This window comes from Lygodium microphyllum, chromosome 23, assembly GCF_053477565.2.
Source record: "Lygodium microphyllum isolate KBCC chromosome 23, Lygodium_microphyllum_v1.1.10, whole genome shotgun sequence".
NCBI classification, from domain to species: Eukaryota; Viridiplantae; Streptophyta; class Polypodiopsida; order Schizaeales; family Lygodiaceae; genus Lygodium; species Lygodium microphyllum.
In genome coordinates, this window is record NC_141157.1 from 8217076 (window position 1) to 8504588 (window position 287513).

At 37.7% G+C, this 287513-nt stretch overlaps 2 protein-coding genes across 3 annotated transcripts; one reads left to right on the plus strand and one right to left on the minus strand.

Annotated features, from left to right (window-relative positions):
- Nucleotides 1-29777: 29777 nt before the first annotated feature.
- Nucleotides 29778-33558, plus strand: LOC148015855 (CBL-interacting protein kinase 23-like). 2 transcript variants are annotated; one of them, XM_087663672.1, is made up of 14 exons: nucleotides 29778-30387; nucleotides 30553-30615; nucleotides 30704-30775; nucleotides 30897-31004; nucleotides 31105-31185; nucleotides 31285-31338; nucleotides 31428-31553; nucleotides 31649-31738; nucleotides 31842-31967; nucleotides 32049-32153; nucleotides 32253-32372; nucleotides 32524-32580; nucleotides 32675-32749; nucleotides 32898-33558. In XM_087663672.1, exons 1-14 carry the CDS (start codon nucleotides 30199-30201, stop codon nucleotides 32970-32972), a joined length of 1341 nt encoding a protein of 446 aa, XP_087519798.1. In that variant the 5' UTR covers nucleotides 29778-30198; the 3' UTR covers nucleotides 32973-33558. The 2 variants fall into 2 exon arrangements, with proteins under 2 accessions (XP_087519798.1, XP_087519797.1); XM_087663671.1 differs by having other exon boundaries at nucleotides 29781-30396.
- Nucleotides 33559-72205: 38647 nt separating this feature from the next.
- LOC148015856 (short-chain dehydrogenase TIC 32 B, chloroplastic-like) lies at nucleotides 72206-226395 on the minus strand. The gene is made up of 8 exons (XM_087664827.1): nucleotides 226246-226395; nucleotides 201252-201483; nucleotides 196955-197034; nucleotides 196702-196855; nucleotides 196539-196617; nucleotides 196301-196382; nucleotides 155012-155058; nucleotides 72206-72445 (listed from the first exon to the last, which is right to left on the minus strand). The coding sequence occupies exons 1-8, from the start codon at nucleotides 226361-226363 to the stop codon at nucleotides 72206-72208; spliced, it is 1032 nt and encodes a 343-aa protein (XP_087520953.1). The 5' UTR covers nucleotides 226364-226395.
- Nucleotides 226396-287513: the final 61118 nt, after the last annotated feature.

Below are 287513 nucleotides of genomic sequence, written 5' to 3' on the forward strand. Positions count from 1 at the left end.
ACACTTGAAGCATAACCCTTTTGCCCTCATATCTCTAATTTGTTCATTTGAAATAACTTTGCTCTAAGTGTTATTCTAAAATCCCTTTTGTGCATTTTCAACCCATGCAAAGCTCTGTTTTGCTTCAACCATTGGTCTATAACCATTTCCTCCACTTGGTTTTGATCCATAGACTATTGGATATATAGGTAACTTGCTGTAATTACTGCTATAGTTATTAGTTCCCTTGCTTTCTTGCCTATAAATATCCCTTTGCTAGCTGAAATGTGCTCCAACCTTTGAAGGTTGATTAGATAATGAATACCCTACACTTTTTGGCTGAACTCCCATTGAATCTCTTCTATATTTTATCCCATACCTTTCAGCATATAAAATGGCTTTATGAATTGTCTTGGGCTGCATTGCACCTACCTCCGAAGGGAGGGTTGAATCTAGACCAAAGATATATTTGTTTAATTTGGCCAAATCATTAATCCCTTCAATGTACATAGAAAGATTAAGAAACATGTTAGAGTAATCACGAACGAACATGCCCCTTTGTTGAAGACCATACCATCTTCTTTGCAATCTTTCTTTTTTCATTGGAGAGACAAACACTTCCAACATTGCCTTCTTAAAATCCTCCCAAGAAGCAAAATTGTGACCAACTCTTTGCATATATCTCCACCATGTATGCGCGTAACCTTCAAGATGGAGTGCTGCAAAATAGATATTGGATTCATCATGGCGAGGAAAAAGTGTGAAGTACATCTCCAATTTGTTTACCCATTCTTCCCACTCCATTGGAGATGCATTATCCCCCTTGAAGTTGGGAATGGTAATCTTTTTTTTGTACTCCCTTTCATTATAAGTTAGTTGGAAATTATTGGAGTACTGCCCAAAAGATAATTGTCTCAAAAAATCTCTATTCATTGAATCTCTTCCAAAAGAATTTGGTCTAGGATTATTACCACCATGATTCTGTTGTCCCAATCCAAAAGAAAGATGATGTCCATTAGTGAGCTGACCATAAAATGAATTATCTTTGTTGGTGATATCATGAAATAACCTTCTTTCATCAAATCTTCCACTCTTATCATGAAAGTCCAATTCTTTTTGCTTGATGGTAGATTGAGAGAGAAAAGATTTATAGAAGGGGTCACATCCATGAAACTCCTCATTCTCCTCTTCTCTTATATTCTTCTCTTCTTCGTAAGTAGTCTCATGTCTTGGATTGAATTGAGGACGGACATGGTGCTTTGATGATATTGGTGGCTGGTAATGAGTACTGCTCAATGTAGATAGCTCTCCTTTCTCAAAGGTTGACATAATAGGCTGATCAATCCCCTTTCCTTTCATATTGGAGGGCTGAATTCAAGTATTTTCAATATGAATAGCGGGTTCATTTGGTATAGTAGATGTGGATTGAGTCTTCAAATCCTTGATATAGCTGCTACTACATCCTCAAATCCACTCTTCATGAACTTGACCAGCTGTTGCAGTCCTTCGTCCACTTTGTTGGATGTATTCTCAATCTTCCCTAAGGATTTGAAAATTTTCTCATATTGATCATGCATTCCAATGTTCAACATACATATCTCTCTTGAAAACATGTGCTCTTCAAAAAGTTCATGAGACAAGGGATTTCCATCATTACCCAACCGTGCACTATGGGCATTATGAATGCTTATATCATCTTGTTAGTCATGATTGAGGGCTTCATTGTTTTTTTTTTATCATTGGTGCATTCTCTGATAACTTCTTGAATGGTCTCCATGACTTGATCTTTTCTCTTGTGTTTGGCTATTAAGGATAGGTGCTGTCAAAATGACTTTGGAGAATAAAATTGTCAATAACCTGCTTTGTATTGCACCAGTGCCAGTGGTTTATTTATACAAATGAAGCTTATATATCATGGATACTCTAAATTTAGTAATATCTTAACTTGCAATAGGTATTTGGGTAGAATGAACTCAAACAGTGCACCCATGTCAGCCTGTCTAGGTGCAGTCGACTAGACCCCCTGTCAGTAAATTGGCCATAACTTTTGCTCCCAATGTTTGATTACTAAAATTTTGTATTCAAATGAAAGCTTAACATGCCCTCTTGAAATCAAGCTATTAAGATCCCAAATTAGATCATGACAGAATTTTCTATAATAGGAACTTTGTACTTGTATAGAGAATTGTTGCAACCTATTAACACCTTGTAGGAGCCATGTTTAACCCTGAAATGAATCCTATATTACTTGTAGACCTTCAAAGAAATTAATAGACCTGTTATGGGCTGTAAAGCACATGCAAGTATCTAATAAATCCTTGCAATTGATAGGTACCTATGTGGAAAGACCTGTAAATTTGCCCAAAAGAGACATCATAAACTACCATGTTCGGTACCCCTAGTCTTCAAATCTTCATCCACTCTTTCCCAAGTGGTCTTCCGTGGTCCACCACCTGTAGTGATGGATTGAATGGCACGACGAGCGTCTAAATGGGCTTTGATACTCTGAAAGGTGTGCAAAGTTCCTTCCGTGCCAGGTTGTGCACCCCTACATAGTCTTAAATAGCAAGGGAGAGTCACCTCTCTTTTGTCTTGCTATCTTGTCCAACTTTGACCTTATTTCTCGATCGGAATATACATGGCAAATCTAGTATTCTATCAATCAAAGTATGATATGCATGGCTGAATCAAGATCTTGAAATTTCATGATATGCAAGAACAAAATGGAATAGAACTGAATTGAAATGGATATGGGTAAGGAATACCTATAGCAGTGACTCACTGCTTTACAATTCTATTCCACTTACCGATTGATTCTTATTTTCAACCATATTGCATTCCATCACAACAAGCAATTCAAGGTTAGGATTAGTAAAAAAAATTCAACAAATGAAAGGGATTAGCAACAATTGGCTATTGATTTTTTATTGGGTAAAATGAAAAGAATTCAGCATGACATCATTCAGCCCTAAGTTGGGTCTACATACAATCAAATGATAATTCTTGGATGAGATTACTCTTAATTATCCCTTTTCAACAAATGGATGGCTTAAGTAATTGGATTTTAAAGGGATTAAGAGCAAAATTAAGAAATACCTCTTGTATTGTTGAAGTAGATGATTATGGAGACTCCAATACCCATATGAGACTTGAAATTCTTGATCTCTCACTTGATGTAGCCAAAATACATTCAAATTGCAATTCCCATGATGAAATTGTAGCTCATAGACTCCAATTTCTCTTCAAGAGAGCTCCAATATTCAAAAGTTTGATATAAGTGATCCTTATAGCCGAAACGTGGCTGGAATTTTAGAAGGGAATCAATGATGAGCATCCACAAAGGTAAAAGATTTTAGTCCCTGATAAAGAACTCTTCCATTGAAGCATTGAAGCTTGCATATGTTGTCCATACACTTGCAATGACAAGAAGAAGCCCAATTCTTGCAATATTGATGCAAGACCATGGATTCTTGATATAATCCTGTGTATAGAAGCTTTAGGATGCATCAAGAACCAAAACCCCATGATACCATCCTTCAAAGTCCAAGAATTCTAAAAATTCAAGTGGTTGCCCTATTTTGACTCATTTCAAGAGAAGAAATGCTCTAATCTTACAAGAAATCTTCAATGTCGGTTCAATGAGTGTTGAAGAAGCTCAAGGATACTTGTTAGAACAAAATCCCTTTGACATTTTAAAGAAATTTTTAAAAAAACTCACTATTGTCCTGAATCTGCCATAGCCAGGGTTTGAAAGCTCAAAAATGTTCAAGAGAATGGAAATAGAACTGAATACTTGTTGGAAAGCTTGAATAATCCTTGTTAACGCTTGCAATAATCATAGACAAGCTTCATGGCTAGAATTTTTGTGGAGTAGAAGAGGCTGAAAATCAACGCAATTTGCTCAAACTGCTCCTCCTATCCTAGATGATAAAGATTGCTCAAGCTAAGCAATAGGTTCTCTACATGAAGCTTGTGACATAAGGAATCAAGCTCTGATGTCACATCAATGAGTAATGGTCATTGGAAGTAGATTGAAGCAATAGAAGCCATGGATTCTTGGAGAAAAGCTTGAGAGAAAGAAGAGAGAGAAACTGGTCCCCAAAAAGTAATCTCAATTTAACCTTTGTAACCCCAATTAGACTCCAGTTAGGATAAAAAATCTTCAAGATGGACCTCCATTTGACCACATCCTGCTATTTCGGCTAAGAATCTCCATCTTCCTCAAGAACTTCTTCAAGAAACCTCCAAAATTAGTCCCAACTTGTTGCAAAGAACTCTGACTAGTCACGGTTTGAACTGTACCAAACCCTGCGACCAAATCTTGGTACTCCAATTAACTGGTTATGGTGGTGGACTGACAAAATAGTAGCTCGTCATCAAAATTTCATGTAATTTTTGGAGGTACTTGATAAATTAGGGTTGCAGGTTTTAGTGAAGACTAAAGGCCTGGTTACTTTTTCAAACAGTAGGGTTCTTTTCTTCTCAAGCTTCTTTTCAAGTTTTCATGGAGTGCTTTCCAGAAATCCCTTCATTCCTCTTTTGCCTATGAAGATCTTGTATCTAAGGTTCCACCATGGGAGCTTATGCATCAAGAGCTTGAAGATGAACACCATATTGGAGGGAAGAATGGCCACCTGATGCAGAAACATCCAATACTTCCAACTTTGCCTTGTCATTAGGGATTTCTTGGAGTTCACCTCTCAAATCAATCATATCAGAATGGCCAACTAGAATATAGTCAGAATTCTAACAAAGAGCACGGATTTGTTTCAGTGTCTTGATTAATAATTGCATAGTGTAAAGTGTTATGGATGTACAGAAGTTGTTGTGAGGTTCCATGTCAGTGTCAAGGGATTCTTTCATCTCGACAGAGATGCGCTTCTTGTGTAATCATATCTCCTACAAGGCAAAACAGGTAATCATCTAGTAACTCAGCACATCGTGCTCGGAGTTCTCTAACCTCCTCAACAAACCCCTTTGAGGAGGAAGGCTCTGGCAAGAAATCCTGTGGCTGCCAGCTCTTCTCGACTGTCTTCAAGAAGGGCAGGACTTCTCTGCCCAACTCTCCAAGGATTTGAACATCTCAATCTTCTTTTGGGCATAGAATGTGTAACCTGCTTATGAAGCTCTTGGGGCGTGTAAGAGACCTTTTGGGACACCTCTATTTCTGGTTCCTTTGGTAATGTTGCTGTCATAACCATGCCCAATGAACAAGGTTTCAGGGATGGGATCCAAAGAAAGCCCTAGCAGGATGCAGACAGGTGCAAGAGGATGGCACCAGAGGGGCTGATTTCGAACTATCGCGGGTGGCGAAGGGCATGGAGGGAGTCGAGGCAGAGGCCATGACATTGATCCACATCTCCACAACCTTTTTTTCCCTATGGTTCCACTCGGCAATACTATGTGGATCTGTGGCTTGACCACGATGAGCTCTAATACGAGGCCTAACAGCTGCATTTGTAGTAATTGCATTAGGATTTTGGCCTAGAGTCGGCTGATCTCCAAAACCTTGCCCTGATTGTATGCCTTGTGGTTGTGCAACATGAACCATATTCCTTGGATGGCCTTCTCTCAACACATCATCTTCCTCACGTGGTATTTTCCCCAAATGAACATCACTAAGAACTCCTTCTTCTTGCAATGTGAATGTCTCGGACTTTCCTTGCCCTGATGCTACAAGAATTGATGATGTGCCACTCACGTAAGGAGCCAGTCGTCGCCATGTTGGTGCTATCATGGATGAAGGCTGAAGGTTGTGTGATGATTGCTGAAACCCAGGACCTTCATACTTGTTGTTTGGTATTGCTTGTGGCCCTCTTGATGATCCCCCTACTAGAGATGAGGCATTGTTGTTATTGAGCTGCAAACCACCCACAAGAGCTCCTCCTTCAGCTAGTCTAGGAGCTGGCGTGTGAGAAGCATCCTGGGCCTCTCCTTGGCTTGACTCAAATATGTGCCCATTTCCTTCTTGCAAGGCCCTATTCAGCCCCTGGTGGTTCTCTAAAGTGCCCAAGAAGGGAATTTACTTGACCTTCATCAAGGATAGCCTACAACAACAATAACAGAGAGAAGGGGAAGAAGACAAAGCAGGTCATACATTAGGTTGTTGTACAGAAGCATTTGCTTCATTTGCTGCCTTTTGAAGTAATGGGAGCGATAACATGCAGTTCTTTTCCTCTGTGAGTCCACAAGCATAAATGTTGTTTAAATGGAATGGACATGTCAAGTAAAGTAATGAATCGTTGGGAGGACTGGAATGTCAACAATAGCAACAATGAGCTGTAGAGAATGGTGTATACTAAATGTATGGGCCAAATGAATAAAGCACTGATACTAATAACAACAGTGGCTATGCACTGATCTAATGGATGATCTACAGAAGCTATGTCAAGTATAAAATCAAGGACCGAGCAGCTTGTTGCATGTATGTTACATTGGAAGTTACCAAAATTTATCAGCCCGTAGAACACCATGTGCCTCTTCCTAGGAAATTCTTGAGAACAGTAACCATATCACCAAAAGCCTTGGCAAATTTGACTACCATATGTCCAAGGCCCCAAGACCTAAAACTCCAATATTTTACAAGGCTTATTCAGTACACAAGGTGTTAATCGAGAAACAAAGTTGATGCTTGTGTTCCCTTTGTCTTTGACTTGTTTTATCAATTTAAAGTTATCAAATGAGTTTTGACTATATTCGAGCACACCATTGTTGTCCTTACAGCTAGAGATTTGAGAAGAATAAACGCTTGTCCATCGTGGAGTCCCCATTTGCAACAATGGTTTCTACTAGCTTCTCCTGAAGTCCAATGGTTTTCAAGAGAACAACGAGTTTCAGCTGCCTCTCGAGATGATGCAATTTCATAAAGAACTTGGGCTTTCAACACGTGGTCCTACTAAGGCTGATTCTGCCTTCAAATTGTCCTGAGGAGCACGATGTAGACAAAGACAAAACAAGCACTAAGAATTGGACATTCAAATCAAAGTGATAGGGTTTTGGACTGATTGAGGAACAACTGGAACACTATCTTTCTATGTTGTCTTGCGTTTGGAGGGTTCAATCCAGGCAGGAGCAGATGCATCATTAGCTTCACCAAGAAAGCCAAGATAAACATGTTGCATCTACTTTTGTGAGATAAAGAACTTCAGTCTCTACAATAAGCCTTCTAACTAAATGGAATGAAATCAATTATTGAAGAAATATTCCTAGCAGGACAACAAACTTTAGCTTATGCATAGAAGGAAGATAGCTACTAGGACAACAGGGTACAACTGGCTTTTTGAGGGCATCACTCAAAGGATGTTTTTTTTTGCATCTCCCAAAAGCCTTTGTTTGGGCCCAGGCATGGTTTCTAATCAGAGCAGAGCTCATATAGAAAGATCGAACTCAAAGTTCTACAATTGCTTATGGCCAACTGAGGGATATTTGCATGGAAAGGTGAAATAAAGGAAGCAAATTATCAATTGCAAGGATGAGCTAGTGCATTGCAAATTGAGGGTTTACACTAGACCCATAGACTCGATTCAAAATTGAAAACATATCACTTCCAAATTGGTTCAATAGGACCAATTATTGATGGTGCATTCTAGAAGAAGAATGTAGACCATGTTGTAGTTACTTGAATCAGTGTATCCATATCCTTGGGATTAGATTCTTATCAAAGAAGTTTATTTTCACTTCAACTCCCTTAATTCCATTGGCGCTTCAGTAGTGGTACCACTTGTGGCAACAATTACTATTGGTTAGAATTGCAAGCAACAATGGTAGGAGAACTTCATCAACAACCATGGTTTATGATGCAAGACATGTCTTAGCAAGAGTATTACGCACATGATTTTGATCTTTATCATGTGCCACAAGGCAACATTGACTCTGAAATATCTTATAGGACGCATGTGGCATCCAGTAGCAATATTATGGGCATCATAAGAGCATTGGAATTCAGCAAGTCAGTTGCTCACATGCTTGACATGATTGACGTGTTGGCATATGCACTTATGCATTTTGATGCAACCATGATGGCAGTTGAAGTGATAGATGCTATTCGGATAGAACGAGCTCTTGTCAAACATTTGACATCTCATGTGGATCAGTTGGTATAGCCATGCATCTTGGAATCTCTCATCAATCTTTATGGTAATATTGTTTTGCAAGAGGGTTTAGCACATGTATATGGCAAGTATATGTTGGTTGTATCGATTGTCATGGCTGATGTAGTACTTCAGCAAGACTTATTGCAATCATTGCTAAATATATACAGCAATGAGTATCGCCAATTTCTCTCTCATGGACACCAATGCCTATATGGACAGCAATATGACTATGATCAACATTTATGTTCTTCTCAGCCGCCATATGCTTATCATGAGTACCATGGACAACATTATCGTTATTCTATTATTGATCTATATAGTGATGATATGGGCAATATTAGATCTAAAACCCGTAAAGCTTGACAATTAACCAGTGATCATATCAGAGAGTTGCATGCTCAAGGGTTATGTTATAGATGTGTTGAACCGATACATTCTAATCATCAAGACATCTGCAGAGCAAAGAATGCAAGGATATTTGTGGTACTTGAATATTCAGATGAAGAGAATACAAACAGTCATGTCGAATACAATTTTGATGATGATCCAAAGGAAAATAAAGAGTTTACAATTGCATCCTATAAAGATTCACTTGTGGAAGACTATGACCATGGGCTTCTCTTTGATTTTGTCGCTGGAGACCATGACCATGGGCTTCTATTTGATTCGTTGCTTTAATTTTTGTGGATTCATTCATACATGCCTATTATTTTATGAGTGATGATATCTCTAATTTGGTGATCATGATGCATGGATGGGATATTACCTTTCCTTTTGATCCGGGAGGTTAAGGGCTGGAATTAACTCTCTACGTATACCAACATTACTCTAGGAATGATGTCCTTATCTTCAAGAATTTTGAGACAACTGTCATGCTAACTAGTGGGCTTTGCTTCACTGAATGAGGAGTTTCATCAAGCAAAATATTTTCCCTCTCAATCTACCATCAAGCAAAAAGAATTGAACTTTCATGGTAAGAGTGGAAGATTTGATGAAAGAATGTAATTTCATGATATCACCAACAAAGATAAGTCATTTTATGGTCAGTCCACTAATGGATAGCATCATTCTTTTGGATTGGGACAACCGAATCATGGTGGTAATAATCCTAGACCAAATTTTGGAAGAGATTCAATGAATAGAGATTTTTTGAGACAATCATCTTTTGGGTACCATTCCAACAATTTCCAACCAACTTATAATGAAAGGGAGTACAAAGAAAAGATTACCATTTCCAACTTCAAGGGGGATAATGCATCTCCCATGGAGTGGGAAGAATTGATAAACAAATTGGAGATGTACTTCACACTTTTCCCTCGCCATGATGAAGCCAAGATCTATTTTGCAACACTCCATCTTGAAGGCTACGCGCATACATGGTGGAGATATATGCAAAGAGTTGATCACAATTTTTCTTCTTGGGAGGAGTTTAAGAAGGCAATGTTGGAAGTGTTTGTCTCTCCAATGGAAAAAGAAAGATTGCAAAGAAGATGGTATGGTCTTCAACAAAGGGGCATGTCCGTTCGTAATTACTCTAACATGTTCCTTAATCTTTCTATGTACATTGAAGGGATTGATGATTTGGCCAAATTAAACAAATATATCTTTGGTCTAGATTCAGCCCTCTCTTCGAAAGTATGTGTAATGCAGCCCAAGACAATTCATGAAGTCATTTTATATGCTCAAAGGTATGGGTAGAAATATAGAAGAGATTCAATGGGAGTTCAGTCAAAAAGTGCAGGGTGTTCATTACTAATCATCCTTCAAAGGTTGGAGCACATTTCAGCCAGCAAAGAAACTAGTAACTATAGTAGTAATTACAGCAAGTTGCCTACATATCCAATAGTCTATGGATCAAAACCAAGTGGAAGAAATGGTTATAGACCAATGGTTGAAGCAAAACAGAGCTTTGCAAGGGCTGAAAATGCACAAAAGGGATTTCAAAACATCATTTACAGCAAAGTTCTTTCAAATAAACAAATTAGAGACATGAGGGCAAAAGGGTTATGCTTCAAGTGTGGAGAAATTTGGACACAAGACCATAGGCTGAAATGCAAATCCAAAAATAGCAAGCTTAACTTTGTCATCATCGATGAGCCGGATGAGGATGAAAGTGAAGAGGGGAATGTATTTCAGGTAGAAGCAAACCCTGTGGTTGAAAGAAATGCATGGCTACAACAAAACATACAAATGGTTATCTCCAAAATTATACATAGCACCTTCATGCAAGCACAATCAAAACAACTACCTTCCATGCCCATGCAAACAGCTCCAAGCTAGCAAGCGACAAAGAGACGATATTATGGCCACTTTGTTTAACTCTATCGAATCCACTGTATTCAATGGAGTTGAAAGCACTATGTTTGGAACATCTCCCATAGCTCTGGCTTGTTCCATGACCACTCCAAACCTTCAAGAAAACATAAGAGTCACATAAGAAACAAATCTCAAAGCTATTCAAGACATAAGCGATAGACATACTCGAAACCACAAACCATATATGCATGAACAGATGAATATATGGCTAGCCAAATATTGTCCAAAGGCCTTGCCAATGGATGTACATTCATCTACACTTGTACAAAGATACATTATTGAGAAAAAAGAACGTGTCCTAGATGGAAAGGTGTCAAAGTCTCAAAACTGCAAGAAGGTTATGAAACTATTTATTGCCACATAAGCCCCAAGGTACATTGGTTAAAAGAAGCAAGGGAGCATGAACACACGAAGGAACTTCAAGTCCAAGTCACAACATCAGCATCGAGAGTGAGACAAAGGGAAGAATGCACTATCAAAATGGCCTAAAATAGTATTATAAATTGTAGGAGTTAAACAATGTGCTTCAAAATGGAGATTTTCAAATCTTCATTGCATGAGTGACATGGCCATGAGCCTGCACGCTGACTCACTTGCATTAGCATTGCCGAAAATCTATCAAGCCAAACTTTCAAAGAAGTACGCTACACATCAAGAGCAATGTTCTTCGATGCAACCAAGATGTGGGCAATCTACTCACACACTCTATCCTCCATAGGACCTGCATTAAGCGGGAATATCATAAGCCCATGGTTGCATCATTACCCACCTCTAGAATACCTAGAGACTCACACAAATTCAATTGCAAATCTTGACCTCACTTTTCAACAATGACATCACTTTTTCACACAAAAACATGCTATGAAGTCTTATTTGTGTCCTGACACCTTTAAGCTTCAACTATTTTATCTATCTAAACCAAGTAATGGAAGCACTTTATTTAAATTGCATCCACCATGTTTGATTTAAGAAAACCATTTATTACGACATAAGCCCCAAGGTACATTGGTTAAAAGAAACAACAAAGCATCAATGCATGAAGGAGCTTCAAGGCCAAGTCACAACATCAGCAATCCAAAGCAAGAAGATAGAAGGAAAAATGCACTATCAAAATGGCATAAAAACAGTATTATAACCCGTAAGGGTTAAATAATGTTCTTCAAAATGGAGATTTTCATCAAAAACTCATTTTAAATGTCATGTCGAGACTGCATATATTAAGAAACTATGGCAATGAGCCTTTGCAACAATTCATCTACGTTAACATTGATAAAAATCTATTAACATAAACTTTCAAAGATGCAAAAGTTGCACATCAAGAGCCCACTTTTCAACAGTGATATCACTTTTCCATTAAAAAAACATGCTATGAAGTCACTTTTGTGTCTGAACACCTTTAAGCTTTAACTGTTTTATGTACAAGTAATAAGAGCATCTTAGTTAAATTGCATCCACCATGTTTGATTCAAGGAAACCATTTATTGCCGCATAAGCCCCAAGGTACATTGGTTAAAAGAAACAATATAGCATCGATGCATGAAGGAACTTCGAGGACAAGCACAACATCAGCAAATCGAAAGCAAGACAAAGGGAAAAAAGCACTATCAAGATGGCTTAAAAACAGTATTATAATTTGCAAGAGTCAAACAATGTGCTTCAAAATGGAGATTTGCATCAAAAACTCATTCCAAATGTCATGTAGAGATTGCATATATCAAGCAAATAATAGCGATAAGCCTGCACGGTGATTCATTTGCATTAACATTGCCAAAAATCTATTAAGATAAACCTTCAAAGAAGTAAGTTGCACATTAAGAGCAATGTTCTCCGGTGCAACCAAGCTTTCATTCTTGTGGGCAATTAACTCACACACTCCATTCTTTATATGACATGCACTACTACTAATGTCATTCAGCTTCTCCTGATCATCCGAAGATTTAGCATGCGGCCACCAATTTTTCTGGATGTGTTCATAAATGTCACATGTATTACCTATGATCTCTTCTAACTCCCCTTGTATCAACTCCATCAGCAAGGTTCCCTTCATACTTCTCTTCCAATATTCTCTCGATCCTCAGCAGATGGTTACCAATGTTCTCACTAAGAGAAATTGAAGCTTTTTTATGCCGAGACTATGTCTTCACCTGGTTTTTTGAATCCCATCCAAGTGACAAATGATCCTCAAGAAAGAACCAGAACTATAATGGCCTCCAATATGCTTGAGCGCACGACGAATTACCTTCTTTCTTGTGGCCTCTTTCATTTTGTATACAACATTTTGTACGCACACATTCTTGTTCATTGTTACAAAAGCCTCCATACTAGACAAAAAACACATGTTAACCTTGAGAGATATATAAGCCATTCTCTTTGCCTAACTAACTAACTAACTTACTAACCAAGTAACGTAACCAACATAGTCAACCTACTCTCCCTCCCTCCTTGCCCCTCTCTCTCTCTCTCTCTCTCTCTCTCTCTCTCTCTCTCTCTCTCTCTCTCTCTCTCTCTCTCTCTCTCTACCCAACTAACCAACCCATAAATTTCATAAGAGAGAGAAAGAGAGAATAAGAAGTCGACGGAGAGAGAGAGCATGAGAGGTGAGAGAAGAGGATGGAGGAGAAGAGAGAAAGAGAAGAAGAAGAACGAGAGGAGAGAGTATGTGCATGTGTGTATGAGACAGATAGAAAAGCAATGAGAGAGAGAGCGGGGGGGAGAGAGAGAGAGAGAGAGAAGAAGAGACAACCTACTAATATCATATCTCTCTCTCTCTCTCTCTGTAACAACCTAACCTACTAACTAACATAAACATAGACTAACCTACTAACCAACCAACTAATCAACATAAAACAACTGATTACTAATATGACTAATAGCAACTAAACAAAAACATAAACTAACCTACTATCTTACTAACATAACTAACCCACACACACTCTCTCTCCCCCACTCTCTCTCTCTCTCTCTCTCTCTTCTCTCTATCTTACACCCAACCAACTAACCTACTAACCAACATAAACACAAACTAACATCATAAACTCACAATCAAGAATGGACACAAACATATTTATTATGCTTTAACAATGGCACTCTCTAAAGAAAGTAATCTAATATGGAAAGCATCATTAAGAGAAAAGAAAGATAAGATATTGCCCAATCATTCAATACTTAATAGATTGCCCAACCTTAAACCTTCAATCCAAATAACAAGGCTTACAAATAAACATTTAGTAGTGGAAGGCAACATTTTGTAATAGAAATCAATACTAACCTAACCACCCAACTAACCAACCAACCTACTCCTCTCTCTCACCTCTTCCTTTCTCTCTTTCTCTCTCTCTCTCTCTACCATGAAGAAGGAGAAGAGAGAGGGAGGAGAGAGAGAGGTGAGAGAAGAGGAAGAAGAAGGATAACATAGAGAGACAAAGGGAAGAAGACAAAGAAGAAGAAGAATGTGAGAGAGAGAGGGAAAAAGGAGGAGAGAGAAAAGAATGAGAGAGAGACAGCGAGGGGGAGAGAAAGAGAGGGAGAAAAGAAGCCCAAACCTACTAATAGCTAACCAACCAACTAATATCATATAGTGTGTGTGTGTGTGTGTGTGTGTGTGTGTGTGTGTGTGTGTGTGTGTGTGTGTAACCACCCAACTAACTAACCTACTAACATAAACACAATCTAACATCATAAAATCAACCAACTAATAACAAACTAATCTACTATCTAACCAACTAATCAACATCTAACCCACACACACACACACTCTCTCTCTCTTTGTGTAACCACCCAACTAACTAACCTACTAACATAAACACAATCTAACATCATAAAATCAACCAACTAATAACAAACTAATCTACTAACTAACCAACTAATCAACATAACTAACCCACACACACTCTCTCCCCCATTCTCTCTCTCTCTCTCTCTCTCTCTCTCTCTCTCTCTCTCTCTCTCTCTCTCTCTCTCTCTCTCTAAACTAACTAACTAACTAACTCACATGCATTAAACTAACTAATTAAACAAATAAAAAATTTAACTAACTAACTAACTAATAAATAAAAATTTAAACCTACTCTAAACTCACGCACCAATATTTGAACCACAGACAAAAAAATCAACTATTTAACTAAACAAACAATTAAATTAACAACTAGAAATCCAAAATTAATAAATACATAATCTTATTAAATTAACTAACTAATCCTAAACCAAATAAATAGTAAATTATTAAAACAATATAATCTAAAATTAACAAAAAATTAAACTAACATCTCTCTCTCTCTCTCTCTCTCTCTCTCTCTCTCTCTCTCTCTCTCTCTATAACAAAACTAACTAACTAAACAAATAAAAATTTAAACCACTAACTAACTAACTAATAAACAAATAAAAATTTAAACCTACTCTAAACTCACACACCAATATCTGAACCAAAATTTAAAAAATCAACTAACTAACTAAACAAATAATTTAATTAACAACTAACAATCCAAAATTAACAAACACATAATCTTACTAAACTAACTCACTAACCCTAAACTAAATAAATAATAAACTATTAAAATAATATAATCAAAAATTAACAAAAAATTAAACTACCATGTATTTCTCTCTCTCTCTCTCTCTAACAAAACTAACTCACATACATTAAACTAACTAACTAAATAATAAAAAATTAAATTAACTAACAATTACAATAACACACACAATCAAATTAACTAACTAACTAAATAAACAATACACACTCACTCACTCACTCACTCACTCACACACACACACACACACACACACACTCTCTCTCTCTCTCTCTCTCTCTCTCTCTCTCTCTCTCTCTCTCTCTCTCTCTCTAACGTCCACACCTTTGTGACAAGCAATGCTACGACACTGCTCTCCTCTCTCTTTGGCGCCAGTGCTACGCCATTACGGCATTGCATTCAACCCTCTCTCCTCAAGCCCCTTGACCTATGACCTCGACCTACGACCATTGCGCCACTATGGCACTACACATGCATTTGACCCTCTCTCTCTCTCTCTCTCTCTCTCTCTCTCTAACATGTTCGGAACCTAGCCTCTCTCTCTCTCTCTGCGACCAACAATGACCAATAGAGAGAGAGAGAGAGGGAGAGGAGATGGCTATCAATGAACGACCAAAAGAGAGAGAGAGAGAGAGAGAGAGAGAGAGAGAGAGAGAGAGAGGACTCACATGCCTCTACACAGTGTTACTCCCTACATGCTGCACGCTGCTCCTTGCCTTTGCTTGTAGCTACCTCAAAGCTCCTGTGTAGAGACAAAGAGAGAGAGAGAGAGAGAGAGAGAGAGAGGACTCACCTGCCTCTACACAATGTTACTCTCTACATGCTGTCGCATGCTGCTCTTTGCCTTTGCCTGTAGCTACCTCAGAGTAGGAGTGTAGAGACAAAGAGAGAGAGAGAGAGAGAGAGAGAGAGAGAGAGAGAGAGGAGGTGGTGGTGGAAATAGACCACATGCGCATGATTGTGCTCAGAGAGAGGAGGTGGTGGTGGAAATAGACCTCAGAAAAGGAGTGTAGAGACAAAGAGAGAGAGAGAGAGAGAGAGAGAGAGAAGGTGGTGGTGGAAATAGACCACATGCGCATGATTGTGCTCTTAATAATGAGTATAATTATTTGTAATTAATGAGTACATTTTTTTTTGTTTGGGAGCAGGTTTGGGAGGTCCTTAGTGATTCCACACCTCCTAAACCTCTAGCTCAAATAATAAAGAAGTGTTTTTTGGTTTGGTTTGGAAGCAAGTTCGGGAGCTCCTTCATGATTCGACACCTCCCAAACCTCTAGCTCAAATAATAAAGAAGTATAGAAGTATGTCAGAACACACGCACACACACTCTCTCTCTCCCTCCTCTCTCCTCTCTCCCTTCTCTCTCTTCTAGTTGCCATGATACCAAGTGTGTTAGAACTCTCTCTCTCTCTCTCTCTCTCTCTCTCTCTCTCTCACATGTTTTGAACCTACCCTCTCTCTCTCTCTGCGACCAACAGTGACCCAAGAGAGAGCACCCTCTACGACCTGTGACCTACCCTCTCTCTCTCTCTCTCTCTCTGCAATGACCAACAATGAACAAAGAGAGAGAGAGGGAGAGGAGATGGCTATGAGCGCAGGCAACCAATAGAGAGAGAGAGAGAGAGAGAGAGAGAGACTGAGAGAGAGAGGACTCACTTGCCTTTGCACAATGTGTAACCTACACTTTGCTCTTTTCCTTTGCTTGTAGCTAGAAACAGACCACGTACATATGATTGTGCTCCTAATCATGAGCACAATTATTAGCAATTAATGAGCACTTTTTTTGTTTGGTTTTGAAAGCTCCTTGGTGCTTCAATACCTCTCGACCCTCTAGAGCCAAACGAGAGCCACCCCCTGTCCAACGTGTTCCTAGGCTTAGGGAACCCGCACAGACCTAACAAGGTCCGGTTAAACTTTTTCAGATTTATTAGGACCCACCTACCTGGGTACGTGCGTGCGCGTACTCTCATTTTGTGGTGGAACCGTGAACGCGATCCATGGAGAAGAGTCAAGAGTGCGTTGTATGTATTATGTATTAGGACCCAGTGCCCACCTGCCACCTGGGTACGTGCGTGCTTACTCTCTCATTTTGTGGTGGAACGCGATCCATGGAAGAGACTCGTCACTCAGGAGAGTGTTGTATGTGTCATGTATGCTTTCCCTCCCTTTCCCCCACCCCCCACCTCTCCTCCTCCTCCTCACGTACGCGGGCGGCACGAGGTAGTCACTGGTATTATTAGTACAAGCACGTGAGGTGACCAGCTTCTTCTTTTTCCTCCTTCGCCAATAAGGTACCCGACTCCCTCTCCACTGTCCAGTCGGACGGCTCTCTACGGATTTGAGTACGAAATAGGGCAATGAATGTAAACCTCACGGATTGGATTCCCATCTAAAAAAGTAAAGTATTTTGTGAATCAAATGACCAAAAAAAGTCAAATCCACAGGACTCAGCAGCTCATCATCATCCCCAATGTTCCTCATCGTCGTCTATTATCGATAGCCTTGATCGACACTGCAAAATTCCTTCGATTATCCGCCCATCATGTGTTTTTTATGGGTTAAAAATAATGCGAATATATTAATATTGTATCCTGGGACATGGAAATAATCATAACACATGTGCCATGTGAATATTTTTTCAATAAAAATAATACGGTATTTCATTAATATTGTGAAAATAAATACATCAGCCACACTGGGAATGTTACAGGAAAGCCAAAAAGCCCTAATCTCAGTAATTTCACTCTAAGGTGTACACGGGATCCCTATCGAAAAAGCTTGAATATGCATAAGACCTAAATTGCACATAATCTATGATGGACGCGTCATTCGTTGTAGGCAACCTTGAAAACAAGGGAGCCGTATCGAAAAGGCTTGGACTTGGAAATGACCTCAATTTTACATTATCTAAAGATGGAATTGATCGGACCAATGGCACCCTTTAATCAAAATAACCCTTATCACAAAAAAGAGCATGTTAAGAGGATAGTTGAAATTAGCCCCTTTAAATCACATTTTAACCTTAGCTCCAAGACTTTTATCTTGATAAATTTCTAAGTATGTGATCTCCCTTGCCTAGAAGTGGCTACCACCAATGAAATGCAAATCTGATAATCTTACAATATAAAGAACTCTTTTTAAAACTTTGTATGTCCCCTTTTGTGTATAAGAGTTGGGTCGTACCCACATGATGCAAGGGGGGAGTGGGGTTATTGTAACCCTGAGATATCCCTGCTAACATGTTAACATTGGACTATTAGGGGTAAGCTCCATTGTGCTCTGCAATTGGTGGGATTTTTGTTAGATTTTTTGCACATCCAATTGGGTCCTTTTAAAAAGTTGATCTACAAATGATCTAACATCATTATGGTTTCTAACATTTTTTGTTACAATCGACACTCCTAAAGCTCGTGTAACCTAAGGGGAAGAGGAGCATGTGATTTGGCCTTCCACCCCACCCTCGCCCCCCTCATCTTGGGATGACCTAGTCCTAACCAATCTTAAAAGGTGACATCCTCCCAAAGTTGGATCTATTATTTTTGAGAATTATAGCCAAAAAGATCCTAAGGATAAGATCTATCTTGCACCCATCATGGATGTGTTCCCACCATGATTATGGTTCCAGAATTGGCTAGGAATCCATAGGAACTTGTATTGCACATGCAAAGTATTTTGAATATAAGAAATACACCTTTCAAGGCTTTGCAATGTGTACTACCAATGAAAAAAGGATTGACAAATTTTAAAAAAACTTCCCTTTCTATCTAGCATTATATTTACATACCCGACATCACCTAAATTTATTAAAAATGTAGTGTGGCCCATTGGTTTAAAACCTTTCATGCGGGTTGGTAGAAGTCCAAACCCTCGTCGCAAGTCCTCATTTTTTAAGTGAAAGTGATGCCTTGTAGTGAGTTGGGCATGCCATAATTTCTAGACAAGGGAGGTCCCCCACCTACATGTGCGATCTATGAAGCTTGAAAAGTGGATTGAATGATCTTGTGACACATTGCTCACTGGATGCTTTTTTTTTCCCCCTGAATTGTCCATCCAACGCTAGGCGTGTAACCAGCCTGAATCCTGGTTGCAGACCACGCCCTGGTGGGAACAGGTCCCATGTTATCTTATCAACAGGAAAGTGGAATTTGCAGAGTCAATTGCTTAAAACGGGGCGGGAACCCGCAAAGCGTGGAGCACAGCTCTCGTCGCAAAAATGATATTTTGGGTGTGGTCATTTAATTTTCCGCGCAGGTATGCACGAGAATCATGCGGTGTGCGTCGCTCACGTGGGCGGCCCCCGGCCCACCAGCTCATCACAGCGACCCGCGAGAGAGAGAGAGAGAGGGAGCGCATTCAGAACCTCAAACTTGGCTGTGCGCTTAGACGTGGACGTGCCAACTCATACATGCCACATATGCACGATCGCGAAGGAGCCCGAGCTAATTTTAGGCGCCGGTGCGACCGCGAGCGTGTGCCACGTCCCGTTACACTCACAGTCGCAGGCTAAGCGATATCACACGATGGAATGCCTAGTGGGCTACCACTGCCGCCACACTGGGAGGCTGCTACTGCTAGTAGCTACCTAGTACCTACCACAACTCCTCTGCGAGTCTAGGGCCCAGTCGCATCCCAGCCCTGGTCCCGACTACCCATGACCATTCGGGCGCACTCAATGCGAAAAGGGAGAGTAGTCGAGTGGGGTTTTCTTACCCCTCTATTTCCCCCCCTAAACTTTGCAAAAGAGCAAGGGTTTACAGAAGGCTTGCAGTCCTAAGGACCTCGATCGGTCAGTTGTATATTTGCATAGTCCAGGAGCCAATCAGGATTGCGACTCTAACAAATGCATTTCTGAACTGCAGTAAATCCTTTGCTTACAAGTGCACATATTCAAAGTGTGGTGCTCATAGGTATCAACAGGACTTGCAAAGGCAAACTATCTCTCAGAAGATTCTTAGACACTTTTCACTTATACTACATATATGTCACATTTTATACATCAAGCATGACGAGCTTGACAACATGGCATGCGTAAAATAAATCCACAGATGGAGTCCAACAAACATCAACAATTTTACCCTCATGGAGCCTATAGTCCTTATTAACTACAACATCCCACAATGACTTTCTACAAAAAAAGGATACTTGATCCTTAGCTTACTCATTCCTTAGCGCTACAAAGTCAAGAACATGAATGCGTATCTCCATCCTAGTTGATGAGCTCAAGATTTTGTGGAAGGAGGGGTTGCTGTGAAAGACGAGTAAGCACAATGGTCAACGATCTGCTAATACACGAGCTATTCTTATATGGACCATGTATGATTTTCTAGGATTCAGGGAGTGCTAGGTAAGTGGGTTTCCGTTCTCATTGGTAATATCTAACATAGATCGTTTATGTTTGTGTTGACTAGATAGGGGTGTTGTAACAAGTCTGGTTATCTTAGGTTATTACGCATATCCATTATGTAGGCCAGAGTTAGACTCCCGAAGGTCACGAACCATGAAGAGGATCATATATCAAGGATACACCCCTTTCTTACCGGAGGGTCATGAACTAAGGGAAGGTTTTCTTGATGGTTGGCTAGTGTTGGAGGCATTAGTAGATATTTCAGAGTGGCTATCGACGGTGGATTCAGATAAGAGTATGCTATGGTCATTGAATGATAATGATAGACTCACGAAAGATGTGCTGGTTGAAAATGGAGTAGAAAAAATGATGGATGTTGTCATGGAGAAGAAAGTGAATCGTTTTTGTATGTTGCATCATGCCTCCATGGAGAAGTGGCTTGCTAGGTACAAGTAGGCTAGAAAAGATCGGGAAGAAGTACGATCAAAATTTCGAGGTAGTACATGCCATTGACCGATTTGATATCCTGAAGGCATGGAGGAGATACCGTACTTTATGTTTATGCAGTGGTTACATGGAGCTTTGATCGTAGCTTCTCGTGAAGGGGTAGAAGTTCTCTACTGAGGAGTGAAAATTCTCGAGAGGGTGTAGTTTGAAGATGACCGTATGCTTTATTTACTATCATATCTAGGTTTTATGTGCAAGAATTAAACTAACTATTTCGGTGTATATTACAAAATCTACAATGTGGCATGGTCGCGAGGGTGACATTTCCATGTTGAGCATATCGACAAAATGCGCTTCATAACGGATTGTGGTGTCATGGCAAAGATCGAGCAAGAGAGCCGATGGTGGGCCACGAATTCGAATATCATAGTAGATGAGATGGAGTATTTTGGAAACTTACAAAGTGTTATCTTAGTGGATTGTCATAGCTTCTCCATGATCATATTTGATGTACGATAGTTTAAAGTGCTTTGGAAAGGAGGTCAGACAACCATTCAACGAGGTCCATTTGGATTTTTGGAAACAGATTTTGAGAAAAAATAGACAGATCTATGCAATACGTTTATCTTTCCGAGTTATTATAAGCATGTACATGACCTATTTTTTTAAATTTTTCACGACATGAAATAGTCTTCTATGTGATATTGAATGGGTAATATTCTATCCAAATCCTCAATAATCTCGATGGTGGTATGTTGTGCCATCAACTCCTCGGAGTATGCAAGTATATGATGAAAGCAATGTTTCCAGTATAAACAAGGAGAGTATGCAAGTGGAGGGATCGATGTTGTGAAGAGTGGAGAACAAAGAGGGCTTATAGCATGCAGAGGAGACATGCACATGTAATGTAGATGAAAAGACAAGAGGCAATGAATTATTTTGAGAATAAAGTGGACTCGTCTTTTTATAGTGACCTATAGACCTTCCAGCATACGCGGAGCTATTTAGGAGATTGACATGGGGCTATAGGCCAAGTCAGATTTGCATCTACTTGCTCAATTAATTGATGATTTGCTTTTAAGGATACTTTAGTATATGCATTTTAATTAGCATTCTTTTTTCTTGAGTTATATTGTCGTGCTTTACCTAAATCCTTATATTGATTATACTAACATCATTTTCTATTTGTACAGGTTACCTTTGATGATATACAAAGAGCAAGATGGGTCGAGAGATGACTGATGAGGAGTAGCAGGAGATGTTCACACATATGTCTCCGGATCAGATGGCCTGATTTAGAGATAGCTTTCAAATGGCAAGAATTTGTAGCATGAGCTTGGATTCATGGAGCGCACATCATTTGTTTTCTAGTCTTGTGATCTGTGCAAACCTCTTTCATATAGCATTCCTTATATATACTTATTATCCTTTGTATGAAATCACACTTTTTGTGATATTTATAGATAGATTTTCATGTTTATTTTGACTCTCCTCTCCATGGTTCCATGTAATTTCACAAGTTATCATCACCAGTATTGTACTTATTTTATGAGTTATCAATCTTGTGATTTTAAGTAGTTTTTGCATTTGTCTTGATGATGATTACGTATCTAATATGTAATTGCTTTGCAAAATACAATTTTTTTTCCTCTATAAGCATCACTGTTTGCATTGCTAATTTGTTGCATGTGTTGCTATTTCTGTCACAGAGTGTCACTATTTTCGTTGCTAAAAATTGATGCTAATAGTGATGAAAATAACAACACTATTTGCGATGATTTTATAGAGACACCTAAACTGACGGTTTTAGCAAGGACAGGGGTAATTTTTTATATGAATATTTGTGTCGCTTTGAACATCGGTATTTGGCTTGTATCTTGTAGCGTGATACATAAATTGATCCATAAGTGATGCCTTAACTATATATACTAATACATAAACTGATCCATAAGTGCTGCATAATTTGAGTTTTAGTACTATGCTTTATGGTGTATAAACTAATGCATAAATTAAATTAATTGATCCATGAGTGATGCATAGACTAATGTATAATCTGAGTTTTAGTACATAAATTATTCATTAACTAATGTGGACATTGAAATGCATAATTTGAGTATAGATTTTGTCTACATTGATGTTTGTTTAATAAAAATATTTTTCATGCATTGATGTGGACTTTGAAATGCAAAATTAGATGTTTTAGTTATATGCTTGTGATGTGTAAATTGATGCATAATTTGATGCATAAAGTGATCCATGAGTGATGCATAAACTAATCCATAACTACTGCATAATCTAAGTCTTAGTACTATGCTTGTGGTGTATAGATTTATTAACTTATGTATATGAGTATTTATAAACTTATGTGGACATTGAAATGCATAACTTGAGTATAGATTTTGTCTGCATTGATGTATCGAATGATATAAGTCGATGCTCAAGATGGTGTATGGATTATGCGCAAACTGATGTTAATAAGAACGCATGAAAAGCCCTTGCTTCATAAAGTTTTGTGGTCTATGATAAGCCCAGCATGATCAACGGGCATGTCTTCATTAGTGAGCTATCCTAGCTCGACGACCAACATAACCTCGGGCCATACACTCCATTAAATAGATAGAAGTTAATAGTGTCCTCATCAACATCCTCTATATCACTTAATAATAATCCAAATATTACCATGACAACAATTACAACCCCAATGACACAAATTATCCATAGACTATCATCATCCATTCACCTATAAAATGATACAATAAAAGATTATTAAACAAATTGAGGGATCAATATATAATTACACTTAGATAATATGACAAAAAATGGACGAAATTTCTTGAAAGAAACTAGTCAATCAATCTTTCTTGAGACTTTTGATTACATCTAACATACCAGATATAGAGGAGGCAACTGTATCGACGATAACAAGCCTACACTCCTCAAATTCTTTATTTTCCTCTACATGTTCCTTTTGGTTGGCTAACATTAACTGAGCGGTGCTAGCCATGTCATTGAGAGACTCCGCTATCTCTCTACCCTTCTCTTGGCGTGCTCCTTGGGTGGTTACTTGATCTAGCCCAACCTTTGGAGGCTCATTGCAGTCAATGTCTTTCTAAGTATTTTCACATGGATCATTGGAAACAATTAAAGTATTGTCTTCAGATAAAGACAAGCCACTCATGGCTAATGCATGTGCATCACTGACTACATTGGCATGATTTCACATGTATTCATCCATGAGATCAAACCATTGGCAAGTGATCTTACGTTCATTGCCTAATATAGAATTACGGGCCTAGTCCTTTCTATATAACTCACATACACTTCCCTAGTGCTTTCTGCACACCTCACCATCCTTGTCAAACTTAGGAAACAATGATGCTAGTTTGTGGCTACCTTGGACCAAATGTCCACCCCTTGCTTTAATAGTTTGGAAAACTTAGCACTCATGGTTTTTTGTAGTTTTTGGATCTTATACCTAGGGTGGGGTTTCTTGATTCTTTCCTTTCCGCACCCTTTTTGGTTTGGGAGGCTTTGCTATATCAAGCTCAGATGAAGCTCATTATGGACGCTGCTTGTTGGTATTTTTAGCTTGTGGTATGTTTACACCTGGGTCTGGATCACATCAACCTCATCACATGTGTCTTGGATTGCATCACAATAACTCGTTACTTGCAATCCTCGTGGAGGTGACGTGTGTTGTACTTGTGAGGGGTATTGCAGAGAATTATGCGATAGTGGACATGGAATAGTTGCCTCTACACCCAACTGTCTTGGTTGTTGTTGGAACGGTGCAAATCAAGAAGGTCGAGGAGTGATCAATAGAGGGTGGCTCAGAAATGGACTCACAAGAATGTGGCTTGGAATGTGTGGAGACCAAGGTGCTCCGAAAAAATACATTAAGTCATTGTTGTACATTGCATCCTTGCTCATTTGAGAGACGAATTGTTAAAACTCCTCGATGGGACTGCTTTCTTGTGACTCCATTCAACTCCACATTATGCAAGCTAGTTACACAATGTCGCAATAGTTGTTTGAGTTTTGGGAAGTTCTAAGTTGAAACTTATGATAAAGAAGAAAGTTTTTGAATTTGAAACACGGTTCTGATCATTCTTATTAACATCATTTTATACATAATCCATATATCATCTTGAAGAAATTCCATTGTGCTTGTTTTCTTTCCACCTTACCCTCTCCTTATTCAAATAGAATATTTAAAATGAGATTATTAGTAGGAGTACATTTGAATATCTGGTTATGAAGCTAGCACCATGAATGCAACACAAGAACACGAATTATCAAAGAGCAGTTCATGTTGAGAAGCGAGTTTGTGTTGCCTACATCAGCTTGCAAGTGGCTCAAATTTAGAACTCATAGCATATTTGTATGATGTCTCGACATTGTTTACACAAATGGTTGTTTTGGACTTTTGTGATGCATTGGTTGCATCTTGATTGCATGGTATGTACATAAAGTGGCCAACAACACACCAAATACAAAAATTTGCAAATGCATTTCAAGGCATTCGAGGTATAACGTTTGTTGTTAGTACAATAGATGGCAGTCATATACCTATTATTTCCCCAAGAGAAAACCACCAAGATTATTTCAATAAAAAGGGTTTCCACTTATGCTTCTTTAAACCACTGTGGTAGCCAATTGGGTTGTTTGGGACTATGACATTGGTGGTTAGATTTATGAAAATGATGTGCAAACAGAGCTTCGGTTTAGTATTGTCTACTAGGTGATTGTGCTTATCTTGCATGCTTCTGGATGCTACCTCCTTTCAGGGGTAGCAAGGACATACTATCATGAGAATGTTATTATTGGAAACTACATACAATCAAATAGTCGTATGCTAGTCGGAAGAGCTGTTGGAATCCTTAAAGCTTGATTTCACATATTATGAAAGAAAGATGATCTGTTGTAACAAAATGTCCCAAAGATGGTGGTAGCATGCCTCGTTCTACACAAAATATGCAATGTGCATGGAGATGCTTTTGATTATGTATGGATACATGAAGCGACAACGGAACTTGACAGAGAAAATAATGCAGCTTAGTAGGACATGGACCAATAATGTCAAAGGCTGCAACATTAACCATCACTAATACCACACAATAGTTCAAAGAGCTCAATCAGCAAAGTTGGCACTGGGATCCAATTGAGCAGGGGGAGTAGCTCAAAGGGACAATGTTGCTCGAACCATGTTTCAAGAGAGAGAGAATGCTAATGTGAGAATGGTATTTAGAGATTATGGCTTTGCAGAGGAGGCCGATGATGATGATAATGAAGATTAGAATTCTCTTGCATCTGCACTCCATCTGCATTGTAGGTGGGAAGGTGGAAAGAAGGGTGGTGTATGAATTAATTTTCCGTGTTTCCACCTTTTCGCAGAGAGTTGGGTAGCCCTATGCCTCACAGCATGGTGAAGGGGTTTAACTCCCCTACTCTCTATTTATTATTGTTTGGCAAAGTTAGAGCCTCAATTGTAAAATCAATCAATTAATTGAAATTAATTGTGTTAGTTTTGTTAATTTCATGTGTTTATTTGTTAATGGCATCATTTTGAGCCATTCATTGCCAATGATTGCATTAATAAGATATTTTAAGTTTTTTTTGTAATGTCAATAATGATTAATGTTAATTACCATGTCACTAATATGAGATAAACTAATTCACATTGAGATTTTGAGGGTTTAATTTGAGAAGTGTTGAGCGTAAACAGTGTGGGCGATGTGTAAACACTTGCGGATGGATGGTGGACGAATAGTTTTTGGTTAGAAATGTGTTTGCTGCCCAGTGTGTAGCCATGTGGCCTACCCAAAGTCAACTTTTCATGTGCCCACCAATTGGGCACAAATCGGATGAGTAATGGTGATGTATAACCAGCCTAAAATTTTGGTGCTTTCTCCCTTTGGCAACGATCGTCTAGTGAAAGCCCACATTTTTGAAACATATGTAAAAATTTTGGCCTTCTTGTTGGAGGTAGAAAAAGGTAGTGTATGAAGCATGGAAGTTCTAATGGCAAAACATGCATTCGAACTAGTGCATGTGCACTAGAAGGTTGCCCTGCCACTTACTACAAACTATTAGCCCAATCACCATCTCTAAGATCTATCATGCGCAGCCGTGAATCCATGATTAAGGGCACCTTTGCCTTATTGACCTTCTAAGTGCAAAGGGTAAAGGTATCAATTGGTGCCTTATTGACCTTGTGTGATCAATCAGTGCTCAAAAGCTCTTGGAAGTGTACTTTGAATTCTCTAAACTCTCTACCTCTTGCCTTGTCATGAGAGATCCATTTCTCTTGCATCGAGCACCCTTCCTCACATTGAAGCACACCCGGATACCAAAAGGTGAGGAGGGAGCCCATCCTTTGTGGACTGGATAGTTGGAATGCTTAGACAAAGCATGGCAACTTGATGGGTTGTATCAAATCGTCGTGCTTGCAATGCAAGGGCCATCTCCCTTGCGGTCAAAACCATTGGGCCTTTGTCACCTAGATACAACATTATTATGCACGAGTTTGGTCAGTAGATTCTTCCATGCTACGCCTACATGTATGTTGAGGCCCTTGATGACTGGACCAAGCGTTGAGGCATGGGGTGCAAATAGGACAATCAAATGCATAGCATCGAACTACCTAGCTTGCATGGCGCATGCCATTATTTGCGCTCTAACAACTTTAACTTGGCCCTCAACGATTACATAATACGTGAAGGCATAGGCGTTTGGGTGTGGATTGGCATTGTGCCCAGCCCACATCTCTTTGGAACCTTGACATGTCCAGATTTGCCTTATGGCCGCATGCACGAGCTAAGTCTTCACTCCTAGCTTGTTCCAACCTTTCTCGCTCCATGACGAGTTGCATCCATTGTGAGTGACCTAGAGGGTGAAGCCTCCTTGGAACCAACTTGGTTTGATTGTGTAGCCAACCAACTACCTTGATCTCTCCAAGAAGATTACACCCTTTTGGTCTAGAGACCAGAATGGGCTTGAATGCACTAGTAGGCATTTCAGGCAAAGGGATTTCCTTGAAATTCACCTTCATGGTGAGCACGGACTCTGCGTCGATATGTAACTCAGCCACTTGGGATCCATTCACGAAGATCCAATCACCATGATTGGTCCTCACGAGAGGCACCCTAGTAGTTGTCTTTGCTTTGTTGTGTGAGGGCTTGATCCCCTCTAATTTATCCAATGTAGCATAAGGGTTTATATGCTCATTGTGCTCATAGGAGTGGATGGTCACTTGCATAGCAAATGTCACGCGCTTTCTCTTAATCGCGGACTTGGATTGAGACTCAGGAGTCGATATGGAAGTCTCATCCTTCACCTCTAGATAGGGATTCGAGTTCTTAGGTTTCACTCGAGCATCACCTTGGGCCTTCATCTTTTTCCTCTTCTTGGAGCTCAACTTGGCTCCTTATGTCCTTTCTGCTACATTGGTCGTTGCTTTATTCTCCTGGCACAAGGAAATTGCTTAATGACTGTCATTTGCATGGGAGGCGGCTGTTTCTTTAGTCTCATGGCTTCGCAAGTTTTCTACTATGCGACTCTAATGTCTTGCAGCACGAGGGGTGGTCATTTCTTTAGATTCTTAGCTCAAGGAGTTCTTCATCCTTGTGATATGCATTGGGGCTCAAGGTGGGTGGCCTCCTCTCGGTAGAAGGAGCTTGCTTGATATCCTTCATATCTCGGCTTAAGGAGTCTTCCATGGTGATCGCTTCTAGGCCATTTGTTTACCCTCCCGGCTCAAGGAGACTCGTTTTCCCTCTACATCATGAGTAAGAGTTGTTTTTACGTGGACCTCATAACCATGTGCTTGGCCTTTGCTTGAAGGTTAGGGCAGGAGGGTGGCATTGATGATGAAGTGGTCACAAGAGTTCGAACCCGACTTTGTGCCATAATGGGGGCCACCTCCATGTGAGCTTGAACTCAGCTTCGTGTGGACCAATTTCTTCTGTTGAGCTTGGGCCTCAGCCGAGTGTAGCATAACCATGGCCCTTGCGGCCTTCTTCAAAAAGGTTGGGACACTTGGCCCATCTTCATCATCACTTGACTTTGCAGAGTCCTTGGTTTAGTCACTAAAGAAGTCGTCACTCAAAACCCAGCTGAGTGTGACGAGGGGCAGCAACTATGTCATGCAGGAAGTTGGGGTCGACATGGTCACTTGTTTTTGAGTTGGACGAGTAGGTTTGTCTTCTGAGCCATTGAACTCGACATGGCATTGGCTGTAATCTTCACACTATAGTCTCTTGCAATCCCTTGCTTGAGGGTGCTTTCATAGTCCAAGATATCCTAATTTCTTGCTTCGATGAGGTGGTTGCACCACTCCTCTATTTTTGCATTCACATTTTTCAAGTCAGCACGGTTTCATACAAGGTCAATATGGACCTACTCAATGCATCGGTCTAGGACCGAAAGCATTGTGCCAAGGGGATTTTCACTGCCTTTGAACAAATCCACCTTGGTTTGCCACATTTCCCTTCTTTCAAATTCTAGTGTCATGTAATCTACTAGGAGATGTCTATTTTCTGCATATATCCATTCGATTTCTTCTTTGGCCATTTTTCTTAGACCAAGCTTGCCCTCTTGGGAGCTTGCGCACACCCCCTGGGAGTTTGCTTTGATACTAAGTGTGACGAACCCGTCATAAGCCGTCTTAGGGCAAGGGTGACCCACCTTGTGGAACCGCCTCATAGGGTATTACCTACCACTCAACAAGCCCACAAGTGTACGGAAACATAACACAACACGGCGCAAGACTCAAGTAAACAAGAAGTGGTAAGTGGCTAAAAAACAAAGGTCCCTCTTGAAGGCCCGAAGTTGTATTGCAAGAAGGTACGAAGACTTAGAGAGCATTACAAGTAAGTCGATAGACGAGAGGGACTTGGTTTATGGGCGAGGGTGGAAGCATCAACAGTGAACACCTATCCAACGCTACTCGACACCTTTAGGGTGAAGGACTGGCACAAGAGACTCATATCCCTCATACAAAGACGCTCACACGCACAAGCGGTACAGTGCACAGTGCACACACAATAATCTCTCTCTCGCCCCCGGGCCCCCTCTTTTCCCCATTTAATATAAAACGTTTCCTCCCTGGACCCTGGCCGAGAGTTCTCTCTCACTGTCTGTATTTACTCTCTCACTCCCACGTTCTTTTCCACATCCGAAAGTTAAGGCGTCTTCCTTCCCCCGTCAAAATTCGGGCACCTGTATTACAGTGCGATCAAATAGTCCTCTTTCCGCCATAGCTGAAGGCCGTCTTGTCCTTGGACTCCTGCATTCCTGACATTCTTCTTCGAACTCGGCATCGCAGCTCCCGACATTTTTCATTTTTTTCAGTGTTGCTAATTAGCAGCAACAGCCTGTCTATCTTCTCGATCCACCTCTTGCGCAAGTTTTCCTGAGAAGCTGTCCCCATTTTGAGGCTTCAGCTGAGTTTGTCAGAAAGTACGAATTAATTGCACACTGGAGTATCGTCTAGATGATGGAGCCGTGGCTTGCCAGGGACGTAGGAATGACTATGCAGTCGTCGAGAGTCGGCAGATACGAGCTAGGACGTACTCTCGGGGAGGGGACTTTCGCGAAAGTCAAGTATGCAAGGAACATGGAGACAGGAGAGGCTGTGGCCATCAAGATAATTGACAAGGAGAGAATTCTCAAGCACAAAATGGTGAAACAGGTTTCTCCACCTTCTTGTTAAAGGCGCTTCAGTTTTGATGCTTTCATGTAATCTATGCTCAAGAGGATTTGTCTGTTCATCTGCGGCTCAAGTAATGAGAGCTCTGCACTTGAGCAGTTGGAGTCCTACCAGTGAAATTGGATTTCTTCTCTGCAGATCAAAAGGGAGATTTCAACAATGAAACTTATCAAGCATCCTAATGTTGTGCATCTGAAGGAGGTAGTAGCGTGGTTCTGCATTCGGATTTATCTCCATTGCGTCGACGATTATGCTGCGGCTCATCCCTTGCTTCTTTGCCGAGTTTCAGGTTCTGGCCAGCAAGAAGAAGGTGTACATTGTGCTGGAATACGTTGACGGAGGTGAACTTTTTGACAAAATTGTAAGCGTTAATAGAGTGAGAGCTCCGTAGGTAGGAAGTTGTTATCTGCAAAAATTTGTTTTCAAAGAGAAGGCAGACGTTTCTTCTCTAAGCTCTTCTATGATGCTGACATGTTGTGCAGGTTGATGCCGGGAAGCTCGACGAATGTCAAGCTCGAAGGTACTTTCAACAGCTTATTCATGCTGTAGATTATTGCCATAGCAGGGGGGTCTTTCATCGAGATCTCAAGGTAGCGAAAGTTTCCGCCTCATTGCGAGAGGTTCTTTAGGCGCTTTGCTTACTGGCAACAATTCTGATTCATGCTTGCTTCCCATTGATTGTGATTTTAGCCGGAGAATCTCCTTCTGGACTTGAAAGGTGACCTTAAGGTGTCGGATTTTGGATTGAGTGCGCTCGCTCAACAGCGCTGGGTAGCATCTCTTCCCTCTAAATTGGTTTTACCAGACTTTGTAACTCCGATTAGAAGTGTAAGTCTTGACTCGTAAATGTGTTGTTTGCTAACCTCGCAGGGAGATGGCCTCCTGCATACCACCTGCGGAACACCGAATTATGTTGCCCCAGAGGTTTAGCTTCTCTTTTAATGCGAGGAATGGTGTTGGTCACGTTAAATGGTTTAAGGTTGCACGAGACGCCTGATCAGAATGCTCTGCAGGTTATTAATGAGAAAGGATATGACGGTGCCCCTGCCGATCTGTGGTCATGTGGAATTATACTTTATGTCTTGCTGGCGGGTTATCTCCCCTTCGATGAGTTGAACATAGTCTCTCTGTACAAGAAGGTACAGTAGCACAAGCACATAATTATGGAATGTGAATTCTTTTAGTCGCATGCACTTCCTTTCTGACCGACCTTCTGTGGACTTCGCATGTCCAGATCGGGCAAGCCGACTTTACATTTCCATCGTGGTTTTCAACTGGCGCGAAGAATCTGATCAGCAGGATACTCGATCCTAATCCTCTGACAGTGAGCCTTTCAACTCGGAGAGCGGGGTTTAGACGATCAAATAAATATTGATATTTGAGCAATGTTGTAGGGACTCATTAGAATTCCATGTGCACTGTGGCAGCGGTTGTCGATGAAGGAGGTCTTGGAAGATGAATGGTTTAAAGTAGAAGATACTTCCATATCTAGGGGCAGCAGTTGTGAAGATATAGCTGTGGACGATGTCGATGCAGTGTTTGGAAGTGGAGAGGTGCTTATTTTTTTGCCAGCAAAAAGTAAATTCGGCCAGAAGCCATGTGTATCCTTATTATCATTGTTGCTGTGCGTGTAGGATATCTCAGTAAAAGAGCAAACTGGGCCTGCGCTGGTGAACGCATTCGAGCTTATATCTATGTCTCACGGATTGGATCTGTCAGGCCTTTTTAATGGGCACAAGGTTTGCCTACTAGGACCTTTTACCCGCCTTGTTTAACCTGACGTATATGTATGGTTTTCCCCTTGAGATCGACTCAAACTGATGCTCTGCATGCTTCAGAGCTCCAGCCTAAAGAGTGAGACCAGATTCACGTCCAAGCATCCTGCGAGTGAAATTCTGGGTAAAATGGAATCGCTCGCCTCTGCTTTCGGGTTCAGAGTGAAGACAAGGCAGTACAAGGTAAGGCAGCACGGTCTCCTGGAAGCCTCAAGTTCTAATGCCAGATAGTATGTCTGGCAATTAGAATAACTTGGCGATCATCGTTTTATAGTTGCACATTTGCTTGCACCGTCGTACGAATTCGGGAACGTTTTGTTTCCTAACTGTGCAGATGAAGATGCAGAGCAAGGAGCCCGGAAGGAAAGGCTGCTTGACAGTTGCAAGCGAAGTAAGAATTCTTTGTAGCGAAGTCTGTGTCAAGCGAAGTATTTCTACTTACCCTTGTTGGATTTACAGAGAGTGGTTTTTGTGTCTTCTTCTAGGTCTTCGAAGTCGGTCCATCTCTCTTCATGGTAGACCTAAAGAAGACAAGCGGGGACACCCTAGAGTACAAGGATGTATGTGCTCCTTTTCTTTACCCAACGGACAGCTTTAACACATTGTTCAGACGTCCTCTTTGTTACTGTCACCTGTCACGAAATAGATTCTATTGTTACTAGTATCTTCATGGACTTATATGTTTGAGTTTCCTTACTTAAATCGCAGTTCCAGAAGCAGCTGTCCGTCGGTTTGAAAGACATTGTGTGGAAAACTGAGGAAGATATGACGGGATCAGTATAATCTGCTATTCTATCGCTGTTTTGAAGCTCCCTCGCAGACACTGGCATACGTGATTCACTAACTGTCGATTTTTGACACGCATAACTCCAAAAGGAACAGGATCCTGGTGATGCAGACTCCTCCGCAAGGCAGTTTTTATGCCACCATGAGATGGCCTATCTTCTTTAATTTTCGGCTTGATATGGAGGCGAATCTTCCGCTCGTCTTCTCTAACAAATTGAGATATTATCTGCTCCAAAGGTCATTGCATTGAGCTCACTCAACTATTTCGCGACAGATAAGTACCTGTTGTGATCATGTATTCGCCGATAGCAAAGGAAATCGGAGATCTTTTGACTCTCTTTAGAACTGAGCCGCTCAAAGATCTCCTCCCTTTAGGACCGAGCCGCTCAAGAGGGGTTTGTCCATTCCGCTCGAGAGGGGTTTGTCCTTTCCGCATTAATATGTAACCCACATCAACGTGTAAGATGTCACAACGTAACTGTAATCGATACAAATGCATCCATGCGGCCTTCATAATGCAATGCTATTCTCTTCTCTTCGTTCGGGAGAATCAGAACTGTTACATCTTCTATGCGTTTTTAGACGCTGTGATGTTTTCTAATATTAATGAAGTGTCGAATTACCAGAAAAAGGGGGGAAACCCTTAGGTTAAATGTCCCGAGTAAACACGAAAGCTCTAAAAACAACTGAACTTTGCTAACTATAGCATGACCTCCAAAACACCTTTCATTTGTAGCTCCCATAGGAGACGAAGAAAGGTGATACCAACTTTGTTCGATCTCTCCAAGTCGCTAGTGATACTAAAGATTTCACGTTGCACTCGGTGCTTTCCAGGAACTCTACTTAAGCGAGTACCAGCTCCCAACCGCGCATGGTAATACAGCCGTCCCAGAAGACGTTTAATCCTCAGTTGCTCCAAAGCTACAGTCAGCCCCTGCGATGCCTCTTCTTGTCAGCTTGTCTGCGGTGAAAATAATTATCCGAATAGCTATCCAAATAATGTCCCTTATGTCAGTCATTGTAATTGCAAGAAGCGTTTTGTCGGCACTGAAACTCGAAACGCTTGTAACGTTCAATGCACTAAAACGCGAAGTGCTTTAGACCGTCAACTGTGAGTGAGTGAAACGGCGGACCGAAGCATTTGTAAGGGGAAAAAAGAATGATTTTCCCTCGTTGAGAGCTTTTAGACACTTTAGACACTTGCTTATAGGATGGACATCTAAAGATAAACATCATTTGTTGATATGAAAGGATTTGCATGGTATAAATAAATATATAACCTCTAATTCATTGTTTATAAAGGAAATGATCTCATTCCATCTCAATTTTTTTCTTTATTGTGGTTGTAGGCTCGGTGAATTCTTGAACCTCCATTTTTGAGCTCGAACTTGTACTCTCCTCAAGCTTACATGTTCATATTTGAATTTGAATTTGAATTTTTTGCAATCAACTATTGAGGTCATTTAATATGTGCATGCATTGCCCCATTGCCTTTTTTGTCGGGTCCAAGGAGCAAGGTATAAGCAAGCAGCAGGTGTTCGCAGGTGGTCCAGATGTCTAGGCCCAGCAGGTGGTCGAGGCGTCCAGGTGCAGTAGGTGGTCTCTCTCTCTCTCTCTCTCTCACTCTCTCTCACTCTCTCTCACTCTCTCTCTCTCTCTCTCTCTCTCTCTCTGTCTCTTTGTTGAGGGTGGGAAGGGCTTTGTCTGTCTGTCTCTCTCTCCACTTGTCTGTGCGGCCTCCCGCCTTGTCCACATCCCCGTCTGTGGCCTCCTACCTCGGCTTGCCTTGTGGTCGCATGTGGCCGTTGTGGCTGTCGGGCCTCCCTTGTTGGTCGTCGTGGCCATTGCTTGTGGTTGTCCCATTCTCTCTTTGTTGTCCACATGCGGCCTCCCATCCCTGTCACATCCATGCTCGTGGTCGCTCGTCTCATCACGTCCATGCTTGCTTGTGCTTGTGTTATTGTTTTATTTAATAGTTATATTTAATATAGTTAATGGCTATTAATTAGTTATAGTTAATAGTTAATTTTATTAATTAATACTTAATTTTAATAATATAATTAATTATTAATTAGTTATTATTAATTAGATTAATATTAATATATTAAGTTATTAAATCAATAAATGAATAAATAGTTATTGGTATTGTTTTGTTATTTTAAAAATTTTAGTTGTTATTCAGTTTATTATTGTTTTATTATGGTATTATTTTACCTAGAATAGCGTTTCGTGCGCGCTTCGTGTGCGTAGAACACTAGGCCGCTTCGCAACCTCGAAGCGGTGATTGAAGTAGCCGGTGCTATCGCACGACAACTTCGCTCAACAATCCATTTCTCATCTTTCTCTTTCCTATGTTTTCTCTCTCTCTCTCTCCCCCCTCCAAATTCCCTGTCTAATTCTCTCTCTATCTCTTTCTCCGCCTTCTATTTTAGTTTATTTTTTTTCTTGTCCTGGTTCTCTCTCTGCTTTTTTCTCCTTGCTTTTTTTCTCTCTTTATTCTCTCCCCTCTCCCCTCTCTTTTCCTTCTCTCTCCCTCTTTTTTCATTTTTCATTTTTTCTTCTTCTTCTTCTTCTTCTTCTTCTCTCTCTCTCTCTCTCTCTCTCTCTTCATTCTCTTTTTTAATTTTTTCTTCTCTCTCTCTTCTCTCTTTTCTTTCTCTTTCTCCTCTATTTTATCTTCTCTCTCTATAATTCTCTCTACATGTTCTCTCTCTCTCTCTCTCTCTCTCTCTCTCTCTCTTCTTTTTCTTCTTTCACTTTGTCCCTCCCCTTAGTCTCTCTTAAAGTATGTAAATTTAATATTTTTCCTATATATAATTCTCTCTTTATGTTTATATTTTCTCTTCTCCTTTCTCTCTCTCTCTCTCTCTCTCTCTCTCTCTCTCTCTCTCTCTTCTCTTTTTTTCTTCTTCCATTTCTCTTTATTTTTCGTTTTTTCTTCTCTCCCTCTCTTTTAAATTTTATCTTTTTTTTCTCTCCTCTTTTAAATTATATCTTCTCTCTCTCTCTCTCTCTCTTCTCTTTCTCAAAAAATATTTAAATTTTTAAAAGACTTCTATTTTCTCATTTTCCCCATCCCTCTTCCTCTTTCTTCTAATTATTCTTCTCTCTCTCTCTCTCTCTCTCTCCTCTTTTTTTCTCTTTAAGATTTTTTCTTTTCTCTTTCTTTTAAATTTTCTCTCTATAATTCTCTCTGTGTTTAAATTCTCTCTTTCATTTTCTTCTCTATGTCTCTCTCCTCCCTCTCTTCTCTCTTTTCCTTTTTTCTTTCCTCTCTCCCTCTCTTAAATTTTATATTTTCTCTATAATTCTATTTCTCTTTGTTTCCCCTCTCTCCCTCCCTCTCATCTTCTTTCTTTTTTTCTCTTTGTATATTTCTCTCTTATTTTAATTAAAAAAGTAGTAATTTTTTCTTTTTTTCTCTTTAATTTTTTTCTTTATTTCCTCTATAATTCTCATTTTCTTCTCTCTCTTTCCCCTCTCTCCTCTCTTTTTCTTTTTTCTTTTTCTCTGTCTCTTAAATTTTATGTTTCATCTCTCTATAATTCTATTTCTTTCTTTTAAATTTTATATTTTCTCTCTCTATAATTCTCTCGTGTTCAAATTCTCTTCTTATTTTCTCTCTCTCTCTCTCTCTCTCATTTTCTTTCTGTCTCTCTTCCTTCTCTTTCCTCTCTTATTCTTTTTTCTTTTCCTCTCTATAAATCTCTCTCTGTTTTTCTCTCTCTCACTCCCTCCCTCTCCTCTTCTTTCTTTTTTGCTCTTTGGATATATATATATGATTAAAATTTTAAATGTAAATTTTTTGTTTAAAATAAAGTTTACATTTAAAAGTTTAATCTAAAAGAGAGAGAGAGAGAGAGAGAGAGAGAGAGAGAGAGAGAGAGAGAACCTAGGCCCTATATATGAGAGAGAGGGGGAAGGGGGGAGGAATTTAATTAAAAAGGGGAGCTTGGGGAAAAGAAAGAGAGAGATTATAAGTGAGAGAGAGGGGAGAGGATTCTAATTTAAAAAAGAGAGGTGGGGGGGAGAGGAGGGGAGGCTTTACTAAAAAAAGGGAGGAGGAAGAGAAAATGAGATATTACACGTGAGAAAGAGGGGAGGGGAAATGGAGGGAGGTTTGAAAAAGGGGCTAGGTTCGAGAAGCCCTCTAGAAGGTTGGGGCTTTGCGAACCTATAGCTAAAATAATATAGTAGTAAGATATTTTAGTTTATTTTTTTTCCTCTCATGGTTCTCTCTCTCTCTCTTTCTCTTTTCTCTCCTTGCTTTTCTTCTCTCTTTCTCTCTTTTTATTCTCTCTTCTCTCTCTCCCTCCTCTTTTTTTCTTTTTTTTCTTCTTATTCTCTCTCTCTCTCTCTCTTCATTCTCTTTTCAAAATTTTTCTTCTCTCTCTCTCTCTCTCTCCTCTCTTTTTCTTCTCTTTCTCTATTTTATATTTTCTCTCTTTAATTCTCTCTACACATTCTCTCTTTCTCTCTCTCTCTTCTTCTTCTTCTTCTTCTTCTTTTTCTTATTTCACTTTCTTCCCTCCCCCTCTCAGTCTCTTTTAAAGTATGTAAATTTTATCTTTTTCCTATTTATAAATCTCTTTATGTTTATATTCTCTCTTCTCCTCTCTCTCTCTCTCTCTCTCTCTCTCTCCTTCTTCTCCCTTTTCTCTTTATTTTCGTTTTTTCTTCTCTCCCTCTCTCTCTTTTAAATTTGATCTTTTTCTTCTCTCCTCTCTCTTTTAAATTATATATTCTCTCTCTCTCTCTCTCTCTCTCTCCTTCTTCTTTCTCCCTTTCTTTCTTTCTCAAAAGTTACTTCTCTCTGTCTCTCTTCCCCCTCTTTTTTTTCTTTTTCTCTCTCTTTTTTAAATTTTATATTTTCTCTCTCTATAATTCTCTTTCTTTGTGTTCCCCTTCTCTCTCCCTCTCTCTCCTTTTCTTTCTTTTTTGCTCTTTGTGTGTGTGTGTGTGTGTGTCTATATATATATATATATATATATATACATATATATATATATGTCTCTGTCTATCTGTCTGTCTCTCTCTCTCTCTTTATTTTAATTAAACAAAAAGTTTACATTTAAAAGTTTAATCTGAGAGAGAGAGAGAGAGAGAGAGAGAGAGAGAGAGAGAGAGAGGAGAAATTTAATTAAAAAAGGGAGGGAAAAAGAAAGAGAGAGATTATAAGTGAGAGAGAGACAGGAAGGGGTTTTAATTTAAAAAAGGGAGGTGAGGGAGGGGAGGAAAGGCTTTAATGAAAAAAATGAGGGGGAAGAGAAAGAGGGGAAGGGAAAAAGAGGGAGGTTTGGAAAAGGGATTAGGTTCGGGAAGCCCTTTAGAGGTTCGGGGCTTTTTGAACCTATAGCTAAAATAATATAGTAGTAAGATATTGTTAGCTGTATGCATTATTAAATATTCGTTATTATTTTATTTTATTAGTAATTAGTTTAGTTTAGTTGTTATTTTAATCTAATTATTTTAGTTGTTATTCAATTTATTATTAGTCTATCATTGCTAGATATTGTTAGTTGTATGTATTATTAGTTATTAGTTATTATTTTATTAGTAATTAGTTTAGTTATCATTTAGTTTATTATTATTGTATTATGGTTGTATTATTAGTTATTAGTTATTATTTTATTATTAATAATTTTAGTTGTTATTTTAATTTAATTACTTTAGTTAAATTTTTTGTTGATTTAAATAGTTTATTTGTTATTTAGTTTATTATTATTTTATAATGGTATTATTTTACTGGTATAAATATATATAGAAGATAATATAAAGATAATGATTAGCTATTAGTTATTATTTTATTAGTAGATATATATATAAAGATAATATGATGTGATTAATTTTATGATATAATATAATATTAATATATTATTGTTATAGTTATTGTAATCAACTTAGTTGGTATTTTAAATTTTTTCTTATTTTAATTAGTTTTTATTATATTATTATTGTTATTCACTTTATTATTACTTGGTTGTTTTATTAGTTTATTATTATTTTATGGTATTATTCAATTCATTCATTCAACTTAGTTCATTTAGATATATTGTTAGTTGTATGTATTATTAGTTATTTGTTATTATTTTAATAGTTATTAGTATAGATATGTATTGTTATTAATTTGAATAATTATTATTTTTTATTATAAAACCATAACTAATAATAATTAGGTATACTTTTATATATATTTAGTTTAATAATATTATTATTATTATCGTTATTATTATTCATGTTTGTTTAGCTTATTTTATTTAGAATTATTATTATTAGTTTATTAAATATATAGATATTATTTTCTCTGTGATTGTTATTAGTTTTATGTATTATTAATAATTAAATATGATAGATATATTAGTATTTAAAATTATAATATTATAATTAACATGATAGATATTAGTTAGTAATTACTTTAGTAAATATTAGTAAATTAGTAATTAAACATGATAGATATTATAATATTATATATTGTAGTAATTAACTAGTATAGATATACATTGTGGATTAATATTCTAATTATAATATAATAATATAATATATAATACTATAATAACAATATTATAATTAACATGATAGATATTAGTTAGTTAGTTAGTAATTACTTTACTTTAATTTAATAAATAATTAAATAGTAGTAATTAAACGTGATAGATATATAATATTGATTAATATTATGATATAATAATTAGTTATATTTTAAGTTGCATGTTTGTATGTAATATTAGTTTATTGTTGTTATTATTATTTTATTCAAATTAATTAATTTAGATATAGATATTAGTTTATAGTTATTATCATTGTTATGTTGTTATTCGGATTATTAACGTTATTGTTAGTTATTCAGATTAATAATAATTAGTTGTAGTTTAATATACATTTAGTTGCATTGTACGTATTATTATATTATTGGTATTCTTCAAATTAGTTTATAGTTTATTTAGATAGATATAAATATAGAAAATACATATAGATATTAGTTTTTACTTTGTTATTATTAGTTGTATGTATTATTAGTTTATTTTATTGGTTGTATGATATAGATTAATGTTACTAGGATAGATATATAATATTGATTAATATTCATATTATAATTATAATTAATATGATAGATATTAGTTAGTAATTATTACTTTGGTTTAAATTAATAACTAAGTAAATTAAATAGGATGGATATAAGTTTATATATTCATATATATATATATATATATATATATATTCGTAATTAGTAATTAAACATGATATTGATATAATATTAATATATAATAATATTAAATTAATATTACATTTTAATATAATAGATATTAGGTAGTAATTACTTTAATTTAATCACTAATTAATTAATAATGAATTATCTTATCTTATATTTATTATTTCTTAAAATATTAGTATTAATGAATTAGATATTAGTGTTACATTGATTAGTATATATTACAGTATTAGTGAATTAGTTAGGTTAATTAATTAATTAATTAAATTAATAATAGTTATGTTTATACTATAATAATTATAATATAGTATAATAACATATTAATAATAATAATTATAGTTATAGTTATTTAATTGTAATAATTATTGGATTGATTAGTATATTAGTATTAGTGATAGTAATTAAGTTAATCAATTAAAAATAATAATAATGAATGAATGAATAATAGTTATATTATATTATATATAGATTGATTACTTATTAGTTAAATTACTAACAAGTTACTTAGTTGTGCTTATATTTTATTATTTTCTTAAAATATTAGTATTAGTGAATTAGATATTAATGTTACATTGATTAGTATATATATTAGCATTAGTGAATTAGTTAGGTTAAGTAATTAATTAAATAATAGTTATATTTATATTATAATATTTATAATATAGTATAATAGCATAATAATAGTAATAATTATAGTTATAATTATTATTAGATTGATTAGTATATTAGTATTAGTGATAGTAGTTAAGTTAATTATTAAAAATAATAATGATGAATAAATAAATAATAGTTATATTATAGATATAAATATTATTATATGGCTATAGTTATAGTAGTTATATTATATTATATATAGATTGATTACTTATTATATAAATTACTAACAAGTTACTTAGTTGAATTGCTAATAAGAAGCTAATTACTTATTAGTTAAATGAATTAGTTGATTGCTTATTTAAATTGATTAGTTGACTAATTAGGTGAATAATAATAATACTAAATTAATATTATATGTATAAGAGGTGAATTTTTATTTTTACTAATTAAATATTCATATTATTTAATTAAATGGATTGATTGAGTAATTGAATTTTTTAATTTTGATTGTTCATTTATATATTATTATTATTAGTTAAAGTTAGCTAATTAAATTAAAACTGATTGATTAGTTGACTAATTTGTATTATTTTTTAATGTAATTCGAATTATTAAACTGATTGATGAATTGACTAATTCGTATATAAGTAATTATAACTAAATATACACACGAATTAAAGAAACAATTAAAAGTGGAGGCAAACTCTACATGCGTATATATGCTCTCTCTCTCTCCATTGTTTGAAAACAAATGGATATGGTGATATGTTGTATACATTCGAGTAAGGAAAGTAGCTCTCCCTCCCTCCCTCTCTCTCTCTCTCTCTCTCTCTCTCTCTCCACTGTTTGAAATTTTGATTTGAGTTTAAGATTTAAATTTGGTTTTTGTAGACAAACTCTACATACGTATGTATGTGTGTGTCTCTCTCTCTCTCTCTCTCTCTCTCTCTGTCTCTCTGTCTCTCTGTCTCTCTGTCTCTCTCTCTGTCTCTCTCTCTCTCTCTCTCTCTCAGCTTTTGAAATTGTGGGGTTTTTGATTAATGTTGGATTTGTATAGAGAATACCCACCCACATACTTTAAAATATGAGGATCTACATCAGATTGGAATAAACATTTTAGGATATGTGTTTTAAGATGTGGAGTGGAAGATATCTTTTATGTTGATTTTTAAACATGGAGTGGAGGATTATGTAGTAACTTTAAGATATGTATTATATTGTTAATCCTTATATGTACCAGAGTGGAATTTACTCATGACTTTCATTATTGAGAGATAGAACTATCCTTTGCCTCACTCATTGCGATTCGTGGGGCATTATTAAAAACCTATTATTGATGCTTTTAAACTTAGGAAGTTGTTTAGTGTGTGAGCTATAGTTTTATTGGCAGGAATAGGGAGTGTTGCATCGTCCTAGGGCATGATTTTCTAAGAAATGATATTGTATGGTGTGCATCATACAAACTTAGGTACACCAATTAAAAAGCTAACTCACTGGTCATTGTAACATTGGGTTCACCAAAAGATCCATCCTTGACTTTGCTCATTGTAATTCGTGAGTGGGTATAACTATAAGGTACAAACTTAAGACTGAGAGGGGGGTTTTGCATCATGATGCATGTATTCATAGGAATATTGAAATGGATACATCCATTGTGACAAAAACTCTAATCTCTCACCTGGGGCGCCATGGGAATTTGCACCTTGAAGACCCACTTGAGTCCTATGTGTTGAATAAACAAATTGAAACCTCGCTCTAGATGTTACTTGCTATAGCAAATCCTATTATAATTGATCATATGGTCTAATGCACATGTGTTTTATGGAGTGGAAGGTTCTGTAGTAACTTGATAAGATATATGCATTATATTGTCAACCCCTAAAGGTACCAAAGTAGAGCTAAATTATATTATATTACAATACTATTTATTTATTCATGATCATGACTTTCATTATTGAGAGGTAGAACTATCCTTTACCTCGCTCATTGCGATTCATGGGGTTGGCATGGATATAATAATACTTAATGGCATTAAAAACCTATTATTGACATTTTTAAACTTAAGAGGTTGTTTAATGTGTGAGCTATAGTTTTATTGGCAGGAGTGGGGAATGTTGCATTGTCGTAGGGCATGATTTTCTAAGAAAGGATATTGTACGGTGTGCACCATGCAACGTTAGGTACACCAATTAAAAAGCCAACTCACTGGTCATTTTGAATTTGTTCACGTGAGGGGGGTTTTGCATCATGAAATGGATACATCCATTGTGACAAAAACTCTAATCTCTCACTTGTGGAGCCATGGGAATTTGCTTGAAATAATCCAAATACACCTTGAAGACCCACTTGAGTCCTATGTGTGGGATAAATAAATTGAAACCTCACTCCAGATGCTACTTACTATAGAAAATCCTATTGTAATCAATCATACGGTCTAATGCACATGTGTTTTAAATTTAATGCATTTGAAGTTAATCTAATGCAATCTAGAATTTTTCACTATTTCTAAATTTTAAGATAAGATAAGAATAGTTGATATGCACCTCAATGTTGATGCATGCATTTTGTGCAGCATGGAGGAAAAAAATGTGTTTGTAGCAAATGTTGTGCAGTGCGCTCCCAGCATGCAAATGAATATGTGCAAAGAGAAAGAGATTACAAGGAAGAAGGTAGTTCAGCGTGCACTTAGGCATGTTGGAGGATATGAAAGTTTTGTTAGTTTCTTGAGAGTCATTAATCTCTTGGATGGGCTTGAGAAGCAAGTGAAGGTACTATTTCGACGTCAAAGGGCTTCAATGTCTCTTGATGAGAGCATTGGTAGTCGTCTACAGAGGATCGAGAGAATTTTGGAGGAGAAATACAAAGGGAACCTTTGTGATGGGGTGAGGATACATGATGAGTTAGAAGAAATCAAGGGTTACATAAGGGAGATATATAACCATGTTCGAAAATATTGGTCACGTATTGGATTCTTGGATGATCATGATGAGAAGATGAAAGATCTTATTGACAGTGCTGGTAGTATAGAGGATGGCATATGTGAGTTAATTGCTCACAAGAATGAGAGCTTGGTCGCACACCGGAGAATGTTTCCCTTGATATGTAACTTACTTTTTTGAAAGTTTGTCTTAATAGGTTTTCGGCAATGTTAACCCAGATAAATCGCCGTGTAGGGTCATCCCCTTACACTCCAGAACATTGCCCTTGATGTGAAACTTGCTTCTTTCAAAGTTTATCTAGATAGGTTTTTGGCAATGTTAACTTGGATGAGTCGCCGCATAAGCACATCCTTGAATCCATGCTTTACTTGATATATATAACCTCTCCAAGACTTTTTAAATGAGTTTATTGTATTTGATTCAATTGATGAAAATCTCCATTTCGAAAAACATTGTCTATCTCTTTCAAATTATAAATTTTTTGAATCTATTTTAATAGTTTATTTTTTCATATTTTCACCTTGGTATTCATTCACATTTAAGCCTCGGACACCTTTGGATCTTCAACACATTCGAGTCTTTGGCAAGACCTATGTACGGATGTAGACGAATGAACATCCATTAGCAGGGCTTGGAAGAGAGAGAGAGAGAGAGAGAGAGAGAGAGAGAGAGAGAGAGAGAGAGAGAGAGAGAGAGAGAGAGAGAGAGAGAGAGAGAGAGAGAGAGAGAGAGAGAGAGAGAGAGAGAGAGAGAGAGAGAGAGAGAGAGAATGGGGGAGGGAGAGAGGGGAGGTTAGACCATCTTGGGCCTAATATGTGTGCATTCTTTCACTTTCGAGTCTAGGATACCCTTGAGACTAATATATCTTCAAGTTTGAGTGATACTTGCTGGGCCTTTAGTGAGTGTCATGTGCACATGTGGATGAATGGACATCCATTGGAGAGGGGAATCATTAATTGACTTTTGGCGAGCACTGTGCATGCATGTGATCATGCATGGTTGTTTATGCATATGTTCATGCATGACTATTCTTTTATCTTTGAGTCCAAGACATTTTTAATCTAGGGTTTTTAGTTGCAAATGTGTTTATCGATTGTGTCTTCAATGGCTTTGAGATTTCTCTATTGGGACTCTTATACTCTATTGAAAGTTTCGTGTAGTCATCATGGAACAACGCAAAGCCATGGACGATGTTTCAGATATAGTGCATTCGACTCTATTGAATGCAATTGATTTGGTTGAATTAAAGAGAACAACCACAACATCGTCTCTTCGATGCTTGCCTGCGTGAAGCCGTTCGCATGGGTATGGGAGATAGTTATTCTAATTGTATTTGCATCAAGGTAATGTATACTTTTTGGGGAGATAGTCATTTGTGTATTTTGTTGCAGTCAAAATGTGGAGTTTAATAGAGTGAATAAAGTTAATGTGCGAAAGGTGAAAGAAGTGGCAAGGCAATAGGGAGGGCATGTTACTAAATCTACAAGGACAGCAAGGATTCGAAGAAACACAGAGGCCGCTTCAAGTTCTTTAGAGTTTAAACGCCTCGAGACCAAGATGAATGAGTTGATGGAATTGCAGATGAGTTTATCCACACGTGTCACTTGCCATTTACTCTACAGAGTCGCATGAACAAGCTAAAGATTTGTACGGTCTTGTGTGTGAGACAAAGCACACCCAAAGTGTTCTTCAACAAGTCTCGAGTGGTTTGGGTGGTGAAGTGAGAGAACTTTCGGCAATTGTCTTTGAGACACGCAGGTTGATGAATTTATTCGTGAATGATATGTGGGCATCGTTTTGAGGGCTTGGAGATGACCACGAGCTTGTGATTTGCCAGAGGGGTTGTTGACTACTATTCTTGTAGTTTCAAATAAATGTTAATAGGTTTAATCCCTTGCTATAGCAATTGAGTTGTCAAATGAATGGTCACAACTGAGGAGGACTTGCTCAGGATGATGAGGCTTGTGATCTATTATTGTCTTGCTTATATCTTATTTTAAAGTGCTTGGGCTAGTGCTTTTTTTGTGATGATGTATGCTTCCTTTTTGTGAAGCTTATATTGGTTTTAATGTAACGAGACTAAGTTGAGTAAAATGTATTAGGTACCTATAATGTGATATGATGCCTCTTTCTTGAGGTTTGATCTATATAAAGAATTATCATGTCTTGCAATGTGGATACAACTTTATTGATTTTTGCAGTGTAATGCATGTGAGAGTAATATTATCTAATTGTATGGTCTCATTGTAATGTTTGAATATTCACTTCTCTCTCTCTCTCTCTCTCTCTCTCTCTCTCTCTCTCTCCAATATTTGAATGAAGCTTATGATCTATTGTTGTCTCGCTTATGTTATTTTGAAGTACTTGGGCTATTACTTTTTTTGTAATAATGTGTCATTTCTTTTTATGATAATGTGTGCTTCCTTTTTTTATGATGAGGCTGAATTGAGTAAAATGTATTGGGTACCTACAATGTGGTGTGATGTCTCTTTCTTGACGTTTGATCTGTACAAAGAATTACCATTATCATGTCAAACAATGTGGATATAACTTTATTTATTTTTGCGGTGTAATGCATGTGAGTAATATTCTCTAATTACATGGTCTAATTGTAATGTTTGAATATTCACCTCTCTCTCTCTCTCTCTCTCTCTCTCTCTCTCTCTCTCTCTCTAATGTTTGGTTCAATTTATAGGGACTTGAATTAGATTAGAGTAATGATATGCATTTTTCTTTGTTTTAAAGAGTTTGTAAACATTGATCGCATTTATAATTCTATGTATGTGTCCATTGCCTCTTTCTTGAGGTTTGATATATAGAAAGACTTATTATGTCTTGCAATCTAGAGAGAAAATTTCATTGATTTTTGCAATGTAGTATGTATCAAAGAGTAATATTCTCTTGAAAATACTTGGATATGGACATCTCTCTCTCTCTCTCTCTCTCTCTCTCTCTCTCTCTCTCTCTCTCTCTCTCTCTCTCTCTCTCTCTCTCTCTCCAATATTAGTTTTAATGTTTAGGAACTTGCTATGGATTGGGATAATATGCATTCTTTCTCTTTTGAAGAGTTTACAAATATTAAATATATTTTTATTTTTATGTATATGTTTGTTGGATAAACATGAGTGTTTGTAAGTTAAATGTCCTATTCCATTGCCTCTTTCTTGAGGTTTGATCTATAGAAAGACTTATTATGTCTTGCAATCTATAGAGAAGAGTTCATCGATTTAAGAATCCTAACGTTTTAGGTATATTGTGCATTCATGTTGAAGAGTGATATTTGGGTTTGAGTTATAGGCTTTGGGGGATCGCTTGCCGGTTAGATATAGTTTTTTTTTATCCGTCTTTGGATTAGATATCTAATTGTATAGAACATATAAAAATATATGATTCGAATTTTGGCTGCTATTATTCCTTGCGCATAGGAGGATTGTGCTGATTTAAATTGTTGTAGTGTTTTGGATTATGTGATTTTAGATTGATTCTACTTTTAAGTCTTCTTGAAAATACTAATTCCAATCAAGTCTCTCCTTGAAAGAATGCATGGTCTCTCTTGATGTGCAGGCTTTGTGAGAATCCAATCAATATGGGATTTTCACATCGAACAACTAGTAGGGATTATGTGTTACGTATTCATAGGCATAGACTCAAGTCTACACGACATAGACGATGACAAGTTGCTAGGCTTAAGTCTCAAATGGCAAACATGATCGGAGGGGCACAAAGAGATGTGTTCTACTATAGTTGAGTGTCAGTTTGTTTTGCAAGGAGGGGCTCTAAACCATGGTAGCTTGATTCATGAGGGACTTCACAGTTTGATTGAGCAGCAATTTGCTATGGATTATAATTGTGATGCTGAAAATAACCAAAATCTAGGAAATCCTGTGATTAGTGAGTCACATGTCAATAATGCTCCAACCTTTAGTCCTTGAAATGGAGGTTTTTGCTCCATTTTACATGCTTTGCTTGCAATCGATATTCATCTTGCAACTACAATATTGCTATTTCAAGACCTGATTGTGCATTCCATGGGGAGTCTTTTTGAGATGTGTGAGTGATGTTTGGCTAAATTGTGGAGATGTGAGGCTCAAGTATAGGGGTCAGTTTTGTTTGGTAAACATTGTTGTCGAAATGGAAAAGTAATGTTGCCACTGTTGCAACATCCACCACAGCTATTGCATGATTTGTTGCATGGTATGCATCCTCAAAGTAGAGTATTTAAAAATAATATATGAGTATATAATAGTGCTCTTACATTTGTGTCACTTGGTGTCAATGTTGAGCTTTTGTTTATTGTGGAAAATTCTTATACCTTTAGAGTGCATGGCCCCATTTATCATCATATAGGCCCTTTGATTTCTAATGTGCAATGATAAGAAATGCCAAGATTTGCACAACTTTATGTTTATGATACTAAGCATGAGTTATCTAATCGATTGGATGTTATGCCTAATTTGTTGCCAAATTTGCTTGGGGAGCTTCAGTCTATGATGTATTGACACAATGTATATGCATAAGCTTTTAGATCTGTGGGTATGCAATTGTAAAACAATGCCTTGCATGATTTGCGAATGACTATTTTTGGGGTTCAATAGGCTAATAAATAGTACTCAGCTCCAGTGGCACAACTGAGGTTGCGGCTATCATGCCAAGACAAGGTGATGAGAATACTCTTGATCGTCAAGACATACATGTTTATAGTCGAGATGGACGATGTATTGCTATTTCAAACTTGCATAGGGTATATATGCCAATGCTATGCATTCTTCTTTTTCCTATGGGTGATGATGGTTGGCATGTAAAGGTACCTTATACTGGTGTTAATGTTCCAATTAATATACATGGATTGTCTAATTAGGACTGTGTTACTCAGATGTAATTTTATGCATTTCGACTACAAGTGCGTGAGGACACTGAGGTGTGCATATTGTGAGGTGGTCGATTGTTGCAACAATTTATTTTTGATGCTTACTGTAGTATAGAGCAATGTAGGTTGGCTTGGTGTTGTGAGAATCAATCGATTTTACTCTCGGAAGTTTATAAGGGCTTAGCAGATATGATGGGAGTGATGGATGATGGGCCAGTGGGAATAATTGGTGTCTTTGTTGGTAAAAGGGCAATTTTGCCATCTTCTTTTACTGGTGGGCCAAGACACATGTATTAGTTGTAACAGGATGCCATGGCTATAGTGCAGAGCAAGGGAAAACTTGATCTCTTTATAAGAATGACATGTAATCCAAAGTGGTTAGAGATAACTAATGCTTTGTTGTCTGGATAGATGCTTATAATCATCCTAATTTGATTGCTCAAGTCTTTCATAAAAAACATGCTGATATGATGCATACATTGTTGAAAAGGAATCTATTTGGGAATGTTGCAGGCTATGTTAGTGTGATTGAGTTTCAAAAGTGGGGGCTACCACATTCTCATAATTTGCTAATTTTGGAGCACCCTTTTAAACCCTATGAAACATGCCATTATGATAGATTTGTTTGTGTTGAGTTTCCTGATAAAGTAAAGTTTTCAACTTTGTTTGAAACTATCTCAAAATGCAATGTCCATGGTCCTTGTGGTATAATGAATCCCAATAGTCCTTTCATGCGCAATGGTAGATGCACTAAAAAATTCCCTCCGAGGTTTGTGAATGTAACAAGTGTTGATAGCTCTGGCTATCCTATTTATAGAAGACGAGATGATGGAAAGACGATCACAATAAAGGGTAATATTATTGATAATCGATGGATTGTTCCATATAATCTTTACTTGAGTAAAAAAACACAATGCACATATAAATGTTGAGGTATGCTCAACGGTGGCAGTTGTTAAGTATTTGTATAAGTATATATACAAGGGACATGATCGTGCAAAGATTAAATTTTCTATTGGAAACTCAGGTTTAAATGGTACGACCTTTCATGAAGTGGATGAGATCGAGAGTTATTTAGATGCATGGTATGTTTCTACTTCAGAAGCGTGTTCGTGAATATATGACTAAGCATTGCACAATGAGAAGCTTGATATACAACGGTTGTAGGTGCACTTGCGTGATGAGAATTGTGTGGTGTTTTAAGATACATACAATATATCAGATGTTATGCAGAATGAAGATATCATGAAACTACTCTTACGGAATGGTTTGTGTGCAATCGTATTTATCCAGAGGTTCGAGCTATTCGCTATTAAGACTTCTCGATGTATTGGGTGTGGAATTTACAACGAAATGTATGGACAAAGAGAAAGCATGGAAACACGTGTGGTCGAATATACTTTGTGCTGCTCACATTTGGTGAGCGTTATTACTTGCGAATGCTCTTGATAGTGTCTCGAGGATGTATGTCTTTTGACAATTTGCGTATTGTCGGCAACGTGGTGTACAACACATTTAAGGAAGCCTACATTACAAAAGGCGTGTTAGAGGGTGATGATGAGCATACTGTGTGCTTGGAAGAAGCTGCATCTATACAAATTGGTGCCCAGTTGCATGTTTTGTTTGCTGCAATTTTGGTCTTTTGTGAGCTTGTGCAGTTTGGTCAACTTTGGGATAGGTTTATGTCACCAATGGTAGAGGATATTTTGTAGAAGTTACAGCTAGAGCATGTGCATATATCTTCTGCAATTCTACTACAAGAGGTATCAAATAAGGCTTTATTGCATCTTTAGGATCTTTTACAACAGCATGGGCGAAGATTGTCTGACTTTGATGGATTTCCAGAACCTCATTGAATAGATTCTTAGTTGTGTGCTAGCCCTCTTTTAGAAGATAAATATGCATATGATATACTGGAGCAATGTAGAGTTTGTGTTTTCTATGGAGGCAATGTTGAATGCCAGGTAGAGAGTTGCATATAATGCAATTATAGGTGCTATTGGCGGAAAATTTGGGGTTTTTTTGTTTTGGATGGTCGGTGGATCTAGGAAGACATTTCTTTACAAGTGTTTGCTTACTAGGCTACACAGTGATGATCGGCATATAACATTAGCAACAACATCATCTTGCATTGCTGCTTTGCTTCTACAAGGTGGTCGTACTACTCACTCGAGGTTTAAAATTCCATTGGATCTATGTAATCGATCCACCTGTAATATTCTTGTTTAGAGTGATCTTGCCCAACTGTTTAGACAGTCGAGCCTTATTTTGTGGAATGAGGCTCCCATGATACACATGTTTGCATTTGAAGCTGTTGGCAAAACTTTAAGAGATGTTATGAGCTGTGATAAACCATTTGGTGCAAATGTCACTTTGCTTGGAGGTGATTTTAGGTAGATCCTGCCCATCGTGATGAAGGGCTCCCGTGAAGATATTGTTAATGCAACACTATGTTACTCTCATCTATGGCAGTATGTTAAGGTGCTAAGGTTATCTAGGAATGAGGATATCGACCGTTGGTGGTATAATGGATAATGGATTTATTAGTTGGATTCAAGGGATAGGGGATGGAGTGGATATCACAGAGAATTGTGATAAGTTACATATTCCATCTAGCATAGTATTGAAAGGGCACTCTATCAAACAGTGAAGTGCCCACGGTGAGAGGCTTTGGAGCATATTTCAGTGAGTGTGCTATACTTGCAGCGTGGAATACATATGTGGCTTCTTTGAATCATTGTACATTACAATTGATGCCAGGAGAAGTTACAGTACTATAGTGCGGATTCAATTGCAGATACGGATGATAGCTCATTTTTATACTCTATAGAGTATTTAAATACACTAGATATTGGAGGTGGATTTCTCTATTGTTGCTAAAGATGAATGCACCTATTATTCTGCTTAGGAACTTAAATCTAGCAAAAGGTTTGTGTAATGGTACACGGTTGATATGTAAGGCATTCAATAAAAAGGTGACAGATGCTGAGATTATAACATGGACAAATATAGGGAACGAGTTTTCATTCCTAGGATCACTTTTATTTCTAGAACCTTGCAATTTCTGTTTACTACTTGATTGGTACCCATCATTTTTAGCCTAATTTAGTAGCAGTTTTAGGGCTCTTTGTCGTCATTACACAACCTGCTTTGATGATTTGTGCACCTGTTTGCCTTCATTATGGCTAGTGGCTCAAGTGATAGTTCTATCTTTAATATTGACAAGTTGGATGGCACTAACTACAGCTATCAAAAGGCCTAAATTTGGCAAGTTTTAGTGCAAAAAATACAAGTTAGGCCTTTGAAACATAAGGGTGTCAAGCTTGAACTTATTAATGCAAAGGATTGGACTAAATTAGATGACCCATGGAAGTCCACCATCATATTATCCCTCTCTAAGTAGAGTTTTCGTGGGAATTATGGGAAAAAAATTACAACGTCTATGATTAAGCAGAGCCTCACTTCTTAGACATATTGGCTAAAAGAACTCATGGACCTTTGCATGAATAAGGGCACTTCTATATCAACTCACTTAAATGTATTTCATTTCATTATCAATCATTCGTCTTTGCAAGGGATTGAATTAAAGGGCATCTTCTTCCCTTGTTCCTCTTAGTTACACTACCCGAATCATAGGATACCTTTTGTACTACTATGTGTGCCAACATACCTATGAGCCTTGCAAGCAACCAGGCTGCTCTACCTCACATGGCTAACTCCCTTTTCAATTTAATTATTATACATTTTTTTCAATAATTACATTGAACATCAGTGATTCCTTAGATGGGTTATAGTTGCAAGGTGTAGAGGGTGCAATATTGACTGAAGATGTTAACAAAAATAATGTTGATGCTTTCTGCACCTTTCAGTGTTTCCTTATCATGACCACATTCCATATATGCAAGAGTTACTACTGTATATAACACCATACCTTGACTTAGTCTATATACATACAAGTGTGCTTCCCATATAAAGGTCTTTGTTGTAAGCCTTTTTAAACAATTTACTATGCAAAACTCTAGCTACTTAGATTTCCCAATCCTACCAATCAAATTTCAGTATCTAATTGATGGCCCACTTCCAAGACTCAAATGTTCTCACAAGCTCTAAAGCAAAGAATGAATGTTACTTTCTCTCTTGATACACATTCAAGTTGTATGTGATGGAAACAATTGACAAGTTCTTCACAATATCCATGTTCAACATATGCTACAACTAGAGCTATTTATAGGACAACATGCTTAATTTGTAATCTATCAAATAGTCGTCATGCTTCTATGAGTTATATTTGGCAAAGATAGCCACCTATGAGTTTTTGACATGGATCTCTTGATCCAACTCTTAATGATTTTTGCATGTAGTTCTAAGTGTGTTTCCACAATCCCTATGGTTGCAAAAGCTTTCATGTATTAAATATATGCGACAACATTTGCACACAATCCTTCAAGTTGTATCTATTAGTGGCAATAATAACCTTACTACGCTAAGACATTATAGGACTTGTGTCCACATAATCAAAACTATTTTGTAGATTGATCCCTTGCAACTTTTGGATACTATAATCAAATTATATGCTACATTCTATGAGTTTACTTTCAATTCTGTCTACTAAGACTTTGCCGAACTTGCACCTACATAATCAAAACTATTTTGCGAACTGATCTCTTGTGACTTTTGGATGCTATGATCAAATTACATGCTATATTTCACATATGTATTGAAAGTAATGTATAGATTCCTTATCATTGTAGTTCATGATATAACATCTTGAAACAACAGTTTATTTAAAATTTAGTATCCATCTTCTATACAACCACATCTTCCATACATGTCTATAAGCACATTCCCCACAATATGGTTGTCTATCTTGTTTTTGCAATGTGAACATGGACTTGTCAATCTATTTCAAGAGTTCTCAATGCGGTACATGCTTTCAAGCATTGGATAAAAACAAGCAAATCTGTGTATGTACTTTCCAATTGCATCTATTTGAAACATATTAGAACTTTCTCAGTAAGTCCATGCTAAGTAGATTTAGGAATCAGTTCAAAACTACATCTGTTTGAAACACCTCAGAACTTTCTCAATAAGTCCATGCTGAGAAAATTCAGGAATCTATTTAGAGAATGACATTGTACTCTAATTTAGCACTCTATCAAACACATGTTGTCATTATACAAATGCACCATATTCAAGATCCAATTACAAACGTGTCTCTTGAATCATGTACCTATGATTTCACTATGCAATCATTGGCCTAGTTCTAAAGCTACTTACATGCATTCTACTTGCATAAACTTCCCCCATGTTCAGCAGATTTAGCAATCAACTAAGACCATGAGTTTGTACTTTGATCTAGCACTTTCTCAAACACATGGTGTGGTTTTTCAAGTGCACCACATTCAATATATGTATGTATGTATGTATGTGAGCAAGTGCCACAAAACTACTATAATTATAAAGGTCTCTCTCAAATTCTCTACCTATGATTTTAGTATCCAACTTTTTCCACGGTTCTAATGCTAGCATGTAATAAGCCTTTAAGAAAAGAACTAATGTAATGGCATCCACAGCTACATTCTCTAGCTTCATCTAGTTGAAACAGCTTAGCAGGACAACATGATACCATTTGCTAATGTAATAACAATGGTCCCAACTAATGAAATTGCTTCCCTTAGAACGATATAGCTCCAATCACTGGATTTGATGCAGCAGCAATAGCTCAAGTGCTTCTCTCGCAATGATTTAAAACTAGATTTGGTTGGATTTGATGCAACATCACATGGTAGAAATAATGCAAAAGCTATAATGAAATTTCTATGATAAAGGTCAAGTGGATGCAAGAAATTCAAGTTCCTTTGATGGATCCTACTATTTCGTCTTTAAAGCACCTCTCTCACTTACATTTGGCTAAAGAAGAGACCTAAATAAGATTGACATTCAACATTTCTTGAGTAAAAATATATACATTTTTGCTTGGATTCTTTTACTATAGCTATCTCCTCGTCGTTTGAGATTCTTAATATTGTGAGAGTTCCTTGTCAATTTTGAAGGCCTAAAATAGTTTGTTTTTACTGGTATACTTTGATGAGTTTCTCCAATAAATGATTCTTTTTTTGACAATCATGTGGTTTTTGCAACAACTCATCTCTATATTTTGATAATAAGTGATTCTCCAATCTAAGAACATCTTTATTTGCAATAAAAGCAAGCATATAGCCTAAAAATCCATTATAACCATCACCAATAAACCTCATGAGTGAAGAGCTATTATAAGAAGGAGAAGTGCTATTTTTTATAAGATCTCTAGGCCATAACCTTCTATCCAACTAAAGATCAAGATTTTTCTTTCGTTTATATCAAAACATATATTTCGTAGACTCTATTTTGTTTTGTAACTCTTTTCTTGATTGGTTTATACTCACATTTTAACTCATTGTGAAGATAATAGAGAGCTCTTTTACCAGTGTTATAAAGATATTTGGATAATTGATCCATAATTAAGGATATGTGATCTAAAATTTTGAGTAGAAATATTTTATGAAATTAAAATAAAGTGAAAGTGACTAGCAATAAGAAGAAAGAAAGAAAAAAGAAAATGAGGATGGAGGGAGATAACCAAATGTCGAAAAAATTCAAATTGAATATTTACTTTCACTTTTATCAAGATAATATAGGACCTTCATTAAGTCAATTACCATCATATTTATGGCGACCTACATTTCTAGATTTGATACAATCCATGAGAATATTATGATAATGAATTTTTAATGATTTTAGATATGTTTATTTATCAAAATATGAAATTTTTAAAAATTTTGAAATAAATTTTATTTCTCAAAATATTTTCTCTACCTAGTGCCAAGGATAGTCATGGTGGCATGATTCTTTTGGAAGGTTATAGTTGTTCATCATCACGAGGATATGATATAGGTGTCGGTATGATTCTATTGATGGTGCTCAAGGAGGTAGAAGGAGGCTTATGGATGTAGTGTCAATATAGTGGATGACTAGCCACCAATGTCATATGATCTTCAACAGATTTTTCAACAACCATGGATATTTAGCAACTTGAAATCAAGGTACTTCACTTAGGGATGTGTCTATCTTACTATATAGTGCTTGTACTAATGCATATGTAACTTGGAGATAGGTCAAGCAGGCTTGGTGTATCATCCCCCACTTTAGGACCCTGTTAATTTATGGTTTTATTATGGGATGAAGTCTCAAGGTGGCATGTCATGTGAGTAAGCCTAGAGTATTCTTGATGTGCCTTGAGATTATGTTGTGGAGAAATGATTAGGGGGTTAAAAGAGGAGCTGACCAACCAAGGCTATTGGATGTGCATAACTTGAGAACCTTGAGGTATAGTATTCATGTTGTGCACCTATCTAGATAGGGGTTTTTGCTCTCTTTTAATTTATTTTATTTTTCTTTTATTTTTCAATTCTCTTATTTTTTAAGTTTACTCCTCGACCAAAAGTGATTGCAAGGTGAGGTTGAGATATCCCTTGTTAAGTACATAATCTTTAATTGCATCTTGTTGCTCGATAGGAGACTTGGGATAAAAGGGATAGTTACATAAAGAAAGAAAATTTCCACTATATCTACTAGTAGTGCCAAATTGTAGGATGGGAAATGACTGATGTGTAGGTGAAGTCATATCATGGCCACCATGTCTATACATGCATTGATATCAAAGAATAAAAGGGACACTCTTTCCTCATGAGGGGAAATTTCTTACTTCAAAGAAAAATCTTTGGTACTACATAAACTAGATGTATTTTGACTATTGCAATTTATAGCATAGATAGAAATAATAGCTACAATAGAAAAGAAAATATTACAGTGTTACTAGCTTTCAGCCACCAAGACGTTGCTAGAATCATTACAACACAAATATAAGAGAAGCATGAAAGAGAGATGGACCATCTAATACTTGCAAACAAACCAAACAGGTAGAGAGTAGGTACAAACTATACAATCAATACTAAATGATTTCATGTGGTAATGAAGTGGTGTGGGCAATTGGTGAACTATCTAAGGAGTGTGTAAAATGAAGGTTGCAAGTCTCTGGGTTGGAACAAGCACAACTTTTCTCACATCATGGCATTGACATTGGGGATCTTTGAAAAGTTTTGCTAGCCATAGATTTGTGGATTATAATGTGCATGCTACCTAGAATAAGAAAATAAAAGTTCATTTTACCTCTCGTAGCTCTTAGCATAGTTGAATACCGACCTTCCAATATCATCTATCTCTAGGATAGCATACTACCATTCTAGCTAAAGCTTCCTTGCACGGTTGATAATTAAAGTGCTCACCTCAGATTTGGCCTTCTCAAAGTTGTCAAGCTCACCAAATGGCATATTCATCCTAGCGCTCCCTCCATTTCTCTGCAATGCTCTTAGATTTGAAAATTAGCTCTACATAGTTCTTAGGGACAATCTTCTGTAGGAATGTATTTTCAAGCTTCATGGTTTGCCAATGAAGATTGTGTCCAATCGAGACATTAAGTTTATGGGCAACTTTTGGAAGAGTTTGTTCTCTTCAATGGGGACTCTTTCGACTCCTAGTACCGCATATCACCCGCAAACGGATGGGCAAACTGAAAGAGTTAACAAATGGCTAGAGGTTTATTTGAGGCACTTTTGCCATCAGATACAAAATGCATGGGACCAATGGCTCCATCTTGTGAATTTTTGTTACAACAATACTCACCATATGAGCATTGGAATGTCTCCTTTTGAAGCTTTATATGGCTACAAAATACAAGTACCCTCCTCATTGTTTCATGAAGATGTAAATCCACAAGCACGTGAGGAGTTGGAAAAGATGGAGGCCCGTATGAAGCAATGCAAGGACAACATTCATAAAGCTCAAGAGACAATGAAGGTCTATGCGGATGAGAAAAGAAGACATGTGGAGTTTGAGGAAGATGAATGGGTATTTTTGAAGGTTCCCAAGTCATGTTATGCTTTTTAAAGGACACAACAAACTTGCTCATAGGTTTTATGGTTCTTATCGTATTGTCAAACAAGTTGGGGATCTTGCTTATCAACTAGACTTACATTCAAACACAAGAATCCATGATCTTTCATGTGTCTCAACTTAAAAAGTATGTGGGACCTCAAATTCAAGTTCTTAAAGAACTATCTCCCTTGGATGATGATGGTTTGATCATCTATGAGCCCAAGAAGATTATTGGTAAGCGGGAGAAGGTCCTAAGGGACCATATTCTTGTGGAATATCTTATCAAATGGAAGGGTTTGCCTATTGAAGAGTCTTCATAGCAACAAGCATCATATTTGCAACAATTTTCATAGCTTAAGTAAGAGGACAGTTCATAAAGAGGGCAGTAAACAACTTGCTGTATTAAATTTCTGTGAGAAAGTAAATTGTCTTATCAATATCGAAATTTGATTTTGAAGGCATGGCTGGATACTACACATTATCCTCTACATTTTTATATCTCGCATATGAAAATTAGTCATTTCTAGCTCAAGATATGGGCAATTTTGTACTACAGCATATTTTGGACAGTCTATAGCAGTCAATTCCATTTATCTAGTCCATCTTCATCAACTTCTTTGATCTTCATCAACATGGAGCTTTATTTCAGCATGATTCCAAATGCTTCAAGCTATCTTTGTAACCATCCCTTGTAATTTGTTCCCAATTCAGCTTTGAGGACAAAGCTCTTTTAGGCCGGGATGGCTTGTAATAAAGCATAAGCCACCTTAGTCTAGAGAAGGCTAAGGTTAAGTATAAAAGGTGGAGATGTAACTTGTGGGGGATCCTTTTGCCATTTCAAGCAATACATGCTTTGAGGTTCCTTCCTCCCACCAACTAAGAGGATGCATGCTCTTAGCCACCAAGATATGGGGTGCATACTATGTCCCACCTTGACATGAGGTGAGTATTCATGTTGTAGCTTACATATATGATTCTTAGCCTTCCATGGCAATACTATTTCATGCCTAGCTACCTTGGCTATGGCTTCCTTATAAACATGGTGTATTTCTTGTATTTCTTTGCAAGCATGGTGTAATTCATAAATTTTCAGTTATTTGACTTGCTTTTAGAACTAGTATATTACAGTAGCGGACATTTTATTTGAGCTCAAACACTTCATTTCACTACTGCATATAGCATGAGACCTATTGTTTATAAGACTATGAAGGCTTTACTTCATTGTTTGGAGCTCATATATACTTCTTGGTATGCTCGTATGCACATGTATTGATTCCAGATACTTGGGGGATGATATTTTGTTGATGTGAGATATTGTTGAGTTGATTTGAACACACTTTTGGCTCAGTTTTCTCAAAGATTTCCTTGCTTGATACATGCTAGCTCGACACTTGGGGATGCTTGATACATGACTTGGAATGCTTTTGGGATTTGATTGAGCTTGCATTGGTTTAGCTTTGACTGTCATTTTCATGCTGTAATATAGCATACACCAAGTACTTATTTGTGACAATTTACACCTATTACATGATCATGCCTTCTAGATGCAACACTGGATGGATGTATTGATATCTCAGACATCATGTACTTAGTGTATTAAGCTTGCATTGCTCATTTGGAATTTGACTTCTATTTCACTGGAAGCTATTTGGCTTTATGTACTAAGCCACATTTGACACTTGGATGTGCTATAGAGCATTTGGTCTATGTTGTTGAGCTTGAGCTTGTTACTATGAGACTGTGGAACTCAATGTGACATGTACATGCTCTCTTCATGCTATACATATGTAGTTGATACCTGGTGGATTAATCTAACTTTTGTTTTAGGTTAGTATCTATCTTTATCACACTATTATCAGTGATGTATTCATCTTACATGGCTACTATGTATTGAGATTTTGTTGTCATTGCTCAGTTAGTAGTGCCTTTGACATGTCTCTTCCATTATTTGCAAGACCTACTATATGCATAATGGTTATGCATATGGGATACATCTCGATCTATAACACATTGACCTTTGACAGTTCTTGATGTTGGTGACATATTCACTCATTGCTAGTTGATATCCTTCCTTGGTAGTTCAATTTACATTCTATTAATGATAGCTCATACTTGGATTTGATTTCTTAATGATGTACTCTAATGTTAGCATGCTACAATTGCAGTATATTGTGCTATTTATGAGAATGGTCATCTCCTCTTGACTTTTACTTCCAATTTTTCGATAGCTCATTACTTTAACAGTATCTCTTGTCTCCTCCTTGATTTAGCAATGGTTTTGGGGCTAATTTGTAAGAAATTATAGCCACTTGTTTTTCCCTTTCGTGCACTTGCTTGGTCTCATTATAGCTAGTGGTTCTTAAAACAACGCTATCTTCAATATTGAGAAATTGGATGGGACTAACTACAAATATTGGAAGACCAAGATATGGTAGGTTTTGGTTGAGAAATTGTAGGTTAGGTCACTCAAGAATGAGGGTGCTAAACCTAGAACATTGTGGTCAAGTCACCTACATGGCATCTCCACAAAAATATATATATCATTGTAACTCAATAATAATATATAAAGAGTGTATCACACTTAAAAGCTTAATGTTTTCTAAATCTGTCTAAGGAGAGTGATTCATTAATAAATATCTTGGGAGGATTTTGAAAGAATTGCAAACATCACATTCTCTCCACAAGTATAAGATATCTGTTTGGAAGACAAAGAACATGAAAATACAATATGTTCAATTATGAGGATCAATATCCACATTGGCATTAAGGTACAATTTAGATATTGGCTTTTGATCATGATGAGAATGATGGTTCATATATTCTAAGTACCAAGAAAAATGACTAGCCAATATGACTCTTGGATCAGTAGATTAATAATATATTTGCGAAAATTACAAATAGCTCTAATAACCTTGTATAAGAGTCTTCAATTCCCCTGAAATTATAGGCTAATTCTTTTGGGGACCTATCAATAAATTTTTATGACTCCATCCTCTTGTCTAAGTATCTACAAATCAAAATCCAAGTGACTAGTAACCAATTAAAGTGAATCATAAATAAAAGATGTGGAAGAAGGAAGAGAAACAATCATTAAAGAATAAAGTAATGAATATGCAAAATCATAAAAAAAAGAAAGGCTTAAAGATGGAGATCTGGAATATTTAACAAATTGATATAAAAGGAGTTTAAGAAGTATGTTGAAAAAGTAGAAAGTAGTATAGTAGATGGTGGAAGACAAGGAGAAATAGGTGAAAGAACATGATCTATAATGAACAAATGAGGAGAGAAAAAAAGAAGGGGATCTCCTTGAGGCTTTAAAAAAAAAGAGAATGAATAATTTATGGAGTCGATTGAATTATGGATAAATTAAAATCAAATCTATGAACCATCTGTTGATAGTAAATGAGTGAAGATATTGATGAACCTAAAATGGATTGATGATTAAAAGCTTCAAAGAAGGATGTGTCAAAAGGGGATTGTGTAGAAATATGAGCTAAAAGATCCTCTCACAATTGGTGAGCAAGATAAGTGTGCAGAGGCTTTTAAATGTCAGTGATTCAAGGCAATTAAATCTATCATTGGATACCAATAAACTTTAGGGTAGTTAGCTCCATGTTGGATGAATAAGCCTAGAAAATCTCATCCATTCTTACCTTCGTAAAGAATAGCTTGCAAAATAACATTCCCCATATACCAATACAAATCCTTATCCTCTAGAATTACAAGATCATCTTGAATATACATGTAAGACATCAAGATAGTGTTAGGTGTAACTAAGTCCTCAAATACATTCTTAACCACTTTCACAAGGAGATCAAAAGACCAAGCACCGCTCCATCCATACTTTGGAGAATATAAATCCATAGTGGACAACTGCATATAAAATACCAATTTTTGTTGTTGATAATGCACAAAAAAAAGTGAGCTGGCAAGATATATTCCATAAATTCCTCAAAATAAGTCCACATAATTCCATTCTAGATTTTAATCTCTCTACCTTGACTTGAAATAGCAAACATGGCATCATACTACATTAGAGAGTAGCCAAGCCTATAGATGACAAAGAAAGCATTGGGGATACATTAGGACTTGGTGGAATAGAGCATAATTGAGCCAACTATTCTTTCAACTCCTTGATCTTGGTATCTTGACCATCAATTGTGGAGTCTTCTGACTATAACTCTACTTTCTAAGTAGCAATTAAAGCTTTGAACTCTTGATTTGCATTAGAAAAAAAAATCTATTTTCTAAGTAATAGTAGCTACACAAGTTTTTACTTCAGTTAATTGGGCTTACAAAGAGGATATCTCCAATTTTTGGATTTTAAAATTTTAGTTTGCTTCTCCATTTGTTTGAATAGATCAGATAGGGCATCTTTAGTAGAGAAAATATTTATAATGGCCTTGTGTAACTCCTCCTTGGACTATTGTATCTCTTTATAAATAGAAGAATATAATTACTAAATATAAGCAATACCTGATATCTCTATGGACCTTTGAATATCCTTACACAAGAAAAGAATGGTATCTCTTGCTACCATGCAATATAAAGAAGGAACTGATATTTTGATATTAACATCTTTGCATGCCTGAAACAAATTTGTAGATGTAAGACATGCAAGACGAGCACTTTCAGATGTGGTAAGGACAAACACTAAAGGAACTAGAACATGAACAATTTCAGCCACATGCTTTAAATACTTTCTTTGAGTTACTAGAGGGGGAGGATAATCCTTATCTACATGGATGGGTTCAAGATCTTTTGTAGAAGAAGAAGGAACCACTGGAAGGTTTTTAAGAGGTCGTGGAATTTCCTTGGCACAGGTAGAGTATGTCAAAAAAGTATACAAATATGACCCATAGGTAATATTAGTTACACTAACCCTAGTGGCCTTGATAAAATATTGATATTTTTATACAAATGTATAAACTCCAATCAATGATCATGCCTTTAAGCACTATTTTAGAGGCAATAAACAACTCCTTGGAAATTAATTGGATTGAGTCTTGGCAGGCATAAACAACTTCTAAAATAGATCAAAGATGATTGCTACTAAGACATCTGAGGTGATAAGACTTTTTAAAAACCAGGATGGTATAGGTTTGTTTCTGCAACACATTGAGAATGTCTTCATTAGCTAGGAGTTGACGAGCTACTAGAAAAACCTCTCCACAGTAAAGAAGAGACAAAGTCTTTCCCAAGCCTTTGGGTGTCATCTTAATAATGGTATCTCAAACAAAACTACCCGCTTGCTATAAGAGGATAAGAACTTGTCACATAAAGCAATATCATCTGGAATCAGTGGCAATCAAAGAGCCATAAAACTAAAAAGGCTGATCTTAAAAATAAGGTCCAATTTCAACATTGGAAAATAGTCTCTATAGACGAGAGGAACATATTGGATGAGTTGAGGTTCCATTTAGATGATAACAAAATACACACACCACACAAACAAGAAAAATGTATGTAAAATAGCAGAACAAAAATAAATAAGAGATCGCAAAGTATCAACTTGTACACAGGACCACTACCATAGTTGAGGTTCCGTTTAGATGATAATAAAATACACACACCACAGAAACAAGAAAAATGTATGTAAAATAGCAGAACAAAAATAAATAAGAGATCGCAAAGTATCAATGTGTACACAGGACCACTCATCACCCCAAGCAAGCCACATCCTACAAAAATTTTAACATAACCTACCCACTCATGCAATCGAAAACTTTGTGATATACAACACACAAACACCTTGAAAACCCTATATCAGATAATAGGAAAAAAAACATACATATTGTATTTCCAACTACAACATTGTGACCATCAGAATACCAAAAACCAAAGAAACCACAACACATAGACACTCCTAAACCAAGACTGAATTGATGGTATTGACATCGATTGAGTAGTAGACAACATTACCCATACTCCCATGTAGCACGTTCATTGATTTATTGATCAGTGATGAGAAATGATTCGATTTAGATTTGATTTTTGATGAATTTTAAAAAAATTATTACCAATGGGTGAATTTGTTATTAGACGATAAACCTTAGAAATGAACAAGATAGTTTCTTTTATCCATGACAAATTATTAAGTATACACTATGCATTAAACATAGCCCAAACTTTGATCCCAACTAGGAGGGTCTTTAAATGTAAATTTATTCTTAAAAATTATTATGTGTATAACACTTTTTTACCAATATGTGTATGAGTAATGATTGGCCCTTTTGATTATAAATTAAATACATACATATATATATATATATATATATATATATATATATATATATGTATATATATATGTATATATATATATATATGTATATATATATGTATATATATATATATATATGTATATATATATATATATGTATATATATGTATATATATATATATATATATATATGTATATATATATATATATATATATAATATAATTTGTGTGTGATGTGAACTATATATTTATTTTATTTTACTTTATTTTTGTGTGTTACACACTGAGGTATGGAAAATGTGATCAATTGGATTTATTTTATTAATTTAATGTGGTTTGTCATGCACAAATTTTTTAAAAATTTTGATACTTGTAGGGTATGTGTATGCACTCTAAATTTTTCAATATGCATACTAACAATTAATGGCCACATCCTTAAATAAAAATAAAAAATTTGTAGATTGTTGGCTTTCCTTTTGATTTTTGTTTAAGGATGTGGTTGTTGATTTCTAGTATGCACATTCAAATTATAGTGCATACACACATCTTGCATATATCAAAATTTTCATTATTATTTTTGCATAATAAATCACATTAAATTAATGAAATAAATCCAATTGATCATATTTTTCATACACCTCTATGTCCAACACACACAAATAAAATAAAATAAAATAAATCTACCATTTACATTGCACATACTTCATGTGCTATACATATATATTTTTAATTTATAATTAAAAAACCAATCATCACTCATACACACATTGGCAAAAAAGTGATATAGAAATAATAATATTTAACAATGAATTTGCAGTTAGAGACCTTCTTAGTTGGGATCAAAGTTCGAGCTACATTTAATGCAATGTATACACTTAATAATTTGTAATGGATAAAAGAAAGTGTCTTTTTTTCCAAGGTTTATTATATAATAACAAATTCATCAATTAGTTATAATTTTTTAAAATTAATAAAAAATTAAATATGAATCCAATCACTTTTCACTAATTACTAATTCAATGAATGTGTCACATGGGAGTATGGGTAGTGTTGTCTATTAGTCAGTTAATGTCAAAACCATCAATGCATCAGTAGTGTCCACGTATTGTGATTTCTCTAGTTTTTAGTGTATATATATGTATGTATGTATGTATGTGTAATCTTCATGTATATATATGGTTTTTCAATTCTTTTTCTTCTTTTTTCAACTTTTAGACGATATTGACTGTTCCAAAAATTTCACATATTATTTTGGATTGGGATGAACTAGATGAGCTATGCAAGTCCACAATCATTTTACTACTCTTTAAGTAGGTTTACTAAAATGTTGTATTTGAAAATTAGATTACATATGAGCTTTAGATACAAATTAAAAATCTTTATGACAAAGTAAAGTTCTCTATCTCAAATATATTGGCTGAAATAGTTGATGGACCTTCATATGAAGGAAGTGACTTCTATGTCTGCACATTTGAATGAGTTTCACTCCATCACCAACCATTTAGATTTATAAGAGATTGAGTTCAAGGATACTTTGCATCCTTTATTTTTGCTTGGTACTCTACATGAGTTGTGTGACACTTTCTATACAACTTTATGTGCTAAGGATGGTTTAAAATCACATGATATTAAGAGTGCCCTCTTGATAGAAGAGGTGAACAGAAAGAATATAGATGCTTCTCATACGTCACATCCATTGATTGTGAGAGGCCGGTAGGATGGAAATGGCCATAGTAGAGACTCTCAAAGGTCTCAATTAGGACATGTGGATGGCCTTGTAGTATGTTTCGTGGTCGTAAGTTTGATCTTAGTTGTCATTATTGTGAGAAAGTAGGTCATATTTGGTTGTAGTGTCATAAAATGCACAAGGACAAGTGCAAGGAAAAGGAAAAGGATAAAGTGCATGACAAGAATGATGATTGTAGCCTTGTGCTTAGTAAGTCTAGCATCAAGATTAAGAATATTAATGTGGTGCATCTTGATGTGTTTGATGATCTCATATTGACAGCCTCTTCCTTTGATGCTTCATAGTGGTTGGTACTTTGTTAGGATATACTTAGTGTTGGTTGATAGATTCAAGGGCTTTCTTTCACATAACCCTAGAGACTGATTTCACTTCTATTACAGTATGACTGGATCTATCCATTTGGCCAATGACCTAGCATTGGAAATAGTTAGTATTGGTGATGTCCATTGGTTCAAGCAATATATTTACTCTTCACGATGTATGCCATGTCTTGGCTCTTATGAAGAGCCTTATCTCTATCGGCACCTTGAATAATGCAGATTATGTTGTCACTTTCAATGATTCCTCTTTGAAGATTATCCATGGAAAACTTGTTATTGCATATAGTGACAAGTCTAGTACCCTCTATCCCTTTCTTGTATATGGGTCAATTGACCATTTTGGTTGTGGCTACAGTTTCACACATATCTCTTTAGCATCATCGCCTTGGGTACATATCTTTGAAAGAAATAAAAATGTTTGCCAATTTGCAATATCTTTTAACCCTAGACTATAAGTGTTTTGAGTCTTGTGATCATTATTTATATGGTAGGCAAACATGTAGTATATGCATAAGAAGTTTGGCATAAAGCACATGGGTGAACCTTTGGCTCTTGTTCATTTTTATATATATAGTCCTATGCCCTTGTTAATTACTAGGTATTGCAAAGTACTTTGTCACCTTCATTGACAATTACTCACATAAGGTTTGGGCTTAATCTACTAAGTAGAAATCAGATGTCTTATCTACCTTTTAGCATTGGCTTGTTCTTGTTGAGAACAAGTTAGGGTATAGATTGAAATGTCTAAGGTGAGATAATGGAAGTGAGTATGTCTTAAAAGCTTTTGAACAATTTTGCGATGAGCAAGCTATTAAATGTCAATTGACTACCCCCTATACCCCTTCCTAAAATGGTATTGCTAAACGCATGAATATGATGATTTAGGAGAGAGTCTGCAATATGCTTAGCCAAGTTGGCTTACTACAATACTTTTTGACTAAGGTAGTTACTATTGCCATACATTTGATTAACGGATCCCTTTGCATTGCTATTGATTGCTAGGTTGCAAAGGAGGTATGGACTCGAAAACCTCTATCATATGCTCATTTATATATCTTTGGTTGTGATACATCTTGCCATGTTTCCAAGGACAAGTGCAACAAGCTCGATCCTAAGTTTGTGAAATGCATCTTTCTTAGTTATGGAAATACATGTGAGATGGACTATCACCTATGGGATCCACATGCTCGTAGGGTTATCTGCAGCCATAATGTATTTTTCCATGATGAAAAGATGCATAAGCAATCTAAGCATGTAGTTGAGGTATGCATTGCAATATTTTAAGAGGAACCTTCTACTCATATTCAACTAGCTAGAGTGCTTACAATACTTGATGCTCCAATGGCTTAGGATCTACATGTTGTGCAAGATCAGCTTGTTTTGAGATGCTCTATTAGAGCTAGATGCTTGATCACTTTACACCCTCCATGGATTATGTTATGGTGATAGATATAGGTGATCCTCTCTCTTATGATGAGGCTCTACATAGAGATGATAATTACTCATAGAATAAGGCTATGCAATCAAAGTTTGACTCCTTATAAATTGACCATACCCATATGGGATTTGGCTCCTTTGCCTAGTGGTAAGAAGGCATTGCTCTTCAAGTGGGTATACAAGTTGAAAATATTAGTAAATAGGGGTTTCAAGTGGGAACATGGTGTTAAATTCAATGAAGTCTTTTATCCTATGGTCAAAATGATGACCCTACATGTGGTATTAGCATTGGTTTCTCAGCTAAATTGACCTTTATTAGTTGGATGTAAAGATAGCTTTTCTAAATACCTAGGGTGTAAGTTTAGAAAGAGCATTTATGGCCTTAAGCAGGCACCTAGAAAATGGTACCATAAGTTTGATGTTTTTATGCATTCACCGGGATATAGTCATAGTACTATGGACTTGTGTTTATATACAAAAAAGGATCATGATACTAGCCTTATGATTTTGGTACTCTATGCCGATGATATGTTTATTGTTGGGAGCACTCATGATGAGCTAGATGCTTTTAAAATTCAACTCAAAAAGAACTTTGAGATGAAAGACATGAGACAAGTCTTGTATATTCTTAGGATGCACATCACACATGATCGCTCTAAGGGTCTCCTTTACCTACCACCGAAGGAGTATATCCAAAAAGTCTTTGAGGGATTTTATATACAAGATGGTAAGCCTACTATTTGTTGTCTTCTTCCTTCTCATATGAAGGTTAGTTAGGTCGATTATCTACAAATTGATGAGAAGAAGGCGCAGATAGCCAAGATCTCTTATGCATCTGCAATGGGCAATTTGATGTATGCTATGATAGCCACTTATCTTGACGTAGCATTTGTAGTAGGAGTTATGGCACACTATATGGCTACATTTGATAGATGACATTGGGATACCATGAAGCGTATCATGCGGTACTTGAAGTACACAATAGCTATGTGCATATATTATGGTAGCCAAGATACTTGAGGCTACAAGATACATTGACTTTGATTATATAGGATATGTATATAGTAGGAAGTCTACTTGAGGTTATCTTTATCTTTGCTAAAGGTGTTGTTTCTTGGATATCCAGGGTGTAGAAATGCATTGCCCTCTCTGCTACCAAGGCTGCATATGTTGCAACCATTGAGGCTTGCAAGGAGTCTTCGGTTAGGCCATCTAGACCTTGACATTACTGATGTGGTCCCTATAATGAATTCGAATTCTATGAGTGCTATTTGGTTGGCCAATAATCTAGTCTTCTATATGAAGAAAATGTGCTATCACTTCATCACAGAGGTCATTGAGAATAGGTCTATTGACCTTGTCAATATCTCAACTAGCCAAAATCCTTTAGATCTGCTCACAAAGGTCTCTCAGCGGAGCGTATTGGATTTCTTAAGAAGTTTATGGGTATTGGATGAGATGATGTATTTCCTCATCCTATTGTACTTATGTACATTTATACTTTGTCACTTTCTTCTTATTTTCTCCTCACTAGGGACACATTTGTCTTTAAGTGGGAGGTTGTTTGGGTAAAGCCACCTATACCTAGCCACTCATGTATTAGTTACTTTGACTATACTCACATTACTATACACTACAGGTAGCGGGCATCCATCATTATCACTTCATTTTTTATTCTTTCAATGACATTTGAATAAATGGTCACACATAGTTTGGTGGTAGTTGAAGAGATGTATCTTGAGCAACTAGATGTGAAGAAATTTTTTCTCCTTGGATATGTGGAGAAAGACATATACATGAAGTAGCCACAAATATATGAGGCAAAGCAAGGAGAATATGGTATGTATATTAACCAAGATCTTGTATGGTCTCAAGCAAGCCCCAAGGCAATGGTATCTAAAGTATGACAAGTTCAAGATAGATCAATGTTGATTATGATGCCAAGAACTTGAGAATGGAGGTTACATTCTATTGTTACTTTATATGGGTGACAAGCTTGTTGTTTAAACTAATATGCATGATATTTAATTTCTAAGAAGAATGCTTGCAAATTCATTCCAAATGAAGGATTTGGTTGCTACAAAGCAAATATCTTGATGTGAGGATCAATAGAGACAAGCAGAATCAAATATTATCTCTATCTCAAGAGAATTACATTAGGAAGGTGTCAAAGAGATTTACCATGCAAGATGCAAAGCTAAGTGTGTAATCCTTTATCATGTTATTCAAGATAAGACCATATCAACACCCTCACACAGAAGAGAAAAGTAACTAAATGAAGTTAATGCTTTATGGTTTAGTGGTATGGAATCTTCTTTAGGCTCTAGTGTGCACTAGGCCTAATATTTCTCATGTAGTGGGAGTTGTAAGTAAGTTCATGAACAACCCAAGTAATGCACAAGTAGGGAGTCTTCTTTATGCTCTAGTATGCACTAGCTCTAATATTGCTCATGTAGTGGGAGTTGTGAGTGAGTTCATGAACAACCCAAGTAATGCATATTGATGTTAAGTGGGCTCATGTATTTGGAAGAGGTTGTAGGGAGGATCTTGTGTTATGGGGGATCTAAGACTAGATTGATAGAATATGTTGTTCAATAGATTAATGTATTTGGAAGGGGTTGTAGGGAGGATATTGTGTTATGGTGGATCTAGGACTAGATTGATAGAATATGTTGATGCTAACATGGATGAAAGTATAGATGGTAGGAGCTCCCCAGGTTATGTTTTTGCAATTGGTAATACTATTATTAGTTTAATTTCAAATTACAAAATGTAGTTGCTTTATCCATTAAAGAGACAATGTATGTCATAGCTACAAAAGCAAGCAAGGAGTTCATATAGCTATAATGTTTTATAGGTGAGCTATAGCACAAACAAGATGATCCTAGACTTCATAATAATAATATGCAATTCATATTGCAAAAAATTCATATTTTCACTCAAGGACAAAACACATACATCTTATATATCATTTCATACGTTTACTTGTGGAGGATGGTCAATTGAAGTTGGAAAGATGCATATAAGCAAGATAGTTCTATGCTCATAAAGATAGTCATAAGGAGAAGATGGAAGGTATTTTAGCCTCTATACGTCTGTGTTGATAAAGTGTGGAGAGAATAAACTGACTAACTTGCAGGTTCATGATTCTTTAGACAACTATTCTCCAAGTACTACATCTGTTAGACAATGGAGCTTGATTTCATTTTAACCACCTCCTTCTTTGGGTCTAGGGGGAGAATCACCTTTGAAGCTAAGTTTTGGAGGCATTAGTATTATATATTTTTCACAATAAATGGGTGATATTTATTCAGCAATGCATGGAATATATGGTTTTCTTTTTATTATCATCTTGGGACATGTGATTGTGAGTCTAAGTGAAAGAATGTTGGTGCATTGAGTTTTCCTATGGATTACATCATAGGTGAACCATGCTAAGATGCTCTGTGTGTGTGTGTGTGTGTGTGTGTGTGTGTGTGTGTGTGTGCAAGTACACACACACACGAATAGGCACATTCAAAAGTATCATGCACACAAGTATATGTGCACAAACTACACACATGTATCACACACACACACACATGAATAGGCACATTCAAAAGTATCACACGCACAAGTATATGTGCACAAACTACACACACATTCATACACAAGTGACACACACACACACACACACACACACACACACACACACACACACACACACACACACACACACACACACACACACACACACACACACACACACACACACACACACACACACACACACACACACACACACACACACACACACACACACACACACACACACACACACACACACACACACACACACACACACACACACACACACACACACACACACACACACACACACACACACACACACACACACACACACACACATGAATAGGCACATTCAAAAGTATCACACACACAAGTATATGTGCACAAACTACACACACATTCATACACAAGTGTCACAAACACACACACACACACACACACACACACACACATATGAATAGGCACATTCAAAAGTATCACACACACACACACACACACACACACACACACATATGAATAGGCACATTCAAAAGTATCACACACACACACACACACACACACATGAATAGGCACATTCAAAAGTATCACACACACACACACACACACACACACACACACACACACACACACACACACACACACACACACACACACACACACACACACACACATGAATAGGCACATTCAAAAGTATCACACACACAAGTATATGTGCACAAACTACACACACATTCATACACAAGTTTCTAACACACACACACACACACACACACACACACACACACACACACACTCTCTCTCTCTCTCTCTCTCTCTCTCTCTCTCTCTCTCTCTCTCTCTCTCTCTCTCTCTCTCTCTCTCTCTCTACTAATTTCAAAATCTGAAATCATTTTTACATGCGCATGCACATGTAGAGAACATTTATATATTAAAAGAGTGTGATTAATATAAACATTTTTGTCTATCTATAAAGATGAACATAAATATTTAAATATAACATCACTTACACACATATATGCATGTATGTGTGTGTGTGTAGAGAGAGAGAGAGATCTCAATATCCATATATAATGTGCTTGGCTACTATCATCAACACATCTTCCAAATAAACCAACATGCATTCCATGGAAACTAGTTTTTTAAAGCTTGAACAACAAAATAATGTATTCTCACATTTTCCAAACTTCAATTTTCATACATGTATCAATGTTCCAAATTACTTATTTTTCAAATAACTTGAAGAGCATAATAATATTGAATTGATAAATGTATGAAAAACCTATTAAAGGCATCATATTTGGGAGAAACTATCTAGACAAAGTACTTCTATATGATCTACCATGTTTTAGGTTAGCAATTTTCCAATAACACTAAGTGAACTCTTTTTTCTAAATTCTCACTCTTTTCCTTGAAGCTTTTCAAGAATTCTTTACTTGATGTCAATTGTATACTAAATGTCCATAGTCTTTCAGCAAGTGCACGATCTTTTGCAAAAGAGCTATGCTTTGCCTCAGTGCAATTTGAAAAATACTTGCCACTAACATTTTGTAAGCTTGGATGAAGTGCCATATAACATTGAGTTGATGCACCCTACAGAGGATAAATGAAGTACTTAGATCTTTGTCAAAGTTGATTGAAACATCAAATTCATGTTTGTGGCTTCCATTGAAAATAAACCACAAACAAGATCACATAAATTAATTACTTATTCACATGTGCACATACGTTTGTAAATAGCTTTACAAGTTATTTATATGGGAGCACTAAGTTTTGTACATTTTCATAAATATAGTAATTGATCTCAATATTAAAGTATAACTTGAAAGTGCACATGTTGTTGAATTTAGAAGAAAAGATAACAATTCAAGAAAATCATGAATAGTGTACACTTAGGCATCTTTCAAAGTTCACAACTTGTGAAAAAGGAACCTACACACGTAGCAACCTAGATGCATTACAAAGAGAGACATAAAAACCCAGATATTGTTAGCCACATGTGTCATCTCTATAAAGAATTCTTCATAAAATCATATCAATATCATATTGTTAAGTATAAATAATTTAAGGATTTTCTTATTTGGTCAATTGATACTGGTAAGTAATTAAAATAGAACCAAATCATTTGTTTAGATATTGCTCTAACAAAAAGGAAAGTAAGCAACTCCATCAAGCTACATGTATAGCAAAAGAAGCCCAAAGAGAGGACTTTAATTTGGATCAAAAGCTTTAATTCACTAGTGATAGAAGTAGCATCCTATTAAGGATAGTGAGTTAGGTGACTAGATCATAGTATGAGCATATTTGGATGCATGTCATGTTGGGAAGTTGGATGTTTTGGCTATTTAGAGCTAGCATTGCTTATACAAGTCACATGCACACACTAAATTGATATTTTGTCTCAATGCTTGTAGAAGTCACAAACACAAAAGAAAATTATATTTGATAGTTGGACCTACAAACACATGCTTTCCTTTTTGAAATGAGATGACTTGTATTATATCATCGTTGTTTGATTTTATTTCTCAATTTGAGCCTTGAAAGATTAAGAGAGTGGACATATAGTCATATATAGCTTTCTATGTATGTAATGAATTTGCGATTCGATGAGAGTAATATTTTGTCTACCTACTTTGTCTCGATTTTATATGTTCTTGGTAACTTGTATCTAGTTGAGCAACCTCTGATACAACATTGGTCTTATAAGAGATATGTGGTAGTGATTATACAAAATGAAACCTCCATAACTTTGTTATTGGAAAACTTTTGAAGCCTTACTCCTTACTTCATTACCCTGGGAGATGCATGGTATAGTTATATTAAACCAAATCTTTATCACTTTGTAATTGAGAACTTTCTAATCTTACTCCTCACACATTACCGTAAAATGAAAGTGTACCTTTGTTAGAAAAATGACCATTGAATTATAAAGTTTGAACTTTGTCGAATTCCTTGTTAAGAATTCAAGGTACTAACTATGTTGCATTTTAGGTAACTTTTTATGATTTGAACCTATTTCCCATTAAAAACATTAAATGGATAACTAGATTTAGAGCTTCTTTTATATTATTATTTTGGAAATATTTTTGGTTATCATAGCAATTCCCAATTTTAGAACTAGGGCAATGTAATTTTGGATAGACAAATGTCATTTTGTGTTGAAAACTTAGTATAGCTCACCTTGTTGATTGTATTAGTAAGTGTTCTACCTTTTGCAATACAATCCAAGAGATATAAATGACTGATTGCCTTCTCTTGTGCATGAAGCATCATACTTTGTATGTCAACTTGCTCAAATTCTACTCAAAGCATCATATTAGAACTAGGGCAATGTAACTTTGGATAGACAAATGACATTTTGTGTTGAAAAACTTAGTAGATCTCAACTTGTTGATAGTATTAGTGAGCTTTTTACCTTTGGCAATACAATCCAATATGTATGAATGATTGATTGTATTCTCTTATGCATGAAGCATTACATTTTGTAGATCAACCTTCTTAACTTCTGCTTTGAAGCATCATATATATGTATAAAATAACATTTTGGATTATTAAGCTTGGCTTTTACATTTGTTATTGGGAGAGAACAAACTGAGACAAAAAGTTATCAAAAGCACAAAAAATCAAATTGCTTTTAAAGAGTGGAATAAACATACATTATACAAGAAAGATTTTGAACTATAGTCATGTCATTTGCCTGTCATCATCCTTGCATGCAAGGGAAGTATGCACTCCTTGAGGGATAATGAATGAGATTCCAACACAATGAAAGATAATAGCAAATGCAAGTGGAATAGAGAAAACAAGAGATAAGTAAAGTGCCTCAAAATCACTAGACTGATACTTAAGGACTCTATTACACTCTTGCAAGCTTAGATGATAAAGTAGACAAAGGTTGGATGGAGGATAGTGAGGGTTGAAGGCATGATTATTCAATATTTTATGATATACTAGAGGGTATCATTGCCTAAGTGTATGTACATGTGTGTCTACGTGTATGCATGCACATGTGTGCATAGTATGAGAGATCGACTAATCATAGATGTATGTGGGTGACTCACCTAGTCGATGGCTACTTACTATCCCTAGCATTAGGCGAAATGTGAATAAAAAAAGGATTGTAAGAAACTTGTAAGAAATTGGTTAGGAATGCTTAAATGTGGATTAATCCTTATTCCATGGTCATCATTGCATGCCATTTTGTCCATTGGTTCCCAATACATTTCTAGGCTCCACCATACTTTTTAGGGTGGACCCCATGTAGAAAGAAGGGGGTTCTCCCCTTCTTTTTACCTTAGTAACTATTCTTTTTCATCCTCCTGGATGGAATCCACTACTCTTCCAAAGTGCCACATCAGCAAGTCAAATTCATTTTTTGCTCCATGGAGTTTTTTAAAATTTTCATAAAAAAGTGATTTATTTTTCTCAAACGATAGAGAATTGTATTGCAAGTTGAAATACTTATTTATGTACTATTTTTTGCATTAAAATGCATCCAAATCAATTCATATCTTTTTAACTCCACATATGTGGTACTCGGGACTCTCTAAAGACATGTTGAGGGGGCCACTCATAAATATATGTGTGTATCATGTGGGTTTAATATAAGAAATTTTTAAACCACTATTTTGACACATTTCATATATACAAAAGGGTGCCACATAAAGTGTTTGTTTATAGGTTGAAATAGAAAAGAGATGTGTTATATTTAGGTGAAATTTGTAGATTACTGTGTTTATAAATGAGCCTTAAATGCACATGTTATAAAGTGTATACATATAGTGAATCCCCCCATAGAGGCAGTTACATAACCATTTCATACTTTTTCCTTCTCCTAATTGTCATGTCAATAGGGCAAGCTAATTTCGGCCTTAAAATTTGACATTTTACTCTCCTCTCAAAAAGCACTCACTTTGATCTCTAAAGGTTTCTAACCGTATTATATATTAATCTAAGCATTGTTAATGCTTTGTTTTGTCTTTTAATCTTTCTAAATCAATATTACATTGAAAGAGTTAATCTATACCAATCCTTCTCCTACCTTACATTTCATAATGGAATTTATTAGGGACATAAGGAGTAAGAGAAAAGTGGATTTGCATGTTTGTGTGGATGAAGAGTATGCCATTGCAAAGACCCCTTGTAAAGCCTTTGTAGAGAAATACAAATATTGATCTTTGGGCAAATGGTTCTTTGTATCCAAATGACCCTAGCATTAGGTTATTAGGTTATTCCAAACACTTAGTTTGCTATATTCATATGCATACTAATAAATGTTATTAACACCCATCAATATCGATTACAATCCCAAGCTACTTTAAATGTGTTGCAAAAAGCCTTCTAAGACTAGGAAAATAAAATGCATAAGCTTGAAGAAGAATTAAACAAATATAAAGGCAAGGAAAGGAACAAAATATGGTAGAGGATGTGCAAAAAAATTCATCCCTATAGAAGAAGAATGCTTCATTGAAAACAATTTGGAGCAAATGAAAAGGACTAATCACATTAAAGAGGCAAAGTTGCAAACAAACTCCCATTGGCTACAAGGAAAGAAAACATTAACTATCACCAATGTTGTCATTATCCTTAAATGGTGGAGTGTAAAAAAGGACATGTGCAAGAATTGAGGTTTATAATCTCTCATTGAAAGACAATCTAAAATTGCCACATCCCCTGATAATATGCTTGCTTTTTTAAGGAACTTGTTTAATGATACCAAAGGCCAAGGTGAGGGTCGAGAGTTGGATCTTCTCAATCCCTTCTTAGAATGCAAGCATGTACTTGCAAATTTGAGAGACTCTTAACCTTGATACTTTAAATGAGGTTCTTATGGACATCTTTAATGGTTTATTAGTAGAAGGAATTCAAAGAGCTCATGATCTAGTTGGGGTTAGGATAGGGCTATGAGACCATACATGACATGATAGCAAATGCACTGGCTCTCAACAAGATAAAACATATGGTCTTGCCTTGTCCATTTTGACTTAAATTTATACCAAAAGTGTGATATTCATCAGTTAGAGAATCAATAGGACATTTCTTTTTTATCAAGGGGAGCATATGAAAGTCCAAGTAACCAAAACTAAGAAAAATTTTCCTACAAATATAAGGAGTTCAACAATATTTTTGTTGACTTAGTTAAATTGTAGTGTACATTAGATATCATCTTGTTGTGACAATTTATAATAGAATACAAGACACTTATATTCTAATATGTTTTTGTAAGTTATGTTTAATCAATAATTGGTTTGACTTTGGAGTTTGTTGCAAAGCCTCGTTGAATACCAAATTATAAGGGGATGCAACCTAGAGAGAGTAGGTCTTACACTACTAAATGAAAATGGTCTATGCAAAAGACATAACACTTGTTCCTCCATGTTGTATCTAATTAAAAAGGAAATTTGGTAGCTAGTAACAATTGTGGTATCAAAGGAAAACATAATGCATTGTCATGGATACTTCAATGAACTCCTTATCTTGATATATAATTTCCAAGCAATTGTTGTAAGTCTTCTTGAGCCTCACTTCTACCCATGTTCCCTATCATCATTATGGATGTTATCCACTAGAACCCTTGCCACTAAACTTGCAATAACTTAAGCTCCCAAAATCTAGTTGATAGAATTTGTATTCAAAATGGGGATCAAGGATTCCCTCTTCAAATTGAGTACTCAATATTGCTATCTGATTTAAAAAATATAAAATCCTAAAATTGAAGCTATCTAAAGCAGTCTTACACCTATAATCACCATGTGTTTGACCTATGTTATCTCTTTGTTTTCAAGAATGTCTTTAATATGAGTACTCCACTCGTGATACTTATGGTGAGGGATAAAACAAAAATTTGGGCATCTACAATGGGCTTCAAATCCCCAAGGGTAGGCAAAGTATCTCTTTGGGTTAGTTTGTTGTACCCCTCTAGGAACTTCAAGAGTAAGGAAGAGTCACCTCCCCTTTGTACCACTCTCTCCCTAAGCATTGATCTTTTTACTTGATTGGAATCATATTCATTGGAAATTTCTAAGTATTCTACTCAAACAAGTGTGTAATTGGAAAAAATGAAAGGAATCTTTGCAATGGAATAAAATGAAAATTTAGAAAATGAGACTTAGGATTAAAATTGAACTTGAAATGAACTCGTTTCACAAATCACCCAAGGTCAAGGTAGGTAAGCACCACACTTGGTTCAATAAGAGTGAGAAAGAGGGGAAGTTGAGCATCAATCCCTCTACCCATGAGACATAATCTCATATTGGCTCCCTAAAATAATGCTTACCGATTCTAGGACTGACTTATAGAAGGGTCTCACTTATTGGTCCTTGTTCTAAACTTGGGAAAAGCTACCTGGCTAACCAAGTCCATCCAACTGCAAGGCGATTCCATTAACAAATCGTTCATAACACCATATTAGAGAATTTGGGAATCTCCCAAGTCCCGTGTTCAAATAAGGAGTAAAGATTTGGCCATATGGCTAAAACTCAACCCATGCTTCAAAGTGGGACTTGGAAAGACAACCTATATAGTAATTAGAGTAGACTCCACTTTCAAGTAAGGGAACATGATTTGATCATGTGGCCAAATATTAACTATATTGGGAATTTCCAAACTATATGAGAATTCCAAAATTCCCTAATGTAGTGTTTCATCCCCTTCACATTGAGGTGTATTTTAGTGTTCTAAACAAGGTATACTACCATGTTGCTATAATACATAAAAATATAATTTTAAATTAATGTTTTCACTTGGTTTCTTAACACGCCCTTAGTTTACGGATACTAAGCAATTCATTTGAAAATAATTATTCTTGATTTTTATTCTCATATATACAATCACTTCGAGAGTGAACCAACCCAAAGTCAAGTTCCCACCCTTTTCATGTTCATCCTGGGCCTTCCAATGCTAAACCATGTTGGGCTCATAAAGGTTTCCAACCCTATCTTAGGTCCGAAACAAAGATTACAAACTTAAACTAGAGCCACGCCAATTCTCGCCCCTGCCATAAGGATGAGTCTTCCTATACGAAAGACCAAAACGTATCTAGTAGGGCCAGTTAAATTAGGTAGTATCTCCAAGTGAAGAGTAACCAAGGCGGCCCTAAGGATGGCAACATGCCTTATTCCCATCGGGTTACTCAAGTCGCCATGGGCATAATTAGTCTAAGTCTATTATATTTAAAGGCAATTGCTAATTTTTCTACCAATCAATCTTTTAAAAATAATTCCAAGAAATAAAAAAATAAAAAAATTCATGATTTCACAATTATAAAATTCATCTCATGTATTTTGTATGTATATTATTTTTGTGCATGTAAATGCATTTTATTTCCAATTTTTCAGCTTATGAAAATAAACTAAGTATTTCATTACATTTGAATGCACTATGTTGAGTATATTTTTCTTTATGTGTATGAATGCATCTTACTTATAATTTTTTATTATGAAAATAAATCAAGTGTTTTCAATACATGTGAATGCACTCTAATGAATATATTTTTAGTTTTTTGTATGTAAACATACCTTATTTAAATATCAATATCTAAACCAACTTTTCTTTGCAAAGAAAATATAAATTTTAATAATTTTAAAATTTTAGTAATTTTGATTTTCTATCCCAATTTTTAGTAATTTTGAGTTTCTCTCTTAATTTATATATGAAAAGAGCAAATTTATAAATGAAAATTTATATATTGAAAGAGTTATCATCCATACCTTGAGGGCAAATAAGCTCTATGGAAAGTGGAGTTAATGTGCCTTCTTTAAAAAGAAGATCGAGTACCTAGGATTCATTGTTTCAATCAAGGGAATGTTAGTCAATCCTGCAAAAGTGAAGGATGTCCAAAATTGGCTGCCTCCCCAGACTATTCGAGAAATTCGAGTCCTAGGACCTCACATGATGGCATTGGGTCTTCATCAAGGACTATGCCCTTATTGCCGCTCCCTTAGCTCAACTCCTTAAGAAGTAGACAAAGATAGTGTAAATATCTATAGAGTAGAAGAGCTTTGATAAGCCAAAGGAATGTCTTACTATTTCTCCAATATTAAAAATCCATGACTTCTCTTAAGAATTTGAAGTCATAACGGATGCTAGGATTATTTTAGTGAGATGTGTGCTTTCCCAAGAACTATACTACACACGATTTAGAGCATTTGTCAATCATTTATACCCTTAAATAGTGGCACCATTATCTACTTGGTTAAAGACTAATCCTCGTCAATGATCACAAAAGCCTAAAATGGATCTTCACCTAACTAGAACTCAATATGAGGCAAAGAAGGTGGATAGAAGTTTTACAAGAGTTTGACTTCGAGATTCAATACCATCTTGGTAAGGAAAATGTGGTAGCCAACACTCTTAGTCATCACAAGGCCTTCTTAAACTTTCTAATTATGGAATACCCTAAAAGGCAAGAAAGTCTTGTGAGCCTTATCTCAATGCCCATTAACCCTATTCGAGAGGTAGTGGCTATTGAATGTCCTAAAGATCCAGTTTTCCTCGAAGAAAAAAGGATTATCTACTTAGAAAAGAAAACACCAAAGGAGAATGCCAAATCCAAGAATTACGTCCTACAAGATAGGTTACTCTATTATCAATAGAGGCTTTATATACCAAAAAGCTGGGAACTGAAGAAGAAAATTCTATGGGAAGCTCATGACAGCCCAATAGCTAGACATCCAGGATATGCCAAAACTCTAAATGTAGTCAAGAAGAGCTACTATTGACTTGGAATGAAAGCAAACGTCCTTAGATACATTACACAATATCTAAGCTATCAAAGGATCAAGGCTGAGAAAATCAAACTTCTTGGTGAATTGCATTCTCTTAATGTTGCTTAGATGAAATGGGAATACATCAACATGAATTTCATACTTGGCTTGCCTATTGCTCAAGGAGGTTATGATACTATCTAATGATAATGGATATGATTACCAAGGTAGCTCATGCTATTCTAGTAAAATCAACCCATAAAACCTCTAATATTACAATAATCTTCATCAAGGAAATATTTCATTTACATGAGCTCCCAAAAAGGAGCATCAGTGATCATGACACTCTCTTTACCTCCAAAATTTACACTAGCCTCTTTCAAGCCATCGAAACTCAATTATGTTTCAGTATATTCTACCACCCATAAACTGATGGGGACAAACTAAAAGGGTGAATCAAGTCTTGGAGGATATTTTAAGAGCTTATTGTAGCCGAGAGGAAAAGAAGTAGATTGAATACTTGCCACTAGTACAAGACACCTATAATGCTTCCCTCTAATACAACACTAAGATGATCCCCTTCCAAACATTATATGGGCAAGAGTGTTAATCTCCTCTTAACTTCTCTTATCTAACCATAAAAGTAAAAACTCATGAGAAAATGCTAGATGACATGCAAGAGTAGGTCAAGGAAATTCAACAGAATATGAAAGAAGCACAAGATTGACAAAAGGCCTACACTGATCCAAAAATGACCAATTGAACTTTTAAGTAAGACTATTGGTTTTCCTAAGGAAACCCATGAGAAACTCCCTATCTCTTGGAAAATTCAAAAATTTAATTAAGTATGTGGGCCTTACAAGATCATTAAATGCCTTGAAACTCATGCATACAAACTCGTCTTACCTCCTCATCTTAAGATCCATAATATATTCCATACCAACCTACTCAAATCCTATATTCCAAATCCATAATATATCCTTGATGATAAACAAGTTGTAATATTAACCCAAGAAACTGACTCAATTAATATTTTTCAAAAATAAAATAAAATATAATGGATTAAGTGGTAATTTTCTAGATTTCTGGGGTTAAATGACTTATGTAGTTTTTTAGAAATTTATTTTGAAAAGTTTACACATTTTTAAATAAATTTTATATAAATGATTGAGATTAAACCAATTTATAGCTACCTTTGAAAAAAATTTCTCTCTTATATTTTTCTCAAAATAATTACACTCAAAATAATTTTAGTATTACCTTGAAACTTTCAAAAATTTTCTTAAATTTTGAGTTCCTCCCACTAAAAATAAAAATTATCCCAAAAAACTCATGATAAGTGTAAAAATCACCTTAAATTTTATAATAAATTAATGAAAACTTTTTATTTTCTAATATAAAACAAAAGAAACTCCTTTTGTAATAAAATAGGAATAGTCCTCTCTTGCCTAAACCTCATAACAAGACAAAACTCTCTCCCCATTCCCCCCCCCCCCCCCCCCCCCCCCCTCCCTTGCGCCCCCCCCTCTTCTCATTTTCAACACATAATAATGATGAGTAAGCTCTTGTGAGTGAGTGAGGGAGCAATAATCATGAGTTAGAGGTGAGAAAACTCTACATCAAAAGCTAGAGATTGTTTCTGCATCATCCCCATCCTGAAAATATTCTTCTTTTTAATCCTTCTTATCTATAATGGCCCCTCATCGATGCATCAACATAGTAGGACCCTTTGGCAACCATGATGCCAAAATTTCAATCATTAATATGGTCGAGGTAAAACAATTTATTCTTTATTGTCAATAACTAGCTAAAATAATGTCTAATTTTAAAAATATATATATTAAAATTAAAATTACTTTTATTTTTCATTTAAAAATCAAATTTTTACTAACTTTAGTTATAAAAACTTCTTTTAAATTAATACAATAATATTTATATTATTTTCTCAATATTTTTATATTTTTAAAATTAAAAGTATGGTCAAAATAATGAGAAAAATAAAATAAAATACATGAACTTGATTAAAAATTAAGATTAATTTAATATGATAGCTTGATAATTTTTAAATTATGAAATTAGTTAAATAATTCTTAAAATTATTCTAAAACCGTAGAAAAATCTTAATTGACATCTAAGATAGTTATCAAATCATAAATTTAATTCTTCTTGTAGTTGTCTTTGTAAAAAACATGTTTTCTTTAGGAAATGTTGTTTTTTGTTATGTTATTTAATTGTTTATATAGTTAGGATAGAAACTTAAAATGACTAAAGTTTATATTTCTTTCACAAAGAAAAGTTAATTCAAATCTTGATATTTAAATAAGGTATATTCATACACATAAAAAGTGCATTTACACACATTGAAAATACTTGGTTTATTTTTATAAATAAGAAAATTAAAAATAAGATATGTTAACATGCACAAAAATAAAAATATACTCAATAGAGAATGTTCAAAGGTAATAAAATACTTGGTTTTTTTTGTGAGTTAAAAAACTAGAAATAAGGTACATTTATACACACAAAAAGTAATATATATACAAACATATGAGATGAATTTTATGATTATGAAATCATACAAAAATTTGATTTTTTGATTTCTTGGAATTATTTTAAAAAGATTGATTAGTAGAAGGATTAGCAATTGATTGTAATTGCCTTCAAATATGATAGACTTATACTAATTATGTCCATGGCTTGAGCAATCGAATGGGATTGAGGCATGTTGTTATCCCCAAGGCTGCCTCGATCCAAAGGATTGTACACTACCTAATGTGGCTAAACACCATTAGGTATGTCTTGGTCTTCCATATAGGAAGAAGATTCACTGTTATGGCGGGTAGGAACCAGTAGGGCTTTGGTTTGAGTTTGTAATCTTTGTTTCAAACCTACTAAGATAGGGTTGAAAACCTACACGAGTCCAACGTGGTTTAGCATTTGAACAAGGTAAGGGTGGTAACCCAATTTTGGATTGGCTTGCTCTTAAAGTGAATGTATATATGAGAAAAAAAATCAAGAATATTTGTTTTCAAATGGATTGCTTAATGTTTGTTAATTAAGGGCATGTCAAGAAACCAACTGTAAACATTAGTTAAGGAAGCTATTTTTATGTGTTATAATAGCATGCCTTATTTAGAATACTAAAATATGCCTTGATGGAAAGCAGGTGGATGATTTCTCGACAAAATCGCTCTATGATTCAATGGGCACAGTTAGCTGGGTAGCTTTCCTCAAGACCCCACTATGAGTCAATCTTATAACTTTTAATAAGCACTGTTCTAGGAGGCTGATGTGAGACTATACCTTATGGGTAGAGGGATTGATGCAGGTTCCTCTCGTTTCTCACTCTTATTGAACCAAGTGCGGTGCTTGCCTACCTTGATCTTGGGTGATTCTTTGTGAAAGGGGAGAGCAAACGCTTTTCATACTTGATAGACCTAGGGATCGCCGCCTAGTCATTTAAGTTTGCATGCTCAAAGTTAGCATAGATAGTGGTGACTAGGTTTGGTCCTTAGACAACTACCAAAAAATACCCTCCCCAAGTAAATTAGGATCAATGTATATTTTATTTTAATAGCAAAATAGCTCAAGATAAAAATTCTAACAAGGATTCAAACTCTCTTAACAAGAGGATAATTGTTAGAGAGAGAACTAGGGAGAGAGAAAGAGGAGAGAGAAAGACTGCAGAGGAGAGAGAAAGACTGCAGGAAGAGAGAGAAATAGAGTGACGAGGAGAAAGAAATACTAGAATTGGAGAGAGAAAGACAGGAAAGATGAGGAAGCCATGGAAGCTTAGAGCAAGATGGGAGAGAAAGATTGTAAATGTATTGATTTGTCAAAAGATGTGAAAAATTACAACTTCTCTCCTTATATACCAGTGTCTATGTGACATGGCATATTATTAGCATTCTAACTATTCCCAGCTTCTTACAATCCATCCCTTCCCAAAATTTTTTGTCCTAAAAAACAAACCTAGAAAGAACTAAATAAGAGATGGATAGAACAGAGTACTACTCTGTTTTACAGCTTTACAAATGGAAAATGAATGAAAGATTATCATTACAAGGGCTAAATTTGAAGAACGGAAAGAGAACCCCATTATGTACATGATTTGAAGAACTTCAGAAGCAATTGGAGCCATAGAATCTTCAACAAATAGTTCCAGAAGAAAGTAGACAGCTTGCTGAAATAACAGTCCCTGCTGGACCAAATCTGCCATAACTTTTGATAGAAGTGTCCAAATGAGATGTACCACATATCAAAATGAAGCTCTTGAAGAGTACTTTAAGCTCATGTAGATAGCTCAATTCTGAAAATGAAGTACGACAAAAACTGTTCTAAAACAGCGTGCTGTCCTGAACCAGTTTGCATCAATACTAGCTCCAAAAGCAATAGGCTTCAGCCACCAATGTATCCCTCAAATATGGATACTCATCCAATATTGAATCAGGTCTCCAAGAAGCCTCTTCAGAGGGTAAACCTCTCCATTTAATCAAATATTCCACAATAGAACGTGATCGAAGCTTCTTTTCGCGCTGACCTAAAACAGCCTCTGGGATGTACTGAACAAGACCATCTTCATCAATAGGTGGCAGCTCATCAACTAAATCCACTGGATCACCATAATAGGGCTTGGGCTGACTAACATGGAAGACATTATGAATCTTTGTAGAAGAGGGAAGCTCTAGTCTATATGCCAAATCTCCAATCCGCTGAAGGATCCTATAAGGGCCATAGAATCTGTGGGCAAGCTTATTACTGGATCCATCTTTCAATGTAGAGTACTTGGATTTGGGCACCTTCAACAAAACCAGCTCTCCTTCTTGGAACTCTAAAGGCCTCCTCTTCTCATCAGCATACATCTTCATTTGATCTTGAGCCTTCCTTAGATTCACCTTGCATTGCTGAAGAAGGGTCTGCATTCTATCCAACTCTTCCTTCCCATGAGGGTTGATCTTTTCATTAAAAATGACTGTGGGCAAGGGCACCTTATAACCATACAAAGCCTCAAAGGGTGAAACTCCTATGCTCGCATGAGTGGAATTATTATAAGCAAACTCAGCCAAATGTAACCAAGAATCCCATGAGGTTTGGACATCATAGCAAAAATGGCAAAGATAAGTCTCCAACCATTTATTAACTCTCTTTGTCTGTCCATCAGTTTGGGGATGATAAGCCGTAGATGGAGCCAACTTAGTACCCATAGATGTAAATACCGCTTGCCAAAAGTTACTCATAAACTTTGAGTCCCTATCATGGACAATCACCTGCGGTAATCGATGTAATCTAAAAATATGCTCCATAAACTGGTTGGCCACTTGAGAAGCAGTAAACTGAATTTTTGTTGGGATAAAATGAGCTGCTTTGGTGAGTCTGTCAACCACCACATAAATACTATTCCACCCCTTCTTGGTAGTAGGTAAGCCAGTGATAAAGTCCATAGTAATATGAGTCCATTTACCCGTAGGAATAGGCAATGGCTGCAACAAACCTCCTGGCTTATGGGTGCTATCCTTATTTTGCTGACAAGGCATACACTTCATAACGAAGTCCTTGACATCTTTCCACAGTCCTTTCCAATAAAAGCTCTTGCTAATCCTATCATAAGTCTTGAAAACTCCCAAATGTCCAGCTAAAGGTGAAGAATGCAACTCCTCCATAATTTTTCGCTTGAAAGAAGAAGTAGAGGGAATAACAATCTTGCCTTTTCACCAAATAAGACCATTTTTAAGCTGGTAATGTGAGTTTTCTTCCATAAGACCTTGCTGTAATTTCTGAAAGATTTGGCTGAATTCCTCATCTAAGAGATATGCCTCTTGTAGCTCTTCAATCCAATCACTATGTAATTCTGTCATGGCTGATACTTTGCAGGCCCACATACGAGAGAGAGAATTAGCCACTATGTTATCTTTGCCCCTTGTATGAGTGATGTCAAAGTCATATTTTTGTAATGTTGCTACCCATCGTCTTTGCTTTGGAGTGAGATTTGATTGAGTAAGGAAATACTTGAGTACCCGATGATCACTATGTACTCTGAACTGGCTGCCATATAAGTAATGGTGCCATTTCTTGATTGCATGTAGAATAGCCAACATTTCCTGGTCATAAACATTCATGGCCATCTCCTTATCAGTAAGCTTATGGCTTTCAAATGCAATTACTCCATGCTCCTGAAGCAAAACAGCCCCAATGCCACGGCCACTAGCATCACATAGTATAGTAAACTCTTTAGAGAAATCCGGGCATACAAGAATAGGAGCATAGGTAAGTAATTCCTTTAATTGGTTGAAGCTACTATCTGCAAGAGCATCCCAAAAGAAAGCCTCTTTCTTCAACCTGTCAATTAAAGGGGCTGGAATTGCCGCATAATTCTTTATAAATCTGCGATATAATGAAGACAAACCAAGAAATCCTCTAAGAGAGGTAGTAGTAGTAGGCGTTGGCCAATCTTTTATGCATTGCACCTTCTTGGGATCAGCCTTCCTTTTTCACTGACTATATGTCCCAAGTATACCACTTCAGTCTGCATGAAAGAACACTTCTTCTCCTTAGCAAAAAGCCTATGATGTCTCAACACATCAAAAACCTTCCTCATATGCGACAAATGATCCTGTAAAGTCTTGCTATAGATCAAAATATCGTCAAAGAACACCAGGACAAACTGAAAGAGGAAAGGTTGCAGAATTTTATTCATCAGGCTTTGAAAGGTAGCTGGAGTGTTTGTAAGGCCAAATGGCATCACCAAGAAATGGTAGAGCCCACGATCAGTTCTAAAAGCAGTCTTGACCTCATCACCCTCTCTCATGCGAATCTGATGATACCCTGATCTCAAATCAATCTTCGTGAAGAATCGAGCCCCCTTAAGCTCATCAAGCAAATCATCTATCCTGGGTATAGGATACATGTTCTTCACTGTTATCTTATTGAGATCCCTGTAGTCAATGCACATTCTGAAAGATCCATCTTTCTTTTTGACTAACAGGATTGGGGATGCATAAGGTGAAGAACTGTCAGAGAGAGAACTAGGGAGAGAAGAAGAGGAGAGAGAAAGACTGCAGTGGAGAGAGAAAGACTGCAGGAAGAGAGAGAAATAGAGTGACGAGGAGAGAGAAATACTAGAATTGGAGAGAGAAAGACAGGAAAGATGAAGAAGCCATGGAAGCTTGGAGCAAGAAGGGAGAGAAAGATTGTAATTGTATTAATATGTCAAAAAGATGTGAAAATTTACAACTTCTCTCCTTATATACCAATGTCAATGTGACATGGCATATCATTAGCATTCTAAGTATTCCCAGCTTCTTACAATCCATCCCTTCCCAAAAGTTTTTGTCCCCAAAAACAAAACTAAAAAGAGCTAAAGAAAAGATGGATGGAACAGAGTGCTACTCTGTTTTACAGCTTTACAAATAGGGAATGAGTGAAGAATTATCATTACAAGGGCTGAATTTGAAGTACGGAAAGTGGACCCTGCTATATACATGATTTGAAGAACCTTAGAAGCCATTGGAGCCATAGAATCTTCAACAAATAGTTCCAGAAAAAAAGTAGACAGCTTGCTGAAATAACAGTCCCTGCTGGACCAAATCAGCCATAACTTTTGATAGAAGTGTCCAAATGAAGTGTACCACATATCAAAACGAAGCTCTTGAAGAGTACTTTAAGCTTATGTAGATAGCTCAATTCTGAAAATGAAGTACGACAAAAACTGTTCTAAAACAGTGTGCTGTCCTGAACCAGTCTGCACCAATACTAGCTCCATAAGCAATAGGCTTCAGCCACCAATGTATCCTTCAAGTATGGATACTCATCCAATATTGAATCAGGTCTCCAAGAAGCCTCTTCAGAGGGTAAACCTCTCCATTTAATCAAATATTCCACAATAGAACATGATCGAAGCTTCTTTTCATGCTGACCTATAACAACCTCTGGGATGTACTGAACGATACCATCTTCATCAATAGGTGGCAGCTCATCAACTAAATCCACTGGATCACCATAATAGGGCTTGAGCTGACTAACATGGAAGACATTATGAATCTTTGTAGAAGAGGGAAGCTCTAGTCTGTATGCCAAATCTCCAATCCGCTTAAGGATCCTGTAAGGGCCATAGAATCTATAGGCAAGCTTATTACTGGATCCATCTTTCAATGTAGAATACTTGGATTTGGGCACCTTCAACAAAACCAGCTCTCCTTCCTGGAACTCTAAAGGCCTCCTCTTCTCATCAGCATACATCTTCATCTGATCTTGAGCCTTCCTTAAATTCACCTTGCATTGCTGAAGAAGGGTCTGCATTCTATCCAACTCTTCCTTCCCATGAGAGTTGATCTTTTCGTTAAAAATGACTGTGGGTAGGGGCACCTTGTAACCATACAAAGCCTCAAAGGGTGAAACTCCTATGCTCGCATGAGTGGAATTATTATAAGCAAATTCAGCCAGGTGTAACCAAGAATCCCATGAGGTTTGGACATCATAACACAAATGGCGAAGATAAGTCTCCAACCATTTATTAACTCTCTTTGTCTGTCCATCAGTTTGGGGATGATAAGCCGTAGATGGAGCCAACTTGGTACCCATAGATGTAAATACCGCTTGCCAAAAGTTACTCATAAACTTTGAGTCCTTATCATGGACAATCACCTGCGGTAATCCATGCAATCTGAAAATATGCTCCATAAACTGGTTGGCCACTTGAGAAGCAGTAAACTGAATTTTTGTTGGGATAAAATGAGCTGCTTTGGTGAGTTTGTCAACCACCACATAAATACTATTCCACCCCTTCTTGGTAGTAGGTAAGCCAGTGATAAAGTCCATAGTAATATGAGTCCATTTACCCGTAGGAATGGGCAATGGCTGCAATAAACCCCCTGGCTTATGGGTGCTATCCTTATTTTGCTGACAAGGCATACACTTCATAACGAAGTCCTTGACATCTTTCCACAGTCCTTTCCAATAAAAGCTCTTGCTGATCCTGTCATAAGTCTTGAAAACTCCCAAATGTCCAGCTAAAGGCGAAGAATGCATCTCCTCCATAATTTTTCGCTTGAAAGAAGAAGTAGAGGGAATAACAATCTTGCCCTTCCACCAAATAAGACCATTTTTAAGCTGGTAATGTGAGTTTTCTTCCATAAGACCTTGCTGTAATTTCTGGAAGATTTGGCTGAATTCTTCATCTAAGAGATATGCCTCTTGTAGCTCTTCAATCCAATCACTATGTAATTCCGTCATGGCTGATACTTTGCAGGCCCACATACGAGAGAGAGAATCAGCCACTATGTTATCTTTGCCCCTTGTATGAGTGATGTCAAAGTCATAATTTTGTAATGTTGCTACCCATCGTCGTTGCTTTGGAGTAAGATTTGACTGAGTAAGAAAATACTTGAGTACACGATGATCACTATGTACTCTGAATCGGCTGCCATATAAGTAATGGTGCCATTTCTTGATTACATGCAAAATAGCCAACATTTCCTGATCATAAACATTCATGGCCATCTCCTTATCAGTAAGCTTACAGCCCCAATGCCACGGCCACTAGCATCACATAGTATAGTAAACTCTTTAGAGAAATCCGGGCATACAAGAATAGGAGCGGAGGTAAGTAATTCCTTTAACTGGTTGAAGCTGCTATCTGCAAGAGAATCCCAAAAGAAAGCCTCTTTCTTCAACCTGTCAGTTAAAGGGGCTGCAATTGCCGCATAATGCTTTATAAATCTGCGATAGAATGAAGATAGACCAAGAAATCCTCTAAGAGAGGTAGTAGTAGTAGGCGTTGGCCAATCTTTTATGCATTGCACCTTCTTGGGATCAGCCTGTATTCCTTTTTCACTGACTATATGTCCCAAGTATTCCACTTCAGTCTGCATGAAAGAGCACTTCTTCTCCTTAGCAAAAAGCCTATGATGTCTCAACACATCAAAAACCTTTCTCATATGCGACAAATGATCCTGAAAAGTCTTGCTGTAGATCAAAATGTCGTCGAAGAACACCAAGACAAACTGAAAGAGGAAAGGTTGTAGAATCTTATTCATCAGGCTTTGAAAGGTAGCTGGAGCATTTGTAAGGCCGAATGGCATCACCAAGAAATGGTAGAGCCCACGATCAGTCCTAAAAGCAGTCTTGACCTCATCACCCTCTCTCATGTGAATCTGATGATACCCTGATCTCAAATCAATCTTAGTGAAGAATCGAGCTCCCTTAAGCTCATCAAGAAAATCATCTATCCTGGGTATAGGATACCTGTTCTTCACTGTTATCTTGTTAAGATCCCTGTAGTCAATGCACATTTTGAAAGATCCATCTTTCTTTTTGACTAACAGGACTGGGGATGCATACGGTGAAGAACTTGGTTCAATGAATCCCATTTCAAGAAGCTCTTTGATTTGCTTGGCTACTTCCTCTCGTTCACATTTTGATAGTCTGTAAGGTGGCTTATTGATCGTCTTTGAGTTGGGTTCCAAATCAATGGGGTGATCCACCGCTCTCTTAGGAGGCAATGAAGTAGGTACTTCAAATAAATCTCTATACTCCTCAAGAAGAGCCGTCAAGGCTGGATGGTTTGCTGAATTATTGGGCTGATCCTGTGTTTCTTTGTTCAAATGCAATACAAATATCTGTGAGCGCTTCTTGTACTCTTTCTTGAGTTGTTGAATGGTGATAAGCTGAAAATCAGATTTACTAGGGATCCCCTGTAAACGAATAAGCTGTCCATTGGAGAAAAACTCCATATATAACTGTGAGAAATCCATAGTAATCCTGCCTAAGGTCATCAACCAGTCACAACCAAGTACAATATCTATGGGCCCCATTTCCAAAGTGATCAGGTTTACTTTGACTTCAAAATTTTCAGCCATCTGCAAAGAAACATGTGGACAAATCTGTGTGCTGATTTCCTCTTCACCATTAGCCACTTGTACTCTAATGGGCTGCTGTAAGTCGGTGGGAACACAATTCAACTTATACAAAATGGATTTATTGACAAAACTGTGAGTACTGCCACTATCTATTAGGATGAACACTGGCTTTCCACATATGCTTCCCTTCATACGAAGTGTATTAGGGTTCTTAGATCCCGTCCAAGCATCCATAGAGATAGAACAATTAGTGGCAGCAGGCAACTCATTACAAAATCCACCAGGATCAAATGGGATATCACCGCCTGGATCAAAAGGAAAAGAGTCAGATGGATCATAGAAGTACTCATGTCCACCATCATCCTCGAAATCTTCATTTTCAGCATTGATTGAGACTGCATTAACTTCATCAATGTCATTTTCAAGGTCCTCAAGAACTAGCATACTCTAAATTTTTGGCTTAGCATTTTTGTATACACACTTTGAAGCATGGTCAGGAGTATACTTTTCTCCACACTTGAAGCATAAGCCTTTGTCCTTTCTTTCCTTGTAAAGATCCATGGGAATATTTCTGGAATTTGTATTGGCTGAAGTAGACTTAGGCTTATTGTCACCTTGCTTAAATTCAACCTTTGGACTGTTTGCTGTCCTGAAATTGCCTTGAAGCCTAGAAGCATTAAATGGGGGATAAGTTGGTATCCGTAAGCTCCCATTAGGCATATGATTGCTGCCATAATTGTTACCAACTTGCCCTTGCTTTAGAACAGTCCTTGGCTGTCCATAACTTGGCTTAAATGAAGACTCTTTCGTATACTTCCTTCCAAAGCGCTCTGCAAGCTCAATAGCCTTGAAAAGTGAAGTAGGATTTTGCGCCATAACATCAGCTAACAAGGATGGTTCTAAACCATACATGAACTTATGTAACTTGGCCTCATCACTGATGTTTTCCACATACATGGTCAAGTTGAGGAATTGGTTTGTATATTCTCTTACACTTAGACCCCTTTGTTCCAAACCATACCATCTTCGTTCTAACTTCTCTTTTTCAAGAGGTGAAACAAAGACTTCAGCCATAAGTGCCTTGAAAGCTTCCCAATTCTCAATAAGTACATTCTCTTTCTTGATATACCTCCACCAAGTGTGAGCAAATCCTTCTAAGTGCAAGGAGGCAAAGTGTATCTTCATAATATCAGTTTTAGGAAATATATCAAAATAAGACTCCATCTTAGAGGTCCATTCCTCTAATTCTGATGGTGAAGATGACTGGCCATTGAATTTGGATAAAATAATTTTGTCCTTGAATTCTCTATCATGGAAGGGTTGCTGTCCCAAAACTGGCTGATCAGAATTTCCAAGTACAGAACCCCCAAAATGAGATTGAAATCTTCCAACAGGTGGCTGAGAATTACCATGTAATCTTCCTGTTGGTAAAGCACCCCTAGAATGCTGAGTATGCAGTCCAAAAGCTTGAGTATTGGCGCCGTTCAAACTACCCAAATAGTCATCATGCCTTTGTGAAGCTTCTCCCACTTCATATTGACTATTGGGTATGCCTCTTCTTCCTATGATTCCATCTCCATGACCATTTTGGTTGGATGGCTGAAGTGGAACTGAAGGATCAGTATTTGAACAGGCCTTTTCATTAGCTTCTTTTGATGCCACTTGTAATTGTAAAAGTTTAGAGATTTGTGCCATGAGTAGGTCGTTGGACATTACCAATCTATCAATGGAAGCCTTGGTCTGATCAGTAGATTGAACCATCTGATCCATTCTTGATAGCATGGCCTCATGTCGCTCTCTATGCCTTAGTTCATGGGCACACAAAGTATCATTGAGCATACTGATTTCTCCTTGTTGAGGCTCTTCAGGGTTCTCTTGAAATGTGCTTTCCATCATAGAATCCCTGATTTGCTGTGCATAGTCCTCCTGGACCTTATTTTTGCCTTTATGCCCTGCCATACTAGTGCAGTGCTGCAGTACCCCCTGTCAGTAAAACGGCTATAACTTTGGCTAGAAAACTCCGATTGCAAAACTTTTTTGTGCGAATCGAAGCTTACAATGCCCTCTTCGAGATGAGCTATAACACGCTATAATAGGTTTAGGACAAAAAATTCTATAACTGAATTTCAGAGTCTGAACTGTCCAGTCCTGCACCCTGTTTAGACCTGTAAGTGCCCTGTTTTGACCCTATAATGCAAGAAAGTAACCTCCAATGGCTACCAAACCCTGCAAAGGGGTATATGGGACCTGTGGGTACCCTGTAGTACTTGCACCTGTACTTCAGTATCAAAGGGTGTACCTGTATCCACCTGTAAGTACCCTGTGGGTAACCTGAAAATGCCCTGTTTTACCCTGTTTTACTCCAGTAGGTACTTGAGTCGTTGGAAAGTCTTCAATCTTCAATTCTCCACTCGCTGTACCTGTGTGAGGGATAAAACGGCAGGACAGACTCCCTACACGGGCTCCGAATCACCGAGAGGTGGGCAAAGTTCCCCCCGGGTCGGTTGGTTGCACCCCTTCGGGATCTTCGATAGTGAGGGAGGGTCACCTCTCTTTTGTCCCACTATCTCCCCCGGCATCCACCTTTTTCCTCGGTGGGAATATCAACATGGCAGAGGCTAGTGTACTAAGCAATCAGCATGATATGCATTTGAAAAGTATTCATTCAGCCTTTCATGAGATGCAATTGATTGAGATAAAAGAACTTGAGATGGGAGAAGGGTTTTATCTATGCAATTCAGTGACTCACTGATTGCTAGTACTTACCCTTTACAATTTTCCAATTTAGGCAAAAGAGAATCAACCAATCAATTGGATTAGAGTAAGCAAAGGAATCAATCAATGTATTCAGTCCATAGGATTCAAATGTTATGCTGAAATCTCAGATTAAAGCCCTTCATTCACTGATTGAAGCTAATATGCATTAGGCAAGCATTGCATGAATAGATGAATTCAAGCAAAAGTTGGTTGAGAATTTGATGAAAATGTTCAATTCTTTAATCTCTCAGTCAAATGGCTTAAGCTCAGCAATTGGATTAATGAGAGAGATTAAAAATTGAAGAGAAATACCTTGACATGGCTGAAAATAACTTGCCAAATGCTTGATAGGGCTCCCGGTTGTCCAATGTTAGCAAAATAATCCAATAAGCTTGCTTATCTGATGGTAGAGACCAATCTTGAAGCTTCAAATGCTTGAAATTGAAGCATTAAATCCGTTTCCCCCAAATTTTTGCTCCATAGAAGCTCTTGATCTTCAATCTTAAGTCATCTCGTGCTTAATCCTTGCAATTTTTTGAAGAATCCTTGCTGAAATGATTCCACGGGCCAAAAGGATGAAGAATCTTCAAGAAATTGTCAAGAGATGGAAGCTTGGGCTGAAGCTTTCATGGCTGCCCATGGACTGTTCACCTAGGGTTCAAGAGAGCTGAGGAATCTTCAAATGTTGCTGAGAATCTCAATGTAGCTGAAGATTAATGCCTGGAATGGATGAAGAAAAGTGCCAAGGCTGAGGGGAAGCAAACTTGGAGCAGGGCAGGGCTGGAATCAGCCCGAAAATTGCACCGCAATTTTCGGGGCTGTTTCTGGCTTGTATGCTGCCCAATCTTGAGCAATCTTATGCTCAATCTGAAGCTCTTGAAGTCAGGGATCTATTCCAGGTAGATTTTGGTCAAGAAGATCTGAGGTGAGAGAGATATGAGTAGATCTTGGGACTGAACCTCCATGAAACCTGCAGGAATTTCCAGGAAAGGGGAAAGAGAAACCCCTCTTTTCAAAGTAACCACAGTTTGTTCTCAAACTAAGCCCGGTTAACCATCCTTTACCCTAGTTACCTCCATTTTTGCATAAAATTTGATGACGTCCAGCCATTTAAGCCTTTACCCGCCATATCTGACCTTGGATATCTCCAGATGTAGTCATTGCTAACTGTAGTTGTCCTGCAGCACTCCACTAGTCACTGTCTTGTACCATTTTTGTCTGAAATTGATTTTGAAATAGGACAATGAGAGTAAAAATGGAAGAAAATAAAGGATCAAAGACTGAAGCTCTGATACCACTTGTCAGAGAGAGAACTAGGGAGAGAAGAAGAGGAGAGAGAAAGACTGCAGTGGAGAGAGAAAGACTGCAGGAAGAGAGAGAAATAGAGTGACGAGGAGAGAGAAAGACTAGAATTGGAGAGAGAAAGACAGGAAAGATGAAGAAGCCATGGAAGCTTGGAGCAAGAAGGGAGAGAAAGATTGTAATTATATTAATATGTCAAAAAGATGTGAAAAATTACAACTTCTCTCCTTATATACCAGTGTCAATGTGACATGGCATATCATTAGCATTCTAAGTATTCCCAGCTTCTTACAAGAACTTGGTTCAATGAATCCCATTTCAAGAAGCTCTTTGATTTGCTTGGCTACTTCCTCTCGTTCACATTTTGATAGTCTGTAAGGTGGCTTATTGATTGTCTTTGAGTTGGGTTCCAAATCAATGGGGTGATCCATTGCTCTCTTAGGAGGCAATGAAGTAGGTACTTCAAATAAATCTCTATACTCCTCAAGAAGAGCTGTCAAGGCTAGATGGTTTGCTGAATTATTGGGCTGATCCTGTGTTTCTTTGTTCAAATGCAATACAAATATCTGTGAGCGCTTCTTGTACTCTTTCTTGAGTTGTTGAATGGTGATAAGCTGAAAATCAGATCTACTAGGGATTCCCTGTAAACGGATGAGCTGTCCATTGGAGAAAAACTCCATATATAACTATGAGAAATCCATAGTAATCCTGCCTAAGGTCATCAACCAATCACAACCAAGTACAATATCTATGGGCCCCATTTCCAAAGTGATCAGGTTTACTTTGACTTCAAAATTTTCAGCCATCTGCAAAGAAACCTGTGGGCAAATCTGTGTGCTGATTTCCTCTTCACCATTAGCCACTTGTACTCTAATGGGCTGTTGTAAGTTGGTGGGAACACAATTCAACTTGTACATAATGGATTTATTGACAAAACTGTGGGTACTGCCACTATCTATCAAGATGAACACTAGCTTTCCACATATGCTTCCCTTCATACGAAGTGTATTAGGGCTCTTAGATCCCGTCCAAGGATCCATAGAGATAGAACAATTAGTGGCAGCAGGCAGCTCATTACAAAATCCACCAGGATCAAATGGAACATCTCCGCCTGGATCAAAAGGAAAAGAATCAGATGGATCATAAAAGTACTCCTGTCCACCATCATCCTCAAAATCTTCATTTTCAGCATTGTCTATTACTGCATTAGCCTCATTTATGTCATCTTCAAAGTCCTCAAAGACTAGCATACTCTGAAGCTTTGGCTTGACATTCTTGTAAACACACTTTGAAGCATGGTCAGGAGTATAATTTTCTCCACATTTGAAGCATAAGCCCTTGTCCTTTCTTTCCTTGTAAAGATCCATGGGAATAGATTTGGAATTTATAATGGCTGAAGTGGACTTAGGCTTGTTATCACCCTGCTTAAATTCAACCTTTGGACTGTTTGCTGTCCTGAAATTGCTTTGAAGCCTAGAAGCATTAAATGGAGGATAAGTTGGTACCCTTAAGTTCCCACTAGGCACATGATTGCTGCCATAAATGTTACCAACTTGCCCTTGCTTTAAAACAGTCCTTGGCTGTCCATAACTTGGCTGAAATGAAGACTCTTTCGTATACTTCCTTCCATAGCGCTCTGTAAGCTCAATAGCCTTGAAAAGTGAAGTAGGATTTTGCGCCATAACATCATCTGACAAGGATGGTTCTAAACCATACATAAACTTATGTAACTTGGCCTCATCACTGATGCTTTCCACATACATGGTCAAGTTGAGGAATTTGTTTGTATATTCTCTTACACTTAGGCACCTTTGTTCCAAACCATACCATCTTCGTGCTAGCTTCTCTTTTTCAAGAGGCGAAACAAAGACTTCAGCCATAAGTGCCTTGAAAGCTTCCCAATTCTCAATAAGTACATTCTCTTTCTTGATATACCTCCACCAAGTATGGGCAAATCCTTCTAAATGCAGGGAAGCAAAGTGTATCTTTATGTCATCAGTTTTAGGAAATATGTCAAAGTAGGACTCCATCTTAGAGGTCCATTCCTCTAATTCTGATGGTGAAGATGACTGGCCATTGAATTTGGCTAAAGCAATTTTGTCCTTGAATTCTCTATCATGGAAGGGTTGCTGTCCCAAAACTGGTTGATCAGGATTTCCAAGTACAGAACCTCCATATTGGGACCGAAATCTTCCAACAGGTGGCTGAGAATTACCATGTAATCTTCCTGTTGGTAAAGCACCCCTAGAATTCTGAGTATGCAGTCCAAAAGCTTGAGTATTAGCTCCATTCAAACTGCCCAAATAGTCATCATGCCTTTGTGAAGCTTCTCCTACTTCATATTGACTATTTGGAATGCCTCTTCTTCCAATGATCCCATTTCCATGACCATTCTGGTTAGATGGCTGAAGTGGGACTGAAGGGCCACTGTTTGAACAAGCTTTCTCATTAACTTCCTTTGATGCCATTTGCAACTGCATAAATTTTTCAATTTGTGCCATGAGTTGTTCGTTGGATTCTACAAACTTATCAATAGAAGCCTTGGTTTGATCAGTAGATTGAACCATCTGCTCCATTATTGACAAGATGGCCTCATGTCGTTCCCTATGTCTCAATTCATGGGCACACAAGGTATTAGTGAGTATACTGATTTCTTGTTGAGTGTTGAAATGACTTGTTTTTTGGCTGATTTTTGTTGTTTTTGAGAGCTGAATGGTTGATTTTAAGGGATGATTGATTGATTTGGAAGTGGATTGAGAGTGTTTTGGATGATATTGATTGTGTTTTGGAAGATCGTGATGTTTGTTGATGTTTCTGTGATGTTCTGATAGGTTCTGTATACCTTCTGTTTTGTTCTGTTTTGGTCTATTTTTGTTCTGATTGTCTTCTGTAAAGAGGGATGGAGTATTGATTGATGAAGAATGAGATATTGTGAAAGCTTATTGAATGGTTTGTGAGAGTTTGAAGTGGTTTGAGAGTGAGTTATGTGGTTTTGATGACCTTCTGTAACCTTCTGTAGGTCTTCTGTAGAGCTTCTGCTTCTGTACTGTTCTGTTCTGTTCTGTACTGTAGCTGTTCTGGTACTGTTCTGTAGACTGTTCTGTATGCTTTTGTAAGTGTTCTGTGGAATGTATGTGTGACTTTGGGGAAAGTTTTCTAGCCTTGGAAAGAGGTGAATACAAGTGCAAAAGAGCTGAAAGAAGTGGAAGAAGTAGCTGCTGAAGACTCAAGTGAAGACTAGAGTGAAGTGACAGTAGTGAGCTATGAAGAGACACTGTAGTGGCTCTGGTGACTCTTCATATCAGACATACCTCTTGGGAGGGGTATCCACGACCTAAGAGTGATTATTGAGAGTAATTTTTGAGAGATTTTAGTGAGGATATGATGTATTATTGATGGAGTGTGTGAGAGAGAGTCAGAGATAGCCAATTTTACTAAAACAAAGTGATTGTATATGAGAGATTGAGAGAGAAGACTATGAAGATATTGAAGATGAATACTATGTGATGTATTTCCATTCAAAGATGGTGTACTTCTTTGCTTTCTTTGTGATATTGATGGATTTTGTGAAGATATTGAAGAATATGGTTGATTCTATTAAAAACCGTGGGAGATTTACATGATGCTGCATGAAGATTTGTTGTGCCTGGTGTTCTTTTCTTCATTATGATCATATGAAGTATGATAAACAAGCTTGTTGATGTTACAAGATAGATTTTCTTGCAAGAGAATTCCCTTTTCCTTGGTGTTCCTCTCGGGGCTCCATGTTTTTGGTGCGCAGCCGGGGAAACTTGCCATCAACAAGCACCAAAAGAGGCTGAAAATGAAGGAAATGGTATTGCCAAGAAGAGAAGAATTCAATGGATGTTTGTAAAGTTCCTTCTTCCACTAAAGAGTTGGAATTCCTCATAATCAAAGCCACTTTCCACAAGAAGTTCATCCCACAATGGCGGAAACACATCACCATCTTGATGCATGCTCTATGTGGTGGACAGTTTCCTCTTCCTATTAAAGCAGCAGAAACTTGCATCTTGGTGGCAAACTGTTTGGGAACAAACTGAAGAACAGAAACAGAGAGAATGAACATCCATGGAAGAGTTGGCATTCATTGAGAAGTTTCCAGACAACATCAAGTGGGAGATTGTGAAGAAGCTTCAGGAGTCTTGGTCTGTAGAGGTTCACAGAGACAAGAAGGAAAAGAGTTGGAATTTGTTCGTGGATGCTCAACATCAAGATACATGGGATGCTTGGTGTACTGATAATCTTCTGTTTGTTCAATTAGCAACCCACTGGAAGTTGGTAGACAGAGTGTTTTTTACAACATACACTATTGAAACCATCAGAAGCTGGCATTACTATAATGATGGCACCACCACAATGCTCAGACGTATGCATTTTGACACCTTCAGAACCGAATACCTTCCTCTGTGTAGTGGCATGAAAGCAGAATTTAGGGACGTTGAAAAGAAAGAAGTAGAAGAAATGTTGGCAAGAGAGTCCTCCAGAGACTGAAGCCTTCTGTTAACCCTCTGTGGAGCACTAACAACATAGTGGAGTCAACCCCCTGATGAATGACGCAATAAAAAGGCAAGCGTTAGAACGAGTCCAGAGGTACGTGAGAAGAGAGAAAGCAAGAATCAGAGCCGAGATCGAGCTCGAAGCAGAAGCCGCCTTTGACGCCCTTGCGAAACTCTTTACAGAAGTCCCAATGGCACATCAAGCCCTTCCTCCTCCTGCTGGAGGTCCACTTCCAAGCGAGATCCGTCCTGGAAATATTGATGACAGACCAGTGAATGTAGTCCCATTGCCAGTTTTTAAGGGAGAATACAATGAAGACCCCGATCTTCATGTAGCAGAGTTTATGGTAGCGTGTGTGGCTAACAATGCCAGAACCCCTGAGCATTGGTTGGCAATATTCCCCGCCACTTTCAAGGGCGCGGCGTTTCAGTGGTATGAGAGACAAGCAACAGGAACTTTTGGCACATGGGACGACCTGAAGTTGGCCTTCCTCACTAAATTCAGGCGTGAAGGTTTTGAAGAGCGGATGAGAGAGGAATTTATGAACCTAAGTCAGTCCTCTGGAGAAAGAGTGGAAGCCTATGTCTCACGAATGGAATCCATCCTGAAGAGATGGACTAACCATAATCTAGATGATGGCATTCAAAAGGGGGTATTTCTCAGAGGATTACAACCAGAAGTCCGTAAGTTTGTGGAGCTGCAAAGACCAGCCACACTGCAAGCTGCAACAGAAGGTGCAAGACTGTACGATGAAGTGGAAGCTAGACTAGCAATGAATACAGGAAGAGGAGTCCTACCTCCTCTGGTGCCAGGAATGATGTACCCACCTAATGCAGTCCCTGGGATTGTTCCCTATCCCTACCAACAGATGCCCTCAGTATCACAGTACAATGCACCAAATCCACAGTGGCCACAATCCATGCCTCAAATGATGGCTCAACCACAACAACAATGGTCCCAACCAATTTCCTCAATGCCAAATCAGCAGCAACAGTGGAACCCTACCAACTGGAGTCAACAGCCAACAGTTCAAACAGGAGCTCTGAATTAGAACCAGAACAGAGACCCCTCTGTACCAACCCAACCAGTTTATGCAGTGATTACAGAGCCTCCTCAAAACCCTCCTGCCAGTACGCCCGGAGGAGAAAGCTTGAAGGATTATTTATCCAACTTAGTTGCAAACATAAAAAAGGAGTTGATGGATGTGATTACAGAGCAACTACAGACGCTGAAAGTGAACACAGCGAGCATATCCAACGTTGCAGGAGCAGGAAGAGATGTGATGCGGTCAAATACTTGGTGTGGTAAGTGTCATCAAGCAGGCCATTTAGCCACTGAATGTACACGGAAACCAACCATTCCTGGGGCCTTCTGTTCCTACTGTTTGCGGAAGAACCATACAGAGGACATTTGCTATCTGAAGGAGATGCATGATAGGAGAAGAAAGGAAGAAGACGCAAGATTCAACTTGCTGGAATCCAAAATGACAACACAAGATATTGGACCCAAGCCTAGGGAGTTTGGTCCTAATTTCGGACCCAGAAGATTTCCTTCTCAAAGTTATAGAGGAAGACAGTCTGGCGGTGGTCAGAGATCAGAAGTGGAGTGTTACAGATGCGGAGAAAAGGGACACATCTCACCAAATTGTCCAAATCCTCGAAGGTCAGTGGACTACAAGCCCTTATGCAGTCGATGCAAAGGAGAAGGCCACACTGCAAAAGACTGTCCAAGCCCAGCCCCAGCGAAAAACAGTGCTACTGATAGTCCGTCCAAGGCCCAAGAGCCTACCTCCAATTTAGTGGAATTGGAAGTTGCTGCCATCACTCGTGCAAAGCAGAAGGAACCACCTATCCAGAAAGAAAATAATCCTCCTGCCAGAACAGTGAAGTTCAGTCTTCCACCAGAAGAACAGAACAGAACAGAGCCTAACAGTGCCGTACAGAGCCCTACAGAGCCACAGAGAGTTACAGAGACAGTTACAGAGACAGGACCAGAGGTCCAGGATACAGAAGAGGAGGAAGTGCCACAAGTGGCAGAAGAAGCTCCTGTAATGCCTCTGTTGGAAGAAAGAGGGAAAATGAAAATGGGTGTTGCCCCATTCCCTAACCGATTAGAGAAGCCAGTGGATCCTATTAAGGAATACGATCTAGTTAGAGATCTAGATACCTTTAAACCAAACCTCACATTCCGACAATTATTGATGTTGTCTCCCAGTTGCCGGAAAAGATTCAAAAGCATACTGACAAAAAGACGTGGTTTAAGGATTGCTCCCTCAATAGTGACAAAGTCCAACAAGGCTCCAGAGCCTGTAAAAGAAGTGGATGTGGCTAATGCTTTTCTAGATCCGGGTACTCCAGAGACTGGCGTATGGATAGAAGGTTGCTTTATTTCAAATGCACTGATTGATGGAGGTTCATCAGTAAACATTATGACGGATGTGACGATGAAGGATCTAGGCCTACAAGGTGTACAACCAACCCAATGGCTCATCAGACTGGCGGATCAGAGCAGAATCAAGCCTTTGGGCATTCTTCCATATGTGAAGACTACAGTGGCTGGAAAAGATTATTGGCTAACCTATCTGGTGGTGAAGCCAAACTCTTATGGTACATCCTATCCTCTGTTACTAGGCAGACCATGGCTTTTTGAAGCCCGAGCAAGGACGGATTGGTTTAAAGGAACTTTGATCCTGGGTAGAGGACCCAACAAAGTGGTGCTGAAATTGTATGGTTCTCAAAAAGGACATGGATCCACCTCCTTGGAATTATCTTCTGATTCCCCTAACGAGGCTACAGATGGAACGTCAGCAGACGAAGATGCTGTCAAACAGATCCTTCCTAAGAAAACAGTGGCACATTCCTTAACAGTGGATACTGTAAGCCGACTTCCAAAAGATGCAAAGCCATTATCAATGGGTGAATACTTCCTGCCTGAACCAGGAATGCCTTCTGAAATCACTTCTGACAGTGAGATAGAAGCATGGATGTACTGCTCTCCCTGTTAGATGGCCACAGCAGAGGCAGAGGCAAGAGAGGAACCAGGGAATCTGTTCTTCTGTTACAGAGCTCCAACAGAGACAGAAGCAGAAGCAGAAGCATCAACAGAGACAGAAGCAGAAGCAGAGACAGAGACAGAAGAGGATGGATATGATATGGACGAAGAAGATTATGAAAGTGAGCCAGAAGAGTCTACCCCACCTGAAGAGGATACATTGGAGGAAGAAGTTCCAGAAGCATCAGAAGCCGATGAGCTCATGCTATGGGACAGAATTGCAATGGTACCATTTGGTTTGGTAAATGGATCTTCTCATATGCAAAACCTTTATAAGAAATGGATTAAGAAGAGCAAGCCGTCTTTTAGCAGTGGCTCATGCCGTCCTAACCTATCCTTGCCAAAGAAAGATGATGATGATTCACCGTGCCAACAAGCACCAGTCCCACAAACCCAACAGGCATCAGTAGGTCCCTGTTATGTGACGTTCCTGGATGTATCATCAGAAGATGAGTCTTCAAGCCATGAGGTAATTAATTTTGAAACCAAACCCGAAATGGCTCTTATCCCATTTCAACATCTTAAGGAGCAACCTAAGTCTCCACCGAAAGAAGAAGTTGGTTTTAGTGGGACATCAGAAGAGGACACCACTCCCTTGAAGGAGTCGGATCTGTATCCAGAAGCAGTCCGCGGGACCTTCATCCGTGAAGTAGAAGGTGAAAGGCAGTTAACCTTTGTGGATTCAGAAGGCACTAAACGCCACTTGAAGGTGGGTAGCAGTCTCCCAGAAGAGGAGTTGTTAACCTTGTACAACTTGTTGAAAGAAAATTTGGACGTGTTTGCATGGTCTTACAAAGACCTAAAGGGGATTGATCCCACAATATGTCAACATCATATTGATTTGGAGCCTGATGCCAAGCCAGTACGGCAACGCCAGAGGCGAATGAACCCGAATTATTCCACATTGGTGAAAGCGGAGCTGCTGAAGCTTCTGGAAGCTGAGTTCATCTATCCAGTGGCAAACAGTGAATGGGTTTCACCCATCGTGGTTGTACCCAAGAAGAATGGCAAATTGCGAATATGTGTGGATTTTCGAAAGCTTAATTCCAAGACAAAGAAGGATCACTTTCCAATCCCTTTCACAGACCAACTGTTGGACACAGTGGCAGGACATGAACTTTATTCTCTTCTGGATGGATTCAGTGGATACAACCAAGTCCAAATCGCAGAAGAAGACCAATCCAAAACAACCTTCACCACAGAATGGGGGACCTACGCTTACCGAGTGATGCCATTTGGGCTCTGCAATGCCCCTGCTACTTTCCAACGAGTCATGATGGCTGCATTTTGAAATCATCTGCATGACTTTATTGAGGTATATTTGGATGACTTCTGTGTCTATAGTTTGATCAATGAACACTGGGGACATTTGGAACAATGCTTTGACCGATGCCGGGAGTATGGGATTTCCCTCAACCCCGACAAATGCATCTTTGGGGTTTCTTCTGGAGTCTTGTTGGGCCACATTGTCTCAGCACAAGGGATATCAACAGACCCTGCAAAAATCGAAAAGATCTCAGCTCTGACAGCACCCACCAACCTCAAACAGTTGAGGGGATTCCTAGGCCATGTGGGTTACTACAGAAGGTTCATAGCCCATTTTGCGACAAAGGCAACCTCCTTGCACAAGCTCCTGAGGAAAGATGCAGAGTTTACTTGGACGGAAGAATGTGACAAAGCCTTTCACACTCTGAAGCAGTGTCTGATAGAGGCACCCATCTTGCAACCTCCTGATTGGACGAAAGAGTTCCACGTACACACTGATGCATCAATTGAAGGTTTAGGTGCAGTCCTTTGCCAAAAGGGCTCCTCGAAGCTGGATCAACCGATCTATTATGCAAGCCGAAAAGTCACTGATAGGGAACGAAACTATACAGTGACAGAGCTGGAGTGCTTGGCAATGGTGTTTGCCCTGGAGAAGTTTCGCCATTACCTCCTATCTACCCACTTTAAATTTTATGTGGATCATGAGGCCCTGTCCTTCTTAATGAACAAAGCAGATGTGAAAGGACGAATGATGAGATGGCTCCTTTTATTCCAGGAGTTCGACTTTGAGGTGATTACTAAGCCTGGTCGTTCCCATGTTCTGGCTAATCATCTGTCGCGTATCCCACAAACTGCAGACGAGGAACGAGATGATCCAGACCTCCCTGATGCTTCCCTATTCTTGGTAGAAACTGTAACTCCCTGGTATGTAGACATTGCCAATTTGCTGGCAACCCAACAATACCCTCCTGGTATTTCTAGTCGGGAAAGGAAGAAGCTCATGCTAGAATCAGCCCCCTACACTCTGCTCGGTGGTGCACTATACAAGAAGGGCAAAGATGAAGTGCTCCGAAGATGTGTTGCGGGGGATGAGATTGGGATTGTTCTGAAGGCTTGCCACGACGAGCCATGTGGAGGTCACTTTGCAGGAGAAGCTACAGCAAGGAAGGCTCTGCTAGCAGGATATTGGTGGCCTACCATTCACAAAGATTCCTATGATTACTGTAAAAAATGTGATGCTTGTCAAAGAATGGGGAAACCCACCAAGACAAGTGCCATGCCATTGCAACCTATCCTTCCTTTGAAGCCGTTTGAGAAGTGGGGCATTGACTTCGTAGGTCCAATCGATCCTCCCACCAGAAGGAAACAGAACCGATACATCCTCGTATGTACGGATTATGTCACAAAGTGGTGTGAAGCTAAAGCCCTAAAGCGGGACGATGGTAACAGCGTGGCCCTGTTCATGTACGAGAATATCATCACCCGTTTTGGCAGTCCCTTAGAGCTGGTAAGTGACAGAGGCACTCATTTCCTTAACAAAGTCATGGAAGAGTTGACAGAGTTGTATAAGATCCGCCATCGCAAGTCCACTCCCTATTACCCCAGAGCCAATGGCCAAGTCGAAGTCACCAATCGCATACTCTGCTTGATTCTGACAAGGACGATTGCCGCACATCGTCGTGATTGGGATGATCGACTTACAGAGGCCCTCTGGGCGTACAGAACCTCCCATAAAGCAGCAACGGGACAAACACCTTTCCAGTTGGTGTATGGTACAGAAGCTGTTTTTCCTGTTGAACTGGAATTACCCTCGTTGAGAGTGGCTATCAAAGAGCGTTTGGGGGATGACGATTCACTGCAACGCCGTCTCCTGCACTTGGAATGTTTGGATGAAATTCGTAGGATGGCTCTACAGTGCATGGAAGCCACGTAAGCTCGACGCAAGGCTTACCATGACAGTTTCATCAAGCACAAGGAGTTCCAAGAAGGTGATTTGGTCCTAGCCTATGATTCACGCTTTGGCAAGTTTCCTGGCAAGCTCCAACAGCGGTGGATGGGCCCCTATAAGGTACTTGCAGTCAACCCTAATGGCTCTGTCCAAATACAGACCGTTGATGCCTCTGATGATCCCTTTCTGATCAATGGATATCGCTTGAAGAAGTACTTTCCTCCTTGGGGATCTTGACAATTACGGACACTTGATCTTTTCCCTCGTTGGTGCAGCACTGTACTTCTTATGATGCTACTTCTATTAGCCGTTCTTCAATCACTCCTGATGAAGTGGACGCAACCCTCTGTCCCCTCAAACCCCCCTTCCAGCCTTGATCTCTTATCCTCTATTTTCCACCAGCGACAGTGGCGAGGTGGGTTCTGACACATGGTCTTTCTACCATTCCCTTGTTCAATTTGAAGAAAAGAGAAAAAGAAAAAAAGAAGAAGACAAAAACCAAACATATCGGTCATGGGAGAAAAGGACTTAGGTCCCTGTCATGCCGACTTATTCTTCGAGAAAAGGTGGAAACACCCTCGGGAATAGGGGAAAATCAGAAAAAGAAAAAGAAAAAAAACAAAACAAATCTGTTATGAGAGAAAAGGAAGCAATTCCCTGTCATAGCGGGCCTCGTTCCAAGAAAAGGTGGTCAACACCCTTGGGCGAGAAGCTGGCTGTGGAAAAGGTGGTAATACCCAGCAGTCCAGAAAGCGGATTCATTAATTGATATCCCTCGGATCCAATTCCGAAGCTGCCTCCCTTGGTACGCTATGTCCTGGGTCTTTTTGCAAAGTGACTACCTGTCCTCTAGCGGACGACCTATTCCTATCCAACACAATGTTCGATTTGATGGCTACCTCCCTGGGTACGCCTCTTCAAGAACTGATGACGCGATCTTCATCGACAAACAATCGAGTGATGTGAGCTTTCATCCTAACCGGATGAGGAAGTGAGTATGGTTGCCCTCTGTATCTATCAACAGAGCGTGAGACAGAGGGTGGGGCGAGAGACCAGTCTTTTGCCTTCAAATCAAATGAGAGGTGAGAAGTATGAATGAAGTGTTGCACGCACGGGATGGGCCTCTCAATGCACAAAGCACAATTTGTTTCTGTGCACTGCACCATAAGGCTCCCTTGCCTTCCTTCTCGCACCGTATGCCGGCACAGGGCGAGATGCACTGTTGCACCATCAAATGCGCACAAGGCATACAACCTTTGCACTAGTGATTGTGAGGATTACATCAATGGGTTTCAGGAAAAGGCTGCCCCTCTGTATCTATCAACAGAGCGTGAGACAGAGGGTGGGTTGAGTGTGACTGGAGTTTCTTCAATCAATTACCGAGAGGTGCGATTGAGGGACGTTACGACACTTGGAGTCAGGTATGTTCCCGTTTCCCTATGCACCCACGGGATGGGTCTTTACCATCAACACAAAACACATCACCCTGTTCTGTGCAATGCACCATAAGGTTCCCTTGCCTTCCTCCTTGAACCTATGTCAGACGGGTTGGACGCACTAATGCACCGTCAATCGTGCACCCTGGCATACTCCTTCTACACCATTCTCCCCTTGTTGATGCCTCAACCGGGTATGCGATATGGGTTTTAATCATTCTTTCTCGAGTGATATTAGTCATGGGGCGAGTGACTGTTCTTTCATTTCAATTGAGTGACTGTGAGTTGAGTGCAATATCCCTCATCATCGACGACTTTCCTGCGATTCCTTCCATCAGTTCCCTCCTTGGGTGCTGCCACGTGGTCCCTGCCATGACGGACGTGTGCGCTGTAAAGATGCCTTGGTCCCTCCAGCGCCGACAACCACACTGGACGTGCCGTTGACACTCAACCTTGATTCTTGACGAAACGGGCCAAGTTTTTCTAACCCTACACTTTGGTTTCTTCGTGCTGGTCATGTTTTAAGTGTGGGGAAGTTAGTGGATGGTCTGTGGCATGGTCCTAGGTCCCTGTTGATTGGTTAACCCTATCCGTTAAGGTCTTAAGTGTGGGGACGCGTCCCTGCGCGTCTACAGTGCATACCTTTCTGCATATGCCTTACCCTGTTCATGCATGAATGCATTGCCTTGCTTTTACCCTCCTGGGGGCCCTTCCCACCCACCCGGTTATGTTCCACCCACCCTTGGGACTGTTTCCTTGCAGTTTTCCTTCATTCCTTGATTTTCAGGTCCTTCCATGTGAATGCACCCTACGTTCACTAAAGTCCCCATCCAACCTCATAGCCCTGTTCCTCCCTTTGACCTGACCATTTTTCCCTTTTACCTACCCCTGTTCCGGTGCACGGTTTGTGAGTTATTAATTTTTGAAGCATTTTATGCAATTTAGCCGGTTTTCCATATGAACGCGCTTTTCTTACTTCGAAACCGTGATTTGACGTCATAACCCTGATCACCGCTTTTCCCCTGACATTTTTCCTTTTTATTCCACATCATCCCGATACACGGTTTGTCCGTTATTAATTTTGCGGGTTTTTAAGCCTTTTTCGTGCGTATTTTTGACATTTTTCCATGTGAACTTGCCCTATTGGCATCGGAATTCCAATTTGATTTGACAGCCGTGTCCGCTGTGACTTCCCCTCCCTTTTTCCTTTTTCCTCCACCCTTTTTCGACTTCTCAATTTTCACTTATTAAATTTTAAATGACTTTTCGGGAGTATTTTTGGAGTTTTTCACATGTGAACCCCTCCTATTTCCGCCGGAACTGCGTTTTAACGTGATCACCCTGTGCCACCCCTTCCTGCGGACATTTTTTCTTCTTACTACATGTTATTCCGGTAAACGGTTTGTTCGATTTTAATTTCCGATCCCATTTTCGGGTTTATTTTTTGGGTTTTTCCCATGTGAACGCGTCTTACCTCAGTCGGAATTATGTTTTGACGTGATAGGATTGTCGGGCACAACTTTCTGCACAGTTTTCCTTTTTTCCACACTTCATTCCGATGCATGGATCCTTCGATATTAATTTTTTAAATTGTGTTTTTGGTTCGTTTTTTGTGTTTTTTGCATGTGACCGCCCTTTATCCCTCCCGGAACCCCTGTCCCATATTTTTCTTGTTTCCCCCCTGTCGTCCTTCCCACTTTTCGTTTTTACGATATTTCGTTTTGACATCCGGATTGGGAGTTATTAATTTTTCTTTCTTTTTACGTTTTTTTCTCGCGCTCGTTTTGCGCGTGAACGCGCCCGTTTTCAATTTAACGCGTCTCCACGCGCCCCGGTCGTGTCTGCGTACCCCGTACCGTCATCCCCGCGTCATTTCAATCCCGTCACGGCAAATTTTTTTACCTCGCCCCGCGCACGTGCGCGGGACAGGGATCCGCCTCCTCTTGACCCCGCCCATCCTCCCTTCCCCCTGCCCGCCCACCTTTTATTTCAAAAACTACAAAAAAAATTATTTCAAAAAAAAAGAAAAATGGGTACCCCCTCCCGCCAACCGTCTCTTCTCTTCTCTCTCTCTTCTCTCTCTTTTTCTTTCTTTCTCTCTCTCTCTCTCTCCCTCTCTGCACGTACTCTCCCTTCTCTCCTCCCTCTTCCTTCTCCCTCCATCTCCACCATCTCTCTCCTCTCCCTTCTCTCTCCTCCTTCTCTCCTGCCCGCCATCGCTCCTTCTTCTTCCCTCTTTCTCCCCTCTTCCTCCTTCTTTCTTCCCTCTTCCTTCTCCCTCCATCTGCACCATCTCTTTCCCCTCTTCCTCCCCTCTTCCTCCCTCTTCCTCCCCTTCTCCTTCCTCTCCTTGCCGCTGCCTCCACGTCGCTGCCGTGCCACGCCGCCTGCCGTCGTCGCCGCCCTCTGCGCCGAGCCGCCACGCCGCCTGCCGTCGTCGCCGCCCTCTGCGCCGAGCCGCCACGACCACCTTGCGCCTCCTCGCCGACTCCACCTCACCTCCCCTCCCTTCCACCTCCACCCTCTAACTAACCTAAGTTAGTCACTAACTAACCTAAGTTAGTAACTAACCTAATTTAGTTACCACCATGACTAACCTAACTTAGTTAAAACTTAATTAACTAACTTAGTTAGTCAGAACTAACCTAGGTTGATTTCCATGACCACCATGACTAACCTAACTTAAGTAACTTAAGTGACTTAAGTGACTTGTGACTAATGTGACTTATGTGATTTATGTGACCAATGTGACTTACTTAATCACAACATTCATTTTTTCATAAAAAAATTTCAAAAAAATTTCTAAAAATTCCTTCTATCTTTTGTTAATTTTTGGACCTTTGTCTGCTAGGAATTGCCTTTCCTATAATTTTAGAAAAATCCATCTTTCCTAAAATTACCCTTAAATTGCCAAAAAAATAGGAAAAATCATTTAACAAATTGTAAAAAATTGTAAAAAATTGTAAAAAATTTCTAAAAACCTTCTGAAAAATTCCCCTCACCTCCCTTGCTCATTTTCCATTTATTCCAACATAAAAAAATCACAACTAAAAATACAATAAAATAAATAAAAATAAAAAACCAACATAAATCAAATTAACACATCTACTAAGGTGTTATTTGTTGTTTCATCAGTGCTTTTTGCTTTTCCTTTCCTGGGACTCTTCCGTGCGCATTCCTGCATTTCATACACACCCTGCCAGGTATTTATTTTGTGTTATTTATTTATTTATTTTTCCCCTTAATCACGAATTAATTGTTAAAATAAACCCTTTAATTCACCCACCGTTTCCACGCGCATTCGCGCTAAATACACATTTTTTTAAATTAAAATAAACCAGCCGTTCACTTAGCACGCGCTACGTGCGCTACAGAGGCACTCTAAAATTTTAATTAAAATAAACCAGCCGTCACATGAGCACGCGCTGGCAAAAAAGCGCTCCACATCACTTTAATTATAATCAATGAATTGCATTTAGAGACCCAGTCGGGAATCGAAGTCCGGGACTCGTATAAAAGCACTGGTTTAACCTAATAATTGGTAAATAAATTTGTAATAAGGAACCGCCGTTTTCTTATTAAGGTTTATCACCTAATAAAAATTCACCCATTTTTAATAATTGATTAAAATCAACCCTTCATTAAATTAAATCCCCCCTCACTGCACTTAATCCTTTTTTTTAATGAAGCGTTTCGTGGGATGGGTATACGGAGTTCTTAGTGCTGTTTTCCATGGTCCAGTCTTGGTTCTATCACAGATGTCGTATTGATAGATGTTGGATATGGTATGGTTTTGGTTTCATGTCTTTGTTACGGTTACGGGTACGGTATGCAGTTTTTTTCTTTTATTGCCTGATACGGGGTTCAGGGTGTTTGTTTGATGCATCGCATGAAGCTTTCGGTCGCATTTGTCTCGAGGTCATGTCAAATTTTTTCTAGGATGTGGTTTGCCTGGGGTTAGTAGGTCGAGTTACGTTTGATTGGTAATTCTCTTATCCTTGGTTTTTGTCTGTTGCTTTGCAGGCATTCACCTTGATTGTCTGTGTTTGTGGTGTGTGTGTAACCATCTGAATGGCGCCTTCTCATGCTCCTCCCCCTATCCAATACGTCCCACTAGTCAGTAGGGATTACTCGTCCCTACTTACTTTTGAGCCCCTCACGAAGGCAGGACTTGCTGCTTTTGTGGCCACTCCTTTTCCATTACTTCCAGAGGATCCGTCCGTCTGTGATGAGTTCCTGGCCTCTTACAGCAAAAAGACAGGAGTAGTCCAAGGCATGTCTATGAGATTGACGTCTCGAGGCTTAGGGAAGGCTCTGTCCTTACCCTTCAAAGGGGAACCTTTTGTGACCACTCGACAGCTCTTCTCTAATGAAGAGATTCTCAAACTGTTGCAGAAGCAGACACGGGAGGTCCTTGATGTTAAGAAAGTGATAAACTCTTCAGGAGTTTCGTTTTCTATGATCACTGATCCCGTCTGGAAGAAAATGTGCCAGTTCCTTCAGGACAGATTCATGCCTGCCAAAACGCCATCCCACTATTTGTCCAAAGAGCTTTTCACAGCTTCCAGGATGGTGCTAAAAGGAGTTGCCATTGATTGGAGCACCTACCTCCTTACTAAGATGGATCAGCATTTTGTTAAAGTCACGAGGGGTAATGTTACCAATGTTACCTACGGCTCATATTTGTCTGCCTTCTTGACCTATTCAGGTTTACAGAAGACTGTGCCTCCACCTCCTCCATCAGATCCAGTACCACCTCCTCCACCTTCAGAAGAGTCAGCACCTATTGACATTGAGGATGATGATTCTCCGCCTCCCCTGGTCATACAGCGCAAACGCTTGAAGAGGGTAGCGGATAAAGCCCCTGCTGTACTTCCCTCAGTGCCTATCCCTGCTACTTCTGGCAGTGAACTCCCTGGGTTTCTCACTTGCAATAACCTATTCAGGGCACATAGAGAAGGATCCTTGGATATATCAGTTCCTTCCTTAAACAGTCTCGTTTCAGGAGATGCCATTCCTTTCCTCTGCAAGGATATTCAAAGTTCCATTGAGTTGTCAGTGACAGCCTGTGTTCAACAGCTGTACGCATCTTTCTATGAGGAGCTCATGCAGTCCAAAGACCAGTTGCATAAGGCAACATCTGAATTAGCTTCTGCTAAGGATACCCTAGCAGATCTATTCAAGCAAATGGAACAGCAAACCCAACAGGTTGCCACCCAAAGTGATGAGATTTCTTCCTTGACGACCCAGTTACTAGAGGCTCAGTCTACACACTGCAAAAGACTGTCCAAGCCCAGCCCCAGTGAAAAACAGTGCTACTGATAGTCCGTCCAAGGCCCAAGAGCCTACCTCCAATTTAGTGGAATTGGAAGTTGCTGCTATCACGCGTGCAAAGCAGAAGGAACCACCTACCCAGAAAGAAAATAATCCTCCTACCAGAACAGTGAAGTTCAGTCTTCCACCAGAAGAACAGAACAGAACAGAGCCTAACAGTGCCGTACAGAGCCCTACAGAGCCACAGAGAGTTACAGAGACAGTTACAGAGACAGGACCAGAGGTCCAGGATACAGAAGAGGAGGAAGTGCCACAAGTGGCAGAAGAAGCTCCTGTAATGCCTCTGTTGGAAGAAAGAGGGAAAATGAAAATGGGTGTTGCCCCATTCCCTAACCGGTTAGAGAAGCCAGTGGATCCTATTAAGGAATACGATCTAGTTAGAGATCTAGATACCTTTAAACCAAACCTCACATTCCGACAATTATTGATGTTGTCTCCCAGTTGCCGGAAAAGATTCAAAAGTATACTGACAAAAAGACGTGGTTTAAGGATTGCTCCCTCAATAGTGACAAAGTCCAACAAGGCTCCAGAGCCTGTAAAAGAAGTGGATGTGGCTAATGCTTTTCTAGATCCGGGTACTCTAGAGACTGGCGTATGGATAGAAGGTTGCTTTATTTCAAATGCACTGATTGATGGAGGTTCATCAGTAAACATTATGACGGATGTGACGATGAAGGATCTAGGCCTACAAGGTGTACAACCAACCCAATGGCTCATCAGACTGGCGGATCAGAGCAGAATCAAGCCTTTGGGCATTCTTCCATATGTGAAGACTACAGTGGCTGGAAAAGATTATTGGCTAACCTATCTGGTGGTGAAGCCAAACTCTTATGGTACATCCTATCCTCTGTTACTAGGCAGACCATGGCTTTTTGAAGCCCGAGCAAGGACGGATTGGTTTAAAGGAACTTTGATCCTGGGTAGAGGACCCAACAAAGTGGTGCTGAAATTGTATGGTTCTCAAAAAGGACATGGATCCACCTCCTTGGAATTATCTTCTGATTCCCCTAACGAGGCTACGGATGGAACATCCGCAGACGAAGATGCTGTCAAACAGATCCTTCCTAAGAAAACAGTGGCACATTCCTTAACAGTGGATACTGTAAGCCGACTTCCAAAAGATGCAAAGCCATTATCAATGGGAGAATACTTCCTGCCTGAACCAGGAATGACTTCTGAAATCACTTCTGACAGTGAGATAGAAGCATGGATGTATTGCTCTCCCTGTTACATGGCCACAGCAGAGGCAGAGGCAGGAGAGGAACCAGGGAATCTGTTCTTCTGTTACAGAGCTCCAACAGAGACAGAAGCAGAAGCAGAAGCATCAACAGAGACAGAAGCAGAAACAGAGACAGAGACAGAAGAGGATGGATATGATATGGACGAAGAAGATTATGAAAGTGAGCCAGAAGAGTCTACCCCACCTGAAGAGGATACATTGGAGGAAGAAGTTCCAGAAGCATCAGAAGCCGATGAGCTCATGCTATGGGACAGAATTGCAATGGTACCATTTGGTTTGGTAAATGGATCTTCTCATATGCAAAACCTTTATGAGAAATGGATTAAGAAGAGCAAGCCGTTTTTTAGCAGTGGCTCATGCCGTCCTAACCTATCCTTGCCAAAGAAAGATGATGATGATGCACCGTGCCAACAAGCACCAGTCCCACAAACCCAACAGGCATCAGTAGGTCCCTGTTATGTGACGTTCCTGGATGTATCATCAGAAGATGAGTCTTCAAGCCACGAGGTAATTAATTTTGAAACCAAACCCGAAACGGCTCTTATCCCATTCCAACGTCTTAAGGAGCAACCTAAGTCTCCACCAAAAGAAGAAGTGGGTTCTAGTGGGACATCCGAAGAGGACACCACTCCCTTGAAGGAGTCGGATCTGTATCCAGAAGCAGTCCGCGGGACCTTCATCCGTGAAGTAGAAGGTGAAAGGCAGTTAACCTTTGTGGATTCAGAAGGCACTGAACGCCACTTGAAGGTGGGTAGCAGTCTCCCAGAAGAGGAGTTGTTAACCTTGTACAACTTGTTGAAAGAAAATTTGGACGTGTTTGCATGGTCTTACAAAGACCTAAAGGGGATTGATCCCACAATATGTCAACATCATATTGATTTGGAGCCTGATGCCAAGCCAGTACGGCAACGCCAGAGGCGAATGAACCCGAATTATTCCACATTGGTGAAAGCGGAGCTGCTGAAGCTTCTGGAAGCTGAGTTCATCTATCCAGTGGCAAACAGTGAATGGGTTTCACCCATCGTGGTTGTACCCAAGAAGAATGGCAAATTGCGAATATGTGTGGATTTCCGAAAGCTTAATTCCAAGACAAAGAAGGATCACTTTCCAATCCCTTTCACAGACCAACTGTTGGACACAGTGGCAGGACATGAACTTTATTCTCTTCTTGATGGATTCAGTGGATACAACCAAGTGCAAATCGCAGAAGAAGACCAATCCAAAACAACCTTCACCACAGAATGGGGGACCTACGCTTATCGAGTGATGCCATTTGGGCTCTGCAATGCCCCTGCTACTTTCCAACGAGTCATGATGGCTGCATTTCAAAATCATCTGCATGACTTTATTGAGGTATATTTGGATGACTTCTGTGTCTATAGTTTGATCAATGAACACTGGGACCACCTGGAACAATGCTTTGACCGATGCCGGGAGTATGGGATTTCCCTCAACCCCGACAAATGCATCTTTGGGGTTTCTTCTGGAGTCTTGTTGGGCCACATTGTCTCAGCACAAGGGATATCAACAGACCCTGCAAAGATCGAAAAGATTGCAGCTCTGCAAGCACCCACCAACCTCAAACAGTTGAGGGGATTCCTAGGCCATGTGGGTTACTACAGAAGGTTCATAGCCCATTTTGCGACAAAGGCAACTTCCTTGCACAAGCTCCTGAGGAAAGATGCAGAGTTTACTTGGACGGAAGAATGTGACAAAGCCTTTCACACTCTGAAGCAGTGTCTGATAGAGGCACCCATCTTGCAACCTCCTGATTGGACGAAAGAGTTCCACGTACACACTGATGCATCAATTGAAGGTTTAGGTGCTGTCCTCTGCCAAAAGGGCTCCTCGAAGCTGGATCAACCGATCTATTACGCAAGCCGAAAAGTCACTGATAGGGAACGGAACTATACAGTGACAGAGTTGGAGTGCTTGGCAATGGTGTTTGCCCTGGAGAAGTTTCGCCATTACCTCCTATCTACCCACTTTAAATTTTATGTGGATCATGAGGCCCTGTCCTTCTTAATGAACAAAGCAGATGTGAAAGGACGAATGATGAGATGGCTCCTTCTATTCCAGGAGTTCGACTTTGAGGTGATTACTAAGCCTGGTCGTTCCCATGTTCTGGCTAATCATCTGTCGCGTATCCCACAAACTGCAGACGAGGAGCAGGATGATCCAGACCTCCCTGATGCTTCCCTATTCTTGGTAGAAACTGTAACTCCCTGGTATGCGGACATTGCCAATCTGCTGGCAACCCAACAATACCCTCCTGGTATTTCTAGTCGGGAAAGGAAGAAGCTCATGCTAGAATCAACCCCATACACCCTGCTAGGTGGTGCACTGTACAAGAAAGGCAAAGATGAAGTACTCAGAAGATGTGTTGCAGGAGATGAGATTGGGATTGTTTTGAAGGCTTGCCATGACGAGCCATGTGGAGGTCACTTTGCAGGAGAAGCTACAGCCAGGAAGGCTCTGCTAGCAGGATATTGGTGGCCTACCATTCACAAAGATTCCTATGATTACTGTAAAAAATGTGATGCTTGTCAAAGAATGGGGAAACCCACCAAGACAAGTGCCATGCCATTGCAACCTATCCTTCCGTTGAAGCCGTTCGAGAAGTGGGGCATTGACTTCGTAGGTCCAATCGATCCTCCTACCAGAAGGAAACAGAACCGATACATCCTCGTATGTACAGATTATGTCACAAAGTGGTGTGAAGCTAAAGCCCTCAAGCGGGACGATGGTAACAGCGTGGCCCTGTTCATGTACGAGAATATCATCACCCGTTTTGGCAGTCCCTTAGAGCTGGTAAGTGACAGAGGCACGCATTTCCTCAACAAAGTCATGGAAGAGTTGACAGAGTTGTATAAGATCCGCCATCGCAAGTCCACTCCTTATTACCCCAGAGCCAACGGCCAAGTCGAAGTCACCAATCGCATCCTTTGCTCGATTCTGACAAGGACGATTGCCGCACATCGTCGTGATTGGGATGATCGACTTACAGAGGCCCTCTGGGCGTACAGAACCTCCCATAAAGCAGCAACGGGACAAACACCTTTCCAGTTGGTGTATGGTACAGAAGCCGTTTTTCCTGTTGAACTAGAATTACCCTCTTTGCGAGTAGCTATCACAGAGCGTTTGGGGGATGATGATTCATTGCAACGCCGTCTCCTGCACTTGGAATGTTTGGATGAAATTCGTAGGATGGCTCTACAGTGCATGGAAGCCACGCAAGCTCGACGCAAGGCTTACCATGACAGTTTCATCAAGCACAAGGAGTTCCAAGAAGGTGATTTGGTCCTAGCCTATGATTCACGCTTTGGCAAGTTTCCTGGCAAGCTCCAACAGCGGTGGATGGGCCCCTATAAGGTACTTGCCGTCAACCCTAATGGTTCTGTCCAAGTGCAGACCGTTGATGCCTCTGATGATCCCTTTCTGATCAATGGATATCGCCTGAAGAAGTACTTCCCTCCTTGGGGATCTTGACAATTACGGTCACTTGATCTTTTCCCTCGTTGTCGCGGCACTGTACTTCTTATGATGCTACTTCTGTTAGCCGTTCTTCAATCACTCCTGATGAAGTGGACGCAACCCTCTGTCCCCTCAAAACCCCCTTCTAGCCTTGATCTCTTATCCTCTATTTTCCACCAGCGACAGTGGCGAGGTGGGTTCTGACACATGGTCTTTCTACCATTCCCTTGTTCAATTTGAAGAAAAGAGAAAAAGAAAAAAAGAAGAAGACAAAAACCAAACATATCGGTCATGGGAGAAAAGGACTTAGGTCCCTGTCATGCCGACCTATTCTTCGAGAAAAGGGGGAAATACCCTCGGGAATAGGGGAAAATAAGAAAAAGAAAGAAAAAAAAAAGAAAAAAGAAAAAAACAAAAAAAACAAAGAAGAAAAAGAAAAAGAAAAAACAAAACAAATCTGTTATGAGAGAAAAGGAAGCAATTCCCTGTCATAGCAGGCCTCGTTCCAAGAAAAGGTGGTAAACACCCTTGGGCGGGAAGCTGGCTGTGGAAAAGGTGGTAACACCCAGCAGTCCAGAAAGTGGATTCATTAATTGATATCCCTCGGATCCAATTCCGAAGCTGCCTCCCTTGGTACGCTGTGTCCTGGGTCTCTTTGCAAAGTGACTACTTGTCCTCTAGCAGACGACATATTCCTATCCAACACAATATTCGATTTGATGGCTACCTCCCTGGGTACGCCTTTTCAACAACTGATGACGCGATCTTCATCGACAAACAATCGAGTGATGTGAGCTTTCATCCTAACCGGATGAGGAAGTGAGTATGGTTGCCCTCTTGTATCTATCAACAGAGAGTGAGACAGAGGGTGGGGCGAGAGACCAGTCTTTTCCCTTCCAATCAAATGAGAGGTGAGAAGTGTGAATGAAGTGTTGCACGCACGGGATGGGCCTCTCAATGCACAAAGCACAATTTGTCCCTGTGCACTGCACCATAAGGCTCCCTTGCCTTCCTTCTTGCACCGTATGCCGACACAGGGCGGGATGCACAATTGCACCATCAAATGCGCACAAGGCATACACTTTTGCACAAGTGACTGTGAGGATTACATCAATGGGTTTCAAGAAAAGGCTGCCCTCCTGTATCTATCAACAGAGAGTGAGACAGAGGGTGGGCTGAGTGTGACTGGAGTTTCTTCAATCAATTACCGAGAGGTGCGATTGAGGGACGTTACCACACTTGGAGTCAGGTATGTTCCCGTTTCCCTATGCACCCACGGGATGGGTCTTTACCATCAACACAAAACACATCACCCTGTTCTGTGCAATGCACCATAAGGTTCCCTTGCCTTCCTCCTTGCACCTATATCAGACGGGTTGGACGCACTAATGCACCGTCAATCGTGCACCCTGGCATACTCCTTCTACACCATTCCCCCCTTGTTGATGCCTCAACCGGGTATGCGATATGGGTTTTAATCATTCTTTCTCGAGTGATATTAGTCATGGGGCGAGTGACTGTTCTTTCATTTCAATTGAGTGACTGTGAGTTGAGTGCAATATCCCTCATCATCGACGACTTTCCTGCGATTCCTTCCATCAGTTCCCTCCTTGGGTGCTGCCGCGTGGTCCCTGCCATGACGGACGTGTGCGCTGTAAAGATGCCTTGGTCCCTCCAGCACCGACAACAACACTGGACGTGCCGTTGATACTCAACCTTGATTCTTGACGCCACGGGCCAAGTTTTTCTAACCCTACACTTTGGTTTCTTCGGGATGTTCATGTTTTAAGTGTGGGGAAGTTAGTGGATGGTCTGTGGCATGGTCCTAGGTCCCTGTTGCTCGGTTAACCCTATCCGTTAAGGTCTTAAGTGTGGGGATGCGTCCCTGCGCGTCTACAGTGCATACCTTTCTGCATATGCCTTATCTTGCTCATGCATGTATACCATGACTTGCTTTTATCCTAATGGGGTCCCTTTCCACGCACCCGGTTATGTTCCACCCACCCTTGGGACTGTTCCCTTGCAGTTTTCCTTCATTCCCTGATTTTGAGGTCCTGCTATGTGAATGCACCCTACGTTCACTAAAGTCCCCATCCAACCTCATAGCCCTGTTCCTCCCTTTGACCTGACCATTTTTTCCTTTTACCTACCCCTATTCCGGTGCACGGTTTGTGAGTTATTAATTTTTGAAGCATTTTACGCAATTCAGACGGTTTTCCATGTTTTTGGTGCGCAGCCGGGGAAACTTGCCATCAACAAGCACCAAAAGAGACTGAAAATGAAGGAAATGGCATTGCCAAGAAGAGAAGAATTCAATGGATGATTGTAAAATTCCTTCTTCCATTGAAGAGTTGGAATTTCTCATAATCAAAGCCACTTTTCACAAGAAGTTCATCCCACAATGGCGGAAACACATCACCATCTTGATGCATGCTCTATGTGGTGGACAGTTTCCTCTTCCTATTAAAGCAGCAGAAACTTGCATCTTGGTGGCAAACTGTTTGGGAACAAACTAAAGAACAGAAACAGAGAGAATGAACATCCATGGAAGAGTTGGCATTCATTGAGAAGTTTCCAGACAACATCAAGTGGGAGATTGTGAAGAAGCTTCAGGAGTCTTGGTCTGTAGAGGTTCACAGAGACAAGAAGGAAAAGAGTTGGAATTTGTTCGTGGATGCTCAACAGCAAGATACATGGGATGCTTGGTGTACTGATAATCTTCTGTTTGTTCAATTAGCAACCCACTGGAAGTTGGTAGACAGAGTGTTTTTTACAACATACACTATTGAAACCATCAGAAGCTGGCATTACTATAATGATGGCACCACCACAATGCTCAGACGTATGCATTTTGACACCTTCAGAACCGAATACCTTCCTCTGTGTAGTGGCATGAAAGCAGAATTTAGGGACGTTGAGAGGAAAGAAGTAGAAGAAATGTTGGCAAGAGAGTCCTCCAGAGACTGAAGCCTTCTGTTAACCCTCTGTGGAGCACTAACAACATAGTGGAGTCAACCCCCTGATGAATGACGCAATAAAAAGGCAAGCGTTAGAACGAGTCCAGAGGTACGTGAGAAGAGAGAAAGCAAGAATCAGAGCCGAGAGCGAGCTCGAAGCAGAAGCCGCCTTTGACGCCCTTGCGAAACTCTTTACAGAAGTCCCAATGGCACATCAAGCCCTTCCTCCTCTTGCTGGAGGTCCACTTCCAAGCCAGATCCGTCCTGGAAATATTGATGACAGACCAGCGAATGTAGTCCCATTGCCAGTTTTTAAGGGAGAGTACAATGAAGACCCCGATCTTCATGTAGCAGAGTTTATGGTAGCGTGTGTGGCTAACAATGCCAGAACCCCTGAGCATTGGTTAGCAATATTCCCCGCCACTTTCAAGGGCGCGGCGTTTCAGTGGTATGAGAGACAAGCAGCAGGAACTTTTGGCACATGGGACGACCTGAAGTTGGCCTTCCTCACTAAATTCAGGCGTGAAGGTTTTGAAGAGCGGATGAGAGAGGAATTTATGAACCTAAGTCAGTCCTCTGGAGAAAGAGTGGAAGCCTATGTCTCACGAATGGAATCCATCCTGAAGAGATGGACTAACCATAATCTAGATGATGGCATTCAGAAGGGAGTGTTTCTCAGAGGATTACAACCAGAAGTCCGTAAGTTTGTGGAGCTACAAAGACCAGCCACCCTGCAAGCTGCAACAGAAGGTGCAAGACTATACGATGAAGTGGAAGCTAGATTAGCAATGAATACAAGAAGAGGAGTCCTACCTCCTTTGGTGCCAGGAATGATGTACCCACCAAATGCAGTTGCAGGGACTGTTCCCTATCCCTACCAACAGATGCCCCCGGTATCACAGTACAGTGCACCAAATCCACAATGGCCACAATCCATGCCTCAAATGATGGCTCAACCACAACAACAATGGTCCCAACCAATTTCCTCAATGCCAAATCAGCAGCAACAGTGGAACCCTACCAACTGGAGTCAACAGCCAATAGTTCAAACAGGAGCTCTGAATCAGAACCAGAACAGAGACCCCTCTGTACCAACCCAACCAGTTTATGCAGTGATTACAGAGCCTCCTCAAAACCCTCCTGCCAGTACGCCCGGAGGAGAAAGCTTGAAGGATTATTTATGCAACTCAGTTGCAAACATAAAAAAGGAGTTGATGGATGTGATTACAGAGCAACTACAGACGCTGAAAGTGAACACAGCGAGCATATCCAACATTGCAGGAGCAGGAAGAGATGTGATGCGGTCAAATACTTGGTGTGGTAAGTGTCATCAAGCAGGCCATTTAGCCACTGAATGTACACGGAAACCAACCATTCCTGGGGCCTTCTGTTCCTACTGTTTGCGGAAGAACCATACAGAGGACATTTGCTCTCTGAAGGAGATGCATGATAGGAGAAGAAAGGAAGAAGACGCAAGATTTAACTTGCTGGAATCCAAAATGACAACACAAGATATTGGACCCAAGCCTAGAGAGTTTGGTCCTAATTTCGGACCCAGAAGATTTCCTTCTCAAAGTTATAGAGGAAGACAGTCTGGCGGTGGTCAGAGATCAGAAGTGGAGTGTTACAGATGCGGAGAAAAGGGACACATCTCACCAAATTGTCCAAATCCTCGAAGGTCAGTGGACTACAAGCCCTTATGCAGTCGATGCAAAGGAGAAGGCCACACTGCAAAAGACTGTCCAAGCCCATTCCCAGTGAAAAACAGTGCTACTGATAGTCCGTCCAAGGCCCAAGAGCCTACCTCCAATTTAGTGGAATTGGAAGTTGCTACTATCACGCGTGCAAAGCAGAAGGAACCACCTATCCAGAAAGAAAATAATCCTCCTGCCAGAACAGTGAAGTTCAGTCTTCCACCAGAAGAACAGAACAGAACAGAGCCTAACAGTGCCGTACAGAGCCCTACAGAGCCACAGAGAGTTACAGAGACAGTTACAGAGACAGGACCAGAGGTCCAGGATACAGAAGAGGAGGAAGTGCCACAAGTGGCAGAAGAAGCTCCTGTAATGCCTCTGTTGGAAGAAAGAGGGAAAATAAAAATGGGTGTTGCCCCATTCCCTAACCGGTTAGAGAAGCCAGTGGATCCTATTAAGGAATACGATCTAGTTAGAGATCTAGATACCTTTAAACCAAACCTCACATTCCGACAATTATTGATGTTGTCTCCCAGTTGCCGGAAAAGATTCAAAAGTATACTGACAAAAAGACGTGGTTTAAGGATTGCTCCCTCAATAGTGACAAAGTCCAACAAGGCTCCAGAGCCTGTAAAAGAAGTGGATGTGGCTAATGCTTTTCTAGATCCGGGTACTCCAGAGACTGGCGTATGGATAGAAGGTTGCTTTATTTCAAATGCACTGATTGATGGAGGTTCATCAGTAAACATTATGACGGATGTGACGATGAAGGATCTAGGCCTACAAGGTGTACAACCAACCCAATGGCTCATCAGACTGGCGGATCAGAGCAGAATCAAGCCTTTGGGCATTCTTCCATATGTGAAGACTACAGTGGCTGGAAAAGATTATTGGCTAACCTATCTGGTGGTGAAGCCAAACTCTTATGGTACATCCTATCCTCTGTTACTAGGCAGACCATGGCTTTTTGAAGCCCGAGCAAGGACGGATTGGTTTAAAGGAACTTTGATCCTGGGTAGAGGACCCAACAAAGTGGTGCTGAAATTGTATGGTTCTCAAAAAGGACATGGATCCACCTCCTTGGAATTATCTTCTGATTCCCCTAACGAGGCTACGGATGGAACATCCGCAGACGAAGATGCTGTCAAACAGATCCTTCCTAAGAAAACAGTGGCACATTCCTTAACAGTGGATACTGTAAGCCGACTTCCAAAAGATGCAAAGCCATTATCAATGGGAGAATACTTCCTGCCTGAACCAGGAATGACTTCTGAAATCACTTCTGACAGTGAGATAGAAGCATGGATGTATTGCTCTCCCTGTTACATGGCCACAGCAGAGGCAGAGGCAGGAGAGGAACCAGGGAATCTGTTCTTCTGTTACAGAGCTCCAACAGAGACAGAAGCAGAAGCAGAAGCATCAACAGAGACAGAAGCAGAAACAGAGACAGAGACAGAAGAGGATGGATATGATATGGACGAAGAAGATTATGAAAGTGAGCCAGAAGAGTCTACCCCACCTGAAGAGGATACATTGGAGGAAGAAGTTCCAGAAGCATCAGAAGCCGATGAGCTCATGCTATGGGACAGAATTGCAATGGTACCATTTGGTTTGGTAAATGGATCTTCTCATATGCAAAACCTTTATGAGAAATGGATTAAGAAGAGCAAGCCGTTTTTTAGCAGTGGCTCATGCCGTCCTAACCTATCCTTGCCAAAGAAAGATGATGATGATGCACCGTGCCAACAAGCACCAGTCCCACAAACCCAACAGGCATCAGTAGGTCCCTGTTATGTGACGTTCCTGGATGTATCATCAGAAGATGAGTCTTCAAGCCACGAGGTAATTAATTTTGAAACCAAACCCGAAACGGCTCTTATCCCATTCCAACGTCTTAAGGAGCAACCTAAGTCTCCACCAAAAGAAGAAGTGGGTTCTAGTGGGACATCCGAAGAGGACACCACTCCCTTGAAGGAGTCGGATCTGTATCCAGAAGCAGTCCGCGGGACCTTCATCCGTGAAGTAGAAGGTGAAAGGCAGTTAACCTTTGTGGATTCAGAAGGCACTGAACGCCACTTGAAGGTGGGTAGCAGTCTCCCAGAAGAGGAGTTGTTAACCTTGTACAACTTGTTGAAAGAAAATTTGGACGTGTTTGCATGGTCTTACAAAGACCTAAAGGGGATTGATCCCACAATATGTCAACATCATATTGATTTGGAGCCTGATGCCAAGCCAGTACGGCAACGCCAGAGGCGAATGAACCCGAATTATTCCACATTGGTGAAAGCGGAGCTGCTGAAGCTTCTGGAAGCTGAGTTCATCTATCCAGTGGCAAACAGTGAATGGGTTTCACCCATCGTGGTTGTACCCAAGAAGAATGGCAAATTGCGAATATGTGTGGATTTCCGAAAGCTTAATTCCAAGACAAAGAAGGATCACTTTCCAATCCCTTTCACAGACCAACTGTTGGACACAGTGGCAGGACATGAACTTTATTCTCTTCTTGATGGATTCAGTGGATACAACCAAGTGCAAATCGCAGAAGAAGACCAATCCAAAACAACCTTCACCACAGAATGGGGGACCTACGCTTATCGAGTGATGCCATTTGGGCTCTGCAATGCCCCTGCTACTTTCCAACGAGTCATGATGGCTGCATTTCAAAATCATCTGCATGACTTTATTGAGGTATATTTGGATGACTTCTGTGTCTATAGTTTGATCAATGAACACTGGGACCACCTGGAACAATGCTTTGACCGATGCCGGGAGTATGGGATTTCCCTCAACCCCGACAAATGCATCTTTGGGGTTTCTTCTGGAGTCTTGTTGGGCCACATTGTCTCAGCACAAGGGATATCAACAGACCCTGCAAAGATCGAAAAGATTGCAGCTCTGCAAGCACCCACCAACCTCAAACAGTTGAGGGGATTCCTAGGCCATGTGGGTTACTACAGAAGGTTCATAGCCCATTTTGCGACAAAGGCAACTTCCTTGCACAAGCTCCTGAGGAAAGATGCAGAGTTTACTTGGACGGAAGAATGTGACAAAGCCTTTCACACTCTGAAGCAGTGTCTGATAGAGGCACCCATCTTGCAACCTCCTGATTGGACGAAAGAGTTCCACGTACACACTGATGCATCAATTGAAGGTTTAGGTGCTGTCCTCTGCCAAAAGGGCTCCTCGAAGCTGGATCAACCGATCTATTACGCAAGCCGAAAAGTCACTGATAGGGAACGGAACTATACAGTGACAGAGTTGGAGTGCTTGGCAATGGTGTTTGCCCTGGAGAAGTTTCGCCATTACCTCCTATCTACCCACTTTAAATTTTATGTGGATCATGAGGCCCTGTCCTTCTTAATGAACAAAGCAGATGTGAAAGGACGAATGATGAGATGGCTCCTTCTATTCCAGGAGTTCGACTTTGAGGTGATTACTAAGCCTGGTCGTTCCCATGTTCTGGCTAATCATCTGTCGCGTATCCCACAAACTGCAGACGAGGAGCAGGATGATCCAGACCTCCCTGATGCTTCCCTATTCTTGGTAGAAACTGTAACTCCCTGGTATGCGGACATTGCCAATCTGCTGGCAACCCAACAATACCCTCCTGGTATTTCTAGTCGGGAAAGGAAGAAGCTCATGCTAGAATCAACCCCATACACCCTGCTAGGTGGTGCACTGTACAAGAAAGGCAAAGATGAAGTACTCAGAAGATGTGTTGCAGGAGATGAGATTGGGATTGTTTTGAAGGCTTGCCATGACGAGCCATGTGGAGGTCACTTTGCAGGAGAAGCTACAGCCAGGAAGGCTCTGCTAGCAGGATATTGGTGGCCTACCATTCACAAAGATTCCTATGATTACTGTAAAAAATGTGATGCTTGTCAAAGAATGGGGAAACCCACCAAGACAAGTGCCATGCCATTGCAACCTATCCTTCCGTTGAAGCCGTTCGAGAAGTGGGGCATTGACTTCGTAGGTCCAATCGATCCTCCTACCAGAAGGAAACAGAACCGATACATCCTCGTATGTACAGATTATGTCACAAAGTGGTGTGAAGCTAAAGCCCTCAAGCGGGACGATGGTAACAGCGTGGCCCTGTTCATGTACGAGAATATCATCACCCGTTTTGGCAGTCCCTTAGAGCTGGTAAGTGACAGAGGCACGCATTTCCTCAACAAAGTCATGGAAGAGTTGACAGAGTTGTATAAGATCCGCCATCGCAAGTCCACTCCTTATTACCCCAGAGCCAACGGCCAAGTCGAAGTCACCAATCGCATCCTTTGCTCGATTCTGACAAGGACGATTGCCGCACATCGTCGTGATTGGGATGATCGACTTACAGAGGCCCTCTGGGCGTACAGAACCTCCCATAAAGCAGCAACGGGACAAACACCTTTCCAGTTGGTGTATGGTACAGAAGCCGTTTTTCCTGTTGAACTAGAATTACCCTCTTTGCGAGTAGCTATCACAGAGCGTTTGGGGGATGATGATTCATTGCAACGCCGTCTCCTGCACTTGGAATGTTTGGATGAAATTCGTAGGATGGCTCTACAGTGCATGGAAGCCACGCAAGCTCGACGCAAGGCTTACCATGACAGTTTCATCAAGCACAAGGAGTTCCAAGAAGGTGATTTGGTCCTAGCCTATGATTCACGCTTTGGCAAGTTTCCTGGCAAGCTCCAACAGCGGTGGATGGGCCCCTATAAGGTACTTGCTGTCAACCCTAATGGTTCTGTCCAAGTGCAGACCGCATGGAGCCCCGAGAGGAACACCAAGGAAAAGGAAATTCTCTTGCAAGAAAATCTATCTTGTAACATCAACAAGCTTGTTTATCATACTTCATATGATCATAATGAAGAAAAGAACACCAGGCACAACAAATCTTCATGCAGCATCATGTAAATCTCCCACGGTTTTTAATAGAATCAACCATATTCTTCAATATCTTCACAAAATCCATCAATATCACAAAGAAAGCAAAGAAGTACACCATCTTTGAATGGAAATACATCACATAGTATTCATCTTCAATATCTTCATAGTCTTCTCTCTCAATCTCTCATATACAATCACTTTGTTTTAGTAAAATTGGCTATCTCTGACTCTCTCTCACACACTCCATCAATAATACATCATATCCTCACTACAATCTCTCAAAAATTACTCTCAATAATCACTCTTAGGTCGTGGATACCCCTCCCAAGAGGTATGTCTGATATGAAGAGTCACCAGAGCCACTACAGTGTCTCTTCATAGCTCACTACTGTCACTTCACTCTAGTCTTCACTTGAGTCTTCAGCAGCTACTTCTTCCACTTCTTTCAGCTCTTTTGCACTTGTATTCACCTCTTTCCAAGGCTAGAAAACTTTCCCCAAAGTCACACATACATTCCACAGAACACTTACAGAAGCATACAGAACAGTCTACAGAACAGTACCAGAACAGCTACAGTACAGAACAGAACAGAACAGTACAGAAGCAGAAGCTCTACAGAAGACCTACAGAAGGTTACAGAAGGTCATCAAAACCACATAACTCACTCTCAAACCACTTCAAACTCTCACAAACCATTCAATAAGCTTTCACAATATCTCATTCTTCATCAATCAATACTCCATCCCTCTTTACAGAAGACAATCAGAACAAAAACAGACCAAAACAGAACAAAACAGAAGGTATACAGAACCTATCAGAACATCACAGAAACATCAACAAACATCACGATCTTCCAAAACACAATCAATATCATCCAAAACACTCTCAATCCACTTCCAAATCAATCAATCATCCCTTAAAATCAACCATTCAGCTCTCAAAAACAACAAAAATCAGCCAAAAAACAAGTCATTTCAACACTCAACATTTCTCCTTGTTGTTGAGGCTCTTCAGGGTTCTCTTGAAGTGCGCTATCCATCATGGAATCCCTGATTTGTTGTGCATAGTCCTCCTGGACCTTATTTTTGCCTTTATGTCCTGCCATACTAGTGCAATCCTGCAGTACCCCCTGTCAGTAAAATGGCTATAACTTTGGCTAGAAAACTCCGATTGCAAAATTTTTTGTGTGAATCGAAGCTTACAATGCCCTCTTCAAGATGAGCTATAGCACGCTATAACAGGTTTAGGACAGAAAATTATGTAACTGAATTTCAGAGTCTGAAATGTCCAGTCCTGCACCTTGTTTAGACCTGTAAGTGCCCTGTTTTGACCCTGTAATGCAAGAGAGTAACCTCAAATGGCTACCAAACCCTGCAAAGGGGTATATAGGACTTGTGGGTACCCTGTAGTACTTGCACGTGTGCTTCAGTATCAAAGGGTGTACCTGTATCCACCTGTAAATACCCTGTGGGTAACCTGAAAATGCCCTGTTTTACCCTGTTTTAATCCAGTAGGTACTTGAGTCCTTGGAAAGTCTTCAATCTTCAATTCTCCACTCGCTGTACCTGTGTGAGGGATAAAACGGCAGGACGGGCTCCGAATCACCGGGAGGTGGGCAAAGTTCCCCTCGGGTCGGTTGGTTGCACCCCTTCGGGATCTTCGATAGTGAGGGAGGGTCACCTCTCTTTTGTCCCACTATCTCCCACGGCATCCACCTTTTTCCTCGGTGGGAATATCAACATGGCAGAGGCTAGTGTGCTAAGCAATCAGCATGATATGCAATTGAAAAAAATAATATCCATTCAGCCTTTCATGAGATGCAATTGATTGAGATAAGAAAACTTGAGATGGGAGAAGGGTTTTACCTATGCAATTCAGTGACTCACTGATTGCTAGTACTTACCCTTTTACAATTTTTCAATTTAGGTAAAAGAGAATCAACCAATCAATTGGATTAGAGTAAACAAAGGAATCAATCAATGTATTCAGTCAATAAGATTCAAATGTTATGCTGAAATCTCATATTGAGGCCTTTCATTCACTGATTGAAGCTAATATGCATTAGGCAAGCATTGCATTCTTGAATAGATGAATTCAAGCAAAGGTTGGCTGAGAATTTGATGAAAATGTTCAATTCTTTAATCTCTCAGTCAAATGGCTTAAGCTCAGCAATTGGATTAATGAGAGAGATTAAAAATTGAAGAGAAATACCTTGACATGGCTGAAAATATTTTGCCAAATGCTTGATAGGGCTCCCGGTTGTCCAATGTTAGCAAAATACTCCATAAGGCTTGCTTATCTAATGGTTGAGACCAATCTTGAAGCTTCAAATGCTTGAAATTGAAGCATTAAACCCGTTTCCCCCAAATTTTTGCTCCATAGAAGCTCTTGATTCTCAATCTTTAGCCATCCCATGCTTAATCCTTGCAATTTGTTGAAGAATCCTTGCTAAAATGATTCCACGGGCCAAAAGGATGAAGAATCTTCAAGAAATTGTCAAGAAATGGAAGCTTGGGCTGAAGCTTTCATGGCTGCCTATGGACTGTTCACCTAGGGTTCAAGAGAGGCTGAGGAATCATGAATGGAGCTGAATCCTCCCTTGTTGCTGAAGATTTCTCTTGCCAAGGACCAAGGAGAGTGTCAAGAGCTGGAGGTGAGGCAGGCTAAGCAAGGGCAGGGCTGGAATCAGCCCGAAAATTGCGGCGCAATTTTCGGGGCTGTTCCTGGCCTGAATGCTTGCTCAATCTTGAGCAAGCTGGTGCTCAACTTGAAGCTCATGCTGAATGGATTCTATTCCAGGTGATTGTTGGTCAGGAAAATCAGAGATAAGAGAGATATGAGCAGATTTTGGGGCTGAACCTCCATGGAACCTGCAGGAATTTCCAGGAAAGGGGAAAGAGAAACCCCTCTTTTCAAAGTAACCACAGTTTGTTCTCAAACTAAGCCCGGTTAACCATCCTTTACCCTAGTTACCTTCAATTTTGCATAAAATTTGGTGACGTCCAACCATTTAAGCCCTTATCCGCCATATCTGACCTTGGATATCTCTAGATGTAGTCATTTGCTAACTGTAGTTGTCCTGCAGCACTCCACTAGTCACTGTCTTGTACCATTTTTACAATAATGGCTCAACAAATTGATATCAAAGAGAGATTAGAGAACGAGTGGAAATACCTCTTTAGATTAAGGGACTTCATGAAGAATGGCAAGCTCAATATCTTCCATAGAATACTCCAATGGTCAAGATGATAATGGCTCAATAAATTGATATCAAAGAGAGATTAGAGAATGAGTGGAAATACCTCTTCAAGGGACTTGATGAAGAATGGTGAGTTCAATGTCTTCCACAGAATACCCCAATGGTCAAGATGACTTGAAGGTAAGGATACACAACTATTTACAAACCTCTTCAATTGAAAATGAAGGAATCTAGGCTACATGGTCGATATTGCCATATCCATCATCGTTTAGAGTGTGAAAGAAAGTGACAAAATAAGTTCTACAAGTCTTAAGAGCTTGATTTCATATTGAAGATAGGTACTATGGAACAATATGCATGATATAGTCTATAATAAATACAATGACATATTTTACAACTCGGAGGCCTTACAATCATACTTTATTTCATTATTTGAAGTTAGTACAAATGAATGTGATGGTATCCTAAAATTTGTACTCAAGCTCGATGAGTGTTAAATTATGAAGGATAGAAAGCTAGGACGAGTTAGTGAACAAGGCAATCGATCCAATAATTTTAAAGGAAAATCTAAAAAGGTTTAGTGTACAATGTGAGAACAACATATTTTCTTTAGGGTCTTTTTTCCTTTGAGATGAGCAATATATTTATATTGGAAGTTTGCTTACATTGATAGTGTGGTTTTGTCAAACTAAGAGTGTTGCATACTTATAATATGTGTGCATTCAAAGTTATGTTTAAGATTTTTGAAACCTTGCAATGGATTTTTCATAATATAAATATATCACAAATTATTAGTGAGTAAAGAAACATGTGAATCTTAGAGGTGGAAAGCTTTTGCTGATATAAAATAGAGTGGCATCTAGCAAGTAATCTCAAGATCCTAAAATACATGTACATATAGTATTTAAGTTTTGCGATATGCAAATATGGAATACACATGACTATTAAGCCTTTGAAATAATGTTAAGCAAGTTCAAAAAGTCAATGCTTAATGCATGGACATCTAATGAATATATTACCTAAATACATGGTACATTGTCTTCATAAAGTTTGATCAAGTTTAATTGTTTAATTGCAAGTACATCAATAATCCATCCTTTTTTATACTTTGAAAATAGATTATATATAATCACACTAGATGGTTTGCTAATGACTATGGTAGTCTGTTAATGTGGTCAAATCAAGGAATGGAGAAAACCCATTGTCAAGCTCATATTGGTTATTTCAGCTTTACAAGACATGGTGGAGAAGCAAAAAAAAGCTAATAATTTAGAAGAACTAAACCAATGGACCTACATAAAGCTTGTCCACGGAGCTAATAGGAAAGAAGCACTAAGAAATTTGAAATTAACAAAGCAATGTAACATTTGGAGAGATAAAGAAGAAAGGAATCTTGGTGAAATTCTAATGCAACAATGAAATATACTATGCAATGACAAATTAGACAAAGATAAGGAAAGGCTTAGACACCCACAATTAATAATTCCATAGAAAGCTTGACACAATGCTGCACTCATTAATTTTTGTAAAGACCCTTGAACAATAAAATACATGTCATTGTTTAAAAAATTATTATTATTTAGCAAGGTGATAATACAATAATCAAAGCTCACTCCTCTACTCATGGCCTCTTTGAAGATGTCCCAACTACATCATGTATTTATTTTACTGATTGTTGCTCTAGTCCTTCTAAGGAATGTTAATCAATTACTAGAATTGATCTAGATCTAAGTAGGCATTTTTTTTCATACTCTACAAGAAAATTTGTATCCATGATCCCATATGTTAGATATTCTTAACGCCTCACCCTCGTAAGGTGCACCAATGATCCATGGTGCGCTAAGTTGTAAGGATCCCATTATGAGGAGAAGCCATGTGTGAGCATGAACATTGGGTGGGTCTTGACTTGTATATCAAATGAGGTCTATGTGATCGAATGGCAAAAATGAGACCTTTATGGATCTAGCCTTTGGATTAGATAGAGTAGTTATGCTGGTAGCAACTCAAGATACAATGCATTGAGTTGCAAGGTATGGATGTTATCAAGGGCCCCTATTTTGGAGTCCAGGGGCCACAAAAGCAACCCCTAGCTAGGAGGGTCTTAAAATGGTTGATGGTAAAGAGATTATTTCTTTGAATATTCCTTGTTTGATTAGGAAAGGTTCATAGCATGGTAAGACATGCCAACTAGACTACCTTCCTGAGCTATAAAAAGAAGACCCCTTTGAAGCCATTGTCAATCTATCTTTCACCCAATTAGAGTTCTTCTAGATTTATCCACTAAAGTTGGATAGATTGGTAGCTATCCTAAACACTTTAGTGAGATCTCAAGCTTTGATGTTTGAGGAATTTTGTATATTACTAATGGAGAAAGAGTTGAGGCTTAAAGCTTGAGAAGGTAGTAGTAGTGAAAATGCTTCATTTTTTGCCAATGTAAAAGGCAAAGGTGGTTCTTCTACCAACAGTGACAAAAAAAAGAAGGGTGTTAAGAAAAAGTTTCAAGGAGAGTGCCTCTACTACAAGAAGAAAGAACATGTGATTGTAGATTGTCATGTCAAGAAGATAGATGAAAATAATGGCAATGTGAAGACTTTAGGAAAGGAGACAACCAATATGGCTGAAGCAGTGTTGGAGTTATTCATGGCAACCATTGAGGAAGTGTATTCCTCGATGTAAGAAATATCTAACACTAACTCATGGGTATTGAATAGTGGTGCCTTCCATTACATGACTGACAAGAAAGGTCTAATGCCCTATGATGAGGACACATGTATTATTTTCTTTGTTACTGCAAATGGTAAAGTCAAGAATCTTTCAAATATATTGTATATTTCAGAGATTAAGAGAAATTTTCTATTAGTTGCTTCTATAATTGCTTTTGGCCATAATGTGAGGTTCACTAAGATGTGCAAAAATTATTTATAGTGCTAGCAAATTTATCAGCAAAGGAGAAAGAAGGAACAACATATATGAGCTAAGCGCTCTTATAGCCATTGTTGGTATGGACGCAAGTAAATTTTGGCATGAAAGATTTGGTCACATTGGTTTTCACAAGAAAAAAAGAATAGAGTGATCATTTAGAGTTGGTGCATATTGAATTGTGTGGTAAAATGCCTACAAAAGCCTTGAGAGGATCTTCTTATTTTGTGTTGATTGTTGATGATGTGGGTGTATCTCCTTTGTGATAAGGCTCAAGCTTTTGATAAGTTTGAAAAATGGCTAAAACTTATTGAGAATAAAATAGGGCAAAGTGGGAAGAAGTTTAGAACAGATGGTGATGGTGAGTTCAACTCAAAGGAGTTTGAAAACTTTTGCAAGAGCAAAGGGATTAAGTATCAATTGACGACGCCTCATACATCTCAGTAGAATGGCATTGTTGAACGAGAAAATCGCATCATTGTGAAAATGGCAAGGTGCATGCTTAAGGGCACGGGATTACCTAATTAATAATGGGCAGAAGATATTAATACTATACTCTACATTCTCAATCGGAGTTACACAAAGGTTCTTAAGGGCAAAACTCCTCATGAGATCTATTCTAGTAAGAAATCATATGTCTCACATTTTAGAGCTTTTGGATGCGAATGTTATGTATATGTTTCAAAGGATAACAGAAATAAGTTAAATCCAAAAAGTGCAAAATGTATCTTCTTGGGTTATAGTGATGAGCAAAAGACTTATAAATTGTATGACCAAGAGGCAAAGAAGATCATAGCAAGCCATGATATCTACTATAAACCTATCCGAGCTGTCCCTACTCTCAAGAGGAGGAATGGTCTTTGAATGATGAGGACAAATTTTACCAATCTATAATCATGCCACCAAAAAAGCCATTGCCACGATGGGTAAAGTAGTTCTAAGATCGTAGTAATCCTATGCCTACCATAGTTGAAGAAAAGGAAGATGGACCAAGGAGTTCTCTAAGAATAGAGGAGCAAAGAAAGGCTTCTGCTCACATAGCCAATATGGCCTTGATCGCTAAATTATGAGAGAAGTAAAGGAGTCAATAGACTTGGAAGAAGCACTTGCTGATCCAGCATGGAGAGTAGCTATGCAAGTTGAGTATGACATCATAATGAAGAATGACACTTGGTAGCTAGTGGATTGTCCAGAAAAGAGGAATAGTATTGGCACCAAGTGAGTTTGGAAGGTAAAGTACAAGGCTGATGGTAGCTTAGAAAAGTATAAAGCTAGATTAGTTGCACAAGGATTTTCATAGGTTGAAGGATTTGATTTTCAAGAATCATTTGATTCAATTGCTAAAATGATCACTATTCACATAATACTTGTAGTGGCTGCTCATAAGAAGTGGCGAGTTTACCAAGTGGATATCAAATCAACATTCTTGAATGGTGACCTCAAGGGGGAGGTATACATGGCTTAGCCACCAAGATTTGAGGCTCCCTATTTTGAGAACAAAGTTTGTAAGCTGAAGAAGGTATTGTATGGGTTGAAAAATAAGTCCCTAAGGCATTTTTAGGTTTTAATTTCAAAAGATGTGCCTCAAATTCTAACTTGTATGTTTACAAGGATGGTAAAAAGTCTATAGGGATTGTCCTATATGTGGATGATCTTCTTATTACATGTGACTATAAAGATATCCATTAGACTAGAAAAACTTTGATCTTTGAGCCTAAAACAATAGACTTGGGCTTGTTGCACTATTATTCAAGGATTGAAGTCTTGAAAGTTCCTAACGAAATTTTCATCTCTCAAAAAAAGTATGCATGGGGGATCTTAAAAGCATTTGGCATGACCAAGTGTAAGGAAATAGCTACACCTATGGAGGAGATCAATGTGGACTTATCCATTGATACATTAGCACTAGCAAACATTGGGAGATTGGTTAGTAGCCTCATCTACTTGTGTAACACCAGGCTAGATATCAATTTTTTTACTGGGGTTTTGAGCAAGTTCTCAAATATACCTCAAGAAAGTCATTGGAAAGCTAGGATGTGGGTGCTTAGATACTTAAAGGGAACTCTTGACTTTGGTATCACATACATTTTCGAAAGTGCTCTTATGGAGAATTGTGACTTAAATTTCGTAGGTGGTAGTGATCCTAAGAAATCAATTTTTAGATATTATTTTTCTTTAGGTTCAAAAATCTTCTCTTGGATCAGTAAGTGTAAGAAGCAACCAACTATACCATTGTCTTCTATAGAAGTAGAGTACAAGGCAAATTCCTTTGATGCATGTGAAGTAGTATGGTTAAAGAGGATTATGTGGTATATGGGAGTACATGATGAAGATCCAATAGTGCTAAGATATGACAATCAAAGTTACATCACCATTTCCAAAAACCAAATTTTCATGCATGTAGTAAACACATTGAGATCTGATATCACTATGTGCATGACTTGATTGAGGATGGGATAGTAAAGCTCGTATATTACCTAGGTCTAGTATCCAACAAAGGAGAATGGAGTAGATATCTTCACCAAAGATCTTATGAAAGATCTCCTTCAATTCATCTTTAGAGACTCGTTATTATGCCGACAATGTAGTTCACTTGTGGGTGGATATTGAGGGGGGTGTTGGATATGCTCAATGCCCCATTCTCATAAGGTGCCACTAATGATCCATGGTGCTCAAAGTTGTAAGGTCCCCATTATGAGGAGAAGCTATGTGTGAGCGTAAACATTGGGTGGGTCCTGAATTATATGTTAAATGAGGTCTATATGACCAGATTGCAAAAAAGTGATCTTTGTGGATCTATTCTTTGGGTTAGATAGAGTAGTTATGTTCGTTGTAACTCAAGGCACAATGAATCAAGTTCGGGGAGGTGTGGGAGTTATCAAGGGCCCCTATTTTAGGGTCCAGGGGCCATGGAAGTGGCCCTTGGCTAGGGGGTCTGAGAAGAGACTAGTGGCCCCCTGACCAGGGGTCAATAGTGTCCTGGCTCGACAATCAAGAGGATATTTCCTAACCAACTAGGGAAGGTTCATAATATAGTTAGACATGTCGAGCAACAAGACTACCTTCTCAAGCTATAAAAGGAAGACCCCTCTAAAGCCATTGTCAAGCTATTTTTCACCCAGTCAAAGTTCTTTTAGAAAACGTGGATCAAAAAAATCAGCTCTTTCTCTGCTGCCCGGAACCCAAATCTAATGGCTCCGTTGGCTCTAAAAGGGGGGGTAAACGCTAGGACGCCTGGTCACGGATCTCCCAGATCACTCCTTCTTCAAATGGATACGATGAAGTATCCCCATAATCAAATCCATGATCACATCCATAATGTCCCGAATCATAGGGAAGCACAATGCAATCTTCATATTCATGTATACCCAAATCATGTATTATATCATCATCAGACATGTGCCAGTCATCATAACCATGATCAAGGTACTCATTATGAAATGCGTTCAATGGCTGTTGTAAACCTTGATTAAGTGTAAACTGATGCTCAAGAATATCATCATGAGGTTTCTCTAAGAGTCTAAAACCTTCAGCATAACCATCTACATCTGCAAGTGCCTCATGTGATTCATCAACGAAGATGTCAACAGCTTGTACATCTTGCTTTTCATTGTTCCCTTCTTGTACATCTTCTTGGTCTTCTTGCTCATCTTCTTGTTGATCATGTTGTTCATTATCCAAATCTTGTTGTTCAGCTTGCTCATTGTTCTCTTCTTCATCATCAGCACTTGGAAAAGAACTCATCATTACATTTGGGTAATCATGAGGTATGAACTGATTGGGGTATGGGGTACCATGGTAGTTATGAACTTGCTGTTGATCAAAGCTAGAAGGGTACTGATAAACATGACCATTATTATCACGTCCATAAGAATTGGGCTGCTCAACTAAGAATGTTTCCCATGTATAATCATAATAATGTTGCTGAAAAGGTGGATGCTCATAAGCATAAGCATGTTGCCATAATAGCTATTCTACTACCAAGGTTCAATGGAATGATACTCATCAGTATATACATGTTAGCCATAAGTATAAGCATTTGATTCAAGTCTTGCTCCTTTTTCTATGTCTGCCTTCATAAGAGCAATATACTGATCAATTAAAGCTCCAAGTTTGTCGATATTAGCCTGTGTTGTTTGAAGCCAACCTTGTTCACTAGAGTTGGAGCGATTGATCTCAGCTGCCATTGTAGTCAAGTTGCTTTCAAAATATTCTTTTTTGATGAGCACCAGCAAGGCTGCATTACTTGTCTATTTCTATTCTTGTCTTCCACAAGGTAAATTGCGTCAATAAACTATGTCAATTGCTAAGATCAGCATTGATGCCTCTAGTAGTAGTTGGTTCATCTCTTCCTTGGAATCACTTCTAGGACACAGCTGTCTCAAGCAGCTTGGCATTTAGGTTTACATCCTTCATCACTGGAGTCATTACCAGGCTCATCGATGTTTGGACAGGCATGGCCAGAGCTTTTGCAAACCGAGCTACCAACTTGTCTGCCCCCTTTCACACAGCTTGGACCCTTCTAGAGATGGACTTACTTTTTAGGGTTCAAAGAAGTTGAGACCTTGCAAGGTCAATGAGGTCAGGGTGGATACTGTCTCACGGGAGCTCCACTAAAACAAAACACAAAGGAAAAGGCTGGGATTTGGCCTAGGTGTGCAAATGTTGCTCTGAAAAATAGCCAGTCATCACCTGTGGCACAATATGCTTATGGGGATATGTTTCAAAAGGCTCCTTCTTGTGAAAACTCTTCCACAACCCTGGCTTACCAAGAGTCTGATTATGAATTGACCAAACATGACATGGCTGTGACAATTGTGGAGATGCTTGGGAACTCTTCCACCAAGCTGGTTGATGGAAATGTGATGTACAAGCTTGGGAAGTATGCCAGGGCTTCCAAGAAATATGAGAAGGCAGTGAAGTATATTGAATATGACAGATCTTTCTCAGATGAACAAAAGAAGCAAGCCAAAACTGTTGAAGTGAGCTGCTATCTTAACAATGCTGCCTGTAAGTTAAAGCTGAAAGACTACAAGGAAGCTGCAAAAGCATGTAGTAAAGTGCTTGAGATGGACTCGCAAAATGTTAAAGATTTATACAAAAGAGCACAAGCATCCATTGAAACTGTTGATCTGGATCTTGCAAAATTGGACATTAAAAAAAACATTGGAGATAGACCCTCAGAACAGAGATGTGAAGCTGGTAGACCATCTCCTCCTGTGTCGCCTCAACATGACAGTTGTAGAAGCTTAGCATTTTGGATGATAAGCCAATTATTATTCCAGATCACCTGCAGGTCTCAGAGGCAGACCGAACTCATTTAAACTTTGGTAGCTTTGAGGATGACTTCGACCTAGTCTATTCAACTAACTTTGTTAATGAGGATGATAGGAAAGTTTGATTTCTGGTGAGGATAATCTGCCAACCAATCAGGAATTTTCTGTTCAAGAAAGTACAGCTCTTACAGCTTGGTTTGTAGCAATCTAATAGCTGACTACTGCTGAGAGCCAAAGACCAATAAGATGTGCAACAGCTTCTGATGTGTTGGAGAAACCCTCTGTAACTGCATAGAACTTAATAAATGCTTGTCTAGGAAGCAAAGCAGATGGAGCTGAATGATCTGTGCTATTCTTAAGCATCCATCCCTAATGGGTAAAACAAGTGGCAAATGCTTCTGCAAACTATTGACCACTTCAAATCAATCACCATAGATGCATTCAATGCACCGCATGTGCAGAGATGTTAAACACCCCAACTGTAATTGCTTTTGCCGCTTGCCATTCGGATGTATCATTTCCATCATTTCTTCTATGCATTTTATGGTGACAATAATAGATTCTCTAAGAATATCTAGTTCAAACCTATCATCTTCACATCAAAACAGGCTCTCTTCATATTGGTTCTTTCGCATGTGCTTAAAAGAGTAGTCTTCACTTCCAGATGTCACAAAGACCCAAACATCATTGAGAACAGAATGTGCCAACTTTGACTAATGACTTACCGGTCGTTCTTTTGCACACCCCTCCACCTATTGAACAACCATCTGCATCACAAGGAAACTGCTACCTCTGAATAGTCAATAAAATTTCTGCAAGTATAATTTGGTCTGTAGGTGTAATATGGATAGTGTATTCACATCCTTCTTGTGGAAAATACCATATGGGGAATGACAAGAAATTGATTTGATGCATATCCAACCAAAGTTTTGATCTCTAAGCATCAAAGGACTTCAAATAGAACCATGGATTAGGCACCAAAGACTTTGTCTCTAGTATCTCTTTATGTTGGTGGTGATGCAAAAAGGTATGACCAGAGATGTTCACAACATGTTACACACCATTATGCAAGCAGGCATCCCTTGATAGGGAAGTTCAAATTGGCATCGGAGGACCATATGCACAAGATGTTTGTATAGAAGACAAGTTGCTTTTAGACAACAGAACAACACCAATGCCACTGTCTCACGGATCTGTAGATGCTTCCTCAATTTTATCCTCATGTCCTGCCTAACCTGTATAGTTCCATTTTCCAACTCTGTGAAGAGCAGGCAACATAAAGTTTGTCATTTCATTTGAAGTCCAAAGACAAGTTATGATGCATATGCTGCTTGATCTCCAAAAAATTGACTGGAAATCCTTCACAGTCTGAGATACTGTAGAGAATACAAGCTGTGAAAGGTCCACAATGTATGCACCACCATATGATGTGCCGGAGATGAACGCGGTTCTTGACTTCTCTTATGTCACCTTTGTATGAAAGCACTTGATGTTGCTGATCACGCTTGTGATGATACGATGACGAGCTCAGTAGTTCCCTTTCAATTATCACTCTAGGGAGAGAGACCTTCCGACAGCAACAGCTCTTCTCATTGTACATTGTTGCACAACCATCTTTGCAGCTTCATGTCTGTACGCCTTAAGCCAAGTGTGTTGCTTGAACACCCTACTCTCTGAAACAACTTGCGGTTCCCTCCTTCTCAGGGAGTTGCTTGAACCTCTATATACTGCACAGCATGGCCTCCTAAGACTGTATCAAGCTCAATAGTCTTGATTGCCGCTGTACCATCCTCATCTTTAGAGAGTAGAAGTGAAACACCCCTGTAACTTCAGCAGGTACTCTTAATAATTGACTGTACTGGTTCCACACAGAGTGATGAGAAGGACGAAGAAGATATCGATTGTTGAGCAGTTATTCGACCATGAGAATCAGTTGATAAGGATAGACGTGTCTGAATATATGGAGCAACACTTTGTTGCCAGACTAATTGGTGCTCATTTTCTAGAATCTATGAAGAACTGTGTGCTCATGCCAGACGGGAGCATCCATTTGCTCGACCTTCTGATGTGGATCCAGATCGGGAGAGAGAATGGAGGTGTCTGAAACAGCAAACTAATGTGGGTGATGTTCTAAGCTCCATTCGCTCTACAATGCCACATGCAACTGTCGTAGGAGATTATGTCATCGAGGATGGACGCCAACCACTGTCCCTGCTAGAACAGTTCTTTAAGCTCCGAATCCTTTCTATTGCCAACGTTCATCTCACTTCTCTCACCGATTTCCCTGCCCTTCCACATCTTGAATGTCTCATCCTCAGCAATAATTGCATCTCTGGTGGACTTGAGCACCTATGTATCTGGACATGGTGGACTCAGAGAATAATGGGAGGCCTAAATTAGAGAAGAGGAGAGAGAACACTCCTTTTCTGCAAACAGGAGTTCTCTATCAAAAGACCTGCTCAAAGCCCCAGACAAGACTATGTAATTAACGACACTCGTTGTAGCTTAAATGAATCACGAGTGAAGTTGGCTCAATGGCATCTGCACTTCAAGATGTGCACGGTCGCATGGCAGCACAGCAATCAACCTTAGATCTAGAAACATCTCAAAGGCAGGTTGCTGAAGCAAAAGTCAGGTCCCTTCAAAAGGAGATAGAGACACTGCAAAAAGTTTGGGGAAGAGAAGCTCTCATGCAATATCTACTGCATCTGTTGCAAAGCAGTATCTTCGAGAGCTTGTGGATTTGCACACAAAACTGGATTCGGTCCAAGAAGCTGCAGATGCAAGTTCTGCCTCTTCACTTAGGGCTTTCTAAGGCTTAATCTATACACCATGTTTGCTACCATCTCTCCCATAAACCTTCCCATCAGAAACAACTTCTGCACTAAATGGCCTCCATGGAAGCTTGAGATAAAGCTCCAAGAAGAAGAAGAAAATGCATGTTCTCAAAAAGTAGAAGGGAAAATAGTCTCTTCTATGTCTTCTGAAACCCTCTTTAACCAGGAACCCTAAAATTTACCTCAAAGTTAGTGACGAGCTGCTAAATCTAGTCTTCCAACCTTTAAGCTTGGTCCAAGACTCCATTAATGCTCCAAACCTACAATCCTTTTGGTCCAAAAGTTCTTGATAATTGCATTGCTACTCCATGTCATGTATGTACCTGTGTACCTGTGGCTCTTACATTTGTGTGATTGAAAATGAGGAACTAAATGAAATATGACTAACTGGATCAAGAGCTTGAGAAGCTCTGATACCACTTGTCAGAGAGAGAACTAGGGAGAGAGAAGGAGGAGAGAGAAGACTGCAGAAGAGAGAGAAAGACTGCAGGAAGAGAGAGAAGAAGAGTGACAAGGAGAGAGAAAGACTAGATTTAGAGAGAGAAATATAGGAAAGAGGGAGAAGCCGTAGAAGCTGTGAGCAAGATGGGAGAGAAAGATTGTAATTGTATTAATGTGTCAAAAAGATATGAAATTTTACATGTCCTCTCCTTTTATACCAATGTCAGTGTGACATGGCATAATATCAATATTATTTACACTAAATCCTTATTCCCAGCTTCTTACAGTTTGAGATTAAACTTTTGATTTTCATTTGAAACTAGTAACTCCTCACTTCATATATGAATGCTTTTACAATGATTTGGGAGTCAATCCTTATTTGATCTTCCCATGTGAGATACATTTAGGTTGTTTTGTGTTGTTGTTACTTTGAAGGAAGTGTTGAGTCATACCGAAGTACATCCTTATAGGTCATAGTCAGAGTTTGTTGTAGAGTACTATTCCATATCCTTGACATTTGAGTCTACAAGCATATACTTATGCTAGTCTAGAACAATAAAGTCAAAATCTTCTTAAAAAGATTCTATGCTATAATAGCTAGGAAATAGTCCTCCCTTATGTCAAAAAGGGATTAAATATCATACAAGAGAACATATTACCTTTTACCAATAAGAAAGGTGGGGAGCAAAGCTATAGGAACTTCACCATCATCCACCTTAGTTACTTGCTCATCAACTAAACCCAGCTCTGTGTTCTCCCTTCTCAAAGCATCAACATCCAACTAAGAACTTTACTCCCTCTCACTGACCACATCTAATGGTTGGGAGATCTCTTGTATCTCATTGGTGTCTACTTCAATAGCCTATTGTGTATCAACTACATCTTAGATACGTTATTTCTCTTTATTCCCCTGGCAAAACATACAAAAAGTAAACTATCTTGTGAATATAATCCATGATATGGAACTTTAATTCTATTTAGGACATTGGAAGTCTCCATTGTTTATGCTTTCTAGAACCCTCAATAGTGCTCGATTAAACTTCTTGCTTAGGGGATTTTCGATAAAGACATCATTAATATACACATATTAGACACCCTCTATATAAACCTCTCTAGCACATGTGTGCTCCAAGAAAGTAGCATCTTAATTTCTCAAGGTAGCTTTGTGAAGCTCTTACCCATTCCTTCACAAAGGTAATGATGAAAAACATCTAGGACAAGAGAGCACCTCCTAATGGTTAAGAATTTGAATCCTGTGGTTATGAATCCTCTCGTCCCACTCAAGAAAGGAAATATTGAAGCATATCATTAGGAGTGCCTTCACTTCTCTAAGCTGTTGAGCCTCCTCCATATCTTGCACCTTAGTAGAATCCACCTACAAACACATAACTATATCAGGCTTTACAATCCATGGCCCCCTAAAACTCCTCATGGAAGAGGGGAGGGGGGAAGGGTAGCATAAAGCAAGGGGGATCCTCAAGAATTTTGCAAGGTCCCCTCTCACATTTATCGATCCAAAACTTGCATAGGTGAGGGAGGATCCTCAAGAATTTCAAAGGGCACCCCTCACGTTGTGCAGGTCTTGGATCCGCACAATGTGAGGGGAGGGTATGCTAGGTTAGCATAACATGAGGGGGAGGTCTCAAGAATTTCAAATCCCCCTCCCCTCCCTTTCCCAACATTGTGTCAATCCTAGACCTATACAACATAAGGGATCCCCTCGAGAATTTTGGAGGACTCCACAATCCCTTAAGATTTTTGGAAGCCCCCTCCCCTCCCCCCCCCCCCCCCCACCCCCCCCTCTGCATTTTGCATGTCCAAATCTTACACAACAGGGGGGGGGGGGGGGGGGGGACTTGGAAATCTTTGAAATACCTACATAATGTGAGGGGATGCTTGGATAAGGTTAGAGCATGGCCCTTACATTTTGCTGGTTTGGTCAAATATATGGGAGGGGGAGTAAAGAACTAAATTGAGGATTTGCACCTTAGGATGGAGGGAGATTCAATTTGCAATGAAGATGTATTTCATAGCTTCCAAACCCTAAAATAGGGGTATCGAATTACTCCCACACCCTGCAACTCAATGCATTGCACCTCAAGTTACTACCAGTATAACTACTCTGTCTAATCCAAAGGCTAAATCCACAAAGATAAAATCTTACCATCCAATCACATAGACATCATCTAACATATGAGTCACGATCCAACCAATATCTATGCTCACACATGGCTTCTCCTCATAATAACCATGTAGAAATTACACGACACAATGGATTGAATCCAAGCAAGGAGTAGAGAATACATAGTGGAGAATGAGAATATAAGTTCTTCTACTTTATCATCCAGTGAAGAAGTAGTCCACTATGAACCTATCCCAATGTACCTACCTTCAAGAGAGAGGAAGTATTATCTTCAAACGATAAGGAAATGCCTATCAAAGTTGAGCAAAAGGTAGATAGACCAAGGAGGTCTCTAAGAATAGAGGAGAAAAGAAAGGCTTCTGCTCACATAGTCGATATAGCCTTGATGGTTGGGATTATGAGAAAAGTAAAGAAGCCAATATACTTGGAAGAAACACTTGCTAATCTAACACGGAGAGCAACTATGCAAGCTAAGTATGATAGTATAATGAAGAATGATACTTAAAAGCGAGTGGATCAGCCAGAAAAGTGGAAGCTTATTGGCACCAAGTGGGTCTAAAAGGTAAAGTACAAGGCTGATGGTAGCTTAGAAAAGTACAAAGGTTGATTAGTTGCATAGGAATTTTCATAGGTTGAAGGATTTCATTTTTGAAGAATCATTTGCTTCAATTGCTAGAATGACCAATATTTGCAAAGTACTTGCAGTAGCCACTCATAAAAAGTGGCAAGTTTACCAAATGGATGTTAAATTAGCATTCTTGAATGGGGGCCCCCACCTAGTTTCTAACAGAGGATGCTTATTGGATTCTTCAAAAGACTTCTTCTACAATGTTGAGTGTCATATTTTCTTTATTGTTGTAGTAATTTAGGGAAGTGGTGTCTCGAGAAGTCACATAGATAAAATTCCTTCATATTGTGATTATCTAAAGTTCCACTTTTTATTAAGGTTCTACATTGCTTTAGGCCTTGAAAATTGAAATGATGCTTACTTCAAAGTTCTTCTTCTATCCCTTTGAATCTTTCTTTCTTGCTACACATTGGATAGTTGAGGGATAAAAGTCTTTGTGATTGAGCTTCACATTTATGTTTTCACATTGCTTTGGACCTTAGAACCTTGCATCCTCAATAGCCTTCTTGTGAAGCCTTAGAAAACTAAGAGGATAATTACTTGAATCTTCAAGACTATTCTTTTCGTAGCTTGATGTTCCTTTTTTGTGAGACCTTGGACTCTTGAAGGGATCATTGTTTCACTCTTCAAAACCTTTGTCTAAAAATTTGAATGCTACTTCTTTCTTGTGCAGCAATCCTCTATATCACATGTATTCAAAGCCTATTTCAAAATACCCTTATTTGTGAATTTTCTTTGAATAAAACACACCCCTTTTATCTTCAACCTATTAATAGCCCTTTTATATTGTGCCCAATTGTATGTAAAGAGTGTGTAAAAATTGTATTTTAAATATCTATTCTTTCAAGCATGCAACCCAATGCAAATTGCATTATGTAGCACACCGAATTAACTTAAGCTTGCATCAAGATAGTTAGTGCTTTCAAAAAAGGAAACATTGTCCCTTCCCCAAGCAAGGGAAAGAAGCTTGTCTTAAAGCCCAATGAGAGCCATAGTGAGGACTTCTAGAGTGTTATGAAGGAACTACTCATGGCACAAACCTAGAATAGAGAACCACTCAATAAGAATCCTCTTGAAATCTAAGGAAAGATAAAAGTTACTCGAAACAATACCACAACTTCTATAGCTATCAAGAATAGAATCATACTTAGAAGGAGGAGACCCACAACGTTAATTGAAAGCATCAACAATGAGTTAGCACCAAGTTGTGATGGATTCCCAAAGCATTTCTATGTACTCAAGGGTTTTATGTAAGAAATTGATGGATTTGGTTGTCTATGTGCTCAAGGGTCTTATGCAAGAAATCAATGGATTTGGTTGCTGAAATAGTTTGCATAATCACATCCCTTGACCCTGGCTCAAGTCCTATCAAAATTGAAGAGGATGCAAAAGAGATCTAAACTCAACTCTAGAACAAGAATAAAGTCCATTAAAGAGACCAAACTAGACACAATTGAGACCAAAAAGCTCGTGAAAACGTTATTAGCTTAAGAAGAAGAAAAGCACAATGAGAAAATAAAAGGAGATCCATTTGATTCCCTTATTCTACATTGACTATTTTAGGATAAGCACAATGAGAACATTGAAGTATTAGAAGAGAAGGCAGAAGGACAAAGCGTATTTAAATAGAAATGGTATTCTAGCTATTTTTCAGTGGCTAAATTGGTTGTTAACTAATGATGATAGAGCTCAGTAAAGGATCATTCTTTGGACTTCAATGCATGACCCTACATATGTAGCTTCTACTTCTATCAGAGTGCTTGCAACTATATAATATTTCAAGCTACCTAAATTGTTCTTAGACCACCCTTTACTAGATAAACTCCTCATAGAGAAAGAGGTTCATGTGTTAGTAGAATAAGCCAAGAGGAGGTTTGTACTTGGTGTTACTGCATATGTATTTTTACTACTCATAGCACCACCACTCCTTGTATGAATTGATTTGCTATTTCATTCCATTTAATCTCTATTGTCCCATATGATATATCTCTTGCACATTATTAGCAACACATACTAGTTTATATATTGCAGTATATTGTATGCTAGCATAGAAATTATGATAGATGTGTTTCATGATTTTCTTTCTCTACTCTCTAACAAGGGTTATAGCCATCATAACTAGCCTACTCAAGTATGCAATCCTATCACAAAATACAAATTGTCCCATGCTCATCATGAATTGGTTCACTCTTTAATCCCATATACACTCTCATCCTATATAATATACCTATGGTACATAATCAATAACTAGATGTGTAGTTTAGACCAATTTGTATCTTATAATCCTATTATCCTAGCATAGAAATTATGATTGCTTATATGTATATGTAAATATAGTGCAAACACATGTGTATACCTATTTAATATTCCTAAGGTCTACTATTGTTTACATCTACTATCAATCAATTCATAGCTTTCAATTCATGAATTTACTTTAGAGTATTGTGAGGTGTTTTTAAAAGGCAGAGCTCAAGTGGAAGTAAGAGCTATGATGGATGGAGAAAGAGAGCAAGAGAGAGAGAGAGACATTGTATGTGGAAACTCGAATAGTCACAATGTGTGATTGGCCTTTTCTTATTTAATAGCAATTAAAAGAAAAATAAAGAATAAAGTGATAGTGAAGGACACTTATAACTTGTAGTATATAAGTGTATTATCATAGTGTGTGAAGTTAAATGTAGGGTGGCATAGGATCATGTACCTTTACCCCCAATAACCTCCCACTTAAAGGTGAATGTGCCTTTAGTGAGGAGAGACTAAGAAAAGTGATAAAGTACAAGTGTATATAAAGTATAACAAGATGAGAAATAGACATCATCTCATCCTACACTCATCATCTTTCTAAGGAAGGAAAAATGTTCTATCGAGAGACTTCTAGTGAGTAGATCTATAGGATTCTAATTAGTTTGAGATTAAGCTCAATGGACTTGTCCTTTACCATCTCGTTAATAAAGTGATAGTGTATCTCAATGTGATTTGTCTTTGCATGGAAGACCAAATTCTTAGTTGACTAAATAACACTCATAGAATTTAAATGTAGCATAGGAATAATAATAATACCAAGGTTTGCCACTAGATGGCCTAACCATAGGGCCTCACAACCCTCCTCAATGGTTGCAATATATGCTACCTTAGCAGTAGATAAGGACACATATTTTTGCAGCCTAGACATCCAAGAAACGACACCTCGAATAAAAGTGAAGATATGCCCAAAAGTGGACTTTTTAGTATATGCATGTCATCTTGCATTATTGAAGTTAGTGTGACCCATAACTATAGTATCCTATGACTACCATAGCCAATACTCATATCTCTAGTGTCTTTTAGGTGTCTCATGATATCCTTCATGGCTTCTCAATATTGTCGGCCAAGTGTAGCCATATAACATACTACAACTCCACTATAAATGCTATATTAGGGCAAGTGGCTATTATGGCATACATCAATTGTCTACTAAAGGCACATAAATACATCAAACTTATTATACCATTTCTTAGGTGCCAACTTAAGACTATAAATCCATATCACTTTAGGAGTAAATTACAACCACAAAAATATATCAAACTTATGATACCATTCTCTTTCTCAACTTGCACACTATGTATTCATTTCCCTTTTTCTAAAGTCCCTTAGGCTAGTTGCTACACATATAAATCTCATCATGCAAGTTTTGACATAAGAAAGCCATCTTAACATCCATCCGATAGAGATTTAGATCAAATTGAGTAACTAAGGCCAAAACTAATCATAGGGTAGTCATCTTGACCACATGAGAGAAGACTTCATTGAAGTCTCACACTCCTACTTGAAACCCTTAGCAACCAATCTAGCCTTATATGCTAGCTTGGAGACTCGAGGGAGTTACTATATGTATATCCTCTACACCACACTCCTACTTGAAACCCTTGGCAATCAATCTAGCCTTATATGCTGGCTTGGAGACTCGATGGAGTTACTATATGTATATCCTCTAGATCGTGGACATTCAAAGTCTATTTATAGATATATTTATCTATAAATTTTTTGAATAAAATATAATTATTTTCTATTTAATTTATAAATAACCACTATATATTATATCATTTCATAAGGTTAAAAAATATAAATGATACTTTAAAAATATTTTATTTTTTATTCATGTGATACACACATATATTACATACTCCTACTTGAGACCCTTAGCAATCAATCTAGCCTTATATGCTGGCTTGGAGACTCGAAGGAGTTACTATATGTATATCCTCTACATCATGGACATTCAAAGTCTATTTATAAATATATTTATTTATAAATTTTTCTTGAATAAAACATGATTATTTTCCATTCAATTTATAAATAATCACTTTATAATACACCCTTTTATATGTAAATATATATATATATATATGATATTTTAAAAATACTTTATTTTGAATTCTTATGATGCACATGTATATTCATGAGCAACTTACTCGAGCTTGGAGTATCTAAGGATACTCTTCAACTTGGATAGCCACTTGCATGGCAATGCATGTTTTTCACTATTGGGTAAAGGGATCAAATTCCATGCATGGTTTTTTGCTAGAGAATCAAACTCTAACTGCATGGTCCTTTTTCTAGAGTGATCATCACCTCTATGCATAGCCTCTTTCTAAGTAAGAGACTCACTAAAATTTATCACCATAACCTAGTCCATGGAGGGTGCAAACTAATCAAGTTGATGTCTATCTCTAGTAGACCATCACAAAACATGTTGTGGGACTTGTACATCTTGTCTAACATCATAGTCATGGTCCACTAGAGCACCTACTCTGTAGATTGTCTAATTAGTTGTATGGTAACACGAGGCTTCTCTTCAAATATCACCTTATGTACATCAACTACTTGCTCAGGTAGCTTATGCATCCTCTTTTCATGGAAAACAACATCATGGCTACGAATGACCTTCTTAGTTTATGGATCTTATAGGCCATAGCCCATTTCACCTGCATCCCCATAACGAAGAAAGATGCATTTCACTGATTTAAAATCCAGCTTATTACATTTTTCCTTAGAAATATGGTAAAAAGTTTCACATCCAAAGACATGTTAATGAGCATATGACAAAGGTTTTCCAAACTATATCTCTTCTATAACTTGACAACCAATAGTAGTGTATAGAAATATGTTTACTAAGTATATGGTAATAGTAGATGTCTCAGTCTAAAAATACTACAATAAGCATGTACCTCTCCTAAATTGTCATGTTTATATGCTTGGCAACAAAACAATGATTACGTGAATCAAAACATTTGTAATTTAGGGACGGAAGATATTGCAAACAAGAAAACATTTTCGTTCCTTCTAAGGATACGTGTCTAAGGTGACAATGCCATAAAGATACATATGGTAAATTAACCAAGGCCAAAATATGGTCAATAGACCCAGATACAAGCAAGAGATAAAGGCTACTAGCCTTGGCACCTCGATCAAAGAAAATATTTTTGCATGTAATATTCCACATGGAATCACCAAAAGATACATGGTATCTTGCATCATCCAATTGTCTAATAGAGAGTAGGCTTTTGATCAAAGCTACAACTTGATGTACATTATGTAAAACAAAAGTGTTGCCTAAAGAAAACTATAGTTGAATATTATTGGCTTCGTAGGGGATGCTAGCAATTTTAAGGTTTGAGCTTCTTAAACAACTTTTCACAAATGAAACAACTGAAAAAGGAAATCATACAATGGGGCCTAGCCTTTGAAGTTTGTTGACAACTAATTGAGGTTTTTTCTTGAATTTAAAATAAGCACCTATCTAGACAAGTTTTAGTAAAGGGTAGTCTTGTGTGTAGGCACAGTGTATGGCTCTTGCTAAAATAATCATTTTTTTAATGCCAATAATATCCAATTCCAAGTCATTTTCTAGTCTCACAAAACCTATCATGTTGCAATAGGAATGAAACTAATTCCTATGTAGGTAATATGAAAAGAAGCCCCGAAATCAAACAACCAACACTAAAAAACAATGGAGCGATATCAGCTAATTGACTAGCATCAAGAGAAGAAGGTGCCAAGATGTAATCATCATTAGACTTAGGCTCCAATGCATTTTTCTCCTCAATTTTCACGCTAGACTTACTATAGACGCAATGTTGTGATCATCAAGATTATTGTGTACTTTGTCCTTACGTTTCTCCTTATACCAATCATTGTGCATCTTATGGCACTATGCCCTAATATGACTTTGCTTCCCATAGTAATGACACGTAAGAGAGGTCTTATGACCACGGGACTTACTACAAGACTGCTCGTAAGATTGAGACCTTTTAGTCTCTACCACAATAGCCATTACCACTCTTATCACCATGTCTACCTCTAATAGTCAATGCATAAGAAGTATGAGCTACATCCACATTCTTTCTATTTATCTCCTCTATGAGTAAGATATCCTTAACATCCTAGAGTTTCAAGTCATTCTTATGCATTCTAGGAAAAATGGTAGTACAGAAAGCATCCCATGACTCAGGAAGTATCATAAGAAAGTATAAGGGAGTTAGTTAGGTCCATGAGCTATTTCAACTAGTATATCTATGAAGCAAGGCTCTGCTTGCTATAAATATTATATATCTTTTTCCATAACTGGTAAACATTATCCTCAAGTGCCACAACATTGAAATAAATGTGTTTAGACAATGACAATATAATAGTGGATGTACATAGCTCATCCAACTCATCCCAAGTATCCAGATCAATCCCTTTAGGCTAACATTCTTTTCTTTCAAAGGCTTAACCTACTTCTTTTTAATTAGTACCTGCCATATCTATGTCTTCTAATAGGTAAAGTTTGTGCCATCAAGCTTTTCAATATTAAAAATAGCACTATCATTTGAAGAACTAGCCATAATGATAGTATACCAATGTAAAACCCAAGAGAATGGGCTATTGTGAATGATTGCAAATTAAGCCCTAAAACTTAACCAAAACAAGGAAAAAATAGGAGAGAATAGCAAAATATAGAGATATCCACCAACTACAAGCAATAGATTGCCAAAGTACAATGTCTACTCTTCAAGAAAATGTTGAAAACTATAATTATAGCAATGTTGAAATAAAGATAGTATTATATATTAATCCAACTATGAAAAAATCACCAGTAGGGATAGCTCTCACCAGTAGGGATATCCAAGTAGCAACTAGGATACAAAGAATACAACTAGAAATGATTAAGCATAGACTACTGGTACCAAAGATTTTCACAAACTCAAAGTGTTAGTAAACCATACATTCCATTAGCATATATATAATTGAAAAACTACTACTAGTGATAAGGGTTGTTGTCTAAAGTACACAGAATCAAATCAGCCCACAAGCAGGAATAACTACATCCAATAGCATACATAAGAGCATATACATGAAATAAGAGTCCCACAATCTCAAAGAACCAAACTCTACAAAATAAGTACAAGCATGCAACTCTAGAATACAAAGTGAGAAAGAAAAGCTTAAGATATATACATGAAAGAATTTGGAAAGCCCAAACACATAACAAATATATGTAAGAGCATAAATGTCTAATGAAGCATTTGGAAAGCCCAAACACATAACAAATATATGTAAGAGCATAAATGTCTAATGAAGCATTTGGAAAGCCCAAACACATCACAAACATAACTAGGAGCATAAATATCTAATGAAGCTTCAATACCCATAAGTAATTGATCATGAAAGCTCAAAGCAACAGACTAAATCCCAAGTACATCAAATGTAGCTCAAATCCAAGTGCCAAAGTATATCATAACTATATCTCAGCTCATACATCAATGCTAGATGCCATTGTAGATATGTAGCATACTTGAAATACCATGTAGGTACAATTGTTATATGCTTAAAATAAAAATTGTTATGATATCAATAAACCTCTAGAAAACTGAGCTAATCAAGCTCCAAACAATCCAAGTGGCATTTAAAAGCATAGCCATGCCATCCGCGTACCAAAATAGCATCCCTCAAGTATCAAATATGTATTATGGAATTTATGGTTTGCTATTTTAAAATTATTTTATTTTGTATAAAAAAAAGTTAACAATTACATAGAATCAACTTTATGAGTTCTCAAATCTATATCTCTTATCTCACTGTTTGTTTTTAGCTATAGAACACCTAAATCCAATATCGTATGCAAAAGTTATGGCCATAACATGAAAGTACTATCAAGCTATCATAGATGTCCATGACTTCTATAGTGTACTATATATCTACCAAAAATGGATAGAATGGCTACTTCTTAGCTCAATAAGCACTTATCAAGGCAAGCAATGGGGAGCTCATTAACAAGTTGAGAGCAAGTAGGAACAAGCCGAGAGAAGGGAAGACTCAATGTATATCTTGAGAGGCAGAAACAATGGCTACCGCAAAACCTTGAGTCGAAGCATTGAATCCGGGTTAAATGAAATAATGAAAAAGTTTCTCAAATGCCCACTTTGATACTAGTTGAAAGGTAGAGCTTGAGTGAAAGCACACAAGTGGAAGCAAGAGCAAAGTAAAAGCTATGGCTGATAGAGCAAAAGAGCAAGAGAGAGAGATATCGTACGTGGAAACTCCAACAGTCACAATGCGTGACCAGCCTTTCATTATTTAATACTTATTGAAAGAATAAAGAATAAAGAATAAAGTGACAGCAATAGGTGCCCACCACGTGTAGTGTGTATGTGTGCAGTCACAAGGCGTGGAGTCAATACAAGGTGACATTGGCACATGTGTCTTTATCCCCAACAATTTTCATTATTTAGATGCATGCTTATGTGTTTCTCAAAAGCATAGCCCTAATTCATGTGCACTTTAGAATGTATGATGTTCCTTGCTAGTATAATGCATGTACTCTTAAGCATCAAATATTTTGGCATTTATCTCATCAATATAGCAATAATTCATGTTGGAAAATTTTATGTATTGGTTCTGAGATAAGGATACCAAATGATAAGCTAGAAGAGGAAAACAAGCCAAAAACAACAAAAGAATTCAGGATCAATCCAAAAATCAGCCAAACTTGAAAAAAGACATTTTCACATGTTTTAAGTCTCAAAAAGTCTTTAAGGGAAAGGGGATGAGGATCCTAGAAGAGCCTTTTGATCAATCAAACATTTAATAATCACATGAGGGATGATATATTACAATAGCATATCCTCACCCTACTTTATCTCTTTTTTCTCTCTCTTCTACTTCCTTTCTTTTCTCAACTCTTTACTCTATTCTCTCTCCTCTTCCTATCTTTTTTTCTCTATTTTCTCTCTACTCTACTTTCTCTTTCCTTGCTCCAATGCTCCATTCATCTCTCTCTTACTCTTTTTACCTTTTCTCTTCTCTCTCTTTCTCTCTCTACTATATTTCCTTTCTCTCTCTACTCTCTACTCTATACTTTCTCTCTCCTTTCTCAATTCGATGTTATCATTTTTCTCTCCTCTTTCTACTCTCTCTCTTTTCTCTACTATTTACTCTCTCTCTCTCTCCTCTTTCTAATTATTTCTATTAGTCACTTTAGAATGGACATATAACAATACCCCCATAATTTCCTTAATGTATATATCAATCTACACAAAAGTCAAGCTAGAAAAGTTTGAAGCAAGGAATGTAGTTGCACTATTATTTAAAGCATAAAAACCACATGTCAAGAATAATCCTATGTGAGTCCTAATGAGTATCATAATGATAATATCTATGTGGTATTTGAGCATATAAAGTATTTGTTGATCATGCATTGACTATAATGTATGTGTAATCTTTGAGCATCCTACAAAAAAATGATCAAGCAACTTTTGTAGGATCATTTGAACTAGTGAAGGTTAAGGAATTGGTATAAGAAAAACTTAAAAAAGAGGACTTTCTAATCATGCATTGAGAATAATACATGCGTAGTCTGTGAGTGATACTACACACATTGATTTAAACATTTTTTGACTTGTACATTGATGGATTGGTAAAGATCAAGAAATTTAGAGTGTGAAACTCAAGGGGGAATAAATATGGCACATGAAACACTAGAAAATGCCTACCTTTAGAGATGGAAAACCTATGGGAAAAAATATTCAAAAGATATTTTGGTTTTATGCATTTCTAAAATATCAAATATGTGAATAATATGAAGTGTAATGACTCAAAAGTGCATCTGTATAACCACAATAATATTTAACAACTCAACTTACTTTACTTTATCAATTGAGTAGACATATCTTGTGAAGGTAGTATATATTTTTGAAATATATCTACATGTCTAATCTTTACCAGACGAAGTATATTGTTTATTTACTATTATAATAGTAACTAAGGAACAAGCTTTAGAAACTCACTTGTGGTATGGATTTGAATGCAAACGGTGCCAAGGACATTAGAATACCTACAAAAATAGAATAAAAATCGAGTCCTTAGAATACACAAATTGGTGGAAAAAGAAATCACAAAATTTGCATACAAATAGTAAAACTAATATATAAGTTTTGGTGTATATATTATCCAAGTCATCTTCTAAGAGTGATGAAAGTGCTCCAATCTGAAATTAATTATAAGTGAACATGCTTCATGATTTCATGTTACAATTATTTAAATGAGAATCAAAGTAGCCTTTCAACCAACAACATTCTAATCCACATGAGGTCCCCAAGTCCCTATTCCCATACTCACATTTTGGCATGTTTATAAGCATATCCATCCTATAAGCATATTTCCAAATTATTTACAAGAAGGAACAAAATCCATACTATAAGATCTGACAAGGAGAATATCGAGATGTTACTATAAGTTTATAAAGTTCCATAACAAGGAATTGACCTCAATTCAAAATCACGAAGCTTCAATATCCTCAAAAATACAAGGTCATCACAAAGCATATGTGCATCATGTATGTACACACATGTGCACACAAAGAAGTAGTTATGTAGGTAGATAGATATAAAGCTAGACAATCAGAGAGAAATTTGACAAATAAAAAGATAGATACACATACAACTAGACACATATATGCATAGATGGATAGAGAGTCATATTGACAAATACACATACAAAACGATAGTGGATGGATGACATAGATAACATATGGACATAAAGATGGACCAATAATTTTTTGGTCATGAATGAACCATGAAAATTAAAAGTATATCTCCCTCTCAACCTCCCCTAAATCTTTTCCTTAAGAGGGGAATGGTAGGCTTAACCATAATTTATACAAAGGTAATACAACTTGTGTGTGCAGCTATGAGTTGTATCTAAGTCAAGTATGGTTTGTCACTTAAGATAAATGGTGGAGGCCTTAATTTATGGGATATATAATATCATGTGTTAGTAGCAAGAAATGTAACTTTATTGGTAGCTAGTTTTTTAAAGGTCATTTTTGTTAACAACTTTGGAAAGTAATACAAGAAGCACATACGGGATTTCTTTGAGGCTACTTGAAAGGGCAAAAGCTCTAGATAGCCCTTATTAAAGCCAATCCAAGTCATTGAAAGGAGTGAGCCCTAAAGTGGAAGCAAGAGCTTATGGTGGAAGGAAGAGAGAGAGAGAGAGAGAGAGAGAGAGAGAGAGAGAGAGAGAGGGCACAAGCTCTAGATAGCCCTTATTAAAGCCAATCCAAGTCATTGAAAGGAGTGAGCCCTAAAGTGGAAGCAAGAGCTTATGGTGGAAGGAGAGAGAGAGAGAGAGAGAGAGAGAGAGAGAGAGAGAGAGAGAGAGAGAGAGAGAGAGAGAGAGAGAGAGAGAGAGAGAGAGGTGGGAATTCTAATAGACACAATGTGTGACCCGCCTTCCCTTTATTCAAATATCATTGAAAGAATAAAGAATAAAGTGATAGTGATGGCCCCTTGTTACATATAGTATATATATATGTAGGTAACTAATACATGGTGTATGTATTCTATGTGTAACTAATATAAGAGCGACTAGACACAAACACCTTTACCTCAAACAACCTCCCACTCAAAGGCGAATGTGCCTCTAATGAGGAGAGAATAAGAAAAAAGTGACAAAGTACAAATGTACATAAGTACAGCATGGTGAGGAAAGACATCACCTCATCCAATGCCCATGAACTTCCTAAGGAGGGCAAAACACTCTACTAAGAGACTTTTAGTGAGTAGATTTGCAAGATTTTGGTTAGTTAAGATCTTAACAAGCTCAATGGACTTGTCCTCAATGACATCCCTAATAAATTGGTAATGCATCTTGATGTGCTTTGTCTTTACATGGAAGATTGGATATTTGCAAATTGAATAGCACTCATAGAATTTAAATGCAGTGTAGGGACCACATCAATAGTGCCAAGGTTTGCCACCAAACGGCCTAACCAAAGAGCCTCCTTACAAGCCTCAATGGTTGCAACATACTTTGCCATTGTAGTAGATAGAGGCATGCATTTATGCACCTTAGATATCCAAGAAATAGCACCTCTAGAAAAGGTAAAGACATAGCCAAAGGTGGAGTTCCTACTATTTACATATCCGGCATAATCAGAGTTAGTGTACTCCACGACTCCTATATCCTAGCCACCACCATAACAAATGCACATAGCTGATGTATCTTTTAAATACCTCAAGATATCCTTGATGGCATCTTAATGCCATCTACAAGGCTGTAGCCATATAACATGCCACAACTCCCATTGCAAATGGTATGTTAGGGTGAGTGGCTATTATGGCATACATAAAATTGCCCATTATATATGCATAAGGAATCTTGTCCATCTTGGCTTTCTACTCATCATATTGTAGACAATCGTTTTGACTTACCTTTACATGAGAAGGTAAAGGATAGCTAATAAGATTAACATTCTACATATGAAATTGCTCAAGAACCTTTTGGATGTACTCCTTGTGTGACAAGTAAAGAGTCCCCTTTAAAGTGATCATGTGTAATACACATCCCAAGAATATATGAGGTATTTCTTATATCCAACATCTCAAAGTTCTTTATTGAGTTGACCTTTCAAGGTATCCAGCTCATCACGAGTACTCCTAGTAATCAACATATCATCCACGTAAAGTATCAAAATCATAAGGCTGCTATTTTAGAAGCCTTGTTCGTGTATAAACAAGGATCTATATCACTACAGTAATATCCCTATGAATGCATAAAAGCATCAAACTTGTGGTATCATTCCCTTGGTGGTTGCTTAAGGCCATAAACGCTCTTTATTAATTTTCATACAAGGTGGTTCCTGCCAAATTTTATGAAGCTCTTAGGTCGATCCATGTAAATCTCATCATGCAAGTCCCCATGAAGAAAAGTCTTATTGACATCGATCTCATAAAGATCCAAGTCAAGCTGAGTAACGAAAGTTAGTATCAAGTATAAAGTAATGACTTCATAATAGAAGAAAAGACTTCATCAAAGTCCACACCATGCTCTTGCTTGAAGCCCTTAGCAACCTAGCCTTATATGCCAGCTTGGAGTATCTAGGGATACTTTTCAACTTGTATGTCCACTTGCATGGAAAAGTATACTTGCCACTAGGCAAAGGAACCAGATTCCACGTATGGTTTTTCCGCAATGAGTTATACTCTGACTGCATGGCCCTCTCCCAAGAGTGATTATCACCATAACATAATCCATAGAGGGTGCAAAACTCTCACGCTATCATCTATGTCTAATAGATTGTCTCAAAAGAGACTATGGGGCAAGTACATGCAATGGAACATTATGATCCTGGGCCATTGGTTCATCAACCACTACTGCAAGCTATCTAACTATTTGTACAATAGTAGGAGACTCCTCTTGAAAGATCGTCATGCATACCTTAATGATATGCTAGTATACGTATGCATTTTCTCTTCATATGGAAGACAATGTCATGGCTATAGATAACCTTCTAAGCTTGCGGATCCCATAGATTATACACCTGCATATTCTTAACTAAGAAATATGTATTTTATAAACTTAGGATCCAACTTATTACACTTGTTCTTGGGAACATGGTAGAAAGCCTCACAACCAAAGACATGTAAATGAGTATATGAAGGAGGTTTTCCATACCATATCTCCTCTATAACATGCAATACATGGGGACTGATTAATCAACTGTATGGTATTAGTAATTGCCTCAGTCCAAAAATATTGTGATAAGCCTACCTAACTAAGCGTACTACATTCTTTCTCCTAAATTGTCCTATTTATTTGGTCAACTATACCATTATAGGGTGGGGTGTATGGGATAGTTAACTAATACTTAATACCCCTCTCGCCACATAACTGCTCAAAGGCTTTAGAAACATACTCCCCATTACTGACCATAGGCAAAGCAAGCCAATGTTTAAATGTAGCCAAGATCACATTAATGAAGGTAATGGAATACTTCACGTCACTTGATGAAAATTAGGGCATGGAAACACATACATCTGAATGAACAAGAGCCAAAGGCTCACCCATATATGTCATACCAAATTTTTTATACATATTATATGTCTACGTGCTATATAAACCAATGATCACAAGACTTAAAGCACTTATAATCAAGGGATAAAAGATACTACAAATGGATAATCAAGGATATGTACCCAAGGCCATGCCCAATACTAACGATCCCTAATACTATATCATTCCCCAAACGGATGGAACCAATCATATTGTGATAGGAGTGAAACCATTTTCTATGAGGGGTCACATGAAAGAGAAGCCCTTGAATCTATTAGCCAACACTAAGTATATCTTAACAAAGCATTAGCTAGGTGTGAAATATTAAGAGAAGAAGCTGCAAGTATAAAATCATCATCAGAATTAGTCTGCATGATATCAATCTCTTCGATCTTAATACATGACTTGCTAGGAACAAGCTGCAATCATCATTTTTGTCCTATACTTTACAATTGCCATTTTCCTTGTGCTTGTCCTCGTGCATTTTATGGTACTATTGTTGAATATGTTCTGCTTTCCCACAGCAATGACAAGTCAATAAGAACTTATGGCCATGAGACTTACTATGAGACTATCCACATGACTGAGAATGAGACTGTTGAGAGTCTCTCCCATGGTGGTCATTACCACTCCTACCATTATTGCCTCTAACTCTTAAAGTATGAGAGGTGCAAGAAGCATTGATATTCTTTTTGTTAACCTCTTCATTCAAGAGTGCACCCTCTACATCTTATAACTTTACTCCATCAGTAGGCATGTTTACACACACATAGCAATACGAGATATATCCCATGATTTATCTAGCATAACCACAAGAGAAACAAAGGGGTAAGATTACCCTTGAATTCAATCCCCTATGAAGACAAATGGCTAACAATAAACTGAAACTTATTTAAGTGGGATAACTTGAAAGTGCCCTCCTTCATGTGAAGGTCCATGAGTTGTTTACCTAATACATTTGAGAAGCGGAGCTCTGCTTGTCATAGACATTGTGAATCTTATCCCATAAGTCCCATGCAAACTTCCCATCAAAGACAACATTATAGAAAACCTTTTTAGAGAGGGACAATATAATCGTGGGCTTACATAGCTCATCCAATTCAACCCAGTCCTCTACATCAATACGTTTGGGCTTGACACCCTCATGTTTCAAAGGCTTAACTTACATTTTCTATACTAAAACCTGCCAAATTTGGGCCTTCCAATAGCTATAATTGATGCCATCCAACTTATCAATATTAAAAATAACACTATTGTTAGAACCACCAACCATAATGAGACTAAGCAAATGCACAATTGGGTAAAACATGCTATTGTAATAACCTACAAAGCCCCAAAACCACTACCAAATCAAGTTGAAAACAAGGGGTACTTATTAAGTAATGAGGTATCCACAAACTCAATGCAAAAGATTGTCAAATGGAGGTGACTGATTGTATAGATAGTGTAGTAAATTGCAACTACAACTTGCTAAAAATGAAGTATAATAGTAAGAAATCAAAGGCAGAAAGAGAGGTAATCACTAATATAAGACAAAGTGCAATTGCCAAAGAATAACAACAACTAGCAATAAATGAATATATGACTGGCACTGAGAACTATCAAAGGATCAATGTGTTAGATTGAGACACATCCCATAGATATAATCACCATACATAGAGTAGGCCTCATGGGTAACAAAAGAGACCAACCAAAGGCACAATAGATTGAGCAATGTAACAGAAGCTCAATACATAGCCAACCAAGATGCATATATCATTGATATTAGCATACAGAGATAGATGCCAACCCAAAAGCAATGTTAGATCAGTCCACTAAGCATCAATTGCATGCATAAAGCATGACAAGAGCATATACATGTCACCAAGTCCCACGATCTCACTATAAGACCCTCAAGCTTAACTGCATAACCAACTGCTCAATGTAACATCCAAGTGTTAAGTAACGGCTCCCATTGGAACAAAATTCGAATGCCAAACAAGCAAGAAAAGCTCAAAACATTAGGTGGAAGGCATCCATACATCCAAGATCTAAGTAGCCTATAATCGGTAGCATAAAACCCAATATGTATGCTTCAAGCCCATAATAGCAATGCATAAAACCAGGGTGTCAATTAGCATTTGTCCAACTCGAGAAGCATATAAGCCTTCAATAGATAAAGCTTTCATGTGAAATTATTGTTGTCCATTGTATATACAACAATGAATGTTGCTTCAAATGGAGCAAAGAAAGATCAAACCTATCCAAGAAGCATCTCAAGACATGTACCAAGCATCCCAATATCAATGCATAGGTGTATGAGAATCAATGAAGCTCAAATAATGAAGTAATGGCTGCTCTTGTTTATATTACAACAAACTGTCCTAAATGTAGAAATAATGAGTGAGGTATGGACTTGCAAAGGAGACTCCAATGGGTCTCAAACAATGCCAAGAGAGGTACTAAACCTTTGCCAGATGTTGTAAGAGCTATAGGAGGTGCCAAGGTATGTTGGAGTGGCATGGATAGGAGTTGGAAGTCAGGTGCAATTCATACTAATGATGTTGTTGGCCATGTTGCTCATAATGATTGATATTGACTACTTATATTGAGGCTCTGAGGCAAGACTCTTGAAGCTCTGGGGAACAAGCCTCAAGTGGAGGGAGAGACTGGGGAAGAAGCAGGAGCAAGATTCATACATTGGGAAGAAGAGGGCTAAACTACCATGAAACCTTCAATTTGGGCTGAAGTAAATTGAAGGGAAAGAGCTCCTCAATGTCATGCAATGGCTCTCATACCAATTGAAGGGAGTGAGCCGTGAAGTGGAAGCACGGAATAAAAGCAAGAGCTATGGTGGAGAGAGAGAGAGAGAGAGAGAGAGAGAGAGAGAGAGAGAGAGAGAGAGAGAGAGAGAGAGAGAGAGAGAGAGAGAGAGAGAGAGAGAGAGAGAGAGAGAGAATGTGGGAATTCCAACCATCACAATGTGTGATCGACCTTCCCTTTATTCAAATGTCATTGAAAGAATAAATAATGAAGTGACAGTGATGGGCGCTCACCATCTGCAGTGTATAGGTGTGCGGATAACTAATACATAGTGCAAGTACTATTAGAGTAAGCAATACATGAGTAGCTAGGCACATATGCCTTTACCCCTAATAGTCACTTGTCCAAAGTTATTGGGATATGCTAAAATACAAATATCAACAACTATACTAAAATGCAAATATAAAGTTATTTGATATCAACAACTATACTATAATACAAATATAAACTATCATACACTTTTATGTAAAGGATTGGAAAGTACAATCTTGACCCTTGTGATGGTCATGAAGAGAAGCTATAACTTCAATATTCATAACATGATCTAAAAGTAGTATGCCATTCCCACACATGTTGTCACTAAAAGTTAAGGTGTATGTGAAAACGAAATTAACTATGTGCTTGCATGTAAGGTAGGAAAGCACATGTGACCAATTATTTGCATGCCTTGATAAGTCACTATGTGTTTTTGTGTGTACATATGTGCACTCATGTCATCCTACAAGAATATCACCCATCAATTGTTGGTGGAGGCCCCACCAAATGCAATTCTCCAATACAAAAAGAGGAACCAAAAATCTAACGTGCTTAGGTTTAACAAATTACTAATATGTGCCACAAAAAAGTATGAAGAAGTTTCTTAATAATAGACTCTAATTGGGCAACAATAACTCTTTATACTAATATTTAATTCTAATGAAAGACAAAAACAATGCAAGGAAACATTCTATTGGTAGAGTGAACATCACATTTATTCATATAGAAATCTTTTGTTGATAGTCTAATTTGAATAAAAGTAGGAGAATCTAGTATTCATTAAAGAATCATATTCACCATTTCAAGTGTTAGAGAAACTTTGAAGTTTGTGAGCATTGTCAAAGTAAAATGCAACAATGAATAAAATTAATATACCTCTACATTAGGATTATATCGCAATGAGAAAACATTGTGATGGTACTACAATAGGATGGATGTTAATAAGAAATACAGAAGACAAATTCAATGTAAAGTCAAAGCGTAAGTACCAAAATTATTGGTGGATTATTGTTTGCGAAGCTTTAGTGTAACATTTTTGGATACTTGCATTATTTTTCATACTTCATGGACATCCCATTCTTATTGTGGCTATATGATTTTATGAGTCAAGCTTACTATATCCATGTATATTGTGTTAAACAAGCATGCATCAAGCAATGACCAACAACCTCCTACGGCCTAAATCCCACAATGTGGGTGGGATGCCCAAAGGAGGGTAAAAACTCTGATCCACATTTGTGAGCATCCTAGATGCATGAAATGAGGCACCACCCGAGAGAAAGGGCCTAAAGCTAATCCTAATGTTGGTTTACATAAGGATGGGGGATCTTAGTTGTATTTATTCTTTTGTACATCCATGCTCCATCCATGCTTAGTAAGCTCTATTAATATAACTATTTAGCATTCATTCATATAAATGTCTCAATTGTTGTACATTTAGCCCAACATTTTGGTTCCATTATTGGGACAAAGGATGGTGCAACTACGAAGATTGTGACACTCCAATCGTGTGACAGACTAGGAAGCTTGGAGTGGAGTGTAGTTTGGAAGAGTCAGGGGATCATTTGATCACATTCATATCTAGCACACTTTGAAACATATGTGGCTAGGTAGGAAATGGGTTGTGAAAGAGAGAAGGAAAAGAAAGAGAAATATTCAAAGATATTTTTTTTAAAACTCAAAACTCAAACACAAAATGAAAAACACAGATTTGTGACATTGTTGAGCAATGTAGATAGAATAGACCTTGGTTATCATCATCATCATATGTCTATAGGAGAAAAGGATGCAAAGCAAAAAAACTCCAAAGGAACACATGTGCTTTGCATTGCATACAAGGTGTGTTTGAGGTGTTGTAAGGTTGCATAATAGGTTTGTGTTTTGGATGGGTTTGCATGCTATTGGAAGTGAATGAGTTAAGATGGAACAAGGTGAACGGCCTGAAAGAGAAAAAAATTAAAGAGAAGGGGGGCTTGATATTACAACTCTATAGAAATAGAATTTGTATCATTTTTCATTAATTTGTCTATATAATGATTTATTAAATTTGTTTCCTTTGCAATAATTATATATAAAGAAAAGTGCATTGGAGCTGGCCACTAATGAGTGGTCACAGGTTATGGTGGACCCACGTGATGGGTTTAGACTTGCACACAGAAAGGATTGATGCCTTGAAGTGTGGGCTAGATCCACTAGAACAAACAGCTACAATCAACAAGATGGCATGATCATGAAATGCTTGTACAATGTGCATGTGTGGGCTGAAAGCTTGAAATGCACATTTCTTTGCATAGGAAAGTCACATGAAGATTCTAATACCGTTTTTGCGATGTACACGAAAAAAGCTTTCATATGACACCCTGACACCCATATTGGGGGGTCCCTAAATTTTAGGAGGTCCCCTATAAACACCCCGAACAACGTAGTATGCTTAAGAATTATGATATTCGCTTGTTTTCGAGATTTAATATAAAAGAGAATGAACACTTAAAGTTAAAAATGAAAATTACTCACAAAATTACAGCCATGAAAATGTAAAATTAATGGAGACAAGATTGAGGGTTGAAGATGGGCAACCCCTCCGCCTCCCCCCCCCCCCCCCCCCCCCCTCTGAAGGAATGTATTTTTGCTCAACCCAAGTCCCTTAGGGAAGAGCTCAGTTACAATCAACCTGAGAGTGAGGAGAAGTAATTCTCACTCTCACAAGATCATGCAAAGATGTACAAACACACATGCATTATCTATTATGCAATGATAAGAACTGATTTCTTTATAGTATGAGAGAAGAAAGAGGGGAAATCAGCCTTTCTCCATCGTTGATCAGCAGTACATGGATAGGGCTTGCTTCATAAGTGGGGGATGATGATGGGGATAGATGGGCCAGTTTCTGGCTATCTCTGGGTGCTGTACATGAGTTTACAGCAAAGAAAAATGATGCTAAATGAAAAAAAACGAGCTCTTATTTATAGGAGAGGGAAGAGCTAGTACAAAAGGGGAAAGTGGATTAGCACAAGACAAGTGTCCAGCCACATGTCATGAGATGTGACAAGTGGTGGGACACTTGGAAACTTGTGTGACAAGTGTCTTGACACTTGTCTCTTCTCTATGGCCTTCCTTTTTTAACTGAATACTGTCAAGAATAGAAACAATCCAAATTTAGTAAGCACAGTCAGGGTACAGAATTTACTATTTTTAGAATGACGTCCCTATTTTTTAGGACTAGCATTTTTAGGCTAATTTGAGGCTCCTAACATTCAGGGACCTCCTAAAATTTAGGGACCCCCCAATATGGGGGTCATATGAAAGCTTTTTCCGTGTACATCGCAAAAACGGTATCAGAATCTTCATGTGACTTTCCTATGCAAAGAAATGTGTATTTCAAGCTTTCAGACCACACATGCACATTGTACAAGCATTTCATGATCATGCCATCTTGTTGATTGTAATTGTCTGTTCTAATGGATCTAGCCCACACTTCAAGGCATCAATCCTTTTTGTGTGCGAGTCTAACCTTGATATGCGTGAGTTCTGGTCACAGGCGCCTAATCGGGCCATATAGGTGGAAGTGTGATCTATCTTTTCTCTAACCCACCGCGTGGGTCCACCATAACCTGTGACCATTCATTAGTGGCCAGCTCCAATGCAGTTTTCTTTAATATATATCATTAGTGCAAAGGAAACAAATTTAATAAATCATTATATAGACAAATTAATGAAAAAAGATACAAATTCTGTTTCTATAGAGTTGTAACACTTGAGGCAATCAGAATATTGCAATTTATAGGTAGCTTATGGTCTGTATGTGTATGGACAGAAGAAGCGACGCCTTGCGGAACAACATCAATCAACGCGTGTTCTATTGATCAACAAGATGAGTACTTTGTCGCTAACTCTCTGTTTGTGCGACCAGGCATTGTCACCCTCTTATTGCGCTCGTCTGAGTGAATCGTTAAGGGATATCCTAACGCAAGCACACACATACATGGAATAGTACATCAAATTAAGGGATGCAACCCAAACTTGGATTCAGTAGGTGAAGAGCAAGGGTATGATGATAGAGGAGGTGGGGAGGAAGAGTGTGCAGGCACGCATGGTGGAAGAAGAGAGTGTTAAAGAGCATTGAGAACAGGAAACGCAAGAAGGCAACCATCGATTAGTTTGGGTCGCAAGTTTCCGTTGATCTCTGTTTTGTTTGTCTTCATTGTCGTTTCTTGATTGGAATTGACCCACACACTGTTGCAGGGTCGGGTTGCAATTTTATCTTCTCCTTAGTATCCCCTGTTTTCTCCACTGCCTCTCCCTCTTGTACATCTCCCTCTTGTACCTCTCCACATCTCTTCCGTTATCACATCTTCTTGAGCAAACCTTTCTGTGTAAGGTTCTTGGTTTGTAGGTTGGCCATCTTGTGGGCAGAGCGTGATTGGTCACCAACACAGACAGGCTGCTCCATTTCTATGTACTAGGCAGTCTCCTTGGCTGCATTTCCAGCCCGGCGACGCCTTCTAGCTACTGACAGGGGCAGGCGAAATTTGCGTTTTGGCTGCGATAGGGCAGGTGATAGGGTAGTTAACGTCCTGGGCTGGCGGACTGCAGTGCGATCTAGTGGCTGCGACGATTGACCTGGCGTTTCATCTACTGGAGCCGGCATCTCATCTGGAGGAACGAGCGCGTGACACCGACAGGTTTGCCTGTGATCAGAGTGTTTCAACTTGGAGGTAGCATTTCTGCTGGCGCTTCATCCGATCAGAGACAACATGTTTAATTTGGACTGGCCACTTTGTGGCGGCTCTGGTTCGTGTGCATTTCGGCATTCCGGCAGCGTCCAGACGACTAAGTTTGCAGCACGGGCTCACAGTGTCACAGGTTTGTTTTCTTTCTTTCTTCCATTTTTAAGCTCACAGTGTTACAGGTATGTTTTCCGTCTTTCTTCCCTTTTTAAAAATTTTGTCTCATTTAGAGAACTAGGCAATTCAGACTCACACACAGACACACACATGAACACGAACACAGTAAACCCATTTTCACACTGAAACACACTTGCAAGCACACACACAACTTAGCACAGGTTCACCCTTTCACACACACCCTTCTTGCACTAAGTACCCTTACACCAGTATGCACACCTATCATCCATGCACCCACATATCTGTGGCTTCCTCACATTTTGAAATTGGACCTCTTGACCTAAGTGCTTGCATCATAGTGCTTCTTCTCTTTTGTACCTACATCTAAGATGCAACCATATTGCATTTTAGAAGTCCAATACTTACTTCCCGTTAAGCTAGCTTGATGCATTTGCCTCTTAATGATTGGATACTTTGTTGAATTGCTCACATATATAGACATTGATAAAAAATGAAGAATGCCTAATTTTGCACAAATCATTGCTATGTATTTTGGAATCAAAGTATCTCAAAGTCCCTTGAGATCTCGTATGTTTTGAAACCAAGTATCGAAAGAAACACCATAAGGACTTAAGAACTCAGCAAGATGCTTGTAAAGTTGACATTAAGTTAAACCGAGAAATGCCTTATGACATCACAAGGATTGAACCATAGCAAAACATACCACTCCAAGGCCCAAGCTAAAAGCTTAGATGATTTTGTTGTGTATGCTTACAAAATGGCAAGGTGATTCCCACTTCTTCCAAGGAGCAAGGCCCTAGCCTTTAGCCAATCACTACAACATCAACATCGGAATCCATCACATTCAAGGGCCCATTTTTGAGACCACACCTCTCAAGGATTTCATTGACCAAGTGATTGACTTAGTCAATCTAGAAATATAATATTGAGCCAGGAAGCACAAACGCCTATCAAAGGAAACCCAAAGTCAATTGCACTTTGTGCAAGGGTAAATAGAAGGATACTAACAAGAATTTGAGGAGATAAAGTTGAAGGATAAGAATATGAAGAGATAAGATTGAGAAACCTAAGAGGAATTGATAAGACTTGAGATTCAAAGAGAAGAGCACACACACAAGTCTAGAACTTGACTTGGCAAGAAGAGTCAAAGGGTTTTTCATCTGGCTATTTAGAGCATGATACTTTGTTGATGTGCATAATAGTGGGCTAGATTGAAAAGTCTTCGAGTCCTAAAACCTAATGAGTCAATAACAAAGACAAATGTTTCCATCCAAGTATTTTTTGACAATATGCCAAAGCTAGCAACACAAGAGCCATGGCCACAACTAGCAAAACAAATGGAGATATACAAGAATCCACAAATATTGGCCTAAGATGCATTGAATATGGCATCATTCACATGTATCATTGTTCAATACACAAGCCTTCTAGTAGTGCTCTAACTAGGTCTACACAACCGAACATTTGAAAGGTCAAAGCCACAAACGCTAACCCGAATGATGAAGAGCTAATATCTCTAGTGTGTCTTAGGGTCAAACTAATTGCCAAGTGAGAGATCATCATTGGTGCTCTCATTGATTAGGGTTTTGATTACAACATCTTGACTTATGAAGTATGGACTAGGATTGGAAAACTTGAAATAGTCCCTAGAAATGCAAGTATTAGATGTTACATAGGTACTTTCTCCTAAGCACATGCAAAATTTATATTGGCTATAAAGATTGAAAGTGTTCCCATCATTTTCTATGTGCTTCCAAATCTAGAGGACATAGGCAAATGAAGTTCTCCTTGGAAGACCTTTTAGGCACACAACTCAATGTGAAGTGAACTATGTATGTAGTATACTGAATACACTTAAGCTTACCAAGCATTAAGTTTATCATTGCTTTCATTAAAGGAAACCTTATCTCTTCTCAAGGAAAGGAAAAGTCACCATTCTTTGTGTCAAAACAAAAGTTGGATGAGAACAAACAGAGAGTTTTGAAAGAACTAATCAAGGCACATGAGGATAAGAGGGAACCACTTAGTTTTATTCCTCCTAGATCAAGAGAGAATACCAAGGTTGCTAGAAACAATGCACCCATTGTTAGGAAAAGAACTGCATCTAGAAGGAAGAGGAGACCTAGACTATACAATTGGAAGCATCGATGGAGAGTTAGCACAAAGTTACGATGGGTTTCGAAAGTGTTGTTGTATACTCAAGGGTATTATTTATGGAAAATTGCTAGATCTACTTACCAAAACCCCCATATAGCCACCTCTAGTGACCCTAGGCCAAGTCCCATCAAAATCAAAGAGAAACGAAGAGCTAGGTGAAGAATCAATATACTTTAGGAGACAAAGATAGATAAGTTAGCAAGCTAAAAGGCTAGTTCTTGTGACACCTAAGACCACAACTCTAAAAGAGCAACCACTTAAGGTAGCTGCTAATCCACACAATAAACTTGTAGTATCTGAGCAGTCATCAACCCAAGGGGAGAAAACAAATTAGCCACATACATGTGATGTTGCCTCAACGTTGCTAAAGCTATTCAAGAAAACCCAAGGATAGAGCTCTCAAGTGTTGACAACCAATTACTTGAGATAGTTGTTGGTCTATCCAAATGGCCAGAGTCTCCCAAAGACCTAACCTTTTTCCTAGGCTAAAATAGAAAATCTAGTAGCATTAGCCTTGTGTAGCTACTCGATCAAAGGAAAGGATCCACAAGGGACAATCAAGAAATCATCAAATGGTCAACAACTTGCCTCTAAAAATGTTATCAAGAACACAATTGGAAATTCCAAAAGTGATACTACTTTCACTCACTCCAAGGATCCAAGTGCACAGCCATCTTTGATTGCCAAGCTTGACCAATCCACTGAATCAAAAGTGATACTACTTTCACTCAGTCCAAGGATCCAAGTGCACAGCCATCTTTGATTGCCAAGCTTGACCAATCCACTAAATCAAAAGTTATCAATTTCAATTCTAAGGTGGAATCCACACAGTCACAACCTTTAGCCATGATCAAGACTATCATTCGTGCTAAGGAATAAGCATCTAGTACTTTAAGATCACAAATGAATACGAGTTTTTTTCTTAGAGAGCACAATGAATCTAATGTTTTACAAGATAGGGACCTCATAGAGATGGCACAAGAAAGAGTACACAAAGAGAATCAATCAATAGTTAACTGCTACTACAAATTGGATGATACAACAATGGTATCACTTACTCATGCATATGTTCATGTTGGCATGGGGACTCTAAGAGAAGACCATAAGAAACTCTTGGAAAATCCATTGACCTTGGAAGAGCACGAGCACGTTTTCTCATGCTATCCAATAGCCATAGGTTGAAGTCATGAGGATTGTGTCCAAAACCAAACAAAAGGAATTTCGTTTTATTCCCTCATTCTACATTACTATTGCAAAACAAGCAAAGAGAAAGTTGAAGCATTGAATAGAGAGGAGATGGATACAGTGCATTTGAACAATAATGAAATTGTAATCAAGGTCTAGCTATAAGATATACTAGTTGGCCAATGACTGTTGTTGAGCAAAGAAAGGCACTTTGGACTTCAATGCATGATTTGACATATGTGGCCCTTATATCCTTGAGAGTGCTCATGATTGTTTACAGTATCAATCTTTCTAAACTTGCCCAAAAAAATTTATTGTGTGTCAAAGTCCTTTCTGAGGAAGAGCTACATGTTGGAAGTCAATTGGAACAAGGCAACATGATATTTGATATCATTAGACATACCTTTTCCCTCACTCGAGACCCATAGATACCTATGCTTTATTTTAGTACAATCCCAACTTCTTTGACAGATCTATTCCAAGATTGACTAACACAAAACCAAATCTTTCCTCTATTTTTGATAACCATGTAGAATGAATATTCATCAAATGACATAAAGCAAAGTGATATACATAGATCTTCTTATAACGGATACAATAGCAAAAAGTAGTGTACTTGAGACTAGTCCTTAATTTGAAAGCTATTGATGTCCCTACTAACTTAACCCACAAGTTAGACCAAGATATGAAGGATGAATCCTAGAACACTTCATAGGAGATTTTCTAGACTCACCTATAGATCGATACCACAAAACTTGATCTACTTGCTCATATGAAATATTTGCACATCTATCAATCTTTGAGGAGCATGGCTTTTGATTTGACAAAGAAATATAATTCCTCTAAAGTAGAATGGCTACTCCAATTTAACTCCATATTCACTACTTATACCATGCTATTAGCAATGACTAATTTGGGCTTTGCTTATGATAATTAGATGATTCAAGTCACTTCCAATTGGCATCCCACTTGGTGTTAGATATGCTCAATATCCCATGGGACCTCATAAGGTACCACCAATGATCTATATAGTACTCTAAGTTGTAAGGACCCCATTGTAAGGAGAAGCCATGTGTGAACCCAGTCCTAACTTGTATATCAGATGAGGTCTCTATGATTGGATGGAAAAAAGGTAACCTTTGTGGATCTAGTCTTCAAATTAGAGTAGTTATGCTTGTAATAACTTGAGGCATAATGCATCGAGTTGTGGGATATGGAAGTTATCATGGATCCCTAATTTTGGGATCTGGGGGCTGTGGAAGCAACCCTTGGCTAGGGGGTCTCAAGGGGGCCAATGGCCCCCCTGACGAGGGTCTGAGAGAAAAGTTCAATGGTAAAGGGAATATTTCCTAGCCAACTAGGAAATGTTCATAATATGGTCAAGTAGGCCGACTAGACTACCTCTCGGGCTTTATAAGGAAGACCCCTCCAAAGCCATTGTCAATCTATCTTTTACACTATTAGAGTTCTTCCAAGTAGCCTTAAGCTCTTTGTAAATCATTTGTCTAGATTGGCATCTAAGCTTCATAGTGGAAGTGTAGGGGTGGATAGAGCCATCTTTGTATTAGTTTGTGTAGAATTAAAGAAGTTATTATTTTTCTCATATTTATTTCTATATAATTCTATACAATTGGAAATGATGTGAAATGCCTTGTTGAGAGCACATGTACTATTTCCTTTGTTGTTATACATGGTGAAGTCAAAAAGCTCTCAAAGATGTTGTATGCTCTAGAGATTAAGAGAAATCTAGTATCAATTTTGCTTCCATAATTTATCTTGGCCATGAGGTGAGATTTACCAAGATAGGTGTAGAAATTCTTGACAGTGTTAGCAAAGTTATCGGCAAAGGAGAAAGAAGAAACAACATGTATGAGCTAAGTGCTCTTATAGCCACTGCTAGTCTAGGCACAAGTAGACTTTGGTATAAAAGATTTGGTCATATTGTTTTTCTAGTATTAAGGGAGATGCATAAGCAAAGTATAGGATACTCACCTACTTGTAGTAACTAAAATGAAGAAACCATGTGAAGCTTGTATAATAGGCAAACAAGAATAAAGGCTCCTCTAGAGTTGGTACACTTGTGCAATAAAATACCCACACAAGCCTTTGGGAGATCTTAGTATTTTATGTTAATTGTGGAAGACTATAGTAGAAGGATACATGTGTACTTTCTTCATGTTAAGGCTTAAGTATTTGATAAGTTTAAAGAATGGCTTAAGCTTGTTGAGAATGAAATAGAGAAAAGTGCAAAGAAATTTAGAATAAATGGCAATGGTGATTTCAATTCAAAGGAGTTTGAAGACTTTTGCAAGAGTAAAGGAATTCAACATCAATTGACGATATCTCATATACCTCAGTAGAATGAGAGTGAATATCTCTTATGTTGGGAATAAAGGTGTATGTGCCCATGCCACCCATGTGTATTCACTATATTGACAATCATAGTTAGTATATTTTTTATTCTTTTTAATGACTAGTTAATAAGCGAAGGCCAGTCACACATTGTGATTGCTGAAGTTTCCACATCTTGCTCTCTTTCTCCATCTGCCATAGCTCATACTTCCATTGTTGTTGCTTTCTCATACTCCCACTTGGCCTTCTCCCTTCAACTAGTATCAAAGCCTTTGATCAAGGAGCTTTCTCAACTTTTAAATACCTATAGTCATTCACTCATGGCAACCATGGCTTTAGCTAGAAGACGTAAACCTTGATGCTCCTCTTCTTCTTGGCCTTTGTGGACATGTTTCGGGAGGGCTTTATTAGGCCTGCTTGAGCACTTCAGAGTGCTTCTAGAGCTTCATTAAATTCAACATTAGTAGTAGCAATAGGGATAGCAATTAGCGTGATTGTGCTAGCAACTTTCCCTCATGTTTTTTATTAACCTAGTCATCTCCCTCTACTCTTGGAGTCTATGAGCATTTGGGTACACACTTGGCAACGCCCCATGGTATCTTTGGTTGCATTAGAGCACTCTCTTGAGTAGTATATGCTCAAACATTGGCTAGGTGGACATTTAAACAAGGCTACCATTATAGATCATTTGGATAGCCTATATTTCATTCTAAGTTACTTTTGTGATGATCATGATACTTGATTTTTTATACTTTTGGTCTTAAGGATTTACTACATAGATTGCTCTCAAATGTATGGTCTTGATGTATCTTAGCTTTTGAATGCCTATGTACTTCATGTATTGAACTTGTCTTGCTTAGTTGGCATTCAATTCTGTTCTAGTAGGAGTCAATTGAGCTACTTGGATATTTTTGCATTCAAGCAAAGCTTTGGGTTTTATGCAGTTAAGCTTAGTCCATTGAGACAATGGGGACTCAATGTACATGCTCTCTTTATGCTTACTAGATGCAGTTATTCTTTTAGTGGGCTGATTTGATTCATGTCTTGGATGTTGTCACTTATCTCTATCAGTGCGATGTCAGTTATGTATACACACTATTTGGCTATGTATTGAGCTTCGTTGCCCTTGCTTAGTTGATTGTGCATTTGGCAATTCTCTTTTATTCTTCATGAGACCTACTACATGCATGAAGTCTATGGCTACTAGATGTATCGTTTACTGACACATTGAGGTGTGACAAATCTTGGTATCAGTTGTATGCATCTTCACTACCACTAGTTGCTCTTACATATCCCATTTGTTGCTAGATATACCTAGCGGTGGGAGCATGGCTTTTCTTTCTTGATTGCCCACAATTGGTCTTGGATTCACTATTGAATTTATTACAGTAGTGTTGTAATGGTAGATTTATAATGCTTTATAAGAGTAGATGCTTTGATTTAATACTTTATTACTGGCAATATGGGAATAGCCCTGCACCTTGGTGTTTCCTTTTGTTTAGACTTTGTCTTGCCTATGATTTGGGCCTGATTTGTAGTCATTTATAGTAGCACATCTTCTTGTACTTTACTTTCATTTGTTGGCATGATGGCTAGTGGATCAATTGATAATACTATCTTTAACATTGACAAATTGGATGGCACTAATTATAGCTATTGAAAGGCACAAATATGGCAAGAGTATAAAGAATGAATGCTATGATATGGAGGATTGGACTGAATTAGATGAGTTATGTAAATCTAAAATTATTTTGTCACTCTCTAAGTAGGTGTTTTACAATGTTGTCTTTGAAAGGAAAAAAGCATGACATTAGATTTGTGATTTTTATGATAAGCAAAGCCTTGTCTCTTAGATGTATTGGTTAAAGCAAATCACGGGCGATCGTATGAAGGAGAGGACTTTTGTATGTCCACTTAAATGAGTTTCACTCTATTTTCAACCACTTGTCTTCACAAGGGATTGACTTTAAGAAGATTCTTTCACCATTGTTCTTGCTAGTTACATTATCTAAATCATGGGACACATTATATACTACTATGTGTACAATTATATCTACTAATGGGCTGAAATTATAAGTTGTATATGGTGCATTATTGGATGAAAAGGTTAACAAAAATAATATCGATGCTTCCCATAGCTCTCATGCTTTGACAATTAGAGATAGTAATGTTAAGAGCAATAATAACCACCATGGGAGAGACTCTCAAAAGTCTCGTTCTCTCAGTCATGTGGATAATCTCATAGTAAGTCCTGTGGCTATAAATTCACATTGACTTGTCATTATGTTGGAAAGCAAGGTCATATTCGATCACAATGCCATAAAATACACAATAACAAGTGTAAGGAAAAGGAAAAGGACAAAGTGTAGAAAAAAAATGACGATTAAAGCATTGTCTCTAGCATGTCCAACATCAAGATTGAAGAGATTAATATTGTACATACTGATTTTGATTATGATTACATACGTACTTCTTCTGTTGATGTTTTGGTTGATTGATTCAAGGGCCTCATTTCATGCTACCTCTCATTGAGAGTGGTTTCACTTCTATCACAGCATGAGAGGATCTATTAGATTAGGTAATTACTTAGCATTGGATATTGTTAGTATTGGAGATGTACATCTGCTGTTTGTTTATCTACTTCAATAAATATCTTTACTTTACATGATTTACACCATGTTACAACTTTGAACAAAATCCTACTCTTTACTGAATAGTTGGCTAATGCAGTTTACTTTGTACCTTTTAGTGATTCCTCATGAAAGATTACCCATGGGAATCTCGTCTTGGTACAAGATGCCAAGCCTAGCACTCTTTATCTCTTACTTGTATCTAGGTATATCAATCATATTTTGGTAGTGGCTCTAATTATGGCATCATCACCTTGAACACATGTCATTTAAGTAAATAAAAATGCTATCCATTTGCAATATCTTTTTTTCCTTGACTATAAGTGTTTTGAGTCTTGTGATCATTATCTTTGTGGTAGATAGACATGTAGCTCGCATAAGACATTATGCACATGGATAAGCCTCTAGCTCTCATTTATTCTCATGTTTATGGACCTATCCTACAAGTCGTTGCATAAAGTATTTCATTACTTTTATTTATGATTACTCACATAAGATTTTGGCATATCCCATAAATTATAATTTGAAAGTATTACCTATATTTCAATATTGGCTTGCTCTTGTTGAAAACTAGTATGTATATAAGCTGAAATATGTATGACCTAACAATTGGGGTGAGCATGTATCTGAAGCATTTGAGAAGCTCTGTGATAAAAGGGGTATTAAGCATCAATTAATCACCATGTGTATCCCACCCTAGAATAATATGGCCAAGTGTATGAATAGGATGCTTCAAGAGAGAGTTCATATTTTGCTTAGCTAGACATGCTTATCACAATACTTTTGGGCTAATACAATTATTACTATCATACATTTGATCAATTGATTCCCATGCATTACTCTTTACAATCATGTTGCAAAGAAGGTTAGTCTAAAAAACCTCCATCATATACTCATTTGTATGTCTTTGGTTGTGAGGCTATTTGCCATTTTTCCAAGGACAAGCACAATTAGTTAGATGCAAGCTAGTGAAATGCATCTTTCTTGGTTATGGGGATGTAGGTTAAATGCATTTTTCTTGGTTATGGGGATTTAGGTGAGATGGACTATCACCTATGGGATGTACAAGTTTGAAAGGTAATCTACAACCATGATGTTATTTTCCATAACGAGAAAATACATAAGTAGTCTAAGTAAGTAGTTGAGATACATATGGTGATCTTTCAAAAGGAACCTCCTATTACTGTACAACCAACTTGATAGCCTATATCAGCTAATGCTCTAGTGACCCATGACCATGATGTTAGATAATATGTACAAGTCACATATCATGTTTTGCGACAATCTACGAGAGATAGATGTCAACAACTGAGTAGTTTGCACCCTCCATGGACTATACTATGGTGACAAATACTAGTGAGTCTCTTACTTATAATGAGGCCATACATAGAGGTGATAGTCACTTTTGGAAGAGAAACATGTAATTAGATCATGAATTATTGTAAAAAAATCATATGTGAAATTTACTTCCTTTCCTAATGGCAAGCATACTTTGCTTTGCAAGTGGGTGTATAAGTTGAAGAGTACCCTTGGATGCCTTAAACGAGCATATAAGGCCATATTAGTTGCTAAGGGTTGTGTAGTTAGATTTGGACCTTTATTAAATGGATGTGGAGAAAAGTTTACCTAAGAAATGCTTTAAAATAAAGGACATGGGATAGATCTCACATATTCTTGGGATGTGCATCATGCATGATCACTCTAAGGAACTTTTTTACTTATCACAAAATGAGTACATCCAAAAGGTCCTTAAGTGGTTTCATATGCAGGATATTAAGTCTATTGTTTGTCTTTTACATTCTCATGTGAAGGTTAGTCAGGCCAATTACCTATAGTATGATGAGCAGAAGGTTGAGATGACTAAGATTTCTTATGCATCATTAGAGGGTAATTTGATGTACACTATGATAGCCACTTATCTTAACATAACATTTGTAGTGGGAGCTGTGATACACTAAACAACTACCCTTGGCTAGTGGTATTGGGATGTTATGAAGGATATCATGAAATACCTTAGGGCATCATAGATATGTGCGTATGTTATGGTAGCTAGGATACCAAAGTAGTAGGGTCTATTAACTTTGATTATGTAGGATGTGCAAAGATGGTAGGAAGTCCACCACTAGCTATGTTTACACCTTTGCTGAGTGTACTATTTCTTGGATGTCCAAGTTGCAAAAATTCACGGCTCTATCTACTACAAAGGTAGAGTATGTCGTAGCCACTAAGGTTGGCAAGAAGGGTCTTTGGTTAGGCCTTTTGGGCCTTGGTATTAGTGATGTGGTCCCTACACTGCATTTGGATTCTATGAGTGATATTAAGTTGGCCAAGAATCAAGTCTCCCATATAGAAAGACAAAAGCACATTGAGGTGCATTACCACTTTATGAGATTGGTAATTGAGAGGACAAGTCCATTGATCTTGTTAAGATCTCAACTTACCAAAACTCTATAAATTTTTTTTCACATTTTACCTTTCATAGGAAGACGATGGGTGTTATATAAGATGACATCTTTTCTCATCATATTGTACTTTATGTACATTTGTGCTTTGCCACTTTTTTTGTTCTCTCCTCACTATAGACACATTCCCCTTTAAGTGGGAGGTTGTTGGAGATAAATGTGCCTTTGTCTACACTACTTATATATTCATTACAATGATAGTACTTGCACACATGTATATTGTAGATGGCAGGCACCCATCTCTATTACTTTATTCTTTATTCTTTCAATAACTAATGAACAAGTGAAGACTAGTAATACATTGTGATTGTTGGAGTTCCCACATCTTGAGTCTCTCTCTCTTGCTCTCTTGCTTCATCTACTATAGCTCACACCTCTCTTACTTTCACTTGCTTGTACTCCCACTCGGGATTCTCTCTTCATCTTTCACAAAAGCCTCATATTTCAAGCTAAGTATGCTAAGAATATCCCTCACAAGTAATTGCAATCATACTGACTTATCACTTCTAATGCTTCTATGATCAAAATCAAAGATATCGATACAAGATCAAATTGAATAGAATTGCCATTTCTTGAGCCCATTCTTACAAATGCATTTTTCTCATTGACTTGAGCTTACTCACAATCATAGTCAACTTATAACAATGGTTGAGTAGTGATATATACTTAATACTCTTTAATCTAATCTGACTTATTATAGGTCTACTTTAGTGCAGTCTATCATCTCAACTCAAAATTTGGATATACCATCATAACTAAAATATGACCCATTGATTGCTAAGTTTTTAACTGAAGAGAAACTATATATAGTTAGTCACTTTGTACGACCTTCCTTGCTTAGCGATCTAAATACTTACTTTGTCGACTAGCTGCACCCACTTGGATATTTTTTCTAAATTGGAATGCAATCCAAATTTCTACACCTGGTGGATTCCCAAAATTGAAAAAAAATATTAACTCTTGCATGTAACTAACCCTAGTTCACATTGTATATATTTTATTTTTTTGCTCAAAGTTTTGAAGTGATAAGAGCCACAATGCTTTGACATTTGAAACAATGCTATATCTTATGTGAGGGAAAAATAAAAAGTACAAGATCGAAATTTTTATTTAGGTACGACATAAAAACACAAAAAAGTTGTCATCACTTTTTTCTATCTTTTCTATTGCATTTTACTCTCAAAATTTCACCAAGTGAATGCAAAATAACAAGAGGTTCCAAATGGTGACAAAGAAGTGCAATTGTAAACTCTAGATACCATCCTCAAGAATAGGTCTTTGAAGATTCAAGGCTATTAAAATATCCAGACAACATACTTAGCCTAGAACCTCAAATGCTTAACAATGACATCAAAGGGCCATCAATCTCACAAGGTCCCAATTTCATCTTCTTTTGAGAAGACGTAGCTAATTGCTTCATGACAAGTCCACAAGTCTTCATCAATAGTCTAGTTCTTCTTCAACAACACCTTCATCAATAATAAGGAAATGGGCCTTCAATGTCCTATCTCAATACTTCATCTTCATTGTATAATAAAATCGACACTTGCGCTTTGACTATCTTTGGCTTCCCTTGACTTTGCCAGTGTAGCTTTTATATTTATTAACAAAACCCTTTGACTTTCCTTTTCTTGTGTAGCCTTCCACATTTATTATTAACATTACCCCCATCCAAGATGAGTGCTAGTCCCATGGCATTCATATCAAAGGTAGATGTGAAATGTTGGGATGGTTGATGTTGTAGTACTATAAGGAAGTAATAGCCCTTATGGAAGAGTAATTCTTTCTCTACCTGCTAATTGGTGATGGAAAAACACTTGTGTGCTAATCCTTCCTTTTGGATAAATCTTGAATGGACAAGGAAAATAATAGGGGGGGTTACCAAGGATGGGAGACTCGATGTGGATGCAAAATGATGGCTCATGAGTCTTTATGAACATTTCTACTTGCAAAGTAAAGCCCATGTGGACTCACTTCCTATGGAAAAGTACTAGTCTTCAACTTGTGCATATGACATATGATATTGTTGGTGCATAGTTAGAAGATTGCTCCATAGGTTTTTCTATGATGATGACTGATAAAACAAGGAATGCTACACTACCAAAGTTGGGAAGAAGTAGTATTGTTAAAGGAAAAGGGAGTTGTTGATGAAGATGTTGGAGAGACATCATTGGTGAGACGGAAAGAAGGTGGAGTTCAATCCAATAAGCTCTTGAAACACATGATTCTCTATTGGATCAAACACATGTGGTAGTTGATGTAATTAGTCTCTTTCTACTTAAACTGCATTTTTCTTCTTTAAAATTGATTTACTTGCATTGGGATTAATAGAGTAGAGAGGAAAAAAATGTAAATGACTCAAGGAGATGGGTGCACAAGCCAAGACTTCTTAGGTATGTCTTGACCATAATGTGACTTGGACAAATGTGGGGGATGTTGGGAAAATGGCTTAGGGGTTAGAGACAGAGCTGACTCACCAAGATCACAAGGACCCCTACATGTGGTGTAGTGCATGTGGCTACATATGTTATTTTCTCTTTTCTTTGCTTTTTCTTTTCTTTTCTTTTTTCTCTTTTTCTTTTTCTCTTATGGTGAATAATCACATTTCCATACAATAAGGAAAAACGGTCACCTTTTGAAGCCATTTGCAAATTTCCCAAAGAGAAAAGATGAAGAGAGTGTCTCACTAAGAAACCTTAAGAGGCACTAAAGCTTCAACTTAAATGAAGATATGCTATCCTCAAGGTAGATGAATTAGCTTATTCTACTTTTTACTACTCAAACTAGAGGAAATATATGCTTCATTATCAATATCCAAGAAGGAATGGAAGTAACTATGATGTTCAACAACATGGTAAGTATAATTTTTGAACAATTTCTACTATCAATTCTTCATAGAAAAACAAGATTTGTCTCTTCCAATTGCAGGATATGCAACCATCCTTCTATTAGCATATTTGATGCATGTGGGAACTAGGTCTAAGAGATGTGGATGGAAAAGCATGGATGAAGTAGCAATCAAAGAGGTCACATATGAATGGATGGAATGCATCCCATAAGCAAAGAGAGAGAAGATTAGCATAGCTAAAAAGCTATAAAGCAATGTACTTGCTTTGCTATCAATCTATCAAGTTTCCTTCATGCTATCATGGTCTCATTTTTGTTCTTCCTTTTTCCCCCATAGCTCATCTTATCTTCTTGCTCAACCATGCTTTGTAACATGGTATCAAAGCCTCTTTCCTCGAGGCTTGTGAGATAGAGAGGTATCCATAGTTGCATGTCCTTGGAGAAGTTAAAGACAAGGAAGAAGTTGATATGCAAAGAAGCTCAAAGCTTGAGGTTGAAGACTCCCGAGCACATCAAATACATTGGAGGTGTGGACAAGGCTTTTCCAAGCAAGGTATAGCTTTCCATTCTGGTTATTTTCTAGTTTGATCATTAAAAGGAGGAAGAAGGGAAGCTATTGAAGCATCCTTAAAAGGTCTATTTGTTGAGTCCCTTGTGGTGTTTGCCAAGCAAGGGCTTAAACCCCCTAGTTAAGGGGGTAGCTTAAGCAAGGGCCTAGAGGCTCAAGGTGAGGGGCTACTTGTGAAACAAGCAAAGGGTCCTCTTATTAGACAAGTCGGGGGGCTGCTCTTATTCAACAAAGATAGAGAAGAGAAGAACAAGAGTGATTGTCATTATTTTATACTCCAATATAAATCGCCTACACTCAAAGGATGTTTCAGATGGAATCAACCCACTCGCGACATGTTTGAGACCTAGATGACCAATGCAATTTTCATTAAACGATCAAAAGCTTTTTTTAAAAAAAACCTTATAAATTAAGGTTAATTCCCCCTTCAAAAAAATCATTTCATACTTAATTCATTTTAAACTAGTAATTTCTTGGACTTTGTTCACATTGCATCTATCTAAATAGATTTCAAACATCATATATTCGCATTGAAATTGGTTATTGTAGATGTCTCATTCACACTACTACATGCATAAATTAATTTGTCTTCTAAGAGTGTTATTCTCATGAAAACTTTAACTCATTAAATTTTGTCAATTCTCTTTATAAGATCCAAGGGATATCTTGTATGGAGTTATACACCACTGGGCATTAAATCTATAAACCCAATAAGACCTCTCCATTAAGCATCATGTCAACTCAAGATGTCATTGATAAATTTATGGGATTTGGGTTCCACACTTGGCAATAAAAAATGATGTATCTTCTTATGCAGAAGAGCGCATGAGGCATTATCATTGGGAGAGGCATAACAAGTTCGGGAGAGGAAAATGAAGAAAACAATGAGAAAGCATTGGGATTCATAGCAACAGGCTTAGGTGATGAATGCATAAATTACATTGATGATATTTCAAGTGCAAAGTTATCATGGGAGGATCTCAAAAAAGTTTTGGACACCGGATCCAAGCTTTCTAAGGTAAAATTACTATTGTAACTTTATAATCTAAAGTTCAACCCAAAACAAGATCTCAGAAGTCACTTGCACAAATATAAGAGCATTAAACAACAATTGGTTGTTCTAAAAGAAACACTATATGAATATGAGACCAAATCTAATTTATTAACAAGCTATGATGTAGATGGTATTGAAAATCTAGTTGAAACATCATCTAATATGGAAGATTTGAAGCTACACGACATTGAGACATCCTTACTAGAAAGAGAAAGCAAAATTAAATCTACTAGGAGAACTTCAACCACTACTCATGACAATGTCTTTACCACTACAAGAAATTCAAGGCTTAAATGCAATCATTGTGGACTAACTAAACATGAAGAAAAGAATTGCATAAATAAATATTTGATGCATATGGAAACTAGGTTTAAGAGATGTGGATTGATAAGGATGCATAAGTCGCACTCAAAGAGGTCATAAATAAATGGATGGAATGCATCCCATAAGCAAAGAGAGAGAAGAGTAGTGTAGCTAAAAAGCTATAAAATGATGTACTTACTTCATTGTCAATCTATCAAGTTTCCTTCATGCTATCATGGTATGATTCTTATTCTTTTTTTTTTTCCCTCATAGCTCATTTTATCTTCTTGCTTAATCATGTTTTCATCCTTACATAATTTCCTCAAATAACTCACAAACTTTCTAAATTTTGCATTCCTCGTTACTTATAACCATCTCTACCTCTTAGTTAAGCTCTTATAGTAGCCACTAACTCTCTACAAGAGTGGTCTACCACTCTGTTCTTTGATACCAATATAGACATTCATCATGTTGTTATGGCAAGTCTCCATTTTATATATTAAATTGTTTCTCTCTTATTGTGTAGCCTTGCTAGAGGATATGGTGGATAGTGCAAATTAATTAATATAGCATAATATGCACTATTTGACTTAGTATGCCACTTTTCTTTATATTATAACTCATCTATATTGTGTGTACATTGAGTATATGAAAGAAGAAGAATAAGAAACTTCCAATAAAATGTTTTGGTTTCTATCTCTTTTCTTGTGTTCTTGAGTGAGCTTCCTCTTATATGTATTGTGTATATTTAGCATAGCAACTCAAGCAAGTTTCCCAACCACACAACTCGTGACATAGTATCAAAGCTATACCACTGATACATGTTATTTTTGGAGGCTGATGTGAAGAAGAAGAAGCAAGAATTTGAGTAAGAAAGCAACAAACAAGTAAGAAGTTTTCCCATTCTCCCACTCTTTCTTTTAGATAGTGTTTGTGGAGGCATTAGAAAGCAAGGCATAGCAAAAATCTCAAATTGCTGTGAGATTTGGTATATAAGTAGAGTACTGCATATTTTACATATAAGTCCTCTGAGATCATTTAGGGAACTATTTTAGACCTGTAAGGTTATGGAAAATAATTTTAGGGTATACTTTAATTTAGATTGTGTTGATTGAAAGGGAATATACATGTTATTAATTTCAAATTTGTAAGTTTAGAGGTGTTTGCTAAGAAACAAATACAAATTTTATTTGTGAATAAATTATAGATTATATACTATTGAGCAGTCAATGAGAAAGGCTACTTGTTGTATTGTTATACACATGGTTTTGTTATTTTGTATCAATTTTGTGATAATGACAGAGAATAGTAGAAACTTGATCATTTAGAAGCTAGACAAGAACAATGATCCATCATGAAATTTTCATGTGATAAACTTCTTTATTGAAAAAATCGTCTTCAAGTTTATTTCAAATGAAAAAAAGGAGCCAAAGTTGAGTGACCCTACAAGACATATGAATTGAAGGCCTGGAAAGAATAAAATACAAAATATAAAAATGTGATGTATTGGCTATTTGCAATCATTGATAATACTATGCTAGGGTATATAAAAAAATATTAAAAAATCACATGTAGCATAGATCATTTTTAAATATATATTTTTTGTTAATGTAAAGGCACAAAATACTCAACTCAAGCAAGAGCTAAAGACTTTGAAGAAAGAAAAAATATCTATCAATGAGCATATTTTGAAGGTTAGGAGCATTATAGATACTTTGGAAATGATTGATGTAATGTTTGATCATGATGATTTGGTAAAAAGGATTTGAAATTTTTTATTATATTTACATATGTATCGAAGCCATTTTCAAATTTTGATGAGTTAGTCTCTCACATGATTACTAAAGAAATCAACATACAAGGTGAATTATCTTTATGAAGTGGTAAATAGGTCTGTGACCCTTGCAATTTTAGAGGTAGAGAGAGCTCTAGAGAAAAAAGTGGATAGTAGAACAGAGGTTCTAACAATTCTAGTATTGTTTATTCTTATTGTGGCAAAACAAATCATATTTCAATTCATTATTATGTTTAAAATGATTATATTTTTAATAGTAAATTGTAGCAGTATGCATCGTCTTCATGATAGAATGAATATAAAAATAAGTGTCTATTTGTTATGCATCATATAATGAATATTGTTATAAGAAAAAAAACACATAATGATGTATGGTATGCTAATTCAGGTACACCAAATCATATAATAAACCATATTGAATGGTTTAGAAAGATGCATAATTTATAAAATCTAGGTTGTATATAAATGGATGATGATTTATGCCACCCAATTTTACATATTCAAAAAATTTTCTTGTCCTTGCATGATGGTGATAGACAAAGAGTTTGTCTATTTAAAAAAATTAGTATCTTTTGGTCAGATAGTAGAGAAAGGGTTGCAAGTTTAATTTAATGCAAAATGCTATTTTGTAAAATATTTCAATTATAAGTATAGTTTGATCACAAAAAAATGAGATTTGGCAATATGTTTACTTTAGATGTTGGAATTGCTATTATGAATGTTACTATGCATACTAAAGGCAAAAGAGTGATTGTGCAAATATTCAAATACTTGATATTGTGCATATAGATGTTTGACAGTCTACACATAACATATCTCTTGATGGCAACAAGTACTTTGTCACGTTTATTGATAATTATTCAAGAAATTTATGGATGTATTTCATGAATAAAAAGATTGATATGTTTGAGCGCTTCAAGAAGCTACTTTCAAAATAGATACATGCTTGAGTTGCTTTCGAAATAGATATATTCTTCTTTAAACTTAAGTGCTTGAGATTATATGGAGGGGGAGAGTAATCTTGTAATGAGTTCTTGAGGTGTCATGGGATAAATAGATAGTTTACTTCCAAGTATACCCCACTTTAAAATGGGATTGCAAAAAAGAAAAATAGACACATTGTAAAAGTTACCTGAGCACTAATGGTGGCTGAAAAAAATTTGCCAAAATATTTTTGCTCCGAAGTTATTTATACTGCTATCAATATGATGAATAGAACTCCCATAACTATAGTTCATGGAATGTCCCATAAATAATTATTTACATATAAGAAGTCCCATGTGTCACACTTGAAAGTGTTTTATTGTATTGTATATATTCACATGTTAGATAAGTTATTAAAGAAACTTGATCCAAAGGCTTTTTAAAAAATATTTTCATTGGATAATATTTAAAGCACAAAAAATATCACTATTATAATCTTATCATAGGTGAGTTTAGAGTGAGCAGTGATGTTATTTTTATGAGGTGAGTAATTGGTATACATCTAGTGGTGATGCATTGGATGATAATGATGATCATGATAGCTATGTGCAAATAAAAAGTAAGAATCATAGAGTCCCTTAATGGACCAAAAATATTATATGATACCTACATTTAGAGTTAGCCCTTGGTTTGGGAGACTAAGGAGCAATCCCACATCTTCAATTATATCTACTAGTGTTATAGATAAAGACAAAGAGTTTGGATTATAAGCTTGGTATTCTTTTAGTTAGGACACCAGGTATTCAGAGAGTATATAGCAATATAAAGGCTTTATTGAGTGATCTAGTGGTATGCAAGTCTAGTAGGATTAAACACCCTGTTAAAGGATTTCATTTTGAAGATTATGTATGTAGCTAAGAATTATGCTTATATGGTAAAGGTGGTTGAGAATGTTAAGCCCACTTGTTTTAAGGATGTTATTGGTCATACTCACCAGGATACACCAATGGATGAGAAGATAGCTGGATTAGAGACCAACAAGACTTGGGATCTAAGACCATTGTCTAAGGGCAAGAAAGCTATTAGTTGTAAGTGATCTACAAAATTAAGTATAATACAAATGGTTCTATTAATATGTATAAGGCTAGGTTGGTTGCAAAAGTCTATGCTCAAACATATGGCTTAAATTATGAAGAAACATTAAATCCATTTGCTAAGATGATAACTATTAAATATGTGATTGATTTAACATTAGCTAAAGGTTAGAGTTTGTAACAAGTGGATGTAAGGAATACCTTTTTGTATGGTGAATTGCAAGAAGAGGTATATATGGAGAAACCAATAGATTATGAGGATTTAGATCATTCCACATATGTGTGGAGATTTAAAAAAACACTTTATGGACTGACATAAGCACCTATAAAGATAAAAAAGTATCTTGTTAATATTGGCTTTTATGTTTCTAATGTTGATCACTTACTTCATGTGAGAAAGAAATATGTACATTTGGTCATCATAGTCATCTATGTGGATGACTTGATTATTACAAATAATAGCGTCAATAGGATTGTTGAAGTCAAGGATCTTTTGAAGAAGAAATTTAAGATGAAGAATTTAGGTGAGTTGAGATACTTTCTTGGTATTGAGGTGATCAAATGTGATGATGGTATATGGTTATCCCAAAGGTAGTATGGCTTGGACATGTTATCCAAGTATCGTATAATAGTGTGTAAGCCTATTTTGGTATCATTGGAGCAAAATGTGAAGCAAAGTGCTGATATTGGGGATGAGATAGAAGACTCTACTATGTTCTAGAGGGCAATAGGAAGTTTAATTTACATAACTTTCACAAGGCCAAACTTAAGGTATGTTGTTGGCCTTATTAGTTAGCTTATGTAAATGCTTAAAAAATCTCATTTGGATGTAATTAGATGCATATTGAGGTATGTAAAGTTCATGTTATATTATGGACTTTTTTATGAGACAATTAATAATATATATGTGTTTGAATATGTAAATATAGATTGAGTGGGCCGACAGAAGATCTTTTAACAAATTCATGTTTTTCCTTGGTAGTGTAATAGTTACATGGAGCAACAAAAAGTAACCTTAAAGTAGTAATCTTGAAGTGAAAACGCACAAGCGAAAGCAAAATCTATAGTAAAAGCAAGAGTAAGATAGAGAGAGACACAATATGTGGGAACTCCAATAGTCACAATGTCTAACCGGCCTTTCCTTTATGTTACTGAAAAACTAAAAAATGAACTAATAGTGATAGGCGCTGGTCACCTATAGTGTACAAGTATACAGGTATTGTCAGTATAGAATACATGGGTACAACAGGATACACTCCTAATGAGGAGAGAACAATAAAAAAGTAACAAAGTACAAATATACATAAGTACAACAGGATGAGAAAAGATATCATCTTATCCAATGCCCATCATCTTCCTAAGGAAGACAAAATGCTTTGCTGAGAAACTTTTCATAAGCAGATCTGCAAGATTTTGGTTAGTTGAGATAGTGATAAAGTCAATAGACCTATCCTTAATGACCTTTCTAATGAAGTAAGCATCTCAATGTGTTTCGTCTCACATGGAAGCCCAAATTCTTGGCTAATTAGATAGCACTCATTGAATCCAAATTAGCAACACAATATAAGGTATGCCAACATGTGGCCTAATCAGAGAGCCTTTTTGTAAGCCTCAATGGCTACAACATACTCAACCTTGGTAGTAGAGCAGATCGTGCATTTTTGCACCTTAGACATCCAAGAAACAATACCTCTAACAAAGGTGAGGGCATATCCAGAGGTGGACTCCCTACTATTTGTATAATTAGAGTGAGTATACCCCATGACTCTCGTATCTTGGCCACTATAAGATATGTATACAGCTGTTACCTTCAAATATCTCATGATACCCTTGATGGCATCCCAATGCCTTGTGCTAGGTGTACTCATATAATGTGCCACAACTCCCACTGCAAATGCTATGTCAAGTGACTATCATGGTACATATTAAATAGCCCACGGCTAATGTATAAGGTATCTTGGCCATTTTCTCATTAGAGTATGCACAATTGACATAACTAACCTTCACATGAAAAGGTAGAGGATAGCCAATAGGCTTACCATCTTGCATATGAAACCACTCAAGGACTTTCTAGATATACTTATTCTATGATAAATAAAGGATCTTCTTAGAGCAAGTGCGCATGATGCACATCCTAAGAATATGCAAGGCATGTCCCATGCCTTTCATCTCAAAGATTTTCTTGAGTTGAGTTTTCAACAGCTCATCATGAGCTCTCCTAGTAATAAGCATATCGTTCCATTGAGTACCAAAATTACAAGGCAACTATCATGAGCCTTTTTTGTATATAAATATGGACCCATATCACTACGATTATATCTTTGTGAATACATAAAAGTATCAAACTTATGGTACCATTCTCAAGGTGCTTGCTTAAGGCCATAAAGGTTCTTTCTCAACTTGCACACTAAGTGTTTCTTGCCTTTTTTTTCAAAGCCCTTAGGCTATTGCATATAGACCTCATCATGCAAGTCCCCATGTAAAAAAGCTATATTTACATCTATCTAATAAAGGTCTAGATCTAACTGAGCGACCAATACTGTTACCAAGCTTTGGGTTGTCATTTTGACCACAATAGAAAAGACTTCATTGAAGTCAAGATCATATTCTTGCTTGAAATCCTTAGCTATCAACCTAGCCTTATAAGCAGGCTTGGGGCATCCAAGGATATTTTTTAGCTTGTATACCCACTTGCATGTAAATGCCTTCTTGCCATTAGGAAAAAGAACCAAATTCCATGTATGTTTAGTCTATAAGGAGTTAAACTTCAACTATATAGCCATGTTCTATGAGTGACTATCATCTTTGTACATGGCCTCATCATAAGAGAGAGACTTATCTGCATCTATCACCATAACATAATTCATGGAGTGTATAAAGCACTTAGGCTGATATTTGGCTCTAGTATAGCATCTCAAAGTAGGTCGATTGTGCATAACAAGTAGGGCTATGACAACTGGAGTATCAACTACTACAAGCTGTCTAGCTGGCTACATGAGGGCACAAGGCTCCTCTTGAAAGATCATCTTGCATACCTCAACCATCTACTAAGATTGCTTATACATATTTTTCTCATGGAAAATAACATCATGGTTGCAAATAACCTTGCGAGCCTTCTACGGATCCTATGGGTGTTAGCCCATCTCATCTGCATCCCCATAACCAGGAGATGCATTCCATGGACTTAGAATCCATCTTATTACATTTATCCTTGGAAACACGGTAAAATGCATCACAATCAAAGATGCACAAATGAGCATATGATAAAGGTTTTCTAAACTATACCTCCTTTGTAACCTGACAATCAATAGTAATGCAAGGGGCTTATTAATTAAGTATACGGTAGTAGTACTATCCTCAGCCCAAACGTATTGGTATAAGCATGCTTGGCTAAGTATATTGCAAACTCTCTCATGAATCATCATGTTCATACGTTCAATAATAATATTCTAGAGAGGGATGTAGAGGGTAGTCAATTGACACTTAATATGATGCTCATCGCAAAACTACTCAAAAAATTTTGAGATATACTCACTCCCATTATTTGTTCTTAAAGCCTATACCAATACTAGTTCTCAACAAGAGCAAGCCAACGCTGAAAAGTAGACAATCTAATTTTTTCTTAATAAGGAAAGCCCAAACCTTATGTGTGTAATTATCAATAAATGTGACAAAGTACCTCGTACTACCTAGTGACTAATAGGGCTTGGGACCACATACATCTGAATGAATAAGAGCCAAAGGATCACCTATGTGCTTTATGCCAGACTTCTTATGCATACTACATATCTGCCTACCATATAAATAATGATCACAAGACTCAAAGCACTTATAGTCTAGGGACAAAAGATACTACAAACTGGTAAGCATTTTCATTTATTTCAAAGACATACCCAAGGTGATGATGCCAAAGAGATACATGTGGAACTTTAATCATAGCCAAAACATGGTCAACTAACCTAGATACAAGCAAAGGATAGAGGGTACTAGACTTAGCACTTCGTACAATAACAGGATTCACACGAGTAATCTTCCATGAGGAATCACCAAAAGAGACAACATATCTTGCATCATCCAAGGTACCAGCAAAGATAAGGCTCTTTGTGAGAGCTGATACATGACGTACATAATGAATAGTAAACATGTTACTTGAACCAAAACGTAGCTAGATATCACCAATATCAACTATCTCCAATGCTAAGTCATTATCCAAATAGACAATCTAGTCATACTAAGATAGGAATGAAGCCACTCTCTATGAGGAGTCACATGAAAGCAAGCCCCTAAATCTATCAACCAACACTGAGTATATCTTGACAAAGCATTAGTTAGCTATGAAGCATCTAAAGAAGAAGCTGCCAAAATAAGATCATTAGATATATTAGGTTGCACTATATTAATCTTCTCAATCTCGACATTAGACTTGCTAAGTACAATGTTGTGATTATCATTCTTGTCCTACACTTCACCCTTTCCCTTTTTCTTGTGCTTACCTTCACACATTTTATGGCACTATGGCCAAATATGACATACTTTTCCACAATAATGACAAGTAAGATTGGACTTATGGCCCTGAGACTTACTACGAGACTACCATGTATTACATTTTGAGATATGTTAGAGTCTCTACCATAGTCATTTCTATTGTACCAACCTCTCATAGTCAATGCATGGGATGTATAGGACACATCCATATTCTTTCTCTTTATCTCTTTTTTCAAGAGGACACTCTCAATATCTTGTAATTTTAGCCCATCCTTAGCACAAAGAGCTGTACGAAAAGTGTCCCATGACTCAAGTAGAGTGCCAAATGGAAATAGAGGATACAAAGTATCCTTGAATTCAATTTTCTATGAAGCTAAATGGCTAATGATAGAGTGAAACTCATTCAAGTGTGTAGACATAGAAGTCCCTTCATGCGATGGTTCATCAACTGTTTTAGCCAATATATTTGAGATGCAAGACTTTGCTTGTCATAAAGATTCTTAATCTGTATCAAAAGCTTGTATACAGTTTGATTTTCAATTATAACATTGTAATGAACTTGCTTAGAGAGATAAAATGCTTATAGACTTGCATAGCTTATCTTGTTTATCCCAATCCTTAGTCGCAATGTTTTTGGGTTTGGCATCTCCATTTTTGAGTGGTCTAACATGTAATTTTTTCATTAAAACTGGTAGATATTTGGGTCTCCTAATAGTTATAATTGGTTCCATCCGATTTCTCAATATTGAAGATAGCACTGTCACAAGAACCACTAGCCATAATGAAACCAAGAAAGAACACAGAAGGGTAAGATAGGTTGTTGTTATACCCTATAAATTAGCCTCAAAACCACTGCTAAATCAAGTAAAAGACTAGAGATACTACCAAAGTAATAAGCTCTCCATAACTTGTAAGAAAAAGGGTGTTAAGGCCAGGTGACTGCTCTCAAATAGAATGCATAAACTTGAAATGATAGACTACTGTAATAAATTGCAACAATATGCCAATAACCAACTATGAGCAACCAAGAAGGAAGAAACCAAGAACAAATGGCAATGAAGACTGTCACAATTACAATGTGTCAGAAACCATACATACAATAGGCATAGACACATGCACAAGGTAGGTCCCTAGGAAAATGAAGAGAACTGCCAGATGTATAATCGCTAAGTAAAAGCTCAATACATAACCCAAAAGCATATAAATACCACTAACAACACCCTAATAGGTATAAGTACCAAGTTTAGGCCAAGAGATCAAATCATCCCATGATAGGGTAACTATATCCAATAAATATCAAGAGAGCATGTACATGTAACAATGAGTCCCAATGTCTCACTATGATAAGCTAAATCTCCTCGACTGCATAAACCAAATTCTCTATAGTACATCCAAGTGCTAATGTGGCTCAATACACAAAGCCGATTAGCTTTCTCTAAAGTAAAAGTTGAATTCCAAATGAGCAAACAAAGCTTACAATATCATGTGAATAATATCAGAGTATCCAAACTACATGAAGTATAAGCTATGAGCATAAAATCCAATAGATTCTTCAAGCCCATAACTATATAAGCCACTAAAGTAACCAAGGTATATGACCACAATCAATATCAATGCAATAGAGCTCAAATATCAGCTCAAAACCATACCATAGCATATTGGAAAGTATATATAACAATCGAAGTAGCGGTACATCCCTTGAGTATCCCATAAAGTATAAATGAGAGCATTAGGCATAAGCTTTTCACAGATAAATACTTGTTCTGATGTTACTATAGCATTGAAATGATAGTGAAATTTGAGCTATTTTAAACTCAAATTATTTTCAAAAGCATAACCGTATCATTCATGCATCATAATAGTATCCCCTAAAGCATCAAACATACATTATAGTTATAGCCAAAATATGACAATGTTGTCAAGTTGCATACATGTCCATGACTTCTATAATATGATATGTATTCACTCAAAATAGAAAAAATGGATGCTCCTCAACTCAATAAATACTAAACAAGACTCAACTAAGACTTGGAAAGCTCCTCATTAAGCATGGAGCAAGCTAGAACAAGCCAGAAAAAGGAAAGTTCAATGTGAGAGAAAGAAACAATGGTTGCCATGAAATCTTGAGTTGAAGCTTTGAATTCGAGCTGAAGCAAAAGATGAAGGAGATCTTCAAATAGTTATCTTTGATACTAGTTCAAGGGAGTGAGCTCGGAGTGGAAGCATGCAGGCGAAAGCAAGAGCTATGATGGGGGAGAGAGAGAGAGAGAGAGAGAGAGAGAGAGAGAGAGAGAGAGAGAGAGAGAGAGAGAGAGAGAGAGAGAGAGAGGTGTGGAAACTCCAACAATCACAATGTGTGATTGACCTTCCCTCAATTCAAATGTCACTGAAAGAATAAAGAATAAAGAATAAAGTGATAATGATGAGCACATACCACCTACAATTTACAAGTGTGTAGGTACTGTCAGTGTGGTAATACATGGGTGGCTATGCATATAGGTCCCTTTACCCCCAACAAACCTATAATTGCTTCACCAAGTACAGAGGTGCTGCTATGGAAACATATGAGGTGATATAGCTACATAAGTTATTTAGTAATTTGGATGTGCACATAGATGGTCTAGTTGTCATTTATTGTGATAACATGCATAGCATAAATTGGCTAGAAACCTTATGTTTTATGCTAGAACAAAATGCATTGAGGCATTACCACTTTGTAAAAGAGAAGATACTTACAGGTGAGATCAACTTGATATATGTCAACATATAGAATTAGATAGTTGACATCTTGAACACAAAACCATTGGATGTGGAGAAGCTTTGAAAGTTTCAAAGATTACTTGGAGTTGCAAAAGTTGAGCTTAAGAGGGGGAGTGTTGAAATAGCAAGCTCAACATGTGCACACATTGATGATAGACTGCCTAGTCTGATGGATCTATGTGCCTATACTTAGCAAGTCGATGGTTATTATGACTCTTATATGGCCATTGACTTATTGCTAATTATATTTGGTTTATTACACCTATCTATAGCTAGCATAGTTATAGCACTAATCAATTAATATAGTCTATTATACACTATTTGACTTAGGTCACTTTTCTTTATGTTGTATCTTAGCTATACTTTGTGTATAGTGGATTATGTGTGAAAGAAGAAGAGGAAACTAGCAAGAAAATATTTTGGCCTCTATCTCTCTTCTTGAGTTCTTGAGCAAGGTTTCTCTTGTATGTACGGTGTGTGTTTGGTATAGCAGCTTAAGCATATTCGTCCACCATGCAATTCATGACATCCATTCCTTGATGAATGAATCAATTGTATCATTCATTCAGAAAATAATAAAAAGAATATAAAAGGAAAAAGACTCCAAGATTAGTTAGGTACTATTTTACGACATCCACTTCTTGAGGAATGAATCAATTGTATCATTCATTTAAAAAAAGTTAAAAAGAATATGAAAGGAAAAAGGCTCCAAGATTAGACAGGTACTATTTTACTATACCTAAGCGTTCTCAAGTTAGGATCATCCAATGGCTTTGGTACATTAGCTCTATCTCTAATCCACTAGCCCTTTCCTTATGACACAATTTTAGGGCACATCAAGGGCAACACATATCATCCTTGTTCAATTGACTTGCCACCCTTAGCTTTCCTAAAGTTTGTTGACATATCTCTCAATTGTACTTGTACGTGCACAATTCATTGCACAAGCAAGGTAGACACAACCCTTAGGAAGAGCACAAGTTAGCTTATAGAATTGTTTGCAAAAGATTGATTGAAGATCCACCAACATCAGAGGCCTCTACATCATCATTATTTCCTACTATATTACTCTTCTTTAGTGGTGGTACCAGTGATTCTTTATGCACCTATCATCTTTTCATGATTGAGACACCCTTCTAAACATCATTCACTAGAGTACCATGCCATCTACAACATCAATAGGACCACTAGGTTCTTGGTTTTCATCAATACAATTCTTTATTATTAGTAGTAGGCATTACTCCTCCATCAAGACTACCATTACTTTTTCAAAGCTACTTTATCGATCATCCTAGCATTATATTTCTACCTTTGACATGATTGCCATGGGACCAAGCTTAAAGGAGGATAATATTAACATGAAATGTAGAAGGCAAAGTCAAAGTGTAAGTGTCAAAATTATTGGTGGATTATTATTTGTAGAGCTTGATTGTATTATTTTTGGAAACTTGTATTTTTAAAAAAACTTCATGGACATTACATGATTATTGTGGTTGTATTATTTTGTGAGAAACAAGCTCAATATATCCTCCATGCATATTGTGTTAATTCCCATAGTTTTATTTTTTGCATTCACAACTATTTTTTGGATTTCACATATGAATTTATAATCATAATTACATAGGATAGGTCTAATTAGACTAAGGTATAAGTATACATTGAGCAATAATTGGCCTAGATCCCACTAAGTGGGTGGGACATCCAAAAGAGAGTCCAAACCCTAATTCACAATTGTGGAAACTCTAAATTGCAAATGGGGTACACCCTAGAGAAGGAGCCTAACCCTAATCCTAATGTTGACTTATATGAGAATGGGAGGTCTTAGTTATAGTTACCCTTTGGTGCATCCATGGTGCAAAAGCACTATATGTGTAACTATTGAACATTCTTTCACTTCTACCATTGCATCACCTTATCTCCATTGTTGAGAGAGAGAGAGAGAGAGAGAGAGAGAGAGAGAGAGAGAGAGAGAGAGAGAGAGAGAGAGAGAGAGAGAGAGAGAGAGAGAGAGAGAGAGAGAGAGAGAGAGAGAGAGAGAGAGAGAGAGAGAGAGAGAGAGAGAGAGAGAGAGAGAGAGAGAGAGAGAAGGACTAAGGGAAAGTGAAGCTTTATGTCTTCTTTTTTATTTTCTTCTTTATCTCTTTCTTCTTGTCTTATTATGGGGATAGTTCCTAGTAGATGCAAAGGAATGATGGAACGGATCATATTTCTTAGGTTGTGGAACCATCTTCAAGCTTTTGAGCATTTGGACTACAATGCAAGAAGTTAAGATAAGTGAGTTTACTATACCTCTAGCTAGTTTTCTCTTCTTACTTCCTTGGGTTGGAGACAAGGATGCATGATTAGTGAGAGTGAAGTATCAAGAGAATAATGTAAGATATTGTTGTCAAAGTGAGTTACATCTTGTCAAAGAATAGATGTATGTCCAATGTCCCAATTGTTTTGCATTTAGCCCAAAAATAGATTATATTAAGACATTATGGAAAGGGTGGTTTAAACTTTGTGTCAATGCTAGTCAAAGAAACTTTGGAAAATTCGTAATGCGTGTATGCTTGTGCATGCATGCACACGTGTGTATGTGTATGCATGTGTATATATACCCATACACATGTCTATGTGTGTCTATCTTCTAAGCTTGATATGATGGTTTGAAACTCCATGAAGTTCAAATCAAAAGAAAAATGACAAACTGCAATTCCTTACCCAATCCTTGGTCATATCTTGAGATGTTTGTTTTGATCACCCCAGGATGCATTGAGTTGGTTATTACATTTATTTTTTCTTGCTGCAATTAGATGATTAGATAAATTAGCATGTCTCCCATATATTAATTCTCAAAATTAAACTTTGATTGATTAGTCATTTAAAGTGAAATTTATGTAACATGTGAAACTTAATTGCTAGGAAACTTTAAATTTTATCAAAAGTATAAATGCCTTACACTTAATCTTCTAGCAAGCTCATTTGCATGCAAGACCATGGCAAGTTTTGATTGGCCATAAGCCTTATAAGAAGAGTAACTGCATGTAGTTAGTATTATAGAGCTCATTAGTCTTTTACAATGCAAAATGTCCAATAGAGAGCCTTTAGGTCTTGGTGCTTACCTAGATTTCTCATTTATCTTGTGAAATCTTATACCACTATCATATGTATATTTGTGCATTACTGAGGAAACATTAATAATTCGCCCTTCTATTCCCATTTCTTGAGTAGTTGCCTTTATCTTGTCCAAAAGAAGGTTTGTGAGAAGAAAATGCCCTTCAAATATAAAACAAAGAAGATACAACTAGATTATTGATTTTTCTTAGTTTCTCATCAAATGAGAACTTCATATCATAAAGAACATGACTATTTTACCTAAATAATTGGTTGCAAATTGGAGCTCAATGCCATCCTTTGACAATGAGAATGGGCACCCCATAATGCCTGCATTATTACTAATTACAAAGAAACACATATGCAAATGTCTTAATGATGTGCACAAATTGTATACAAACTTGCATAAAAACAAAGAACTTAGCGTATGCATAAAAGGATTGATTGTAAAGAGCCAATTTCTTCACAATAATCTTGACAAATCAATCAACACTGTGACACTAAACTCACGAGTAGGTTACACCTAGTATGTAAATTTCAACCTTCTCTCCCCATGGGAAAACCATCATTGTTTGGACTTGTACATTCTTTATCCCCTTACCTTTGCATGTGTACTACATGTAGCTACACATGTGCATATACACATGTCTACATGCACGTGCACACACACACACACACTCTGTGTGTGTGTGTGTGTGTGTGTGTGTGTGTGTGTGTGTGTGTGTGTGTGTGTGTGTGTGTGTGTGTGTGTGTGTGTGTGTGTGTGTGTGTGTGTGTGTGTGTGTGTGTGTGTGTGTGTGTGTGTGTGTGTGTGTGTGTGTGTGTGTGTGTGTGTGTGTGTGTGTGTGTGTGTGTGTGTGTGTGTGTGTGTGTGTGTGTGTGTGTGTGTGTGTGTGTGTGTGTGTGTGTGTGTGTGTGTGTGTGTGTGTGTGTGTGTGTGCGCCTCTCCCTCCCACCCACTTGCCCTCCCTTCCCCTTGCCAAATTTCATGAGTGACTACTTTTTGGAAGTCAAAAGGAATGAAAAGCTTAAGATGGAAGTGGCCCACTGATTTAGAAGAAGGCATTATTACCAACATATTGATAACACTCACTCTCTACAACATTGAAGGCATATGCGTGCCACACACACACATGTACGCATGCACGCCCACACACACACACACACACACACACACACACACTCTCTCTCTCTCTCTCTCTCTCTCTCTCTCTCTCTCTCTCTCTCTCTCTCTCTCTCTTTCTCTCTCTCTCTCTCTCCCCCTTGTTGAGTGACCACTTTTTGGATGTCAAAAGGAATGAAAAGCTTAAGATGGAAGTGGCCCACTAATTTAGAAGAAGGCATTATTACCAAGATATTGATAACACTCACTCTCTATAACATTGAAGGCATATGATAAGTCCCATGTGCTACTTGCCTATTTGATTCACATATTGATGTAGCTTGTTGTGTGACACTCACTCTTTACAAACCAATAACTGTCAATAATTGCAAAATTGAAGGTGTGTAATCATTCTCAAGCTACTTTGGCCATCTTATTACCTCGCACATTGATGTATCTCTTCTTAACTATAAATTTCACAAAAGTATCCATGGATATTCAATGTGCATGATAACTCCAATCCCTTTACTAGCTTATTGCCTCAAACATATTTAGCTCTTACTGCTTGCAAACCACATAAACATATCCATGATTCCAAACTCTATTTGCCCTTCTCCCTTGTAGCATATACTTCATGTCCACGTCACCAAACACACACACACATGAAACCATCTTCACTGAGGTACTCCACCTTAAAGCTTATATTTGAGTGCCAATATTCCCTTCATTGTAGCCTTGAGGGAGTGATAGCTTGAGTCCCCTTCTAAGAACACAACAACCTATCTTGAAGAGACAGACTACTCTATCTCTTGAGAAGAATACCACAAAATCCTAACTAGGGACAATCAAGGAAGCAAGACTAAGCAGCAAGCTAGTAATGAGCTAGCCTAGCTTGTCCTAAGCAAACTATCTTGATACCACCTCACCATGTTTTCATCGAAAAAGACTATTTATCCTAATGACATGATCTTTAATGAGAAGAAGATGCATAAGTAGCCTCTTAAGGGAGTGGAAACAAGAAAGGTTACTTTCTAGAATGCAATGCCACCTATTATTTTGACACATAAGGCATGTTGCAACACCAAGTGTGCAGAAAAAGGGCACAAGTGATGCTTCTCCTATTGAGTTAGAAGAAAGAAGATCTATTAAGAGAAGAGTTGAGATACCTATGGTACCTTGGAAAGAAAGAGTGGAGGTTGAAATTCTTACTCCAAGTCAGCCCATTGTGGTATGTAGATCTAGTTGTATCTCTCATTCCCTTGAGAGATTTCAATCTAGGGTTGTGATTGTGTGATATTGACTCCTGGTGGGGGAGTCACCTTGTTATAAAGAGGCCATTACTTGTGATAATAAATATAAGTGGAAGCTAGTTATGCAATCTAAAATGAATTTTGTTATGAAGAATCAGACTTGGAAGTTGTACCTGATATGAGAATACACTAGTGACTGATATGAGAATACACTAGTGATTCTGCAATTAGACTACACCCATGTAATCCACCCTTGGTTATGCTACATTCATTGTGCCACATCTTTTTTTCTTAGTGGGTTTACACTAAATGACCACATATACATACATTGTGGAACTTTCATATTATCTTTTATCATATTATAGACTTAGTTGTTTAAAGTGGAAGAAAAAGAAGAATAAGATTTCAGTCATATGTCTCTATGTGCTCAATTCTCCATTGTTTTTGTGTGTGTACTATTAGTGTCTACCTCTCTCTCCTCTTGTCTATTTTCATGGTATCAAAGCCGTAGACGAATATAAGAGCTTCAAGTCATCTATGAATATGAAAGATGATATCCCTGATTTTGTGAACTTGGTTCTTATGCTGACACTTGAGGATAAAAACCTTAGATTACATTCCTTTTCTTCTCAAAGCAAGAACAAATCTCAATGGATGATTAGGTGTTTTACTCTATTAGCAGAGGTAGACATAATGGCAGAGGCTAAGGTGATAATCGTGGTCAAAGTTATGATGCATAACGAAATAGAGGAGGATAGTCCTAAGGAAGGGAGAATCAAAGAGGCCAAGTTGTAGATTTTGATAGGCAAAAAAATTTTGGTGATAGGAGGGAGTATTGGAATTGTGGTTAGAAAGGCCGCATTTCTAAAAACTGCTTCAAAAACAAGGTTGAAATTAAACATATGAAAAAACAATAAGGCCATTATACATCTAGTAGAATAGACAATGATGACAGAAGTGAATAATTGTTTGTTATGCAACACTTTATGAATACTATGACTATTGATGATTCTTCAAATAATGATATATTGTATATAGACTCAAGTGCCTCTAACCACATCACTTCTCACAGAGAGTGATTTAAAGAGATACACAGTCTAGATTTTCCAAGCTATGTGGAGATATGGGATAATAAAACTCACCCCATTACTCATGTTGCAAATATTTCTTTGAGTATGCATGATGGTAAACTAAGTACTTGGCTAATGTACAATATATACAAAATATTACAAAAAATTTGGATTTTTTTGCCAATTGGTAGAACAAGGATTGCAAGTTTGGTTCACATCTAATGGTTATTATATAGAAGATTCTAAAAACGATTGTAGATCAATTGCAAAAAGGAAACAAACTAGTAGATTATTACTATTGATGTAACTCTGCCTAAAATGAATGTTACCATGTTTGCATAAGGTTCAAGTGTTGTGGCTTATATTGAAATTTGATATAAGAGAATTAATTATGTGAATATGCAACAGTTGAAAGACATGTAATCAAAAGAGATTGTGGATAGTTTGCCTAAGTTTAGAGTTGATTGGATGCATAAAGTATGTAAAGATGTCAATTTAAAAGCAAACAAGACATGCATTTTCACATGAAAAGCATGTATACAAGAAGTCACTTAAATTGATACATTATGATGTGTGGGATCCTACAAAGATTGCAACTTTGAGTAAGTAGTTGCAAGTATTATGTTTCATTCATTAATAATCATACTTACAAAGTATGGGCTTACTTTATACATAAGAAACGTGAGATGTTTACTCACTATAAAATCTTTAAGGCTTTGGTTGAGAAGGAGACATGGTTGCATATTAAATACCTCCATGTCTCCATCCGCTCTAGGATTTGGAAGGTTTGGCTTCCCACCATCATCAATGGGGAACCCTTCCCTATCCCTCTTTTCCTACATGCAAGCATAGATACTTGACATAATAGAGATTTACTATGAAGTTACCGTTCAAACATCCATGAAGAAGTGGCATGTGCCACTTATGCACCCATTTTTCCACCACATTCATTTTGTGGGACACCATATTGCATAATGCAACTAAATATGTGCACAAAATCTTGTTATTTTAGCACTTATTTTGTAGCTCAAACACAGTGGTTATGCTAGATTTATGTTAAACTAATTGATGTATATGGTCATTGTGCTTAATGATGCTTATGCATATATCCTAGTCACATAATAGTTGAGACTCACATGAGGATATTGAGTGGTAGATTTTTCGACTTGAATGCAAAGGCAAATTTGCGAACAGATTGAAGGGAGCTAAGATCAAGCTCTAGCACATATATACGTGCATTTGGGTTTTTCTTGAGTATGTCCTCACGAACTTCTTTTGCTACCTCCACATTTCGAGCAGCAATCACAACTTGGGCACCTCGCAAAGCCAATACACGTACTGTCTCATGCCCAATGCCACTTGTGCCACCTACAATTTACAAGATTAATCGTAAGAACACAAGATTTAGTATCAAATGATGAAAAGAATCTCTAAAATTTTAGAAGAAGTCTTAAAATTGGTAAAAATGACATCAACTTGGTAAATTCTTTTGCAAAATTCCATTCATATCCATGTAAAAATCCCACAATTTTTTTGCTTTTAAGTTTCTTAATGATCTCAAACCACTTTACTCTGTAATACTCCATAGCGTGGTGGCACACCCATAAAGATTGTATAATGTCATGTGAGAAAGGAAAAGAATACAAAGTCTATGAAGATGGAGGATAGATAAAAAACAAATGTTTAATTTTTTGGAAGATTAATAATTGTAGAGAAATCATTGATTGACAAAATTGACGCATCATGTAATGATTGCAAACTGCCAACTTCTCCTTCCAAATAGAGTTCTAGCCCAAAGTCATCTCCCCCACCATATAGATGTAAAATGAGAACCTTAATTCTATCATAGTGGAATGATCATGCATGTGTAACTATAGACATTTGAACTAATCTTCCTATTCTAGTTTTGTAGATCACATCATGCCACATCGTATCAAACCCTTGGTTGTCTGGAGCTCTTGGTCCTAAGCATTTCCCCTCTTCTCTCTTTCCCCATGAGGGAGCCACCATCAACATAGTGTCAAAATATTTGCATGCTCCTTAGGCATGGAACTTTGCCTATACCAATTGATCCTTGTACCATGGCATCTCCCCCTATCTTACTTCAATTTGGCCTATTTTGTTAGCACCCATCATAAGGTGAGTGGAGAGTTGATAGACCCCATTAAAGTCTCATATGGGGCCATTCTTTCAATCCCCTATTCAACACATTGGCAACACATTATTCTTATTTTTCCAATCAATCTCTCTAGGCAAAAGCTCATGCTAGTAACAATAGTAGAGGAGCAAACTAGGGAGATGAACCTAGGCCTTTCGAAGCTTGGATGCTTAGAAATCTTGGAGATTGCATGCTAAATCTACAACCCTTATCATCAAGGACTTAAAAGTTCAAAATGCTACAATAGTGCTCAAATGCTTGGAAATCTTGGATATTTGCATGCTAAATGTGGAACCCTTAGTCACCATAGACTTGAAAGTCAAAATGCTACAATAATGCGTCATGGAGTAGCTATTGTTAATGAGTCATCCCTTCTCAACAAAGCAAATAGGACAATGCTTCATCAAGTAGTTGTTGTTAATAAGTCATCCCTTCTAAACAAAGCAAAAAAAATACTCCTAAAGAAAAACAAAATACTCCTAAAGGAAAATTCCAATGGCAACAAAGACCTCGAAAGAAGAAGAATCCCCATCTCTATTCCATTTGTTAGTTTCATTACTTGGAATATGGTCTATCAATCAAAGAGCAGCCCATTGGCTTGTGCCATGGTGAAAGGCCCACAATAGGTTAAGTCTTGGATTTAAAAATTTTGGGAGAGTATTGGATGCACAACTACTCCATGAAATACCTCCCAAACAATGGCTCCTCCTTGGTTAAGACTAATGACATTGCCTTCACTATCTTGAGCAATGGATAGTGGATGTTGAGAATTCCCCCCTCTCTTTCTTCAAGTGCTATCAAGATTTTGATCACATTGGGACCAAAGCCATCCAATATCCTAGTTTGGATAGAGTTGCCTAATTTTCCTTTGAACCTTTGCCCCTTTCTCAAACTACATGGTACCCCACTGGGTAACCTATTAGGGAAATGGATAATCTACACAAATAACCCTATATGGCATCCTCATGTTCTTATTGAAATGAACATCAACAAGAAATCACCCAAATTCATGTTTATCTATGATTCCCCTAGTAATTTTGTTTTAAAAACACCAATAACTTATGAAAATATGCAAAATGCATGCTTTAAGTGTCTCAAAGTGGGTCACTTTATTAAGGACTATCTTGAAATGAAAAAGAAAGAAACATCACCCCAACAAGACACATTAAAATTTGAGGATGGCTTCCAAGCTATGAATAGGAAGGGGAATAAATATTACAAAGAATAATAATGTGTATGTCCTACTCCTCATGGAGTTACTGATGAATCTCAGGGTTCACTTGATAAAGAAGAACCTAATAATATAATCATTTCCTAAAACTCTAAGAAAGATTATGTATTTGTAGAAAATACATGATTCACAAAGATAACAATAACATAGGTAGCAATGGACTTAACCTAAATAAGTAGCTATATGATATTGACTTCACAAATCCCAAGGAAGAAGAACTTTCTCAAGCTATTGACTAACTAAAAGAACTAAAAACTCTCAAATCCCAAAAATAGCTAAGGAAAGAAATTCCCCACTTGTGGCAAAGAAAAGGTCATAAAAATTTGTCTAGAGTGATAATAACCCTTTAGTAAGGGGAAAGAAGGACAAGTGCAAAAAGAACTAAATAAAGATTAAGTCCTTAAGCATAACCTCATATAACACTAAGTTTATTGACCCTAAGAATGAAAGAGCTATCAAAGACTAGATGGTAGGGTTAACAACTTGACCCTGACATTCTGTTCACCAAAAGTTACAACTACACAAAACATTCTAGGTAAAAACCTTAGATCCATTTCCAAAGGCTTTGCATGGTATCTTACTAATCACAACCCTAGGGGTGGAGGAGCCTCAATAGAAATTAATCATAGCATTTCTAGGTTAATGTTTCAATTTACCAAAGATGGGTAGCTACCTATTTTAAACTAGAAGAAGAATTTGTTGTGGTCTCACTACATTCAATTGTTAATGCAATTGATAAAACAAACCTATGATCTAGTCTAACTAGTTTTCAATGCCCTATTATCATGGCTAGAAGTATTGATATGTTAGAAGTGTTTGAAGATAGATTTCTTAGAAAATGACAAATAATAATGTGACACTTGTAAAATACAACACACTTAATAGATATAAGTCAAGGGGTAAGTTTCATCTAGGAAAATAACAAAAAAGAATAGAGAATAAATGGAAGAGAAAAAGACACATGGCTAACCTATTAAAAAAATCACAACCTAATAGATGTAAGTGAAGAGACTACTTTCACCTAGGAAAATAGCAAAAAAATGTGCTAACCTAAGGAAGGTAAGATTGGATAGATATTATGTTTCTGTGAGGTGTCTGCCAGGTCTTAATCCAAGGTGCACCTTTTAGTAGTCCATCATTAGGTTTTTCAAAATGGCATCAATCGGCACTCCCTTGGAGTATCACGGGGTTTGTCACTTAGGCCCTATAGAGTCTACATTGCAACGTAAGAGTTCGAGCAAACCCACTAGGATCGACCTAAATTTTAGGGTTCTTAAAATCAGATGCATCTCCTAACAGCCAGCTTGTATCAATAATTTCGAGTTCCCACTTCTTACAAGATTACTCGAACTAAAGCAGACTTACCATTACACTTGGTTCAAAGAGAATGGGAGACAAAGGGGAGTGTGGTATGTCAATCCTCCTACCCATAAGGCAAAATCCCATTCTGGCCCCCTTAAACAATGCAAGTTGGTTTTACCTAACGACTAGTTGGTCAATTTATCGTCTTCCTATTTCTATTGTCGATTTAGAAAAGCTCCCAGCTAACCAAGACCACCCTATCATTGGATAGACCAATCAGGGGTCATGCCCACCTACTTTCCTTTGATGACGGTATCATCTTTAGCTTTTTAATTACCTACAGCACATTTATTGAAACATATACAACCAACTTCCTTAATTAGTCTGTTAAATCACAGTTTCTTTCACATAATTTATTTCATGAACATGCATACAATTCAAACAACCCTTGAATAAAAAACAATGTTCTTTCTTATATTGAAAGTTTATTACAATTTTCATATTTTTGATCCTACAGAAGATATACAGAATTCCACGAGGGCATTTTGTCCACTAAGATTCCTCCCTTGTAACTAGTATTAGGGTTCCAGGATCCCGCCCTGGGTCGTGAAGGGACTCGTCAAATTCTAAGAGCATTACGATCAAAGCTCTCCTGGCATTCACATTTCCTACTACTCGAGACTATCCCTATGGACAGAGCTTTTTGCTTTAGAGCCAATCTAAGCCTCTTGAAGCGATAATCATGACTCCCTTGGAGTAGGGTCTCGCAGCTAGCTTGGGAGCAGCCTAGCATGATCTTTCCTTTTATCTTGTTTGTCAATGTTTTTAATCTGAGATCTAGATTCTAACAAACACAAACAATTCTTTCAAACAATGACAATCACACCATCATGTAGTCCACAACTTTACATAGCCAAGGTAGATCCTTAACCCAAGGTAACTTCACATTCTAACGAGGATTTTTCTTCCCATAAAGAAGTGATGAGTACAAATCTTTCAACGTTGTTAAGCAAGATACAAATTTCCCATTTAGGGATAACTTACCCAACATAAGCTAATTTTCTTTAATTCCTAGTAAAAAATATTGCGACAATAATTTAATGAGATGATTTACAAGATTCTTTAAATAAACTTTCATTTTACAAAGCATTAATCAACTCGTAACCATTGCCATGTCTGGCAATAAATATATCAAGTTATTTTACTAATATCAAGTGCGCATAACGTACTTTACTCATTTCATGCAATAACCTCCTACAACTATTTTCATAATGATTTTACGACTTATAATCTCAATTAATCTATCTACAAATCATAAGTAGCAATTAATATTTGTGTGTGTATTAATACACTTTCTAGATGAAATTGACATCTGGTGTAAGTGTAAATACAAAAGCTAACATTTTATGTACTTAAATTTGGAAAAAAAAACCTTATTATTTTATGTGGCGATATGAAAATAATAGCTTATTTTTTAGTTGTAAACAACTTGGTTTGACACGATGTCATTGGGAATTTCTTCTTTGCTTGTGCTTGCATTCGCTATACCGGATGTTTCGTTGGTAGTGGCATTTTCGCCAACCTTGGGTACTCTCGTATTTCTCGTAATACCCGTTCTTTGATCGGTTGCGGTGGATTTCATGTTCTTTCCTTGTTGCTTTGGAGCCATCGTTTGCAATTGAGCTCGAGAGATAGAGAAGATGGAATGAATTCATGATGGAAAAGTGTGAGAGCAACTTACCGAGGTAAAGACCAAGATAGGGGGAGGTTGAGTTAATTTGTTTCCTCTCTAATATTATCATTTCCCTCTCTAGCTCCCTCTCGCAGACTCTTGGGGGAGGGGGGGGGGGGGGGGTATCTCTCTACCTCTCTCTCTTTTCCTTCCTCTTGCTATATACTCCTTAGAATGGCCTCTCTCCTCTTGTTCGGACCTCCTCAACTACTCCCCATGCCTCTTATTTATAGATAAATTAGAGAAGAAGGATTGTGGCTAAGAAGAAGAGCTCTTTATGGAGGGAATTTTCGCAAAATCAATAATCTGAAGCTTCCAAGATGCAATCTAATGCTCAAATCGCAAATCTGATGGTTCCGTTGGCTCCCAAAAAGGGGGGTAAAACCATAGGACACCTTATAATAAATCTTCCAAATCACTCCTTCTCCTCATTAGAAGTGCTATTTGCTGTCTGTAAACTGCAATTGCAACACGGGCGATTTCACTAATCCTTCTTTTTTTCATTAAAATCTCAAAAATTGGCTTTAAAAGTCACTTGCTTTTTTTACATGACACCATATTCCAGAAGTTTCCATAGCTTTTTAGGATATTAAATAAATAATATCCAAAATATACTAGTTTTGTCCAAAAATCTAGTATTTTTGGACTGTCCATACTATAGACACTGACACAATGACTAATGTGGATCATAACTCTCATTCACGTGGTAACTTTCGTGACGAGTGGCTACAATCCCTATTAATCTAGAAAAAATGACGAGTTACAATCCTCGGCTTTTTTTTTACTCGAAATCTTCTCTATTTAATGATTTAAAAGTTCTTCAAGTCCATTTTGTGAGAAATCATGAAGATTTTGAATCAAAGTCAGGATATCACAGTTTCATTAGGTTTTCTCTCAATCATTGTCAATTGTAGCTATAAAATACTTAATAACATAACAATGTCTAACACTTCCCAATCCAATCAACACTTTCTAATAGTATCCACAACATTAAAGTAAGGTGGTTTCATACAAACCCAAAATTGTTTTAAGATTCAAAAGTGAGAAAAAACACATTAAGAAAATCTGCTTTAGAGTCTTAGAGGTGTACTAGCAACCTATTAAGGTATGGTCCCCAAATGGTTGAGATCACAAAGAAATTTCTTAAGAAAACTAAACAATATTTAATAAATAGGAGAAGAAAATTCAAGAATAAACAATATGCACATTATCAACACCTGCATGCTAAAATTGACAAAAGTAAAGTTGACCTCGAAGACTCCTTACTAAAGACTAGGCTAGAACTTAGAATGGAAAAAGATGAAAATTTTAAAAGGATCTAGCTCTATACAAGGAATTGGTGGGCATAAGAGATGGATAGACCCTCAAAAGTGATGTTTTCTATCATCTACAAGAAAAAGAAGCATGGTATCATTCCTTTCCTTTCAAAAAAAGATAGCACTAACATCAAATGTAATTTTATGCTGCAAAAGCATAATAATTAAAGTTAGGAAGAAGAGAGTATGACCTAATTGAATTTGAGATCTATGACCCTCATTGACTCATTGAAAAATGGCAAAAGCACAAGCTTGGATGGGCTACCCAATAAGTTCTACAAATATTCAAGGACATCTTAACTCAACCACCACTAAAGGTCATAAGAGAATCTGAGGTTTAGAGCACTATTAGTGATGAACATAAATGAAGGTAGAGAGATAAAAAATATCTATTTACCAATTGGAGACCTATAACCCACCTTACATCAACATGTAAAATGTTTGCCAAGGCCTTGGCAAGAAGACTCTCCTAACACTTAGATAGCTGGGATAGGAAGGAACAAAAGTGATTTATTAAAGAAGTATGCATTTTGGGTGCCATAGTATGCCTTTGGAAAGGCTTATACCATTACCAATATTCTTGGTGTATTGCTTCAAACTAATAATCAGATCATAGACTATGGCAATCTTAGTCATGGCTTCTATAATTTCTTGAGTCTATTTTTGTATTTCTTTGGCTATGGAGTCTAACTCTTTTACATTGGTATTAAAGCATGGATTTTGGTCCTGTTAGAGAGTTCCTTTTCATGTCAACATTTAGTTGTAGTCATTGAAGATAGGGAACTACACTTAGATCTTGGTCAATGGGTGTGGTCACATCATAATTGTGGCTAGATAAGATTTATCATTCTTAATCGTAATCATTTTGTACACTACTAACAAGGTTGTGAGAGAAACGGCAGTCAAGATGCTATTTTAGCAAGCCATGATCTTTCAAAAGACCAATTTTGGTATAACATGGACAAAATTGCACTCAGAGAGTTTGGAGGAGACTAGAACCCTAGTTACAACCCTTTCCTCTTCTTCTTCGAGCTCCTTCAACCTCCATAGAACTTCATGCTTCATATTCTTCAACCATGAACCTTTCATTGGTTTTGAGCCTTCTTCTTGACATCATTTGGAGCAATTTGAGCACTAATCAGAGAGGGTTTGAGCAACTGACATGGCATGGATAGACTATGAAAATTATGCTGCCTATGATCCTGAATCATCTCCATCATCAGCACAATTTAATGGCTGAATGATTTGTGGTATGGCGAGGCTCCAAATTGTTTGATAGAGTAATGTAACCTTAGCCAAGCATCAATGAAGATTTTCTTCTAGCCTTTATGCAAGAATGCCCCATAATATTGCTAAATACATAGGCCGACAGTCTTACATCTCCACTAAAGCTTGCCTATAAGATTGAAAAAGCTTTCTACTCTGCCTACATCTCTCTTTCTTGAAGCATTGGACAAGATTTCTTCTTTTCTTAAGCTTTCCTAGAGCTTCAAAACCCTAGATATGGAGTTAAAGGACAACAAGCATTCTCTAATCTAATTTTGGTCATTTGAAAGGGTTTTTGGCTCAATCTCCTCTTGGATATCCTCTTGAAGCTTTAGCATTCATCAATGGTCCAAGATTGAAGCACTATTTTCAATCATTTGAAGTTCTCCTCAAATTTTACTATGGAAAAGTAGGGAAGCAAGCCGTCTTGATCAAATTCTTGAAGATTGGAAGGGACTCTTAGCATTTCCATGCTCCTTGGACTGAACCTCAACCTTAACATCAAACACCCTATCAACATTGAACCATATCATTAAGATTCATCAAGATTTGTTGTACTCTTTCTTCTTTTACCTCTTAGACAACAAGGTATCATGAAATTTATTTAAAATCTTAGTCCATTATGGTTCTATTCATGGGGCTTTTATTTTATTCCACTCTCAAGATATAAGAGAAGCTCAAGCAACTCATTTTTGGCTAGCATTAATGATCCATAATGGGATCTTTGGAATTTTCACTCTCTTGAAGTAGGGATAGCAAGGATTATTCAAGAATTGAATCAAATTTTGATTTCTCTTCATCAATAAAGCTTGTATCATAGATCGAAGGTCTTTAATCAAGATTCAACCCTTCATTAGTCTACATTGATCAATCTTGGCTACTTATAGTAGGGAGAAGTGGTATATCAAGTAGTGGTTTGATCATTTGGGCTTCAACAACTACAAGAGGTACCATTAACTTCCATACTCCTTAAATCTCTCTTCTATCCACTTGCTCAGCCTATCCTATTGTTGAAAGAGAGATTAAGAGTGGTATGATTGAATCTCGTTATGGAGAATACATAGAACCAATCCAAGTTTGCTTATGGCTATTTTAAACCTTTTCTATCATGTCCATGAAAAGTGCCATAAGAGGAAAGTATACAAGTTAGTAAGTGGGAAAATCTGGTAACGTAGTGAGTCATTGCAAAAGGGTAAGATCCCTATCATTTTCATTTAATTTTAGTCCATTTTCCTATTCCCACTTGTATTTCATTGAAAGGATCAAAGAATTATTTCTACCCATACACATCATGACTATTTGATTAGTCTAGCATGCAATTGACATGTCAAGATACCAGTGAGAAAAAAGCATTTAATGTGGTTTCATGATATGTAAAATTGATTCTAATGGAAACCCATGACCATAGCTAGATAGGGGACTTTATTAAGGTCTCAAGACAAAAATCTCTTTGTTTGGCCATTTCAATCAAAAGTTATTATAAATTTTGTGATTGTTAATCACTATAGACAATTTGTACTAAAGATGGCCAAGAACAAGAAAAAGGACCGGAGTGTGGAAACAATTAGTGAGAATGTTATGACCTACCAATCTAACCTAATGAATCTAATTTGGGACACACCAAGAGGATGATGATGGTGCTAGTACAATTAATGCTCTGCATAGTCATCCTAAGAATGCAAAGTTTCATGTGTCTCAAGGCTCTAATGGATATCAACAATTGTCAAAAGGAGTTGAACATCATGAATGAGGGGACTCAGCCCGCTCCCATGCCACGAAGAGTGGAGGTCAATCTTGATGATGAATATGATGTTGCACCAAGATCTATGAATGATCAACTTCTAAGAGAGCATCAATCACTTGAAAGACCCTCTAATCATGGCAATGATGAGACACCTAATCAAGGGTTTTGAAGCAATCAAAATGGATAGCCTTATCATAAGCAACATTCATGGAACAAAGACTCTTGTGGAGACAACAATCCTTTGGACATCCCAATTCCAATCAGTCACCTTACAATGACCGTGAATGTAAGGAGAAAATAAGCATTACCAACTTCAAGGGAGATATTCTTCACCTACAAAATGGGAAGAGTTGATTGATAAGCTTGAAATTTACTTCACACTCTACCCAAGGAGAGATAAAGCTAAGATTTATTATGTATTCCTTCACCTTGAAGGTTATGTCCACACTTGGTGGAGGTATATGCAAAGATTGAGGAAGAGTTTGAAACTTGGGATGAATTCAAGCAAGTAATGTTTGATGTGTTTGAATCTCCAATGGAGAAGGAAAAGTTGCAAAGAAAATTGTATGACTTGAAGCAAAGAGAGATGTCTATACAGGATTGCTCGAACATGTTCTTGAATTTATCCATGTATGTAGAATGTATCACTCATATAGCCAAGCTGAATAAGTATATTTACAAGCTTGATTTACATATTTTTTCAAAGGTAAGTATAATGCAGTCCAAGAATATACATGAAGCAATTTAGCTTGTTGAATAGTATAGCCAAAATTATTGTAGAGACATGTCTTGATTTCACCCAAAACTGTGGAAAGTACACTTTCAAATCAGTCTTCTAGGTTGGGACAATATTTCAATCAACAAAGGAAACCATTTAGATAAGAGGTTAGGTTTTAAAATTCTTACAAAAAGGTTTGAACTTACCCTATAGTTTATGGCACAAAACAAGGAGCAAATCCAAGGGGTAATATTGAATTCAAATTAGATTTTAAAAGCATGGATTTTAAAGGAAAACTTGAAAGCATGTGTCTAACGATAAGTTAAAAGAAATGTATACCAAAGGCTAATGTTTTTTAAGTGCAGGGAGAAATGAACCCCTAACCATAAGACAAGTGCAAATCAGAGGGAGCTAAAATCAACATGATGATAAAAGAGGGATTGGATGAGAAAGTGAATGAGAGTAAACTTTTTCAAATGTTAAGCCTTACGTATAGTAGAGGAGCCACATGAAGATGAAGAAGCTAGAAATGAAGAGTTTTATGATCCAATGGATGGATTTCTTTTTAACCTTAGTAGGTGCTTCTTTTATGCTATATTCAATATCTTATGCTGCATGGATAGATAGTAGAGGTGAAAGTATTATTGGGTTCAAAGGGCTTATAAATGGCAAAGTTGCCTATATTCTTGCGAATATGGGTAGCACACATAGATTTGTGAATACAAAATCTTTAGAAGGGCTAAAGCTAGTACCTACAGATATGGAGACACCACTAAAGTTACATGTTGCTAATGGGGCTTTTGAAGCCAGATATGAAGTATATCCATGCACTCCTATCAAGCTTTCACTGTTATGGACTATACAAGCTAATCTTGTAGCCTTGAAAATGGTCCGGACCCATTAACATAGTTCTTGGATGTGATTGGTTGAAAATAGTTAGTAGATTTACTATGAATTTGAATGCAATGCAAATGGAATTAACTTGGAATGGATAGCCAATACCTTGCATGGAGTGGATCAAAACTATATAGACCTCATTCCCATGAAGAAATTAAAAAGAAAAATCAATGCTAAGTCTTGTGTATTTGCTATTTTTCTATCTAAAGAGAATGAAGATCTACTCACACCTACTCAAAAAAAGAAGAATTCAGCATTGAGTAAATTGATAGAGAAATACAAATACATATTTTAGTCCCCATCTTCATTGCCACCTAAGAGAGAGGTTGAGACCACCTTATTACTTGGTCCCTAATACCAAGCCCATTAATAAACCTCCTTACAAATTGTCAAAGTCTAAACATGAAGAGGTGGAGTAACATGTTAAAAAGTTATTACAAATGGGTTTGATACAACGAAGCCAATCACCTTCTGCATCTCTAATACTTTTAATGGATAAGAAATATGGGACATTTTACATGTGCATTGACTATAGAGAGCTAAATAAGTCTACCATTAAAAAGAGGTATCCCATTTCTTGCATTGACAATCTTCTAAATGAACTCAAGGATGCCAAGGTTTTTCAAAGTCGATATTCAAGACACCATTAGATACACATAAAAGAAGGGGATGAGTACAAGACTACATTTAGAGCTGAGAGGGGATTGTATTAGTTCCTTGTGTGATGTCTTTAATTTAGTCTATAAAATGCTCCAACTACTTTGTAAGCCCTAATGAATACGATTTTGTAGCCACTCTTGTTCAAGATAGTCCTTGTCTTTTTTAATGATATCCTCATAGCATGTAAGAGATGTGTGTGACACACATAAAAAAGCACAAACTCTTTGCAAAAGAATCCAAGTGTTCTTTCATGCAGAATGAGGTGGAATATTTGGGCTACATAGTCGTTAAGAGTGGGATTATAGTGAATTCAAAGAATGTGCAATGTGCATCTTTGAGAGGTTTTCTTGGATTATCTTCTTTCTATCCACAATTCATTAAAATTTATGCTTTCAGAACCCATTCTAATATTCTTAGATTTTTCTAAGAAACTCACTATTTGTACAGATGCTAGTCAAAGAGGCATCGGTGATGTTTTATATCAAGATCATGGAGTAATTACTTATGAGGAGAAAGAAATTGATAAAAAGGAACATCAACTCTATGTTCATGAGCAACAAATGCTAGCCATGCTTCATGAAATAAAAAAGTGATATCACTACATCTATGGCAGTCATTTTAAGGTCAAGAGCAATCATAGAGTGCTAAAATATATTCTTTCTCACCCCACTTTATCTCCTAAACAAAGGTGATAATTATCTATACTTCAAGGCTATAACTTTGATATCTCCTACATGGTGGGTAAAGATAATATTGTGACCGCCGCTTTGTCAAGAATATGAATATACTCTCTTTCTTCTATTTCTACTTTGTACAAAGAGTGGATTCATGATATACAAGAAGAGTACTTGATGAAAATATAGCCACTATGATGAGAGTGCACAAGGAAGAGGTGAAGAGTTTAAGACATTTGACACTATCCATAAGAGTTTTTATTGAAAGGACATTTGAAAGAATGTTTTTAAAAATTATGTCATGCAATGTTTTCCATATCAACAAAATAAACATTCCACGCTTCTTGGGTGTTTTACTTCGGCCATTACCTATTTCTCAAGTTAAATGGACATATAAGCATGGATTTATCACGAGACTTCCGACAACAAAGCATGGTTAAAATAGCATTTATGTGATTGTTGATTGGTTGACAAAATCTATCCATTTTATCGCGACTAAAGTCCAATTTACAACTAAACAAGTGTCTAATCACTTTATGAAGAGTGTGTTCAAGCTTCATGGAATGCCAATAAAGATAGTATCCGATCATGATACTAAATTTATGGGTAATTTTTTACAAAGTTTCTTTTCTTTTATGGATACTAAGTTGACTCCTAGTATAGCCTATCACCGCCAAATGGATGGATAAACAAAGCATGCCAATGAGTGGTTGAAAGCGGGCATCTTCGCTATTTTTGCTATGATACTCAAGCTTCTTGGGACCAAATGTTACATTTGGTTGAATTTTTATTATAATAACACTCATCATATGCGTATTGCTATGTTACCTTTTGAAGCGCTCTATGGGTATAAAGTGCAAATACCTTTCACTCTTTTCCATGATGATATAACCTTGCAAGTTAAGGTTGAACTTCAGAAAATGAAAGCTTTGATAAGTCTATGCAAGGTAAATATTCATAAAGCTCAAGATGTCATGAATACTTAGGTCGATGAGAAAAGAAGATAATTGAAATTTGATAAGGGTAATTAGATTTTTCTAAGACTAAGTATGCATCTTTGAAGGGAGATAATAATAAGCTTGCTTATCGATTTTATGGCCCTTACCAAATCCTCGAGTGTAAGAGGGCTTGTTTATCAGCTTGAATTGTCTTCTTCAATGCACATTCATGATCTCTTGCATATCTCTCAATTAAGGAAGTATGTGGGTCCATCCATTATAGTTTTGGAAGAATTGCCTCCAATCAATGAATATGGTCTTATCATTTATAAGCCAGAAAAAGTCATTGGAAAGAGAGAAAGTTTTAAGGAACCAAACATTGATGGAATATCTTATTAAATAGTGGGGTTTGCCTCTTGAAGAGTCTACTTAGCAATCATCCTCCTATCTTGATTCTTTTCCATGGCTTTTACACGAAGAATAATGAATTCTAGAACATGGTAGCTTGTTGTATTAAAATTGCTGGGGGTAAAGGCACATGTACCTAGCTGCCCATGTATTAGTTACATTAACAGTACCCCCATATCCAAACACTTGTACATTGTAGATGACAAGTGACTATCAAAATCACTTTATTATTATTATTTTTAGTGACATTTGAATAAAGAGAAGGTTGGTCACACATTGTGACTATTGGAGTTCCCACATCTTATCTCTCTCTCTCTCTCTCTCTCTCTCTCTCTCTCTCTCTCTCTCTCTCTCTCTCTCTCTCTCTCTCTCTCTCTCTCTCTCTCTCTCTCTCTCTCTCTCTCTCTCTCTCTCTCTCTCTCTCTCTCTCTCTCTCTCTCTCTCTCTCTCTCTCTCTCTTGTTCTTACTCCTACCATAGCTATTATTTCTGCTTCATGTGTCCACTTCAAGCTCACTCCCTTCAACTGGTATCAAAGCCATTGTACCAGCATTGAGGAGCTCAACTCGACATTGCTTTAATTTGTGGAGAAAAGCTTCATGAAGCAATGACAGCCATGGATTCTTCACCCCAAGGTATGCATTAGGCTCTACCTTCTCCCCAACTTCTTCCTATCAACAGAGGCTTGTCCCAAGGCTTCTTTGGGACTTATTGAGCTTCGTCGAGCCTTCAATACCATAAGCAATAACAGCCACAATAGCAAGAATGACCAATGTGATTTGCATTTGGCTATCATGCTCCTTCTCTAGCTTCATTCCACCTCTCCCCAGTTGGAGCCATTGTTCCCAGGGCACCTGGCAATCATCCTTGATACTCCCTAACATTGATTATGTGAGTCTTGGAGCCCCCAAACCTTCATTTCTTGCTGTCATAGATATCAAACCTAGTATTATACATGTCTGAATAGAGTTTTCTCAAACATTGGAGCTTATATATGCTTTTCGAAATGTTTGTATATTTATGTATTAATGCTAGATACTTTGGGGATAATACAGCATTGATGTGAGATGGCATTGGACTAATTTGAGCACTTTTTTGCTCAATTTTATATATTTTTTTTCATTGCTTTTTATAACAGGGTTTAATGCTATTTTCTCAATGAAAGAATATGCTTATTGCTTCTGGGTACTTATTGATCATTCCGAGTGATGTACCGATACTTATAGTTCATGTTGCATTCTTGATTATGATTTTGGATTGCCTTTGAGCTGAGATTGGAGCTTTAGATCTTGACACTAGTTGTCATTCGTTGTTATGTATGGTTATTTAATGCTCCAATAAGAGCTTTGCAAGATGCTTGGGCTAGATATATACTACTTGGATCTTGGATGTATGGATACCTTTTGTATGATGCTTTGAGCTTTGAATGTTTGTTTAGCATTCAACGTTTGTTCCAATGGGAGCCACTTCTTGATATTTGGAGATTATATTGAGCTTGAGGATCCTACAGTGAGATTGTTGGACTTGGTGACATGCACATGCTCTTGTCATTCTTTATGTATGCAGTTGATGCTTAGTGGGCAAATCTGATATTACTTTTGGGATGACACCCATATTTGTCATGATGTCATTAATTATGTATGCATCTTGGTTGGTTCTATACTGAGCTTCTGTTACATTGTTCAGTCCATTGTTGTAAGAAGCTGGGAATAAGGACTTAGTGTAAAATAATATTGATATTATGTTGTGTCACACTGACATTGGTATAAAAGGAGAGGACATGTAAATTTTAATATCTTTTTGACACATTAATACAATTACTATCCTTCTCTCCCATCTTGCTCACAGCTTCTATGGCTTCTCTCTCTTTCATGTCTTTCGCTCTCCAAATCTAATCTTTCTCTCTCCTTGTCACTCTTCTTTCTCTCTCTTCTGCAGTCTTCTCTCTCCTCTTTCTCTCTCCCTAGTTCACTCTCTGACAATAGTATATATGTGATGGTAGATAGACTCACCAAGGCAGCCCATTTTATTCCAACCAAGATTCAATTTGCTGCCTCTCAAGTGGCCAGTCAGTTTATGGAGCAGATTTTTAGACTACATGGATTACCACATGTGATTGTTCATGATAGAGACTCAAAGTTTATGAGTAACTTTTGGCAGGCGGTATTTATATCTATGGGCACTAAATTGGCTCCATCTACGGCCTATCATCCACAAACTCATGGACAGACAAAAAGAGTCAATAAATGGTTGGAGACTTATCTTCACCATTTCTGCTATGATGTCCAAACTTCATGGGATTCTTGGTTATACTTGGTTGAGTTTGCTTATAACAATTCTACCCACGCTAGTATTGGAGTTTCACCCTTCGAGGCTTTGTATGGTTACAAGTTGCCCTTGCCCATAGTCATCTTTAATGAAAGGATTAATCCTCATGGGAAGGAAGAGTTAGAAAGAATACAGACCCTTCTTCAGCAATGCAAGATGAATCTTAGGAAAGCTCAAGATCAAATGAAGATATATGCTGATGAGAAGAGGCGGCCTTTAGATTTCCAAGAAGGAGAGTTGGTCTTACTGAAGGTGCCCAAGTCCAGGTACTCTACATTAAAAGATGGATCTAGTAATAAGCTTGCCCACTGGTTTTATGGCCCTTACCAGATCCTTAAGCGAATTGGAGACTTGGCATACAGATTAGAGCTTCCCTCTTCCACAAAGATTCACAATGTCTTCCATGTTAGTCAGCTCAAGCCTTTTTATGGTGATCCAGTGGATATAGTTGATGAGCTGCCACCTATTGATGAAGAAGGTCTTATTCAGTACATCCCGGAGACTGTTATAGGTCAGCGTGAGAAGAAGCTTTGATCTCGTTCTATCGTGGAATATTTGATCAAATGGAGAGGTTTACTACCTAAGGAAGGCCTGATTCGATATCGGATGAGTTTCCTTTCTTAAGGGATACATTGGTTGGCTGAAGCCTATTTATTATGGAGCTAGTGATGATGTAGACAGGATTAGGACAGCACGCTATTTTAGAATAGTTTTAATTGTGCCTAATTTTCAGAATTAAGCTATCTACATGGACTTAAAGTACTCTTCAAGAGCTCCATTTTGATATATGGCACGCCTCATTTGGACACTTCTACTAGAAGTTATGGCAAATTTGGTCCAGTAGGGTCTATTTACATATATGTTTACACAACAAGCTATCTACTTCATTTTGAGATTATATGTTGAAGATTTTATGACTCCATATACTTTTGAAGTATTTCAGATCATGTATATAGCTGAGATCTACTCTTGTTCTTCGATTTTAGTCCATATGATTGGTCATACTTCATTCATTCTCCCATTTGTCAAGCTGTAAAAAACAGAGTAGTACTATGTTCTATCCATCATTTTCTAATCTTTTAGGTTTGTTTTTCAGGACAAAAACTTTTGGGAAGGGATGGATTTTAAGAAGCTGGGAACAAGGACTTAGTGTAAAATAATATTGATATTATGCCATGTCACACTGATACTGGTATAAAAGGAGAGGACATGTAATTTTTCATATCTTTTTGACACATTAATACAATTAATGCCCTTCTCTCCCATCTTGCTCACAGCTTTCATGGCTTCTCTCTCTTTCCTATCTTTCTCTCTCCAAATCTAATATTTATCTCTCCTCTTCACTCTTCTTTCTCTCTCTTCTAGAGTCTTCTCTCTCCTCTTTCTCTCTCCCTAGTTCACTCTCTGACAATTGTGGCTCTAACTAGTCTTGTTTGTTACCCATGAGACCCACTCTATGTATGATGGCTATGCCTATGGGATTTATCTCAGTTTGACACACTGATTCTTTGATAGTTCTTAGTGCCAATCAGATATCCACTCATCGATAGTTGGAGCTATTCCTTGGCAGTGTTGGCAACTTGTCTTATATCAATAATTGCCTCTCTTTGGTATTTATTTCTTACTGATATACTTAATTTTCAACATGTTGTAATAGCAGTTTACTGTATTGTTTATGTGGGCAGTCCCCTTCATTCGACAGTTCTTTGCATTGAGTTTGTGGAAATTTTATTACTTGGTTAGTACCCCTTGTTTTTAGCTTGATTTGGTAGTGGTTTTAGGGTTGTTTGTAGTAATTACATCAACCTATTTAATAGTTTGTGCACTTGCATGCCTTCATTATGGTTGGTGGCTCAATTGATAGTGCTATCTTTAATATTACTAAGTTGGATGGCACCAACTACACCTACTAAAAAGCCCAAATCTGGCAAGTTTTAGTGCAAAAAATACAGGTTAGACAACTAGTAATCTCCAAGTAGCATCACCTCTCCACCCTTGAAATAAGCTCGTCAAGCCCGAACTTATTGATAGAGATGATTGGGCTGAATTAGATGAGCTATGTAAGTCCACTATCATGTTATTCCTCACTAAGAAAGTGTTCTAGAATGTTATCTCTAATGGGCAATCCACATGGAAATTATGAGAAAAGATTTGCAATGTCTATGACAAGCAAAGCTCCACTTCTCAGATGTATTGGCTAAAGCAACTCATGGACCTTCACATGAAGAAGGAGACTTCTATATTAGCTCTTAAATGAGTTTCATTCCATTATCAACCATTGGTCTTTGCAATATATTGAATTTATGGGCACTCTTAGTCCCTTGTTTCTCTTGGTTACATTGCTAAAATCATGGGATACCATTTGCATTGTTATGTGTGCCAACATACCTATTGATAGATTATAATTGTTGCAGAATATAGAGGGTGCACTCTTGATTGAAGAGATTAACAAGAAGAATGTCGTTGCTTCCCATACCTCTCATGCTTTGACAATTAGAGACAATAATGACAGGGGGTAGTGATGATTGTCATGGTAGAGACTCTTAGCAGTCCCGCTCTCAGTCATGTGGATAGTCTCGCAGTAAATCCTGTGGCCATAAGTTCTCATTGACTTGTCATTACTATGGGAAAGCATAGCGTATTGGGCCGCCATAAGATGTGCGAGAACAAGCGCAAAGAAAAGGACAAGGATAAAAGCACAATACAAAATGATGATTGCAACATTGTCCCTAGCCAGTTCAATGTTAAGATTGAAAAAATTAATGTTGTGCATACTGATTTTGATGATGATTTCATACTTGTAGCTTTTTCTATCGATACTTCACAACTGACTGATGCTTTGTTAGGATATACTCAGTGTTAGTTGATAGATTCAGGGGCTTCTTTTCATGTAACCCCTCGTAGAGAGTGGTTTTACTCCTATTGTAGTTTGACGTGATCTATCCGTTTAGGTAATGACCTAGCAAGGGAGATAGTTGGTACTGGTGATATATAGTTGTAGTTTGGTTCAGGTTGTATGTTTACTCTTCATGATATACGTCATGGACTAGCTCTCACAAAAATCCTTATCTCTACTGGCACTTTCGATTATGCAGATTATGTAGTTTCTTTTGGTGATTTCTCATGGAAGATTACCGGTGGAAATATTGTCATTTCATGTGGTACTAAGTCCAATGCTTGTATCCAGGTCAGTTGATTATATTTTGGTAGTTGATGCAGTGCCACGTGTATCTCTTTGGCATCATCGCCTTGGGCACATGTCCTTGAAAGGAATGAAAATGCTTACTCGTTTACAATATCTTTTGTCCCTTTACTATAAGGGCTTTGAGTCTTATGATCATTATTTATATGGCAAGCAGACATATAATACACATAAAAAGTATGGTATGATATGAATGGGTGAGCCATGATTGGCTCTTGTTCATTCTGATGTACGTGGTTCCATGCCTTGCAAGTTGTTAGGTGGCACAAATTATTTCATTACTATCATTGATGAATATATACATAAAGTCTAGGCATATCCTATTAAGCAAAAATCAAAAGTCTTAGCTACATTTCAGCATTAGCTTGCTTTGGTTGAGAACCAGTTTGGGTATAGGATAAAATGCCTATGATAAGATAATGGGGATGAGTATGTCTCTAAAGCCTTCGAGCGGTTTTGTGATGAGAGGGGTATTCAAGCGTTAGTTGACCACCTTGTATACCCACCCCAGAATGGTATGGCTTAGCACATGAATATGACAAATTAGGAGCGAGTTCGCATTATGCTTAACCAAGTAGACTAACTGGAGTATTTTTGAGCTGAGGTAGTTACTATGGCCGTACACTTGATAAATTGGTCCCCACATAGTATTGCTCTTGACAATTAGGTTGTAGAGGAGGTATGATTTGAAAAGCCTTCCTCATATACTCATTTGTGTATCTTTAGTTGTGAGGCTTTCTACCATGTACCCAAGGACAAGCACAATAAGCTAGATTCTAAGTTTAGGAAATGCATCTTTCTTGGTTATGGGGATGTAGGTGAGATGGGCTATCACCTCTGGGATTCGTAGACTTGAAAGGTTATCCATAGTCATTATGTTTGTTTTCTATGAGAAAAAAATGCATAAGCAACCCGAGCATATCGTTGAGATACACAAGGTGATCATTTAGGAGAAGCCTCGTACTACTATATAAATAGCTAGATAGCTTGGATAACTAGTTGATGCCCTAATGGCCCATGTCCCCGATGCTCCACAGGATGTATAGACCCCACACCAACTTTGAGGCGATCTACTAGAGATAGACGACAATTTGTGGTTTGAGCCCTTTATATATTATGTTATGGTGACAAATATTGGTGAGCCTCTTACTTATGATAAGGCCATGCACAAAGATGATAGCCACTAAGTGGCAAGTGTGCTTTGCCATGCAAGTGGGTATACAAAGTTGAAAAGTACCCTGATACAATGCTAGATTGGTTGCCAAGGGCTTCAAGTAGGAACATGGTGTGGACTTTGATGAAGTCTTTTCTCCATTGTGAATATGACTACCTTGCACTTGGTACTGGCTTTGGTTGCTCACCTTGACTTGGATATTTATCAGATGGATGTCAATATGGCTTTTCTTCATGGGAGCATGCACGATGAGATTTACATGGAGTAACCTAAGGGCTTTGTAGAACATGGCAAGAAACACCTAGTGTACAAATTAAGGAAGAGCCTTTATGGCCTTAAGCAGGCACCTAGAAAATGGTATCACAAGTTTGATGCCTTTATGCATTCACATGGATATTTCTGTGGTGATATGGATTGATGTTTATATAAGAAGAAGGCTCGTGATGGCAACCTTATGATTTTGATCCTCTATGTGAATGATATATTAATTGTTGGAAGTGCTCACGATGAGTTGGATGTCTTGAAAGGCTAGCTCAAGAATAGCTTTGAGATGAAGGACATGGGACAAGCCTCACATATTCTTGGGATGTGCATTATGCATAATGGCTTAAGAGACTCCTCTACTTGTCCACAGAAGGAGTACATTCAAAAGGTTCTTGAGCAATTTCATTGCTATAGGATGTTAAGTCTATTGGATGTCCTTTACCTTCAGACATGAAGGTTAATCAAGAGGATTTGTCTGCAATTTGATAAGCAAAAGGCCGAGATGGCCAAGATCCCTTATACATCCACAATGGACAGCTTGATATATGCCATGATAGCCACTCATCCTAACATAGCATTTGCAATGGAAGTTGTGGCACGCTATATGGCTATACCTAACCAATGACATTGGGATGCTGTCAAGGGTATCATGAGGTACTTGAAGGGCACAACAGCTATATGCATCTATTATGGTGGTAGGGATACAGGAGTCATGGGATATACTAACTTCAATTATGTAGGACATGCAGACAGTAAGAAGTCCATCTCTAGCTATGTCTTCACCTTTGTTGGAGGTGTTGTTTCTTGGATGTTCAGGGTGCAGAAATGCACGGCCCTATTTACTACAAAGGCTGAGTATGTTGCAATCACTGAGGCTTGCAAGGAGGCTCTTTAGTTAGGTTGTTTGGTGGCAAATGAGTGGCATTCGATTGGCCAAGGGTCTTCCATGTGAAGACAAAACACATTGAGGTGTGTTACCACTTCATCAAAGAGACCGTTGAGGACAAATATATTGAGCTTGTCAAGATCTCAACGATCAAAAATCTTGCAAATATCCTCACCAAAAGTCTCTTAGTGAAGCATTTTGCCTTTCTTAAGAAGTTGATGGGCATTGGATGAGATAACGTCTTTCCTCATCCTGTTGTACTTATGTACATTTGTACTTTGTCACTTTTTTCTTGTTCTCTTCTCAGTAGGGGCACATTCACCTTTAAGTGGAAAATTATTAGGAGTAAAGGTGCATGTGCTAAGCAGCCCGTGTATTAGTTACGTTGACAGTACCTACATACATGCACACATGTACATTGTAGGTAGCAGGCACCCATCACATTGTCACTTCATTCTTTATTCTTTTAGTAATATTTAAATAAAGGAAAGGCTAGTCACACATTGTGATTGTTGGAGTTTTCGTGTGTATATATATATATATATATATATAAAGGGAAGGCTAGTCACACATTGTGATTGTTGGAGTTTTCGTGTGTGTGTGTGTGTGTATATATATATATATATATATATATATATATATATATATATATATATATATATATATATATATATATATAGGGAAGGCTAGTCACACATTGTGATTGTTGGAGTTTTCGTATATATATATATATATATATAGGGAAGGCTAGTCACACATTGTGATTGTTGGAGTTTTCGTATATATATATATATATATATATATATATATATATATATATATATATCCCCCTTGCGCCATAGCTCATACTTATGCTCTATGCTTTCACTTCAGGGCTCACTCCCCTAAAAATTTATATCGTGAAATTAATTGGTCTAACTTAGTCCAAATGCCTCTTTTATTGATGAACCAACTTCTATTTGGTGTCTATTTTCTAATTATACATCATTTGATGGATTTGGACGTCTATACCAAATTATGGTATTTTTCCTCCTAACTATCTTAATTAGATAGTTATAGTAGTTGTACATATTTCACTACATTTAGCATTATGTTTTATGAGGGATTTTCTTCGGATTACAATCCTCTATATTTGCACGGATGTATTTTCTCATAAGCTCTTTTGTATATTCTTTATAAATCTTATTTCCATTCCAAGCTTTGAGTACCAAACTTCTTCAGGCCAGGTAGGCTTGTAATAAAACATAGGACTTAGTTGTAGAGAATAGGGGTATATAAAATCGTATGAAATACATGTCCATTATCTTTTTAATCATTAATCAAGTATTGCTTTTGAGGCTTCCTTGTGTGGACCTCTCATCATAGAGATTCAATAAATAAATCAAAGATGCTTTTTAACCCTTTTTTATTAGTAATCCTCAATATGTTGAAGTATTTGCATCTGCAAGAGGGTATTAGTAATATATTGTTAATGTTTGTCAATACAAATGGACAAAATTCCCTCATTTTTTTTGTCTACTTAGCCTATGTACAAAAGCTATGGGTTAAGTTTCCTAGGATAAAAACAATTATAATTATCTATTCTCTCATTTGCCTGACTTAATACAACATATTAATAAATTTACCACCACAAAGAAAAAGAAGAGAACCTTAGTCATAACACACTCAGCCAGTTCGGGTAAAAGGGCATTCTTGACAAGCACGAATCTACTAGCAAAATCCACTATGAAGGGAAGCTTAGCACTAATCTTAGCTCTTAGTTGATCTTTGAGCCCATCAATTCTATGTTGCTTAGTACTTGGCCTGGAGCCTCTCATGGAGTAGACACAAAGACTCACTCTCAATCTTCTGAAGAGAATTCAAGACGATCAACTTTGGGCCATCTTGATTACTAGTTAGTTATCTAATGCCTTGATATAGCTGGCAAGATTTGGCCAAATGTTAAATGGTTTGATATTCTCTTTGCTCCCCTCATTGTTACATTGCAGCACTCCAAGGCCACCCAACAATTGGCGATGCCTTGGAGAGCCCAATGTAGCTCCTTTCACTAGGAAGATATAAAGAGAGTGAGGGAGGATGCTTCCCTAGCGACTAATATTCGGCTTTGCTCTCATGCATACAAGGATGAATTTTCTCCTACTCACCAAAATGCTAAGTCGAGTTTCAAGATTCAATTTTAAAGGTTTGGGTTGTTGGCTTGATGTTTGGGATCATGCATCTATGTCCCTTTTATTGCCTAGATAGGCTACTACCCAATTTGAATTGAATAGGATGGAAGTGGAGTGGCTTTAAGAGGTCTTTTCTAGAACTAAGGAGGGATAGCCTACTTCCTTCCATATGACAAGTAATTTCTTGTTGCTAAAGACAAATCTAATTTCCGAGAGCCGAATGCTAAATTGCTCTTGAGAACCATGGAATCATGGTGGAAGGATGAGTGGAGAGAAAGATTTAAAACTTGGAAGAAGTGCTTGAAGAAGGCATGGAGGCCGCCTCACCATCCTTTAAAATCAATGCCTTGCTCTAGAGGGTCTCAACAAATAAGCTTGCAACTCAAGATAGAATTTCCAAATTCATGCATGTGTCCCTCTTATGTGTATTCTGCAAGAGGAGTCTGTTAAACATGTCTTTTGGGACTACCGATAGGTCCAAGCTTTATGGAGAAATTTAAGGAAGGCTTTGGAGAAATTGCACTTGCATCATTTAGTGTACTTGAAACAAGTTCTAGGCAATCGAGGCAACCTCAATGAGGCTTCAAAGAAAATGTGGAACGTCTTAAGGGGCATTGCGCTATTGCTCCTTTAGTGTCTTCACAATAATATTATTTTCGATTGGCTTAGAACTGACTATGTCTCCCCTAGCAATCTATGTAATGGCATTTTTGCTAATGTTTATCATTTGCTTGCTAGAATGGCCAAAAAGGATGAGACCCTTAAGAGTGTTGGGAAGCTCTTTAAGGGGCTGATATAGTGTGTGTACCTCCTTTTCGATGGTGATGTAAATATTTCACCCGCAATATATATATATATATCTATTATCGCATTACAATGAAAAAAGAAGAGACCATTTACTCTGTCACCTCGATGCCTTAATCCCGGAATCGCACCAATTTTAATGCCACAACATCCTTCAAAGGAGCCTCTATATACCAGGAATAACTTTGAAGCGTTGCTAAAGACGGACAGAGCGAGAATATTATCTGACCAACTGGAGCCTGAAGCAGGAAGGAGCTTTACCAGTGACAATGGCCGTGAGGCGAGATGCATCTATTCCCTGTGTCACCTCCTCCCCCGTGGAAGACGACCCAAACCCCTCCGGATGGCTGGTGCTGCTACCTCCCCACAGCCAGCTCATGTTTGATATGCGCGCGCGCGCGAGAGAGAGAGAGAGTGAGGGAGAGAGGTCCTGATGGCTCTCTGACAGAGTTTACGTATTATTGCCCTCGACAGTGCGTTGCCCGTAAAGGTACCAGTCTAATCGCTCGTTCTCAGCCGACTTGCACTCGGTTGCTCCGCCGACCGTCCGTTATTTGTTTTTTCCTAAAAACCAAAGCAGCTTGGACACACTTGTTCACATCTTATGCGCACAACGCCGCACCTGTTGAGGTCCCAGATCCAGAAGCCTACCATCAATCGATCCTTATAACAAGAACGTGAATCGTTTCTTGATTGCCTGATGAGACTTGCTTCAACGCTGGATATGATTACCAGTCACGACACGCAGAGAGGAGAGGCCAGACAATATCATGACTCAGGATCGCCACCTCATCAGCCAACCCAATTTGCCTAGCCAATCTAACACGTTTTTGATAAAGCATCATTGTCTGTTTTATAAAAAGGAGTTAGTGCTAGTAGTACATTTCTATCAAGCTCTAGCTCATTGTATGGGGTGAATTTTTGACGGGCTTGAATCAAAACTCTATTCTTTCCTTTGATCCTCCCACCATGAGGTATCAAGGATCCCCCTCATGCCAACCCAATCGAAAAAGCATTAAGGATTCGTTACAAAACCCACAACAAATCCATAAGATCAAGTGTTCTTCTCTCATGTTTCAAATCAACCACACAATTCGATCTCCCTACCAAGTTTCCTTGCATACAATCAAGCACATCTTCATTGCTGAAATCCCAAGGTTAGTAGGCTAACGTCATTTTTTATGGCTTTCCAACAACTTTTACAAAAATGTGATCTAAAGTTTATTCTATTGGACCCAACTTTGTGGCACATGACCATGCAACGTCAATGTGGGTTATAGTTTACAAAAAATGCAACGTAAATTTTGTATTTGCCTTGATTAGTATTTAGATTAAGAATGCCTTCTTAAAAAGATGGAAAGAACGATGGAGTATATTTTCTCTTAACTTTTTGAGCAAATCAATTCATAGTCTTTAAAAAGAGTGCACTTTAAAACGAGACAAAAATGAAGACTTTAATTGATAACAAGGATGTATGATAAAGTTTAATTCTCGTTGATTCTCTTAGTTGCAAAGACTGAGCTACTTCCTAATAGATTTCCCTTTTATCAAAGAAGTCTAAATTTACAAATGAAGTTGGGATTTCAAGGTTCATAATCATGATTTCCCTATTGTTGGGATAAAGAAAAAGCTTTTACCTTCAATTTCATGATGTCCTCCTCTACCTCTTCTTCTTCCATCTCATTGGGAGGAGGTGGGCAATTTATATGAGAAATTGGATCTAACTTTGTTTGCATGTTAAAGTTCTTGTTAACTGTATAAATGATGGATGTTTGATCATCCTTTCCATCCTGAGAAGTCATGATTCAAATCCAAACTTAAGAAAGAGAATTTTATCAGGAGTTTTACAAAAGGATAGGCCAATTTGTACTATGAATTCATGAATATAGAGAAAGATAAACAAAGTAAGTAGAAAAAGTTTAGTTGGGCCAAGTAGATACTAAAAGAAATAGTTAAGGAGGAAAATTTTATTGAAGATGGTTGGTCATCTACCTAAGTATATGATCCACCCCACAAAAGTGGCCATGTATGAGTAGATAGGGAGCACATATATGTAAAGAAAGGTCTATGCCAATTCCACCATAAAGCATGGTAGTTGGCAGCTCTTTAACACTTATCTTCATGTTATTTCTATACCTTAATCATATATTAGTAGTAGATTGATTTTTGGCATCAAATTGGCTAATGGGAGAGGCCATAGCTCAGGTAAGTTACTCATGAATATATATGTGCATCACGTGAGTTCAAAATAATGTATTTTTAAAATACAATCTTTATATATTTTTTACATATAGAAGGATGTAATATAAAGATATTATTTACAGATTGAATAGAAAAGGGTTATATTTTATTCGAGGAAAAATCACAGATAAGGATATTTATAAATAGGCTTTGAACACATGTGATGTAGAGGATATACATATAGTAACTTCCCAGAGGGCCATGGTGATTTGAAATCCAATGCAAAAAAATGTGGAATTTGCTTTAATAGCTTGTGACTTCCACTTAGCAAGCCCTAAAGGTCTAAGACATATCCATACCCTAAGTATAATGATATAGTAATGGGAATAGAAGACTTAGGCTATTGCAACCCATATCTTGTATCGCTTTTGAATAATTATGATTTTGACCTATCTATGTTGAATAAGGATACTAAAATAATTGGTTTAAAGGGTTGTAATCTGGCTTGTGCACACACACGTAGTTAGGACACTCATGCACAAGGAATTGCGTAACCACCATTTCAAAATATTACACCCACTACTCTTACACATAATGACCACAAGAGCACTTGAACACACAATTTAAGTCACTCATGGACACTTCCTCATACACATCCCACATGCACATCACATAGACCATACATTGGGTCACTAGCACATAGAGCACCTATCCCCACATATATAAACACTTTTCTATAGAAATCGCTCTTAGACACACCTAGTCCTAGTTCACAAGCACACAATCACTTATACTACCATCCCATCTATCACACACTCATTGAGAGTGAGTTTACCTCAATAGTCCATAGGAGACACACACACATTCTTACGTCCCACACATTGTGACTTACATCACAATCTCATTTTCCCTAGCCAAACAATCATTTCTAGAGTTCCTTAAAATTATTGCAGGCTATTTAATGGCTACTTTTGTAGCTTTGTGGAGAGGATATAAGATTGCATTGGGTTCCTCTCGAGGAGGTCAGTCAAAATATATGTATGTATCACGTGGGTTCAACATAAGGGATTTTTTTAAAACAAATTTTATACATTTTTTAACATATAGAAGCATCCCATATAAAGGGGCTACTTACAAATTGAATAGAAAAGGATTATGTTTTGTTAAGGATATGTCTTAAACGCATGCGATATTGAGGGTATACATATAGTGAATTACCCAAGGGTTCCTTAGTTTCCTTATACTAGCTATTTTTAATGCTTTATCAAAAGTAAAGGAGCATTGAGCTATGATTCATCTAAATTTTGAACACCAAGAGAGATGATCGCATGCATTTTGGAATTCGTTAGCAAAAGTACCTTCAAGGCTTCATAGGCACAATCTTCTATTTTAAGGATAGTGAGCACGGCTGGTTTAGTCTCATTTGGCTCCTCTATTCCCTTCACTTAGATGTACTTATGGATTTCTTTATTATTGATGGAAGCTAGAGAAGCTTGCACAATTGGAGTTGTGAGCTCTTTTAAATATAGAATATCTTGTAGATTTTCATGCCAAGAACTATCATTCCAAAACTACCTTAGTCTAAATGTATTCATAATGTGTTGAGCTTTTAAGTAAAACCTTAGCTTTTTGCCAAAATATAGTAGGACTACTTAATAACGATCTTCAAAATCATCTCATAAGAAGCATAGAAATTGGATTAAGTAGAGGTGTGTGTGAGATTTCATTCTTTTATAGCGTTATCTAAAAAATTTTGGAAAAAATACTTAGAGAAATAAAGCAATGTTTTATTAAGACTCCTCTAATCCAACCATATCCACACATGGAGGTTGCATGGTGATTGAGGAGTACATCAAGCCAACCATTGGAGCTTTGAGTATTGTATGGTAGAAAAGTGTCATCAACAAGGTGATTTGTGTACGTAATATTTTTTTCATTATGCTCGAGAGTACTATGTATTATGCTTATAGTGAAAGTACAAGCATAGCTCATGATGTCCATGAACAAAATTGTGAGCTAATAGGCAAATAGCCTTTCCCATCTCCATTCAATTCCATTGTTGGGACATGGATATTGTGGAAAGAGTGTGGGCTAGACATAAATAAGAGTAGATTATGCTATGTTTTCCATGAAGGGTCATGCTAAAACCTCATGACAACTATGAGATAGGTCAAAGAGTGTGAAGAAAAGAAGAAATGGTGATGGAGTAGATTTTTCTCTTCATTTTTTTCTTTCTACATTGATTCTTGTATGGTGAAGTGCAACTCAAAGTCAAAAGGAGCTTATCAAGTCAAAATTACATTAATATTTTGTAAGATCTGCTTGTTGATTCAAAATATTTGCCACTACAATTTCTCTATCATGATTGTTCCTATAGAGTTACACTATAACTAGAAAAGGTTCACAATTTGTTTGTGGAGCCAACCACATTTCTTCCAATCTTTTAAATTTTATGGCATGAAGTTAATGAAGTTAGATCATTCTAAGAATTAATTTGCATCACTCTAGAGAGTTATTAGCAAGATGGCTTGCATTAATGGCCCTATTTCCATCGATATCACATAACTTATGCTTGTGTCATCCAGTTGCCTATAAGCACTACAGCTGCATTGCATAATTATCCTAGGAAATGCACTAGTGCTTCAACATTATTGCAGCTTTATAGGACTCACTTTCTTGTGCTTGTAGCAAGTGCACTTACCTACTCTAGTTGCATCAACTACTAGTGCACTTACAAGAGAGTGATAACTACACTTGCACTAGGTGAGAAAGTTCATACCTTGTGGCTTCAGAGAAATAATACACTCGCACAAAATTGTGGAATTGCATCGTGCACTATAGGATGGCATCAAGTTTCCCTCACATTGGAACATGACTTTCAAGCCATTTACACTTGTGAAATAAATGAATTTCAAGTAATTAGACCAAGCACTCTCAATCTAAAGGGTGGCATGAGGGTAGATGAAATTGCACTTGGGTAGAAACATTGCACCCATCTCAACTCTAACACAACCCCTTTCTCAACTTCCTTGCACTCCACTTCCATCCTCAACCTTTCTAAGGACTCAACATCCTATTGATAAGATTGTACTTAACCTAAAGGACCCTGTAACATATAGGAGGTAAACATAAAACCCAATCCCTTCTAAAATTGAAAGCATCATCCCCTAGTTGGACTCATCCACTCTCAAATGAATTGATCCGTAGGATGAGTCAATAAAAATAGAACTTCTTCAATGATGGAAAACATCCTCATTCCCTTGATAAGCTAATAATGGGCAATTTGAGACACCTAGTTGTGCCTTTGTTAGCACCAACATGGAGCTAGAGAAACCCATTAGCACAATTCTAGCCTATTACTTCTTGAATCCAAAAGAGGGCAAATGATGCATACATGTCTTGGCCACTCTAGACTTTCCTTGAGTAGATAAGAAGAAGAAATGGCAAGAAAAAAATCAAATTGAACCTCAATTTCTCCCCTTACCCTAGTACCAAACTTTAATGTTTAGCTATGCACTTGTGGTGTTAGTCTAAGCTAAGGGAGGATAGCTATAGTGCCACACCCCAATGGGTAAATCATGCATACCACCATTTACAATCTAAAGGATGGGATAAAGCCCCTGTCAATAATCATGAACCAACCATACCTAACACTATGATCAAGGCTTATTGTATAATCCATTATCTAGGTTGTCAAATTCTAGGCGACAACATAAAAAATTCCACGCCTAATAGAATTTCTAAAATAGAAAATGTTCACATGGGTACCCATCCATGAATATTACCTCTACCATAACATTCAAGTGCTTAGAGCTCATAGGAAAAAACTCCACCAAAAACCAAAAGACTTATCAAAAGTCAAGAAGGTTCTCAATAAGGTAGAAAATGAATTGTGCCCACTCATACTATCGAAGAATTAATGGAGGAAACTTAACACCCCATTCTTTGGAAATGGCAAGTGACCTCATATCTATGGGGTGACATGCCACTTGAACCTAGAGAGTATCAAAGAGCTAAAGGTAGTTCTTTGCTATCTTTATCATAGAATAGGTAAAGGCTCCATGAAATATTTTGGGTGGATTCTAGAGCTTATGGGATAGAAGGAATGGAGCCAGGATTAGACATAGAAAATATGCTTCCTCCATGATCAGAACATCGTAAGGTACATTATGTCTTGCTCCACTTTCCTAGGGACAAGGAGGTACCATTACTAGGATGCAACATGATAGATTATGCATTGGATGCACACCCCATAAAACATATCATAGTCGGTTCCATTTCTAACTTACTTAAGGGGCCTTTCATAGAAATTGCAAGGACAAAGAATATAAGGATAGTTAATGGATTAGAGTGGCTAAGCCACATTGAAGGTGTCACATATCAACCAAGTTATGAGACCGATGTACTTGTGTCCCCCCAAACCCCCCCCCCCCCCTCCTCAAGAGAATATTTGAGCTATTACTTCACCCAAACCTAAAACAAGAAGGATGGCTTGAGAAAAACCAAAGTTACAAGCCAAATCTATGAAGAGCATCTCTAATGGTGAGGCACCTTGTTAGGACATGCTAGCATATTTCACATTGCTTGAGATGGAAGATCACGTCATTGCACTACCTAAGGTAGAGGAAGGTGCAGATCCACTCCCAATATATAAGAGAACATAAAATGTACATGCCCCTAGCTAGGGCTAGAGGAAGCAATATTTTGTAGTCACTTGGACACCTTTTCCAAGTAGCAATTAGCACCATTTGGATCCTACATGATTCACCAACCTTGCTAATTTGTTGAGGGGGAGGGGGTTTTTGAGTCTATTTCATAGTAAAACATCAAGACCTCAACCTAGCAAGGATATCTGAGGAACCATGTACTTCTACAATCACCTTAACATCAATATAACACCCATCTAAGAAGGGCTACTTCACAATCGATCAAAGATAAGAGTAGCCAATAGGAGACTTGGTTCAAAGAGAGTATGAAATGAGGGAAAGCTAAGTATCAACTCCATTAGCATAGACACATATAGTCTCCTAGAACATGGTTAGCTTAGGTCTTAACTTAGCACTTGGATAATCATGATTGATATGTAGCCCTAGATAATCATGTAAAAAGCTTCTTATCTTATCAAGTCCGCATGTCCTTGGGATATGGTATTGTCAGACCACCATACACCCACTTTACACACAATGCACCTAATATGTAATAGTTTTCTTATTAAGAGTCTTGCAATGCTATAAATACACATAAAAGAAGATTACTTAATTATCCTCTTACACAATATTTGTTGGACATTCTTTAGAGACATACCAAAATAAAAAAGGAAACATTCCTTTTTAATCAATTATTTGAAAACAACATTGTCAAACTTGTACAACTAATCCACTTTGGGACATATATCCCACTATTGGATACCACAACCCTTTTGGATTCCAAGTTTCCCTAGAATTGGGCCTTTTGATGCCCATACATCAAGCTACAAAAGGATTTCTTCTCGAGTTAGCTTAGTAGTGGAGTCCTCCTTTAGTTAATAGCCTAGTCAATTTAGCAAGTAGTGAAGTTCCCACTAGTTCCCCTCCCACCATAGGACGGAACCTTCCTCCTGTGAATGTCTTGCCTTAGGCACTACTCTTAATGCTCTAGACCAAACCATCCTTTTCTAGCTAAAGTGGAAGAATTCATAACCAATGCAACATATAAAACAATGCTTTCAATCTATTACCTAGGTAATACAATTAAATAATCATGTTTATGGTATGCATTCATACAACATTATAGGTGCTATTCAACTAGCATCATCCATATTCTATACATCATGTAATTCCAACTACCCCACTTTCAAAAGGTTTAGAAAGAACATTTAAATTACAATCTAATGTAATCTCACAATTGATCCTAAATCGATTTTAGTTTTCCAACATCTAGTTTTCTCTATCAAGATTTGAGTTAGTTCCTCAATTTCATAATTTGGTCTTTAATTCATTCCCTCTTTATGCTAGGTCCTTTTGGGTATCCCTAAGAGTTAGTCTTAAAGGGATCCATTCAAGGAGGATTGGTTCTCTACTAAGGTCTTCACAACTATCATTGATTAAGAGGAGAGACTACATCCTTGATAGTTATTAAAGTTTAAAAAGCTATTAACACAGGTTTCCCAATCCTTAGGTTAATGTTTTTGACTTTGCCTGGAGTCTTTAAATAACTCTCCTTTTTTGTTATTGTTGACTTCCATTATCTAGTGGTCTTGTTATTCTCCTTTTATCTTATTATATACCCCATACACCTTTTCTCATGCAAATAAATGATACTACATTTATGTTTAGAAAAGTTAAGCTCTAGTAAACAACCACCTAGATAACATGGTTTACCATGGATGCAGTGTTTGCTAGAGTTGTTCCCTGCTAGAGTTGTTCTAGATACAATTCTTGAAATTCATACATGCCTCTTCAATGTTATTATCTTCTAATGTATTATCTAGGCTAGTAGTTTGTCCCCTTATTGGTTTGGCAATTCCCTTAAGGATTAAGTATTTATGATACTTGAACTACCTATGGAGATGGAGACGATAATAATAAGGGTAGGAATACGCATGATATCAAGAGAAAATGATGGTGAATGTAGAGAGAATCTTGCCATGTCTCTCTCTCGCTTCCTACGATATCCTACTCTCTCTATCGATCTCCTTCTCCTTATAGCTTTTTATCATTTTCTCTCTTTGAACTTCCTTCTCCCCTATATTTTCTCTCTCACTTTACTAATATTCTCACTTTTCCTTTCTATTAATCTCTCTCTCTCTCTCTCTCTCTCTCTCTCTCTCTCTCTCTCTCTCTCTCTCTCTCTCTCTCTCTCTCTCTCTCTCTCTCTCTCTCTCTCTCTCTCTCTCTCTCTCTCTCTCTCTCTCTCTCTCTCTCTTTGTGGGCAAGGAAAGAGGGAAAGTATAATATATGTCACAATGGATCAATGATCATTGCAAAGTTGAAAGTGCTTGTTTACATGACAATGTGTAGCTTACGAGACCTTACATATGATAGTTTGGAATTGTAGTGGAGCTTTGAGGATGATGCAAGGTTTTGAATATATATTCAAGAACTCAAACATTGCTATGTATATAGAGATGTAGTGGTGTATGGGCAATAGCTTACCTAACGTCCTTTGATACAGGTAGGAAAGTATAGATCAATCTCAGTCCATGAGCCTTAGAGTGATGAGAGGGTCAAGTGGCATAGGTGTTCTATTTAGAGAAGAGCTCTAAGATACAGTCTGTGTGGTGTTAAGAGATCTGGAAGTGAGATATATGTGGATTAGAGTGCACACAAATAGATGTAAGGATATCTACATTGCAATGTGTTACTTTTCCCTAGCATACTTTAGATTTGCAAAAAGGTGACCTTTGTAGGTCTAGCCTTTATGTTAGATAGAGTAGTTAAGCTAGTAGCAACTCGAGGTACATTATGTCAAGTTGCAGGGTGTGGGAATTATTAGGGACTCCTATTCTAGGATCCGAGGGCCACGAAAGTAGCCTTGGGTGGGGGGTCTCGAGGGGGCCAATGATCCCCCTAATGGGAGTCTAGGAGCAATGCCCTTAGCCCGAGATAAAGGGAATATTCCCTTGAAGATTGTATAGTTAACTAGGAAAAGTCCATTATACAATTAGAGAGGTCGATCAAACTACCATCATAGTTATAAAAGGATAACCCCTCCAAAGCCATCATCAATCTATACCATCTTTGTATCAATTTGTTTGGCATTAAATAAGTTTCTTTTATTCTCATATTTACTGCATATTTTACACTCCTTACTTAGATTCTATTCACTATGCCGTATAAATTTTACATATTATCAAACCCTAAGAAAATCTAATTAATGAAGAATATATGACACAAGGGCTTCAATAGTGAAGAGGAGCAATGTCATCATTCGAAAGTAGTTGTGGTGCATCAGATAATAGTGATGCAATATCAGAAATTCAAACACTGAGGACTCATCCACCAACATTTAGCAAAGGCAAGTTAGATAGTACAAACTACACTGTGTGGAAGTTTAAAATTACAATAATTTTTTTTTATTATGACCATTTAGAGATGGTGTTGGGGACCAACCCAGAATCACAACCCACCCCAAACCCATCAAATTCGAGTGTTATGATTTCTCCAAATATAGATCTTCCACGAGCTTGGAAATAAAGGAACGTAAATGTGTTGTGTGCCTTAGTTACAAGTTATTCTAATAGTGTTTTGATTCAACACACAACCAAGGCATTAGATTCTTGAAATGTACTAAGAAGTTAGGTACAAAAGGTGAAACCAAACAAGGATTCAGAGCCTAGAGAATCAACTAGTAGTGGAGAAGTTTGCTAAAAGAGAACAAGTTGAAGCATTTACCACTCAAATCAAGAATTTACATGACTAGATAGCATTGGGATGCAAAAACCTAGCAAGGAGGTATCTTCAGATTTATCCACTAGAGTTAGATTGATTAGTAACTATCCTTAACACTCAAGTGAGACCTTGAGCTTTGACATTTGAGGAATTTTGTATACTACTAATAAAGGAGGAGTTGTGGCTTAAAGCTCATGAAAGAAGCACCAGTGAAAATAATACTGCATTATTTGCCAACGCAAAAGAAAAATACAATTCCTCTACCAATGGTGACAAAAAGAAAAAGGATAGTAAGAAAAGTTATCAAGAAGAGTGCTTCTATTGCAACAAGAAAGGATATGCAATTATAAATTATCATGTCAAAAAGGAGACTGTGAATATGACTAAAGCAAAGCTAGAGTTATTCATGGCAACCAATGGGGAAGTATATTGCCTCTTATCACATGACCAACAAGAAAGGTCTATACAATTCTATGTAGCCTTTGCAAGAATCCATCATTGTGTTGATTGAAAACAATACAAAATACATATTGAGAGCACAAGTACTATTTTCTTTGTTGTTGTAAATGATGATGTCAAAAAATTTTCAAAGGTATTACATGTTCCAAAGATCAATATAAATCTAATATTAGTTGCTTCCATAACTAATCTTGTCCATGAAGTGAGTTTCACCAAGACATGTCTATTTTCAACAGTATTGACAAAGTTATCAATGGGAAAAACTAAGAACATTTATGAGTTGTGCTCTACAGCCACCATCGATGTGAAGACAAGTAAACTTTGGCATGAAAGATTCGGTCACCTTGGATTTGGAGTGTTAGAGGAGATGCATAAGCAAGGTATAGTTATTCACCTACTTGTAATAACTAAAATGAAGGAACTATGTAAAGCTTCTATGATAAGAAAGCAACAAAGAAAATCATTTCCAAGTAAAATCAAGAATAGAGCAACGGCTCCTCTAGATTTGAGGCATGTTGACTTATGCAATAAAATGCCTACACAAACCTTGGGAGGGGGGATATCTTCTTATTTTATATTGATCATCAACGACTACAATAGGAAGATATAGGTTTATTTCCTTCATGATAAGGATCAAGTTTTTAGTAAGTTTAAAAAATGACTAAAACTTGTTGAGAATGAAACAAGGAAAGTGTAAAGAAATTTAGAATTGATGATGATGGTGAATTTAACTAAAAGAAGTTTGAAGACTTTTGCAAGAGCAAAGGGATTAAGCATCAATTAGATGACACCTCAGATGATGATGGCGAGTTTAACTAAAAGAAGTTTGAAGAATTTTGCAAGAGCAAAGGGATAAAGCATCAATTGATGACACCTCATACACCTCAGTGCCATTGTTGAATGTCTAAATTGCATCATTGTGGAAATAGCAAGGTATGCCGCATACTTAAGCTCAAGGGATTATCTAATGAGTTTCGGGTCACAGTTATAAATATCATAATCTATATTCTCAATCAAACTTACACAAGGATTCTCAAGGAAAAAATTCATCATCAGGGCTATACTAATAAGAAATTATCTATCTTATACTTTAGAACTTTTGGATGTGAATGCTATGCACATGTTCCAAAAGATAAGAGGAACAAGTTCAACAAAAAAGTACCAAATATGTTTTCTTGTATTTTGGTGATGACCAAAAGGCTAACAAATCATATGACCAAGAGGCGAGGAAGATCATAGAAAACAATGATGTGGTATTCAAGGAGTAGCCACATACACTAAGGAAAAAAAATATAAGCTCTTCCACTTTATCATCAAACAAAGAAGTAGTCCACTATGAATCTATTCCAAGAGCTATCCATATCCTCAAGGAGGAGGAAGCATTGTCTTAACATGATGAGAAGAAGCTCACCAACTTATAATTATGCCATTAAAAAACCATTGCTACAATGGGTGAAGTAGCTCTATAATTGTAATAATCCTATGTCTACAACCACTAAGGAAAAGATAGAAGGACCAAGGAGGTCTCAAAGAATAGAGAAGAAAATAAATGCTTATGCTCACATAGTCAATATGGCCATGATGGATGAGATTATGAGAGAAGTAAAGGAGTTGGTAGGCTTGGAAGAAGCACTCATCAATCCAACATAGAGAGTAGCTATACATACTAAGTATGATAGCATAATGCACAATGACACTTGGGAGCTAGTGGATCGATAAAAAAAGAGTAGGATTATTGGCACCAAGTGGATTTAGAAGGTAAAGTACAAGGCTAGTGGTAGCTTAGAAAAATACAAAGCTAGACTAGTCGTATAGTGATTTTCATAGATTAAAGGATTTGATTTTCAAGAATCATTCACTTTAACTTCTAGAATGACTGTTATTTGCATTCTACTTGCAATGACTACTCATAAGAAGTGACAAGTTTACCAAATGAATATTAAATCAAGATTCTTGAATGGTGATCTCAAGGATAAGATATATATGGCTCAGCCATTGGGGATGTAAGGCCCCCCATTCTAAGAACAAATTTTGTAAGATAAAAAAGGCATTGTATGGGCTAAAACAAGGCCCTAGAGCGTGGTACAAATGGATGGATACGTTCTTTTAAGCTTAAAATTTGATAGATGTGTGTCCGATGCTATGTTTATGGGGATGGTAAAAAGTCTATAGTGATTGTCCTATATGTGCATAACATTCTTGTTATAGGTGATTATGAAGATATGATCCATTAGGCTCAAAAAACTTTGAGCTCTGAGTTTGAAATGACAAACTTGGGCTTGTTGCACAATTGTTTGAGAATTGAAGTCCAAGAGCCTAGTAAAATCTTCATCTCTTAAAAGAAGAAAGCATGGGAGATCTTGAAAGCATTTGGCATGACTAAGTATAAGGAGATAGCTACACTTAAGGAGGGCAATGAGAAGTCATCCATTGAGAATACATTAGTACAAGTAGACATTGGGAGGTATAAGAGGTGGTCAACAATCTTATCTACTTATGCAACACCACATCAAGTATCAATTTTACTATTGATATTTTGAGAAGGTTCTCAAATACACTATGAGAAAGTCATGGAAGATGGGATGTAGGTGCTCAAATACTTGAACAGAACTCTTGACTATGGTATCAAAGATCCATCTTGGGCACTCGAATGTCATGACATTTATGCACTAAGCTTTTTTTTTGTCTTGGACACTAAATACTTGCGAAATATTATCAGTGAAAAAGGAATACATGCTGATCCCAAGAAGGTGCAATGTATAAAAGATTGGCCAACACCCACCACTACTACTTCTCTTCGAGGATTCCTTTGTTTATCTTAATTCCATCGCCGATTCATCAAGCATTATGCGGCCATTGCAGCTCCTTTGACTGATAGGTTGAAAAATGAGGCTTTCTTTTAGGATGCTCTTGCATATAGTAGCTTCAACCAATTAAAGGAACTCTTTACCTCTGCTCCTATCTTAGTATGCCCGGACTTCTCCAAAGAATTTACCATACAATGTGATGCTAGTGGCCGTGGCATTGGGGTTGTTTTGTTACAAGAGCATGGAGTGATTGCCTTTGAGAGCCGTAAGCTTACAGATAAAGAAATGGCCATGAATGTTTATGACCAAGAGATGTTGGCTATCTTGCATGCAATTAAGAAGTGGCACCATTACTTGTATGGCAGCTGATTTAGAGTACACAATGATCACAGGGTTCCTAAGTATTTCCTTACTTAGTCCAATCTTACTCCTAAGTAGTGTCGAGGAGTAGCTACACTACAAAATTATGATTTTGACATCACTCATACGAGAGGCAAAGACAATATAGTGGCTGATTCTCTTTCTCATATGCGGGCTTGAAAAGTTTCAGCTATGATTGAGTTACATAGTGATTGGATCGAAGAACTACAGGAGACTTATCTTTTGGATGAAGAATTCAACCATATTTTTCAGAAATTACAGCAAGGTCTTATGGAAGAAAACTCACATTATCACTTCCAAAATGGTCTTATTTGGTTGAAAGGCAAGATTATCATTCCTTCTACCTCTTCTTTTACACGGAAAATTATGGAGGAACTACATTCTTTGCCTTTAGCTGGACATTTAGGAGTTTTCAAGACCTATGACAGGATCAGTAAAAGTTTCTATTGAAAGGACTATGGAAAGATGTCAAGGACTTTGTCATGAAGTATATGCCTTGTCAATAGTATAAGGACAACACCCATAAGCCAGGATGTTTGTTGCAGCCATTACCTATTCCTATAGGTAAATTGACTCATACTACTATGGATTTCATTATTGGCTTGCCTACTACCAAAAAGGAATGGAATAGTACATATGTGGTGGTAGATAGACTCACCAAGGCAGCCCATTTTATTCCAACCAAGATTCAGTTTGTTGCCTCTCAAGTGGCTAGTCAGTTTATGGAGCAGATTTTTAGACTACATGGATTACCACAGGTGATTGTTCATGATAGAGACTCAAAGTTTATGAGTAACTTTTGGCAGGCAGTATTTACATCTATGGGCACTAAATTGGCTCCATCTACGGCCTATCATCCACAAACTGATGGACAGACAAAAAGAGTCAATAAATGGTTGGAGACTTATCTTCGCCATTTCTGCTATGATGTCCAAACTTCATGGGATTCTTGGTTACACTTGGTTGAGTTTGCTTATAACAATTCTACCCACGCTAGTATTGGAGTTTCACCCTTCGAGGCTTTGTATGGTTACAAGGTGCCCTTGCCCAGAGTCATCTTTAATGAAAGGATTAATCCTCATGGGAAGGAAGAGTTAGAAAGAATGCAGAACCTTCTTAAGCAATGCAAGATGAATCTTAGGAAAGCTCAATCCCAAATGAAGATGTATGCTGATGAGAAGAGGCGGCCTTTAGATTTCCAAGAAGGAGAGTTGGTCTTGCTGAAGGTGCCCAAGTCTAGGTACTCTACATTAAAAGATGGATCTAGTAATAAGCTTGCTCATAGGTTTTATGGCCCTTACCGGATCCTTAAGCGTATTGGAGACTTGGCATACAATTTAGAGCTTCCCTCTTCCATAAAGATTCACAATGTCTTCCATGTTAGTCAGCTCAAGCCTTTTTATGGTGATCCAATGGATATAGTTGATGAGATGCCACCTATTGATGAAGGTGGTCTTATTCAGTACATCCCGGAGGCTGTTATAGGTCAGTGTGAGAAGAAGCTTCGATCTCGTTCTATCGTGGAATATTTAATCAAATGGAGAGGTTTACCACTTGAGGAAGCTTCTTGGAGGCCTGATTCTATATTGGATTAGTTTCCTTTCTTAAGGGATACATTGGTGTGGCTGAAGCCTATTGATTATGGAGCTAGTGATGATGTAGACAGGATCAGGACAACACGCTGTTTTAGAACAATTTTTATCGTGCCTAATTTTCAAAATTAAGCCATCTACATGGGCTTAAAGTACTCTTCAAGAGCTCCGTTTTGATATATGGCACGCCTCATTTGGACACTTCTACTAGAAGTTATCACAAATTTGATCCAGCATGGTCTGTTTATACAGCAAGCTGTCTACTTCATTTTGAGATTATCTATTGAAGATTTTATGGCTCCATATACTTTTGAAGTATTCCAGATCATGTATATAGCTTAGGCCTACTCTTGTTCTTCAATTTTAGTCCATATGTTGGTCATTCTTCATTCTTTTTTCCATTTGTAAAGCTGTAAAAAACAGAGTAGTACTCTATTCTATCCATCCTTTTCTAGTCTTTCAGTTTGTTTTTTAGGACAAAAACTTTTGGAAAGGGATGGATTGTAAGAAGCTGGGAATAAGGACTTAGTGTAAAAATAATATTGATATTATGCCATGGCACACTGACATTGGTATAAAAGGAGAGGACATGTAATTTTTCACATCTTTTTGATACATTAATACAATTACTGTCCTTCTCTCCCATCTTGCTCACAACTTCCATGACTTCTCCCTCTTTCATGTCTTTCTCTCTCCAAATCTAGTATTTCTCTCTCCTCGTCAATCTCTTTCTCTCTCTTCTCTGTAGTATTCTCTCTCTAGTTCTCTCTCTGACATGCAAGGCTCATTGTTGGTGTTCATGCATAGCGTGGCAAACCATTATATCTATCTTCCCGCCAATTTAAAATTGTTGAAAACCTTTAAATATAAAACTAATTTAAAAATTGCCACAAAATTTTAAAAAAACCAAAAATTCAAATAAAATAAAAAACTTACAAAGAATACTAAAAATACAAAAATATAGTCGTAATTTTTTTATTTGAAAATCTCATTTGAAATTTGAATAAATAAAATTTAAAAAAACACTAAAAACTTGAAATTTCTATTTAAAAACTTCAAAAAGTCACAATAATAATAATAATTTAAACAACTTTAAAAATTCTCAAAATTTTCATTCAAAATTTCACACTTTTTACTGATGTTTGCCTCTCTAATTAGTTTATTTTTAAAAAACAAACAAAATAAAACAAATTAATTTTTTTTATCCATAAAAATACAAAATTCGATTATACAATTTACGCCTAACACACCATTGTAATGAAATAAAATAAACCAATCATTCACATTGCACGTACTTCATGCACCAAACACACTGATTGTAATTTGTAATAAAGGAACTAGTCATCACTCATATACGCACTAGCCCAAAACGCTTCTCACGCAATAAATTTTAAGAATGAATTTGCATTTAGAGATCCTATGAGTTGGGATCGCAATCATGGATTGTTTTTAATGCTCCCATCAATTTAATAAATGTTGTAATGGATTATTAAGATATCATTGTTTTCTTTTTTTAAGATTTATCATCGAATAAATATTTCACCCATTTGTACTTTTTTTAAGAATCCACCCCCAAAAAAAAAAGTTAATCTACTCACTTCTCACTAATTACTAATTCAACGAACGTGCTATGTGGGAGTGTTTGGTGAAGTAGTCTACTAGTTTGTTAGTGTCAACATGATTATTTCAATCTTGGTTCGATGTTGTCCCGTGTTTTGTGATTTGTCTGGTTTTTTGTATTTTGTTAGTCATAATGCTCAAAGGAGTGGTTATTGACTAGAGTTCATACATTTGTACAAAAATGGATCAACATTTTATCAAGGTCACTAGGGGTAGTATAACTATTAATGTCACATATGGGTCATATTTCTATGCTTTTCTGACATACTCTACCCTTGCCAAGGAAATTCCACCAGCTTTTGAAACCCTTCCAGTGGTTCCTCCTCCTTTAGAAGATCCTGAACCCATCCCTGAAGATAATGATTATCCTCCTCCTCTGTTGATCTAAAGAAAGCACTTAAAGCATATGGTTGAAATTATTCCAATTTCAATTCCTCCAATGTTAATCCCTATTACATTAGGAGGTACTCTTCCTACATGCCTTACATCTATAAATTTATTTAAGGACACATATGGTAATATATAAATATCAATTCCTTCTCTGCACCTCCTAGTAGTAGGAGATGTCATTCCTTTCTTGTGTAAGGATATTCAAAGGTCTATAGAGATATCAGTATTGCCTATATTCAGCGGTTATATTCTTCTTTTTATGAGGAGATATAGCAGTCCAAGGATAAGTTATGCAAGGCCACTATAGAGCTTACCTATATTAAGGAAATCCTATCCGATCTATTCAAACAAATGGAGCAACAACTAAATTTTTAAAAACCCAGAAAGTGAAAATATTCTCTTTGCAAGCCTAATTAATGGAAGCAAAAACTCAAGTAGCTAGCATTACTAAGAAAAGGGATCATCTTTCGAATGAAAACCAAGAGTTGCAAGCTTTAATTGCTACACAAACATTAGAGTTGAAGCCAACAAACTCCACAATTGATAGCCAAAATACTCAGATCAAGGAGTTCAAAGCACAATTGGCTCAGTTATACTTTGTTCCACCAAGTCCTAGTGTACCCCCAATGCCTTCTTTATCAAATACAAACTTGGTTACTCTTCAATGTAGTGTGATATCATGTCCACTATTTCAAGCTAAGGTAGAGAGGCTACAATCTAAAACGGAACTTTTATGGACCTGTTTTGAGCAATTTATGAAATATATCCCGCTATATGACTTCTTATTTATGCATTATCAACAACAAAAGCTGGCCTTTTATATGAAGTTATCCAATATAGATTTGTGTCCTCCAGAGGATAGAGGGAGTGGTACTTGATCCTCTAATCTCCTTGTGGAAGTGGTTAGGATGGTCTTTGAAGCCATTGTTACACTTAGCACCATGTTGATGGCTTACATGTATATTCGAGATGATCTTGTGATTTCGAAGGATGAGGATTTGTCTTGGTATGTGGAGGTATTGTTGTGCAAGCTATCCTTTATGTTTGACATCTAGAGATAATGATAGATAAGATTTTCCAAGATTATTTATCCAAAGTGGTTGACTACCCTAAAGTTTCTTAGAATCCAATGATAGATTCAATTGTCTTGAATTCTTGATGATTAAAAGCTTTTATACATCTACAAAATGCTAACCAACTAAGGGAGGATTTGTCTTGGTATGTGGAGGTATTGTTTTGCAAGCTATCCTTTATATTCGACATCCGAAGATAATGATAGATAAGATTTTCCAAGATTATTTATCCAAAGTGGTTAACTGCCCTAAAGTCTCTTAGAATCCAATGATAGATTCAATTGTCTTGAATTCTCGATAATTAAAAGCTTTTATACATCTACAAAATGCCAACCAACTAAGGGAGAATCTTTTAGCCCATATTTCTACACAATATCCTTTTGACACATCCTTCTTTGAAACTTATAAATCGTTGATATGTTCTAGGTCCAGTAGTACCTTCACTTGTTTATTATCAAACAGATGGCCCATAGATTTGATTCTTGTTTACCATACTTCAATCAACTCCACAAATCATTTCTCCTCTTCTTTTTCAATCTCAATCAGCTCTCCAAATTTTTGTTCATCATAGATCGTGTTTTCTCACCTCCTTCTCCTTGTCCTCTATCATCTATTACACTCCTTTCTACTTTTTTAGCATACTTCTTAACTCCTTTCTTATCAGATTTTGTTAAATTACCCGAATCTCCATCTCTAAGAATTTCTTGTTTTTATGATTTTACATATCCATCACTTCATCCTTTACTGCTTGTTTCTCTTCCTTCTTCCACATCTTACATTCCTAATCCACCTCAGTTGGTTAGTAGCCACTCATGTTTTGATTTACAAATCCCTAGATGTAAAGGATGGAGCCACATAGATTTGTTAATAGGTCCACATATTAATTGGCTTATCATTCCAAGGGAATCGATGAATCATTTCCAAAAAAAAATTGATGGAAAGGAAGCTTGTGACATGGGCTTCAAAAGCCCTATGCATTGTATACAAGCTTATCAGAGTTATTTGCAATTTGCCCAAATATATTATTAATCTTTTGACCCTTCAGTTAGATGAGCTTCTCATTTTCCTTAATACTTAGTGTACGTGCATTATCATTCTCATAATGATCAAATCCAATACCTAAATTGTGCATTAATGCTAATGTGAATATTGATCTCCATCAATAGGACATATTATATTTCCATGCTCTATGTCTTTTGAGCAGATATCTTATACTTGTGGAGAGAATGTATTATTTGTAATTCTTTCAAAATCATCCTAAGACATTTGTAGATGAAATTCTCTCCATGACAAATTTAGAACCCATCAAGCTTTTAAGCATGATACACTGAGTTGCCTAGCAACCTGGACTATTTTGTTGCCTCAAGTAACCTGTTGCAACTAACTTCATATTCTGGAGAAAGCAAGAAAATTATGCCACTCCATTGATCCTTGATGTATTTTTACTGAGCTATAATGATTTATTTTTTTTTTAGAGGTGCCATTCAGGTGATTACTATATGTCTAGTATGTATGTGGTGTGTGAGTTGTGTATGAAGGGGTTGTGGTTTCATGAAGCTAATTAAGATTATGATTATTTGATGATTGCTTTCTTTTTAATAAATAAAGATTTTTTTAAAAAACCTATTATATCCTTTACAATTTTGTCATGCTTTTACCTTTTTTGAATGAGTTAATCGATAAAATGTTTTTTCCTTTTGTGAGAATTATTTGCTAGATACAGGATATTAGTTGGCGTCGTGGATTTATTTGAGCTAGAGTTTATGATTAATGATGGTTATTTCTTAGCTTTTATTCTCTTTTTCCAAGGTTACGAGGACACTCCCTTAGATAAGTGTGGGGATATATTGAGTGCTGAAATGATTGTATTTTTAGCTATTTTTTGTTAGTTTTTTAGGTGATTTTTATTTGAATTTATGGTTGATTGATTGACTTTTGGATGGTTTGGAAGTATTTTGAAGTATGTTGGAATGAATTGAGTAGGTTTAAGAAGCTAATTATGGTTTTTAATTGGGTTATGATGTGTTGATTGGTTTTGTTATATGTTTGTTTAGTTCTAATAGGTCTGTTTATGCCTTTGTTTTGATATGTTTTCTTTGTATTTGAGAGGTTATGATTGTGAATTAGTAGTTTGAGGAATGATTTAGAGTTATTTGGATGTTTTTTTATGGCTTAAGTTGGTTTTGGTTTTAGCTATATGTTTTTTATACCTTTTGTATACCTTTTATAGTGTAATGTTGAGCTTCTATATGCCTTTTGTTGTCTTTTGCATACTTTTGTGAGTGTTTTGTTTGATGGATGTTTAGCTTGGGATGTTTCATAAACTTGAAAAGAGAAGAATGGAAGCTCTTAATAGCTTGAAGAAGCAAAGAAAATACATACATACTTGGATTCTTGATTCACGTGCCTCATTCCATGTGACACCACACCGTGAGTGGCTCTTTGACCACAGTGGTGGTAGACATGGTGTTGTCCATTTGGGGGACAATTATGCATGTGACATTGCAGGGATTGGCAGTGTGCAGCTGGCATTTCAGCATGGTTCAATGTTCACTTTGCATAATGTGAGGCATTTACCCTAGCTCAAGAAGAGCTTGATAAGGATAGGGTATTATCTATCATACCACTTTTGGGGATAGCGAATGGAAGATACATGAGGGCTCTAGGATCGTAGCTAAAGGCTCTAAAACTAATACTCTATATCCATTACATGTATCTGGTATGCATAATCATCTTATTACCATAACCAAGCAGCCAAGTGTGTCTTTGTGGTATAGCCAGTTGGGGCACATGAGTCAAACTCAAATGAAAGCGCTTTCTCATTTGGGTTATTTTCCATGTTTGAAGTATGCTAATTTTGACCATCGTGATCATTGTATTTTTGGCAAGCATACTTAAAGATCACATAAAAAGTCTCTTTCACTAAAATCTTCATCCTTAGAGTTGGTGCATCTAGATATTTGTGAGATGCCAGGGTTGCCTCTAAGGAAAAAGAAATATTTTATCACTTTTGTTGATGATGCTACACGCAAAGTATGGGTTTATCTGATCAATCATAAAGACAAGGCTTTGGATAAGTTTAAAAAATTCCTGACACTTGCTGAAAATATAACCAGCAAGACATTAAAGTGTCTTCGCTCTGACAATGGTGAGGAATATGTGTCCAAAGATGAAACCAACCTTCCTCCTTGGATAGGGTGGTAAATAACCTCATTAAGTACTAATTATAGAAAGTATAGAATTCACATAAACTAAAAATGCTCACTTTACCACTTTAATCTTGGAAATTGGACACCCAATTGGCCCCAAAATTAGCACCCCTTATGGTATTTCTTTTATCTTATATTGCGAATGGAAGAAGTACAACTGAGATCCTCTAATCTCCTCTACCAATCCAAGTGCCTCTTGCTGTCAAATCTAACCAACAAGTCTCTAAACCAATTTGCCCCTTGGTTTGCTTAGGGATTGGCCTTCACCCTGCTCCTTGAAAGACAAATTCAGCCCCAAACCTGATATTGGTTGGCTAGCCTCCTGAATCTCCTTGAAATTCCTCAATTTCAACTGCTAGAATTCAAGTCCTAGGCTCTCAATTCTAAGCATGCATCCTGAGGTAGTTGTCAAAATCCTAATTTATGTTATAAATTAGGATTTACAGTAGAAATTTTCCAATATCTCTACCTCTGTATTGAAAACTTGAAGTGAAGATTGAAGTGACAGTGATACTGTTGAGCTCTCAAGGGACATTGTAGTGGCTTTGGTGCTCCTTCGTATTAGGCATACCTCTTGGAACATGTATCCATGATCAAGAGAGGATTATTGAGAGTAATTCTTTGTTATTCTCATATACTATTGAGAGAGCATATATGTGAGAGAGAGTGTGTACGAGAGATAGCCAATTTCTATGAAGAAACATTGTATCTACATGAGAGAGACTAAGAGAAAGACTATGAAGACTATGAAATATGAATACTTTTGAGCATTCTTCTGTGTTCCTTTGGTTCTTTATGGTTTCTATGAAGAATATATGAAAATTTTATTGTGATAAATTCATGAGAGATTCACTATATGATGTTGTGTGAAGATTTATTGTTTGTGGTGTTCTTTTTCTTCTTATAGTTGATTGAAGTATGAAGAATATGCTCGTTGGTGTTACAATATAGATTTTCTTGTAGTAGTTTCCCCGTTTTCTAGTGTTCCTCTTGGGGCTTCAATTCTAACATTCCTTACTCGTCAAAACTTTAACTTGCTCAATCTGCTATTATAAAATTTCCATTTAAAATTTGGAAGAACTTTTGATATGCTTATGAAAGGAACCTAGGATTATGTTATGAGAGATGGTGTGTTGTCCATGCTCATAGCTCCATTTGCAACTCCTAATATCCCCACCCTAGAGTATTGTCTCTTCGAGGCCATTACAAATAGGGAGTCCTCATATGCTAGCCTTTGAGCTTCATAGGTCTTGAAGGGTATGATTGGGAGTTTTAATTTAAGATGGAGATCTTGTAGGGATGAAGGGGACATTTGTAGTATAGTTGAGGCGAGTTCTAGTCGAAGACAGTGGTTCTTAGACTAATAATCTCAACCCTCTTTCCTTCACAACTCTCCTCTTCCCTCTCTTTACTACTCCACTCTCTTCTTCTTCTCTCCTTCCTACTTCTCCCACTCTCTCCTTCTTCTCTCCTTCCCTTCCTTCCTCCCCTATCTCTCATTATCTCTTCTTTGTCTCTCTTCTTACTTCTCCCACTCTCTCCTTCCCTTCCTTCCTCCTATATCTCTTCTTCTTCTCTCTTGCCTTACTCTTCCCTTCCTTCCTCTTATTCCTCTCTCTCTCTCTCTCTCTCTCTCTCTCTCTCTCTCTCTCTCTCTCTCTCTCTCTCTCTCTCTCTCTCTCTCTCTCTCTCTCTCTCTCTCTCTCTCTCTCTCTCTCTCTCTCTCTATATATATATATATATATATATATATATATATATATATATATATATATATATATATATATATATATATATATATTCCAACAAACTGGTGCACAATGAAAATGAGGAAAAACAAAAAGACAATAGGCAAGCCTTGGCTAAGGCTTTTATAGCCTAAGCTAAGGCTATTTGTTTTAACAAATAGCATAACTTCCACCTTGCTTTTGTATTGATGATCTTGATGTCATTTGGGAAATCCGAGACTAAGACAACAAGGAGTGATGATTGTGATGTTTATTCTTGATGTGTTATTTTTCATTTTTGAGTTAGCATCACATGGATGGAAATGTGGATGATGGCAGCACGCACGAGGGAGGGGATGGCATTATTCAATCCAATGATGGCAATGACTAAATTTCTTTTTTTTTAAAGTGCACCTCCTCATTAACCCAAGTTCACATGGGGGGGAGGGGAAGAGAGAAACATTGCATTAGCTAATTAAAATTGAATGTTTTATTATCCATCCAACACTCAAGAGACTTTGCTTTTTATGTCAACATATTCTTATTTCAGTGGATTTATGACCATGCAGTATCACTTCTCTTTATCTTATTTTACTTCATGTTCCCACTTGAATTTACTAGGTCCCAAGATATTGTCTTCTTGAACATTGAATCTAACTCTTCAAAATTATTAAAGGTGAATGGTTCCAATGTAGAAACTTAGTAGAGTTGTAGGGCAAAGAAAAAGGGATTTGCCTCCATATATTTAGGATATCTAATATCTAAATGCCTTGGTTTTAATTCTCGATCAAGATTTTCAACTAGGCATAAACCTTAGCTTCCATTTAGGACTCATATACAACACCTTTCTATAGTGACCTTGCCTTGTCCCTAGTAGCCTCAAGGAGCACACAATAGAGTTGTCATTGGATATAGATCCCAGCACAATCAATAATTCAATCAATTCCAAATAGGCAACACGCCCAAGGAGCCAAGGAAGAGTCCATAGAGCTTTTTCTTGATCTCTATTCAAGATTTCAAATCAATTGAGGCTCAAATTGGTTAGAGCTTAAATCACAATTGAAGCTTGTGAATCAATTTGAGCTCATGTCCATCTACAAGATGAAACATCACAATTGCAACAACCAATTTTCCATCACTCAAATCCCAACAACATTCATGGTGATGGCTTTCATCATTCACGAAATCATTCATTTTTGTCACCCAAATCCTTCAAGGCCTTAGGCCTCAATGAGAGATAATGAAAACAAGAAATGATTGTAATCCAAAAATAGGAGGTCAATGAGCTAAAAGAGATCTTTTCTCATATCCATTTGCAACATGAAACATCAAAGGTGCAACAACCAATTTTCCATCATTCAAATCCCAACAAAATTCATGATGAGGGCTTTTGTCACCAACCCATTCATTTCTATCACCTAGATCCTTCAAGACCTTAGGCCTCACTAAGAGATAGTCAATAAAAGAAATGATTGTAATCCAAAAGTAGGAGGTCAAAGAGCTAGAATTACCCTTGAATTATATCCGCACACTAGTATTTATCCATTATTCTCACTTTAGAAGTGTATGATGGAATCCTCAAAATGGACTAGATTTGCATCAAACGTTGCCATAATGTAGCATGATAATGGCACATTTACAATTAGAGACCTCCATTCTAATCAAGCTTGATCCTAATGTAGAAAAACCACACCAAAAATTCACTTTGTAAAAGCTAGCAAGATACCCAAGGGAGTTTGTAAGAAATAGCATGTGCTCCTAATAAAACTTACATGGTAGAAGAATAGCAACACAAGTGAATAGTAGTATCAGTGATCCCAAAAAAATGAAAGATTACGCCAATAATTTTCTAGAAGAATTAATAGATCCCCCACTACCTAGGGTAGTTGACCATAAGGTAGAGTTAATTATATTGGGCTCATCTAGTAGGGAAAAGTCTTTATAAGATTTATTGTTTGATGCTATTGAAACAAAGGAGAAGTTAAGCCAAATACATGGTCAAATTTTTATCAAACCTATAGTTCATCTTAGGGATCTCTAGTACTATTTTAAAGAACAAAAATGCACTCTTCAACTTACAAAGGTCTCAACAAAGTCACCATCGAGAAAATTTATAATTCTTTGGTGAACTCCTTGATCACCTTAAGATTGGTGAGCTCCTTCAACTTACAAAGGTCTCAACCAAGTCACCATCAAGAAAATGTATAATTCTTAAGATCGGTGAACTCCTTGATCTTCTTTATGGAGCAAATATATTCATGTCTTTAGCAATAGAGAAAGGCACATCATCGATTTTTAAATGTCGAGGCAAAGCGTTTCAAGTCAACATGAAACAAAGGTAGTCATTTCTTCCCTCAAACTATGAGCAATTCTATGAGTAACTCTAAGAGACAAAGATGTTTCAAGTCAACATGAAAGAAAAATTTAGAATCATGAAAATATAATGTTGTTGGAGATGCCCATAGTAGAAAATCCTTTTACTAGCAATGTCAATGTCTAGTAAGTTTATCCAATAACATCTATAAAGGATTAGGTTTATATTAATACCTTAAATATGAGGCATTAAACCATGATAATCATCAACTTAGCAATAGAGAAAGGCACGTTGTATATTTTTAAATTCTAAGAGATAACTATGCCACCTTCTTGCCCATGCAATACATTTGACCAACATGTATCTTGACTTCTATTTCCTCGTATATAATCATGCCACCTTTCTCTATGTATCATAACTCAAAGATATTAATCTATAAATTCAATAGATAATTGTGCTACCTTATTGAGTCTAACACTCATATAACCTAATATTATTGCTTCCTTTAGAAGAATTTGTTAAATGTAACCCTTTACAAGGATCAGAAACATGCTTTCTTGAACAAAATATAAATTACTCTAGAAGTACCAGATTATACAAGGGTTGCATGTGACTCCTTTAGTGGGATTTGATGCCAAACTATACAAAATGTTGCATTGAATTGTTTAGTGGATTTGATTCTATTGAAGCATTGTTTTTAGAGAGGAAATGAGTGCTAATACATGTTGCATAACTATTATGCCAATAGAGCAAAGGTAGCTCATTGGACATCTATTGCTGAGTGTTGGTTTCTTACATAGTGTTACCAAATACAAGAAGAATTCAAAGAACAACCTATTACAAACTATTCTAAATAGTCTTTCAAGGGGTTATTTTGCAATTTTACATGTGACTGGTATTCTCAATATGTGTCAAGGCCAATTAATTTCAAGGGGTTATTTTGCAATTTTACATGTGATTGGTATTCTCAATACGTGTCAAGGCCAATTAATTTCAATCACCTCATCCTTCTTGGCCAATCTCGTCCCCTTTCACCTTTTTATAAAGAAAGGAGTTTAACTTGTTCCCTTTCAATATGACCATAGCTAGATTTCTTTTTATGCACTAATATCATCAAATATCGAGTGCCTTTGTAGGGGGTTGCAATATTGAAAAAATAGCAAGTAAGACACATTTGCATGGTGTAGTTATAGTGCTAGAGAGATGAAACTATCAATGGTCATATATTTTCCATGAAGAAAGGATGTAATGGCTATTCGGTGTGCTTAATGGTTTTGAGGAGGATGAGCCATTATGGATGTGTTATGTCTACATAATAATACATTAGCTAAAATGGATTAAATGAGGACAATCATCTGCATTGCTCTACCACATCCCTTGATACCATATAATAATTGTGACATATCATAGAGTCCTATAGATAAGTATACACTTGTTCAACATGTATCATGTATGATGCTTACAGAACTCTAGACTATTTTGTATGTTACTAGTTGTGAATTATGATTCTTTAATCTTGATAATGTAATGAAAGAGGCTTTCTTGAATGCGAGTAGGGATCGCTGGAGTGATATGAAGTAGTGCATGTGAATTCTTTTGATGCTATTTGGCATGTTGTTATGAGTGAAAGTGATGCACCAACTAGCTGCCTAGTACATGTATAATAATTGTTGAAAGATTCAAGCTTCTCTCTCTCTCTCTCTCTCTCTCTCTCTCTCTCTCTCTCTCTCTCTCTCTCTCTCTCTCTCTCTCAATCAATCAATCCAAAATACACATGAAAAAGTCCAAAAAGCAATAGCATGACAAAATAGTGGATTCAATCTCTCTCCCAAGCTTGACAACTTTTAGACTTCTCATGCTTGTATTTATATGTTGATGTTGTTAAAATAGATGGACTGATTTTAAAGTTGCTCTTCCTAATTTAGTCCATCAATCGGCCTTTAACAAAATATTAGTCATAACCTAGGGCACAAAAATAATGTGTAGCATTAATACAAGATGTAATGATTAGGATAATGCCTATGGAAGATACCACCCTAAATAAATTTATGAGTGTTCTTCATCGTTCACTAATAATATGATCAATTAGAATAATTGCTCCAACAATAATCAAGGCCCAATCTCATGTCTATTCTCATCAAAGATTATCATCCACACTCAAATGACTCAAAAATTAAAGCATTCAAAGCATAACCAAAATTGAATATAGTAGCAAAAGTAGTAGCACCTATAGAAAATAACATAAAGAACAAAATTAATTGTGAATTACCATTGTAGGCTAGGTAATACTTGTGCCACTCGCCGCAAGGCAAAGATCTCTAATAGAAAAAAAATGAGCAAATACTTCTAGGAAATACTCAAGTAGTGCTAACTGTAAGTTGCTAAGCATAAAATACTTGGATGGGTTACTATTGGGGAATTGAAAATTCGATTGGGGTTTGTATTTCAAGGGCCAAAAGAATAGAACCTCCCCAATAAAAAAGAAAATAATCACCCAAAACTCATTAATTTTGTATTTTTTTTTAAGGATCCCCACACACATGGCCTACTACTATACCAAAAAGAGCAACAACAACCTACTAAGAAGTTATTTAATGAGTAAAACCTATCAAGCCTAAAAAGAGATAAAGATCCTATCAAGGAAATCAAATTCTTGCAAAGCCTCTCACAAGTCCTAAGTGTTTAGGAGATGTACTCCAAGTTCAACAAGGCTTAGGTGAAAGATATGGCATGGATGAGTTGAAACATGTACCTCAAGGTATTTTAACATCCATTATTGAGATAGAATCCTACGGTCAGGTTAAAGCACTAAGAATAGGGATTTCAAGCTTTAAACACCATAATAAGCCTCATAAGTGGCTTTTATACTAGTGCTTAGTGCAAGGTATGTGGTGCTTGTTTTAGGGGCAATATGGGTTCCAATAGTCAAAGAAGACTCAAAGAAATTAAGCTCAAGGCAAAGTATTGAATGAAAAATAAATCCACGATGGGAAGGCTCTCAAGAAGCAATGTCAATCTTGAAATATTGTGCTTCAAGTAATCAGAAAGCAATGTCTATATGTAAAATAGGTGCTTTGAGCAAGAGATGTGCATCCAAGATCAAAGTCCAATCATGAGAGGTGTTTTAAGGATGACTAAAGCATGTTTAGAGTAGGTCTACCTCTAAAAAAAACTTGATTTTGGTCCACTTGGAAAGCAAAGCACAAAGTGGCAAAACAATGCATCTCAAAACAAGTAGGGAATGGCTAGAAAATGTTTATACTAGGCCAATCAAGTTCAAAACCTAGTGCACTTTGCAAAATGGATGGATAAGAAAGTATTGCACAAAACTAGTAGATTTTGGGAGACTTTTAAATGTCAAGAGTTATGCATTCCAACTTCATGCAACCTTTCTCCTCAAATCCTCAATATAGTCCAAGGTTATCCAAGGGACCACTTTATATGAATATTGTCTTATTTTTATTGCTTTTTGTATAGTCTTATTAGATGACCCATCTTTTATGAGCATTTTATGGTTTTTAAATATTGTTATACAAATCTTCTACTTTGGTATACTCAAGTTGCATATTGGTTCCTCCTAGTCTAACTTTCCTACTCTAATCGAACTGATTTCACCACACTATACTTTCCAACATAAAGAGTAGAGAAACCCTCAATCTTTTGAAGCAATCATGGCTCCCCTCTTCATTCATTCAATGAGAATATATAGAAATTTAAATTTATGCATATTTGGATGTCCATTGGTCTCAACAACAAAACCAAAATGTTGAGGATGATATAGCTCAACAACAAGACATAAATGGATACATTTTTATTGTTTCAAGTGCTTTGGACATGCATGGCTTGCTACCTCCACTCACACAAATTCCGTCTACCCACTCTCTATGCATCCCTTCCCTTTCCAATACTATGAAAGCAAGAACTTCAACAAGGTAGGCAATAGAATGTGCAATGGGTCAATTGTCACATCTTATCTACTCCATGTAGTCTAATTCTAAATAAAAAATCCCTAGGACTCACTTGATCCCATGACTATAACTATGGAAGCTCATTTTGAATGTGTGGCTTCAATCTGACTCTTCTGGACCCATGAGTGAGTGGACAAAAAAGAAGAGAAGAGAAAGGTTGAAGAACTAAGGGAGGAAGCTCTCTCTCATACCCGCTGTGTGTGTGTGTGTGTGTGTGTGTGTGTGTGTGTGTGTGTGTGTGTGTGTGTGTGTGTGTGTGTGTGTGTGTGTGTGTGTGTGTGTGTGTGTGTGTGTGTGTGTGTGTGTGTGTGTGTGTGTGTGTGTGTGTGTGTGTGTGTGTGGGTGTGGGTGTGGGTGTGCGTGTGCGTGTGCGTGTGCGTGTGCGTGTGCGTGTGCGTGTGCGTGTGCGTGTGCGTGTGCGTGTGCGTGTGTGTGTGTGTGTGCGTGTGCGTGTGCGTGTGCGTGGGTGTGCGTGTGCGTGTGCGTGCGCGTGCGCGTGCGCGTGCGTGTGCGTGTGCGTGTGCGTGTGCGTGGCCGTGCACGTGCGCATGTGCGTGCGCGCATGCGTGCGTGCACATGCATGCACGTGTGTGTGTGAAGGAAATTATTGAGAGAAGGAGAAGATAAGAAAACAAGCACTCAATATTTTGCACATGTAAAAATGAAATCTTTATTCATTTTTTGAACTTCAATTAATAGGGTTGACCCTTTCTCCAAAGTCCTACCTATTTGTTAGCCATAGTAATTGCTTTCACTTCATCTTTGATCTTTGACTTTGACTTTAAATATTAATTGTTGCTCTCCTTGCATTGCCATATTTGGTTAAGATTGGCCTTATTAGCATCTCCTCGAGGTCTAACATTTTCTTTATTCATTTTTTGAACTTCAATGCATAGGGTTGACCCTTTCTCCAAAGTCCTACCTGTTTGTTAGCCTTAGTAATTGCTTTCGCTTCATCTTTGATTTTTGACTTTGAATCTTGACCTTTGACTTCAAATATTAATTGTTGCTCTCCTTGCATTGCCATATTTGGTCAAGATTGGTCTTATTAGCATTTACATGTGTGACTTGTATGTTGGTCATCTTCTCCTTGAGTTTAGATGTTGTCACTTACATTAGACTTGCATGTTTGTTGACTAGATGTTTGTATACATATTTGATTCTTTCTAAATATATCAAATATTATGGGGGGAGAGAGAGAGAGAGAGAGAGAGAGAGAGAGAGAGAGAGAGAGAGAGAGAGAGAGAGAGAGAGAGAGAGAGAGAGAGAGAGAGAGAGAGAGGGAGAGGGAGAGGGAGAGGGAGAGGGAGAGGGAGAGGGAGAGGGAGAGGGAGAGGGAGAGGGAGAGGGAGAGGGAGAGGGAGAGGGAGAGGGAGAGGGAGAGGGAGAGGGAGAGGGAGAGAGAGAGAGAGAGAGAGAGAGAGAGAGAGAGAGAGAGAGAGAGAGAGAGAGAGAGTGTGTGTGTGTGTGTGTGTGTGTGTGTATGTGTGTGTGTGTGTGTTCCGTAGCTAATCACATAGGCGTGAGAAAGGCAAGTCCTTAAGTTTTTAAATTAGCTTTCCTTTCCAACTTTCATATTCTATTTTAGGCTTTTGTCTACTTTGTGATCCTCCCATCCTAATGAATGATAAAACAAAAAAGCTTGGATTTTAATGTATTTATCCATTCATATATGCGTTAAGTACCCACAAGTGCTTATATTGTTTATTCTATGTCAGCTTCTTATAAATTCCCATAGACCAATCCTACACCCATGTAACCTTCACTAGTGTACCATCAAGTTTACTTTCCCTATCCTTTATATGGCAAGGATGTTATGTTTCTTGGTTATTTTGCCAGCAAGGGTTGATACAATAGGTGATCTATGCTCAAGCAACATGACAAACAATATCACTTTGTAGCTATTGTTCTAGAAAAATAATTGTGGCACTTACAACACACTAGATGTAGTGATTCTTGTCCACTTAGCCATATCACTTGCACATGGAGATATCCCTCAATATGTGGCCTCATCACTATCATTAGTCATCAACAAGATATCCAACTATCCTACCATAGGTCCGATCTTGTAATTTATAGCTACAAATTCTCACAATGAAACCTTTTCAAAACACATCTCTCTTAATGTAATATTTGTGCAAATGGTTCTCAAAATGTCGTTTAAGACTTTTATCATTACAACTACACGAGTAGATACTTCCATAGGAGTGTGGAGACTAGCTAATATTATTAGCTAAGGCCACATATCCATGTACTTCCCATGTAAAAACATCCCATCAATCCACATATGTAGGTCATGACTTTATTCTAGAATAGAAAATTGCTTTGAAAAGTAGAGCCAAATGAGGTGGAGAGATACTACTATCCTAGGTGGAGAATTCTTTTGAATTTTATGCTTTTTGTATATCATATACAAAGTCACATTACATGGATAACCATTAACACTTTTGCCTTCTCAATCTTTTTGACTGGTCCCTATCAATACATCTTAATAAATGTTCATTATTAATTGTCTACATCATATTATGTGTTTTTCCATGTTGATTGAAATACTAGCTTAAAATTTTATATTAGATGACTAAAGAATAAATCATCTTTGTATATCCAACAAGATATTAACAAAAAAATTGACTTGTTTAAGAAAAGTGGTGGTTGATTGTTCCAATTATGCTTTCTTATAGATGGGTGAGCCCAATGAGTGGGGCAATATCTAGGTTCAACTTGAGTATTTGGAAATTAGTCTAAATTTTATGGGTATGTTTCAACGAAATAATGGGACAACCACTCAACAAAGAATAGGGACATCCGATACATGTGAACCAAGTGCATGTCACCACCTCAAGGACTTGTCATCTAATCAAAGTTGCAACATGTCCTAAATGCTAGAACTCTCATGTTGACCAATCCTTATACTAGTTAATTGTAAGACAAGCCTTAGAATAAGGCTTTGGATTTATAATTTTGGCATTAAGGGGATTGGTACATTGTCTTATACCAAAGCTCATGTTTTATTATTGCTTGATTGTTTTCTTTGTGTGTAGTGCTTTCTCAGTATTAACTGGCAAGTTTGACCTAGGTTATTGTTTCGATGGCAACTTTTATTAATTGTTCTATGAGTATGGGGGTATCAAAGTCATAAATTATATGGAATCCTTCTACCTTCCAACTTATGAATCCATTGCATGGTGGTGGAGGAGACCATGCATATCCTATGGTCACTAATAATCTTGGAACCTTGAATTTTAATTTTGCACTTGCATAAGTATCCTGAAAACTCTATGTTTTATGCTTTATTGTCCATTGAGTGTATGCGAGAAGTGAGCTTTTGGAGTAAGCTTTTGAGTAAGCTTTTCTTTGGCAACCTCCAATTTTATCCCACATAGTCCACTTGGTCCTCTTTTTCTTATGGGTATATATCAAACACCAATGGTGCTCCTCTAGTACGACCACTACTTTCACCACCACCACCACCTCCTCCACCACTAGCTCCTCCTCTAACACCACCACCACCACATCTCCACCTCCCCTCACATTAGTACCACAACTCCCCCCTTTTAACTACCTCAAGTACCAATTCTCTCTCTCTCTCTCTCTCTCTCTCTCTCTCTCTCTCTCTCTCTCTCTCTCTCTCTCTCTCTCTCTCTCTCTCTCTCTCTCTCTCTCTCTCTCTCTCTCTCTCTCTCTCTCTCTCTCTCTCATATGTTGGGAACCAACCACCAACATCCCCCTCAATAACATCTCTTGCCCTCTCTCTCTCTCTCTCTCTCTCTCTCTCTCTCTCTCTCTCTCTCTCTCTCTCTCTCTCTCTCTCTCTCTCTCTCTCTCTCTCTCTCTCTCTCTCTCTCTCTCTCTCTCTCTCTCTCTCTCTCTCTCTCTCTCTCTCTCTCTCTCTCTCTCTCTCTCTCATACACATATGTTAGGGACCAACCACCAATACCTCCCTCCACTCAATAACATCTCTCTATTATGTATTGGGGATCCATGACATGCATTTCCCTCTCCTCCCCCCCTCTCTCTCTCTCTCTATCTCTAACAATGCATTTGTAGTTCTCTCTCCTTAACTTTGTCACATAACTAAATTAAGCTTATGTATTTATTTTTTATAATATTATTGCAACGCTACAATTGTGCATACAAATATGATACCACACTCATATATATTCATAGCCCTCCTCTCTCAATTCTTTGCGTGTATTTTATAATTGCATCCTTATATATTAGTACTTCAATTGTACACATATAAGCAAAACCACATACACTTACACATTCCTCTCTCTCTCTCTTTCTCATTTCATTAGGCTTACATATGGATTGAAATTATGTATAAGTTTTCAATAGAACCAAGCTCTCTCTCTCTCTCTCTCTCTCTCTCTCTCTCTCTCTCTCTCTCTCTCTCTCTCTCTCTCTCTCTCTCTCTCTCTCTCTCTCTCTCTCTCTCTCTCTCTCTCTCTCTCTCTCTCTCTCTCTCTCTCTCTCAACACATTTGTAGTTCTCTCTCCTTAACTTCTTTTTGTCACTAAATTAAGCTTATGTATTTGTTTTTATAATATTATCACAATGTTATAGTTCAATTGTGCATATACAAGTGATATCACATTTAGATATATATTCACATCCCTTGTCTCTCAATTCTTTGCACATATTTTATACTTATGTAATGAGGTATTAGTTCTTCAATTGTACACACAATGAGTGAAACCACATACACATATACATTCCTCTTTCTCTTTCTCTTTCTCTCTCTTACCCTTGTTTAATTAAGCTTACATATGGATCGAAGTTATGTATCCATTTATAATACCTAGACTCCTCCATGAAAGCTTACTAGCTCTGTCAAATAGGGAAGCATATAATCCAAGACTATAGTATCCATGGAGCTTTCCTCAACTGTAGGTGGGCATATAAAGGAGGTAGGTGGGTTGGTTTGCATCTTCTCTATGCTATCATCCACAAATAGTGTCATTGTAGGGCTAAACTATGGCCATCAATATCATCAAAACACTTTTAGAAAGTGTATCTTTGGATGACTCCTTCTAGAAGAATGAGTTATGGGAATTTTTTTGCACTTGCCTTGACCATATTGAAACACAAATTGTGGTGCTTGCATTGTTTGCTTTATACAATCACTTCTAATCAATTGGAGTAACTTATTTAAATTCTCCTCCTTCATTAAGCTCCAAATGGCAATGTCAAACAATATAGATATTTCCTTTAGAAACTTGGAGAGACCTAGCCACAAAATCACCTAATATCTGTCTACTCCCAAGGACTTGACTGGTAATGAACCTTTTGCCTTGGATGCCTACCTAGTTGTGGAGTGGGGTAATTATAGATGAATATTAGGAAAGGTGAGTACATATATGTATTAGTATGAAAAAAAGAGAGTTCTATTATACATTGGTATTCTAGAGATTTATGTAAACATGTTACCTTCACTCTTAAAAATCTCCCCTCTTCAATAGAGCAATGCAAGCATACGAGTTGTCTTTGAGAATCCAATGCTATTGATGCAAGGTCATCACATCCTACATTGCAATCCGATATAATGTCCCCTTCTTTTGTATATGTTTGCAAAAATGAAATCCAAAAAGCCTTACCATGTTGCATATTACTTACAACACATAGTATTTGTGCCAATGTATTAGGAATTTACTAAAAGCCCAAACAACAACTCTCCATTAGTTTAATAAGAATTCATCTCATATGGATCTCTTATTGGGACTCTTGTTGTATCTCGCATTCATTGATTCATGGTTGTATCATCTATCATGATGTCACATGCACTATCTGTGATTTCTTCGTCAACCTTGACCATTTTATGTTGGTTGACCTCCTCTAATGCCTCCACTAATCGGGAGAACACCTCACTAGGTTGATCATGTCATATAGCATTTCTTGTTTCGAACATGTCACAAAGAATGATATGCTACTCTACCTTTATCATCATAGAACTATGGGAGATAATCTCTTGCAAGGTTGCTTCCACATAAACACAGTATGGCCCTCTGCAACAAATATAGCTAATTGTTAGTTATATATTTCACCTTTTGAATATTGCCACACAAAAAATTCATGAGTCATGGTCGTTTCCTTGTATGTGTTAAGTGTCAAGTCCTCTAGCATTGTAGATTCATACTTTTGAATTATTTTCTCCTTTACACAAGACAAAACATTGTTATTTATATTATAAAGAGGAAGAAGGTTTAAAAGCTTTCACACCATAATTCTATGTGTGTGTGTGTGTGTGTGTGTGTGATTATGCAACTTGCTTTGATTTTGTTTTGTTAGGAAGGGGGTTGCTAACCCCCTTCCTAGCAAAAAAATTAAAAGCAAGACCTCTTAGAGAGATGGAGAAGATATGTTAAATTTTTATCACTAGATAAAGGGATGTTGGTAACCCCTTTCTTGGGAAAAAAATTTCACAAGTCCCCTTCTTCATTTGTCTAAGGGGACTTGTGAAAAAAAAATTCCACTAGGAAGGGGTTGTCAACATCCCCTTGTTTGGCAAAAGGAAGGGACTTGTGAAATTTTTTATTCACCGAGAAGGGATTGCAGACAACCCCCTTTCTCAATGAAAATAAATTCAAAGCAAGTCACACACACACACACACACACACACATAATAACTAATTAAAAATTATTAGCAATTAAGTTACTAACTAAGAAATAAACTAAGTTACAATTTACTTGATACTAAATTATTTAACAAGTCATTAACTAGATACCTAATTAAACAATATTGAATTTATAGTGTCTACCAAAGTAATAATTATTAAGAACAATAATAACTAATAGATTACTAATTATTAAAACTTAATAATAAGTATTAATAACTCTTATTAATATTTATTTATTTAATTAATTTTATAACTAATTAATTAATTATAATATATCATTATTAATATTTAACTAACATGTAGTATTAACTAATTAATAGTAAGCTAAGTGTTTAAAAACAGGAACACTTGCTTCTATTCACAACAACTGAAGCTCATGTTTGTTATAGAATCTCAAAACTAGGCATGGTGGGCTCCACATTGCCAAGTTGTAAAAAATAAGAAGGTTAGCAAGAATAATTTGTCTTTCATATTTTTTATACTAGTGAACAATGTTGTTATCAGACTTGGGGAAAGGGCTTCTAATACATACACTCTTTGGACTAATAATGTATACTAGCATTCCTAGCGCGCTTCGCGCGCAAGGAACGCTATCCCGCTTCGCGGCAGCTTCGTTGCCGCAAAGCAGGGTGCGAGGGAAGTGAAGCTGCCATGCGATCTTCCCTATCGCACAATGGGTAATGCTATCACAAAACCATCACATGCTTTACTCTCCTCTACTCACAACCCCTCTATCTATGATCCCATTTACACATCCCCCCTCTGTATCCACACTCACTCACTCACTCAATCACACACACACACACACACACCCTCTCTCTCTCTCTCTCTCTCTCTCTCTCTCTCTCTCTCTCTCCCCCCCCAATTCTCTCTAAGTACCCTCTCTTTGTCTCACACACAGACACCAAACTTAAAACTAAAAGTGGTTTAAAACCAATGTAACACAAAATGCTAGACATAAAAACAATCTCTTCCATGCACCATACTTACAAACATTCCTCTCGACATCAATGTAAGCAATTATATGCTTGCACACGCGATAATTAGAAACAACAACGTAATACTGAAAATGAAGCCACAAAGGCCAAGTATAAGGTACGCAAGTGTTTTTAAGCACCATAGGCAAATGACCGATGCCAACAAAAAAAGACAATGTCTCGAAGATGTCTAATAGAAACAAAGCTTTTTGAGTAGTCATTAACAAAATATTCCTCGTTGAGAAAAACATGAGAAGGTGAAGTCGGGAATGATTCCATAGTTTCCAATGGTAATCTCATGGGCAATGCAACGATATAAGTATGTGGAACAACAATGTTACACTAAACCGGGTCATAATTGAGGCAAAGACCAAGCACCACAAAATAATTTCTATAAGAGACCTAGTCAAAATGAAGCCACAAAGGCCAAGCATAAGGCACCGACATGTTTTCAAGTACCATAGGCAAATGGCCGATGCCTACAAAAAAAGACTGTCTCGAAGACGCCTAATGGAAAGAAATCTTCCTTTTCTTCGAGGAATCATTAACAAAATCTTCCTCCTTTAGCAAAATATGTGCAGGTGAAGCAGGGAACGATCCCATAGTTTCCATTGGTAATCGCATGGGCGATGCAATGGTCCTACCTCTCTCTTCGCCACCTGCATTAGAACAAAAATTACAATATAAGTACATGGAACAACTAACAAAGATCATTCCATCCCAACAATAATAATACATGGTTGAACATTTGTGAACCACTCCGTGGGTACTGACAAACGTTGATGCAGTGTCACAAAACAACCCAAATCTTTGAATCCATACTTGAACCAATGCCTCAGTATCTTATCAGTATGGGAGCGTTTAAATCTCTTCTTATGGTCAACCTCGTACATATGCACCCGAAAACATTGTGTGTATCCACAATGTACAACTTCAATAAAAACTGGGAGCTTGATGTCGATATTAACATCATCATATAAACGCTCGATGACCCTTACAAGTGTCATTCTTATAATATCATTAGGAGCTATAGTGAGTAATGTGCATTGCAACTCCTTTTGATAGTCAGAAGCTAGGTAATAGTGCCACTCTAGGGTAGGCATCTGCAAAAGTTAAATGAATAGTGAAATATGAAAAATGTATATTTCCAAGAGTATATGCCAACCAAACAGGGCATAGAGAGCAATTCACACATATGCAAAACCAACGTCCCTGCATGGTCATCAATAACTGTATCTCCACAAAGAAAGCAACTGAGAGTAATTCACATATATGCAAAACCAATGTCCCTACATGGTCGTCAATAACTACATCTCCGCAAAGAAAGTAATGTACATTACTTCATCTTTCGGAGAACATCCTTGTATACAATGTTTGTGGTCATAACCCCATCCTCTTCACCCAATAGCACTTTCACACCATGCAAAGATTTTACCCTTGAAAATGCAACATACAGCTGACCATGTGTAAATACTGGTGCCTTTAGATAAAGCCCAACAATGAACAAAGTCTGCCCCTGTGACTTGTTGATTGTCATAGCGAATGCCAACCGAATGGGAAACTGTCTCTGCTTCATAGTAAATGGCAAATGTGTAGCATTCGAAACAAAAGTAATCTGGGGAATAAAAACTCGTTCGCCCGCATTTGCCCCTGTTATTATCTGAGCATCTATCACTTTCCTATTGAAATCTCTACATATCAATCGCGTACCATTACACATACCCCTTCCTGGATTTAGGTTTCTAAGAAGAATAATAGGTGCATTTATCTTGAGCAGCAATAAATGAGGAGGAAATCCACCTCCAAGGTCCAATTGCAAAGATCCATGGGAATATTTCTGGAATTTGTATTGGCTGAAGTAGACTTAGGCTTATTGTCACCTTGCTTAAATTCAACCTTTGGACTGTTTGCTGTCCTGAAATTGCTTTGAATCCTAGAAGCATTAAATGGAGGATAAGTTGGTATCCGTAAGCTCCCACTAGGCATATGATTGCTACCATAATTGTTACCAACTTGCCCTTGCTTTAAAACAGTCCTTGGCTGTCCATAACTTGGCTGAAATGAAGACTCTTTCCTATACTTCCTTCCAAAGCGCTCTGCAAGCTCAATAGCCTTGAAAAGTGAAGTAGGATTCTGTGCCATAACATCAGCTGACAAGGATGATTCTAAACCATACATGAACTTGTGTAACTTGGCCTCATCACTGATATTTTCCACATACATGGTCAAGTTGAGGAATTGGTTTGTATATTCTCTTACACTTAGGCTCCTTTGTTCCAAGTTATACCATCTTCGTTCTAACTTCTCTTTTTCAAGAGGTGAAACAAAGACTTCAGCCATAAGTGCCTTGAAAGCTTCCCAATTCTCAATAAGTACATTCTCTTTCTTGATATATCTCCACCAAGTGTGAGCAAATCCTTCTAAGTGGAGGGAGGCAAAATGTATCTTCATATCATCAGTTTTAGGAAATATGTCGAAATAAGACTCCATCTTAGAAGTCCATTCCTCTAATTCTGATGGTGAAGATGACTGACCATTGAATTTGGATAAAACAATTTTATCCTTGAATTCTCTATCATGGAAAGGTTGCTGTCCCAAAACTGGCTGATTGGAATTTCTAAGTACAGAACCCCCAAAATGAGATTGAAATCTTCCAACAGGTGGCTGAGAATTACCTTGTAATCTCCCTGTTGGTAAAGCACCCCTAGAATGCTGAGTATGCAGTCCAAAAGCTTGAGTATTGGCGCCGTTCAAACTGCCCAAATAGTCATCATGCCTTTGTGAAGCTTCCCCTACTTCATACTGACTATTTGGAATACCTCTTCTTCCAATGATTCCATCTCCATAACCATTTTGGTTGGATGGCTGAAGTGGGATTGAAGGGTCACTGTTTGAACAAGCCTTCTCATTAACTTCTTTTGATCACGTTTGCGATGGCATCAATTGAGAAAATTTTGCCATAAGTTGAGCATTGGATTCTACTAATTTATCAATGGAAGCCTTGGTTTGGGTAGTTGATTCCATCAACTTATCAAGTGTAGACTTCGTTTGTCCATGAGATAAAACCATTTGCTCCATTGTAGACTTTGTTTGATCAAATGATAAAATCATATGCTCCATTGCTGACAAAATAGCCTCATGACGTTCCTTATGTCTTAGTTCATGGGCACATAAAGCGTCATTGAGAATACTAATCTCTCCTTGTTGATGCTCTTCAGGGTTCTCTTGAAGTGTGCTTTCCATCATAGAATCCCTGATTTGCTGTGCATAGTCCTCCTGGACCTTATTTTTGCCTTTATGCCCTGCCATACTAGTGCAGTCTTGCAGTACCCCCTGTCAGTAAAACGGCTATAACTATGGCTAGAAAACTCCGATTGCAAAACTTTTTTGTGGGAATCGAAGCTTACAATGCCCTCTTCGAGATGAGCTATAGCACGCTATAACAGGTTTAGGACAGAAAATTCTGTAACTGAATTTCAGAGTCTGAACTGTCCAGTCCTGCACCCTGTTTAGACCTGTAAGTGCCCTGTTTTGACCCTGTAACGCAAGAAAGTAACCTCAAATGGCTACCAAACCCTGCAAAGGGGTATATAGGACCTGTGGGTACCCTGTAGTACCTGCACCTGTACTTCAGTATCAAAGGGTGTACTTGTATTCACCTGTAAATACCCTGTGGGTAACCTGAAAATGCCATGTTTTACACTGTTTTACTCCAATAGGTACTTGAGTCGTTGGAAAGTCTTCAATCTTCAATTCTCCACTCGCTGTACCTGTGTGAGGGATAAAATGGCAGGACGGGCTCCCTACACGGGCTCCGAATCACCGGGAGGTGGGCAAAGTTCCCCCTGGGTCGGTTGGTTGCACCCCTTCGGGATCTTCGATAGTGAGGGAGGGTCACCTCTCTTTTGTCCCACTATCTCCCCCGGCATCCACCTTTTTCCTCGGTGGGAATATCAACATGGCAGAGACTAGTGTGCTAAGCAATCAGCATGATATGCAATTGAAAAATATCCATTCAGCCTTTCATGAGATGCAATTGATTGAGATAAGAAAACTTGAGATGGAAGAAGGGTTTACCTATGCAATTCAGTGACTCACTAATTGCTAGTACTTACCCTTTTATAATATTTCAACTTGGATAAGAGAAAATTTCAACAAAACAGATCAAGGTTATGCATCAAGCCGATCAAATGTTACCTAAGATGAGTAATGGTTTTGAATCAAAAGGAATTCAATGAAATAGGCTGAGATTGAAGAAAATTAATACTATTCTCTGATCTATTGATCAATCCAGTGAATTAATTGATCAATAACCTCTCATCAACAAGTGGAAAAGCCATTAGCAATAGGATTATTGAGAGATTTCAGAGATTAGCAAAAGAAAATACCTCCATTAAGCTTGAAAATGATGATGGATATCAGCTTTAACCTGGTTGATGCAAGAGTTCTTCATAATCCACCATGAATCCAACATAAAGCTTGAAATCTCCATGAAATCAGTCCATACATGCTTCAATATGATGAAATCCTTGAAAGATCAATACTCCAGCCTTGCTTGAACACTTGAACTTCAAAGATTCAAGCTCCCTGATGAAAAGCCCCAAAATATTCCTTCCATTTGAGCTTCATTGACATGCACGGGCTGAAATCTCTTCAATGTCTTCAATCTTGAAGTCTATCCAGCTTGTATTCAGCTTTAGAGAAGCCTTGAAGGTCGGGAAAGTCCAAAATCTTGAGAAATTTGAGCTTCCATGTCTGTGGCTATGGCTGCCCTGCTGTGTATTAGGGTTTTGAACAGAGGAATGGCTGATGAGAGTTCCCCTGGGGGTGAAAGTTGATGAACTCAAGTGTTTGATGAAGCCTTAAGAATCTTTGATCAATGAGCTGAGAATTTGGAGCAGCTGAGCAGTGAGAAGGGGCAGGAGGATCAGCGCAATTTTCGGCGCAATTTTCGGGCAGTTCCTAGGCTGATCTTCAGCAGTAGGCATCAACTATGATGCTCCTCCTGTAGCTTAGGCAACAAAGATTCTTTGCCCCATGGTTTGGCAGTGAGATATTCAGCACAGAGAGAGATATTTGTGAAGATTCTTGACATCCACCATGAAAGCTTCAGCCAAAAGCTTGAAGGAGAGAGAAGAGAAGCTCTCTTTTGAAAAGTAATTGTAGTTTAGTCTGTAACTAAGCCCGGTTAACCATTCTTTACCCTAGTTACCTCCATTTTTGCATGAAATTTGATGACGTCCAGCCATTTAAGCCTTTACCCGCCATATCTAACCTTGGATATCTCCAGATGTAGTCATTTGCTAACTGTAGTTGTCCTGTAGCACTCCACTAGTCACTGTCTTGTACCATTTTTGTCTGAAATTGGTTTTAAAATAGGAAAATAGGAGTGAAAATGGAAGAAAATAATGGATCAAAGGCTGAAGCTCTGATACCACTTGTCAGAGAGAGAACTAGGGAGAGAGAAAGAGGAGAGAGAAAGACTACAGAGGAGAGAGAAAGACTAGAATTGGAGAGAGAAAGACAGGAAAGATGAAGAAGCCATGGAAGCTTGGAGCAAGAAGGGAGAGAAAGATTGTAAATGTATTGATATGTCAAAACGATGTGTAAAATTACAAGTTCTCTCCTTATATACCAGTGTCAATGTGACATAGCATATAAATAGTATTCTAAGTATTCCCAGCTTCTTACAGGGAAGCACCTTAATAATAGGATATGTCTATACATATATACATATAATTGTGAAAAATAGGGGGAGATTGTTGTTGTGTACTCAATGATTGGGGGGGGGGGGGGGGGGGGGGGTACTCTTGATTTCAAATGAATTGTGTGTGTGTGTGTGAGAGAGAGAGAGAGAGAGATGATATTTTAACATAGTAATTAAAATATTTTCAAATTTTGGGGATGGAAAGAGAGTACATGACGAATGAAACAGAGGGGAGAAAGAAGAGAGAGTGTGTTATTATATGTATATACGTATGTATGTATGTATGTATATATGGGGAGGGGTTTATTGATATGGGAGATGTGTGTGTGTGTGTGTGTGTGTGTGTGTGTGTGTGTGTGTGTGTGTGTGTGTGTGTGTGTGTGTGTGTGTGTGTGTGTGTGTGTGTGTGTGTGTGTGTGTGTGTGTGTGTGTGTGTGTGTGCGCGCGATGCAAATGAGAGGGAGGAAGAGGTGGAGGGTGCCATGTCAGTCAATGGCCCCCCCAATCATTGGGAGGGGAGAGGTTTTAAAATTTTTTATCCTTTCCTTCTCCCATTTAAGGTTTTTAAACCTTAATGATTTTGTTTTTTTATTTGACCCAGTTCACACCTAGTTCATGGAGTTTCACCCTCATCTCCCCATGTTTACATGTGATCATACCTAAATGTGGTCCCTCTTCCTATGCACTCACACTTGATTGAAGACAATTTATTGTGTGAAGGCAGAAGGAAATTGATGAGCCTAGAATGGATTGCTCCATGAAAAAATACACGGGGAAAAACAAGAGAAGAAATACATATTTATTTATTTACTAAATGTGGGACTATTGCATCCTCTTTCCCTTAGAGAAACAAAGTTGTCCTCATCTCGAGAGAGAATGGGGGTGTTTCTCCTAAGGATGGACTCATCTATCCATGTGGCACCCTCTTTGGGGAAGTCTTTCCATTGGATAAGGTACTCATAGAGAGTAGGAATCCTAAGAGGCTTGATCTCTAGGATTCTATTAGGTTGAACTTCCATAATTCCCTAAGTTGGCATTACAATATGTCCATCATTGAGGACATGATTAGGGTTGGGAATATAGGGTTTCATAAGGCTTACATGAAATACATTACAAACTTTGAGATGTGAAAATTCTAATTTATAGGCATTTCTACCAAGACACTTGACAATCTTGTACGTCTGTAATAGGGAATTCTTCTTTGTTCGAACTCTTAAAAACACAATGTCTACATCCTTAAAATTTGGAAAGTCCTCTTGGTGTCAACTAAGGCCTTTTGACGCGATCTTCTGTTGCTTTGATATCCTACCCCAGATGGCCTTCATCTTACTCCTTCATCTCTTACAGTATTTTTTCGGATGCTTCGACCTCAAGGTTGGATTTAAAAAAATCGAGAGGGGACAGGCATTCTTGTTGATAATACTTGGAAAGTAATCATACCAATTCTTTTTTGGTACGAGCCATAGCAAACTCCAATAAGGGTAAGTACTCCATCCACTTCTTGGGCTCCCTATTGCAATATACTCTTAAAATGTCTTCCAACACTTGATTAATATTTTTATTCTATCCATAAGTTTGAGGATGATAGGCGATACTGAAATAGAGTTAGGTACCAATAGCTTGAAAGACATGTCTAGAATTTAGAAGTGAACAAGGAGTCTCTACCAACAGACAATCCTTTTTGGCAATCCATGCAACCTAAAAATTTTCTTAATGAACAACCTAGCAATGTCATATTCTATGAAGGTAGTTTTCACAAGAATGATGTGAGCAACCTTTGTCAGTATATCAACAACTAGTAGAATTGAGTCATACCCTCGTCATACCCACCTTGCAATATTGGAAGACCTACTACAAAATCCAAACTGGTACACTCCCAGTTCATTTTTGGTATGTCTAGTGGTAACAACTCTCTTAGGAGCTTGATCCTCCCAGCCTTAATTCGCTAACTCAATCATTGAGTGATATATCTTATTACATCATCTTTCATTCTTGCCCAATGATAACGTTTTTTATTGTATTTAGAGACTTTGTATAGCTAGGATGTCTAGCTATTGGTCTATCATGGGCCTTCCATATAATCTTCTTCTTGAGGTCCCAACTATTGGACATGCACAACTTGTTCTAGTAGTATAGAAGTTCACTCTCAATATGGTAATGGTTGAATTTGGCTTTTGCATATTGGCTATTGTCCCCAGATTGAATGGATCTCTTTAACTCAAAGTTCTTAATAAGGAATTTAGAAATTAGACTTACATGAAATCCTCTATTGGTCGGCTCCTCCAATAATAAGCAATTTAGAAATGATTTCATGTTTGGGGCATCCGCTACTACATTGTCCTTGCCAGGTCGAAACTTTATTTCAAAGTTAAATTCCTGGAGGACCTCAATCCATCTCCTCTATCACGCATTGAGATTAGGTTGGGTGAAAATCCACTTGAGGCTTTTGTGGTTTGTCTCACAAGAGTGAATCTTATTTTGAGCAAGTAGTGATACAACAATTTCAAGGCATGAATGATTGTTAAAAGCTCAAGGTCATGTGTAGCATAGTTCTTCTCGTAGGGTTAAGCTTGCAAGAAGAGTACACCACATGGTGCCCTTCTTGAGTAAGAATATATCCTAGTGCCATGTCACTAGCAATAGTAATAACCTCAAATTCCTTCATGAAATTTGGAAGCTTTAGGATGGAAATGGTAGTGAGACATTACTTCGGAGTAATCTTTGACGAAAATCCTATACCACCCTATGAGACCTAGAAATCCTCAAATTTCTCTAACACTCTAGGTTGGTAGCCAATCCTCAATATCTTGACCTTAGCAAGATCCTTTGATATTCCTTCCTTCGAGATAATGAATCCTAGATACTCAATCGTCTTCTTGAAGAATGTACATGTTTTGTTTTTGGCAAAAAACTTGTTTTCACAAAGAAAAGACAATCTAAAAATGTTTTGGATGATCTTCCTCTATCTTGGAATAGGTGAAAATGTCATTTAAAAATGGAGAAAATTTTTCTCTAGGTATGGCCAAAAAATATCTTGGACTAGCCTCTTAAAATTAGCAGGAGCGCTTGTCGGCCCAAAAGACATTACGATGAATTCGTAATAGACATACCTAGGTTGAAAGTTGTCTTTGGTATGTCTTCATCCTTTTTTCAGATTTGACAATATCCAAACCTTAGATTGATCTTAGAAAAAATCATTACCTCTTGTAATCCAATATAGTAGTTCATTAATCTAGGAACTGCGGTATTTATTCTTGATGGTGGCTTGATTTAAGCCCCGATAATTGATTCATAAACTGAGGGTCATATCCTTCTTCTTTTGGAATAGAATAGAAGCACCCCAAGGAGAGTTACTAGGACAAATAAAGCCTTGGTCAAGTGGTTGCTTTAACTACTTCTTCAATTTGATTGCCTCGAGAATGGACATTTGTAGAGCCTTCTTGCAACTCGTTTAGCTCCAAGAACTAACTTGATTTCATGGTCAACATTCCTTTCAGGAGAGGTAACTCTGTTAGTTCCTTGGGAAAGACATTAGTGAATTCACTTAACCATGAAGACTCATCTGTTAGATATGATCAATGCCCCACCCTCATTAGGTGCTACCAATGATCCATGTTGCTCAAAGTTGTAAGGCCCCCATTATGAGGAGAAGCCAAATGTGAGCCCGGACATTGGTTGAGTCATGACTTGTATATCAGATGAGGTCTATGTGACCGGATGGCAAAAAGGTGACTGTTGTGAGTCTAATCTTTGGGTTAGACGGAGTGGTTAAGCTGGTAGTAACTCGAGGCACATTGCATTGAGTTGCGTGGTAAGGGAGTTAAAAGGGGCCCCTATTGTGGGGTCCGGGGGCCGCGGAAGCGGCCCCTGGCGCTGGCCCCCCTGGCGGGGGTCTGGGGGCAGCGCCCCCAGCCCGATGGTAAAGGGAATATTCCCTGGAATATTCCCTGGCCGACTAGTGGAGGTTCATATGGTAGGTCGGTCAGCAGGCCGACCTAACGACCTTCGCGGGCTATAAAAGCTAAACCCCTTCGCATCCATCTTACACTCATCTTTCACCCAGTCAGAGTTGTTGTTCCAGCTAGCCTTAAGCTCTTCACCTATCTTCTGTCTAGATCGCCATCTAAGCTTCACACAGTGGAAGCGCACGGGTGGACAGAGCCATCTTTGTATCAGTTGTTTGGAGTTAAAAAAAATTTACTGATTCTCCTCTTATCTGGTGTGTACTCTCTATCTCTTTCTCAGATTCTGTTCGTTGCGCCGTGTAATATTTTACATCATCTTCATCCTTGGTATCCTTGACCTTGTTGAGTTTGACTAGGTAGACAAGAGGTCCCTTCCTTAATCCCTTTAGGATTCAACTAGCCTTGGCTAACTTAATCTTAAGTTTTTCTATTTTTTGTTGTGATTGGATCATTTTTCCAAATAGCTTTTTGAATGTGACCCGACCTTTCCCACAGTGAATGTTTGTTTGATTGGGTGCTAACTAGTCTATTCTTAATAGGCAGTCATACATTCTTAAAGGCATGACTCAAAAATTTGCTATCATGGTTTCTTCCCCCAATTAAAATTGGACATTGCTAATGGATTGGGTTGACATTGTTTCCCTCTCGCTTGCTAGTTATATTATAAGTTTTCTAGAGGGCATAGGATTTAACTTCAATCTTTTGCGCATTTAGGGGAAATAAATGAATGAGTAGCTCCATAGTTAATCAAGATTTTGAAATGGATACCTTGATGTTCAATAGGAATTTGGATGACACAAAACTATAGCCCAATGCTCTAGTTGTTAATGGATGCATGAATAGACCCTCTTTTGACTTCTTTGAGACAGATGAATCCAGTTCATTGCTTGTAACAACACATACATGGGCTCCATCTCCATGTCCTATTCCTTGCCTTACTCCCTATTAGCCCTTGGTCCAACTCCATGTCTTTCCTCACGTATGCATCCTCAATTATTGAAGTTTCCTTCCCTAAGAGGATTATGAGGAGCATTAGCATAGGTTTTCTTTCCCTTGTTGGAAAGTTGAGCATGAAAGTGGCATGGTTGGTTGCATTTAAATAAATGCAACTCATTATTTCAATTATTTTTGTTATTGTTATTGTGGTTCATTAGGAAAAAAATGAACTCACAAATGGATCCTTAAAAATAATATAGTTTAAGATGTGGGCCTTTTGGATTGTCCAATAGGAAGGCTAGATGTTATCCATGGAGGTTGAATCTTCTCTCTCCAAATCTTGGGTTTTCTATTAAAAAAAAGGGGTAGTGGGAGATTAAAAAAAGGAAGAATGAATAGTACACAAAATTTGAGTTTCTCTCACCTTGTATTTCCCCCCTTTTTTTGGAGAATTTTCAATTTTGATTTTTTTTCCTCTCACGAAATCAGTTTGACCCAAAAGTTGAGCCACATACTACTTTCCCTCTCTTCTCTATACTCGTGAATTTTCATCTCCATTGAAGCTCCCTGCTGAGAGTAATTAGGGTTTTGAGCGTTCTGCTTATCTCTGTACTGTCTTCTTCATGCAACTCTAGATTTTGGGCAAAACACAGGTACCCATCTCTCTTTGTATTTTCTCTTGTTTGCTATTTTTTCCATAGGGTTTGATGTTGTTTCTTATTGTTATTGTTGTTTTATTACAAAGGTTGTTTGGGGCAGGAGAGACAGAGGTGCTCATCTCTCACTCCTTTCTTTCCCCCCTCTCTCTATGTGTTGTTTCTCTTTTATGTTGTGTTTTCAATAGAATTTGATGTTGGTTCTAATTGTTGTTTTCTTGTAGAGTTGATTTGGAGCAAGAGGAAAATGTGTTAATCTCTCTCTATTTGTTTTTTCTTTTTGCCAATATATTTACAATACAACATAATGTTAGTTCTAACCCTTGTTATTTTTTTATTGCAGAGATCATTTTGGGTGACATTGCATAAGAGCTCATCTCTCTCTCCCTCTCTCTTTCTCTCTCTATGTTTCCTCTTTTCTATTGTTTCTCTCCCTCTCTCTTTCTCCCTCTATGTTTCCTCTTTTCTATTGTTTTTTCAGTATATCTTCATATAAATACTAACTCTTGCTATTGTCTTTTGCAGAGATCAATTTAGGCAAGATTGGATAGGTGCTCCTTTCTTTCTCTCTCCCTCGTACTCACACACACTCTCTTTCTTCCTCTTTGCATTATCCCTTTTCTACTATCTTCACAATAGGATTTGATGCTAGTTCTAACTTAAGGATCAATTGTTGTTGCAACACTTAACACAAGGTAGAGTAGAGATTCTATAGCTCAATTTACAAGTAAATCTGTCATATTTTGTGGTGCCAAAATTTATTTATTTAATTAGTGACTTTTATGTTTGATGGAATTGATGTTTTCTTATGTCCATCATTTGCAATGGATTTTCCTTTTTGTTAGATGATATGGATCTGCTGGAAGTCGATGATTCAAAAATCCTCTGCTTTATTGGTCCTATGTGTCCATTTGGATCTCCATGCCAATTGGCAATGATCCATGAAACTCTTGTATCATATCATCCATATTACACACAATGTGTTAAGTCTTAGAATATCTTAGGTGTCAATCCAATGTGCTTATTAAGATTTTCATGCCATGTGGTTGCTATCCTTGTAACAACTACTCTATAATACCCACATTTTATACATTGTATTGAGTCAAATCAGACTCCTCTTCATTATAATAAAATTTATTTTGGTGAAATTCTCCGAGTATTCTTGTGCTATTCTTTTCATTATATTTCATGTAAATGGTATTATTAAAGTGATGCTTTTGTTGATGTAAATCTATACTTTTGTTGATGTATATATCCACATGCGTTTTGATATCGATGTTTATGTCTGTTTACAAAAGTATAAACATCTCTTAATGCCATGTTGATTGTATGTTATATTGGTGATTACTAGACAGACTTAAAATGCTTATTATTTAGGGGTTAATACATAATTTTTTACATCTAATACGTAGGTTATAATGCTTGAGAGAAGAACAAGCATTCTCTCAATAGAAGTACGTAAGAGAAAAGATGAAGAAGGGAATTAGATCACTGATACACGTATTATTGCTCGTCTTGGGTACATATTCGTCCAAGTATGAAGGGAGTTTTCAGGGTAAAAGCATCTGCAATTGTAGATGTATCAAAGCACTGGAAGGTAAAATTTTAGCTCTCAGACAAAGGAATGTTGATTCTCACCTTGTAATAGAGGTGTTTGTACAACATGTATTCATGCAAAAACAAATACATATTGCGTCCACTGTGCCCTTTCAACGAAACATTGCAAACAATAAGTATTTGCAACTCATTGAGAATGAGCAATTTCATGATACCTATGTAACAACGTGTCTCGTATTTATAGAAGTATACCCTTCGGATTGCTGTGAGTGGCAAATTGTTGAGAGTTTCACTGGTTCTTTTAAGTGTTACTACCTTGAAATTGGTAGATTACTCTTTGAGGGGCATACAACTAAGTAGCTTGCAGAGAGGACCTTGTTTTTTTCTATGACTCCAAGTACATATTTCCCAAGGGGAATCGAGAATATGGAACCCTTGAGTCTATGCACATATCAAATCTCAATAGCATAGAATGGCCATTGTGTAGTAGCAACATTTTACACATGTGTAGCACAAAAATTTCAGCAGGCATATTGAATTCTATGAAGCCAAGCACCGGCTCAAAGAATGTACATCTAAGCTGGTTCATACCGATTGCAATTTTTGCACACATATTCAAGGAATGTAAGGGTTTGAGACGTACCAAAAGCATGTATGCCATAAAAAATACATCAGAGGATTATGTAATAAGGATTCTAGGCAAAACTTGGACATAAAAAATAACTCACAGTCCTGACACAATGGAGTGTTGAGTCACAACAAGGGACATGGCTTTCAGGTAAAAATTTTCTCTCTTAGTTGACTATTATCTTACTTTGGGATGAATCGGCTAACTTTCCTTTCCAATTACAGATACTTTGTCGCATGACAGGCTTTATGCCTAGTGTTCAAGTATCGTAGATGGAGAATGCTCACGAGTAAATGGTTGTGCCTTGATCAAGACATGCGTGAAAGTGCAGCTGTGGACGTTAATATCATTTGTGAGGGCCACAAGCCCCAAGTGTTGCAAATGGAGGATGATTAGCCCTTGAGTATAATGCGCTAGGAAATTACAATGTTGATGCAGAATTCACCTGTTAGCTTCTATTTTAAACTAGATGATACGAAAATTTGAAGCCGAGGTGAGGATATTGTTATCCGCGGAAAGTGTGTGGCTCACATATTTTAGAAATTGTAGAGTCTCCCTAAAAATCCCAATACCACAAGTTGTAATATCCAACACCTATAAATTTTTGGATTTTTTGGGCCAATAGAATTATGCAAAATCATACACTTGTTATACACTTTTCACATTAACACATTTACATATGCATGTAAACTTCATAAAGACGTAAGTAAATCCATAACTAAATATCGTATGCGAACAACCCTTAATGGTTTAAAACTTACAGTTTTTAAGGTAGAACTAGTTTAGTTCTTGTTTCATTGTTTCATTTCACACTTTCTCTCTTCATCTCTTTATATCCACCACATCCATCCTACCTGCTACGATGGATACTCGTGCACACTTTGATGAGTGGATCCACAAGACTATATTTGCCAACCAGGGTGACGAGATATTCCAGGTTTTCTAAAAAAACTTTAACCTTGAAAGCATGCTCTCATCGCTGGATCCCCCCTTCAGGTTTTGGAAGACTTTGTGAGCACCATTGTTACATGCACATACTCCGTCGAGGGATTCGACATGACTTGGGTGCCTTTGGAATAGCTCATGGTATTTTAGGCAGGGAAGAATCACCAAAAAGTGATGAATATGTGTCTGGCCCATGTGAATCCTTCGCACAGAGTATGCACTGTTCCCATGGGAAGTGCACCAGGTACATCACCTTTGGATCTCATGGAGTGTGATTGCGCATTGGCAATTTATATCTTTGTATTGGATACACCCCTAGAGGAGGAGAGTGATGAAGATACAACTCCATAGGTTGTTTCTATCACATACACGGGAGAAGAACTGATTGAAGAGATCATAAATGTTGAAGAGGAACATCGAGTGGTGGTAGAGCAAGGTTTGGCTCTCATGGTGCCATCTTCTTCAGAATAACCACAAGTAGACAAACCCAACCTTGCCTCCTTGACACCCATTGAAGTAGATGGTGTACAATATTTACTTCTATCAGATGTACTGCAATACTTGGAAATGAAGGAAGAAGAGTTTTTTCCTATCCTAGTCAGGGATTCAATGGAAGACCTGATCGAAACCTTGCCTCCTTAACACCCATTGAAGTAGATGGTGTACAATACTTGCTTCTATCAAATGTACTGCAATACTTGGAAATGAAGGAAGAAGAGTTGTTTTCTATACTAGTTAGGGATTCAATGGGAGACCTGATCGATTATGATTACATGGATGTGCATCCGACAATGGCAGAGATTGGAAGATATGATGGCACAAGATTAGATACTGTGAGTGCCATCATAGCAACACAAGAGCATATTACCTCGGTTGAAGAAGATTACCTTGTGCCAGATGCTAAATTTGAAGCATTACAGCATGATTTGTTCAGACCAAGGCCCCAGCTTCCTACCAAGGAGTTTGTAGATCCCTATGCCCAAAGAGGTGTCTCCCTGACACACGAGGAAATGAAGATACAAGATGATCTGGATAAGGTGAGATTTCTAACTACCATATATTTTTATACGATGAAACTTGACGGTAGGGTGTGTTGGGTCCCTCGGATTCCATCGATGAAATCTTGGCAAAAAATGATGCCTGCAGCTGCCCCTACCCGAAGTCTAGCGTTTAGGGCCACTTTCTAGAGATTTCACCAGTGGACTTCGGGGGACCCGATGCATCGACTTTGTCATTTAGGACATACTATATATAGATGAGTTTGCATCAAGGCAAGGAGGAGCTCGATATGCAGATCGACGGAAGGATTCAACTCTGAAGAAGTATATTGATAACCTTGTGCAGATTTGGTGGTCTTTCATAAGAAGTGCTCACCAGGAGGGCAAGAAATAATCATGAAAAATCGAGCTTTGACCAAGTTTGGACCTTTTCGAGTGCTAATCAAGTGGTCAAAGCTTCTTTACTTGTTTTACCAAACACATGGTGGAGCAATGTGTGTGCTTGCTACATTAGGCGACCTTGCTAAAGTGTCAGATTTGCTTCTCCTGGAGAAAGAGCTGAAGGGGGAGCGCATCATTTTTGAAGCAAAGAAGGAACTTATATTTTCATCGGAAGCTGACCCCTCCTCTCCATCGAGATGAAAAAGTCAAGGAACAATTAAGAGTTCTTGTTGGCTATCGGCTTTTTGTATCTACCATCACTAACAACCATCACACGTATTTTTCTTGATGAATATAATATACTTTACTTTGTCTCTACAAATAAATATTTATTAAATAAATGTGTGGTTTGTATAAGTGTGACGATAATGTGTGACACATGAATGATGCATTCCCATACGTTAACATAATTCAACGCATAGTACTGCACTTGCGATTGTGTAAGTATGAGGATAATGTGTGGTATGTGAATGACGCATCCGCATACATTAACATAATTCAATGCATAGTACTGCACTTGCGATTGTGCATAAGCAATAACGTAACTTGTATCCGTATGTATTACTACTTTTGATGTGTTTGTATATTAAATAAAAATTAAGAGTCATGCATTTCAAGAAACAAAACAAAACAACTTTACTCAATTATTTGAATTCAGTACACATCGCATAAGATATTATGTATATATAAATAAATATTCCAATGTGGCAAAGTATACAAATTTTTTTGGCCTTCCAAGATGTTATGGCGCTATAACACTCATTACAAACCTTGCATCATTAATCTAGTCAACTATGACGGAGTCCCCTTGCCGTGTCGAAGCCGAATGATAAAGTTCATGTCTTTATTTGTGATTGTAACATGCTTTTCATGGATGGATGCAAGTTGTGTATCATCGAACAAGTCGATGAGAAACCCCTCTGCAGTTGTTTGTAGGGCCTCCATAGTTGTAGCAGTCCACCTTCCTACCGGTGGGCCATCCCGCACTCATGCCCAAAATCTTCCCATCCCTTTCAGCTCCAAGTCTTGCATGACTTCTCGAACAACCTTATGAAAAGAACTTTTTAGGATGAGAAGCTCGAATGCGCGTTGGATTTTCCTTATCTCTAAGGGTGATAGTGCCCGGTGTGCTCCAGGTGGTGGGCCTTGGCATGATGTCTTCTCGAGGCCAAAACGACGACATGCTTGCTTGGTGTGTGCCATGCAAGCTCCAAGAGGGCAAGACGGAGAAGAGGCAGAGGTTGGAGATGCGAAAATGGAGGAAGCAAAGAAAGCAAGATGTGAAAATGAGAAGAAGGATGAATTTTTAACCCATTTAAACCCCAAAACTGGGTTAATGTAGCTTCATACGCACTGTCCATCATGTAATCGTAAATCCATAACCTTTTATTGGAATGCGACGAAACTTTACATGTGCACTTGTTAGGTGGCCAAGAGCCCTTTTATAAAAAAAGTGCCTACAGACCCCTAGTTCGAAGTCTAGTGTTTGGAGCCACTTTCCTATAAGTGGCCAAGAGCCCAAATTATTTTTTTTAAAAAGGAAAGTGGCTCCAGACGTGGGACTTCGGACCAAGGGTCTGTAGACACTTTTTTTTTTTAAAGGCTCTTGGCCACCTAACGAGTGCGTGTGTGAAGTTTCGTCGCATTTCGATATAGTTTAGTATTTTAAAATTTATCCCATACCAAAATTATGGATGGATTGATAATTAAGAAATCAACATCGCGACTACGGCCCTTAGAAACTTTGCACCACATAGACTATACAGAGGCATCAAGAGTAAAGTCTACAAGAAGGAATGGAAAATTTTTGCATGTTATTCCTATTGAAATTGATAGTGCTAACAAAAACTATAAGTAAGAATTGAAAATACAGCGAAGATGCACAGTCAAAGTTGAGAGCGAAGGACAAGTGTAAAATTTAATTCATATTTTAAGGGCGCATACAATAGTTTTGCACTAGGACATAGTCATATGTCCAATGCACAAGGATAATACTATGCCAAAAAAGATAACATTACAAACTGTGTCCATTCCATTGGAACGAATGCATCCTTCACTGCTTGAAGATTTCTTACAAGTTGGAAGTCCTTGGGAGTTACAGTGATGCGCTTCGCATGTATTGCACAATGTTGTGCATCAATCATCAAGTCAACTAGAAAGGCCTCTGCAACACACTGAAGAGCATGAAGACGTTCTTTTGTGAAGCTATCAAGTCTATCCTAACCTCGTGTCAAAAACCACCTCCTGCTTTCTGTGCGATAGAGGTCTTGCACAATCTCGCAGACAAGTCTCGAGAAGCTTGCCTTCGAAATGATGAGATCAAAAGAGCGTTGATACCTTCTAATTTCTCTCAAGGCCACTGTACCTGACTTCCACTTGCGTTTCTTGTGGGGATGTTGAGGAGGACCCTTGTGAGGGCGGCTTGAGGAAGGTGGATTAGATTGAGAAGGGGGTGCATCTGAGCTAGTCGATGCTCCAAGGGGCTGAACATGATATGGGGCTCTGAGCGGAAGCTTATTTGCAACTACCTTAGACCTAGCCATCTTTCCTCCACAAGAGATGTGAGAACTCAATGAATAAGATAGAAAGTGAAACCCCCTTTTATATAACCCTAAACTGTGAGACTCATTCACATAGATGCACACTCTCTCTTTCTCTCTTAAACTATGAATTGCATTCACACTGAATACATTGTTCATCTTACTATCTTAGCTCTCTTCGAATCCATTTGCTGCCTTGTCAAAGCCTTGTTTCTAGCCACTTTGCATGGTTTTCTTTGGCACTTGAGGCTTCATAACGCACTCTTTTAGTGACACAACGTGATTCCATCATATCTATAGCCGATTCATCAGCACTTTCATTTGCTCTCTTTTGCGAGAGTTTAGCTTCATCTGTTACTATAATCCTATACCACCGAGATAGCAACTGGATCATTGGATTGCTACCATTCACTCCTCCACCATAATCAGTTTTTCTTTGGTGTATGCACCACGTGCTATCCAATGTGAATTTTCCATCCCTTGTGTGGACCGAAGTCCGATGCTTCCCTTTTCTGCAAAGTATGGCCCATATGCCTCAAGGATATGCTACAAAGACACATATCACACGTGAGTAAAACTATACTCAATAATTTATATAATTCATACAATTTTAAAATATTAACTTAGTATGCACCATGTAATGTGTGATAGAGCTTTTACCCCATGCTTCCACCATGTTTTCATAGAAGCTATGCACAGCATTGATAAATTCTTGATTATCTTCATTGTTAAACGCCATCTTGCAAAGTAAGGGAGCCAATTTGTTAAGACTTATCCAAACATTAGCTTTGGCCAATCTTGTTTTTTCTCCATTACTTCGATCAGGAACTACAAAATGTAACTTTTTCCACCCATCGTAGTCCTGTAGCCTACCAACTATGACATTTCCTACCTCATTGATGGGTACTAAGAGAAACTTCCTAGCCTTTGCTCCTCCAAAGCAAGGATTTTTTGGCAAGCTACCATATTTTCCTGATCTCTTCTTATCTTTTTCAATCATCACTTGATGCTTGTGTAGCCCAATTTCTAATAGCACTCGCTCCACATTTCTACACATTGCAATGGCTTCTTTTTCTAGTTGCATCCTATAAGCAAAGCAAATGTATTTATATACAAGTTTCTCCATGATTCTGACAAAAGCATGCACAATGAACAAATGTGAATACGATCCAAGGGAATATTGAAGATGGGCTTCCAAGTGGGATCTTCTCTATTGTATGTCGGTGCAACACTTGTCACCCTTCGCTTGTTCTTCTTTCCGTCCTTTCCTTCCACCCTCTCTGTCAAGCAATATAGGCATGGATTCTTTGCACCATTGGAGATTCCACACATGCATTTTAAAGTTTTCAAGTCTCTTGCAAGATACCATTCAAAAAGTGGATGTAGCAATGGAAGCATAAACAAATGTTGTAATAAACTACTGAATACAAGGACAAAATAGAAAAAAACATAGAAGAACACTACAAAGAAGAGAACTCAGAAGAACGTTTGAAAAATGGAATCCATATATACCAAACATGAGATAGTCGCATGCAACAATGAGTCACTCGCTGCATAGGCAATGGCATCGGCTCCCTCTCTTCAACATAGCCTATAGGTGATAATGATTGACTGAGGAGGAGCCTAAATATAAAGAACAAAAATATACCATAAATGGACTAGCTCTTGGACAGCATAAAATGCCCAAATAAACATCATAATGGCCACAATAAAATGCCTAGAAATGTTAGGTATGAACTAGACCCAGAAATGTCAAACGCAAAGTTTGTGGATATGGATACTACAGAGTTGGAGGATGCAAATAAAATGCCCGCACAAGGATTACAAGATATTCATGTCTTATCCGATGTTCAGGTGGATACAGATGACCAAGAGAAGCATAAAGAAGACATAAGGATGATACTACCACTTTTCTTCCAAGGAAAAGTATGCATATAAGAGTGTGGTTCAAGGATATCGGCAAGGCATGACATGATTAACGGACTACCATTTGATCCAGGAGACAATGTCTGGGTTGTATGCATGATCGATTGGCTGAGTATGTAGTGGTTGTTTGACCTAGGAGGGTGATATGGTTGTAGGAGATTGCAATGGACAGGCATGGATGAACTAAAGATGTCTAAAATTGTTTTAATTGGGAGAGGATTAATGATGACTAATGCATCCAAAGTGGACTTTGATACCTTAGGAAGGGTCCTACAAAGTTTGGTTGACATCCACGTTTGTATGCCTCTGAGATAGAGTTGGAAAGGTCGATGTCTGGCAAGGACTGCATGTTGTAATGAATAGTTTCAAGCTACACATAAACTTTTAGGGGTTGATACCTTCAACATTTGGTCCTTGGCTCTTCAGTAAAGGTAGAGATCATGAGTAGGAAAAAACCAAGTTACCATTCAAAAGATAGGAGCAGTTTTTTGCAGGGTGGTGCTATAGGATAATTTTCTAGACAGGATAAGACTAAATCTGATAAATGTAAATTATTGCACGGGACATGCTTTGACAGAGATGTTTAAGACTGACATGAGGGTACCAAGGATAGGGATGAGGATTGAGATATGCAAGTTGCTTCAGTTTCCAAATACAGATGATCTATCTCATCTTTTGTCTTGCTCATTCTCAAGAACCCCTGTGGTTTGTGGCTAAACACACTACTCCTTGACAATGTGGCAGCCAAAGTCTATGAAGAGGAGCTTGATGTCCATGTTACAACCAACTAGGCGATATATCCAAGTGCTAAAGACCTTGTATTTACTATTCTGCAGTGCAAGACAACCTATTTCCGCCACCTTCCCTACTGCATTTTGAGCTAGATTGCAATACAAACCTACATTTGATCCAATGGACCCTTCACACTCGTTGGACGGTGCCTGCGCTATCAAATGGATTTATGTCTAACCAAGTATTGACCATATCCTTCAAACGAGAGCATCTCACCATGTTCTTGACGATCGATGATGCTTGGAATGCTTGTGTGCATACAGAACAGCTACAACACCTCAAATGTTTCCTTAAGAACTTCAAATGCAACGAGCCACCACACATGGCTCTCAGATTGAACACTAACTCTTTCAAGCTTTACTCCTTTGACGACCTCACCTTCATCTAATTTTATAACAAACTGCAATTTACCATTACATTCCTCAAAAGACATATTGTAGTACATTACCATTGCCGACTACACCTTGTTCAAATCTAAATAGTAATTGTTGAGTTCGTTGAACTTCACCTCATATGCATTTTTGGTCCCAACCTTTAGTGTTTCCACACATTGAATATGCATGGGATCTCCTACCAACTCCAAAACCTTTGTATTAAGTTGCCTTTATTAACTTTGAAGGTTGAGGAAGAGGTACGATTCTATTTCTCTTCAGCATACAACCAAACCCAGCCTTCACACCTTTGAATATCTTTGAGTAAGTCGTTGTGCTAATACCGACCCTGTCACAAATAGATTGTGCATCCACAGTTGAGAACTCATTTGGCACATCTTTTAATGTGCACTCAATCACCTTTTCCTTCACAGCCTTAAACTTAGGATTACTCAAAGCATTTTCCAATGTACTTCCCTTCAGCAATCTACTAATATACGATCCAACCTCACCTTCACCTAGGTTCTCTTTCTGAGCTACCTTACATGCTTTGATACATTGTTTCTACTGGCCGCTATTCACAATTAACCCATTGATTGGCTTCTTCTTTCATTTGCGCTCCTGTGTTAGCTTGTTGTTGATCTTTCTCAAGTCGTCCAATTGTGCCTTTGCCTCCTCATATGAGATACCAATGTCATGGATAGTGTCCTTCATTGAAATAATTTGATCGTTTTGTTGAATTATAGTGTCATTCAACTGTACCACTTGTCCTATGAGCTGTTGTATATGAAGTTGATGTGCAGCAATTACATCATGGTAATTTTTAATGGTTGCTTAGCAAGTTGTAAATACTTTGAATGCTTGATCATTGAGTCGCCTAGTATAACCGAGTAACCCATTTTCACCCTCACACACATACTTTAGCAAATGTGTGATTCCTAAGAAAGTTGGAGGTCTATTGTTTAAGGGGTCAATTGGGTAGATTTTCTTATCAACCCACAAATCCACATGTTTCAATTCCATTTGCCTATAACTCTGCAAAACCTGAGGGTTGACATTGGTATGCTGGGTTCTTTTGAATAATGGGGCATATTCAATCTCTACCTCAATATGCAGCTCCTTCTTTCCTGTATTTATTTTACTATTAATAGAAACAGGGAGCCTACTTGGTTGTCATAAGAGATAGAGTGGAGATGCATAGAGAGGCACACAAAGTGCCAAGGGAAAGGAGGGTGTAAGTAATTCACTATGTTGATAATGAAGGTTGCATAAACACAGAGAAGAGGTCACAATAGAGCCATGAGAGAGTATAGATATGGGGGGAAATAGCTCAAAGGGTAGGGATGTCCAAGACTTTTCGTATTTTAGATATTTCTATTTTGCCTCCAAAAACATCTCCAAAAAACACAAAATTTGACTAGTTGGTTTGTTTTTTTATCAAAAGCTAGAAGATAAAGAATCCTCAAAATATCTTAAAAGGAACTTCTAAAATTTTATTTTCCTTGTTCTCGATTAAAAAATCAATTACCTTGTATCTACTAATCATTTTGCATTGAAAACGAAGTACCACACTCCCGTAACTCTCCTTTTTTAATATAAAATTTGGTTGAAAAAGACTTCTTGAATGAGGAGAGAGAAGGAATCTGAGTATAACTTTGTAGATAATATAAAAAAGGAAAAACTAGATTGCAAAAGTGGAGAGAGAGGAGGATTATTTTACCATTCTTACCTCCTCTTTTCCTTGTTTTAAGGAGGAGAGGGGGGGCTAAAAGGCCCATTTGTGAGGTCATTTTTTTCCTAATACTAGAGAGTACTACTAAGATTTACATGGCCCTAATTAAAGTTTCCATATTGATAATTCACTCAAGCTCTTTTGGCATAAGAAAACCTATTGAAATGCACCTGGGAAGAATAGCCACAAGCAATTGTGTCCCCATTAAGGCATCTTCCAAGTCAGTGGGTCTCATTGCTTCCAACTGCCCATGGAGAGGTGAGTTCAAACCTTGATAGAAACGTACCACATGTTGACTCATGGACATAAAGAGTTATGTACTTCTATAGAGTAACAAAGCAAGAATAATATCCCTTAAAGAGTTAGCCCTTGTTGCTTGAGGATGAAGATCTGGTTCATTTTGAGAGTTTGATAGGTAGGAGATAAGTCGGATTTGGACTATCGTCTTGATTTGACTCCATGTCACAACAAACTCAGAGATAACCTTATCATGGCACTATTGTTTCCACCAAAGCTATGCTTTTCTTATAAGCCTCAAATGTGCGATCATCACTTGGCTTACCACACTTATTCCAATAGTAGAGAAGTAATCTTCTATCTGCTCAATCTAAGTTTTGGCACTTATCTCAACCTTTGTTCCTTCACCATTAA

Coding starts and splice junctions, on each gene's coding strand:
- LOC148015856 (XM_087664827.1), bottom strand. CDS start 226,363: ATGAGCTGGCTGTGGGGAGGTAGCAGCACCAGCCATCCGGAGGGGTTT. Junction 201,484..226,245: donor CCTCACGGCCATTGTCACTG/GTAAAGCTCCTT, acceptor TGTAAATTGTAG/GTGGCACAAGTGGCATTGGG. Junction 196,383..196,538: donor AGCTTGCTAGAAGATTAAGT/GTAAGGCATTTA, acceptor ATCTAATTGCAG/CAAGAAAAAATAAATGTAAT.
- LOC148015855 (XM_087663671.1), top strand. CDS start 30,199: ATGATGGAGCCGTGGCTTGCCAGGGACGTAGGAATGACTATGCAGTCG. Junction 31,554..31,648: donor TAGTCTCTCTGTACAAGAAG/GTACAGTAGCAC, acceptor TCGCATGTCCAG/ATCGGGCAAGCCGACTTTAC. Junction 31,968..32,048: donor CAGTGTTTGGAAGTGGAGAG/GTGCTTATTTTT, acceptor CTGTGCGTGTAG/GATATCTCAGTAAAAGAGCA.